Here is a 270,412-nt window from a genome sequence, read left to right as displayed (position 1 = left end):
ATTGTTTCTGGGCTGTAGAGAGCAGAGTGCCCTCCTTTAAGTTCTCGCAAGGAGAGCTATGGTGGCTAATGACATACAGGAGGGGAAGAGACCTGACTGCAAGAGGCCCCCCCAAGAGATGCTCATAGCATCCCACCTGACAGCTCCAAGCTGAGGACCATCCTGCACAAGATTAGCACCAAAGCAGGGCAAGGGGTATTGCCCAGCAGCCAACATTATATTACACCCCCGCTACGGCCAGGACAGAGAAGGGTTGTGTGCTTTGCTACTGCTGACTCACAGGGGTGAAATCCAGTCTCGTCAGCTGTCCCATGGGTGCCGTACGCCAGGCATACCCTGGTACCCTACAGTACCAGGCCAGCATGTAGAAAATTCAGTAAAGCAAACACTGCCAGATCAGCCTCATTTTTAAGTCTTAAGCTATCTCCAAACAAATGGCAACAGCAAGAAGCTGGAGGGATTTGCATTTCCCATGATAGGGCACTGGTTCCCTCCTCTCCTTCCAGCACAGCATTTTACAGGTAGGGCTGGCAGACCTTAACCCCTGCACCTGTCCTGGGCAGCACAGCAACAAGAGCACACGTTTCCCCAGCAGCCTCCTGACACATCCGATTCAGGTGAAATGTTACTGCCCAGAAAGCTGGAAGCCCAGTGCATAGAAGCAAAGAACCACCTTTTCTTTTTCACCCAAACAGGAAAACACTTAATTTTGAGACTGAAGCATAACCTTGCTGGGCAGTTTGTCACTCCTCTGCCTGCAGATCATATAACCTTAAGCCATTACTGTATAACACACATCGATGGTGAACTCACCCTGCCAACACGGTCTCCTTGTAAGACCACCACCAAGAGCCACATTCAGATTTGGGCTTGTGACACCAGTTGCTCAAACAAGCCAAGTGGCAAAACTGCTTGTGGGAGAAGTAACGGGTTTTCCTTTGCTGAGCACCATAGCAGACAGACCCTGCCTGCCCCAAACGCCCTCCTCCTCACTCCTACATTCCAGGAATTGCACGTGTCCAACACAGTCCCAGGATGTCGTTCCCACTTCCCAACTGTGCACAAGATGCAGCCAGTTGGCTCATTTTCTGAGCTGCTGACGGCTATTGCAGAGCAGGAGGGAAGACAGAGCCTATGCTGCAAAAGCAGGGACATGTTTCATACCCTGCCCAGCCACAGCTTTGCCCTGCAGCTCCTCTCCGGCCACTGAATGAGGTCCAGCTCTCTTTCAGAGAAAAGGCAGTGCTGAGACCTGCCGCAGAGCCTTGACATCTTGAAAATGTTGGGACTTGGGTAAGGAAGCCAAGGGATGGTAGAATTTGGCACCTCCCCTGATCAAGTACTGCCAAGAATGCTTCTAAGGACTTTCTGCTGGAAATTAAAGCTGTTAGTTCATGCTCAGAAACTACCTGTGGAAATATGGCATAAAGCCCATCTTTTCCTGAAAGTAAATCCCCTGTCTAGCAAGGGTCTCTTTGGCAAAAGCAGATACTATTGACATATAGGGAATGAAGCCAGGCTCAGATTTAAGCCCTAATTAAAAAAAAAAAAAAGTAATAATAATAGTAATTCAAATATATACACTCATTCGGAAAGTCTCAAGTTTAACACACGCTACTCAGGTTTCTGAGATATCTATGTCTGGGCACCCAGGACAGAGTCATACCTCATGAATAGTGTTGAAATGGATCCCTTTAATATGATGTACCAGGTGACTGCTTACGGCACTAACAAGACAAAGGGAATATGTTGTTTTAGTTGCTAGCAAGCTTGTTTCTAAGCTTGCCTAATGCTTTCAAAACAAGATGAATCTCGCAGACCCCCTCGATATGAAGGCAACAGTGATTATTTGCTCCCCTATTTATTGCCAGGAAGTAGCTGAATAACAAACACATAGAAACTATGCGTGAAAAAGCAAATACAGCATTAATAGCTATCAGCTTATTACTTGAGAATGGACAATAGGATAACCAGTCACAATACCTTCCAGTAATAACATAAAGCTGAGGTCAAGCTTTTTGGATCTTAGCTATATTGGGTTTTGTTCCTACAAGGAAGAAGGAAAAACAAAAGTTAAGTGAGGTTCCCACAGACCTTAAAAAGCAGAAACATCTGTTGCTGCTATGAACGGCTCGGATGCTGAGTTCAGCAGGAGAAAGTCCAACAGCTAGGCCAGGTCTCTGCTTACCACCACGTGCCTGAGCACTCAATGGGAAATGATCAGAGACAGTTTCAAGGGACATATCAATAACTCAAAACAGCCAAAACTAGCATAAACAAATAAGAATTAGTGCTCTCTCATTTCTCCTGCCAGCAAGACTGGAAGATGTTACTGAAGCCTTAAATGTGCAGTCTCAAGCATCGTTGTTAGAACTGTCCCCAGCTGATGAGTTGCTCCACATCATGCATTTGTTTCTTTTTTAACGAACAGTTTTGAACTGAAACACTGAGCAGAAATTCCAAAGAAGTGAGTCTTGTTCTCAGCAATACAATCTTCTGTGGGGCTGGGGGAAATGGCAAGTTCTCATGTGCTCCATTTTTCTGTTTGAGAAATTAATCCCCATTTCAGTGATCCACTATTCACTCATTTCCCAACAGTTCTTTATGTTTTGGGTTTGTGATATTTAGCTTACACATAAAAAGTATCTTCTAACATAAGGTGACATACAAATGTCATAGATGCTGTTTTGCTGGTGTACTGATGCAAACCGTGCTCAGTGAAAATCTTTCTAACAGAACCTCTTTTCTAAGGAAAACCTTTTGGCAAACCAGAGATCATTCACAGGGACTGAGCTGCACAGCTCTAAACAATTGCTTTGCGAGTAACGTGTATATATCCACAAAGAAACTCCTGCTTCTTTGGGAAAGCATCAAACTGCATCAAGGCTGTAGCAATCATGAGTCAAGAAAGAAAATGCTGATGACATGGCATTTTGTACTGCCTAATCTCTTAAATGTTGTATGTGGGAAGCCTCACAGAAGTAGAGTTCTGTCAAAGGAAAGAACCCCTGTACGCCAGATTTCCACATAAAAACAGATTCCCAGATAGAGAGCTTTATTTTGCTTCACATTCTTATACAAAAAAAAAACCCTCCCAATTCTGTGCAGAGCTAAAAAGCAAAGGGAAATGAAGTCAAGACCTCTGGACTTGAAGGAGTGAATCTTGGCGCTGCTTTCTCCTCACTCGTGCTAGCATCAATCTAGAGTCACTCTTCTCCTCCTTACATACAGCAGCGCAAGGAAACCCTAGCCCAATTTCCAGGGAGAAGTAACTGAGGAGACTGGAAGAGAGGGGATTTAGAGGAGCACAGTCTTTGGAGCTTGCATTTATTCCTTAATTTAGTTATTGCTGTTATGAAAACATACTGAGCTGTAAGCAGACAGATTTTTCTTTAACACATTGAAGGAATGGACTTAAAGATAAGAATACGATGACCTGCAGTTTAGATCCATACCATAGCATTTATGAAGACGTGGGGTTAAACACAAATATGCCAAGAAATAGTGCTACCAGATATACATAGACAGTTTGACACGTATTTCTTCTGGCAGTGATGCCATTTTAAGAAACACCCCCTTTTTCCTCCCTTTTTTCTATTGCTAGTTTAAGAGTTCCTTGCACAAACACCAGCTCACACACAGCACAACATGCAGCACCTTGTGTGGTACAACAGAGTACCAGTATAACCAAGGACGTCAGAGGTCAGAACTGAGGAGGCAGCAGTAGGCATGGGCTGCTCAGGCGCTGCTTCTGAAAAGCAAAGGTCATCAAAATTGGTTGGGGCTTCACTTCTGGATCTTTTCCAGAAAGAAACTTCCATGCTATACTGACTCCAAGGTAATTCAAAGAAAATGTCCTATGCCTGCCAGCAGACCTGACGTCCTGACAACATGATCTCTTGTAGGACCCTCCATCTCCACCTGGTCCAAACCTGGAGAACAGATGGTAGGTTTAGTTCTGCAGAACAGCTGCAAGGGACACTCAAAGAGAACAACCCACCTACGCTCCTGTGCTCAGCACTGTTTGGCAACTCTATCTTTGCACAGCTTGGAAAGCAAGTAAGGACTTACAGGCACTGCCAAGTGGTCCAGAGCCACTTATGTTCACACATCTTGGGGCTAGCCCTCTCTAAAGTAGATTGGCATGTTGACTTTCATAGCGGTTGCTCTCCTTTGGGAAACATATAGTGTTTCCATTGCCCTAAAACAACTGGTTGGGGTAGTTTGGAGTGGGACGGGAAAGAGGGATAGAAAGGAGGGTAGCTTAAGCATCTGAATTGATGCAAGGGCTGTGTTGTAGCTCACCACAGTGCTATTTTTATTCTAAGAAATTAGGATTACATGTTGCATGCACAGCTAGCAGTACTGTGCAGGGCAGTAGAAGGCCCCCACAGCCCTGAGCAGGTGGGTGTCAAAAGGGCAGAAGAAATTAACTGTACACAGAGGCAGATTCAAAGTGAACAAAAGGAGATACATCTTCACACAAAGTCTACTTAAACTGAAAATTCACTGTCATGGGATCCCTGGATGTTTTGCACGGATTCAAAAACCCAGCTTGATGGATCTATGGAATAAAAATCCATCAGGAGGTTCTCAAGACAAAGATACCATCTCTGGCTCTGGAAGTCACTGAGTACCAAGTTACTGGAGCCAGAAGAGTATAGCAGAAGAGTTTGCACTCTAGGCTTGCCTTATTAAATTCTTTGTAAAGCATCTGTTACTGGTCATTATTAAAGAGAGAGTAGGTGGCTGGACAGACCTTTATCCTGACCCATTGCAGCTGCTCTTCTTGGTGCGTAAGAGTTGTAAGTGTAACATTTTCTTTACACTTATATGCCAATCCTGGAACAGAATTGACTAAGAAATGAGACGCCGCCGCCTAGAGATCTCAGCCCCATATCAACACAAGGTTCCCAGGAAACAACTCTATTCTAGGAAACAACTTCAATCGGAGACCAAAGTGGAAAGCAAAACTCTCCCACCCTTTCCCCAACTCCCATTGCACGGAGGAGCCATGCCTTGTCCAAAATTAGCAACATGTAAAGTCAGAAGTCCTGGGTAAGTTAAGAGTTTTTACTTAATGTCATACAGATATACTAACAGTGCCCTCTTCTGAGAGTGTCTCCACAGCCTGATCAATACAGCATCTTCTGTCCTTTCCCTTTCTGTGGGGAACAGAGACATGGAAGTGTAGGGTACCTTCCACCTTGTTGTTCTTTAATATGTGGATGACAGCCACATTTACAGGCTGTAGCCTTCTTAAGGAGACAAGCATAAAGGGAGAACTTTGCCAAAAGAGAGGAAAAAAGAAAATAATAGGAAAAACCTAAGAAGCAAGCACAGTGGAAGTGGCATCTTAACTGTTCCTGAGTTGGTCATCCAAGAATCATTGCAGTCAAGCTGTTAAGCTGGAGGCTGCAAACTCACCAGCTATAGATCAAGGAGATGAAACTTAAGGAACTTCTCAGGACTGTCTCACAGAGTACTGCCAACTTTCACATTTTCTTACCCATCTTACCAGATTTAGTGTTTCTCGAAGTCCCACTTCCTGAAGGCTAATGATTAGAAATGGGAAGAGCAGGATGCAATACCCTAAAAGTTCCCATCTGTTTTCATTTCAGAGAAATGCCAGATACTGTGATCTGAGCAATACCAGATGGGAGCTCTCTCAAAAAAGTACTTTTTTCCTGTTAGGAAATGCTGACTTGTTAAAATTTAAACCCATCACAGAGCTGCAACAGTTTTGACAGGAGTTCTCAGATCCAGACTAGAATCATTGGTCACCAGATAAAAGGGATCCAAAAGCAAGTAGTTTGGAAAAACTGCTTTGAGGCATGCACCTGTGGATATGGGATTACCCAACCAACAAGACCAAGATCTACCAGCACATGTTATTTACTTGAGGTCATCAAAAGATGCAAAGGGAGAACTGAAACTTGTTCATCTTGCTGGGATGGGGCTATTTTCCCATGTCAGGCTTTGGAGAAGCCTGCAGCTAGCAGATACTGTTTAATTTTGGACTGAGCCTAACATTTGGGCTGTGGCTGGATCTCAACAGGAGAGCAATAAAATTATCATGGACACCTCTACATAACTAGTTTCACCTAAAAAAACCTACTGTCATTTCCCTCCTTCCCTTCCTCTAAAGTTCTGTCACTGTCAAAATTTCTTGTTTCTGGCAAGCGCCAAAGCATTTTCCAGGCAAACTTGCTGGCATACAACCAGAGGAATCCAAAATGGATCACAACTTGTTTGTTTCAGTATAAATGATTCCCACTTGACCTAGACCTCTTTCTTTAGCTAATTTTGTCCCCTATGAAAATGCATATCCTGGCTTTCTCTGCCAGAACAAAGGTTACTGGAAAAGAAGAAAAAGGCGCGGGGGGTGGGGTGGGGGTGGACTTCACAGAAATGATCCACTCCCCATCATTTAACACAATCTGCAATGCCAAGCTAGAAAATGGCAAAAAATTAGAGTATGGGGCAGAAGATGGAAGAGGGATATTTCTTCCCCTTTTGGGGCTATATTTTCTAACACCAGTATGATTCAGTTGTCTAATCCCTGCTGATTAGCTGAATTACTCAGAGCAATAGTGTTCCAGGAATATGTTGAAACATCATTCTTAAAAGTTTTAAAATTTGCCGAATGCTGGGGCAGAGATGTGTTTCTGTAGTAGAAAGTAGAATTGAGCATCCCATTCCTGAACGACTGTAATTATTTTTCTCATAGCAGCTGGTATCTCAGAGGTGGAAGTAGTCATTTTGGTGAAAAAAAATCCCCTGTTAAGTCCGAGCTTGCCAAAAAAGTCCTCAGCCAAAACCAACAATACATATGGACATCACTGGGAGTACACACACTCTCACACTGAGGTTGTCAGCAGCAGTCAGGGCTTGTATAGCACCGGTCTCCAGACCGCTTAAAGGACACAAAAGGTTTAGCATTGATTTAAATGTCTCCAGCTTTATTGTCCCCTCAAGAAAGAAAACCCATGTAAAAACATGGTGTAATGGCCAGAACATAGGCTGAAATTTGAAATTTTGGCAGGTAGTCAAAGTGGAATAAAGAAAATAAGAATTACCTCTTTTTGCACTGAAAGGATCGGGAAAAAAAGCTGGCTCTTATGAGGTCAGCATCTATTCGGTGTAGAGTCATGACTTTTTGGCCAACTGAAACAATTAATAATGCCATATTTGTGCTGAACAGCCTCAGAGAATGGAAAGTGCTGGTACAAAGGAATCTGGCAGATACAACAAGGAATACTTGGCTAAAGAAACTTATGAGTTTTTATGGAAGTGGGAAGAAAGAAGCCAAAAATCAAGCAGACATGCACTCACAGTTTTACGGAATCGGCACAGAAAATACTCATTTCCCACCACCCAAGGAAAGGAAACTTCTCTGGGGCTGGTATATAGATCTCCAGAAGACCTTTATTCACCAACAGACTTCAAGCATACAACACACATATAGCTGCAACCCCACAGTTAGTCATACAAGTACTTTAAATCCACACCACCTACTATAAACAAGCCGACTTAAAAATAAGCCATTATTCCCCTGAGATACAAAGGCACACAGCTGCCACAGGACTGCTCTTGCCTTGCAAGCAAGAGTTGACTTGCAAGCAAGACTGATCTCATTTCATTCTCATGCATTTGATTTTTATATGAAAATAGCTTTTACACATACACACGCAGAGCTCTGAACAGTTTCATAATGATTTCTTATTTTAGACAAATTTGTTCCCTGCTCATATAGCAGAATGGCTACTGTAAGTGATTATGAAAGCTTTCAACATCAACCATGTTAATCTGTAACATACGCTACACAGGATGTCACTGACATGTCAGACATTAGAATCAAACATTTTATTCACATAAATGAGGCAATTACTGCCATGGAGATGGCAGATACAGTGAAGGAGACAGATGTCATTCATTAAATACACTTCCTTTCACAGAACTTCGTTATTGCTTTGTATGCTGCAGACAAGTTTGGAGACATTTTCCAGTCAATGGGATTTGCCCATGCAAAAAAACTGGGAAGAATTTGTTGTTGCAGATTACCTCATCATGTAGATCTTTAACATCAGAACAAAAATCACTCTTAGGCTAGAACTGCTACTCCATATGGGAAAGATTTCCCAACATAAATCCATTACAATTTTTCCCTCTCCTTCCCTTAGGTTTGCTCTTATCTCAGGCCCTAAGCTTGATCCATGCCCAACCTACTGAGCAAGCCCAAATGATGGAATCAAAAGTGACTCTTTCCGGAGTTTAGGAAGGGGACAGAGATCATTTAAGGAGTTATGCTATGAACAACCACCCTAACCTCCACATGCTCTCCCCTTTTACAGCTGGATTAAACCACTTCAGGAACTCTCCATCCACAATTGCTTGTGCTTGTAGTGACCATCAAATCAACATCAGAGTGCTCAACAGTGACTGCAAGTCAATCTCCAACTCTATCTACAGGCAAAAATTAATAATACCAAAAAAAAATGCTATTGGGGAGAAATAGCAAAGCCCACCAACAAAACAGATCAAATATTTACCTGACTTTTGGCAGTATAGAATCCAATCACCTCCCTCCTAAAGCTACATGTATATCATTTATCACCACAACTTGATGACGCAAGGAATTATTGGTGTTCCCCTTTGGAGGTGTAAATCAGAAAAATTGATTAAATGACTCAACCAGTGCCATGGAAAGATTCCGTGGCAGAGCCAGGTATTCAATATGTCTTTCCAGCCCTTGTCCAGGACCGTAAGATTGTTTCTGAAGAGGAAAAAACATTCAAAGACTCAAAACACATTTCACTGAGTTTTGAGAACCTTTTTGGATTTCAAAGTATTGAGAAAAATTTTAAAGAGTCCAGATTATTGTATGCAGAAGAGTTGTTTTGCATTTGGATATACCCAAGATCTAAGAAAATACTTTTAGAGGAGATACTGAAGAGCAGAGATATTTAACACAAAAGGAGTTCTCCATAGGCAGGGGTGGAGGTTAACAGCTTTTCACAGAGAAGCCACATTGCATGGGGCTGAAAATGTCACACTACTTGAAGGAAAGAACATTCCCCCAAAAATCAGTTGTAACAGGTTTCTTCATTTTTCCTATGTGCTTCCCATGGTATTTCAGGTTTAAATTGGACAGCAGCCTTTTTGTTTACTTCTTCCTTGAAAAAAAAGTATTGGAATAATACACTCATGTTTCTTTAAGTACAAAGTGGTGAAAGGCCTTGTGAAAAGAGAAAGTGGGAACCTTATGCCTCTGGCAGCTCCATTTCTCCCACTCAGGGGACTCATATCTTAAGTTCAGCTTCCCCACTGTAAGCAAGAGTACAGGACAGGGTACAGTCAGGGAGCACCCACAGTATCTTCCAAGGCAAAGGTTCACTTTCAGTCAACCCTATCTGCAAATGATCAAAACCCCCTTTGCACGTTAAGCAAAATAAGCCACAGGCATGAGTGGCTGGAGATGCTTCAAATCCATTACACATCCCACTGAAAGGCCTCTGAGACTATCTCTCAGACCTATTCAGACAGATATTCAGAATATCTATCAGGTGGATGAGAAAACTACCAGTGTCCATCCCTTAGTGAGAAAGTTCAAACTTTTTGCAGTTAAATACTCCCTGACTTTTTGAAGCACTATACAGCTTGGATGATTTGTCACCACGGCCCAAAATACAGGAAACAGCTTACATGACGGTTTCCACAGCTCGCTGTTTCACTCATGAACAGACACATCTGTAAGCTGCTAGTTAACTAAGAGGTCAAGGTCTCTGTATTCCAGATGTGCATTTAGAAACACAGCCCGACCTGCCAGCCCAGGCTTTGCAAGTGTTTGGTACAGAGGCTTTTGGAAGCTGTTCTTTGTGCTTGTGAAAGCATGAGAAGACAGTGTGGAAACTACCAAGAAAACTCAGATTTATTACAACTTGACATCCCCCAGTCAGAGAGTACCCTCTAGGAAACACACATGTTCGTCTTTTGTATTCAACGAGGCCTCCTACACAAGCAGAAGTGAAGACAGAACAACCCAATCTGCTTTCTGCTGAAGCCACAACCTTTCTGTGTTACCACAAATATATCCTATAATTGAATTCCCCATCCTGATTTCCTCAAAAAGATTATACCAACACCAAGAAAAAGGCATGGCTCATTTAATTCCACAGTTCTGCGCGTAAACCACAAAACTATCTCCCTCACTTTAAGGGAGACAAGCTCCGATGTAGGCTAAAACTATCCTCTAGGAACCACACTCTTTTTTGTCCTCACCAACAACCCTCCACACAAGCAGAAAAGGGAATATAAGACACAAATGAGAAACAGATGTCTAAAAAAAGAAAGAAAGAAAGAAAATGAGACCACAACAGACACTCCTATCATTCATCTACTTGTTCAACCAATGACCCAAGTCATGCAACAGCACGCAAAATGCCTCCCCCTCCTCCCCCCATGCGCTCGAAATGAAAACAAGCAGTGGAAGAGTCATTAAACCTGAATAAACTGACCCAGAGTTCAATAAACAAGCTTTAAGACATTAATGATAAGAAGTAGAAACATCCAGTACAAACAATATCACTGCACAGCGAGAACCCTGAGCTGCATGCAAACTCCCTAGCACACACGGAAACATAGCGACTGCACTTCCAAACATTTGTTGTTTATTTCCACTTATCTCTTGTTCAGGTACAACACACCTATGTCATACATTCACATACATTCACTCTTTGGCATGTTTCTGATTACAAAGATTTTGATTACAGACCTACGGTGCTGTACTCCAATCAAGGTCTCCGATTAACTCCTGTTGGTATTAATCAGAGCTGTGTGTAAAGTAGAGAGAAAACATAGAGCTTTTCCAATTCTCACCTCCCAAAGGAAACATGAGTTTGCATGAGACCTGCTTTCTAGGAGGTCTAAAGGTTGTGAACATACAGCAGTGTCCAGAGTTCAGGTGCTGGATGGATACAGCCCAGGAGAGGCACTGGGACACAGGCAGAGCAAACCTCAGATGAGTGGCAGAGCTAAGACACAGCGCTTCCAGGGACTCCCTGGGGTGGGGTCCGCATTCAGGCTCCTGATCGTACATTTTTAACCCTTCACCCTTCTGTTTTTCCTTTGTCACCCATTGCTCTTCCTGGACTTATTTTTCTTTACCATTGGGAGGGAAGAGAGGTCCTGGATAAGGAGATAGGCAAAACTGCAACAATAGGGATACTTCTGCTCAAAAGCACACACAAGTCAAACAACGTAATGGGTACTTGCACCTGCTGCCATTAATCTGCAACCACAAAAATTAGGTGCTGGTGGTGTCTTGCACAGCTCGACCTGTTTCTGAGTAATGTTACCAATTCATTTCACAAATACCCTATTGCAGTCATTCAGTAAGGCTGGTGGTTGCAGGGAGAGAGGAGAAACATCAGTTTGGACCCTGCTTTGCAGGTTTTCACAGCAGGGCTGTACCTGTGACCTAGCAGAGCTAGAAGGAGGATGTAGAATGCCATGCCCAATGCCTCAGATGATTACTGCAGCATCTCATGGCCAGACAGCAACAGTGGTAGGGCTTGGCTACCTTGATGCTTCCTCAAATGACTTGAGACACCAACTTCCTAACAGCCAAGACCATGCGCTGAACTTCACACTGTTGTCTAAAGTCATCGCTGAGGGAACCCTCCAAGGCTGAATTTGGACTCTCTCATTTGTGCAAATCTCACTGTCCCAACAGTGGCTGGGGACAATTCCAGCCCCACAGGACAGAATGCAGCACACATCATGTGTCTGCTAAGCTGGGCAACAATACTGAGATATTTTCAGACGCAGAAGTTGGCTGCAGACCTCTTCCCTGCCACAATGTGAGGGTTGTCATGGGAAGAATGAGTCTCACAAGGAGGTGACATACAGGAGACAACACTTTTTCCTGCTGGACCACCAGTTCTTCTCTAATCCACCTGCACAGCACTTAAATATTATTACTGTGCCAGTCTAGATGCAATTTGTCTAGGTCTGCCTAGGTTAACATCACATTTGACATATGCCTTTGTAGACACCAAGGCAGAGACCATCTCAGGAGGGTTTCAGTTACATCTTGCTGCCACTCACTTCCACAACTAAGGATCTCCACACTCTCCCACTGCCTTTCTCTTTACTTTTGAGGATCCTTCATACTTATTTATGTTTATCTCAAGTAGCAGCTCTGTGGCTGGCTCCTCGCAGAGTTCGTGATGGGCTCTTTGCCCAGCAGACCCCAGCCCAGCGTCATCTGCCACCTCTCTCCAATCTTGTTTTCTGTCTGATGCCACACAGTGTGATTTCCTTCCTCCTTTTCTTCCTTCCCCTCCCTCCAGACACACATTTTTGTGTCAAGTTTTATTGCTTTCCTGGGCTCTGCCCACCAGCACCAGGTGTCCTGTACACTAAGATAGCCCTTGAGCATCGCATTACCTGGAAAAAGGAGGGAGAGCCCTTAGCTCTCCCCCTGCTCCCTAGCTGACCCCAAACACCGCTGAAGAGATCGGGATCCACATTTTTCTCCTCTTCCTTGCAGAAACAGCACCACCTTTTGGCTCCCGGCATGATGCTGTGATTTCGCATCAGCGGCTCAGCGATGTCTCTGCAGAGCACTGACATTTCCCAAACCAAACCCTTGCCTGCCTTAACTGTCATCATTTCATTTGTAATACTGTTGCCTGGAGAAAAGGGGATCCCACAAGCTCCCGAAGTGAGGGTTCATCCCCTCACCCAACCACACATCACCTGAGTGCTTCTTCTCCTAACTCAGTGGCTTTTCAGATAAGATAACTCAGTTCCACCTCCACCCAGCTCTGTGCTCTGAGTCCAGCAAAGCAGGTAGTAGCACGGCTCAAAGCACACAGTCATTTTCAGCCCTGAATGTACACAAACATACCAATCCTTTGACCCTTCTCTAATTGGCCTACAAGCATGAAGTAATTGAATGTAAAGGAATGGTGCTCATAAACCCAACTTCTTAGAAACAATTGAGACACAGTCATTTGTCTGAAGCTTGCAGTGCATCTAGCAGAAAAACAAGAACTGGGGATTTTTTTGAGGCAAGGCAGTAAGAATCTGACATATGAGAAGAGAAATTACAACACGCACATACTTGAAGTAAAAGCTCACCTTCAATTTTCAGTCATGCTTGAAGAAGGGCCTGAAACCTTGGGTGTTTGCCTCCTTTATTGGTGACCTCAGTCCTACTGCCATAACACAAAAATTGCTATTGCTTAGAGCAACTGCTGTAACACAGACTTTAATCACCCACCAAATTTCCCTTTCCCCTCCAGCTCTGATAAATCAATCTCACTTCATTGATGTGATTCCCACCAGCTGGGCTCTGATCCTTCTGCCTGCCTCAGAGGTTAGGGACACCCGCAGAGGTGAGGCTCTCCTAATCAGGGATAAAGCAGAACAGATGCAACCCTTTAAGGGTGCAAATTCAATCCAGTTCCAGAAAGGAAAGTGTTTTGCTCAAAATTCAGCAGAATCTGCTTCATTTTGGGGATTAACCTTTCTGTTACACTCCTTGGTAAATCCCTTTGGGAATGTCTGTGACACCAGAACTAAACCAGTTCTTAAAGATCAATAAATAAATGCACCTGCAGATGTCTGAAGATGCAGAATAGATTACTACTGTCCTTGAAGTCTGAGATTAAAAACAATAATAGGTTGACTCATATTTCCTTGGACTATGACTGTGTGCCTTGACCTTTGCAGTGGTAGAAAGTGAAGTAGTCAGGTATATTTAAAGATATACTCACAATTATCTACATTCTGATTTATAATGTGTTCCAGTAACCTTGAATTAAATCCGGCATATTAAATCAAATGAATAGTCATTTTTAACACGTTTCAAAATCTAAGCATAACTAGGCAGCAGCTTTCCTTCACTACTTCTGATTCACCTGTAAATTACTCTAATTTCCATTATCGTTTGTTACTTTTTTCTTACAAAGCCCAGGAACCTAATTCTAGTGGGTAACACTAAGGATAGAACACCCGGGGATGCAGATATCATCATAAACTTGCTGTCCCCATTGCCTGGACTTGAATGCTGGCAGTCTTTAAAAACCTCATGTAAAAGTAGGTAAAATATCTTATATGCTTTTGTCTTTCCCAATTCAGCCCTCCCAAGAACCTGCTTCAAAGCCTCTCTCAGTGGTTTTTCAGGGTCATAGTCTAGCTAATCAACAGTCATCTCTGGAATGAAAACTTGGCTGAAATGAACATATTAGCCTTCCTGTCACAGTATCTAATCTGAGTTCAAATGAAAAACAAATATGCAAAGACTGGAACAATGTTTGTCTGTTAAAATAATCTAGATGAACACAGCATAGGAAGGAAATAGCAAAGAGTTCAGGTATTTACACAATAAAGGTGAACACAGGCCTTGAGGCAGCTTTTTTACTGTCTCCCACCTAGACATAGCTGTACCTGGAGAGGAAATTTCAAAATATTCTGCATTGCTCAATAGCAGCTCCTGAAGAAATGAACAGAGATTTCACAAAGGCTGTTGCTAACTGCTGTCAAAAGTTTTTCTCTTAATCATTTACAGTCTGATCCCAAATTCATTGCAGTTCATAGAAAGAGACTCATTGACTGCATTAGGCTTTCATATGGATGCAAGCCCTAATTTTCAAATGGGGCTGTTATTTTAAAAAGGGGAGAAAAATAACTTGTCCTTTATTTAGGTACCTAAGGATGGGTTCGAGTCCTGGCCATTAACAGCTTTATTTGACAAACGCAACCCATGCCAGACTTCAGATCAGCTGGACTTGTTCTAGGGCAGGGGAAGTTCTTAATAAATTTAAATCTTACTACAGTAAAACTTGGAAATATCTGGGATGTATTACGCACACAAACCCAACAGGAATTGAAGATTTTCCTGCTGATAGCAGATTTTTGCCAGCAGCTAGCAGCTCAAGCAACCTTTTGTGCTGACCAACACCTTAGTTGTTCCAGCTGGAGCTGGCAGAGACTGTCCAACCCCAAATCCATTTAATGTATTTTGTCTTCTTAACTTACTGAGCAAAGTTCACTTAAAGCAGCCCTAAAATACTAATTATTCTAATTAATCCATAGTGGGAGTAAGGCTAATGAAACAACTCACTTCAAATGCCCTGGAGGTGTCTTTGATAAGACACCTGCCAGCACACAGTCATCAGTAGTTTGTTCTCAACCTACTGCAGTGAGAAGTACAATGTGATCATGAGAAGGGAAATCAATCACTAAAGGGAAACCAAAAACCAGCAAGGCAAATAAGGAAACCAGCAGGGAAATGCTAATATGTACACTAACTATCCATTAGAAGCAAACAACTCCCCTAGCAATAAAAAGTGCAAATGTTACATTGCTCTTTTATTTTATATTATGCTGTTGTTTTAGTGGTGTGAAGAGAATGAAGATCTCCTGTGAAACTGGAAGTATCAGTCTCCTAATAAATAAACCGGGTTACAAATGTTGGCAGCAGTCTGCTCACCGCTCCCCGCCAACACCACAAGCGCTAGTGAAGCTGCTGGAACACTAAAAGCAGAAATACAGCCAGCAGGTAACAGCCTGGCACATTTTGACACAGGATTTCCCCTAATCGTTTTTCTCTTAGCCCCAGCTTTGATTTCCTAGGGAAGCCTCCTGTCTCACCCTTCAGCTCACACACACAGCAGAGGGAGCTAAGCCACCAGAAAATAAAAAAACATCCCACCCTCATCACTGAGAAATGGGATAAAACAGCTCCTATTATTCAGTTTTGAAGCTCCCCTGTGGTGAGGTCCTCTCTTCCAGCCCAACCCCCTCCTGAATACACAGCCGATGAGCAGGAGTGCATATGCAGTGCTTCTGACTGCATCCCTGGGATTCTTCCATTTTTCAGGGATATTTTTTTAAAAGGAATTTTTTCTCTACAATTTCCCTTTTACCAACATATTTTGTTCTACATATTGGATATAAATCCCGATTTTTTTAAGCCACTGCAGCAACATTCGAAACTTTTCCTTTCTGTGCTCACTCTAATCCAACTCTAGATTCCCATTATCTGCCAAAAAGTCATGGGGCTCGCCTATGAACCTGTCCTCAGTTGATGCTGATGTCAACCCTATCCTGGCCTTGGCCAGACCTCTCAGAGAAGATAGTTTCACAACATAAACCCACAATTAGTTCTCACAGTAGCTACATTGCTTGCAAATCTCCCCAAAACTGAGAGAACATGGAAACATAACTTCCATCTATGAGGCACTGGTACTCATGGGGTAGGACAATCTGTGGGACAGTCTTATTACTGCTGCACTGAGTTACAAGAAACTGCTGAATAATCTTGCAGCAGTGAAAAACTAGACAATGAAATGGTATATTAAATTTAAGACAGGTAACTATGAAGCAATAGACGGGGGGAAAACCCATTGGTTAAAAATTCAGCATCTGTCTTAGATGGTCATGTCAATTTCCCAGTTGAATATCCTCTCTTTGACTCAGCACAGTACATTCTGGAAGAGTCAGGTTCACTTAAATAAGATGGCTTCAGTCTAACAGCCTTATAAGAATTACGAAAACACAGAAGGTATAACCCTTTATTCTCACCATCATTTCTAACACCACCAAATCTACTCTGCTTCAGTAGGTGAGCAGAGTCATGCACATCTGAGCCCGGCTGAATGTCCCCATCAGCAGTCAACTGTGAAGTCCAAAAAGAGGACTTAAATCCAATCTGAAGAGTCATGTGCTTTAGTAAAGGCTTATGGAAGTACACCTTGCACACCCCTTCTCATCCTGCGTTGCCCAAGTTGTGCTGGCCTTGGCATAAATGCATGTATGAGGACCTCCAGCCTAAAGACCACCCTACACCAGGACAGCACCTTGTGACTTGCTAGTCTGGGCCCCAGAATCAACATTTGTCAGGATTAACATTTAGTTACTCCTACCTTATTTCAGACAAAGCTGCTTTTGTATCAGAATAGTTTGGGATGGTGTTGTGTAAGTATTGCACATCACACTTATAGATTGTGTTCTAGTAGTCAACACTCAAAACATTGAAGGATGCTTTGCTTGTTAATAGCCAGGTGCCTGGTGACTAATTCAGATGGTTTACCACATCCAGGTGTTTACTAAGAGAAGCCTGACAAGCACTTGTGGTGGTGTACCACATCCAGGTGTGATTACTGAGAAACCACCTGGTTGTGGTGAACCACTATAGATGCTTGTTAATAAAGCACCCTTAACAATTGATTTTGGAATCCTGGGCCAATCACTGATTGGTTGCGTGTAGGTAATGCTCCTGTTTATGAGGCAGTATACTGGTCTATGCCTGCTGAGGGCAGTTCATCAGTATGGTGAGTCCTTCCTGGTCAAGGATGCTTTGGCTGTATATCCTGTACTACTAACTCATATCCTTTGATAATGAATGTAGAAGTTTATGTATTGGTGATGTTTTTTGCATTGTAATTGCTACAGCTTCTGGTTGTTTGCTGGCACATCAATTATAGTTAATGGGTTCTCAAGCAGTATTGATGACTTATTGTCAATTGCTTGACACTTTGGGTTAACCAAGTCAACTGACGATTGAGAACCTAGAATTGGTAAGTGTGTAATAGTCTGGCAGAAGTAAGGAGGAGCTTGGGAATGATATTTTGAGTACCCAGTTATTGCACTCCACTCCTGCCAGATCCCCAAGAGATGCACAATCCTGGTTTACCAAATCATTGCTAATTGGCATAGTCAGCAGGATATAAGTTGATATGTAAAAATCTCTCTTATGCTCATTGTGAAACTTCACTTTTGCTTGAAATTGCTTGTGTTTTATTCATACTGCTTTGTGTGACTTGTTTTTGTAGCCAGTTGTGGCAAGTGTTATTTAAGTGTGGAAAAAGGTACCTAAACAATTGAATTTGATGACAATTCTGGATGCTTGAGCTCTGCTCTCAATCACTGCAGCAAGTGGTGAGTACCCTGCAAAGAGAGTTGGGAGAATGGTGAAAGCCACCAGAACTGGGGAGCTAGTAGCAGGGACCTTGAGCCCTGGGACTCCTTTTAGAGAGGATGGGAAGCTCACTGACTTTCTAAAAGAAGAATGTGGGGGATTTTTCCCTTCTGCTTATAGCAGTTGCAGACTACATAGTACACTTCTCAAGCTCATGACGAAGAAAACCTGGTTAAATTTATAGTGGCGCAAAGACCAGCCAATCTGAAACCTGGAAAAGGAAAAGGCTATGTGGCTGTGGCATTAGCTCCCCTTTTAAAAGCCACCATCAGGCAAATCAATTTGCAATGTGATTCTGTCTTAAAGGCAAAAGAGGGAGAAGATAAGCAAAGAAAACTAGCCTACCGATGCAATGTTGAGGCTAGAACCTGGAAACAACAATGCAAATTGTGCCAAGGTCACTTGCAGGCGATACTTGCCCAAGCCCCTGATGTTAAAAAAACCTAAATTACAGCAATTAATAGCTGACCCTGAGGCATGGGATGGAAATATATGGGAGGACAGTGACAATAATGAAATGGGGCCAGAAACTGAGGCCATGCTTCCCACTGCCCCTCCTGCTCTGACTGCCTTATATCTAGTTCTGACCACTGAATGTTCCACAGGGCCAGGGAGACAAGTTGTGTGCTTAGATAAGGAAAAATCTTACACCCTGACAGAGTTAAATGAGATCAACCAACAATTTAAGAAAGACTTGTTGAAAGACAATGTGGAATGGTTGGTGGATACCTGGAAAAAGGGGGATCTATACTTAATGGTGCTGAGGCATTGTCCTCCCAATTAGGTCCTGGCATCTTTTTATCACCCACTGGGGATAATCATAATTTGTTGATGAGATTGGCCACAGTATTTGATGGATGAGATCTAAGTGAGAGCAATTTACAAACATTTATGGGATACATGCCTCAATTCAGACTGCCTGCCTATTAGATTGGGTCCAGATACCACATACTCAGTGACAGTCTGTTCTGTGGGTAACTGTTCCCACAGATTGGGGAATGAACCACGTTTTGTGAGAAACCCCTGAGAATTTGAAGGTCCTATTATTGTCTTTACAAGGACCACCGTGTGCACCAACATATGTGGATCTATTACAACAGGCAGTCACATTGGTAGAGACAGCTGGGTTTTTAGTAAAAGTAGCAAAATTAAGGCAGCAAAACCCTCGGTGGTTCCACATAAGGTCATTTTTCAACAGACATTGCAGTTAGGTATTCCTAAAGAAAAGACTGATGGTGCCCCTTACTGGGTAATTGTTCAGCTGACACAATGAAAACAGAAAATGTTGGCAGAACAAACCAGATGCCTGCAGTCACAATCTCTGAAGGCACCACAGCACATAGAAGCAACAGAAAACCCACAGGTCTTAGGTTTATCCTTGAAGGGAAACTTGGGGGGAGGAGGCACAGGAGCCAGTGCCTACCTCAAAGCAAAACAGGCTCCAATTAAAGCAACAAAGCTTATACATGAATTTACAGAATTTAAAAGGGGAAGTTATTACATTTCTAGTAGATACTGGTGCACGAATTACTACTACTAAAACTGGAGATTTTGAATGAGCTGGAGGAGAATGGTTAAATCAATCCATCAAAATTGAAGGAGTGAGGAAAAATTTTGTGTTTGCAAAAATGGGAAGAATTTAAGTATATTTTCTGGAAAATAAATACCCCAAATGGGTAACTGTGGTTGTGTTGGACACCTCTGATAACCTTTTGGGAATGAGGGATTTGAAAGGATTGAAGATGAAGGATCAACAAAACCAAATTTGGTCTTTTGGGTGTCAAGCTTTCAAAATAATTTCCCCTCTTCCTCATTCTAAATTAACCCATCAAAAACAGCATTCAGTCCCTGCAGTGGCAATGAAAGTGATTAGAGAAGAAATTGGCCATTTTAAAAAAAGAAGGTATAATTGCACCTATTACTTCTAAATGAAATTCCCCTATTTGGCTGGTAAGAAAAACTAATGGCAAATGGAGGCTAACTGTTGACTACCGAAAACTTAATTCTCAGACCCATTGCATGTTGCAGTCTCTAATATAAGTGAAATAATAATGTTACTAAAAGGATTAAATCCTGAATTTAGAATGGCTTTGGATATTAAAGACGTGTTTTTCATGGTCCCCATTCAAGAGAGTGACCAAGACAGATTTACTTTCACATTTGAAAGGGAACAATGGACCTTCAGCTGCTTCCTCAAGGATATAAACATTCACTGACCTTAGCACATAAGGCATTAGCTGAACTCTTGGAAGCTATCAAGGATTTGGCTGACAAGGACCATATAGATATTATTCAATATATAGATGATATCTTTATACAAGGAGATGATTATTCTAAGGTCTTGGAAGTTGGTAACAACGTTATAGCCCTACTTGAGGAAATGAGAGTGCAGGTACCAGAAGGAAAAAGACAAGAACCCTCTAGTGAAGTAGCCTTTTTGGGAATGTGATGATCTCAGGATGGAGAGGGGGTCCCTGAAAAGGTCCTTGACTGACTTTGGACAGCACCATTGCCCAAAAATATTAAAGAATTACACATTATTTGGGGAACTTTACATTTTTGGTGAAAGCATATTCCTGGTTTTTCTGTAATTGCACAACCCCTCTACAACTTATTAAGGAAGAGGTTAACTTGGCAGTGGGGAGGCACTGAAGAACAATGTCTGAGAGAATTAAAAAATTTATCAGAACAGCATGAAATATTGGCTGTCTTAAATAACAAAGATTTGGAAATTCACTGAGATATTACTGAGAAGGGATGCCTAGTGGGTATCTGGCAAGACTACTGACCTATCCTCTTTGATTCCCAAGCTTGGGGACAAGCTGAGATTAGATATACTACTATAGAGAAGTGTTTGTGTACATTGCTATTTGCTTTAAAAACTACTGTTAAACTTTATACTGGACAACCTACAATATTAAAGTGTCCAAAGGCCCCTTGTACTGGCAGGAAAAGGGAAAATAACTTCCTCAGGGCACAGCTCAGAAGGTAAATATCTATAAGAAGATAATACAATTTTGGGATTGAGTAACCTCCTTAATGTTACTGGGGAGATCACCTCTCCCAGAATTGGGAATTTCAAAATCGAATTTAGTGGAAATATTGCAACCAAAACAACACCTGCAATAATTGAATCATAGAATAGCAGGTTGGAAGGGACCTCAAGGATCATCTGGTCCAACCTTTCTTGTCTAGACTGTGATTTTGCCATGAATAGAATAGAATCATTAAGTTTGGAAAAGACCTCTAAGATCCTCAAGTCCAACTGTCAACCCAACACCACTGTGCCCACTAAACCATGTTCTGAAGTGACACATATACGTGTTTTCTGAACACCTCCAGGGATGGTGACTCAACCACTTCCCTGGGCAGCCTGGTCCAATGCTTGACAACCCTTTCAGTAAAGAAAAACAGCCAAGTCATTGGAGTCATCAGATGCTTTAAAAGACCTGTATTTTTAGATTTAGAGACATCTGCTACAGAAGGTACCCAGATGTGTCCAGTAGGTGTCGTTTTTGTCCACTCTTGCTTTCTTTATTAATGTTAATCATAGAATCATTTAGGTTGGAAAAGACCTTCAGGATCATTGAGCCCAACCGTCAACCATGCCCACTAAACCATGTCCTGAAGTGCCTTGACTATGCCCTTTTTGAATACCTCCAGGGATGGTGACTCAACCACTTCCCTGGGCAGCCTGTTCCAATGCCTGACAACCCTTTCAGTAAAGAAATTTTTCCTACTATCCAATCTAAACCTCCCCTGCCAAAACTTGAGGTCATTTCCTCTTGTCCTATCACTAGTTACTTGACAGAAGAGACCAGCACCCACCTCACTACAACCTCCTTTCAGGCAGCTGTAGAGAGCGATAAGGTCTCCCCTCAGCCTCCTTTTCTCCAGGCTAAACAACCCCAGATCCCTCAGCTGCTCCTCACAAGACTTGTGCTCCAGGCCCCTCACCAGCTTCGTTGCCCTTCTCTGGCCATGCTCCAGCACCTCAATGTCTTTCCTGTAGTGAGGGGCCCAAAACTGAAGTCCAGGTAGACAAGATGAGAGTAGCAAGAAGGCATTTTCCTTGGAAAGTCAGAGGTATCATTGCTTTCCCATGGAAATGGATGCTATTTGGGAGAGGAAACTATGGCATGTGCAGAACCAGAAATTAGTTTGACCAGAATTCTCTCCAGGCTGAATGGGAATGCTCAGGATCAGTGTGGTACCTGGTCATTTCTGGACTGAACTAAAGACCTGGGCAGACAGGTCCAGATTTTGTTCAAAGTCCAGTTCTGCAGGATTTGGCACTCTGAAAGAAGGACGCTCCTCAGTGATCCTATCCTTTCCACTTCTGTATATCCTCAGCTATGTTAAGTTGCAGCAAACCCTCTTGGTACCTTCCCCTGTACTGCTGGATATGAGACAGGGTCCAGCCATGGGCACTTCTGGTGAACAATTTCTTACCTCCTTCCTCTGTTACACAGAAAACCAGAAAGATCTGAAAGATAAACTTCCTTAGGCCATAGCTGCTGGGATTGGAGTGAAGCCAGCCAGGGATGGTTTCCTGTCTGGCAAATATGCCATTTCTGCATTGCACAAACCTCTGGAGCAGGACTGCAAGCACTGACCCCCACTACCAGTCAACACTAAGTCAACAGCCCTGACAAGCAAAATTTGGCATGGCTCACTGTGGCAAAGTGTAAGACATTTTATTAATTTTATAAAATTTTTTATAGTTCTTATAAATAGGCCCCTTTGTCCCAGTACAGGGAACTTCCACCCCACAGGAGAGGGAGCTGAAGGAGACCTATGCTTCCCCAGGGACAGTTTAGAGCAAAGCATGGCATCGGTTGCCATCGAAACGTTTTAGACTGAGACTGCACTTTGGTTTGACGTGCTGGAGCTCCAGCCAGACATGAGTTTCCCATTGCCAGTTTGGCTGATGTGGTGGTAACCTCTGCCAGAGGGATATGGCAGCGAGCACAGCAGCCCTTGCTGCTCCCTGAACCCCAGCCCAGAGGGCTCCAAGGAAGAAGATACACAGACACATGCTAATGGACACCCACATGCACAAGAACTTCTCACTGGTTCCCCATGAGGCTGGCAGGTGGCATGAAGCCCAGATGTGAAATTAAATCAGTACCAGCCGCAGAGCTGCAGCTGGCTGTGCAAATGCTAGGGGAGCTGTACCGGTTTGCTTCATGTGGGCGGCTGGGGCCAGAGCTGGGGGCTTGGCTGTCACGTGGACCCTTCCAATGCACAGGTGCCATGGATGTTCTGTCTCTCGGTCCCTGGCCTGCTTTGAACAGCACAGCTATGGAACTTCACCCTTCTGCTGTATATTCACAATGATCCAAAAAAGGCCATTTTGCATCCTTCTCCTTCACCCAGCACTCTGGTGAAGTTGGAAAATTCATCCCTAACTGAGCGAGCTGCAAACCACAACCACACATCCAAAATTTCCACTAAGGCACCTTCATGATGTTGAAGCAGCACTTGCAGCAGCATTGCTTTCATGCAAAACAGAAACAGCCCCCACAGCTGTCTCCAGCTCCTCTACAAAGATACAGCATCAGAAGCAAAAACTTCATTTGATATTCCCAAATAACTGAAATTATTTTTGTTATTAAAGATGATCTGACTAAAGTGAACCCCCTCTTCCATGAACCCACATTAGCCGTGAGCCATCAGTGCCACCAGTACCAGGCTCCAGAGAGGGACGTGCAAACCACAAATGCACAGGGCTGCTCCCAGCCCTGCCCCAGCATGCCTGGGACTGCAGGTTAGAGTCTTGGGGAGCAGTCAGAAAATATCATTTTGAGAGACTTAACTAGTTTGGTCAAGAACTATCCCTAAACACATCAATCTATTCTAAAATGAGTTTTTCGACTCCAAATAGAGGCTGTTGTTGCTTCTTTCTTCTCTTGCAGAGATAACTTGCAGCTGTTCATAAACAGCTGATATGAATTTTTGGTCGCCTATCTAATAGCACAGTATTGTGCCTGCCTCCAACCTGGAGGAATTTATGCTACAGTGTGAATTTCAAACACGTAATATCAAATTATCTATTGGGAAATATTTCTGTGCATGGGTGAGCTGTGTCTGAAGGTTTCACACAGTCACACAGGGACTCAGTTTTCCTGGGTGGGACCCAGCCCCTCAAGTCGTGTTGCCGCGATTCCAAGGCACATGCTAAGTTTCTGAAGGAACCTGCTGCTTTCTTGTAACTGGCTCATAAGCCCTTTCTTGCAGAGCACTATTTCTCTCGGTAACTGCCATTAAGTGAAGGTGTGGACACTGAGGTAGGCAAACAGGATCTCACCTTCAGATGACCGTTGCTTCTTCAACCAGCTAGCACAATAAAGCAAGATAAGAGGCACTTAGAGAAATCCAGGTAAATGCAAGTGCTCCTTTTCAGGAGCTCATTCAGTCAGATAAACTCCTGTCAGCCACACACATGAAAGTCTTCTTAACAGCCAATACTGATCTTTGATTACACCACATAATAATGATGGAAGGAACTGCTCAGCCCACTTTGCCCAAAGGGATCTGTTACTGTAGATGGTCAGATAAAATAGCTTTATCACCACAGTCAGCCAGGACTGAACTACAAGGTGAAGAAAAACTCAGACATCAACAACCACATTTAAATCAAAAAGATACCTGCAATAAGAAAACTTCAAGGTAAGGTCTGAGGTTTTTCACAAAATTATAAATAGAAAAGATTAGTCTATTGGGCTTTGGGGACCTTTCAATATATGTAGTTACAGAAGCGTGACAAAAACAGGGTGACCTATTTCAGTGTGCTTTGAAGCAGGGACTTTTTCAGGATTAAACCTTTCAACCGGCAAGTAATGTCTGAAAGGCTTGTCACAAAGTTCAAGAATTTAGATATTTATTTTCTCCTGGCCTTGAAAGAGTGTGCTTTTTTGTGGTTTTCCAATCAGTAACTTAGGGTTTTGCTTGCAAAATAAAGGTGACTGGATACACGACCTGAGCAAAGCTAGATAATGGATGGGAATTTTACCAGGCTGAGGGCTGCTTTGGCGGATGACTCACTGCTCTGCTGGGTGACTTCTGGGTGGCAATGATGTGCGCACTCATGTGGAATAATAAGTTAACTCTGTTGAAATGATGCAATACCCATTTTCTAGAAGGTTTCACAGTGTCCCCCTGAATTATCTCCTGCAAAGCCTTCATTTTCACAGGATTTTCTGAATGCTCAGGCTTTGGTTTCCATTAATTTTCCTCTCTGCAGAACAGCTCTGTGCTTCCACTCCAAGAGCACCAGAACAGCTATTTTCCAGGCATTAACCTGGGAAAAGCTTCAGTAACAGCCTGGTAAAAGCTTCCTGCACTGAGCTCCATGTATCACCCACAGGTTTTCCTTTATCAGCTGTAAGACAATAAGAGACCATTCAGTTTGGGAGGTTCCTGTTACTGCTTCCACGGCCACTTGTCCCCAGCACGGGGAGATGTGATAATTTTATCCTTTACCATCTCCTATACATTCCTCTTCACTGCTTGTCCTTTCCTCTTTCATCCCAAAGGAGCTTCAAAGGCTCTGGAAGCTTAAAAATTTCCACTCCCCCCCACACTGCCCCCTTCTTCCATTGCATCTTTTGCACCTAAGTCACCGGCATATCTAGATGGGCAGCACAGCACCAGAGATGCAGCATGACATAATCATGGGTTTCTTAGGATTGAATGAAGAAAGTCCTCAGTGAGCAACTGTTCTCCATTTCTTTTGAGAGCTGGAAAGGCATTTTGGAGGACTGAGCAAAAATGAGAGACCTTTTCTCCCTTCTTCCATTTGGAGATTATATGAAGGTGTCTAAATGAAGGCTGTGTTTTGGAAACTGTATTTGCATAGCTATCATCACATCTGTCTGTGTAAAATCTGGGCATCTTCTTCTGAAAATCAAGATGGTTTCTGTCTCTTGTTCATTCCCTTTTTTTTAAATAAACCCTTTTATGTAAGCATGACTGATCATTATTATGGCCTTGCTAATACAAGGAAGGAAATTGGTAAAATGAGTTTTACTATGCAGAGGACAAAACAGGGTATTTTAAAGCAGCTTTCAAAGTGCTTTTTACTCTGGCAGCACCTTTGCTGTGATGGATCAAACCGTTGAACAGGGTGTCCACAGTCATGAGGGCATCTTCATCAAACATGGACCATGGCTTATTTCAGGTCCTCTTTGAGCAAACCTGAATATCAGGCTTTTCAGGCAACCTCAGTGAGCAATTAAATGAAATTCTGCCAAGAGCTGTGATCTGCAGGTTCCCTCATCCTGGGACACGGTACAAATATTTTTTGCAGATATCTGAGCAGTCCTACAATGCAAAATGCTGAGGTTTAGCAAGGTGGTATACAAATATGTCTTCTTCCAAAAAGGAAAAAAAAAAAAGAGAGAAAGAAAAAAAAGAAAAAGAAAGAGAAAAGGAAGAAAGAAGGGGGAAAAAAAGGAAGAACAGAAGAAATCAAACTGGCCCTCTAGTGAAGTCTATTGATTGGGAGCTCATGAAACTGCAACAAAGAATCAAGCACCACTGCGAGTTCCTGTGATTATTTCACTTTCCTGTGGGCCAGAAACTTTCACCAACACACATCGGGTGGCAGAAGCCACCGCAGAGTGGGGATCTGCTTCTCTAAGCAAGCGGCAGTGGTTAGCACCCCATTCCTCTGGGCACACACCCCCACAGACACAGAAGAGGGGTAGCACCTTTTAGTGCATCTTCAATCCAACACCCATCAACCCAGAAATTGGGATGGGGATTTGAGGGCTCTGCAAGCCAAGTGAACAGCAGAGGAGGAGGAAATGTTGCAAGAGGGGCATGTCTCTGACTGTGCTGCTGTGGTCACGCAGGTGACCCACTGGGACAGCTCTTGGAGGGTACATAGCAGTATTTTAAGTCACGGGGCCAATATTAAGGGAAGGGATAGCATTCAATTGATGCAAGTGTTAAATCGGGTAATTGGGTTTGTTAAATTGAGGCAACAAACAAGAAGATGGTGTATCCCATCACCTGCTCACACATGCTTGTCCCACTGCCATGAGCCTGGCTTAGTCCCCAGCTCGGGGTGCCATAGTAAAGAAATTGGGGAAGGGGTACAATTATTTATCTGATTATTAGGTCCTTCCCTGGGTGGCCTCTCCTTCAATCTTTGTCCTCTGCACCAATGGCTTGAAAAACAGCAACAACTTCCATATAGCTTTTGTACAACAAATGTCAAAGGAATAAAGGAAAGAGAAAATATTACATATTGGGGATTTCCACTGAGCAGCTGTTGTTAGGCTAAAACTCTATGACACAATGGAGAGTAGAAAGGATCAACATTAAATAGAGTGTCACTTTCCAGCACACTATCTAGCAATTTAATCACAAGCAGAGCATCTGACCCCACGTAACAAGAAGTGGCTACTTCTCTAGTCTCTATAGGAGGGAGAAAGGCCAATATATTGATTCGCATAAGGGGTCCCTGGAGGGTTTTTTTGTCTTTTCCCTTTATTTTCCCAGGGTTTGCATTTTCAGTCTCTTTGAGAATATAGTTAATGGTCTTAGCTGAGTGCAGCTTTCCCCACGGTCCTGTTCATCTCTATGCCTCATCATCTGGAAATAAGTAAAAAATGTCACTGCTCTAAAACTTCTAAACTTTATCCTTTTAAAAGGACCCCTTCTCCCCATCCCTAACATTGTCAATATCTGCAATATCCTGGGCTAGTCTATACCTAGAAGCAAGAATTCCTGATAATTCTCTGATAAACAATCAGAGAAACACTACAAAAATGGATTGTAGAGAGGCCTCTTATCCTCTTCTCTCTGCCAGAGATTACTGAACTGTGGAAACATCAATTAAGGTCAAAGCAAAGAGGCGTGAAGATAGATAGATTTTAATCATTGGCTGAAGCACATTTTAAATGTGTAGTTTAAAGTTGTTCCATTTCCTGTGTTTCAGTAAATATAAGATGTGTATAGCCCATAATTACATAGACAAGTTTTGATGACCGCTTCCTCTTTTGCATAAAGGTTTTTCTTAGTTCTGTTCTTAAACAGACTCTCCCATTAGCTGATTTTCTATGCTGATAAGCATAAATTAAGAAGACTAACCAGACATCCTCAGAGACACAACAGACTTGCCCTACGTTTGTTTCTGTGACTGTGTCTCATCATTCCTGGATTTCTGGTTTACTGCAGTTATCTAGCTTATGTGTCTTTCAAATTATCCAAATAAAGAATGAATCATATTGGCACAGCTAGCAGAACAACAGCCGGATGACAATTTAGAGCTACGATAACCAGCCTGCATGTCGGTAACTCCTGTGCAGAATTTAGCCACACTGCCAAAGAATAGTGTCCAAGTCAAAAGTGCAAATGGGTTGAGAAGAAAACTTATTCTTGTAGGATTAAATATAGTTAATTATATTTAATGGGTAGCCCTCAAATGTATGTTCTGAATCTGGGAGTCCTTATTCTTCTCGATTACCAGGAACTGGTAGAATAAAAGAAGGGAAAGATTACTTCATGCCCATCCTGTTTTCTGTAGTCCAGTCATCATCTTTCTCAGGTGTACCATAGCCACCATTACAGGCACGTAGCTGAGCAGACCCTGCCTGGCAATGCTTAATGTACTATGCTGATACTCCCTCGTGCCCACAGTATGGGTTCAAATACTTCACAACCACAGGGAAATGTACTGATCTCACTCTCCCAGAGAACACAGTGATCCTCCACTCCAGTACCATTCTTGCCAAATCCTCCTCAACTCACATTGATAATATCCCTCCATCACATTTGCCATTGGGTGTGGTCGTACACTGATTATTGGTGGGGATGGAGAGTGGCCAGATGCATCCAGCTGGAATGACCTTAGCGATTAAGAGAACAAGAACAAGAAAATCTCTCTTCATGGTCAAGCGCACAGCACCACTTCAGCAGCAGGCTGCCTTGAGTGCTCCCTCCAGAAACCTCTGTTCTGCACCATGCCTTAGCAGCAAACTCCTGGGTGTGCAGAGGAGAAGTAAATAGAGGAAAAGAAATAGCAGGTAGAAAATATCTGTATGTACTGCAACTGCAACTTGTACAAGTTCTGCTCTCTTATGAAACCTGTTCTTCTCTTTGCTCTACAAACAACACACCATGTTCTGCTCCTGGGAGAAGTCTGTAACCACCGAGGCCTCTATTATCATGGGAGGTCAGAGAACAAGCTCCATTTCCTGGCTACCAACTAACTGCTTGATTTCTCAATTTGCATTTTTTTTCCCATGCACATAGAAGCTGGGTTTATAGCTTGTTGGATTTGTAAGGTCCTGTTCTGTCAGGAGGATATTAAAAGTAACTGAAAAAATGTAATATTCACACTAGAATGAATAAAGGAAATCACAGTTAAGGATATTTCAAATCTTTCTCTAGTAATGACCCCCCCCAAATATGCTAATGAAAGAGAGCTAATACTGTTGCTTCAGTGTTGGAAGGGAGGCTGTGACTTACAGGTTTTCAGCTTACAGGTCACTTTGCCTATCTATCTGTGAAAGAATATGATCTTATTATTTTAGTGATTGCTACAACTACATGTATACCTCAAATTTCCAACTATTTTATTATAAGTGATCTGTGTAAATCAACAGTGTAATTTGATCACACATTAATAAGGTTAATAATAATGCCAATCCAGTATGGTGAACGAATAACCCTCATCTCAAATATCTTACAACCTACAATAAATAGACTACAACAACAACAACCACAACCAAAAAGAAGAATATTATGGTTACTTTTCACCAAGCCTGCTTGAATTCTAGTTTTTCTTTAATTTAAGGATGTGCTTGGTTGATAGGACATCATTTAGAAGGAAGAGACAAACAGTTTTTCCAAAACCAGAAGCAACACAATAAAAAAAAAAAAGTGGAAGAAGGGAAAGCTGGGGACAGGGAAACAAAATCAGAAATAGGCACTGCAAAGAATATAATGGATAGATAAAATGATCATCAGAGTTGCCAATACTAGATTCAGTGCATTGCTTATTGTGCATGCTCTGTTGTTTGGGAGATAAATTCATAAATAGGGATTCTGGAGATTCTCCCTCATCCCTTGGAGGTTTCCCAGAACTCCACGTCCAATGGGTCATTGACTGACTGCTCTTGTGACTCTGTTTTCCCACATATGGTACCAAGAATTTTTTCAACTGAGGTTTTTAAAAGCCTGACAAGGTATTTTACTTGCTGTTTTTGTGGGTGCTGTCGTTTTCTGCTTTTTGGCAGTTACAGAGATACCACAAAAAAGGTGGGTTTCATAGTGATTCAGCCCTGAGCCAAAACTGAAAGTTCACACTACTTTCTTTGACTAAGCATCCAAACTTCTGCGGGCTTCCCTGGTCTGAGCCTTCTGGGTTTTTAGACTTGACACCATCATTGCTAGATTTATTGCCCAAACACAGAATTCCGTGAGTCTGTGAACTCCTCAGCTGGAGACGCAGGTGCCATCATTGCTAGATATACAGTGACTTCTGCTTGATGTGGCCTCTCCTGGGCAGTAGGAACCTGAAGCTCAGGGGTGCAATGAGTGCACCAACAGCCCTGAGGCCAGCTGGTCCCCAGTCTGTGCCCCTGCGTGACTCCCCAGCCTGAGTGATGGGAGGTGGGACCTTCATCACCAGCTTGAGGAGGATGAGGTGGTGGTGGCAACACCAGGTCTCCTGAGAAACTGGAGAACCCCATGAAAGGCCAGCAAGGGAAGGCCTGGGGCTACAAGGGAAGCAGCCCCACACTGCTTGCCCCTTCCCAGCTCAGGGATGTCCCAGCATCCATAGCCACCAGAGACAAACCAGGGAGGTCACTTCCCACAGGGTCACCAAGATCACCCGAGTGGGTCATATCCCATGGGGTGACCAGCGTCACCTGAAGGGTCACAGGCCACAGGATAATAAGAGACATCCCAAAGGGAGGTGTCCCATCCCATGGAGTCACCATGGTCACCTGAGGGAGTCTCGTGCCATGGAGATCACATAGTCACCCCAAGAGGGTCACATCTCATGAGGTCACCAGGGACACTCCAGCAACCACAGGGTCATCAGGGATGACTGAGGCAGGGGAGACAGCCAGCTATCCACTCTCCTCCCAGCAGGAGGTGAACCCCACCAGTGGGGTGCAGACCATTAGCCCCCACAGCATCCCTGCAGGGGTGGGTGGGGGCTCATGAGGCAGCCTGCTCCAGGTGCCCCGCAGAAGGGTCTGCTAGCTTTCTCCTCTTCCCTGCTGTGTTCAGTGGGACCCTACAGCCCTCCTGGCATGAGACATCCCACCTCCTGGGGCACCTGCGCCTCAGGGCACCCTGCCAGTTCCTCTGAGCCCTTGGGAGGCACCTTCAAAGCACCTCCCTTGCCCGCAGCACTGGGGTCCAGACAGGGAAAGTACCCGTAACACCTTATCAGCAAACCACCACACAGGCTCTTGAGTAATTCGTCAGGGTCCTGTTGACTCCACGTTGCAAAACTGTCCCCAGCATCCCCCAGAGCTGCAGGGCAGTGGGCAGCAGCTGGTGCCTGTCCAGGGATGCTCCTCCACTGCTCGCCCCTTCCCCAGCCCTTTCGGAGGTTCTCTGTCATGTCCTCGGCACAGCACTCCCCTCGCCTCTCCCTGCCTGCCACCGTGCTCTGCCATAACCACAGACACAGGCGGGTCACACCAGCCATGCCCTGCCAGACTCCCGCCACCACTTGACAATTAAATTGCCTTGTGTCAAAAATAATAACAACACGTCCCCCCCCTCCCCCTATGGACTTCTTGTGTCTTTGCAGATTGAGAGCTTCCTGCACATTAACAGCCCGTGTGCCCCACCCCCACCCCACCTCATTGCCCACCGCAGGATGATGAAATAGGGAGGGAGGATGGCATCATGGCCACAAAGCATGATGCAACCCAAGATGCTGTGCCATGCAACGTGAAGTCCTACTCCTGCCTGTAGGATGCAGCCTACACACTTCCTCACCCTCTGCTTCCCACCCACCCCCTCCCCAGCATCCATGCTCCTCCACTCCTCTCCTCCACATGTGGAGCAGGTGGGGATGGTGACAGCCCTGCAGAGAGGCACAGGGCACGCGCACAGCACCCAGACCCACGAGGGAGGCAGGGAGGAGCTGACACCAGGACATTCCCAAAGCACAGAGGGCCCAGAAGATAGAAACAGGTTGTAAAGCACAAAAAATACTTTGTTGTTGTCACGTGCAAAACCCTTTTTCCTGTTTCCCCTATTTACTTCTCCTTTATACCCCTTGGAGTCAGCTGGTGCATCTGCAGAGAGAAGAACACGATGTCCTAACCCTTGAAAGGAGACTTCTTATTTCTCACTTGTTTGTTTGTACTCTTAATGCCAAAGGTCACCGCAGAAGCTTTCCCTCTCCCACCAGTGACCAACACCCCACAGCAGCACACCCATGGCCAAACGTGTGTGTGCTGCAGGGGTGACAGCCAGCACATGACTGCGGATGCATGGGAGAAGCTTGTCCCCTTGTTCAGAGCCAGCGTGGACATCAAACACGTCCAGGTCTGTGCTGGTTTTTCTTTCCCTGACATCACCTGGAAACAAAGCAGGATCTTGAATGTAGTGTTCACTTAGCAAAGGGGGGATTATGAGCGGCAGTTAGTGGTGCCTCATGGAGCTGCTCCCCATAGCAGGGCTCCCCTGAAGTCGGGAAGTGTATGGATCCAGCCCTTAGGTCTGCATGGTAATAGATGGGCACTCAGGGAGCACAGCAGTCCCGTCTGCACCTGACCACCTTGTCCCACCACTTCCAGCATGTCCTCCTCTTCTCTACAAGCAGCTCATACCTATAGAGAAAGCACTGAGAGCCCAAAGGGAGCACATTTTGGCAGGAAGAGACAAGCTGCCTTCCATTTCTGTGCAAGGTCATTGCCACCAACGCATTTTTTTCTTGCAGCCTTTTGCGCCTAAAGCTCCTGTGGCGTATCTGCAGAGCAGCTGTAGGGGACTTTCCATCTCCGGGGAGGCTTTTCGTTTTCTCTTCCATTTAGAATAAGGAGCAAAAGTCACACCCTTCCCCTCCCTGTATGTTTCTGTGTATGAAAAATAAAAACGAAAAGGAAATGAACTCATTTCAGTGCAATCAGAGGCAAAGCTTTAAAATGAAACTACCTCACAACATGGGGTGCTGTCAGCCCTCTCATACCAACTGTGTTGTGAGTCTAACAATGAGTCAAGTAGTCCCTCTGCCTTTACAGTCTGTGGCCACCCTGTCAGCTTTCACAAAGACACAATTTCAGTCTGCCCCACTTCTCAGCCAGCACAGCCTGCGTAGGGACCGTTCATATAGAGAGGTAGGGCACACAGCAGTTTTCACACTGCTACGATACAGCATGCAGATCCTGAAAGGGAAATGGTCCAGCCTGCCCCAGTGACGCTCTGGTAGCTGGAGACTGCCAGTACTCACCAGAGCACCCCAAAATGGATATATTTTGGCAGTGTGTGTGTGTGCATGTGTGGGGTAAGGGCACAGCCTGCTCCCATACTCCTGCCAGCTCCTGAGGTCTGGGCTGCGATGATCTATCCACAATAGAGTTTCACATTTGTGTGCCTTTTTTTCCTGAACAGACATTTTGAAATGAAACTCAAATCATATTCTCATTATTTCCTTGTTATAGCAAAGACATGGCCCCAAGATTCCCAAACACACCTGATTTCTTATTCATACAAATCACTGACGATTCAAATTGTAGAGGAGATCCTATACTTTCTTATAATGTTGAACATACTGTCCTCCTTTTTCCAAATGTAGATGTCTAATCTTTACAGTGAAAAAAGCAGTTTTAAGCCCTAAAAATTTCAAAGGAGAAGGCTTCACAAGATACTGTTTCCCACCTTGGTTCAGTCCTGCTTTCTGTTATTAATTCTGTTGGCCTTTTGCCCTATGTTCAATCTGCTTGCTAAATTCAATCTCGCTCTAAGTTAAATCTGCTTTGTGGGATTTAGGGGGACTAAGTGATCCTTTATCCGACTGGAGATCATTCAAACAAGGCACTTCAAAAACCCAGCACAGACAAAATATTACTCAGAACAGTCTGAAAATCTTCTAACCACGCAAAATGGCTCTGGTCCCAACTGAAGAGCATTGGGAGAGTACGGGGGAGACAGTGCAGCACTGAGGACCGGCTTGGTGCCAGACTAGGAAACCACGTCACCATGCTGGTGTCCAGCAAATCTCCTTTGGATTCCTTAATTCTCTCATTAGACTTCAGTAATTCGCAGCAGGTCACTGATAAGGAGCCCTGCATGGGATACCAGATTACTGGCTAAACTGCAAGGCACCAGCATGCCAGGAAAGCACCAAGTGTCTCACACATGGGATTTCCCTTTTTTTTTTTTTTTTTTTTTCAATCCCACACCTGCTGCATTGACTATATACAAAAATTATGACAAAGTGCAGAGGAGACATACGGAACTAGGGAAGTAGGAGGTAGCCAGAGCCTGAAAAAGATCTGGCAGACTAGCAAGCAGTGAAGAATTCCAGAAATGAAGCACATTCAAATTCCCAACAAAGATAGCAAGACAGAAAATAACCATAGTCACCATCCAAGGAAGGACTTCTGCAAAAACCCAGCAGTGATGGTGCAGCTGTGCTAACAGTATGCTTGGCGTTTGCAAAGACACCTACGCACACAGAGGAGAGCTCTTCAGCAAATACTCCACCAGCCTGATAAACAGCGATCAACGCCAGTATTTACTTGACTAATACCTACTTCATCTGAATAGCAGTTGCAAAGACTGTCCTTTATGAGGATATTGTCATCTTCACAGGCGCTAAAACCCACTTAACAAACTACCTAGTCAATGTTGCCCTTTTTAGCTCTTAAGAAAGCTTTTTGGTGACTACCAATTGGCTGAATCAGGAATGACCTTACAAGGAGCCACCTGCAGTGTCTTTGCTTTCTGCTTTCACAGAAAATTCAGCTCACCAGATAACCTGCCCTGGCTATTTAGAATTGACTGTATAACAACCCATGGCCAGGAAAATTCAGTCAACTAAGTTTCGTCAAAGTTACTTCTTGATTAAAGAAAGAGCACGCAGTTGATACAAACTTGCTTCCACTTCAGCTGTATCATGGAGGGGTTCTGCTGTCTAGCCCCATCCTCAACCGAATGATATTGCTCTCAGTAGGAAAACTGCTTTGCCCACCCTGGCTTTGGTGGGGACCAGATCAGACACATCCGAGTCATCTTTCAGCAGCATTTTGGAAGTAATTAATTAATGCTGCCTGCTTGGCACACAGGTGGTTGCAACCCCTCTGCCAGTGACAGAGCACTGTGATAGATGAATAAGCCATGCAAGTTCCCCTTTTGCTAAGAAAATTACATGTTTAAGCTTTCAAGGGAAGCAGGTGGGAGAGAACAGCATTAGGGACAGTCTAAGAATTAGTGGTAGGGCCGTGGGGTAATATTTAAACAGCAGATCAGACATGTGCAAGTGGTGGTTACATCTGAGCAGCAGGCAGTCAGGTCTCCTTAGTTTCTTCTCCTGTCTGGTGCTGGATCACACCAGCAACTCAAAGTTGAATTAGCTGGAGTATTTCACTTAACTGTTTAAATCTGCATTAACCTCTTCCCTTACCATAGCGGAGGTGTCGGCAGCACAGCAGCAGCTGCTGGAAGCTGAAGCTTTGCTGCAGAAGCTTTGCTGGAGTTACCACCAGAAAATTGCTAACACAGAACAAAGCCCTTTCCTTGAAAGGTGAGGTTGAGATTAATGTTTAAGGCTTCAAGATTTATGAAGGTTTACTTGTAACAGTGAGAGAGATCCCTGGAGGAAAGGTGCCAGAGAAGAGCAAACAAGAGAGAGTGATTTAAGAAATGAAAAAGAAAAAAAAAAAAAAAAAGCCTGCTGAGGCCATCATCACCCTTGCTTGGCGCGGCCACACCCTGCCACGCTTTCCCGAAATGACCTTTGGTTTGTGCTCCTGACAATAGAGCCAAGTTTCCTGCTCGGGTGTTGGGACCCATGAGGATCAACAGGAACCGACGCTGTGGTCTGCAGAAACGGGAAAAGGGAGAGAGAGAAACAGACAGCTTCTCTGTTAACACAAGAGCTCTTAACACCAGACAGCCTTGGGAAAAGAAGAGGATGAACTCCCGTAACCAAGAGATTTATTTAAGATCTCACAGAGAGGCACAGAAAGAGCTTGAAGCTGATTCAGCACAAATAACTGAGTTCAGAGAAAAAAGAGCTGGTTTCCTTTCGCTCCTACTCTTGATTTCGTTTTTGCAACATTCGATTTCCTTTCAGCAAGCCTGCCCACTTGTGTTGCTCATACTGACAGTCCATCACATACTGGCTTTCAGTAACATGTTCCTGGTTAGACCACATCCCCCAGACACCAACAAAGCTTGGAGCATGTTATCTCAAGATGATTGTCTCTTCTCAGCTGTGTAATTGTGCTAACTTTAAATGGTGTTCAACAGGAATAAACTGGAAGGCTGCTCCAAGGGGTTTGTGCTCCTTGGGCTACTGGTGCTTTGCTCCTCACCGAGGCTGTGCCCACCTGGGGACCCGTGGTCCTGCTCGGTGGGGCCACGGCAAGGAACAACTTTTGTGGCTGCTCCGGTAGAGCAGCTTCCCAGAGGCCTGTACTTCCCACAGCTACACCACTTTATTTAAGGGAACTAAAAGAAAAAAAGAGCTCATGGGTGGCTTGAAAGCACAATGGACTTTTTTTTGCTCTGCTGCTGTTGTGCAATCCTGTAACTGGCAGCAGCCCCACCATGTGCAGCTCCCGCCACAACAGACTGTGATTTGTCACACACCAGTAAGGCCCTCACACACCAGTAAAACCCTGTGGGGAGGTGGGCCAGATCCGGAGCTGGTGCAAGTCAGCTGCCTTCTAAATAGTGGGGCTTCCTGCCTTACACCACTGCACTCAGATACATGGCTCTGACCGCAGTGATGGGCGAGATGAGCACTTCAGATAGATACTCTTGCTCACAGGTGGGTCCATTAACCCATTTTGTATACTGAAGTCCCCCACCCTTCTTATTATCCCACCACTATTTTAAAATAAAGAAAATAAATGAATGCCTGTGACTCTGCTATCCCACTGGGTTTGTGCCCAGCTGCCCTGATAGGAAAGCATCTCCTATCCCACATATGCCCAAAAGAAGGGCCCATCTCTTTGTGTTGCTGCAGAGGTATACAGGGAGAAGTTGCCTTTAAAGATCATCCCCTTCTTGGGTGAGGAAGTGTTACTAAGCAGGACAGGATTGAGGTTCATTTGGTTTTGGCCTCACTGCGGGAACAGTCATTTAAATAATATGCCCAAGTATTAGATCTGTCTCTGAATTCACAAAGAAGACCAAGCCCCGGGTCATCCCTGGCTCTGCCTAAATAAGCAAAATAAATGAGGAAAATAACATGCATGTGCCCAGCAGGGCAAGGGATCAGTGTGTCCCTCTTCCCTATGGCCTGAGTTCATGAGTGCTTTCACTGCATTTGGGCCTGCTGAGCACTGCAGAGCACTGGGGGCATGCAGAGGTCTCGGTGAGCACCCTGCCCCCCTGTTCTGGCATCCTGGAGGGGCTGCCGTGATTCATGGAGCAGCCATCAGGCTACAGCTGTGAGATGCAGCCCTGAGCATCATGTGCTGCAGACCACAGCATCTCCACCGTGAGGGATGACACGTCATGCAGCCTGACACACTCCCCAGATGTTTACCTGCCTTCCCGCCATCTAAGACCCAACAAACTTGTTTTGAAGAAACAGTTTCTTATGTAACAGGAATGGTACGGCCAAAGGGCAGCTCTCCCTGAATGGGGATGCATTACAAACAGGGGCGTTCACAGCTGAAAAACAACCCTAAAAACATCAAGTCAAGCAAATAAGTCTGTATGCCATATAGGTGTTATACCAAAGGATGAGAGATTAAGGCAGTGTCTTCTCAAACACAGCAGAAACTCCTCTGTGGCCAACCTAAACTGCTCTGACACCACGTCACAACCCAGCAGAGCACACTGCAGGATGCCACCAGAGCCAGCGCCTGCTGCAGCCCAGCCACCGTCTCAGGAATGGCCATGCAAAAGCCTCATCCAGCTCTACCCTTCATTTGGACATCTCACCCTGAGACATGCCCTGTCCATGAGCCGGCGCCACTGCCTCTCCCACACGCCAGCCCCGTGACACCACTGTGCCCGCTGTCTTCTGCCAGGGAGCAACGGGGCTGAGGTTTCCTATGCAGGGAGAGAAATTACGTGTGCCATCGCTTCCAGCACATATGCAGGGGAAAGGGTTTCTGGGCTGAGCTGGTGAACTTTTCCTCTTCCAATAGACTTCAGAGTCATCAGTGTTTCCAGACACTTGACTTCAGAGTCATCCCGCAGAAAAGAGCTCCTCGACAGCCCCTTGCGGGTCTGTATTACACCGTGGTGTCTTTTCCTGCTTGAAGCTGTGTTTTGGTGGGAGAGGTGGGCATTTACTGGCTTTCAGCCACAAATCGGTTCTTTGTTATGTCTAGCCCATCTGTGCTTTCTTTACATCAAGCTGTTTTCGTTTCCCCTTAAAAACAAAAGTCCATCCTATGTGCCACCACACCAAATATCAACTCTCCGAGACACAGGAGACAGAGGAGTGACTCACGGCTCACTGGCAGCGCTCCCAACACTGTGCAACAATCAAAGTCATGAGGGCAACTTTATAATTTCAGCTCTTGTTTCTTGCCTCTTGTAAAAGGCATCATCTAAAATTACAGCGAGCGCAGGTAAGCACGCCCTGGCGCGTGTCAGCCAGCGACTGCCACGGGGACGATCCAGCAGCGGGAAGAAGGCCCTAAGTGGCAAATGGCACATGACGTGGGCCAGCTTGTTTCCCTATGGCTTGTTTGAGGTCACCATCACCTTGAAAGCAAAATCCCAAGCGACACAGCGCTGCGGCAGGAGCATCTCCTGGTTAAGGACAAGCAGACACATCCCTCCCTGTCTTCTTGCCCACCCCCAGGCACACCCCATCCCTTGCCTTGCCTGTCCAAGCGCACCCCATCCCCCCCCCGCCTCTTCCTCCTCAGCGCCAGCACAACCCCGTCCACCCCTCCTGGACCACCACCACAAAAGCCCAGCCCACTCTCCCACCTCCCCTAGCCCACCCCACGCCCCGCCCCCTCCCCCTCTTCTCCCCCCTAAAGGCGCTCCATCTCCCCCTCTTCCAGCACCCCCCCCACCACGCCGTTACTTTTCACCGCCGCTGACCCAGGGACCCGCCCCCGGCCCTCGCCCCCCCCCGCCCCCGCCCCCGCCCGGGGCGCGCTGCGGCAGGCCCCTGCCTGCCCGGCGGGGGGGGGGGGGGGGGGGCGGGATTCCCGCGCGGTTTCCGAACGTCACGTCACGTCGCGGGGAAAGCCCCGCCGCCCCGCTGCTCTTAGGGCCGCGCTCCGTCCCGCCCTCCCGCACTGCGTTGCCGCCGCCGAGCCGTACCCGTTGCCGTACCCGTTGCCGTACCCCGCCGCCGCGATGATGCCTGGCAGGACCCTGCGCAAGGGCGCGCCGCCCGCCGCTCCCGCAGGTACCGGAGGGTGAAGGGAGCGGGGGGGGTGTTGGTGGTGGTGGAGGCGGCGGCGGGGGGGGGGGGGGTGTCACGCTTCTCCGGCCGGTCCGCTGCCCACCTCCCCTCCCCGTCCCGGCTCCAGTACGGGGAGCGGGGACCGCGGGCGGCAGGATGCGGCTGCGGCCGCCCGTGTGGACGCGGGGGTGGGTACAGGCGGTGCTCGTAGCGTGTGTGTGTGTTACTATTAAGGGGAGAAAAAAAAAAAAAAGCCCTGGGGAAAAAATGCACGATATCGTCAAGTTCTCCTTAAAATTCAGAGCGGGCGCGGGTGGGGAGGCGGCGGTGCGGGGGGCTGACGGCCGTGCGTGTGCCCTGCAGGGCGGGAGGTGGAGGCTCAGTGCGCCCTGCAGCTGCGCAGGATCGGCGACAAGTGGGACCTGCGGCAGAAGATCCTGAACCTCCTCACGAAGCTATTCTTCCCGGAGACGTGAGCTCCCCTCGGACGCGGTGCGCTGAAAAAGCAGGGAAAGACCTTGGCTTTGTGGATTTGGGACAAGAGACTTCACTGACAGTGGGAGATGAAGAAAGCTCTTTGAGTTGTATTTTGCTGCCCGGAGCCGCTGAAGGATGGCTATCGTAACACAGTTTCTTTGAAGAATGTTACAGCGATGTTGGCGTCTGAAAGCCAGATGAAAAAAAACAAAGGTAGTGACGGGCAGAGGCCCTCGCCACACGATGGGGAGACTTGCGGCAAGATGGAACTTGCCCTTCAGCCTGGTCTGAGAAGACTTCCAGCAGCCCAGTTTCCCCAGTCACCCTCTGGTCCTCCTGCTTCACCGAGGACCACCTTTGGGAAGAAGCCAAAAAAAAGTCAGTGTCTTGGAACACGGGATCGTATCCCGCAAGGCAAAAGCCAGTTGCTCGGGTTCTGACTGTTTTTGTTTCCTAAAGCATGGATTCTGCTGGACAGGAATCTGGTGGTGGGATTATTTCATTTGTTAATTAAACCACTGTCTGTATTGGAAGGTTATTTGTTACAGGATGTTGCTTTGTGGACTAAAAATTACAATTCCATGTACTAACACGATACTGCATAGTTCTAGTCTATATTATATATATATGTGTATGTATTTGTGTATATATATAATATATATATAAAAAATATAAATACGTGCACCCCATGTGCATGAAATGAGTATTTCACAGAACTATTAATTGAATGCTACTTGTTAGGTTCAAAAATAGTATGAAAAAATGTTCAAAACATGACATAAAAATACATTATATTAATTAGAAGAAAGCATAATGTTTTCTGATAATAAAGGAAATACTTCATGCAACTGAGGGGAGCATACTTTAGTATAGCATTATATAAGACATATAAGAATATATATTACATAGATAGAGATATTGAGGTATGTGTGTTTGGTGGAAGGATTCTTTCAACATTACAAAGAATTTCTTGAGAACGGTACAATACTGCTGTGCCTTTATAAGTAACAAAATAACTCTTCAATAGAAGTAGACCTTAAAGTTGAATGTGAGTTGAATCTTAAGTTTTCTTGAGAATGTTATTTATTCAAAGAAAGCAACTACCTCTCTTTGAAGAAATAATATCAGTAGAACTTAATGTTATCATCAGTACAGGAAAGTAGCCTTGGACTTCTGAATGTTTAATATACTCGCAAGCAAAGGTTCTTCCCTTGTACTTTATTTCCATTTCATTTCACAGCAACCTCATTTCAGTTCCAGAATGATGAAGCCGCTGTAGCACATCCAGTGGATGGTGATGCATTATGCCTATCTCACTGACGGGTTATTACCCTTGGCTGGCTTTGGATGAGCTGAATTAAGCATGCTGATCGCTGTCAAGGCAAACAGTGACTCTGCTAGTCAATTCATGTCAGAAATGATCCTAAGCAGTGTTTTTTCACAGATGCAAGCTAGCAAGAAAATGGCTGAAGCTGATCGTGTTTTGTAGCTACTTCTTAGGTCAATGGTCAGAGTTCCTTCTCTTAACTAACCTTGTAAGTACATTTGCATTGTATAAGGCTGTATAATTCCACTTTCTGAACTCTGGGTCTGTTCAAATTAAATTTTTTGCTGCCTTGAATAGTGAATTCTTGTTTGTATTTACAATTAATTTTTTGGTTAGCTCTTCTGAATCTGCATTTGCAAAATTGTCGTGAAATAGCTCTGGTCACTCTGTCACAACCAACTGTATATGGCTGTTACTTGTTGTCACTGATTTCACTAGGCAGAAGCTGGCTGACTTTGCCTGCTTCCCACATGGAGGACTTTTAACCCCATCCCAGTGGCATTATTGGGAGCTTTGCCATTGGCTTGAGCCACATGCATGGTTCCTTCCTCTTCTAAGCCAGCTAATACCTTTTCAGTGAGAACATAATGTTTCAAGAATAGTTGTTATTCATCTTAATACTGCAAAGTAATGTGCTTTGCTGATGTGTGCAGAGGTCAGTTTTTCAGGTATTAAAAAGTAAATGCAAAGAGTTCCTGTTTGGCTAAACACCAGCCCAGGCTAGTGCCGCGTGCAACTCGGCAAAGCTGTTCATCAAAGGCAGTCCCGACTTCAACAGGAGGGCTCTTGCTTTATGTCCCGGGCTTGCTGGAGTCTTGGAGTTCTCATCAAGGACACTAAACAATAATTGTGCCTGTCTGGGACTCTCAGGAAAATTCAGCATTAGCATCTGCATTAGTAGCTGAAATGTATTTGAATAAAAGTGTTCTGCTCAGTGTATGCTCCTTTGAAATTGAATTGGAAGCCAGGTGTGGGCTTCATAGAGCCTGCCCAGTTCTTCAGGCTGTAGCACACATGAATGTTATGAAAAAAAAGCATCCACATAAATGCATTATCATGGGGATATCTGAGTTAAGTATTAGCGCAGTGTTTTTCTGTCTAGATCTGCAAAGACTATTTGCTTCTTGTGAAATGTTTTTATGTTTCTCTGAGCATTGTCAAGAGTGCTAGCATTCACCAGGAGCTCAGGAAAAAGACCTAGATTCAAGCGATCAGTGCCAGTATATAAGCAAGTGCTTGCTGATGTCCTCCCTAGGATTTCTTTTATTACTTCTGCAAGGGATCTGCTATATGAATGTATCAACATGAGTTTGTTTTTCTTAAGGCCTATTCTGGATACGGGCCACATGTTTTGCTGTGTGCCCCACATGTATGCGCCATGCATGTATGTCTTGAATTCTTGCTGAGACAATAAATACAAAGCATTTGCAAGAAAAATGGGTCATTGTTATAACTCCGGGGTTTTTTTTTTTTCAGATTCTGAATGCATGATCGTATGATACAAATTCCTTCCATACTTCCAAGTCAGCAGGCACACACTAGGGCAACAGCAGAGTGCCAGTAGGTATGCATTGGGAGATTAGGCTTTTACTTTTGTCTTTAAGGTGAACAAGACATAACCATATCCTTGAACTTCAAAATGGGAAACTGAGACACCTATTCTAATATTTTCTAGTAACTACTGCCTGCAGAATAGTTGAGTGGTGTCAGGGGCTCCATTACCTCTACAAGAGGTGTTGCAGCTTTGAGGAGGAGAGTCCTTGGGGATCAGTGAAGGATAGACATCTAAGTTGAGGGTTTTGTCTCAGATGCAGGCAGAAGGGAATACAGCATTTTGCCAAGGTCAGATTTTTACTTTCTCCGAAGTTTGAAGCTGGAGTTTTGGAAAAGGGGGAAATGATACTGCTTACCACAAGGGAGTAGCAAAGGGATAGTGCAGAGCTTGTTCTTCCTCCCTAAAGCTGGGACCCAGATGTGTTTCTGGAGAAGCGAGCCCGAGATCCTCACCTGCTACACCATGCACATCAGCAAGCTTTCCCCTGACTCATCACGCTGCTTCTCCCAGCTTCACAGGTGGGGGAGCACCATGCCTGGGGCACCCATTCCCAGTGCAAGGACAACTGAGAGCTTCGTGGCCAAAGGCTCTGGTTTCTAGTGAATGAAAAAAAACAAAGGGAAGCAATTCCCTGTCCTTTCCCAGTGAGCCACCAGCAGAGGCTTGAAAGAGCTTTTTTTCAGGGGGTATCAGTGAAGCTGTCCTGAGAAGGCCCATCAGCATGGTGCCACGTGCTACCGCAGGTGCTGCACAGTGCATTTTTGCACAGCTCTACCAGCAAATTACACTCCTAAGACTCATCAGCCTTGTGAAAACATCCAGACACCCTCACCCGCTGCCTGCCGGAGCCTGGCCCCTCTCCAGCCAGGTCACTGCCACGATGCTTGTGACCTGCTCCTCCCTAAAAGGCAGGGGAAAAAAAAAGCCCATCACTGGGGCACGGCATTGCTGTCTGAAGATGCATGACTCACCCACCAGCACCTGGTATCAAAAACCAAAACCAAACCCACCTGCTGAAGCAAACTGCTGCAGTTGCCACCCCGTAGTGCTCTCCATTTACCACGGCCCGTGGGCACCTGCCAGAGCAACAAGTGCAGCCCGGGGTCACGTTCGCACTGTGCTCGCCCAAGTGAAAACCAGCCCGGTGCCCTCGGCCAGCTCATGCTCTCACACCTGAGAGTGGATGCACAAGTGGTATTTCCTAAACAAATTGCTAAACAACAAACACCACCTTCCTCCTCCCCTCTCCCCCCATGGGATGTTTTTTTAAGTCATCTGAAAAACAATGTCTCGTATGCTGCTCATTTATTTTTAGCACACGCTGCTGGAAGGGACGAATTTTATCATTTTCCTCCAGTTGACACGAGATGGTGTGAGGGCATGACATGCATCCATAGAGGTGCAAGAGGCTGGACAGGAAGGGCTGGGGATATGATGTGTTGTCTTTCAGTCTGGCAGCATTTTCCATGAAGTAGGTGACTGTCTGATGGCGGGACTGCCAGTGAGCAATAGTCCCAAAAGCTGTTACAGCTGTAAACAAAGGTCTTTCTTTACCCAAGTGCGTCACTATATTGTCTGGACGATGGCATAAGGAACTAGCCATGCCAAGGCTGCCCTCCCTTCTCATGCATGGTCTCTTTGTAATGCAAATCTCATCAGTCTGCAAGCCCTCCGAAATCGTGGAGGCAGGTGTCACTTCTTTAGCAACAGGACATACCCCATGAAATGGCAGGGACCTCAAATAAAACCGTTTCAGCCATTTCATTTTACAGGGGCTTTGGCATCATCCCCTCCTATACAGTAAAGGACAGCAGGAGCACTACTTGGCTCAGCTCCGCCAGCTCCTTCGTTCCACTGCCACCATTTGAAGGGCCATGGCACCTTCCTGCGGGAGACGATCCAGCTGCAAACATCAAAAGAAAGCAGCTACCGTCAGCAACACTGAATAAGGCCAGTGAAGAGGCCTTGGAGCTTCCGTCAGGACACTGGCAGCCCTGTTACCACTGCGACACTGCTGCAGCGCCCACCTGGGGGGTCTCAGAGCAGACGATGGCCCCAGGATGGTATCCGTCACTGGGCTTTTGTGCCTTTGGGGTTTTGCCTGCATTATTATGCTCTGCCCAGGTCAAGGTATCATGTTTGCACCTCCTTCCTCTACTCCGGGATCACAGCCACCTTTGCCACCTACTGCATGGCAGTGATTAAGGGCAGATTACTGCTTGCACCTTCCCCTTTGTGCTTCCGAAAGGGATGTGACTGAGCTGTGACAAAGGCATAAGGCCACATCCAGGTTCCTCCAGGATCAGGAATTAGGGAGGTAATTTTCGACAACAGCAGCTGGGCTTTCCCCAGCACCGCCACGGTGTCAGCAGCACATCAAGGAAATGGCTTTGCTAGGTAGGGAGAAATCCAAGCAACTACAGCTTCAGGTAACTTGTTTGCTCAGCACAATGGTATCATCAGATTTATTCAGCTGCATGGCAAGGTGAGGCCAGTGCATACGGGACTATCAATGGAAAGGCAAAAAGGTTCTGGTTTTAGCATTGGCTAACTTTAGAATACCGTGACTGTCAGGAAACATCCTTCTAGTCACAGCTTTACACACTGCGGGGTAGAAGGACAACTTGTTTTGAGGGAGGATGTTTATTTGCATCAAATGTTCTTTCTTATGATCATTTAATGAGAGGGATTTTATATTTTTAAAAGGAAAAAAGCTTTATAAATTACTACCATCATCGTTAATTTGTGAAGTCGTCTAGCTGAGTCAAGTGCTTTGAGGAACACGACTACACAGAAAAAGCAAGACATGGTTGGCTTTTTCTGTAAAGGCAAAGTCCAAAATGGGCTTTTGCTAAGGGCTGGTGATGACAGTCTGGCTTCAGCCATACTTCTTGACAAGGAGAAATGACCCAATCTCCTTTACCAGAAGCAGCTGGGACCAGCTCTAGATAATGCAGCATCACTTGCTTTCCAGGCACTTATTGATACGGGGGTTCTGGACATAGGGTGGAGGTGCTGCAAGTGTGCTTCTATGACCCAGTATTGCATAGGAAAGAAAAAAAAAAGCACCAAACTGCTGGACCAGAGCTTTGAATCTCCTGCCTAGGGCAAGGGGAGGGCAAAGGGCTGGCAGTGCAGAAGCAGCAGGGTGGACATGCCCCCCGCTGCCATGGCTGGCTCTGGGGCTGAGCCTGCGTGGCCCTGGGCACTGGGAAGTGCAGCTCAGGGCCATGGCCTGGGGGAGGTTTTGCTTCCCCTTGTCATCGCACTCACATGCTGCCCCATGGCATCACTTCCCTGGGTGCACGGGCATCGCGCCCAGTCACCGCATGCTCTGCTCCCGCCTGGCCACTGGCTCCGGGGAGGGCCACGGGGAATGTCCCCCCCAGGGAGTCTCCTTCACACCACCCCCGTGCGGGGACAGAGAGAGCGACCATTAGCCTTTGGTCAAATGTGATAAAGTGCCAGTTTTGACACATTCAGGAAATACAGATGAGGTTTTGGAGCCATAAACAGCTACACCAGAGACACATGGACCCTATTTGGACATTAGAACTTTCCAGGTAGAATGATAAACCTGACTGCAAACAACAAAGTAGGTGTGTCTACTCACCTCATTTAGATCTAAGCTCTGTATGTTAACGATATGGGAATAAAAAAAGCTGTCCCCAAAACTGCAAACTTCTGCCTTTTGTGCCAAGTTCCCCATTTGCCAATGCCTGAAGGCCTTCAGGAAAAGCCCAATCCCCGAAAGACAACTGACTTTGGTAAAACTTAGATGTAATTTCCTACCACTTCGTATGTCTTAGTGGATAAACCACTTACGGATTAAGTCTGCTGTGTCTTCGCTTGTGCGTTCCTCTTTACTTAGCCACTGTCTGAGGCAATCAAGATTTTAATTAAAGACGTTCAAGACTGATCTTACAAAAGCCAGGCTGCTCTGAAGCTTGAACCCTGTTGAGCCCCAGCTCATGCCATATGTTAGAAGAAAGTGGGAGAAGGACAGACAGGAGAACGGATACAGGGGAGTCACTGAAAGGGCTGGGCTGCCCCAGCACTGAGGACAGCAGGGGAGAGGGGAAAGCAGAGATCTTCATGGCTAAAAATGTCTTTTTGCTTTTCCCCATACAGCCCTGAGAGAGAAGCCAGGCTCTGGCCAGGGACAGACGTGCTGGAGCAAGCTCGAAGGGGGCTGCTGTGCTACCCCACACCTCCCTGTCCATCCCCTTCCCACGCTACTGGTTTTACACCTTGCACGATCTCATCTGTGCAACAACACAGGCTCCACAGCGTCCCTCATCACAGCTGTTCACAAGGGAGAGGGATTTGGGGAGAAGGGATCCCAATGCAGGCAGGGGACTGGGAGACCACAAAGTTCCTCCTTTTCTCCTCCAGTCCAGGAAAGGGCCTGGGTATCCGGGTGCGGCCTTTCCCGCAGGGTGAGTCAGCAGGAGCGCTGGTGTTTATCCCTCCTCACGTGAGTCTTGCTCACTTGCACCCTCATGGCACAGCACCCAGAGAAGGAAACTGAAAGCAACTGGCTTTTGGGGCACAAGCCCAGGGACGAGGGAAATGCCCTCCGTGCCACTGGCACGGGAAAGCAAACGCCTTCTTCCCCTCGCAGAAAAACCCACCCGGCCCTTTCGGGCAGCACCGTGCACCAGTGGAAACGGCGAGGTTTGCAAGGCACGGCAGAGAGACGCAGGCGAGCGCCATGCATGCACGAGGAGAGGGCAGGACTGCACCGTACCGTGAGCCGGGTGGGAGTTTCCAGACGTGCTGCTGTTGCGAGCGCCCAACCCAGCACTCAAGCACGGAGCAATGCACGCAGGCTTGCAATGTGGATATAAATGCTTAACCCACAAGCTCCTTCCTCCAGCTCAGCCTACCCCGCAGTGACTAGCTGACGTGCCCATGTGCTGCCAGGCAGCGCGGGATTTGGGGCGCCTCTGGCATTCCCCATGTCAGAGCAGCTGAAAGGAGAGCTTTCTGGGCTGCCTCATCTTTCTGGAAGACAGGCTTGCTTCGAGCTGCCATGCAGTGACGGTGAAGCCAGCTGTGTCCATAAAAAGGTGGACCACTTGTTGCAAACTTGCACTGTTGGGAGCTTATGGCCTCCACCTTCCATTATGAGCTCCACTGCAGCTCCATTCCATCCACAGAGAGGTTGCCTCCACCCCAGCCCATTCCACTAGCTCAGCGGGGTTTTGAAGGGGAGTTTATCTCCAGGGTAGGTGGAAGACAAGAAGAAATACCAGTCTAGACCTAGTTGTATATACATATTCCCTACACATACAACCTGTTCCATTACAGCCCAGGGGCTGGGCAGGAGGTACAGTTTATAGGTGATGCACTCCAGAGACTGCTCCTCTTGATGAAAACCCCGCATTTCACCTTTGCCTTCTGCATTTTCCTTGCACAGGGGTGGGAAAAAAAAAAAAAAAAAAAGCACAGCTTCCAAGATACCACAGCAGGTCCTATACAACACCTTCTAACACTTCTTAAATGCTTTAATCCTCTTCATGCTGAATGACAGTTCTTAGAGGCTGGTATTTTACTTCTAGCTTAGATGCACAACTGGACAGCATTAACGCTTACTTAGTCTTTGTCTGTGCTCTCCCTACGATGCCAGTGCCAACTGTGGACCAGACAGACATCGGCATAAGAGAAATAAGTATCTAGAGGAGTACTAAGGATACCATTTATTTTCAAAATCACTAAAAAAACCAAATAAAACAGTTTATGGCAATACAGATTTACATAACAGAGACAGCAAATTGAAAAATGTACAATCTATTTCATGTTATTGCACTCACTTTTTTAAAATATACAAGGCATATTAAACAGTTTTCATTAAAAGAAGTTTTATTTATATAAATAAAAGTGTAAATATACAATATCATACAATAAGTGTATCAGCCTAACACATAAAACCTACCTAAAGTGGGATCCCCATTTCTCACATGATCTAGTCTACTATTCATCAATATTTCCACTTGTACATTTACATACGCTAAACGTAGAAGCAGGTAAACATTCCCATCTGGGAGCAGTTCCTTCAGATTTTGACAAGAACCACTGCAGAACATTAACTAGCGTTAATTTTAAGAGAGGGTCATTAGAAAACATGAATCACTCAACAGTTTAATACTTACTGCCCTCATACTAATTTTTTTAGCAAGAAAACAATCAGATGTTGCTCCCTCCCTCATTTAGGCCTAATCTCACAGTTCTTAATACAGATGCAGTCCCCACAGAAGCTGGAAAGAACTTCCAGGTACAAAAGGCTGCAGAATATGCAATGGCAGCATCGCACCAGAGCCCATTCTCATATCCAGGATGTGTACACTGAGCTGCCCCAGGCCTGGAAGCGGCAAAGCCCTCCACCAGACCTTCTCCATCTAGGAGCAAATTCACCTTACCTGGAATGCCTTCAGGTCCCTGGTGAACAGTTGTGGACCAAGTACATAATTTCATCCTGATTTTTTGGTCTTCCAAGAGGCACCTGCAAGTCTCTGGGGAGTCACCGCTCTCCTAGAGCTTGGCCAACCTTCTGGTATGGCAAAGAATCACTGTGGGGACCGACAGGCAAACAGCAAGGCCAAAAATGCTCATGAACCTACTGAATACTGATGAACCAATGCAACGTCCTCTGTCATTTTGGTGGGACCAGGCTCTCAGAAAAATAACATTTACTTTTCCAGGTGCGCAACCAAAGGTTCACTACATCTGTTTGGTCTACCCATCCTGTTTATAATAAAGCAGACCCATGTTGCACAAATCCTGGGGCTTTTATGGGGAATGTCACCCCAACAGAGATGTCAGGAAACACTACTGTAATCATATCAACACCGGTAGCATCAGTAAAGATGTTTCTTGTTCTTTCACATTAAAAACAGTATTTTCAGGAACAAAAACAATCAGGGTTAAATACTATTCTTTTTCTTGCTGTAATGTTAGTAGAGAAGTGTATCATTCTACCCATAGTAACTATCAGACTTAAAACATTAAACCTAGCTTTTAAATTATAGCCACTACTGAATCACACACAAAAATCCCCACCTCTGCTGTTACTCAGCCAACACATATCTACGTGCATGTAAAATAAAATACTGAACAGTATAGTATTCGATTACTGAAAAATTAAAGCCTTCTAAATCACTCACAATGAACAGTACCTGCAAATAAGCATCTGAAAATATTCACCACGTATCATCTTAAGACACCTCAAATTAAGTTTAATTTACAAAATGAAGACTTTACCTTTGAGCTCACACCGGTTTAGGAGTGAGGGAGACATATGCCTCCCTGCGTTGGAACCTCCAAAATTTTAAACTGTGGACTGAAAAAAAATGCCATTTCCTAAAACACAACTGTGATTTACCACATTAAAGTAGCAAAAAGTCAGTACTGCACTTGTATGTATTATACGTATACAGGTATGTATTCACTACGCTGCATTAAATTCCACATGCATTTTATGTATCTATTATACACGCTATTACAGTCAGATTTTGGTCATTCCTGAACAAGGCCTCACCATTTAATTGTCACTGCCAAATGTCTTCTCCCTGTTTTTCACCAAATATGCAGGGGTAACCTCTTTTATCCCAGCACAGGCCTGCAACCTCAGTGTGGTCCTCTGACCCCAAGTGCTGCATCCTCCTGAAGCCTCTCCCACCATGGAGGTGACTGGAGGCAAGCAACAGCCCCAACAGAGTGGCTGAGCTTCGGGGTCACAGGGAACCCAACTCCATAGTCATTTCACAGCACTGAACCTGAATTAGTTTTGACAGAAATCCTGCAGGCAAAGCAGCTATAGGACTATGTAAAGTATTGCCTTTCCTGTAACCAAAAGCTGCATTTCTCCCTGGATTCACATGCTAATATCACGGAAAAAGAATTAAGTCTATTCATTTTTAGACAAAACATTGCACAGCTTTTCTGCTTACCTGGTCTCAGGTTGCCTTGCAGAACTGAATTTTCCTCTGTATATCACGAGTTGGAGTCCAATGAAGCTGTCAGAAATGAACCAAAGCAAGTGCTCCACTAAGCTGGAAGCAACTGCTCCAAGCACTGTTGAATAAATGTAAATAAACTGAACTATAGTATGATCTTGGGGTAGGGCCAAGTGACAACCCCAGACCTTTTTGTAACAGCTATGCAGTGTCTTGGCTTACTATAGATGTAGGCAGCACTTCAGATTTGGACCGGTTCCAGGCTGAGAGCTCTTCACCCTGGGCATGTTGGCTGCAAGCAGTCTCCAGCCTAATGTGACAAACAACCTGAGCACTCTGGAACAAACAACTTGTTCTCAGCTGATAAGGACACTGGCCCATTTCCTCCTGTATCTCTTTTATGTTGTTTAGCTATCCCAGATGTAGGAAGAGAAATAACAGAGTCTAATCTCTTGCACCCGTACGCTCTCCTCCCAACACAGCAGACTATGAAAAACACTCAGCAGCATGGCCTGCTGCTGGTACCTCTACTGTGAGTAGAGGTGAGAAAATCCAAACTAAGCACCCGTGGCATTGCAACCCTGTCAGTTCTGCTGTATCTAACACCATGGTTTCTCCTGTCTACACAAATAGTTTTCGGTTTCACCATCCAGAACCCTCAGCATCAGCCTGTTCCTGATGCAGCCAGGTGCACTTAAATGTTCCACACACATCCTCACCCACTCTCACACAAGCAAAAATAAATATTGGACAAGACAAAACAAAAAAGAGCGATTAAAAGCCAGAAATATGGCCAGTTCAGATTTAATCTGTTATAATCCCCATCGTTAGACCACCACTTTCAGCTTGAGTGTTTCAAGTCGGGCAGCCTTACGCCTCTTGCAGCCAAATAAAAGCAGCCCGACTTTCAGACATACTTTGTGATTGCTGAAGTCTGTGGGATCTGCAAGTGCTCAGCACTTGAAATTATCCCCTTTTTAAAAATATATATATATTAAAGGTGCCTAACATTAGAACCCTAAATTGAAAATTCAGGCTCCAATTTTTATCGCTCCCATTTTAATCACAACTAACAACTCAGTCTACACCTTGGTGGACAATCACCTATTATTTAGATGTGATTTTTTTGCTCACAGATTTCTACTGCATTAATGCCAAGTGATTTCAGATACAAGTTGCATCTAAGAGCAGACTCAGTTGTGATGGATGCCAAGTTAGTTCATCAGTTTTAAGAATATTTTTCAGCTTTGCATTAAAATGCTCATGTTTTAGGCATAAAAGTTGTGCAAAATTATACTCTTTTTGTCATGCATTTTTAGCAAAACTGCACTTAGAAGAATAAAGTGAGATTGTTCCAGACATTCTCTTATTACAACAAAAAAAGGACCAGACCCTAAGTAAGTGTCCTGAAGTCTTATTACAGCTAAGTGATACAGTACAATCTAAATACCCATCCTTGTCAACAGGATAACAACCATAAGTTATACTCCCAATGCTCTGCAGATACTAAAAATATCAGGGACAGGCACAGTGTTATTTTTCTCAGTCAAAATACTTCAAATCAAACCCAGGAGAGGTCTTGAAGTTCCATTAAAACTGCCACATAATACAAAATTGTCTCTTAACATTTGGCTTCCTTCATCCTCGATATTTAGGTGAGATTTTATGATGCTCATCACATGCTTGCTCAGTGGTTCTCCAAGGCTCTTAGCACCTCTCTGTAGAGCATTAAGACACTTCTGTGTGGCTTTAGAAACAAAGATAGCTTGTAGCCAGTTTTAAGTGTTTTGTCTTAGCAAGTGTGATTTCATGTAGTGCTTGCATCATACTGATGTTCTGTGTTTTCTGATTAGTAGCTGAACAGGGCCCTCTGGCACAGATTTAATAATGTTCCAGGCATCGTAATGCATGAGGCCAAGTAATGATTTTCCACTAACAGCAAGAATTTCATCTCCAGTTTCTATGTTTCCAGATTGCTCCGCAGCACCACCTAGGAGTAAAAGGGCAAAAAAGTCAGTGCAAAAAAAAAGTAAACCCACAAAAATTTGCTTTCCCCTGTGATGAAGAGCAAATAAACCATTTTTCCAACAGTGGCAATTTCAGTACAAGTCACTTATGTTCAGCTCAGCTCTAGCAATCTACCCCATGCTGCATGTCACAGAAATGTTATTTTAACCAAGACAATCCTTGCTCTCAGAAAAAAATGTCTGTTTTTGAAGGAAGCAGCATAAGTGCATGAAATATGCTGTACATTATCTCTGTAGCTGTAAGAAAACCTGGTTGATAAAAATAAACATACAGGTTGGATGTGGCACGGATGTATTTTCTCAAATGGAATTTTAACATGGTAATAAGCAGATAATGCAGTAGATTGTAAAACCCGGATAACAGGGATGAACAAACCACACAAGCGTAGCAAACTTAGGATAAACATACCAGACACAGAAACAGCTCCTAGAGAGGGTCACACCCTTCACTGCTCATAAAAGTATGTTTTCCGTAATGATAATTTAACTAACATCAGCCATCACAGGGAGTGGAGGGGAAAAGGACTGTATCTAAGGATATAAATTAATGAGCTCAAAATTAAACATGGTCTTTACCCTCAGAATCAATTCCTAAAGAGGGGAAAACAAACACAAACAGAAATGGATAAGCAATTCAGGAAATACCATTTTGATTTTTTTCCTTGATGAGAGAATAAACCACTGAAAAGTAATCCTGTAAAAATGCTGCAGCTTCATCGAGAGTTTCAGCTTCCTTTAGGAAGTGCTGTATTTTTCACTAAACTGAATCCCAGAATGGGCAGTGTTTATACTAAGTCAAGGATTTTTTAGCTTCTCATGCCCAGCCAGCAAGAAGGCTGGAGGGGCACAAGAAGCTGGGAGGGGACACAGCCAGGACAGCTGACCCAAAGTGGCCAACAGGCTATTCCATACCATGTGACATCATGTCTAGTATATAAACTGGGGGGAGCTGGCCTGGGGGGATTGCTGCTCAGGAACTAACTGGGCATCGGTCAGCAAGTGGTGAGCAACTGCACTGTGCATCACTTGTTTTGTATATTCCAATCCTTTTATTATTGTCATTTTATTATTGTTATTATTATCATCATTATTTTCTTCCTTTCTGTTCTATTAAACTGTTCTTACCTCAACCCATGAGTTTTACTTTTTTTTTCCCGATTCTCTCCCCCATCCCACTGGACGTGAGGGGGGAGTGAGTGGCTAAGTGGTGCTTAATTGCTAGCTGGGGTTAAACCACGACAGACATACTAAAATCACAGCATAGTTCTGGGATTGGTTTCCTTTCTATACATGGTTTGTGTAAGTTCAACTACCTGCTGACAAACAAAGCATCCAAAAGTGGCAGTTTTTGAATACAAACATCACATATTCTTAGCAAAAGCTAATACTGATATCTAACAAAAAAAAAGCAAAGATGAAAAAAAAGGGTAAAATTAATAACTGGGTATAATGCAGGATGGTGCTTTGGAACCACACTGATTCTCTCTGCTGTCCTTTTCTTAGAAAAGAGAACTGGATAAGGCATGAACTTCTCAAACCATTACATACAATACTGCTGCTGTAATTTAATGTCTAGAATAGTGGACAAGCCCAGGAAGGAACTGCATCATATTTAGTAAATCAGATTGCTCCACAAACATTTACTAGCAGACGCAATCCCTAGCCACTCCCGGGACTGTTTTTTTTACTGACCACTTTGCCTAGTAAGTGGTAATAAACAAGGACCACAAAAACCACCCTTGCTTCAAAAAAAAAAAAAAAAATCGAGTCCAAGAATTAAAATGTCTGTACAATGCACAAAAGGAAAACTGGGATAATATCCACTGCGTGCTTGTAGTACCTTTAAATATTCTTTTTACAAGCAAGGGCCTGTCTCCAGCAATTGAAGCTTTTCCACCATCAAGACTGAATCCCAAGCCAGCAGAGGTTTTCAATAATTCAACGCAGATGACATCATTCATATCCAGGTTTGGATCTGTAACAGAATACACATAGCATCTTGTTATGCAGTTAACAGTAAATTGCAAGTTGTGTTTCATTGGTTTTGTTTTTGCTGCAGTGACAAAGCAATTCAGAGTTCAGTTCATATTCAGATTAGAACGTGTTGTCACCCAGTTTCTCAGAAGTGAATGTGTATTATTGCAGCTGTGAATGGGAGACAGTACAAAATGCATTTATGCACAGCAACATTTTCATTTTGCATGTTCAACCAAAACCTGCCAAGGCATTTTTGGGGGGCAAAATTAAAGCTTAGCAAATTTAGCAAAGACTCTTAACATGAACAAAATAAGTGAAAAATTATAAAAATGGTGAGTGGAGAGCATTTCTTTTTCTTTCATTTGTTCCCACTTATTCAATGAGCCACATCTTTTCAAATAACAGTAGTGAATGAAATGTTGCATTAAACAAACATGTTCCATCCTCTTAAGGAAAAATCTGTAATCTCTAAATACTGTGAATAATTGTTTCTGGACTCATATCTATGGCAATAACCATAATTAGCTGTATGCGCATCCTGCCTCTTACATAGCAGATATTTTTAGAATGCAATATTGCTGTAGCTGACATAAAATATGATTTTGCTTAGGAGGAAATAAATCTACAATTTTGGAAAACAGGACCCTCTTTGCCCTGTGTGAATATAAAAATTATGCAGTCTGCATTATCACAAATTACTGCTGCCGTTATCTCAAACAACTTTAAACGTTATCTAAAACATTTGAAGACGTGCTTTGCCTTGCAGGATGGAAATATGATCTTAATAACCCAATACTATGCTGTTTATGAGATAATGTTGCCCCCTAGTGCCTGCACCCAGCAGTTATCCTGCATTTATCAACGTGCAAGACGCAGGGAGCTTAGGGTAGAAAGGGATTCTGAAGTAATTACATATATTATATCCATGGGAACAATTCCAGAAAGGCTGATCCATTCATTTACAGAGTACTTTCTACTTCTTTTAAGCTGTATTACAAAGCTGGCCTATAAAACCCACTGAAAGCATAAACCAATAAAAACTGCTATGGAAAAAAACAAACAGTAATGATTATGGCCAAGGGGTTAAAAATAGGTGAATGGCAGCTCCATGTCACAGTTTGGGGATGGTCTGAGCTGAGTGCCTGGTATTGCCCTGGAAGGCAGGAGAAGCTGCATCACCAAATCTCTCAGCAATAAGCTGTAACCACTGCCCACTCCCTCCCAGGGACACTGCAGCAGTGGAGGACTGAAGCAGGTCATAGAATCATAGAATCATAGAATCATTTCGGTTGGAAAAGACCTTCAAGATCATCAAGTCCAACCATTAACCGGTCATGTCCTGCTCCCAAAGCAGCAGCATCAGACAGGTGCTAAAGGGTTTTGTGTCTTAATTCTACAAAAAAATTTGAGATCTGCTTGTAACACCCCAAGTACAGCCTTCACACTGAAATGTTGTCTTGTTCCCAAACAGGAACTTACCATTCCACTGATACATTTCCACTTAAACCATTTATGCCTAGTTTCCTATGGGATGGCTGACTTGGATTTGGCCTAGCTCCACTTACTGTAATATCAAAATAATTTTTTCTATGTTTTTAGCAGAAACAGTATGAAGTCTGCTATTACAAAGAGCAAGTTCAGTCACTATGCATAACAAACTGCAGGGCTTGGGGTTTTCTTTGAGGTTGGTTTTTTTTTTCCTTTTTTCTTTTTTGGTTGTTTGCTTTCTCGCACTGACTACTGTTATTATTTAAAAGGAGTTTATCCTGGATTGGAAGAGTATGTGGAATCACTAACTTTAGTAGAAATTGGATTAGGCCCTAAATGTCCTTCTAAGTTATGATACTTAAAAAAAAAAAAACCAAACTGCATTTAGGCTCCAAAGAGAACAAATAAAATTTAAAGGTAATTTCATTTGCTCCCTTCAATCACATAAGGCACAGACGGTTTTAATCTAAAACACATGCACATTTTTCCCTTCAGTCTGCTCTGCAAGGGAATCCTTCCAACTGTTCTTGGACAAAGATCATACCTGTTCCTATTTCCATGGAAATATCCTTTCCAGACCCCACACATTTTCTGCCAGTAGTTGATATCTCAAGACTGGAAGAATTGTTTGCTTTGTCTTTTTCCTTCTGGATGACAATGACCGTGTATTTGTATAGTCTTGCCTGATGAAGAGTATTCAGGACATCCCCATGGACTGAGCTCGCAAGAGACTTGCCATTGATTGACAGAACAAGATCTCCTCGATGAATAGTCCCTTCTTGAGATGCCACTCCCTTTGAAAACACTCTGTGGACCTACAAGAAAGATTTTAACTTAAGGATGCTTTAACCTCATGACCACACATAGTGCTCTACGGGCCAAGGTGAACACAGAGACCCCACCAAAGTTTGCAATCAGTGCCCACTGCCTGGATATCAAGCACACAACATTTGCTCCAACGAACACCCTCAAATACTAAGGCCTAAGTGACTGGACAAGAACTGCAGTTAGAGATGAGGGGGGAAAGCAGAGGAAAACATGCTATTACTGCATGGTCATTTCTAAGCCAAGGACAACCAAAACCAGCTAGAGAATGTAACATCACAAATCACTTATGTCTTCAGTGAACTCCTCAAAAGTCTCCAATTAACATATTTCAAGTGGCACACAGGTTAAATCCACATCCATGCTACACCAAACACCAAGCACAACATTGTGGGGTGTGACACCCACTCTCCAAATTCCCACTGACTGGGACATGTATCCTGTGCTGTTTTCACACGCGCACTTCTAAGTAGTGCACAGCATCTGTGCATAGGAAGGCTCTGACTTACTGCAGCTGTACAAGTATTTAATTGTCCATCTCAATTTGGCTGATCAAATATCATGCAAATAGATGCAAAGGATGACTTAGTGGCCTGAAATGCATTTTTTCTAGAGAAAAAAAAATACTCTATTCAGAGTAGATTAAACTTTGAGTAAACTCCAGCAGTGCAGCTGAGACTTAGATGTGTGCCATTTACAGAAAAGAACTGACTAAAAGACTCAAGACCCTGTATCTAAAGACTTGCCTATCAGGCACTGTAATTTTAGCAGCCTGAATATGGTTTCCCATGCACACAGTTCTAGGTCCACTGGGCAAAGGTTCAAGGCACCAAATCTGTGGGCACAATTCTGCATGCCATTTTCTCTAGGAATCTATCCCAATGCCCACACCAATAGTGAGGAATCAGAAGCCCTTTGGCTCCAGTTCCCTCTCACTGCAGGGCCATGCTGAGATGGGCACCTGCCATAGAACCCTGCAGATCCAAGGAGATAAATTTCCAGCCAGTCTAAGCAGGCATTCAAAGATGTAGTACCAGACTCAGTAACGGACATAGACACTCAAATGCAAGAGGTAAGTGGAATACAGGGGTCACGTCTAAAACATCTGCTGCCTTCCCTCACATGCTCAACTCCTCAGTACCTTGACACTCACTAGGCATTTCTATTTCTGCACCCAAGTGTGGGCAGAACAGCCCATCTAAGCAGCTCAGCACCCAGTGGCAACCCTAAATCCATCTGGGACCCAGAATCCCAGTAGGTCAAGGACATTAAAATCTTCCCCACCTGAGAAGTATGCTTTATACACACTGAACAAAGAGGATCTGCAAAGAGCAGCAGCTGATGCTCTTTTGTTCTCATGGCTAATGGCACTGATGGAGAAAGTGAGCTCTACTCAGCCTGAGAGAGCTCAAGATCATATTTTTAGGTAGTGTCCCAGTCACTAGGTGAGGAGCTCTCTGGGGTGGAACACTGTTGAGCCATCCCCTTCCTCACAGCTGACACTGCGAGTGTTTGGGCCCCAGAGAGGGAACACAACCTTTGTAGCGAGAGAAGTAGAGTCTGTTCCCTAGACTGTGACCATGTTCTAACTCAATGACTGCTTAATGTAAAATACATTTACTTATACTGGTCTTGTCTAAAAGCAAAAACCAGAAGATTCCTGCAAGGGCTGCTGCAGGCCCCACAGCCTGAGGACATACCCTTCTTCTAATCTCAGCACTTAATGGATCTCTCTCTGTCAGGGCAGAATTGAAATGTGTATCTTGTGTAAAGAAATTGTCACATGTGACACCAGTTGTCTTGAATTTTTCTATCCAACTGATCTGTTTTTGAACAGTATATAAGTTGCTTGGTATCACTTTTTACACACCAACATCACTTAATGGCACACAGTATCTTTGGTTCAGAATGCTTTATAAGACTTAAAAAAAAAAAAAAAAAAATCAAAACAACAACCCTCATTTACTGACCACCCGCAGGTCTTAGTAACACCAAACCAAACTTGTGATGTGAAATCCAGAATGTTTATGGAGGTCTGTAACAGCCATTCTCACATTTGCAAAATCCTTCAAAAACTTCACTGCACAGCATTTACTGGGAATGAAAATCTCCCCTAAAATGTTGCGTGTACTGCAACTGCATGCAAAATTTTATTTACATGCATAGGATTTAGACCTAGCCAGCCCCCCCATCCAGTAACAGACTTTTAAAGGCTGAAAACATAATTGGCATCCATCTCCAATAATAAAAATTACGCTTCCCAGACACTCTGTGATTTCAGTAGCAGATGGTATGCAGCCGCCTCTGAGAGACACTGTTTTATGACTGTGAATGACTTGCAGTGAGTCTTGATAAATGAGCGCTTGATCTAATCACCAGCCTGCTTTAAAGTGAGCTTTGCAAAAAAATTACTTGCAGCCATCACTTACTGTGACTGATTTCTGTTCCAGATCTATTCCTCCAGCAACACTAAATCCCAAGCCAGCTCCTTCTTCTTTGTGCAAGACTACAAAGTATGTGTCTTCTTTGCTCTAGCAGAAAAATGGACATGGAGAGGAAGGAGAATAAAAACAAACCAAAGATCAAGACAAAGTTCCCGCACAAATGACAAATTCCCAGTACCCTCAGATTATGGCAGGTAAAAAAAGCAATTCAAGGAATTAAAACTGAGACATTAAATACATTTCTTTTCATGCTACAGATGAGTAGCAGCCAGATAAGAGAACTCAGGTGACAGCAAAGCTTTCTTCAGTCAGTCCAAGGCTAGAAAGCAAAATCAAAATTAGGACAGTGGAAGGTTATTAAACTGTGGGCAGCCTTATTTTCACAGGCTGTAATAAATTTCACATTGCTTGACATTTTGCAGTCAAAACTCAATAGTTCCCATACACCTTTCTAGACCAAGCACTGTACTTTCCAGGGAATTACTAACACTTTTGTTATCCCACTTCTTCTTCTCCTCTAAAGGCAGTTACAAAGATGTAATGCAGGGCAGTTGTATCAATCTCTTCTCAGCAGTGCTGGACAATCTTGCAAGGGGTAGTGACCACAAACTGAAGCTTTGGAAAGTTAGATGGGACAGCAGGAAAAACTGTTTCATTTGGGAGATGAAAGTAAGGAGCCCGTTAGGGATCCAAATGGGACTCAGCTGTGCTGTTGTGGAAATGGGAGCATCCAGCACAGGAAAGGGACTGGTGCAGGTCTGCACCAGTGCTGCACTTGGCTCCAGACCAGAACAAAGGTGTAAAGCTGATTTCTTCGAAGTAATGGCCCGCTGCCAAAATACAGAATTTGCCATGAGAGAGAAGCAGTCCCATCCAGCAAGTCTAGTGCTGTCTTCTGAACGGTTATTAGGACAAAACCAGACGCTGTTACAGAGACCACATTTTGTGGTGTAAGGGGGGCTATAAGCAGGCATTTGGCGGAGCAAGGGGATAGTAACCGTCTTTGGGGCAGAGCATCAGAAGTGAGGAGTAGAAAGCAGGTCTCAGCTTTTCCCCGGGATCCCATCCAGTATCAGTCATTTCCAGAAACTGCCAACACTAAAATTAATGGCACAGCATTAGAAACCAACCTCTTAATCTATTTAGCATTAAATGATGTATTTAGTTCACTGAACTCAACATTTTAACTCAGTGTTTGCCTTTAATTTTGTTTCAAAAGGCACAGGGAACCACAGATTATTATCATTTTTTGGTGAAACAATGGTCAAATTCTTGGCCTCACTGTGTGCTTTTTTGCCAAATGGTGGCTCTGGAAAATTTTCTTTGTGAGAGGCATCCCTGCAATGCACAGAGCCAATGTCAGAAACTGATGCCACCCTGCTCCAAATCACTGATCCATCAGTGCTCAAGGAGAATGGAGCACAGTATTTGTAGATGTTAAGACCCTTCTCACCTGTACTCAAGCGAGAACAGCTTTCTGTTAGGCTAGAAATAATAAAATCAGTTAAGTATCTAGGCTAGCCCCTTTCAAAGTGCAGTGAGGGTAATGGAAACACACACGTATCTTTGACCATTAAGTACTATAGCAACCCTTTTTGTTTAAGAGGTCAGGTTCTTTCCAACCCTTGCTACCACAACTTAATTTGCTTACACGGGAGAAGAATTGTGCGAGGACCGCACATCCTGGGCCGGTCAGCAACACAGCTTGAACCCTAGCTTCCCATTGCCAAGGTTATGCATCTCCTCCCTCCCCAGCTCTCAATGCTGTCCTCAGCCAGCACATGTACTATGGGGCACAGACACACCTGGCTATGGATGCTTATTGCTTTACTTGGCCACACAGTGGACACACAGAGCCTCCAGTGATCACCTCTATTTAGCCTGTTAGCCAAAGATTATCAGTCATAGAGATTTAAACAATAAAATGCCCATTTTTTTTTTAATATATTAGTAGCACTTATTAAAAGCAGTAAATTCAGCACTGTTCAGAGCAAAAGAAGATGACAAACTCTTCCTGGGGAAGCTCTCAGTCCGAATCAGGCAGTCCATCTAATTTTTCAGCAATTGCGTAACCATGAAGAACCCTCCTATTGTACACTTAAATCCAGCATTTGACTAGTGTAAAATTTTCCAGACTACGTGCCATACTGGGCTTAAATATGGATAAGAAACTATGCAGACAAGGATTGCATTCCAAAAAGCATTCAGCTTTATAAATATTTGAGTTCTCAGACTTTGAAAAGTGGCATAAAGACTTTGAAAAGTGGCATAAATAAATAATCTCTCCAAGACCCCATGCAAAATACTTTAAAGAACACTTAATTACCTTTGCCCAGAAGTACAATCCAATCCTAATTTTATCAGTAAACCTACCAAACCCTCTTGGCTCACCAAGCTCTTGGGACTTGCAAGCTTTAGCTATGCTGTCCCTGGAAGGAGGTAAAGCTGGCTATTTTGGGGAAGTCCAGTTCCCCCCAGTCTGTTCTACGTTTGAAACAGCAACCTTTGTGAATAAGACTCAGGAATGCTCCAAATGCAGCTCAGCCAGCAGTTATGCAGACCAGATGGCAGTTTCCCCTCCAGTGCTGTCATTATTTTATCAACTTCTGTTCTGATTTAAAAACGATGTGGATGTATCCCAAAAACACAAACACAAACACTGCAATAAGAGAAGCAATGTTCTGCCAATCATTTCACTTTGGAGGCCTTTAAACACTGAGATAATGAAGCAGGTTATCTTAATGCAATAACCAGTTCTACAGAAGAGAGCAAAAAGGTCACAGTAGTCTCTTACAAACACTCCAGCAGCCAATTTCTGTTGTTGCAAGCCACCAGTTCAGCATTAAACAAAATAAACTCAATTTCCATGACTGCAGCCCTAGCAAAAGGGGGGTGTTTGCAGGCAAAGAGAGGAGCAGAGCTTCCCTTGCACAGTGGGGAAAGCGAGTCTGACCCAGATGGTTGGTGGAAAGTTAAATTCTGATGTGCAATTATTGGCAAACCCAGGAGTTTCTCATCTGTAATAATGACTCAAATGGAGGCATACTTCTCCACTTAAAATAGGTCTATTTATCGTGGCTGAAAACTGCTTTCACACTGGACAAACAAGACGCTTTCTTATACAAAAGCCATTCGAATTTATTATGGGTTTATAGCAGGCATTCAAAAACCAGCATTAGTAGAACTACCATCAACTGTAACCTACCACAGGACTACTGGAGGAGCTCTGAAACTGTTTGGAAGAGATTTTATGTGCCATTAAGAAAACCCTTAAAAATACCACCAATAATCTAGTTTTATCTTCTGGTTTTTACCTTTACTTGTGCTTTGACTTCTTGGAGCATAGCAACAACGTCACATTTTGGTACTACTGCTGAGAAAACAGATTGCAGTTTTTGCTGGTCCAGGCTTGAGACGAGTAGCTGATCCAAGCTAAAATGAACAGAAAGATTTAAAAGACAGCTTTTTATTTCTAGACCGTGTAGAGATACGTTTCAGGTATACAACAAAGGTTGCATTAGGGTAAACAATGACGGGCCAGCCCATTAACAAGCAGAAATCTTGAAAACAGGTAAGAAATGGTGTATGCTGGAAGAATGGGAAGGGGCAGAGAAGACAATTTAACTCTGAAAATCAGTCGCCGTTCCGTTCCCCTCCTCTTTCCCCAATGGTTTTAGCAACATACGTTAGCAAAAACAAGGAGACAGCTACATCTGAAGACTGCTTCTGGCAGGACAACAAGCTCGTTTGTCACTGCGGGCTGTGCTGGCAGCCAGCGCTGTGCAGCCTCCCCTCCACAGCGGCTGCTGTGTCATGAGGTGGCCAAAAACTGACCAAAACCAGCTAGAGGGGACACAGAAAAGGAGCACGGCCCTGCCAGGACGAAGTGCTTCACCCTGCATGGAAGCATGGCTGCCACCAGACAGCAGCATGGCGGCTCCAAGTGATCAAGAGCATGAAGAACAGGACCCTGAATCGTGAGGGGAATTGGGGCTGGGGCCGAAGTTGAAATGCGCTTTGGGGCAGATCTGGGGCAATGGGGAAGCTTTGCCTCAGGAGAGGCTTGCGGGGACGAAAACGAAGCAGCGGTAACAAAGCCAACACCAACCTGATGGACCAGCTGTTTTCTGAGCGTTCCCCATCCAGAGAGCTGCCATGGGGCACGTCATCATCCGAGGCAGACCCCGGCGTCCCCGAGCCGCTGTCCCGAGGGCTGCCGGCACCCATCCCCATCGCACCCACCTCCGCAGGGCCGCAGCGGGCTGGCGGGGCTGCGTCAATTCGGGCAGGCACGCCGAGGGCTCTGCGGGGTGTGATTTCCAGCTCCGTCTTGAAGCAGGTGGGCTGCGGCGGCCCCGAGAAGCCCTCTCCGCACAGCTTGTCCAGGTCAGGCATGCTGAGGGCCCTCAGCTCCCGCAGCCTGGAGCGGGACAGCGGCGGCCGCCCCAGGCCGCGGCTGCGGCGCGCCTGCGAGGCCGAGGGGGGAAAGGCCGCCACGTCTGCCCCAGCACCGCCCTCCTCGCTCCTCCGGGGCTTTCCTTCCCCCTTGCCGCCCTCCGCCACACGCGTGGGCTCTGCGCTGGTGGGAGACTTGGCCACGGCGTTGGCCGGGCTCGGGCTGCCACCGTAGGAGCTCAAGCTGCGCCGCAAGGCCCGTGGCATCTCGGCGGGGCTGGCTGCGGCAGCCATCCCACCACACGACCTCCTGGCGAGCGGTGATCTCGCAGCCGAGTGTATATCGATGGCCTTCACAACGGGCCGGTCAAAATTTGCCAGGTTTTCGAAGGATTTGATCCTCTGTTTGACAGAGAAGGATGAGGTAGGTTCATGCGGCCAGTTCAGCTCATAGTAGTAGTAATTCCTCCTGAAGCCCCTCAGCTTATTGGCAGCGGGGCAGCTAATGTCGCTGGCTGCGGGGGATGTGTCATGGACCCCCTGGGCGCTTTTGGAGGCGTAAGCCTGCTCCTTCCCCCTCTGGCCATTCGGCAGATTCAGATGGACCATCTTTAACATCCCCGTCGCTGCCTGGGGGTATTTCTCCTCTGCAGCACGGCCCTGCGGACCTTGCACAGGATGAACCTCTGCAACATGGCAGTCCTCCCTCAAGTGATCCGATAACTGGGCCGGCATCGAGTAAGTCCTCATCACAGGTTTCGACAAGCCATAGAGATTTCTGTCTCCAGCAGTATCTGCTTTTGAGAAATGCTGCATGGTCCCCACCTCTGCAGTCAGCCGAGGCACTTCTGCGTTCGTCTCTTCTGTTTTCTCCAGCAATGGCAGTTGCAAAAACGATGCTGGTGAGGAAGAGGCAGAGGAGGAGGAGGAGGAAGAAGAGGGTGAGGAGGAGGAAAGTTTCACCTCAATGAAAGTACGCTGGATCTCCTGCCCTTCCAGCTGCTCCTGCTGAACCAAGGGGGACCTCAACAAAGAAGAGCCTCCAGCAGATGGTCCTACGTTTTGCAGATCTAATTGCCTAAGGTCATCTGCACTATAGATGCTCTTGATTGTGGTCAGGCCTGTTCCAGGGTTATCAGCCCTCCCTTTCACATCTTCAACTTTTGGTATCCCCTGAGGAGATGAAGTGACTTTGGACTGACCATCTCTGGCTCTGAAATCATCCACCTTAGCACCCTTATCCTGACACACCGCAGGCTGCATGGAAACTTGCTTTTCTTTTGGCTTTCCCAATGCCTGCTGCATGCCTGTTAGCTCCTCACAGCCACATTTCATTTCACTGCTCACTGTTGGGCTGCTGGTGCCATTCAGGAGAGGCCGAAGTGAATCTTCAGAAATGACCAGAGATGGTTTATTTTCTAGCTCTGACTTCAGAGTCCTTGAGGCTGCTGAAATGCTCTTGCCAGGATCTGGGTTTGTAGGCGAATTACGGGACAGTGGTGTTTTCTTCCCCAGGAGTTTGGGGGACAGCTGTGGAGAAACAGAAGCCCTTTTCTGATCAGCCCCACTGACTTTGGTAGGATTAATGCCTGAAAAATCTGAATTTGCCTTTGCTTTGCTTTTGATGGTGATCCCTTTTAGCTTTGGTCCTGCTTTGGCCTTCTGGTTATTTAAAAGGGTGTCCATTATACTTTTTTGTGCCATTCCCTTAGAATCCTGACAGGATTTTTTCTGTGAGGATGGGCTGTGCGGTACTGCAGCTCCTTTGCAGTGATTTGTGCCTGAGCTTTGGACTTTTCCGTTTGAAGTCCTTCCTGAAGTCACAGAGTTAATTTTCTCATTTTTCCCTGGCAACTCATGAGCTGTATTAGCCTTTGGATCTTTAGATCTAGTGGGAAAGGGAGACCTGAGTGATATTGCTCTTGATGACGATGCATTCACATGATTGCTCTCTGTTTTAGACAAGCTGGACAAACTGTTGGCTTCTTTCTTCACTAAGCAGTAACTAACAGCATGATTACAGTCATCAACCACTGTTTCACTTTCAGATGTGGATCTCTGCTCATCATGATATCCTTCTTTCTCAAGCACGTTGTTCTCCAAGCCATCGACATTCCTAGCAGAGTAAAAGCTTATCTTTTTGCAGTGCAGAGACCCTTCCTCTTCAATGGATTCACAGCATTTCGTATGTCCACTACTGTTCCCCAAACCCATCTGTTCTTCTGTACTTAAGGCACCATTGTTACAGAAAGAGTAAACTTCAGGGATACTGACTGAATTCTTTAGGATGTCTTTTTCTGGCAGGAAAACTGAGGAAGGAGAATACAAGGATGCAGAGGACACATCTGAACACCGTGAGGGACATGGAGTGGGACCACTGTGATCTTCCAAGCCTAGTTTGTTGATGCTTGTCTCCAGTGACCCACACATTGCACAGCCCTCAGTTTGTGAAACTTTGCCACCGTAAGGATGCAGCGGGGACAGAGAGGATGAGCTTGCTGCAGATGTGAGATGTTGCTCCTGTGTGGGCTTTTGTGGATCATCGTTCATGCAACAAATCTCAATTTGCTCCTCGTCAGACTCCAGTACAGTACAGACTGCAGGGGCATTAGCAGCAGCGCACAGCCCAAGCAACACCTCATTAGCACTGTCAAAGTTTTCCGTGACAGACTCTGTGTCTGAGTGAGAATCCTCCGCAGCCCCATACATAGACTTTGGAAACAGGTCACTCCTCTTACCTTCCGGAGAGTTTGCTGCAGGCAACTCATCCTCATTTAAACTGCTAAAATTCCTAGAATAGTTATTTAGAGAGTTTTTATTCACAGTAAAAAGTTTGCCTGTGTTAATGGAGTCCAACACAGACAGCCCCAAAACCCCTTGTGCATTAGCTCCAGAATTCACAGTTTTTTCCAGCAGCTCCTCCTTAGCTGGCCCTGGCTCAGGTCCGGGACAGCCTTCATCAGTCCCACAGCAGCACATTGTGGTGTACTCATCTCGGAGGGGGCTTTCCGCTCGCGACGGGGTGCGCGAAGCCCTGCTCTCGGGAGTACCCATTTGGCTGAGCAAGTCATCGATGTCAGTGACGGGGATGGCAGCACAGTCCTCAGCGTGGTTGCTTTTCATGGGACCTCTTTGCACGTCTTTGCTCGTGGCATCAGGTGGCAGTGTTGTTCTCTCCACTGCACTGGCGCCACCAGCATTTTGCAAACCTGCTCCTTCTCGCTTCCCAGCAGTCGGTTCTTCCTCAGTTGCGAGGATGCTGTTGACATCGGCCTGATTTTGACTGTCTACCCCTGGAGACAGGATGAGGTTTGTAAATCTGCTGACAGCTGCATCATGATAAAAATAAATAAAAAAAAGAAGCAAAATCCTGTCAGATATAGGAAGTGATACACAAAATACCAGGTTTTATTACAAAAATAGACAACCACATAGTCAGACTACATGTTTTCCTTCTGCTCTGCACTCCTCCTCTTCTGTAATGATGTTTACAACAACTCAAATTAATCATAACCCTGTGTATTTGAGTAGCACACAGGAGGGAGCAACCCACTTATCCAAGGTGAGTAGTCATGATCTTTTTATTTCTCATCTTTGAACAAGCAACCAACTACCAAAGTGTCAGTGTGAAGTAAATCAGGCTGAGCAGTACTGCTTCTCATTACTTGTTTGATCGAAGATGTCTCCAACAGATTGCACATAGTACACAAAGCCCTGGCATAGCAAACAAAGGTGAACAGATAACGCAGTGATGAGCTGTGCATAAATAACTTGACTCTGATCCTCTCGGCACTTCTGCAGGTGTTTAATGTGACATGCATGGGTGACGTTATACAGGCATTAAGCATATGGGCTTTACTGGATTTCTGGCACAGATCCTTCCTTGCTTCCAATACATATTTAACCCACTCTTGGGCAACACACTGAGCTCCCTGTCACTGCTGCACTCCCAACACATTCCTGTTCACTCATTTCTCCAGCTCTTCAATTTTCAACACTTCACCCTAAGCATCTGCTTGCACCTTTCTACATTGCTTCTGGGACATGCATCCCCATTCAAGCTGCCTTCCAGAGGCCAGTTACTATCAGATGAGGCCCAGAAAGTGCATGGAGAAGGAGGGGTGTATTCACAGAGTCTGCATCCTTTCCTGCTCATTCAAACGTTCCAGTGCATCTCTCCTTGCACAAACCTGTGGGATTATCCACACCACTTAACTTAGGTACCCATGTTAAGAAGTGCAGACTCCTGCTGGAGTCAACAAAGTGGAAGACATATCAGAAGAGCAATCTGAAGCAGCCTGGATAGGATTTGAAGTACTGCCCTGCTTCAGCATGCTGGATCACACACTGAAGAGACCCTGTTCTCTGCCAGTGGGGCAGGGTGAGGGGAAGGATAAAGCAGAAGAGTTGCCTAATAAAGGAGTGCCAGTGTGCCCCTACCCCAATGCTATTAGTTTGCAAAAGCCACAGCAATCTAAGGAAACAAGAACAGGACTCTGCCAAGCCAGGAATTCCTTAAAGAACAACTGGAACTGAAGCATCTGGAAGCACTTTAGGCTGCTAGGTATTAATAGGTACACAAAGAAGATCATAAGCTAGAATGAAGCAAAATATTTTGTTCTTCCTGAATTTGAAAAGTATGCTTTTCTTTTTCAAACACTCATTTCCACACCACGTAATTTGTACAGTCTGTGGGGATGCATATATTGCTGTAGCAGCATAAATCAGCCCTGAGCAGAAACTAAGGAGGTATCAAATATTTCAATTCAAATTAGAAAACTTTTATAACAAACATGCAAATAAACATTTTGATAAGATACTAGTTTTCTTAGGTTTTCTGTTTCATCTTTCTGCACATTAGAGAATTCTGACAAGGGGAAGGGGAAGGGGAAACGGAAAGGGGAAGGGAAGGGAAGGGGAAGGGGAAGGAGGGAAAGAAGGCGGCTTTTATTATCTTGTTGTCCATTCACAAAATCATTACTTAAACTTCAGATTAAGAGAGACAGATGTGATTATAAAGGGTCAATATATTTACAGGACAGGCACAGCAGTAGAATGGGTTATCAGGACAGGGTTGCTGCTGAGTTAGCTCCAGGTCTGCATGAAATGACTCAGACCTCTGCAAATGCTGGCAGGAGGGACATACTGTAAGTGGGAGCTTTGAATGCTTCACACAGGTGTAGGTTTGCTCCCCTCATTGTGGTGCTAGGGAGAACCCTGAAGCCTGGTTTGGTGATAAAGTGCTTTGTCTGGCTCACCAACGCAGACACAATGTACCCCCCATTTTTAACCTGAATCAATGTGGGAACCTGGGGCAGCAGAAGATCAGACCCAGCTGATCCAAGGGAATTCTCTTCACTGCTACTCAGAATAAATGGTAAAAAAGCAAAACTACTCTCTCACCTGATGCTGCTTTCTGGATTTCCAGGGTTACCGACGTGGGAAGACACTGCATAAGCAAGCAGATTTCCTCGTACGTCATCTTACTGACTGGGATACTGTTGATGGTGGTAATCTCATCTCCAACAGCCATCTTGCCCATTGATCCCTGGTGCAATGACAAATTCGGAGAAATTACAAATACACATCAGAAGCCCTGCGACAGGGTCAAAGATTGCAGGGAAGCAAGCAATGGCTTATGAGCAACATTTCCTATTTCACATCACTGCAGAGCACAGGTACCACTGCTGTCAGTTTGCTAACATATAAATAAAGAGCAGACTGTGCTTTTGCCAGGAGACGAATTAATGATCAATCTCAAACAGGAACGTCAAAAGAGCTGCTGGTTTCTCTGAGAGATCAGTATCAGGATGGAGGACGTAGCCCTCTTCATTTAAATGAATTGGCATGAATCAGCCCTAGCTTCTTCAGGGCTGGAACACTGTCTATAATTTTTGCATTTCATGTATGAATTATATTCCTGGTCACAACCTCCCATTGGTCCAATGGGACTCTCCTAAATAACTAAATTGGACAGGGCCTGAGCTCTTAAGATAAAACCCTAAGTATGTTTCTAAACACCGCACCATAAGTCAGAGAAAAAGGCAGGAGCAGAACCCAAATCCCCAGCTCTCACAGCCCAATTCAAACTGCTACAACATATCCCCTCTTACCCTAGTGGCCACTAACTAGATTAAAAATACTACATCCAGCCTTGTACACCAGAATATCCTCCTTCCTCTCTCTGCCCTTTTGCATCTAGGTCAGCAATTCCACATCCAGCATGAACCAAGTATCCACATTAATATGTGCATGTATGAGATGCAGAAGAGCAATGTGTTACTGGTACTACCATGGCGCTTGGCAAACCTGGCCAGCACCTAAGGCCTCCTGGTACCAGATTTGTATAACACAGGAATATGTGCATAGAAAATAATAGAGCGTAATAAACATTCTTACCACCAGGATTTACTTATTTTGTCTTTGCCCCTGGTAAAAGGAAAGGAAACAAAAGAATAGTATTCCCTCAAACCTGTGACTGCAAGTGGGGATGAGTCCATCTCAGTAGATCTACCTCTTGACTTACTTAGTTTTGAATCAGCCAGGGTACACTTCTGAATCAGAAACCTTTCATTTAACAGAAGTTTCAGAACAATACGGGATGAGACATTTTGCCCAGCAGAGACAAACATCTCCCTTGCATGTAGCAGCAGCAGCAGCAGCAGCAGCAGTAGTAGTAGTAGTAGTAGTAGTAGTAATAATAATAATAATAATAATAATAATAATAATCCCTGCAAAGTAAAAGCAAATCACAACAAGGCAACCCAAATAAAAAAATTACCATTTCTGCTGCTCCACCTGGCCGCAGCCCTGTGACAACAACCTTTAAGGGCATGGCCTGGATTTCCAAATCCAGGCCAAATGACTCGTGCTCATTGCGAACCAGAGTGACTATTTCACCCTGGCCCTGCCCGGCCCCATCAGGTGCTTCACACTTCTTGCTGTGAGGGAGCGTCCTCGCAACAGGCTTGTTATAAGAGCCATGCTCCTCTGTCCTCTGTCTCTGAAGGCTTCGGCACTCAGTGCTCATCATGCTTTTCACTCTTGTGACTGCTCTGTGCTCAAGTTTTGGTGATCTCTTAGATTCAAGTTGTGCCTCCCGGAGCTCCTTTAAACTCAAACTGCCAAGACGAACTTCAGGCACACTTGAGTAATCGAATGCTATGATGGGGAAGAAAGAAGAGTCAGTTTGCTCAAGTGTGCTGTCTGCAGACTCCACAGAGTTGCTGAAGACAGGGGAAGATGTCTCAGTGCCACTACATCTAGGTGACTCACTGTCCTGGCTCTCATCATCGATTTCTACAGATGAGGTTGTAATGACAATACCAGCATCCTCCTGGCTCTTGATCCTCTGGCTTCTTTGCAAGTGGGAACTTTCGTTGTCATCACTAACGTCACCATCATAGAAAACAACCCTCCTCTGTCGATGAAAGGGGCTGCGGGCAGATTTGGGGCTGTCGCTGAGGATGCCGGGTCTGACAGGCTCCACATGCTTGCTGTGAAGGCTGGACGATCTCCCAGTAGCTGGAGAAGCCAGACCGTTTGCTTTTGCTACTCCTGCTTCTCTAGCAGCTAGGAAAAAAAAAAAAGTTATACTTTAATTGCATTTATAGGTGATTTTTAATACCATGCATCTGACTGCAGCAGAGTACATGTGGGTTTGTTTGCAGGGGAACCTTAACCTCTCCTCACAAAGCAAAAAGCAGGTTTTTCATGTCCTCTCTCTAACTACAGCAAACAGCAAGAGGGACGGCAGATAGCCCTACAATTTATGGGTAATTCCCAAAATGAGTTCATGGCACATCTGGTTCTATTTTCAGTTTATTTCTAAATTATGACTATGACCCCAAGAAGAAAGGGATGCAAATTTGCATGTGTACTTTAAACAACAGAATTTTTTTCACATTTTGCTTAAATCTATGCTCAGGACTGCCTGCATCAACTTACAGAGAGTGAAAAATGCTTTCCTGAACAAAGACACAAGCACACCACAATCAATTTCAAATTAAAGACTAGTAAACCCAAGAACACTTTCCACATCCTTCTTAGAAAGAACTGCACCTTATTTTGTAGAAAGTTTTTTTGGGTGCTTTGTTTTGTGGGTATTTTAAAATGTAAAAATGCTTTTAAGCATTAAATAATGAAATTCCAGAGAAGAATAAACTGTAGACAATAGTTGAGAAGCATAGGAAAGGGAAAACAAATGTAATATCCTTTGAATTTGAGATCAGGCGCATGTCAGTAAAGAAATGCAAGATTCTTTCAGTCAATTACTGTGGGGAGAAAGACACATATGCAAAATATCTGATATCAAATTGAACATTTGATTGTTTTTACACTGCTATATATGACATTTTGAAATTGTGTATTTGAGATAGCTATGAACACTTTCATTTAAATGTAATCAATCAGATGATCATCAGTCATTTGAAAAAAAACCCTGCAGTGCTGTCAATCTACTTTTGGCCAAGCCAATCAAATAAAGTCATTTTCACATAATCAGAGCAGCAATTTGGACAAAATACCATGGAAACGGGCATTTATGTGCATTGTTGTAAACCCCTTCCATTTTCCAGAATTTCATATGATAAGCACTGGCTTGCACTATGCTGCCTGGCATTTCTTACCAGCACAGGAATCACCGTAGCTCTCCTGTAAAGCAAACAAGCGCCCAGTGACTCTCCCCCCATTAGCCAAATGACCAGACACATTTCCACCGCTTACTAAGGTTGCCAGGAAGAAGAGAGCCATCATCCATAAAACTGTTTCTGTTCTTCTGACGGAGCTGCTCTTCGTCGTAGGAGCCGGTTACAGCATCAGAAAATGGGAGCTGGCTAGTACCGTCAGGCGAGAAGTACTGGGAAAGCTCTGCCTCGGAGCTGACAGATCCCTGCTAAAAAGAAGTGAGCCTGGTGACCAGCTGTAACCGATGCTTAAAGCCCCTGTCTGCATGCAAGCACCACAAACTCCACTCACACTGGCGTGTCAATAAAGGAAGTTTAAAACCAGTTTTTATAATAGAGGACTTGTCAGTATATTGAGAGCCAAACTGCCAAACTTGGATGGCTGAAATGCTGCACATCAATACATTTTTAGCCAGTATAATAAATAAAAAAGGATTCCAAAGCCCACTAATTTGCAGATGTGGTTCAATGCAGAAACAAGGGATGAAACCATTTACTTGTGTAATTCTCTTTATACACCTTCTGCACTGAGAGAAGGGAAGGGTTTGTACCCCTGGACACAGTTTGTATGGCTTCTTTGGCTTTCTCAGGAAAACCAGAGACTTTTCCACTGCAACGGCTATACAGAGAGACCAAGCACTCAGCCTTCTTGCCCACAGGCTCAGGTCTCTCCTGCTAACTTTGTCTGTGTCCCACAAAGCAGGGATGCCTTTGAGGTGGCAGGAGGTGGGAGCCCACAGCTGTCTCTGCCATGCTGTGCACACCACTTCCAAAGGCTACAGCCACACAGATGAACAGGAGCTTGCTGCTGTCACGATTTAAACGTGTGATGTAAGAAACAAACCCTTCTACAGAGCCCATGTGACAGGGAAGGAGCATAGAGGTTTGGTTTTGAACTCCTTGATCAAGTAAGAGCTTCAGTAAAACCTGAATTTGAAGCAGACGCTGTTTTTATTGCATCTAATCCTTTTACCCGGCTTGCTGGCTCCAGGAAGCGTTTCATAGTCCAGCTGAGGGGAGATGAGGTCTCTCCTTGTTTGGCCTTCACACTAGGAGATGGACTTTTTTGTACAGCTCCTGTTAAACACAGCTTAGTTAGATGCCAAAAATTAAAGTTGTGGTCCATATATCTGAACAAGGCCTCATTCACCTTCTGAGCTGGGGGCTGCGTTTAATCCCACTTACTTATTATCTGAATTGCTTTTCTAAAGTGAGATTTATTTAACATTTCACAAGCTGTTCCTCAGATCAGGTGAAATATTATCAGAGACGCATTACACCAGCCAGGCCCAGGACACAGCTATGAACAAGAGATGAGCAGGAGATGGTCGTCTTCACCTGCTGGAGCATGCTGCTGACTACGTGCAACCTTGAAAGACAAATTAGCAGCCACTGGCAAGGTCTACTTCAAAAAAGGTCTTAGCTGACACATATATAAAAAGGGTAATTACAAATCTAACATTTCTGTCTAAAAATCACCTTACTAGTCACTCTGCCATTGCCAAGAGTTTGCTTTCATCTGTAAGATTTTAAGAAGTGCTAAGTCTGGAGTTCAAAAACATCAGCCAAATGCCAGAGCACACATTTTGACATGACCCTAAAGATTAAAATGGAGTTAAAACATATAGTCCAGTACACAATATCCAAACTTTTTCAAATGGACACAACAATACTTTCTTTTTTTTTTTTTTTTTGCCATCTACATGGATAAGTGTACACAGATGGAGTTGATTCCTCCTGTCCTCTCCCTACCAGGACATTGTGCTTCATCTTGAAGACAGGATAGAGCAACCACCTCTTGGCAATCCTACTTTCAGATAGTGGCAGCCTAGCGAAACAAAGCAAGTAACATGAGCTATAGACTTGGTCCATCTGAACTGGATACTTTTGCTAAAATTTCTGCAGTGGACAGAGTGATTACACCCCCTCAACTTTCTGCTGTTTTGAGGGCCCTCAAAATATTGATGTTGGGGAACCCAAGAGCATGTCCTTAAACCTTCCTGCATCTGGAAAAGGACACGTATTAGGGGAGAACATGCTGCTACCTGTGACGTGAGAGGAGCTGGCATCCTTGCTCTCTCGGTGGGTAGTTCGTGCGATTGCTTCATCCATCTCCTGCTCAGAAACCTAAAGTCAAGTGGAAGACAGAGATCAAACTGAGTAGATGAAATGGAGAAGAAAAACTGACCACTTACTACTACAAATACATGATTCATTTCAGATATGCTACTGTTTTTAAAGATACTGTAAAGAAGACCTAGTTGAGAGCTCCCAAGTCCTGGTCCCCTGATTCAGACTCCTTCCATGCCACTCTCCTGCAGAAACCAGGAGGCAGAAGCCTGCTGACTTCATGAAGACCATGTCCAAATGCCACATTACGCAAACACGTAAAACAGCACCAGACTTAAAGAAATCAAATGAAGCCATTACAGCACAATTTTAACTCAATTAAGTGCTGTACGTTGATTTATCAAGAAAATATTACTTTAAAGTAGACAAAGACTGCTTTGTACAAGCGTACATCAGCAACAGCAGATATTCTACACTTAACCTACCGGAAAAATACCAGACTTCCCGAGATATTAGCTGTCTTTTTAATTTTCATTTCTCCTTGCTTTTAAAAAGAAAACCTAAATCAGTAATTGGTAATTAATGTTTCTCTGGTTTAAGAATAAATACTGGTTTACCATATTTGCTAATTTTGTCCTGAATTACTGCCATGCACTTAATTCTTATTACTGGAAAACTCCATATAATTTTATAACAGGAACAACTAGTCTGCAGGAATATATATTTAAAAACAGAAAACAAGTTAATTCTGTCAAAAATAATTTCTACACACATTGCTTTACATGCATTAAAATTCAGCATAAATAGAGACTAGAAACTTGAATCTTTCTGAACCATGAAGATTTGAAAGGTTCCTAAGACAAACTCGGCAGTTTAAACATAGTTTAAATGCCACATTCACTCAGAATAACAAGAAGAAAGAAAATTTTGTGGTATTTCTCTTGGAAGTACATGAAAACACCAAAGTGAACATATTCAGCAACAAAATGTACTGTGGACCTTTTGTCTCGTAGAATGAGACATTAAGAATAAAAATGTCCAAAACAACATGAGCCTTTGTAGAAATAAACTCTGTTTTCAGCCTGTGGCATGACCTTAGAGCAAACCAAAAGCCTCCAGGCTCCTGGGGCACAGGGAGTTCCTACAGCACATGGACCAAGCCCTCAGAGTATGCTCCAGGACCTTCACACAAACCTTTGAGTACAAGATGTCCCAAGAGTAAAACTAGGTGCTGGGCAGACTGCAGTATTTGTTTAAAGCTAACCGAAAATCCACACTTCTGCAAGCTCTGCCAATTCTGATTTTTAACATCCGCTACGCCTCAGGCAGATCAAACTGGAAAGGGCCAAGCTAATTCCTAACTACAATCTGCAGGCTGGGGTATTATTAAAAGCTAATAAAATGAAATACCACACACACTTCTGTAGATCTCCCAGTGCTGTCAGAAAAAGGGTGACAGTGATATAATGATAAATATGGGTTCCCATATGGACAATCCTTCAGAGATCCAGCTATGAGGGACTGTGGATTCAATCTGGGGGGGATTTCCCCTGGGAGGAAAAAATGCTTTAGGGTCTCTCCAGCTCAACTTTTAGCTTTTCTTAGCATTTCTTGGCAAAGGATTTGTTGTCATTTTAAATACCACTTATGGAAAACTGTAATAGGAGCCACTTAATAGTTTCCCTCTGTTACTGAGTAATAGCAAGCAATTAGCTTAACTCAGTTCATCTTCTCAGCAGATACCTGGTTAGGTCACTCATTGGCTTTCAAGCCACTACCACAGTAAGACGAAGGACAGAGGAGAGAGGGCAGGCTCCACTCCATGGAGTTTTTATTTCATGCTACTTACAGACTCTCCAAAAAGTCTATATGCCTTAATAACGCAATCAAATTGAACCATCATGCTGGTTCAGCACAACATACAGACTTCCTAGAAATACTGTTATCTTAGGCTATAAGCCCAATTCTTGTCCACTCATTGCTTACCTTTAACTAACAGAACCACAGCCGCTTTCTTTTTAGCAGCACAAGGCCTTGCAGCAATGATAATAAACTCTGGACAGTAGACCCCTATCTGTCTATTGTTTGTATATTTGATTTAGCAGAAAATACGCAATTAATTATAAAATAAGAAACCTGAGTTCTCCTAGATATGGATTTATTAAGGCCTCCATTTGTAGTTACGAGTTCAAAAGTCAGAGCTCTCTGGACCCACTAATGCAAATATTTTTACAGCTTCATTCCTGTTTAAAAAGGAAGGTTTTGTACACTCATGAAATTCTTTGAAATATTGAAATAAAAGAAGTTGTTATTCCCTATAGCTTGGTTAAAAGGCTTTTATCTTCTATCATCAATTTCTAAAAATTGCTTGAAAATACTCACTTTGTAAACACAGCCTTATTTCCAAATTGCCCCTGCACAGATTTCACAGTAGCAGTACATTCCAGATTCTCACTTTGTAATTCCTGAAGGAAAACTTTGATCTTTGGACAGATTTTATGTTTTTAAAAACAGTATTCCTACTACTTTATTACAGTTGATCAGTTCAATCTGTTGATATTTATACTCCTGGCCCTAAATAATATCCTACTCAAAGACAAACTAACTGCAAAGTAACTTTTAAGAGAAACAGGACTTGTGCCATATTTGCATTGCCACTTGGTCCAAGTACTGAGAAAGATGGGAACGCTTCACTCAAGTAGTTCCAGGAAAATTGCATTTGATCAGTGGGTGACCAAGTGAAAAGCAGCAGGGACAGTCCAGCATTGCTACAATTTACAAAACTGGAAGGCATCATTACAATCCTGACTTCTTACACAACACAGGCCATGGAGAGAAAAACCCGATATTCTTCATTTGCTGCTTTCCTGACAGCAAGACTCAAATTACAGCACCAGATGAAATCAACCCATATACACTAAACACATTTTCTCCTCACCTTTGGGTTAGGGTGCCGACTTATGATTAGGCTGACTGGACCTGGACCACATTCACTCAGGATGGCATAGGCTTCACTTAATGCCGCGTGACGCAGACTCACCGAATCTGCCTCCAGGATCTGGTCACCCCGACTGCAGAGAGATGTAGAGCCAGTTAATCACAACCGCCTTTTAAAAAAACATTCGTGCTTTCAACTGATGGCCAAGCTTTTTCAAGATACAAGTGTCTGGAAAAGATCTGACTTGCAAAGAAGCCAGTCTAGCTCTTGTTCCCAGTGACGTGAGTGCTTTAACTCCTGTTGACTTTGGGAGGACGGTCCAGAGATCCCTTCCACACTTACTGTCAGTGCTACAAACCCTATTAAATCAACAGAGAAAGCTGGCTGCATTTGGACCAGGGTGAAAGCAAACTTCAATTCCAGTTCTGCACTCACATACTTGTTGAGCACAGAAGAGGAAAAATAAGATTCAGATGCGCTGTTTCTTTCCATCATATTGAATTACTTAACACAAACACTGATAAGAAATTCATGATTTAGATATGAGTTTATGAAATTACTCCAGGAAAAAATTGAGCATGATAAGCCTGTATTTGCTTCAAATTAACCTACAGAACCCATTAAAAAGAAAAAAAAAAAAAAACCTCTTCTGAAAGGAAAGCACAGATTGTTTAGTTTTGTTTTCCCAATTTCTTAACTCTTGCTCAGGGTGCTCAGACATCTGGAACTATTCAAAAGAAAAGATCATCAACTAGGGATATCATTAAAGCATTCTCCATAATTACTAAAGCATTTGCTTTAAATAGACACTCTCAGTCAGTCTACTACTGCTGATTTATGTTGGGCTACTTGTGACAATGGAAATGAGTTCACACTGGGAGTCCACACGCCAAAGGCAAAATGGCAATTGCACGTGACAGCCTTCAGTAACCTGTACTTCTGGTACAGGCTCAGAAAAGCAAAGGGTGACCTATCAGTTGTGTAATCATGCCACTGCTCTGCCCATCTTTTAGATTTACACAGCTATTAGAAACTACACAAATGGAGTCACTTACACAGGCGCATGACTGAGAGAGGAAACTCAGATACGGAGAAGCTGGATTCAAACCTCTCCTGTACTGCAAAGCCAGTATTTGATTAACGAATTTTTCCAAAAATCAAAACCATCCTGTAAGTTTTGGCTTATGGAGCCAGAAACCGCTGAAGGGACAACAGAAGCAATGTCTCAAAGAAGCAAGCTAGAAATCTGGGAAGCATGCCTGGATATAATCAATCACTTAAACCTAGTAAATGATACAGCTGTTACGCACAGACGCAACCAGCACTGCAATCTTTTCCAAAGAGGCTTACAAGAAAGCAAGTTAGCATTGAATACTGCCTCCTATAGACACTTCTATACAGCAGGCACTTTCAAGCGTTTTGGCAGGGATGCCACCATAAGATCATCTTCTTCCTTTATTCCAAAAAATCAAATTGCCCTATCACAGTTTTCCTGGTGAGCAAGGAAACAGAAGGCACTCTCTACCCATGTGAAAGCAAGGCATTTGCGCAGCCTCTCTGCACCAGTGCTCACACCACACGTTCATCGTGGTTCATGCAGTCCCAGCGGGTCTTCAGCACAGCCTCCCCTCCCGAGTGATGCTCCCAGTGCCCACCAGCATTTATGCAGGAACGCAGAAAGGTGGAACATTTCCTCCAATGGTTTTTAAAAATGAAGCCTCCAGGAGAGGAACAGCAAATAACTTCCTGCCACTTAATCCAATGTAAAGCACAAGGGAACCCTAGCAATGATTGCTTCTCTCTCTTATAGTTCCTTAAAGACATCCAAACTCCATGACAGAGTAAATGAGACGGGCAGGTCAGCCTGCAGCAACCCTGCCAGACAGACAGTAAGGGCAAAAAATCGCTGCTGCAGCCACGGGCACAGTCAGCTGCAAGAACATCTCCCCCAGCTCTTTTTAAGAGAGTTTCAGGTGACTGAGCTTTTAGCAGAGCTCTGCAAATTTCCTCCCAATCTGGGGTCTCTGGCTGCAGCTCTGGTAAAAAGACATGAGGCTGCACTTCTTGCTGCTCCCCTTTCTCAAAGGGTGCTATTAGGCTCAGCTTTCTGTATAGAGAATTAAAAAAAAAACCCAAACCTTAATGATTGTGCTGCTTCCAGCACACAGAATAATGTTTCTTGGGTATTTAATACCACTTTGGAATGTCTTTATTTAAATGTTTTCTTTTTGGTGAACTCTTAAGTATAAATCCCCTCCCTGCTACATCAACCAACTGGTGAAAACAAAGTCTCAATCAATTTTATTGTAAAACCACTCCAGCATGCTTCTGCTTTAACTAACCTTAACCTGCCATCCATTTTAGCCACTGATCCTGGGGCCAGGCTGTGAATGTATATCCCCGGAGAACTGTTTTCCAGTGTGAGACAACAGGCACCAATGCCGAGCCCAACCCCTGGCTCTGTGAAAAACAAAAAGTACAAAGAAAAGTAGCAGATTGTAATCACACAGGACACACAAGTGTTTGTGTTCCCACATCCCATCTGAGACCAAGACTCATGTATTGTTTCAGGGCTGGCCTTAGGTGCAGTCAGTCAGGAAGCCAAGACCAACAGTGGAAATCAGGATTGGAAATATCTGATCCTGCCTGTTTTCCGAGATCCATCACTCCCAGCAAACTTTCTGTGTGCCGTGGGAACCGCCTGGAAATGTCACACAAGGTCTGATCTGGTCCAAGGCACAAAGGAGCGGGGGCAGCAATCTAATAAAGATGTCACTTAAAATTACTGCAGAAGAAGTGAGCACAGAAGATGCTGCCAACTGTACTGCTCTCTTTTGTTAAATATCTACGTGGCATTCCTCAGCAAAAAGGCACGAAGAAAGGTGAGACGTTATCTCTGGTTCAATGATTACTTTTGTCCACTTTCACCTTTGCTTTCCTTCAGGTAACAGCATTCCTAAAGTAGGAATCACTGGACATCTTACCTTCTCTCTCCAGATTTTTAATCCAACCTTTAAAATCAGCATATTTTAAGCCTTTAAAATAGGCATATTTGTCCCACCACATATAGCACATGCTTTAAGTTTATCTTATGCAATTATTGATAATGAGTGCAACCCTCAGGCAGGAGTTCAAACAGCTCATCTGGGCAATTCTGAGCACTCTGTGCAGCTTTGCCTTCCCCAGAACTGCCCCTTACCAGAAAGGCATGGCCACTTGGGCTACTGAGAGGCTGATCCACATTTTGCCTGGTATCTCACAGCCTCCCTCTGCTACCCATTAAGAGTCTGCTGTCTCTAGAGCAACAAAATGTGGAAGGGGGAACTCTTCTGAAGTTTTTGCATTAGAGGGTGGTTTTTTCCCCCATCCTGTGGTTCAAGATCAGAGGGACACGGGTAGGTGCCCTGGATATTAAGAGTCTCTAGCCTATTCCCAAAAACTCCCCTAAAAAGGAGTGATTTGTTCTCCGAGCCCATTTCAGTGGACCCTCACCTTTATTGAGCGTCACATCCATGACGATCCTGTCCTTCGGACCAGGTCCTTTGCGGCTGGAGGAGGAACCATCCGCCTCATCAGGGCTAGGGACCGGCATGCCACCACTAGCGCTGGAGCTGGGGGAGCTGGAGCGGCTCAGCAAGGTGGGAGTCACGCAGGGCGTGAGGCTCGGGCTGCGCAGCCGCGTGCGCACCGTCAGGGTCACCACACCTTTCTTGAGTTGCTGGAGAGACATCAATAACCCCAGTAAGGTGCCACGATACACCAACATTTGCCAGTAAACCCGCATACAGTGATTTGTGGCAGCAAAAGAATATAAAGCCGAGGGTATGAAATGGCACTGAATGAAGAGGAGCAAGAACCTCTCCTGTACCACATCTGTGTTACCTTAAACCTCTGAATGGCCTCCTGATGGGTCAGTCCTTGTAGAGACTCTCCATTAACTTCTAAGATTTCATCCCCTGGTAATTAGATACAAAAAATAAAGTCAGCAATATACAGACTATAGAGATGTAAAAAACCTTTCCTGTACATAAGGTGACTCGCTACTATGAGGATTCCAGTTAACTGCTCAGTAAAAAGCCTTTTGCTGCTCTCAGTTTATTTTCACTTGTCCTAATGCCTTTACAAGTTAATAGTGATGAATTGGCAGAGTAAAGACTGTTCTTCAGCACAGATCTTTTAACATGGCATTCTCATACTAACAAACAAGCTGAAACACTACAGATTTTAACTAAAGTCTGAAAATAGATGTTTATAACATGAAGTCCAAAGGGACTATAAAACTCCCTTTCTTTTGTGAGCATCAACAGGAGAAATGGAAATCTAAGTGAAAGACAACAGCACATCGCTCCAAAGCCTGTTCATAGAAAACTAACCTTGCATCCACATGCAGAAAGCAAACGTGTTCTCTTACGAAATGCCTGCAGATGGAGAAGCGTGTAGCCCACACACTGTGATAGCAAATGCCCTTCTCACCCCAACAAACATGTCCCGTCACATTTCTACCTGCTTCCACACTCTGGGTCTTACTACTTACACCCAGCTGTGTTGATCTACCTTCATTTTATTAAAAGGAGGGTCAGCATAATCCAGACCCACTTTCTGCAATTTTACTTGCATCGGTGCAAAATTAGATGGGGCGATGTCATCAGCCAAGTCTACGCCTCCTCTCCTTTCCTAGACCCAGGAAAAAAAAAAAAAAAAAAAAAAAAAAAGAGTATGCAAACTCTGAATAGCCTGCAAAGGATTGCTGGGTTTATGGGACAGCTGCTATTTATTGCCTTCCCATGGCGAGTGCACAACCTATGCTGCAGGGACATGAGCTTCCCTCTGGCAGCAAGTGTGAGAGTTGGCACCAAAAGCAGTCTCAAATGCAAGTGTGATGAGATGTAAAGAGGGGAATGATGATATGAGAAGGAGAGAAGTAACACAGGAGCAGCTTGAGATAAGTAACACAGGAGCAGCCTTCTGTGGAAGAGAAGTAACACAGCCCCTGCAGAAGAGTTGTAAACCACTGCTCTAAACTCATGGTCACTTTGTATTTTCAACAGCGTGTAAGAGTCTGTCTGTCTAGCACAGCACTTGGACCAAGGTGCAAACACACACAGAGCAGGCTCTATGTCCAGCTCAGAGATCAAGACTGCAAAAGCAGTAATAAAATCAGGATGCATCTGCGTCTCTAACCAGCTGGTTGATCTTACTGCCAATTCCATCCTTCCTCTTTTCTTTTTCTGGTTACGACTCTTACTTGTTGATTCATGTGAAAATCATACCAAGAGGCTCAGAGAGCACAAGGGCCCAAAACAGCCTTTCCCAAGCATGTTCCTCTGTATAACCCCTTCTTGGACCAGCACCTTTAAGCCAGATGTTGGTTGGATAGATATGTTTCACTGCTATCAATGACCCTCTCCAACTGAAGAACTGAAGCTTATGGCTTGGGCAAATAAAGTTCACTAAAGAGGAAGGGAAAAAAAAAAAACCAAAACAGACAAGAAACCATCATGCTGCAGTTACCCCTTCCTAATATGCAATATAATCAAGTTAACTGCTATGAATGATCTTCCCCAGGATGGACAAACAGGGTGTGTTACATCCTCCATAGCCTCTTGCTGATGTCCAGGTGCCTAAATAAAGCTGTACTTGAATTCTTCTGGTGGACTGAAATAATATCCCACTGTGGTCCTTTATATGCAGTTGGATTCTCTCTACCATACCTTCTTTAAGCCTTCCATCAGCAGCTGCTGCTCCATTTGGGAATATAGTCTTCACAAAAATCCCCATGCGTCCGCGAGCAGAATCCTGACCTCCCACAATGCTGAATCCAAGACCCTACAGAAAGGGAGGAGAAAACACACAGCTGGCACCTTACTCTATTATCACCTGTGTGAGAAAGACTGCTGATAACATAGAAGACAAAGGAAAGATCAAAACCTAAAAGCTTCTGATGAATTGCACTGCCATCTTACCCTCTGTTTGCATTTCCTCATTTACTTTCACTCTAATATCACACATTTATGAGCTCAAAAAGTAGCAGCAGGCACCTTAAGCTGAAATAGCAAAAATGCTATTTCAAGATTACTTTTTTAAAGTAATTTTTTAAAAACACCAGGTCAACGGCTCTATGTTATCCTATTCCCATTTTAAAAACTATAACACATTGCTTTTAAATTGACAGACAGTAGATTCCCACCCTTGAGATATATATCCAGGATTAACTGTAGTTTTCTCTGCTGTCACAGATTCTGCATTTCCTCAGGAAAAAGAAAAGCTTAAGAACATGACATAAGGTCAGTGCTGTAATGTCAGGAATGTAGCTGGAAGGGGGCTGGCATGGAGGGGGGCCTGCCATGCACATGTCTCCAGAATAATTAAAAATGTACATGTACCACGTTGTATTTAAATAAATCTAGATCAATACATTCCCCAGGGCTCCATCTGTTAGCTCGTGCCCCTGCGCTGCCCTGGCTGGCTGTGGGACTGTCTTGCAAAGCTGATCAGGGAACGGATGAGCACAGCAGAATGAACCTCTCCCCCTTCTGCTGAGTTATCTCCCAGCCAAATCACTTCCTTCATCTATTCCCCTCCATATTTCTTCTCTTGTCACTGCTGTACATGTATTTTACAGAATAAAGAGAAAAGTCACCGACCAGGTGGACAAGGGAAGTGTAAAACTGTCGTGCTTCAGTGATCTGAAGCCACGGTTATTATTAGCACCTCAGGCAGTGCTCTCCAGCTGAGGGATGCTGCCAGGGCAGGCACCAACACTGTGTTTACAACCCAATACAACCACCAGCTCTTTTGTTTTCCTCCGTGAATATAAAGTAGACTACCACAGTTATGAGCTTCTAGTAATTTGGTAAGACATTACTGATTTCTAGAAAGGAAGCATCCTAGCTCCCCCGTGCAACGCAAAATAACTAACTGTTTACTGTGCAATTATCAACTGCAAAGCAACATACAGAAAGCAGGAGGATCGTGGCACTCCCCTGCACGGACACTGCAGTTCTCCCCGCAGCTCCATCGCGTGGGTTGGGAGAAATGCGGCTGCAAAGCACAGCGGTTCCCACATTAGCCCACCTTCCCAGAGAAGCACTGCCACTCCATAGCAGAAAACCACCCCTTGCAGATCTACCTACAGATGAAAAACCAAGGGCAAACACTTGGCTCCCAGCCACCAACAATGGCGACTCTGTGGAAATACTCTTCAAGTCCCAGGTCTGCACAGAGATAATAAAGCAAATGCTACTGCACAAATTGTACACAGTGCAGCCTCTAACAGAGGTGATCACTCAAAAGGCGGGTGGAAGGCATTCAAAATGGCAGCTGTTTGAGGTGGTTCATGATCACTACTGTGCATGCTCCCAGCTGCTTCCTAATGCCCTGGAGCTAACTGCAGAAAGGCAGGAGAGGGTCATTTATCCCACAGGGAGAAATAATCTAATTCTTATGAGAAAAATAGTGTCAAAAAAAAAGTACGTGAAAAATTAAGAAATACTCGCTTGGAAATGTCATGAAAGACCTGAAGCTCCCAAAACAAGGTGAGCTATAGCAATCGTGAGTCAATCTACCCAGAGAAGTCACTATTTCTAACTCTTTGCTAAACTTAAAGCAGAGCAAGGAATTTGTTTTGTATTTGAGCTTGAAAGTCAAAACAAGTCTTTTTAGTCCAAAACATATCCATCTGATGAATTTAAAGAGTATTTCAGAAAAAGACATGCATATTTTTAGCATGTTTAAATGACAGCTCCAATGCTAGTGTGGATTGGATTAGGGAAAACAATATACACCTAGGTTAATGCTTGTCTATTTTCCCTTAGCATTCAGCCAGCTGGTATCCAGCAAATGTGCAAACACATTAGTGGGGGGAGAAAAGAGGACTCTCTGACCCGAGAATTCAGTGCTCTCAGATAAGCAATCAACCAGGAACCTGTGTTTGGGTTTAATGCTTAATTTGCGGTGATTTTTTTTTTAATGTATCCAGATTCCACAGAGATAAAATATGCTTGTCCATAAATATGCATGCAGACAGATACTCTTCTGTAGCTGCACCAACTCTGCATAAACATACATATTTAGAGATCCATTATTAATATTTGATATCTTGGTAATGACCACAGGCACCAAATCCAAATGAAAGCCACCCTGCATCAAGTGCATGACATGAACATCGCTTCCCCCATATTTTGCAGGTGTAACTTTGGCATTTAGATTTGAAAATGGGATTTGTTTATCATTACTGTTGTTATTATTATTATTGGCTACCTTGAGATCTGCTGGAAGTCCTGGGTATGGGAGACACCTCTTAAATGCCAGCTCTCGTTACATGCGAGAAACAAACCACATGCAGAAATCCTCACCTTGCCTTGCCCTTTCATCAGGACAATGTTGGAAATGATGGACGGCTGGGTCAGTCTCCATGGAGATTCCACTTGGGCGGCACTGAAGGAACGGGTGGATTTCTTCACGATATGGTAGTCCTAACAAACATAAGCAAACAAGGGAAGTTGCTCTGATTGCTTGGCACAGGCACTGGGATGTCATACCGGGAAAACTGCGTGTGTTGGGGAATGGCAGGGGGGGATCTTACAGATATATTCAGAAAAATGTTCAAGGGATGAAATCCTAGCTCATTACAGTCAAAGTAAATCTTGCCACAGTAATTTTCCCGCATTTCGCACAGTAGGATCATTTTGTAATGTACCAGTCACAAGTTAAATTAAAAAGATTAAGGGTAGGCTCATGATATACTGAAGTCCTTATCTGCTAAAAAAGAAAAAAAGCCCGCATCATCAAATTATTACAACAAAGAGAGGCAGGATTTTTTTGTTTAAGTCCTCAGATCTCTAGAACTGCAACTTGTAAGATCAGCCTTAGGACTTTCTGGCCACTGCAAGAATTACCCCCCTTCACCATCCTCAGAGTAAGTAAGCTCTCCATCAGTGACCAACGCATCCCATTTTTGTGTCCAGGCCTGGTTGCAGTCTCTGTGATGTACCTACATGCCTTGTTTTACTACCCTCGCTTCTACGAGCTCCAGACAGGTCTCAAAGGACTGAGCACAGCGAGGTGCTCAGAGCCAGCTCTGCCTTTCCACCCACCTGCCTGGCTCCTGCCGACTCCAGCTGCTGGGGCAGAGAGTGCTTTCTTCCACCCCGGGAATATTTCACTGCTATTTCATAATTCGATTCACCGTTTTCCACTGTCAGCTCATCGTCTTCTCCCACGGACTCCAAGCGGGATCCGGCACCTAGGGAAAATGACAGAAACACATCCCGCAAACATCTCAGCTTTATCCTCTCACCAGCACACAATAATCACCTCCTGCAAATCCCAACTTCAACAGTGCCTTAAAACAATGCTACACAGTTCCCAACCGGGCAGTTAGAAGCTAGTTTTGATCATCCTCAAATAAAAACTTCTCCTGCTGTCACAGTTTTTCTACGATCTTTCAGTGCTGCTGAACTCCTCGGCGCTGTTGCTTGTGGTAGTAAGAAAAAGCAGAAGATAACTGAGCTGGGAGCTCAGGGACAGAAAAGAAATTCAGCTGTTCTCACCCAATGGCACTTGCCAGTGCACTAAGCTCTCAAGCTTCATTTATTTAAAATTAAAAGACCTGACACTGTAACAGTATTCATTTCTGGAGGTGTCATGTCACTTTGAGGGAAATTTTTCTCAAACGGAAAAAGGAAAAATGTGCCAAATAAATGCTATTTTCTTTCCTTCCGGCAACGATCATAGTTGTCTTGAAGAGGAGTGCAGAGTTCAGGTAAGAAACAGAATTATTTGTCTTGAAGGACATCCTGCAATTAGCCGCAGAGTGCCCTGCTCCTCACACCAGGGCTCCTCCAATTCTCATTTTCTTCAACATCCCCACAGGACCCCCGGTCACAGTAGTTCCCGCACATTTATCCTTGCCATTTCCCCACCATGCAGGGAAGGGCTGTTAACCCGTATCTTACAGATGAAAACCCAAGGCACAGACAGGCCAAATTCGTGCAAGCTGAATTTCATGACATGGTTCTAAGATTACTTTAAACTGATGTTAAGTTGGAGCTGCCAAAGAAAGGAGCAGCTCTGCTTTCGCTTTATACTCACTGCCCTGTCCTTACTCTGGGGATGGGGCTCACAAGCCACGGGCTGAGGTAGACCTACTGCAAATTTGCCCAGGAGAGTCCCAAACCTATTTTCTGCCACTTCCTCCTCACCCGGAGGCTAGGTAAGCATCGCTGCCAGCACCAGGGAAGGATGGAGCACACTGCTGAGGCAGCCGCTTGTTTTCACTCTGCATTAAAGCAATGCTGCTGCCACATCCATAGGCAGAATTTGTACCCACTGCCCAGAGCGCAATTTAAACCCACTCCTTGCTTCGGGGTGTGAAATTACCTCCGGTTTTAAAGCTCCCCTTCCCTGGGCACACAGGGCACTGCTGCACACAGCCAGGACAGCTATTGCGGCAGAACCCGGCACCCTGACACTTCTTTCACTCCCAAACCCTCCTGGTACCTACAACTACTCCTTTCCTGTTACCTCTCCCTCTCTTCTTCTAGGAAAACAGTTATATTTAGTATATATATTCTATTATATATATTATATAGTATACAGTAATTACATATATTCTATGCTTTCTGCCCATCTCTGAATGCAGCTTCCCCTCCCACGCTGCAGCCCAGGCATGGGACCAGGCTGGGGGATGCTCCAGGCTCACCCACAGCCCAGGGGCATCAGCACTCACAGGAACCAGGGCTGGATCCCCAGTGAGCCACCAACACACAGCTGCAGGGGCTACAGGCAGAGGAGCTCCCTAGAGGATGCTGAAAATACCTGAGTAAATGGAAACTAAGGTGAACACAGGAGGGAGGGAGCCTCAGAAACTATCAGGGATGAGAATGTGATCGAGGTCTGCACACAGGTTACTGTCAAGACCTGGGGACAAAGCCACAGAAATTTTGGGGAGTATTGGCCGTAATGGGTATTTTGGTGATGGCATGTTGAAACATGTCCCCCACCTCAGTATCAGAGCACACTGAAATATACAGGGAATGTCAATGTTAAAAAAAGAGAGAGAAGAGAGAACCAGAAAAAAGAAAGAAGCTTCCAAAATTTTGCTTCCTCTTTCTGTCCATACAGTAGTTCAACTCAGGAGGCTGAATGCTAACATCTTACAGCTGGGATTTTCCTTCCAAATTAGAGTAACATGATCTTCAAAGGAAAGAAATCTTATCTCACTTTTGGGGAGCTAAAATAAATACACAACATAAAAATTCTACTATTGCTATCTTTTATCAACCCAGCTTTACCTTGGGATCGACTTCTGTATTTCAGTATGCCACTCCCCAGAGTTGGACTCTGGTTGTTTCCTTTGGACAATTCTGCACAAGCTGGATCTTGAGACTTCTCAGTTTCCATCACCTAAAAAAATTGAAGAAAAAAAAAAATTATTTACTTGTAAACAGAGAAGTTGATGGAATTCCTCTCATTTTTACTAAGGGACAGAAAATTCCACCGCACATCATCTTTTTTCCCAAAACATGTCACTGTATTAAGCCAGCACACGTTTCTCTAAGTAATTTTCAGCAATGCCTTCGGACATTATTGCAAATCTCACTGATGGGTACAGGTACAGCTCAGTATGGCCAGGGATCCTCTGCAGGGTACCACACTGAGCCCCCAGAGCGCCTCCAGCATCCACGGCACCTCATTCAGGTGCTTCTACATGCATTTTAACAAGATTTTGATGTAGCTTTTATTGCAGTTTGTTCAGCTTAGCAAGCTTCCAGAGACATCACATCTTTATAGAGAAAACCACTTTAAAAAAGTGTTATTTTATTGATAGTGTTCAGAGCTGAATGCCGATGCATAATGGATGAAAAGCTAATTTAACAGAAAGTTATAAAGATTATACACCTAAGCACTTAAAAGCCTGGAAATGCTCAACTTAAATTTACACGTGGAATCGCAACCCTGCCACCCTCAGTAAATGCACTGAGACAGGAGGAGTCTGTTTACCTGCCGTGTTCGCCTAGATGCAGGTGACAAAATCCTACTCCCACGCTCTCAGGGATGAGCACAGCTGCCCATGCACAAAGCCCACGAAGACCTTTCCCCAGCCCCTGTGTTGTGGAAGACCCTTGTGACCTCCTTTTCCACTCACTGCTTCCTTTACCAAACTACAGCAGTCATATTTTCCTAGATGTAGGAAAATAGCGATCCTTGACATGCTCCCCATGCACACAGCAATTCTTTTATGTTTTCACCCCATCACCCACCACGCATCCTCTGCACAGTTATTCAGACAGCTCATGGCAAGGACGACAGAATTTCCAATACAACCACTTACTGGTTGCATTATACTTTTAATGTACTATATGAACCGCTGGAAGTCAGTTTAAAAAATAATCCCACCGAAATGACCAAACACTCTTACTGTTAAAATAATTTCTACTTCCACTATTCAAGCTTAGAAATGGCAGAATCTTCCCCAGAACCTGCCTCCCAACCCCCAGCCCCTCCTGTCCCCAAACCAAGAAGGCCAAAGTTTATCTTTTGCACACAGTCTAGACTTCATGATTTCAGTTCAAAGGGTAGAAAACTTCAGGAAACCACAAAACTGGCAGATAACAGGAAGCTGGAATGGAAACCGCTCTTTATGCCTCCCCCTTCACCATGAACAGCTACACATAGTTTACACATCCCAGCTAGTTCTTGTTGATTTTTCAAGGCATTGCAGCTACTACTTCGGAGTTCACTTCTAGCATCACATGCTTTGCAGCTTACAGCTCCAGACAATCAGATTCATTTGAAGAAAATAACTACATCAGCCTGAAAAAAACAGTGCTTATGATTTGGCCATCCTAATGAGGGACTCATTCCAGAAAAGATGTAAGAAATCAGATCTAAAAACCCACCCAAGAGACCCAAACCAACGGTGATTAGACCACAGGCAAAGTATCACAAACTCTCCCTGTGAGAGATAGGGATACCCAGAAGACAGCAGAAGTGTTTGGACGTGAGCCGGGACTTCATGAATCACATAAAATTACATTGCAATTTACCATACATGTGAAAATACTCTTTATTAAGTGAGAATGCCTCCCTTGTAGAAAGGTAGAAATCATTTGCACAGACACACAAAAATCACGTAGCTTGTGGTTTTGAAGGTGTGCGAAACAATCAGTACTCAGGGGTAGTGTCAATTCTGTGGTTGAGAAATATCTGAAACGTAGGGATGAAGAAAAACAAGAGGGATGCCTCACCAAAGCAGCCAGTTTTGTCAGCATGCTGTTTTAACTACCCTAACAGACAGAGATGGGTCCAACCTGACTTTTCTGGAGCTGAGCACAACCCAGCTCAGGTCCAGAGCTATAGAGCTGCTTCGTTTCTGTGGCATGCATGGACATGGACAATTATACCTGATGAGACCACACAACTCCCACTCCAAAGCTGGACCGCTTCCTCCAGCTCAGAGCATGGAAGAAAAAATTGAGTTAGTTTGCAGCAGTGTACAGACAGATGCTGAAATCATCACTGCGACAGCCAATTTCCAGCCCAAGCCCAGGCTCAAGGGTGACCCAGTCAGTGCATCTTGTGTTTCTACTACATAAGGTTTGGGTTTGGTTTGAAACTTTTTTTGCAACACAAAGTATAGATGCATTCTGCAGTTACATAAATTCCCATCTAGTACGGTGCGAGGAAAAACCGGAGGCAATTGCCACTTGTATTAAAACCGTACACCCTGTTCCTTCACCTCATCACTGCGCAATCCTGGAGGCTGTGAGCCTACAGACAGCAAACCCCCAAATCCCAAGTATGATCCACATAAGGGCATGTGTGTGCAAACACCAATGCTGGGGAAAGCCTCAAGGCTTCCTGAAATTACATTTTATCCAACTTGGCTTCAGACTACAATAAAAAGTACAAACATCTAAATTACCTATGTCTGTGTTTATTTCTTCTTTTAGCAAAAATACTTTTCTGACACTAATTATAAACATGTAGGGGAAGACACTCTAGCATTTGCAATGAAGTAGATATTCTTTAAGTTGTTGAGCTTGTCTAATAAACCACCAAGAGTTTTATCCTATTCAGAAAACACTTAAAAATCCAACCCACAAAGCTTGCGAGAACTCCCTGAAGTCATGTGTCTGTAATCTTTGGCTCTCTTGCAACTTAGACAAGAAGAAAAACTCAGCTCCACCTTATTCTTCTGGCCACACGTGAACGTATCGCTTTACTGTCTCGAGTCGGCTGCCTGGATTTAACCATGCCATTTTAATTTTCCTCACTTTCAAGGAAATGGAGCTTATTATTTCAGTTCTGTACGCCTCTTATTAAACTAAACCAATAAATCCTGCCCAATGCCGTCCCGGAGTTAAGGACAAGTGGAGCTTTAACACGCACAGCAGTTTGAAGGGAGATCTAAAAATAGAGCCCATTTTGCCAGTTCATTAAGTAGCTCCAGGATCAAGTGATGGTGACATCTCAATTGATTTCAAAGGAAATGGCACTATCACGGACACACGGTCCTGGCACCACACCAGAAAGAACAACTGCCCCCGGAGTCCTCGCTCGGGCAGAGCTCCAGCAAGACCAGGCCCTTAATTAGGCGAGATGAGGAGCAGGATTATGGAAGTCTGCATTGTTTAACCGCAAACAGCTTGGCAATCATCGCCGATCTACAAAAACAAGGCGGCACACAGGGGATGATACAATTTAATAAGCAAACCGCTTCACTGCTGCCGTTGCAGAGCTCCTAAGCTGCTGCCTTTCCCATCAGGGAGCCCATCCGACTCCCCACGGCACAGCCTGCCCGCTTTCTCTGCCGAGGAGTGCTAGCAGCATATAGACAAGTTTAACCTGATAGTTAGGGAGCAAAACAGTAAGGATTAGACTGAGCCGTCTGCGGCATGCCAAATTCAGCCCTACCTGCACTGGCAAAGCAAGTCCACCAGCAAGTCCGCGGCCCTTCTTTAGAAGAGCAATATGAAAGAGGAATGGCCGTGCCCCTGCACACAGCAACCCTGCACAAGCTCCATGGGATAATTCCTCATCTTCTTCAGTCCCCACACAGCCAGGACAGCTCTTCCTTAAGCACCGCTACCCCTAACATATTTAATCATGAAACACCCCAATGCTGCTGTCTGTAGGGCAGTCAGCAGGATGAACCCAGCAAGCATCCGAGAGGAGCCAGCACCAGACCCTTCAGAGAAAGGTGCAAAACGCCCAATACAAACCTGACTTCACCTGGTCCCTGCACAATGTCTTTCTTCCTAGTCCCTCGAGACTAGCTGATGCCTTAAAGGCTTTAACCTTGCCAAAAGTTTTGGAGATTTTGTTCCAAGACCTATTATAATTGTAGTTGTTCCAGTTGTTTGTGCAATTATTTATCGCTTTATGGGGCACAGCACGCTTTAAGCCTTAAATGTATCTGGTAGGCAGGCAACTCCACAGGCCCCTTCACCTTACACAGAAAGTAAAATACCTTCACTTTTAAATTAGCTCTTTTTCAATTTAATTGAATCCATCTCCCAGGTAAATTACAAACTGCAGCACTATAATTTACCAGAATTAACACTGCAAACGATGCAGAGGACACATTGTCTAATCTCGGCCAGCACTGAGTTTTCCATGGCTTACTGCTCTATTTTAGGGCATGCACAAAGCTTCCTGGATGTTGGGAAGAGCCAGATGAGCCAGGACGCACCGTGCCAGGGGCTGCAGCACCCACAGGCACCTTTCCGAAACACAGCACCTCCCAACACCCAGGGAAGCTCCCTCAGCTGAACCATGGGGCTCACAAGAAGTCCAAATTAAACCCAGATTTAATCAGTTTTGGTGCAAGCTACAGGAATCCCCTTTCAAAGCACACTGCATCACTGCTCCCCGCTGTCATGGCACAAACTCAGAGATCCAAATGGAGCCAGGGATGAAGGAAAAGAGGAGGAATGTCACCTCCATGTCAGCACTAATTCAGTGCCATAACTGGCATCTTAGAAAATCCTGGTGCCCCGGTCTCTCCCCCAGCGCGAAGCTGCCAGGGCAGACAGTAGCTCTGCGCGTTGGCCAGGCAGGCTCCACCAGCGAGGCTCCAGCAGGGCTCTGATTTGGGCTATATTTAGCACTGCTGGTGGAACAAAGCACCGACCACCTTCTCCAGCAGCTCATCTGGGAATTACCCATGCCGGTACCACCGGGTGCAGCCTGTGGTTCCTCCTGGCCGGGCAAAGGGGATGGGAACCTGAGGCTTCTTTTACCTAATTATAAAGAAAGTGTTGGAAAACTCTCAGTTCATGTGCAGCAGGAGATCAGGAAACCTGACAAACAGTCAAGAACTGGAGCTGCCCTATTTTCTGAATAGGTGGAAACGCCAAATAAACAAAACAAAAGCCTTTAAAGTGGTCTCTAAGAATGTCTGGCCTATCACTCTACCAAATGCCTGCATTCGAGAGCCACCCTAAGCCTTCACTGTAATGCACTAGCTGCTAGAAAGGGCATTACTGTCAGCTTCAGGAAGTACAAAACCCCAGCGGTTATTTTTATTGTTCTTTACCAAGTCTATACAGTAGTCACACACAAAGCTGCACATGAAACGTAACCTGGCACTTACCAGCACAAAGGCAGCAGCAATATCTGCCCATGCACCCTCAGCAAACAGACTGGAAACACACTATGGCAGAGCTGAGTTGCTCTCATCTTCCAGAACGCTCTGTTTATTTTGTACAAGACACTCCAAAACCTTCTTCCATGTGTTTGATACCAGGAGCCCCAATGTGCTGACCATGGCCCAGAGGAGGCTGGCAGGTTCCCAGTGTAGCAGGATCCCAGCTGTGCTGGCTCCAAAAGACTCATTGGTGCAATGTTACATTTATGGTCAAGGCTGCAGTTAAGCAAAGCAGATTTCATTTTCAGGTTTCCAAAGAGTCGCTAAAATTAATAATAATGTTTTGAAGAGGCAAAACTTTTAAAATATCCTTTTAAAAAGGAATAAATGCAGGAAATGGCTAATGCAGCTAAGTTCTCCAAGAAACAGATATCACAGACAACACATGCCTTGGAAATAGTAAGACGCTCCCAGCTAAACAGTTCTTAGTCCTTTTTGGACCAGATTACTCTTCTGCAATATATTATGATTTTCATTAGAAACAGCTTCTAAGCTAAAGGAAATCAAATGCATACATTTCTGGAATGGTGCACAAACAGATCACTGCTGTTTTCTTTTTTATGCTTTATCCTTTTTTCCCCCCAAAATTAAAAAAGCATGACACATTTGCATGCAGTTTAGTCGTTGCCCACGAGATGTCTCCATGTGCTGCAGAGCAGTCCCAGAAGATTGGTGCTGGTAAACAGAGGAGACAAACATGGAACTGAAGTTGTGTGAAAGCTGGTCCAACTACTCTTTAATAAACGCTCAGTTCATGGCTTAGCACAAATCTGGAGACCATGCATCATGATGAATAATAAATTGCTTCTGCCTTTTTTTTTTTTTTTTTTCCAAACGATAACCTTTTTACTCACAGTGAGGGACAAAGCAAGCAGTAAACAGTCCTCAAAATAAGCAACCCTCCTGAGAACGAAGCAAGACCTTCCTAATACCGACGTCAACCCACAGCTGCAGAGAGCATTCCCATGACACATCTGGTGGAGAGCTTTGGATTTCAGCTCCAAACCCACGTTTTATATCATCCTAAGTACACAAGAAGATATGGAGTATGTAAGCATTAAGTGCCTTTCATACCTGCATCAAGGATCTGAAGTCTCATGCATTATATAGGCCACATTTATTCAAGCACAGCACATCTCAAATGAGTTTTAACCGAGCCCAACCAAGACTGGACTGTGTACACACTCAAGAATTTGCAGATAAACACACTGCAGATGTGATGATACGACATTCACACTAACTTTCAAATCCTACAGCCTTTATCATCCTTCTGTTAATGTATGTGAACTGCATGACTGTGACAGCATCTCTCTTGTTCCAGTGCCATGAGGGGGTTATTTTTAGCTTGTTAAAGGCAGTTCATCTCCTTCAAAACCGGGCAGTTATCCAAACAGCCAAAGGAGAGACAGGCTGTACTGTATCTGTTGCTTTATGGGAAAAACCCTCATTCACAAAAACAAAGACCATGCAGAACCTGTACTGTAGATAAACTTGTGTTTCTATTACTCTGCTGACTTGGCTTTCAAACATATCACATGGAAAGGGCAAAAATTGTAACTCTGGGCATTGTCTACACCGATATTTATGGTCAAGTCAAAAAGGTTATCTTCCACCAGCCCAAGCAACAGGAGATATTTCAGTTTGTAGGCTGCATCATGCCTACAGGGAACTCTTCAGAGTATTGGCCTCTGGGTGAAACAGCTTTCCTTGGGCTTGCCTTTAACAAGGAGGCAGTAGAAAGTGGCCCAGAAGAGCTGGGAGCCAGGCACAAGGAAGCATGCGACTGCTGCTGAGGAGCTCCCTCCTGACCTGAAGAACACATTCACGTCAATGTTTCCTTGACAGGTGAATTTTAGAACTTGTGAAAAACGCTAATTCAATGACACTGCCCTGCTGAGGGCCTTTCACCACTCTTCCTCCTCCCCAAACTCACGCGATGTGAGCCCACACCTTCCCCAAGCCCTTGCCATTCCCACACCACCACCATCAGCCCATCACTGAACATCCCCCTGGCAATACGACGAATTGGAATTGCTTATTTTAGTGTGATACAGCTTCTGGAAGCAACACAAGAAGAAGAGCCACATTGGGCAAACAAGATTTGGTCCCCAGATATTTTGTTGTTTTCTCTTGCCCAAATTCCTAACTCCATTTACTCTAAAAACTTGCATTTGGAGTCATTGTAGGACCCAGTGTGTCTGCTCAGCTACAGCATGGGTGGAGGGCACTGCACAGGCACAAGCATACAGATACGCTGGACAAGACTGTATCTCAGAAAGGTAGAGTGCTGCCAGACTTTCAACAAATGCAGCATTTACAGCTGAGCAGCAGCTCCAACCCATGCTAAGGTGCGGCTGGACCCTGCCCTCACCTGCCCCTTCCAAGGATGATCTGGCACAAGGCAGGATCTGCAAACACTGACAGCCCTCACCATGAAGAGGAAAGGAGTTATTAAACCCTTCTCCAGGACAAGGGCTGGCCGCAACCGAGCCTCACACCAGGCTCTTTGTCTTCTCCCCCCCTGCCAAGTAAAGCATTTCATTGCAAAGCAGATTTCTGCCAGCAAAAGCTCTTTCTTGCTTTTTTTCCAGCCATGCAGTGCTGTTTGAGGAGTGAGTTGTGTTTCAGCAACCTCTTTTGAGACTGCAGTGCCCTAATGGGAACGAACACTCAAGCCCTCCAAGTAATGAGGGTCCCTCCCCGCACCCTGCACACATGTAATTGTTGAGTTACGCTTCCTGTTCCTTCTTAATGCTAATGCTTTCTCTGAAATTCTCTCCCAGTGTTTCCAGAAGAACTTTTGACCCCAAGAGTGTTTTGAAACTTACAGCATTGTTATCCTCTTCCTTATTATGCTTGCATGGCTACAGGTAATTATGTACCAATTGCCTGGTAAGACAGAAAGGCTCATGACAGAAAAAAACTAAGCAGACCTACAGCTCAGACAAAGAATAAAAACAGGGAGGGAGGGGGATTAAACAAATGCATTTTTTCATATTCCCCGAACAGGTTTATTTACCCACTTTCAGCTGCATGTCTTGCAAAAAACACAAGTGGGTTTTGCCAGGGGTAAGGAAATCCAGCTCATGCAAGAAACCTTTAACCGGAGACATCCTGTTTCTGTTACTTGTAGGAGGATCAAGACCTTGCTGGGTCACGGCCATCTTGTGGGTCACGGCATGCAATGTGCCCACAGCTTGTGTGAAGGTACACATCAAGCACTTCAGGTCAACACAGAATGATTAAACATAAGCAAAAGGGGCTTACCACCCCACAGCAGAGGGTCACACAGCCAAGGATGCTGCCAGAGGCTGTATCCCCAGGGCTTGCCTGCATGGTGAGCCTGGGCATGGGGAGGCAAATTGCCTTGCCTCCCAGGTCCCCCCCAACAGGTAGGGATAACGATGACCTGTTTTCCCAAATAAGAAATTTCTCCTTTGTACAATTCCATTCTGCACAGAACAGACTTGGCTCAGGGTCCTGCCTCCAGCATCACGAGTGGCAGATACCCAGGGGAGAGCACAAGATTAAGCAAAGTACAGAGGAACAATCCCCAGCTTTCCCTCCCTGCCTCCAGCAATTACAGATCCAAACCTCCTGAGGCAGACACCCTCTTCTTGTATTTAGGTACTTTTTGGAATTTCAAGCCATTAATATGAAGCTGGTCACCGAAGCTGAACACTTCAAAAATGAAGTACTCAGATCATCATATACTGAACAACATAGCACTACCAGGCAAAAAAATTTTCAAGCAACTAAGCCTCTATCTGGGGACCCAAAATGCCCCAAATTCATCAGACACTTTGCAAACTCTTGGCAGACCTGCTTTCTCTTTAGAGTTCATTTCCCAGGTTGCTCCACCAGCCAGCAATACAGCGACAGATTCGATTTCAAGCAACAGAAATACTAGGAGAAGTGAATTAGAATTAAAAATAAATGGTCAAAGGCAAATACTATCATATCATCCTATTTCATTTGAACATAAATAATGACATTTTGAAATAGCAATGTCAACTGCACAAGGCAAAATACAGATTGGGGAGCGGGGAGGAGTTTAAAATCCCCAAGTGCCTCAGAACAATTTAGCACAACACAACTCTGTGGCCCAGTATTTCGTATCTATAGTTCAGGAATATTTTGGCCAAACTAGCTCTGAAAGAAATACACTTTAAGGATATTAATGTAATCCTTTTTCTGCCTGGTAGCACAAGTTTTATTGAAGTCAGAACTTTAAGGGATGTTTCATGTTAAACAGGGCTTTATATAAGGAGACTTCGTAAAAACAGAGATCCAATTAAATTGTATTATGAAATTTTTATTAATGAAACACAAGAAGTGGACTTTCAAGTAAGACTTAAAAGTGATACTTCTCTTAAATTACAGTTTTCAAGTGTTGCTAAACTGTTCTGGTGTGTCCTGGCGAAGCTGACTAGCTCAGATTATACTTCCCTGGCTGGAAGCACTGGAGCAGAACTTAAGATTTTTAAAGAATTTGCTCACAGGGAAAATTTTTAACATCCAGCCCCTAGAAAGAGATTTCTTTTTTTTTTTTTTTTTTCCTTTTTTTAATTTTTCACAGAATCGTAGAGTAAGCCAGGTTGGAAAGGACCTTTGGAGGTCCCTGGTCCAGCCCCCATCTCAAAGCAGAGACAAGTTAGAGAAGGTTCCTCAGGGCCTGGTCCAGCTGAGTTCTAAATAACTAGAAGGATGAAGATTTGAATATATTCCTTGGTTCCAAATTATTATTTTTCCTGCCTGGTTCAGCCTTTAAGCAATCAGGTGCTAAGGCATTAACAGCAAGTCCATCAGGTCTATAAATTGTGGTTCTGAATACTCAGCACTGAACTATATTCACAGCAAAGTTAATGAAAGAAGATCTTAGACAACCCTAAGAGCTCCTGCAAGTTTTGTAGTATTTTCTACCCTTGCTCAAGAATTAGATATACACTGCACTGGTCAGAAAAGGGACAGTGAAGCCTCAGCTGACAACAAATCACTCTGAATTACTTGTTGTTACCTAACCACCCAGCACCTGACAACATCCCTTTAAGTCTCTACAAAGCTCTGCACAGTAAACAAGAGAATTTATTAACCTCTTGTCAGAGGTGAGAAACTGGTGGTGAGAAAGGTAACTCCTGGCCAGAGCTGGGTTGAGAATCTGTTTCAAATCTAAGAGGTCTGACGCTTAAACTGAGATCACAGCCTCAGTTACCTGGTCCAGACCTTGAGTACCAACCACTCTGGAAGTCTAAAACAATTATATTTACACTGAATAAAAATGGTCCAGCTTAGTTCCTGCTTTAGTCATCAGTCACACTGTCATCCCTTATCTACAGTATAAACATAATGGAATATATATATGAGAGAAAGAGAAGACATGTGGGTATCATCAAGAGTGGGAGCAGCAAAGAACAGTAATTTCCAAAGCAATTTTGCAATAATCTATATGACTATACATATATATTTAAAAAAAATAAAATCATGTGATGCTTCATGTTCATACTGACCTTGAAATCGGCTTCTAAGCTTTGCTATGAAAAATCCCTTCCATCTTGCCAGTTGGAAAAAAGCCATGTGTGGCTTATCTTTTCCATATATTTACCTTCCTACGTCCTGCCTGGTGGCACACAGGATTTGCACAGCCCAGCTCAGCTCAGGCTGCCCTGATCTGATGAGGATGGATCAGGCTGTGGGTAGAGCCAAGGGGTCTACACCGCACAGGCTGCCTACACCAGGCTGCAGAGAGCCCAGTCTGCACTCCTGAGGCTGAGACAGCAATTACCAGAGGAATGCAAAGACATGCTGTGCTTTGGATTAGAAGAGGGAGGATTTCATGTGCAGCTCAAGCAATAGAAGAAGAGGTACTGAGAGTCACTAATGCCTAATTACATCCCTCTGAACTACATCCTCTCCAACAACAACAAAAAATTAACAGAAACAGAAAAGAGAACAAAAAAAAAATCTTGCTGCTATTCTTCTAATGTGTTTATTGTACTCAGATTGCTGTGATTTCCCCTCCATCCCCCAGTGATGCATTACGAAAGCACAGAGCTATGGCCATCAGGGGTGAGAGTGCCAGACAGGCAGGCAAATCAAACTGGTTTGGAATTAGGCTACCACCACTGCCAGCTGCAGCGGCACCGGGACAGACATTGGGGCAGGCTCCAAACTCAGGTCCACGCTGAAGGGCTCTGGGTAGGCTTGTACTGCTGGGTCTTCACAGTGGCGTGCACCTCAGTTACCTCAAGCTTCCCCTAGCATTACATTTATCTGGAAAGGAAAAACCCGACAAAAAAAGCCATTGCTGAAAACCAGGCAGAGCCTGGCTGGAAAGCCAGGAGCAAACCAAATGACAAATAGCTCCTAACATGTGCCGAAAGAGTCACTGGAACACCAGGGAGCTGCATCTTGAAGCCACACATAATTAACTTTTGACAAAATTGATTTTTATGTTTAAGTGTTGCTGAGCCATAGCCTTATCAAAAATTACCAGAATTTGAAACATGATATATAGAAGAATTTAAAGTATTTTGATAGCCAAAAGAATGCTTAGGTGCCAACTCAAGTTAGCACACAAACACTACACCATCAGCACGCTAAGCATCCCTGATTTATTTGTTTTTCTCTTCCTCCCCCCAAAAAGGCACCCTGGCACATATAAGAGTAGACAGTGCAGAAATAACAAAACTTGTCACAGTAAAGAGGTATGTGAGAGTGAGGACTGTTACAAGCATAGACTCAAAGAAAGTCAGAGATAACAGGCAGGTACGAAGTGAACACCAGCATCAGCTAGACTACAGCGCGAGACTTGTCCCACAGAGCGGTCTTTTGCTCAGAAAAGGGAAAGTATAAGAATACAAAACCAAAACAAATCACCAAACCAGCATCACGTCTGAGCCGTTCAAAGGTTTAAGAGATTTATTATAATTGCCGCAGAAAAGAGGAGAAAAAAAGACAAGAAGGGAAAAGTAAAAAAACATAAAAGCTTCAAGTGAAACCACCTGCCTTCCCTTGCTGGAAAACCAGCCTGCAAGCTCTTTAGAGTAGCAAACATCATTTTATTCTTTGTCTGTACAATACAACAGAGGCCCAGAACACCGATGAAGTTTCAGAGAGCTGCTACATTACAAATAAATAACAATAATCCACTTAATCTCTGCTTAATGCAGCCCTGAAGGGAATGCAAGTGAGATTATCAACTGGCAGCATTTATTCAGCAGAACTTCAGTCACTGTTCACAGCCAGAAATTCATATCCCTTCCCCCAAAAGTGTCTGTTGGCTTCAACAGAGCAAATAAAAACTTGGAAGACTTGGATCATAAACTGTTAAAGAAGTTTAGTTACAAAAGAAGGGGAAACAAGAGCGTATTACCATGTAAGCACTGCGAGAGAGTTTGCATCAGATCCAACAAAAGCAGTGGAAATGGGTGGAAAATAATCCAGCGGTAGAGAGAACAACAAAGCCATGATTGGCACATAGCTTGGAGGACATGAGAGTTCCTGCTCCCTGTGCTGCTGCTTTGCTGCAGTGCAGTAGCAGAGATGGCAGATGCTGTGGTAGATGCCATCCCCATCTCAGCTTGTCACCCACATCCCATGCGAAGAAGGGCTGCGTGGGATTGCCCCGTCCCAAGGACCTGCCCCGTAGGTAGGTGAGTGCCACAGATGCAAACGGGCATCAAGGGAAAGAGTAAAAACGTCACACCAAAGCCACACTTACAGCGACCAGTTTTTCAGGAGACACACTCACTCCTTTCACATCTTCTTCTTCTGGCTCTTCGTTTTCTTTATTGTCAGTGCAAGAGACAGAGTCTTGGACTGAGCAAGTGCTAAGCAAGTCTGGCAAACTGGTAGATGGGTACTTCAGAAAATCCCCTTCAGCAGATTCCTACCCAAGAGACAACAAAATATGTTACATCGGTTGCAGAAAACTACCGAAGTCATGGTGAAACTGCTCCATTTCACCTGCCCAGTGAGAGCTCCCTGGTAATCCTCCCCTCATCACACACTTCCATGTGCTCAGACTTTAATGGTCCAGTTATAAAAAGCAGACCTGGTTTTAAAGTGCATACATAGTAAATGCAGGCCAATACACGTCTAAAACATTTAGATTTCATAAAGGACAAGTTAAAATAAATGCTTCCCCAGCAGCCTGCTCCTCCCCACTTTGGGTTTATCAAATGTCACTGCAAGCAGGCTCACTAGTTTACAGACCTCATTATGGATTTCATTGCGTCCCAAATCACACTCTGTGCTCCTGCTCCCTCCTTGCAGATGTTCCCTTCACACATTTATCTATCTACACGCATAAGAATAATACACCAACAACCCTACTTAGAACAAAATAAAAACTGACCCACTGATCCTCTACCAACTCAGTCCTGATGCTTCAGGATCTGTTCCCAGTCTTTGGCACCTTTTCTGGGAGGCAAACACGTGCATCAGCCAAAAGCAGTGGCCAGACAGACTCTCATTTTATTGCTTTCAGAACAAATCCTGCGTTCAAGAGTGCTCACCAGGCCAAACTGCAAGGCTGCTTTCCCACACCAACAAAAAACACCCAGAGGGAGCTGCTGGGGAACACTTCACCTATTTACACCTTTTCTGAGACTGCCTGAAACACGGCACGGGCTGGATTCCCCACCTCTTGCCTTTCCAAGTTCTCCTCCCAGGGACATGAAAACTGTCCAAGTGCACAGAGCACAGGCCAACAGATTCACAGCCTGATCAGGAATGTGAAGTTTTATGCTGCAAGCTTATTCACAACGATTATTTTGATGCAGTCATCGCAGGAACAAGCAAATAATTTTGAAGAGAAATTTATGCCATCTACCACCTTGTGTTTTGGCAAAGAGTCCAATTGTCTAAAGGAAATACAAAATGTACCTACTTCAGGTCAAAGCGTGTTGGTTCCAGAATAAACACTGGTGGGGTTAATACCAGGCTGTGAGCTTACAGAAGGTCTTCAATGAACTTCACTGTCTAACTGAAAGGTCAGAGAAGTTACAGGCTCTTCACTTTGAATATGGTGGGATAAAGCCTCTTCTCGAAAAACATGAGCATAAAAGCATCCAGGAAGCCATAAGAGCATCCAGACATTAAACCTGCAGAAACCTGCATCAGGCTGTTTGGGGCAACCTGAAGATGAAGCTAAGAAAAAATTAAAATTACTGACACTGTGGCTTGCTGACACTTCACACTCCACCTGGAAATGCAGGTTTACAAGCGGTCCCTTTGGCCCAAGATGTTCCTGCCACCACCCCAAAGGCCCTGATGGCCCCCACCTGCAGGCAGGTCCATCTTTGAGACCCCGGGCGCTTTTGGGAGCCTGTCGGCTGCCCACCAAACACCTGCACCAACCCAAGCCGGGGAGCAGCAGGCTGTGGTCTAGGGAGGAGGGCAAACAGGGGTGGGCAGGATTTTTGTAAACAAAGGACAAAACGCCATGTAATATCCCCTCAACCTCTCCTGCGATGAAAGCAGAATGAAGAGCCTGACTGATAAATGAGTTCCACTCTCATTTCCCTGAAATTTCATGCTCCTTTATCTGCAAGAGCTCCACTCCTAGCTATTAACAAGGACAAAATAAGGAACTCAAGCCAAGAGATCATCATCAAGAGACCTCAGGCACACAGATAGGACAAGAGATGAGAGCTAGGGAGGCTACACAGGCAGGAAGCAGAAGAGGCTGAGAACAGCCTGCTTTATTTACCATGTATTTTAAGAAAATTATTTTGGCCAAAACTTAAGTAACATCTGCAAGAATAAATACAGACTCATTTGCACACTGAATGACAGTGACAATACAAGCAAATCATTAAGTTGGTCTATACCCTGCTAATTTGCCACAGATTTATGGCAGCTACTGATACATTTCCCATAGCTGCGCGTTAAATTTAGGGGAGCAAATGTGCACACGTGATTCCCTATCAAAAATATTTTTGATCCCCTTTCCACGCAGCACTTGCACAAACTGGTGGATGTACATTCAGGAGACCACCAAGGAGAGGACCGTACCTTGCTAGCAACCACCAGCTGCACCAGGCCAGCGGCTGAGCGAAGGAGAGCCACGGCATCCTGGTGGGAGAGCCCAACCAGCGACTGCCCGTTGATCATGAGGAGCTCGTCGCCTGCTGTCAGCCTGCCGTCCCTGTGGAAACAGAGCGGGAACATGGAGCTGCAGGGTAGTCCTCCCCCAGTGCCGGGCTCCGGTGGCACACGGTGGGACATGGAGGCATGGACAACACATGATCTGGCTGACGCTAAGCTTGCATCAGTTGATGAAGTGTTATTTGCCCAAAAGAGTGGCTCAGAAAGGTGCCCCCAGGGAATCATTGTCATAACCAGAGCCAATTCACCCTCTTTGCAGGGCTGAGACCTCTCAAACCTTCTCTGTGCCCCACTGGAGATGGTCAGGGAGCAGCAGTGAGCCCCATCTTCCCGCTGTCAGGGCTGGCAGTGAGCACCTTGGGTTGCACAACCCACACGCACCCACTGCCGATCCCATGGGAAAGGCCCATCTTCCAAAATGGGACTTGGGGAAAAAGCCCCACAAGCCATCAGGCTCCTTGGTTTACGCTCCAGCACGAAGCAAGTGTTTGACCTCTCTATAGTTTGGACTAAACATGCTGGAAGAAGCTTCAGTGACCAATCATAAAAATAAGTTTTTAAGCTAAAAATGTCGTATTCTCACCCTCACACAATGGGAGGACAACCCCCCCACACCTGTCTCATGAGTCTGACTAACAGCGATGGCCACGTATGCTCCATCACACCCACTCCCACGAAGGCATCACTTGTCACCTCACCTGTGTGCGGAGCCGCCTTCCTCCACGTGGGTGACGATGATGCTGTGAGGGGACCGCTTCGACCCTCTGCCTCCTGTTATCTGGATTCCCAGCCCGTCCGTCCCCTTCAGGATGTGCATCTTCCATATGCGGCAACCTTCTCGCTGAGAGAAAACGTGCAGAGAGTCCTTGAATTTGGATTTGGACAATGAGAGAGGGCTGGGAGGGTACAGGAGGGAGCTATTTAGCACCTTGCTGCCCATCACCACACATCTGTATAGCTCAAGCTATACGGGTGTTTTTGCTGAGCTTTGCTGGGTTAGCTGTGGTCCAAGCGAAGGAGGCAGAAAGGAGGCGGCAGCACAGAGCAGGGTCAGCACGTAGAATTTTCCTTGCAGGGCTGTTTGCAGCTTTTCGAGCCACGCAGAGGTGCTGCTCTCAATGCCCTGATCCTTCCCAAAGCAACCAGCAGTCTCAAACCCCTTCGCCAAAACTCAAGGATGAGCTGTGCAGGGCTGCAGAGGAGCAAGACACTGTTCATGGGGGACCTTGAACACCAGGTAGCACAGCTGCTGTTGCAGCAGGGACCAGACTGGCATCACACAGCAGCGTTTCCCTCTCTGGAGGGGTTTGCAGGATTTGAGACATAGGAAAGAAAATACCAGCTTCAAATTATCAGCTGCCAATCAAATTTTTCTTATTAGACAGCTGTTGTAGAGACTGTAAATAATAAATTTACCCACCGCAGAGAATAACTTTTCAGTATAAGCAAGGTAATAAGTGATATTTAGGACACTTTTATTATTTTTTTTTTAATGATCATAAATATTTATCCAAAAAGTGCTTTACAAACTCCAGAGCAATACAAAATTGTCATCATTTAACCCCAGCCGGCAGCTAAGCACCACACAGCCGCTCACTCACTCCCCCCACATTGGGACGGGGGGAGAGAATCAGAAGGGTAAAAGTGAGAAAACTTGTGGGTTGCGATAAAGACAGTTTAATAGGTAAAGCGAAAGCTGCGTGTGCAAGCAAAGCAAAACCAGGAATCCATTCACCACTTCCCATGGGCAGGCAGGTGTTCAGCCATCTCCAGGAAAGCAGGGCTCCATCACGCGTAACGGTGACTTGGGAAGACAAACACCATCACTCCAAACATCCCCCCAGCTTTGTATGCTGAGCATGACATCATATGGTCTGGAATACCCCTCTGGTCAGTTGGGGTCAGCTGTCCCAGCTGTGTCCTCTCCCAACTTTTTGTGTCCCCCCAGCCTGCTCGCTGGGGGGGGGGTGAAGAGCAGAAATGGCCTTGACTCTGGGTAAGCACTGCTCAGCAGTAACTAAAACATCTTGGCATTGCCAACACTGTTCTCAGCACAAATCCAAAACACAGCCCCATACCAGCTACTGTGAAGAAAATTGATTCTATCCCAGCCAAAACCAGTGCAGAAATGCAAAACGAAAACTAGTTTCCATGAGTCCTACCAGCAGGACTGGGCACAAGGAAACACAAGTGTGGCAGATATCAGCAGAGCAAAAAAGGAAAGAGAAAAACAAGTAAGCAAGCAAGACACAGAAGACAATTGCTGGGACTCTCTCAGAGAGGGGAAGAACCAGGATAACAGAATTATGAGAAACCCTAGGAAGTTTTCAAGCTTGCAAGACAGCAAAATGCATAATTTGGAGGCAATTTTTAGGCCATGTGTTGTAGTCACTGGGCACTGGGTCAGCTATTTCTGACTGGCTCTGTTATGCACACAAGTAATGTTCTTGCAGCACGCAAATGCCCAAGTAGCAAAGATGATTAAAATTTCATGCCAAACTGTGAAGAGCACGTACAATTTGCTGCTTGTTTCTGAGGAGGGGAACTCTTAAATATATCGGCAAAGCCAAGGGTTGTGGCAGCAACCTGCAGATTTTAGGCCAACGTTGTTTATCAGAGCCTTTATTATTAAGTGAAGAAAATGTGCTTTTTTTTACCTGATCACTCGGGCCCTACGCTGAAACTTTTAAATGCAATGCAAGATGAGGTTTTTAGATACAGGAACAAAGAGGTCAGTATCTACACCAGTATCTTAAGAACAAAGTGAAAAATAATCATAATAATGTTACACAGCCCCTAGACCCCAAGTAGGAGAAACAGGAAAAACAAACCAGGTGTCTTAAGAGGTAACCCCAAAGTTTGAGTCTGAAAACATATACATCTGTGGGTAATTTGTTAGCTTGAAAGTCATGCACATGGGCAATATCCCAACAGGTTTAACTGGGATCCTCAGCACATCGATAAAAGCCCAGTCTCCTCCTGAAAAACAGGACGTGTCAGGACAGAGAATACTTTGAGATAGAGTGATACATGAGACGCCATGTTAAATGCAGGGGCAAGAGTCAACTATATTTATCTACTTAAAAAACAGAACTGAGCTACAGCATGAAAATGCTCAAGAGAGGTTTTATTGCTATAAAGGACCTTGCACCCATAATGAAAACAGTGTAACAGAGAAATACAATCTCTCTGCCTCCCCCCAACCAAGCCCAGGCTGGAACGATGACCATCTATTCTCCTCACAAGATGCCACTCCGAGTGTCCCGTTGTTAAACCCAGTTTGGAAGCAGACCCTCCCATAAATTTTAACAATGCAGTCATAAAATTGCATTTAATGGCTTGCAAAAGCTTTTTGGAACGTGAGTTATGCAAAGGCCCATGACGTGCAGCACCTAGCTTGCATTCCTCAGCACTCCTCACTATCACACATCTTATTAAAAGAAAAAAAAAATCCCGGATTTATTCTTAACTGACCCACTCTCAAATATTCATTTACATAGCAAAGCACTCAGCAGCAAACGGCAAGACTCTGCTGCACTTAATGCAAGCACCATCTTATTCCACTTGAACTCACACTGAAATCAAAAGCACTTGCAAAGTAAAGCATTACTCAGTCTGAACATGGATGGCAGAACGCAGCCACAATAAAGACAACAAAACTATTTGGCACATACTCAAATATGTATTTCTTTCACTCATTTTCAAATGACATGGTCACCATCCCCTGGGTAAGAAAAGGCTGTCCCCCAAGTCCCTGCAGGTCAGCTGCATGCATTTCACTAGGAATAAACAATTTGGCGTCGACTGGAAATCAGATCCCCTCACTGTTCTTCCTCTCTTCTTCATAAAACATTCATAGCTCTTCATTTAACCACGTGCTACAAAGCAAACGTCCCCAACCAATACACACATACCTCCGACGTACGTCACTCCAAGATTTTGAAAGCTAAGTATTAAAAAGCAGACTGCTAGCCTTTGCTTGAGGCCTCTTGGAGAAAAGGGGTGATCAGCAGAACCCCTTTCCCCTACCCACAAAGCTGCTACCTCTTTTGCATGGAGCAGCATGGGATACATCACTACCAGCTAGGAAAGGCTGCTGCTTTTTATGTGCATTTTATGTGACTCCATCACAGGAAAGCCTTAATAGTAGAGTTTTGTGCCAATTCCAAGGATTTGTAAATGCATTTAAATTTTACTTAAAACCAGTTTTATTGAGTTATTAGAGATTCTCAGGTTCAACAACACAAATTTTAATGCTTTAAAAAAAAGAAAAGAAAAAAAAAGCAGAGTGATGCATGTCTTTAATTTTGAATTTTTTTTAAAGGATCATATTTTCAAGCTTTCCTTCATAAACAAAAGACTACAAGCTCACTTAGTCTTTAAATGAACGCTAGGATTCTGGTGTATTCACTCCACTCCAGAGACTTAGAAAACCCCACAGAAACTTCAAGTGTAGTTAGATTGGGCAGTCTGCAGGTTTGATGTCACTGTCCTTGGAGCCTGCAAAATCTCTGCCCAGAGGAGGACAAGTTTAAGCTTGTCAAGAGCTGACCGCTCTCCTCTGATCAGCTGCACAATTCTGGTTACTGCTTGGCCACTGTCAGTTTCATAGTCCTATTAACATCTGAACTTTTCCATCCTTTCAGAGTAATTCTCACGGCTTCATTTATAAATGACTCAGAATAATCCCCCCAGCTTCGTTCACAAGTGACACAATAAATCTGCACACGTGCACCCACAGCTCTCAGTGCAAAAGCATCTTGTGCCTTTTAAAGCACACAGATGTGCTGATGCCAGTCCAGTCAGCTATCTCAAACTCCAGACGTCCTCAGCAAGGACAGAGAGAGAGGCACTACCAGCTCCTGTCGCAGCCAGGGACTAGGTGATACCCAGGCTCTGGTCACGCTTAAGGAGACCAACCTATATCCCTTAACCAATGGCAGGTCACAATAACACAGCTCAGCACTTGAGAAACCCCCCATGAGATAACACGGGCTGAATACCTGTATATGACAATCCAGAAAATTCCACGCAATTCACATGAGATTCGGCCAAGATGGACACTCAGAAAGACATCTGTGCTTGCTTTCAGAGTGTCAAAGGAGTAAGAAGCCAGAATTGCCCTTTAGAGATTTGTTCCCCATCTCCCGGGCGCAAATGTTAACTCTGCTCAGATCCACCCCATGGACTTTGCTTGTAAACCCAGAGCAGCAGCAGACCCGCCTACGCAGAGGGACTGTGCATATTCCTCTCAATGGAAGGGTTTCACGGACTTGACGGACCAACATTTTTCTCAGAAGAGGAGATGAGACTGGGTCATTTCTTGAGTCCCTTCCAGACCTATATTTTTTTACTTCCCTCACATAGCAAGCAGAAACACAAATGGTCAAGTCAGGCTGCAGTAGGGCTAATGGCTAATTTTTGTTCTCTGCAGTTCCATCACTTTTAGGTGACTCAACTTTCCTCCTAACTTGGCTCTTTCAAGCAGGCAGCCCTTTGGACCAGATTTTTCCACTTGAAGCTGATCAACTTCAAAGTGCCTAAGCTACAAATAATTAAAATGTTTTAAAGACAGTATGAATATTCTACTTGGATTAATCGCAAGCAAAAAAATGGGTCATCTTATGTAACAGACCGCAAGTGAGAATAGAGAATACAGCTGGCAGCTTCAAGTGGGTCCCTGCAGGCCATCTTTCTCCACCGTGAAGCCATTGTACATCAGGCAGCCTCTGTGCAGAGCGAGCCTACATCTGGAATAAACTAGCGTGCTACAGATCAGAAAGGAAGTACGCTGCCAGCGCAACGTGGGGAAGCTCGCCTTCTGCCTGCTCCAAGTGCATACCATCAAACGCTCGATTTCATAAGCACATCATTAATAAAACAAAAAGGAACGTTTTTCCTCTGAGTGTTGAGGAAAATAAATAAATAAATAAATAAAAGACATCGGAGCCGTTCTTCCCCCCTTTTCTTTCACCAGCTAATTGCAGGGGAGTTTAAAGGGGTTTGACTGATTTTGACTGCGCCCTGTTCAAGAAGCTGCAAATCTATATATACAAAGCAAAAATTGCTTTGAAATCTTGTATTAAAGAAAAGCTTGGCAGGAGCAAGGTGTAAACAAATGGAAAACAGAAACGCAGTAAGTAGTTAAAAAGCCAGACAGTAAAATGGAAAATGTAAAATAGTTGTCTACAAAAAAGCACTTTCTGTCACAGCAGCAATTCAGCAGAACCTGGTGTAAATATGTAACAATTTTTAAATAAAAACAGAGATAAGCCCTGATGAGAATACCAATAACCAGGCAAGGTCTGTACGCACACACTGACTGCCACGGGCCCCAACACAGCCCACGGTATGTCTCCCTCCCTCGGCATTTCAACGTCGATTTTTACTGTCTGTCTGCAGGGACTGGTTCCCACTTACAAACTTCACAGGTTTTCCCCCATAGGAACAGCAGAAGCAAACAGTGAGCTCTTCCTCACTGGCCATGAAGCTGTCTTGGAAATGTGACACTCAAGAAAAAGTTCTAAGTTTCATGAATTAAAAAAAGTGACTTCAAAAGGCTTCATAGGAGCTGGCAGCCAACATGCTGATCACACACAGCTGAAAACCAGCACGGAACCAGTGCAAAGTCTCCCAAACAGCAATGCACCACATTCAGACCAGCATATAAGCAATTGCCTTCAAGGAACGACCACTGTAGCATCCTCCTCTATGGGAACAGGGAGTCTACTGGGAATGCCATACCAGCACACCACTGCCCAGCATCCTTCACTGATGTGGGATAAATTAAAAGCACTGCTCCCAGTTGCCTGCCCCACCTTGGGTCAAATCATGCCTCCTCCCACTATTCCCATTCCCCAGCAGGCAGGTGGGAGAGACGGATCAGTAGCTGGAGAATTAACTTGCATGATCACATACCAGGTGAGTACATCAAACGCATCAATCTCAAGACACAGTCAAAAGCCACCACTCTTCACATCACAGGTATTAGTGTGAATGACTCAGCACCAGAAAATCATGCCAAAATCTGATTTTTGCAGATTCTTAACAAAGCAATTATTTCATTAGTGGATAATGAGTATATTTTTTATCTGATCTTAACCAGGTTATTTTTAAGGCTGATCTGACAGCAGGAGTCCTGCTTTCATCTGCTACCTTGGGTTTTGTTTTCATTGTTGTACAAGCAAACTAAACAACTCCAAGACAAATCAAAAGCAGGGGAAAAGAAGTCTAAATTCCTTTATCAATAAATTATTCCAGGACAGGAGTTCTTTGTCCGTTCCTACTGCCTATGAAAGTTTCTTAGCACCGAGCCACTGAAGCCTTTGGCTTCTACCTCTGGATGATGCAAGCCATTCAAGTGGGTGTCTCCTACACCACTTGAAAGAGAAGAAAAAAACCCCAAACCCAAGTAGCCCTTCATATGAATTACACAGTGTTGACCATGTGAACTTTAAATGCCCTCAAGATAAGTAGGAGCCAGCAGCACAGACACAACTGCAATTGCATTCAAGTGTCCACTGCTGATCTAACAAGTCCCCTTGTTTGGACAAACGGCCGCCAGACATTTGGCATCCTTGCACTGAAATGTGAGTACTTTCCTCATAAAAAGAGAAGCATCCTAGGAGATAAAGCCTGGGGAACAGTCAAAAGCAAAAACACACCCTCCCCCAAACACAAACACATAATTAAAATATACAAAACAGGCATCACAGCAGAGTGGATGAAAATTCTGTGACTTAATGCAGACTGTCCCCCAGGGATCCATCTCCTGAGACAGACTGCTTGTTGACATCATTTCCTTGGCAAGGGCTTTAAACATTTTATCAGCCATTGCAAGCACCTGAACTACATCATCACCCCTTACAAAAATCTGCTGGAGTCATTTGTCATCCTGAGCCATCACCATCTGGATTGCACCTCTCTGGGCTGCTCCCCTCTTGGCATCAATTGAAGCTTTATTGCAAGATCAGCCAAAGGATTTCTCAGCTGTCGCCGACCCTGGGGGGTTTCGGACCAGCAACTGCCCCTGGGGAGCTCAGGCTTTTAAGGGTTATGAGGTGTTTGCATTCTCTTGAGTATCTTGCCCAGGCTCATTCTCTTCCTGGGCTATTGGGAATGGTTGGCTGGTTAGTTTGAAGTTTCTCAGAAAACACCCTTGCTGCCTGCAGTAGATTAAAGTCCATCCTGGAGTAAGTTACCACGCTCCCATGTCAGCTAAAGAGGGGTCTCTTGTGGGGAGTGGTATTACATCTGTCGGCATCAGGATCATCGGCATCCTTTGGGTTTGCTCAGTGGTTTCAGCACCCTGCCTCAAAAATTAAGTGCATGTAGCTTTATAATCACAACTAACACCTGAAACATTCCAGCACCTAAGCAAACAGCGTACTCTATTTTTAGGCACGTCCGCTTGGTTTCAAGCATTCGCACTTAATGATTAAAACATAAAATGGTGTGAACTTACATTTCAGCTAAAGCCAGTCCTTTGCATTCCAGTTGTGGGTTTGCTGTATCTTTAATACCATATGCGAAATGGAAAAAACACTTTCTGTGTAGGTGGGAAATGCTTTCATACTGGTGCTCTCACCTACGGTTTGTGATAGCTGAGCATGGCTGAGACCTCCTGTAACACAACCTCATGCATATCTGTGCTGCCTTTGGGGGTAGCTCATTTCCAAGAGTGAGGACCCTGTTTCAAGATGACACATTAAAACTAACTCATTACAACTTACCCATTACCAGACTATCTCTATGCCCAACCCTCTACTGCACCCTTGGAAAATTCAGTCCAAAAACAGAATAAAAGGACAGATTGCTATTGAAAATTAAAATCTACAGCTACCACAGCTGTAGCTATCACTTAAATCACAGCGAAGAAAGGCAAAACCTTAAGTCAGTTGAAAAAATTTGTCAGCGAGTGAGGCTTAACCCCAGAAAGTTGTGACAACAGTTGTTTTATGGCAAGGTGGAACATAACTGGCAGCAAAAAAAATTAACCGTAATTTCACTACTAGTTACATCAAAGCACTTCCTAAAACCCCAAGCAAAAGCAAGGCCATGTTTTGTCAGTGCTGTTCAGCTACAATTAAAAGACAGCCCTTGTCCGTAAGAGAGTTTACAACCCAAAACAGGCAAGAGAGATGGAAGACATGCTTATCACAGTGCACATTAAAACTTCAAGACAGTAGATAGCCCCAGGATTCATGTTAATGAAAGTTGGAAGCAAACACAACAGATAAAAAGACGTTAAGAACAGAAACAGATTCTGAGAAAGGCCTTTAGATGAGTAGAAGTGTCTACATTAAAAAACTAAAAATAGAGTTATTTATGTCTAAAACATGCATCATATAAGAGTCCCATAAAAGCCTTGACAAAACAATAATTACTGCTTAGGTTGCCAAAAAAAGTTGATGTAAAGCAACTTAACTTCAGTAGCTTCAGTGGAGTACCTTGCTCACAGCGAAGTTTTCATTTTGGTACAGCAAGTGGATGAGAAATTAGTTTTCTCCATCACGTTTAAAAAAATAGTAAAATGCTTAAAGCCAGTACATTATTTCAAGCCTCATGTTTTGATTCCTGTAACGTGCTATTAGCCTTCCTCTTCTGCTTGGCAAGATAAGGAACATTTTCCATTAATCAAAACGCAAGGTAAGGCTGGCATTTACCAGTGCTAATTGGTAAATACTGCTATAGGAAGGTTGTCAGCCTCTCCTAACTACAAAGCAAAACGCAATTCAAAAGCATTCATCCTTTCCCAAGACCAGCCATCTTAATAAGAAAGCAATAATGGGCTCAAAGAAGAGAGTTGCTGATAACATGAAACCAAGTGTCGTGCAGTTGCAGCGATACAAAAGCAAGTGCTGGCTGGCAAAGACCTGGCTGGTCTTTTACGTACACGTACGTCTGTATGCACCTGTGTACACACTCACGAGTCTGGAGAAGGTTGTGGTCTACCTAAACTGGGCTCAGTTGGTCTATGAGATAGCAAAGCTGGCCAGGCACACTGCTCTGGCAGCTACAACCCACTGCAGAGTAACTGGGGTTAACAACATGGAGCCAAGATCTTGAAGCACTACTATAACCCAGACCTCACCCAAAAACCTCTGAGGCAAGGCATTAATACCCCCTTGCCTTCCCCCCTCCCATTTTTTAATAGATGGTAGGCCAACTTCACCAGACACACCTTACAGGGCCACCAGACGCTGACTTCTTTCCATCCTGGAAAGGCATCCCACCACAGCCCCGGTGCTACAACCAACCTGGGAGACCTGGTGCACACCCGGCACTCCTCCCATGCCCCGTATTTCTCCCAATGGAGGAATGTCCAAATGCAGCGCCCAGCCCCTCTCCACCTGCCTGCCTTCACTGTTAAAGCACTTTTACTCTGTCCAGTCTCCCTTTACACGGTTTCCACTGGTGACTGCTAAATTTGGATGTGGATTTCAATCCCCTGTTAATCCAGACGCTTATACAGAAGCAAGAGGATTCAAGGGAGTTCTGGAGGTGTCTTGTTTTTTCTTTTAATGGTTGGTGTTACAAGGACATTTCAGAGCATCCTGCTAGGGCTAGAGGATGCAAAGGTGGACAGTCTGCTCTGGTACACTTCATCTGCAGCCAACCTTCTTCTGGCTTCATTGATGAAAGCCTCTTGTCATGCCAGTGAGATCTGAATAGTCATTTTTAAAAACTATGCTCCCACCCCTCACACTTATAACCCGTGGTCCTTGCAACCCTCACAATCCTACTTCTGAACCCTGCCCATGCCAGCTGCACCTGGCCACCTCTGGGCACTCCTTAGGGGTTGAACAGCTAAGGAAGTGGTCCATAGCTCTTCCAAAAACACCATGATACAGAAACTGAGAACAAAACTGAGGGATTCTGTCCTACCGGTAAACACAGTAAAACCACAAAATTGATATATTGTGAGGAAACCTCACAGTTTCCTTATCATTTTTCAGCTGACTCCAGCAGCCCCTCCCCATACTCCTCTTTCATCTGTGTCTTTATAATTACTAGCCTACAAAACTCCGCCCTGTCTCAGGCCGCTGAATAAAAGAAGTAAACTTTGATTTCTGTATTTAAGCTCCCCAATCTTCCCAGGATGTGACGGATCATTACTCCGGCTCAGAGACTGCCTGGTCTTAAATCACTGCCCATGACTCCCACTGCAGCCAGCCTGGGTCCTCCCCAAGGTCAGGTCTGGTTCCCAGACCTTTGAGATCTTCCTGCCAGGCAGATACAGCCTTGCTGCTTTGAATCCCCACATTTTAAAGGGCATTTAGGTTCACCCTAAAAATATTGCAGCATAACTTAACCACCTGTAAACATTAAATGCTGCCTGCTAATTGACAGGTACAATATTTACTGAGGGTTACATACCAGCAAACAGCCTGGCAGATTTGTTTACACATAGCGATAGCAATGCCAAGTGCGCAGGAGAGACAGACCAAGATCTGGGAGATGAAAGCAAGCCTGAAGAAGGGGACTGACACACGCACACAAACCAGTAACACAGGAATCTCCTGGCAGGTTCACTTGACAAACAGTATTCGTCTTGCCGCTTGTTTCACGACTCAGCATTGGTTTTATTAGCAGCATGCAGCAATAAAACAGGAGAACAACCCCACACTCGTGGGAGAGGAGGTACCGTGAAAGCAAATGACACTGAAGACACGTGAATGCCTCAAAAGCACTCCCAGCACAACATCCCCAAGGCATCGGCCGTGAGCTGGCCGCTGGGTTCAGTACAGCAGTGGCTAAGACACGCAGATTTGACTCAACGTCTTCTCCAGTTTTCATTACAACAACTTCAAACTAACTTTCTGCAGGGAGAAAAAACATATTTTCCCGGACTCCATATTGCAATTTCTGTAATGCTCCAACCCGCGTCCTGGGGCAGAGGAGGGGGAAGGAGAGGTAGGGAGGACCAGGGTGGTGGGGAGGACCAGGGTGGTCCTCCTGCAGCCGCGCCGGTCACCGAGAGCTTCTGGAAGCCTCTACTCCCACCTGCAGCCGATCTCCAGCCCACCGCAGGCTGGCTCTCATCCTCTCAAAGCGAATATAGTGCTCCCCAAAGGTGTAGGGCTGACAGCCCTGGATATTCAATTAGTCTATGCATGGAAGAGACAGCAAGCGCGGGGCAGGCAGCGGGGATGGAGCCGCCTTCCCGGTGGAGAGGGTGCCCTGCCAATGCACCCTGTCCCTGCTCGGGAGGAGATAACTCCTCCCGCTGCTGCGAGAGCTTTGGCTCATGCTTTGAAGCCTGGAAGGAGGCTGCAACTTCTGACATGATGTCCTGGATGCTGTTTTCAAAAGGCTCTGACATGACTGGATCTCATATGCCTGAGTGCCAGGTCACGCTTTGAAAATGGAGCTGGAAGTGAGATTTGAGGCTCCCAAGTGTCTTTATTCCTTGCCTTTTTTTTAAACAGGACTCAAATAATTTTGAAAATTTTATTCACTGTCACTATTCAACACTTACTAAGAAACTGAATTAAGCCACTCACTACTCCAAAAGCAGCTACCCCACAGATGCGGAAGTGATGGGTGTCTATAGGCCCCCTTCGTCTTTAAAAAACAAAGGATGAGCAAGGCATGCTATTCAGGCTCCAGCTGTTCACATTTCTCCTCATTCAGACGTCAGGAAAATGTAATTAATACTGACACACAGAGAGGTCATATTTCTAAGCAAAATATTAAAGGCGGGGGGCGGATTAAAAGAAAGAGAGAGAGAAGCAATTTTACTAAACAACTGTGCCTCCCAACAGGCTCCATGACAGATACACCACAACTGAACAGATGATAGCTCTTAAATTTCCAGTGACTCAACTACTCTTTTACGTTTACAAAGCCACCTTGTATGTGCTTTGCATTAAAAATGTATTTATTGCTCACATTGATACTTGTATGTTCTGAATGTAACAATCTACTTCTCAGACCAAAATGACTTAAAACATCAAGGTAACTCTAGCACCAGATGGCTCTGGATCAAGAGTTTCTCGTGTTTATATATATATATATATATATATGTATATTGGCTTTCCACTTCCTCAAAACAAACTCTGATCATCTTCATTTGTAACATGTGTTTAATTAGACAGCCTCAGAATAGATTCAAGAAGTTTTTATATGGACCAGAGCTTTAAAAATGCTGAAGGATTTATTTATTTATTTTCAAACTTTTAATGTTTTCTTTCAGAAAGACTGCAATTAGGAGGCTTGCAAAAACAGTACACAAACACCCTCCCCTTCCTGTTGCACCATGAAATCCAACATGTCTCACTGATGGGAAAAGCAGGTTTTCTCAATTAAGCTTCTTTAAGACCAGCATTTTTCAAAACTGGTTTTAGCCCCTCCAATGTAGTTCAAGTTAAATTAGTTTAAGTTCACAACCACCATCACCACCACCCTGCAGTAGTATTGGGGAGCACTAATTCAGAGGACATGTTTAAATCCATGCTTTCCTCAACAGAATTTAGTGATGAGATGTCCACTCATACTGCTCTGTTACCAGCTTTGAAGTCTTAAAACCAAAACCAGCTGCTGCTGCAAGACCCAAGCCCAACAAAGCAGCATTCATCTGTTTATACTATCGGTGTCTCTGGAAAGATTGGCAGACAGCTCTTCTGATGATAGATGCATACTGAAATTTGATCAAGGCTCAGGTTATTTTTCTCCATCCAGCAACGCTGCAATTCTAGCCAGGCAACAAACCCCAAGATCTCCATTAGGATGAAGAGAGAAGCAATGAAAGCCCCAATCCCACTGCTGTCCCAACCATTAACAAATCATCCATCTCATCAACTGAGAGCAAAATTCACAATAACTTCCATGTGGTCCCCAAACACTGGCCAAACAATTTTTGTAATACAAATAAAGGCACCGTGGTGTGGTGCATCAAAAAGGGAAGCTTCAATTCCAATGTTAACATTAACTTTAAGGTGCCGTCAGGCTCAGAGCTAAACATCAAGCCCCAAAGGACAAAATTACCATCTTCCACTGATGCCTCCTGCCCCGGTGTCATAAGGTCATCAGTTGTCTCAAAAAAAGAAATTCTGAGGCCAAGCCTGACAGGCCAGAGATATAAGGACCTTCCCCTCCATCACAGATGGAGCATGACAAGAGGTTTCTCACAATTATTATTTAACTCTCTAATCCTCTTGCCCCCCTGTTTTGGAACCCATCCCACGGCTCAGTGCCCTGACACCTTGGGTTGTCACCTGCAGGCTTAGCCAGAGGACAGAGCACTGAAACCAGGGAAACCACTTGAGAAACTCCCTTAATTTGCTTGCATGCCTGCTGCTTCCTTCTCTAGAAAAAACCAGTGCAAACATTACCTGGGCAGACTGGTCACCAATGTCTGGCATGCCGCCATCCGACAGCCGGCACCGGTATTGTCCCCCGGTGCCCTGAAGCTGCTCCTCCCCGTTGCTTTCTGCTTCGGAGGTCTCCGGCTGAGCAACCTCCACCTCCATCGGGGTGCAGTGCCCGTTCCCATGCTCCGAGCCTGGCTTTTCTTTGCTGTCCTTGCCGCCCGGTGTTCTGGTGATGACTCCAAACTTCCTGGTCCTTTTCCCATTTTGAGCGGCTCTGTCGCCGGGTTCAGGGCTGGGCTTGGCTTTGGGATCGCAGCTGTTGCTGTTGTTGCCGTTGGAGGGAGGAAGAGGGGCTTTGCGCTTGATGCGGCGCAACATGATCAGGTAGACGAAGCCGCCATTCCAGCACTGCTCGGCCAGGTAACTGCAAGGAAAGGGGATGCGCGGGGATTACCTACTACTCTCTCCGAGGTGCCCGCATCCCGCCCCGGCACCCCAACACGCTGTGCCCCATGATGTTCATGCACCTTCTCAGGCAGCCGATTACCCGGTGTGTGGATACGTCAGGACACCTCGAGGTATCAGCAAGTGCTCTCTTCCTTCAGTATTGGAGGGAAACAATACCAGGAATAATAGCAGGAATAATAACAGCCCTACCGGCCGTCCAGGCTGATCTCACTGCAGCGTAATGTAACAACTGGTAAATGCCACCAGACGGGTTCCCACCACCCCGACCTCCAGACCCGCAGCACAGCAACGTGGAAAGGTGGGGCAAGCAAAGCAAAGCAGAGAGTGTTTCCAGTGGGGCATTAAAATAAATAAATAATGTTTAAAAAAAATTAAAAATCAGGCAGGCTTCATCTGCACAGCAGCCCACAGAGCATTTGCATCTGAAATGAGCCTCCTTAGTGAAACTAATCTTCTGCTTCGGTGTACGTACATGCTCTGAAGGCCTCAGGGGAAAAAAAAAAAATCAGCCACTGGGGTAAGCAGGCGTAGTGCCAATGGCCTCAGTACAGCAAAGCATGGCACTATAAGGCATCCTGGCTCCCATAAAGGGACATGGAAAAAAGGTGGGTTTCCATTACAGCAAGTGTATTCCAATCAAAGCGAGAGCCAAGTCACCCCAGCTGTACAAGGAGCAGCCACCAGGTTCTTGTACCAGAGCAAAGCATCGCCTCCCCTCCCAAAGTCTCTGGACATGCCTTGAAGGAATTAACATTTCTGCTTCAAGCAAATACTCGGTGACCTTACAGAAACTGCACCCATTGATGCAAAAGGGGAATCTAACTTCATGTGTCTTTTGGGAAAGGATATACCTCAACTCAAATTTTTGAAATATTTGGGCTCTGAGCCAAGGGTGTAACCTACTGAGAGTACAAACAAGCTGGAATTTGTATTTAGCAGGTTTGTATGTGCCCTTTCACACTAATTTAGGCCCCAAAATATATTGCCTTTCTCTACTAGTGAAAGCAGCAAGAATTTCCCAGAGCACCAAATAAGCCTCTGCTGCAGCCGCAATGAACTCTTCACTAATATGGAGCCGTTGCTGAACCTACAGCTATCGGAGACACGAAACTAGGTGTGGAGTTGAACCATACAAGGTCCTACGAGAAAATAACAACAGCACTTGTGGCTGAGAGAGGAGGAGCGACTCAGGAGCCTTCCACCATTTTTTTTCCCCTCCCTGGTGCTTGTAGGCCAATTTTCCCCTTCCCTTTCTTAAAAGTTATTTGGCTTTAAATACAAATCTTCAAACTTATTCCTGTATAGAGGTGACTTAATGGCAAAACAGGAAAAGTCGCTATGATAACCCCTGAAGCAAACTTCTGTACAGAGCAGTGAGGAAAGCACTCTCAATTACTCAAAGTAATCTGGACCAGCCTGGCAGTGGCTGGAAATAACCTGATGGGTGTGTGTTTCTGTCGAGGGACATGAGCTGATAGTTTCAGTCCACTTCTTCCCAAAGCTTAGATGTCCCCCACAGACAACGCTGGCATTCAAATCACTTATATTTAATTAGGAAGACCGATGCCCAAATGAATACAGCAACTACATAACCTTAAAAGCAACCCTGGAGCAATAGAGGGGAAGGACAAGTATGTTGACTGTGGCAAATTTCCCCAATGAATATAAACTGGACTCCAACTCCCTGGACAGTCCACTCAGCAGTTTTTACCAGGTAAGTATTTTTTCTTCTTCTTTTTTAACATTAAGGATATTTAAATAAAGCCCTAGAACCATCTTTTTCAAAACGGCTGAAAGCAGACAGCCAATGAGCCCTGCTGGTTGGAAAGTCTCTGCAGCCAAGGTCAGCTGTCTGGGCAGCCACGAAGTGACACTTGGCTCAGGGAGGCACCCAAGGCTGGCAGGACCTGAAGGGTTACCCTAAAAAAAATTCCAGAACTAAGATGGAAGTATTTTTGATTATCAAGTTAAAAGAAAAATTCTTTTAATCAACAGAAAAGAGGCAGTTTTGTTCCAGAAACAATATTGGCTGCCTGTTTTTCACATTTATCTTTCAACTCAAATTTCAAGGCAGCCAGTAAAGTTGATTAAAATTCATGACTTTTGCTTGCAGCAATACCACTGCACTCTGATCCATCACACATAAGCCTGATAGCATTGCTCCTCCTGGCACACGGAAACAGAAAAGCAGCTCCTCTTCCCATAGTCCTGTGGCTTACATGGGTGCTGCCCACCCTGTTTTCATGCAGAGTCAGTTCTGCCTGACTTGTTTTTGTGCAGGTGCACATATGTGGTTTTTTTTAAAACACCGATCTCTATCTATGAACTAATCACTGATGTATTTTTGAGTGCCAGAACCAAGTGCACGCATTAATCAACTACTTGATTTAAGAACTAAGGGGAATGAGAGGGAACTTAGCATATGTCCAAATAAAGTAATTTTATAGAGGCAAAAATAATTTACTATTTCACCTCCACTTGTGGCACATTTATACTGTTCATAAAGTGTAAACCTATGAAAAAGGAAGAAACAGGAGAGGTTTTTTTTTCCTATTCACAGACAACCATCCCTCCAGTCTGGAGCAGGGTTACAGCAAGAGGTAATAGATGCAGCTGCACTGAAGTTAGTGGAGCCGTGCTGATTTACTCCATATGTCGAGATGGCCTGCATGTTCCAGGCGTGCAGCCTGTAGTAAGTCATGAGTTTATGCCTTCTTGAGTACTTCTTGGCAGTTCAAAGCACACAATAAGTTTCCATGAAAAAAAAAGAAATGTCTTCTCTGGGTCAGTAAGCAATTACCTTTGCATGGCAGCAAGTGACTGCATACACCAGATGACGTCAGGTATTTCCGGACAGGGTAAATCCAGCTGGTACCAGTGATGCAGTAAGTGGCATCATTATCTCAGAGTTAGTTTTGAACCAAAGACCAGTCATCCCGTGCTGGAAAAACAGCACTGGTATAACACCAAACTAATACAACAAGATAGGAAACTAATACACCAAGAATTTGTGGTCATTTGCTTTATTGCCCTCTCAAGACAGGGCTGTTAACCAAGGAGCCTGAGCCACCTTTAAGTTCTGCTAAGTACATGCTGCCTACTTAGCTGGCTTCCTTTTCCTTTGCCATTTTTCCCCTGTTTAAGTAAGAAGCCAAAAAACCCCAGGGAAGCACAGCAAGGTCTCAACACTGGACAAAAGACAGGAAAGGTTGTATTAAATGCGTGAGAACCTTCAGATTTTTAATTACTTTCTATCAATCCAGGAGCATCCCATGCCAGAAGAGAGTAATGGGATGGATTCTGCAGCCTCTAGACTGCAGAAAACTGCAAAAGCTAGACAGGACCCAAAATTCCACTTCTCAGGGGGTTTAATGTGTGCAACGCAGACAAGCCTTGTTTTAGATTTGGTCCCTGTAGAGCACTCACAGAGATTTTAGCAATCAATACGCCAACCGCGTCTCAGGCAGGGCAGGATCAGAGCTGATGAGTGTATGCAGCTCTCGGCACAGATGTGGGGAATCAGCTGCAACCTCCAAGCTGTCGCTTAGTTTGAACATAGTCTTCAGCTTGGATGGAGAAGATGCATGGAGCAAAAATATCCCGAATGCAGCTTCAATTGATCCAAACTCTAGTGGAAGGTGTCCCTGCCCATGGCAAGGGGGTTGGAACTAGATGATCTTTAATGTCCCTTCCAACCCAAACCATTCTATGATTCTATGAAATTTATTGAAAACTGAGACTCTAAAACTTACTATTCCCCATTTTGGTTGGCAGGGGACTGAGTAGGATTTGGTGACAGCCCTGGATCTCATACACTAGCTAAGAAACCTCAGGCAGCTACTCCTAGTGCCAGTGGGTGATGACACATAACAAATCCTATTATGGCTGATTTTAAGAATGCTAGAGATTCTACCAGCTGATCATACATCTATTAATACTAGTTAGCAAACCAAAACTTTTTACCAGTAAAACATCCACCCATGCTTTCAGTATTTGCCAGTCTTTGCAAGGCAGTGCCAAGCCCCTGCAGCACAGCTGGGAGTCCCCTCAGACGCTGCAGCATCATCTCCCCAAGCAGGGTCTAAAACATCACTGAAACAGCAGCTTGGAAACATTTCCCACTGGTGTGCTCAGAAGGAAGGACCACCCGGCTGCTTCTGCTGCTTTGATCTCACCCTGGCACCAGCCCTGGTGAAACCCCAGCCCATATAAAATGCCACCCTTAAGCAGTGGGGCAGACCTGTTCTCTGTAGAAGAGGAACCACGAAAATGTTAATAATCTGTAAAACCAGAGGAAAATTATTTTACACTTGAAACAGCGCTGGAAAGTTACCTCTTGCAAAGCTCAACCACAGGTTGGAAAACACAACTGGTGGCTGGTTTCAACGGGCATTTAATACTCTTTTTGTATTAGACCTATAAAGAGATGGACACATCCACTTCCTTTGGAGACTATTTTGAGTTACGCAGCCAAATCCCGTTTCTCCCCTACACGGCTGAACTGATTGCTGTGATCATAAAAACTGATAAACTTGCCGTGTTTATTCCAAGTTCCTTGGCATGCATGTGAAGTGTCAGACTCAGAAATGGTGTCTTAGAGTAAGCCAGTCATTTTTTCATTTTTATATATATATATATTTGTGTGTGTGCATATATAAATATAAAGGTTTACAGACTTGACAAGAGCATGCTGTGACAAGCTCTCTGTCACATCTCATCTCATTTGAACAAATGCAGACGGCCACACTGAGCTACAGAAAAACCAAAGCAGACCCAGCAGCCGTAAGAAAGCATCTGGATCCACTTTAGGATCAGAAATACTGAAGTATGTTTATTTTACACTAATACTACTATTTAGCATTTCTGCAGAACCTTTCATCCTGATAGATCAGAAAGTGCTTTGGAAATGATACACACAGAGCATCACTGACACCTCTCCAGCCAGCCCATCATGCAGCTCACCAGGGCACGGAAGAGAAACCTCAGCTCAGACGACCACTTTCAGAGCCCCCACCTAGGCCCCCTCGGGACCTGTAATGTCCTTAGCAGGACAGACAGACCGCTAACTTTTATGCTCTACTCTGAAAGACTCTGGCATGGTAAAACGTCTTGAAACTCAATCTTCTTTAGGCTGGAAAGATGAAGGGCAGTGCGGATCTTCGCAGAACTGAAACCTCCAGCCCCAAGGGGGATTTAAAAGCTAAACTTAACAAACCATCTCTCCATGACACTGGCAAATGAACTAACTTGCTTTTCAGGTAAGGCAGGGCAAATTAATGACTAACAGATAGTGACTGATGGAAGGGCACATGGCTCCTCTCATTAAACCCTCACCTCACTGCCCTCACTGTGCGAGAACCCCCAGCCCACTGAGGACAGACTTTGGCAAGCACCAGGGGGTACTTTTCACAGATTGCTGCATCTTCGGGCAGAAGTCAAGTCTGCCTTAATGCATGCAGCCAAAGGACAACACTGAGCTACAAAGTCTTGGGCAAACCTTGCTGCAGCCCAACTTGCAAGAGGTTTCACCTCCTCAGGGCTGCAGGGACACCCCACGGCCAGCCCTCTCCTCTGCCTCCCTGGAGGACTAAGCTCTCCAACCACAATTTATCTCAGCAGACAGCAACAGCATCGGTAAACCCTGCTGCTACTTCAGAGCACAGGGCTACAGCACACCAGAAACGAGCTCAACCCAGCATCTCATCACCAACAAGCCCTTTCCTGCCCCGGGCTCTGCAGGCGATGGCACACGCAAAGGACGCGATGTTCTCTGCCTGCTTTAATAAACAGGAGGAAAGGCAGAAAGGGCAAAGAAAAAGTCAGTCATGGAGCCGAGAGACTAGTAACACCCAGGGAGTGCATTCAGACAGCCCGGGGTACGCAAGAGGGCTCCCATCTCCCTTTCGAGGACGAGCAACTCTCAGCCCTCGGCTGGTGGCCAAGATTAAGCAGCCCCTCCCTGAGTCTCTCAGAGGCTGTGGCTCTCTGCGCCATACCGGGTTTTTCTCAGGACAGCCAAATCGGCGGCCTTCTGGAGAACAAAACTCTGAATCCAGGTTTTTTTTGTCTATGGCATATTTTTCACTGTTAAATTTATAGCAAGGAATGCAACCAGACCTACTGAAATCTTGAAGGAAAAATGAATTCGGAAGTTAAATTTCAAGGTATATTTCTGTGGCCTTTTATAAGCCAGTACAAGCATGTTTGGTGCTGACTAGAACCGACCCTCCGCTGGATTAAAACTGCCTGTAGCTTTGAGCATCACACTGTTTGTGCTTACCTGGGCGATGCTCGAGCTGCTTGCAGGCTGCCTGCTGTCAGTCTGTACAACGCAACACCACACCAACACCTTGGACAAGCAACAGTAGGAGCAAACAGATGGGGCCAGGTCTGATCTTCACTGTTCATCAGAGAAACTAAACCCCCAAGAATTTAAGACCAACAGGAACAAATGCTCCAGCGCTGAAGTCTGCAAGAGCCCCTGGGCAAACACACCTCTGGCAAGGCTGGCAGGAGGCTCCAGGCAAGACCTCTTTGCCTGAACTCTCAGGAAAGATGAAAAGGGAGCAGAGGGAGGAGGATTGCTGCTGTGTTTTCACGGACTCGCTCCCTGCTTGTGGCTTTTGCTGGAAGATGAGATTCAGCTCAGCCTTGCAACACAGGACCATGACTAAAGCCTGGTGAGACACCTCACTGTACCTGGTATCGATGAAATGATGTGGCTTTGAATTTGGGAGAACTGAATTCCTTTGCCGTGCTACAGATCCCTCACAGCAGCCCAGGCAAGTCTTTCCATGAAAAAACAGGGCCAACAACATGTCTTATCCCACAGAGTTGCTGCAAGGTCTAAGGTGGTGAAGCCAGTGGCTTTCAGTATTACAGTTTCACAAACATGATACATCTGGGATCAGCCAACGCCAAACACCACCACAGCTTTCTTCCAGCCCCGTATCCTGCTCAGGTGCTGGCCCAGTCATTTGAGCAACAGTACAAATAAACCCAATGAAGGAACTGATCCAGCTTTAAATTAACCCAACCAAAGTAAACTTGCTAAAACTCAGACCTCAGGATGGGGAGTTTAAACCCAGCCCAGCGCCCTGATCTGGTCACAGCAGCACAGAGGCAGGGACAGGAGAAGAAGAGGCTGGCGGTGGCAGGGGACCATGCTTCCACTCCCACCAGCAGCCCGCCCACCAACAGCTGAGACACACATGCAGCTGCAGCCCAAGGGAAGGGAGTTGCACACATGGTGCAGACAGAAGTACTGGCTGGCTTCGGCTGAGTGGTATTCATACCTCCAGTTCCTAAAATTGAAAGGACAGGCATCCTCACCACAGACGATGAAGCCCAGCTGAATCACATCCCCATCGCAGGTGTGGAAAGAAGACAGGCTAGATCATTGCCATTATGCTGGCACAGCACAAAAAACGCATTTCTGCCCTGCATGTTGTAGAGACGCCTCAGAAGCACATCCAGGGCTTTGGGAGAGTGACAAGCAGAGCAGGGACCTCCAAAACACCCAGAACATGGATGAGGGACATGAATGGCCACACTGAGCCTTCTCCCAGAACAAACATCTGAAGAGGATGACTTGAGGAGCTGCACAGCTTCTCCACACCTAAGGAACCCCCCGGGCTCTGACAAGACATCCTAAACCTAACAGATTATGCAACTGCAGTCATCATAAAATCCTTTGGGATTTCCTGATTTATTGGCTATGCTAGCAGAACAGAGCAGCAATGTTGCATTTAGACTGCAGAGATTTTGGACACAAGCTTTACAAAGGACCTGATCTTACTAAACATGCAACTCCTACAACTGCATCTAAAAGTCCCAAGAGTCAGACATACATGGTGCTTTTTGGGGTTGGGTCCTTGAGACAGACTAATGGGTATTAAGGAGACAAATTCTATTTGTTCCTTGGTTAGTGGCAGGGTGTACAAACAGAAGTGGTCTAATCCAGTCAAACCATCACGGCACTGAATGCTCCAATTTGTTAGTTGATAGCTCTGCCACAAACAGACATTTAGCTGGATACATGGCCATGCTCACAAATATCATTTCCAGTTACAGGAAAACTGAGCAATTTAAAATGACTACTTATCAGCTTAAAAATGACAAATACTAGCTTTCTACCTTTGCTGCAACAGGCCAAAATGATATCAAGTTACAACTGGGCATTAGCACCTGCAATTAGTCCTTGATCCATGCTGTGTTACTGCTGTTCAGATGCGGTCTGTCCCGCCACAATGATTTCCTGCCCTTCTGAAGACACGCTCCTGAAGCTTCAGGCGATACAAGCACAAGCTTTTTGTTTGGTGTCCTATGCAATTGCTCTTCATTCCCAATTGCCCTCTATGCAATTGCTGTCTTCTTGAGGGCTTGGAGACAGATCAAATTTTGCACCTCTTCTACACTTCTGCCAAAGAAGGCATCAATTCATCTTCCTTTTGGAGCCCAGAGGTGGACGTGACCTCCGCTGAAGGACAGGGCAAGGCTAGACACACTCTGTTGCTTCATGCCTCTTGGTAACGCAGCTGCAACACAGGGGTGAATGAGTACAGCCATGCCCCTAAATCCACATCCATATCCAAACACCACCACTGTCAACAACGGAGAAATTTTCCCCTTACTCCATTTTTACCAAATGTATTTTCCAAAATATCTTGATTTGGGTTTGCCTGCCCTCCTCGGGCAAGGCTTTACTAGACTCTAACGTAGCACGGGGCAGTTACTTTACAGCCTTGTTACTGCAGGATGGACAGAGGGGAAAAAATGCCTGAAAACTGCAAATGAAGGGGGATGTTCAATTTGCAGGGAGCCTGCTAGCCACTGTCCCTGCCAATGCCCCCGTGATCAAGGGCTGCCATCAACAGGGTCTAGTGTACCACTTCAGTACAAATCAAGAGCACAGTTTTGAAGAAAATTTCATTTTCCCTATTACTGTGCTTCAGTTTCCATGCCTGGGCAGTCTCCAAGCTCCCACCAGCTTTTTCTCAGATGAAATTCAAGTGGCAGATGTGTGCCAGGAGCACACTCAATGCATTCCGGTTGCTGTGCCGTATTATGCTCCAGCTGAATGCCCGTCAGCGTTTGGTCTGTGGGACCACACTAGAGCTAATCCAAAGTAATCCCCAAAATAACTGCAGTGTGGAGGTCAGGTCTCAACACAACAGTTTCATCCTATAGACTCCTTCCCCTTTGGGCTACACTACTGCCTAAAGCAGACATGGGATAATTGCTCCATGCCCCTAACAAGAGTATTCTCCAACGTATTCATCTGAAGGAAGTTTGCAAAGACCAGGGCTATCATCTATTAGGTCCACGCATGATCTTCTGCTTCACCAGATGTGCAAGGACCCAGCCAGACAAGACTTGTTTGTGGGCATGCACCCAGCACACACACTGGAATACAAATAAATTCCCATTTACTTTTTGCAGTAGTTGCTGTAAGTTACAGAGCAGTGCTCAAAATGCTTTCACTGCTGCTGTTAATTGCAGAGACAGAGCTTGTTACCATTAGTTCAGATGTTTGGCTTTTTAAAAACAGTACTCCTGAATTAGATGACAAATCTCAGAAATGTGAATGAAGAGGCACTGGAGCTTTAACTTTCAAACTGAGAGAATGTGTCAAAATAAAGATTCTACTTTATTGCAGATTGACTTACATTGGGCGCTACCTGTTTGAAAATCTTCAGTCTTGCACGGTAGCGACTTTCCTTCTCTTCACCATTCCTCCCGAGATGTAAGACTCCCTCCATACCAGGAAGCCCAAGCAAGTTCACATTTGCAGAACATGAAATAAATCACCCAACTGGAAAGCACATGTGCCTCACATGAAGAAACAACGAAGGGGTCAAAAGCCACCCATGTGTGACCCATGTACAAAGTATATACTGTGTGTAACACTTCTCCCACTTCACCCTGACTGCCCAAATCTTGTCACTGTGTTTCACACCCTGACACCCTATTTCCAGGGCTCTCCATCTTTCGTCCAGGCTATTTTAGGATCACGCCTCTAAAAAAACTTCTAAGCATCCAGCTCACATCCTTCCCTCTTCCTCCCTGCAAATCTTTTATCTAATTCTGCCCCCAGTTTCCAGTCACACCAGGCGGCAGTGACAGCCAGGAGTAGATTTAACCTGAGAGAAATGGTTTGTACTCCAAACTGAGTAAGAAGTTCAGCATGGGAGATATTCTTTACCATAATTCAGAATTTTTGCACAGATGCAGCACCTGGGGAGGGTGCCACAAAAAATTCCACAGGTGAATGTGATGACCCCCTGGTACAAAGCTTGCTGGTGGGAGGTCTGCGAGCCCACGGGGGCTGGATTGTGCTCCCAGCCCACGCCAGTACGGCAGTGCAGGGTAGTGCTAGTGGCAGGCCCAGGCTATTGCTGGGCGGTGAGGTCACCCCTTTGGGATAAAACGTTCTATTTTTCCCTAAGCAGAAATTATCACAAATGCCCCAAAGGGAGGAGAAAAAACACATCCCACTGAAAGAGCTTTTATTCCAGCAGCAAAGTTTTACAATGCTATTTTAAATGAAAAAAAGAAAAAAAAAATTAAAAAAAGGTCTCTGCAACATTGTTTTGGCAAACCAGGTTCTTTAGGTTTCAACATTAGCTGTAATTCCCAAAGTACCCCTTTCCACTGAGAAGCGAAGGTTTTGGGTGTCTGCGAGCAATGAAAGGGAGAGCCAGAAAATTTAATCAAGTCTATTTTATAGCAGGAAGCGGTATGCTGGGGTAGAAGAGACTTATTTCCAATGCTTTTGCAAGCCTACTTGAGCTCCTGAGAGGAGCCCTATTAACAGAGAGAGGCCAGGCTTCAAATAACCCCGCAACTGCTGAGGGGCAGACAGGGAAGGAACAAATCCACAGCTCTCAGATTTATTTGAGGGGGCCAATTTTAGCAGCAAGGGCTACTTGCCTTCAAAAGACTGCTCGGTTTTAGGCATTTTCCAGGATTCTTCCTAATACTGAAAACAGTAGCTACTTCATCAGCTGCTCCCTCCTTACCAAGGGGGAGCAATGCCTCTCGTTCAGCATCCTCAGATCGTGTGATTTGACCACGAAGCTCACAAAGCCAGAAACGTGTATTTGAGGTGAGAAATTCAGCTCCCTGCTAACAGCAAAAAAGAAACCCTAACCCTCTGTCAGAGCAGGGGAAAAGTCTGAAAGTGTGATCTGACTATGCCATAAAAACCCCCAAACCTTAATAAACAGGAAAAAGAGCCTAAACTCCATACGCACAAATGCACCCCCACATACGTTCCTTCTTGTGACTTTAGGATGGATTTCAGGCTGCAGGAGGCCCGAGGAAGAAGGGAAAAGGAGTGCATTCTGCACAAGTGTGTCCATCGTGGCGAGGCCCTCAACTCGCCCCATGCGATTCCGTGACCCATCGCGGTGCTCGTGGACTGCGTCAGACCAAGCCAAGCCGCCCTCCGGCCCCCTGCCCCTCCCAGCGAGGCCATCGGCGCTTCATTTCACTTGCAGCCACTCTGGCAAAGGACATTTTTGTCTTTTGAGGACCATCGCCTGCGGGGACAGGAGGTTTATTTAGCTATTTAACATGGCTACTTTGTTCTTGGCCATGACGACAGGCTGCGCATACAGTAAATCCCGCGGATGAACTGCTTTCGGCTCTGACTATGGGCTTGCTGAACCGTGCTTCCTCTGCATGCTGCGACAGGTTTCTAACCATAATAACCCAGCACAAAGCACCGTCTCTCTTGCTCAACAGTTTCCGTCAGTCACACCAAACCCTTCCTCCCCCACTGCCTAAATACATCTTTGATATTCCTGACATTTGGCCAGAATAAAGGACTCGCCCTCTCTAAAACAAGCAAACCGTGCCAATACTCATTCAGTTTTACAATTCCCCATGAGCACAAACATTTCCCATCTGAGCTCCCCGGCGACGGGGCTGGCGTTATTTTTGCCCGGGCAAGTGCACTGCTTTGAATTCAAGCACTTTACTCACGGATGCTCAGGATTCCCAGGCAGAGGCAGGTCACCAGCAAAACAAGAGCAACTACGGACTTGCTGAGGCTGGCACCAACCCCGGTGGAGAAAATCGCCCCCACCTGGGTGACGACTGCCCCCAGGATGACACCCCCACCAACACCACATGCCTCCAAACCCCATTGCTCAAGTGAATTTAGGAACTACAGCCAGGACTCTGCAACAAAACAGTTTGCAAAGGCAGGAGTTGGGCAATGCCAGATACACACGCGCCTGTCTGTAGTACGTTTGCCTCTTTCCTTGGATGCTCACATTATAAACCAGCTTCTAATTACATCCTCACTTTCTCTTTTTACCACAGTGAGTTTGGATGAGGCCAAAAGGGAGAAGAATTAACGAATACGCATGACAGCAACCATAAACATTTCCTAACTTTCACTCAGTTTTGCAACACAAGACATACACGCTCTCCTCAGAGGGCCAATGCATTAGTGCTTGCAGATGACTTCAACTGCCCAACAAACACTTTGCACAAGTGAAGTTTCTGGATTTAACACAGATTTTGTAGCCTGCTGCAACCAGTCCGCCAGCTACAAAAGGTATGAGCACCCCTCTGACAGGCCATGACAGGGGCTGCAACCCCAGAAAATGCCTTGGGTGGGCAGGACAGACCCCAGCAGCATCCCCGAAAGCAAACATTATTTTAACAATCAGGACAGCGGACGGGACTCTGCCTTCTGCATCTCTTCACATAACTGGCTTTTCCCAGCAGCAAACCAGCCCCCCCAAGCTGCTGCTGCAGCCAAAATGCATCAGAATTTGCCCCAGATTGCAACGTCATTAGACATTGTCAGACATAACACATTTGCAATCCAACATGGGACATGACAGTAGAAGGAAAAAATATATACTAATTTTTTTTTTTTTAATTAAAAAACAAATGGAGATTGCAAGCTCTCACCGTCCATCCTGCATTGGGATACCACCCCGCAATGTTTCTGCCCAAGGACATCACTGGGACCCCTCACACCACCATCATACCATGACAACAGTAACGGTTTTTAATTGATTTCTCCTCCCCACAGGCTGAGGAAGGACCTTCCTGCAGCCCTGACCCAGCCTCTGAGCAGGGATTGATGCCGCCACCCAAAAGGTGACCACGGGTACCCCAGTCCAGTGACGGGTCAGGACTGAATCTTTTAACACAGAAGCAGGCGAGGGCACGCATCGCCACACACCGCACACCCCCGTTGAGAGGAGTCCCTGGCACAAACGCTGGGGTACCCTCCTGCCAAGTGTGGGACGGTCCCACAGGAGGGGCATGTCAGGGAAAGGATCCCACCCCATCACCCAGAATTACAAAGCCCATCAGGGTTGCTGCCCAGCAGCTCCCGGCTTGCAGGAAATGCTTGGTGCTGTGGCCCCAGGGACTTTGCAGGTAAAAACACGCCTGGGAGCAAAGAAGAGCGTGTGCCCCCGCAAACAGCCGTGCCGGATGGTGAGGAGGCGCAGCACCAGCCCTGCTCACCTTGCACAGTGCAGAAAAGAAGATGGCCATGGGTACCCCTTCCCCTCCACCTGCCAGCCCGTGGGGCTACGAAGGGTCTGCTCACTGCCGGGGCACTGCCAGCACACGAGAAAGCCAGAGCCAAGCCAATTAAGCAGGCATTGCTATGCACTGTGGCTGTGGTTCCCAATATATCACACCATCGACTCGATTTCCCAGAGCGACACAAAAATGGAACCATTGTACTTTTTTTTTTTTTTTAATTTTTATTTTTAGGATCCACCCAGAAATCTCCAGCTCCACGTCACAAGAAATCCCTGTAAGCCTTTTGATGACTTTCATCTATTATTCACTTACAGCAAATCCTTGCCATTAACAAACTGCACTAAAGGAATCCAAACTTTCAAAGCCACAAATCTCCTAATAACTATGGCTGCTTTATACATGCTTCACGATTAGCCATGTTGCCTGGTTAGAATCTCAAAGCTGCTCTTCATTATTGGATTGAACCTGCCTGCAAACAGAGAAGAGATTGATAATACTGCCACTGATTTCAATGTGGGAGCATTCATTACATGACATCCTCCTCCCGGACACATCAAGCCCAGCGGCACAAATTTATGCTGTGCTACTGTGCCAAAGACCCAGAAACCTCCCTCGAGCACAGTAACACCAATCCTAGCAGACAGCGTTGGAGTAAACTTGACTGCAAGCACGCTCAGGCTTCACACTGGCTCCGAGCATGCAAACCGAAGGCAGTTTTACAACTATCTGCTCTGTAAATTAAGAGTGCCTTTAGTTGCTTTGAAAAATAAGAGCTTATTTAGTCAGTACATCGGCTTCTTCAAAGAGCCTTCAAACTAATTAGCCATACTGAGTTACTATTAAAATACAGAGCTTACATGCAATACTCTTGATGATAACAGAGCTGGTGCTTTGGTACCAAAGCTATAGAATTAGCACAAACTTCATCAGATGCATTTTCCTATAGGCTCCAAATTATATTTCAAACTGAATATTTTCCTTTCCTGCGGTGGATGTGGGAATTCACTTAATTCATTTGTAAGTTCAAAGCAATAATAATTTTTAGCCCATGTGCAGATCAAGAGTTTGAATATTCAACAGTGAGAGCCAGCGCAAGGGGATGGAAGACACAGAAGAGAAGACACTGAAAACAAAAACAAGAGCTGCAGTAAAAAAATAAAGAAGGTAAAAAAATAGTTGCTGTACTACAGATGAGTCGTACAGCTGTTCCAGATCAACTTTTGGGGGGGGTATGGGAGGGAGTGGGGAGGAGGAGTTGCTTAATTTAATGTAATTTAATGCAAAGGGCACACTAGCCAGAGGCAAACCCTCCCTCACAGATGCAGATAGGCTGTCAAGCAAAACAAAGTTTACCCCCCACAAGATATGCAAAGCCCAGAGAACCAGACTGCAAGGCTCACAAATTTTAATTCCAAGAGCTTCTGCCCATCCCTGCTTCTTACGGAGCAGGTTTATTTGGCAGATAAGCCTTTGCTACTTATAAAAAAAAAAAAAAAAAAAAAAATCAAAGGCAACAGCATCACAGGATAAGAAATTTCCTTTCCCCTTTTGACTTCCATTCATCTGCTTTACATGTAGGTTTACTTACAGTGGAGACCAGCAGGTATGCATCCGAGGGCTCAGCTCCCGCTCCCGCTCCCTCTCCTCCTCCTCCTCCATCACCTGCCCCACCCACAGCACCCCAGTTCTTCCAGCTCACTTCCCTCCCCGAGGGAATTGCCATCCCTTGCTCCAAAGGCGTTACAAATCACGTTTCTGAATTTCAGAGCAGAACCTGGCAGCGACTTCAGGAAGAAAGATGCAAGCCCCGACAGAGAGGGGAAACCAAAAATTCCCATTACAAATCATCACAACTACTTCATTATTAGCTTATAACATGTCATACAGCTAATTTCCTTCCCCTCCCCTTGCTAAACTTTCATCGAAGGTATTGATTGGACTTGTCAGCATGTTCTCGCATAAGACTGAATTCAATTAAAGGAAACACAACCAACAAGGTATTGGATGTCTGCTTAAAAATAACAAGTAGTCAACATGCACAGGCAGTCCGTATAACCCAAAAGAAGGATGTTCCATAATGTATTTTGTAACTGCTATCTGCACAGAAAAAGCCAGAACTAGACTTCAACCAGCAACTGTCTGCAAGTAGCAGGACAGCAGCAGAGTACAACTACTGAATCTTATTTCACACACTGGATCAGAGTTTAATCTGAGCAGCAGCCACATAAATCCAGAGGGGCTCTATTAAAAACCAGTGCAGTGACTCATCCCATGGAGAGAAGCATAAATTCAGACCCTGGGCTTCTATATATTCCTTAAGAAAGCCTTTTGTTTAGCAACAAGAATTTCTTTGTTGGAGAAGCAGGGGGCTGGATCACATCCCTGTGGCAGGACATTTCTGCTCCTCTAGCAACACAGAAGGGCATTAGACAGCCCACATGCAATGCCAGAGAAATATTAGCTGTACGTGTGTATGCCAAGCAACTCCACCATGGGCACTTTAACATAGTGCTATTTTCAATCTTCCCAAAGCAACTATTGCAACCCTACAGCAGCCCTAAGGCTGTCCTAATCCGCTCCAGCAGCAAAACCGTGACAACCCCTCACCCTCCCCCCAAAAAATCAACGGGCACTTTGCCACCTGCCCCGCAAGATGGGGATTTCCTTCCCGGAGCACAGTGATGGCTCAGAGCCACGGCTGCTCCTTCAGAGGCCTCCGGGAAGCTTTGCCAAGAAGAGCACAGGGTCTTTTTTCAGACACGTGCCACCGCTCACTGGGAGGCACAAGACTGTCCTCGCCACCAGCCAGGACAGGAGCCCTCCGCCCTGACAACCAGCACAGCAACAAGGGCCCCAGGGACTTACTGCTTCCACTTACTTCTCGCTAAATGCCAACCTTCTGCGGCAATGAGGTGTGGGGTTTTTTCCCCCCAAATTAAAGCAATTCAGCTTAATAGCAACTTCTTTGAAGACAGAAATATCCCCCCCCCCCCCCCAACCCTACCTAGAGGCCTTTGTGTTCAAAGATATAGCCAATTTGTGGGTCCTATTTGCTGGCATTTACTCAGACGAGAGGCATCAAAACACACCGTCTCCATTTGCTGTGCTCATGGAAGTCACACACGGCAGATAATCTCAACAAACTGCCGCCAAGCACAACAATAACAGACACTTTAGCAGCAACATGCACCTCAGAAACAGAAGACTCACATCTGTCTTAATCACCATTATGCCCCGTTTCCATGACAATGATTACACCCCACCATTATGCATTAGGACTGAAGTATTAAAAACAAAACCAGAAACATAACCAAAACCACAGGATGGGCACCTGTTGATCCTCTCCTTTTAATCTGGTGCTATCTTGATGCAGAGGCACTATTAACAGCTTCACCTGTTATATGCCACATCCTAAAATTAGCCTGAAATATGGTAGCACTTACTCTCCCATGAACAATTTTTCTTTGGCTGGGATACTTGCTCTCACACCAATCAAATATAAGAACATACACACATACAGATACAATGCATAAACTCTCCTCATATGGATGCCATACAAGTACCATATGTTTTATGCATCAGATCGGGATGAAGTCATAAACATGACTGAGATACTACAGCGCCCACACATATGTAACATATATTAGAAGCAAACGCTATGTAATATTAATGGACAAAATTCTGCAATGTGCTGGGGGACTGGTTTTGGTTACCTATCAGTTTGGGTGCCAGGTCAAAGTCTGGCGTCTGGAGATGCTTAATAGAATAGCTGTTAAACCTAAGATACTAGAGGATGTAAGATTTGGCATTTAATGCAGGATGACAACAATACAGATATTAATTAAAGTTATAGGGTAGTTAAAATTCCAACAAAATGGTTATCGAACTCTGAAAGTTTGATTAAATCTGTTGTATCCTACCGGATTTTGCACGTACCCTTCACATACATAAAATGCATATACTCCATGCAGTAAAACACAAAGCCTTTTACCACCTCAACAGCACTGAGCTAGTACCAGATCCGTCGTCTCATCATGTTGTTTGCAAACTTGTGTTTCATTTGACCAAGCAGAATCGCACTGCTAATGCAGTTACTGCATTTTTCATGCAAGACACTATGTCTTCCCAAAAACAGAGCTGGCCTAAGCTGCCTGTGTCACCAGAAGGCAAGAGGGGACACAGGGCAGCACTGTCCTCACAAAGCCCTCCTTGTAATGACTCTGACTAAAGCCCCTCACTTTGGGGAAGTTTTTGGCAAGGACCTTACAGAAATGCGCTGGCAACCAGCAGAGGATGATGTTGTCAGCTCTCCAGATGTTCCTGCCCCTTGAAAATCCCAAATGTATCTTCCAGTGTAGAGGTTACCCTTCCTCTCCAAATGTTTTTCTCCCTCAATCCCTGCAGTGTTTTCACATTTTTTGCAAGGGAAGAGAGGCACAAGTTCTTCTTTCCTTCTCTATTTCTCCTAAATACATAAGCGGACATCAGGGAAGTGAGGCAGCTCCTTGTTCAAGCACGGAGAACACAAAGCCAAAGCATGAAGCCAACTATTTCATCAATACTCTTTGATTTAATTAGCTTTGGACCATGCTCAAAGCCAATGCCTTAGAAGAGTTGCCACAGGCAAAATTCAGTTTGCAAGAGGGATTACTTTCACCATATGAGAAATAAAAAAAGACATAAACCCTGAAGGGACTGAGGATGAATTTACCACCTAGAGAGACTTGCCTTCAGCAAAGCAACAATCGGATGACTTACCTAATAGTTGAACCCCTATGAAGAAAACAGCCACCACACCAAATTTATTCATATATTTTGTGCCATTTCAGTTTCTTGTTTCAACTTAGTTAACACATTCTTCTTATTTTCCTTCTGTACCCTCCTAAGTCAGTTCTTTGGATAGGAAGGCAGAGATGGGGCCTCAGCAGTAGTGCCCGGTAGCCCCCAGCATAAACTTCCAGCTCCCTCTGAAATGGGTCACAAAAGCCATTTGCTGTGCATAAAAGCTTGTCACCTCCTCTGGTTTATTAAATATTACCTAATAATCAAGATCTTCAAGCATATATATGAAGCAGAGCTGTTAAGAGAATATCTCACTAATATCTACCATATTTTAAGGTCTATTTACCCTCACCAATATACATATATTAATCCTAATGTATTGGACCCAGACCAGAAGCTAAAAGCCAGGACATGAGCCTTGAAGTAGCAGTCTGAATACAAGTCCAAACTTGGCAGTTTAAACTCATATATAATCATCATTACTCAAATTCAATGAAGGAAGGGCAGACCCAAAATCCCTATTAGATTTACTGACTTAATAATTTACCCAGTTTACTAATTTCTTTAGTACATTTACTGACCCCGTCACAAAGCATGTGAAAAGGAGGTCCTTAACCTACGGAAACAATGACTGCAGTTGAACACTTCCTCTATATCATCAATGACACCTCCAAGAAGGATCAACCACCCCTGCAGACTCGTGTGCCAGACCCTGCATTTCATCCTCAAACGAGCAGTGAAGCCTGCAGTGGAAACTCAGTGGAAGTTAGGAGCTGGCAAGGGTCTCCCCACTCGTCCCATCGTACCCTGTTACACACGACTCAGTGTCTGCTAACACATCCCTGGCACCCACATCACAGAGGTTTCTCACTGCTGGTCAAAAATACGCATGACAGAGAGCGCTTAATGAGTTCAATGTGAAATAAATTAATCCAAATCACAACCTCACAGCATCAACAGTAAATTAATCTCTTACACCAAAGCAATGCAAGGAGGATACAGCTGGAAAACCAGAGCCTCTCTGGGCACTTATTGCCGAGTCCCCCACTGCAGACACTGAGGGCAAGCCCAGCTTTTGGACGTGCTCTGCCCTGCAGCAGCCAAGACCACGCACAACTTGCAACCCTGAAATTCAGCTCCATTCTAGCTTTGACGCCATCTGAGGAGCACCAGGAGCAGGACCTGCAGCTCCCAGTGCTGCCCGGCTGCCCTTTAATCCCCTCGCAGGAGGGCAAGCAAGGTGCGAGTATGGCACCGTGAAGAGCTCTGGTCTCAAAGGGCCGCTGCAGAGATGTGACACAAAAGACGTAGGGGCACCTGCGGCCCCACCAGGGTCCTGACCACCAGCTCTGCTCCCGAGCGAGCAATGGGAAACCCCCCATGATCCTGCAATACTACATGAAGTGTTACTGGAAGTATCTGCCACTTTTGCTCAGACCAACCTTTTCAGTGTTTGGAAAATAAGAAGCTCTTAAGCATCTCCAGATCATCTGACCAGGGCTGATGTAGATAAGCTGTGTGGATCAATCAGGCTCTGCCCTCACCAAAGCCACCACCAACACCAGGAGAGCTCTGCAAAGCAGCCAACACTGACTGCAGGTGGGACGCCCACCATGCCCACTGCTGCCTAAACCTGCCTGTACAAGAGGGGACTAGGAAAGAATCAATCGCCTTTTATTTTCAGGCTCATGCATTATCTTTACTCGCAAGCAGGTGGTAAGGTCAAACAATGACTGGGCAAAAGGCAGTTAGAGGAAAGAAAAAAAAGAGATACCCTCCCTGGTAACCAAATGAAGGTAATAAAAACAATACCTGATTCATAAAGTGAGAAATGTGACCATCTGGGGGGAGGAAAATCACAGCCAACTCTAAAGTGCAGAGAACGTGGGAAAACCCAACTATTTCAAACTTGCCTAGCACATAAGAATTGCTTTTTTCTGCTTTAAAAGCAGCATTGCTTTCACCACCAACGTGACCAGCAGTTACAAAAGAAGAAATCTCAACAACAAAATGCTGAACTATGCCATGTCAAAGGGCTGCTGTCCCACGCCAGTGATACTCAGAGCTGCCCATTCCCATCCACAGCCGCTGCTTGCAGGACAGAACAAAAGCCATGTCCCTAACCGGGTATGCAGAAGGAGAGACAATAGCGCTCATAAAAACCCATGTAAAGCTTTTTAGTGAGATTTCTGGTCTGGGATCTGATCTGATCCGCCCCTTAAAAGTCAGGCTTTAACCAGCTGCGCAGTTTGTTGGCATACTAGCATTTTAGTATTAACCCTTTAAATTATCCATCCAAGCACGCTTGCTGCATGCTCCTGTCCCCCCACCGCCAGGCAGAGGGGTGCTGACCCCATGCTCTGCCCCATATGTGTACACAACATTGAAACATTTTCATATAAGGTATCATGCCTGAATGCAAATCAGCAGAAACTGCCCTCATCTGTTGAGGCTTTTTCGTGGGTCTGTTTTTACTTGGCCTCTTCATAGTCTTGTTAGTGGCCAAGAAAGCTGCCTGACCGTAGCAGCTGGGCACGATGAGTCAGGGCACATGAACGTCTTTTAACCCCTTTCCACCTGTGCGCTGGGAGTATTGGCTGCTCAGCTGATTGCAGCTGGGATTAGTTCTCCCTGTGGAGGAAAACTCAGGCATTCCCACCAAGGTCAAACCTTCCCAATTTGCAACACCCTTGAGCAGGATTTAAAAAAAAACAAACCAGGAAAAAGAAAGAAAAATAAGAAAAATAAAGAGAGACAAGCCCCCAACACAAAGTAGACTTTCCAAATGACTGACAAAGAAATGTAGCCATCAGAGCACAACACGTATTGTGACAGCGCAGCACATAATACAATATATATTGAGCACACATCAGAGCCTTAGCCAGCTTTACACTTTGCAGAGCCCACAACTTTTGAATTCAATGAAATAATAAGCACCCTGACATTAATGCAGCCATTGATGCTAAATAAAGCCAAGCACAGTTGTGCTCCTTTGATCAGTCTTTTCATAAAGGCAGTATAAACAGTATTGCTGCTTTTCCATATCTTAAGAGGCTTTTACACTTGGAAAAGTGTTACGGGGACACACCAGGAAAATAAGCAGCGTTTTGTTTCTTTTTCCTTTTGGGTTTTGTTGTTGTTGTTGTTGTTTTTCAAACTGTAGAGAGAAAAGTTAAACAATTGACTCCCAAAGATCCAAACAATATGTTTACATAAGCGTTTATAAAATGAAAAAGCAAGTTACTCCACATTCACATATTCTGCGCTGCTGCCAAGTGTCTCAACAGACTAATGACCTTGGAGATACAGACTTGTGCTATAATGTTTCTGTCCAAAGCATTTTAATTTTAAAAGCCGAATACAAAGAAAAAAACCCACAGCCAGCTGCACAGCGGTGATCCCTGGTCTGAAGCAAAGCACAGGGTTTGGGTTTGCTCGGGTCAACGTTGCTGCTTCCTTGCCAGCACCACGAAGGCAGGTATCGACTGAACCGCTCCTGCATCCTCAAGGTTTTTAGCAACCTGCGCTGTTACCTGGCCCACATGAACTCAGAGAGCAACCTGCAGGCCCCTGCGGCTGTTGGCCGGGCAGGATTCCCACGCTCTCCTGATCCCCCAGCTCTACTCAGCACAGCCTCCACAAACTCCCAGCAACTCCAGCTTCTTCAGAAATACCAGCACCTGGCGATGCTAGCCAGCTTAGGTCCTCAAGCCATGCTGCTCTCTTTCCACATAGACTTTCCACAGGTTTTCACAACCCACCAGTAATTCAATTAGCATTGGGAAAAAATTTACCAAACCATCAACTTAAAGTTTTGCATCTCAAAACTAGATGTACCCATGTGTGTGTTCTATGCCAGGGGTTATCACTTGGCCTCACACATGCTATGCAGTAGTCTGACCCAGCTTTAACTCATTAAACCCATTTCTGCCAATTAGTGAAAAAACATTTACTTCTGTAACAATTAATACTTACAGCCCTTAGCCTTCCAGTTCACAGTGCTCTACAGGCATCCTTAAATCCTTATCTCCCGAGGCACACGTGCTCCTGAAAGAAGCTGTTTTCATGAAGGTGGTATTTTAAAATCCTACCATAAACAGAAATCACATTTAATTACAAAATGGAGATGTTTTACAGTTACCATGACTAAATATATCAGTCCCTATCAGGGAGTGTTGGAGCCCCTGACACTGATTAGTGTTTTGATCCAAGTTAAACACGGGCTACTCAGGCAAAGAGACCCAAAGGAGCGCAACAGTGAAAATCCTTCAGACACCTCAATACTATCGATTTTTAAAAAGTCAGGCCCCAACTGATTCTGGGTAAATCACACAAAAAGGCCCCAACATGGCAAGGAAACAAATCCGGGTTTCCCTGTCTCACCCGAGCACCCTGCTACTTGGCTAGCACCTTACAGCACACCAAGTGCTGGGAGCACACAAAGGATCTGAAATGAGCATCCAAGTCCCTTCCTGACCCAATGGATTAAGGCAGCATCAAGGGAATATGGAGAGAAGGATGTTATTTCCTCTCAAACACCTCCGAGTTGCTATATTCTCTATCTCATTTTCTCACTTCTTGCCCCCAGCCATGAGTCCCCTGCCCCCAGGACCCACCCCGAGGCAGACTGGTCTCCCCTCCAGCAGCAAAAAATACCTCCAGGCCTTGACAAGGATGGAAGGAGAGGCCTTTTTGCATAAAGCGTGAGAGTCCAAAACACAACTAATGACAAAAAAAACCAACTCACAAAGTGCACAGTCTCTGGTCTCAGACTGAGCCTGGAGGGGATACACTGCTGCAGGGGCTCCTGAGAGCAGCCCTACACCACGGCAACTCAGCCACTGGTTTAGCTGAGAAAACTTTTCTCAGGACCAAAATTTCAGAGATGCACAACCCTGCGAGCTGCCTGCCATGACTTTCGCTTCACCCCGTACTTGTGGGGAATCATCCTTTTACAACGTAAGTCCCAAGAGCTTTTTTTCCCCAAGAGCGACTTTTCCATTGTCAGTCCTCTAACAATGCTTTTTTTTTCTATTATTTTTTACAAAAGCTTTATAATCCTCTGCTTCTTCATCTCAGTGGAAACACTATATGACAGCTTTAAACTTTTCCTTCTTTAAACCCAGCACTCCCTCCTCAGCTATAATCCTCCTATTGGAAAGATTGGTTTGCAAGTCCCTGCCTCCAGGCAGCAACAACACAACACCAATTACAGACCCCAAAATCCAATCAAACACCCTCATCTTTTAGCTCAATAGCCATGACTAATTGCATGACAATAACAACAGGAAAATTAAGTGACAATTTGCAGTTATAAACTGCTCCCAACCCACGCCATTCCTAGGTTCAGCCTGCTTCATCTGTGGCTCCAGGGTCCTTTGAACTCTGGGGATGGCACATCTGAAAGCACCAAAGTGACTTTGACATCAGTGTCCCATTTTTAAACTCTCCCTGGCACACGGGCTTCTGAGACCTTTTGGACTTTTGATCGTCCTCCAGCTCAGTCTGGTTTTTCTTCCTCCCTCCAATTTTATCCATGATGGCAAACGTTTAGTAACTACAGGAACACATTCACATTCTTGCATTTTCTTTGTAGCACAACATGAACAGCGCCTGTATAACTAAAATGGTAGAATTTTAGCTCTAAAAATTCAAACTAAATTTTAGCTAATTTTGTAAAATCAGAACACAAGAATTTTTTGTGGAGGAATAAAAAGAGAGCAAGTTACCAGTGCCTGAAAAGTTGGATTAGCCTTCTCCTCAAAAAAATCAGGGAAAGATATTCAGTGATGATGTAGTCAACACAATTTTGCAATGGATGAAAAATACAAACCCCCTCCTTTTCTAAAAACTGCAGTGAAGTCAGAGGAACTGCCACTATCCAGAACAAATCAATGACACACCCTGAAATCAGGCAACTCCAAAAGCAGAGCTTTGGTCAGTCTGCTGCGGACGTAGGGGAAAGCTGCAAAGTTCAACTCAGGATCCCATTAGTCCCAGCTATGCTTCAGGTCTGCCATTCTCTTGCAGAAAATACAGGGTGGAAAAAAGCCTATGCGGAGTTCCCTGTCTTCTCCCTCCTCCACGGTACAGTCCAGCCCCAGATATTTTCATTTCTATAACACAAATAATCCCTCGTCAGTGCAGTGTCATTTCTAGGCAGAACCTGATACAGCTCTGCTGCACAACTGCAGCTGCACACATACAGACAAGGCTTCCCCAGGTGCCTTCCTCCCTGCATCCTTGAATAACCAGGCATCAGGGCCTCCCTCGACTGGAGGACCACGGTATCTCCAAGCTGTACCCACAGCACACAAAAGTCCTGAAATCACCATAGGTGGGAAGCAAAAACTAATCCCCAGCATCCAATCCCTTAAAGTTACGGTTTGGCAAAGACTTTTTTTAAGCTACTGATTTGCACTGTGGTTTTTCCTCACAGAAAACAGTTAATAATTGGAAAGGGAGAAGACAGCATTCCTTTAAAAAAAAAAAAAAAATCTGGAAAGGAACAGCATGAGATACTGACACAGTTGTTTGAAATCTCTCTCCCAAAACACATAACATGGGAGCCAACTCTTACTTTAACAGCACTGCCCATTTGGAACAACATCCTAAAAACTGTGGGATTTTTTGGCTTTCTTATTTGTACTTCTCTTCTTGCTCTAAACTCTCATTTTTTTCCTTTACTAGGCAAGAAGTTTCACTCTGCACCATTGACCCGACTTCATTCTTAACTATACGGCAGACAGCTGCATCCCTTGTTGAATCTCTTCCAGACGTAACAGCAGACTGTACCAGCACCACTCCCTACACACACCCCCTCCCTCTCTAGCAATTTGTTGTGCTAATTAATAATCTGTCTTCAGAACAGACAGTAATCAATGAGACCTAATAAACATACACAAACCCCGTATATCACAGCCATTGCCATACTGATGTGGCAAAACGGCTCCTGATGACACAAATGGGAGCTGGGAACACTATGATACAGAGATCTCGGATGCACCTAAGTTGCAGGCTGAAGTGTCCAAGCTGGCTTTCTACACTCCAATCACAAATGTATGGCCTTGCCCATGGCATAATTTACTCTGCTATTCAGGCCACAGTTTAGCAAGAAAGGAAATCTAGTCTTAGATCCCATAAAATGGGGTTAAAATTGTGCCAACCACACGATGCCAACAGCCAAGCTACTGCAGCTCCTGCCAGGTTAACGCCCCTCCATCCCCCCAAAAAACCCTGAAGGGTTAGCTGTATGCTGAAAGGCCTAAGGCCATGATGTCAGGTATCATCTGTCCTGCACATGGTATGAATCCAGTGTAAATTATGTACACTGGCTAGTCTAACAAATGTCCATGCCTGATCTGCATCAAACTGGAAGTGAGAGGTGATGCAGGCATGCACAGATCCAGTATTACTGGTCAGCAGTACCTGCCCATAGAAAGGTCTCCCACAGCCTTAATGTGAGGATTCACACATCTACCAAGGCATTTTAGCAGCACAAATAACAGTAACTCCAGGTGAGGTCTCTAGATGCTCCAGCAATGACACAAATGCCAGTGGTTACACCTAACAATGCAATGCAAGACAAAGAACCACCACTGCTCAAAAACAAGCTCTCCTGACAGCAAACACAGAAAAATTCTACCAACATCGTTTATTCATGGCCTCGGTTTGACCTGAGCAAAGAGCTCGAGTAAGAACTAAGGAATCTGAGTCTTCATTTTCAAGTGTTAGAAAGCAATCGAAATATTGCCTGGGTTTTTTTGCACGTCTCCATTTAAGTAGTCTCTTGTGTACAGCTTTGCCCCTCTCACACAGCAAATTCAGCCGAAAATGAATCTAGTAAAGAACTATTTGAATCTAGTTCCAAAAGCAACTTCCATAGGGAGATCCTACAGGTTTGCAGAAGGAAACAGTTCAGAAGTCCTCACTCTTCCTCATTTCTGTATCAGAGTTCAAGGTGAACATTCAAATGGGAAGAGACGTCTGCAGTTTCTTTACCCATGAAGTGAAGGATTATTTGTAGTGCCTTCAAATTTTGTTTGGTTTATCAAAGTCATCGAGCATCACCGCATAAAGCCCCACAGGGCTGCAAGTTCTTCAGCTCAGCTCCTTGTCACGTCGTCCCCTACACCTACACTCCGCAACTGCAAAACATCCTTCAGGTAAGATGCAATGGCTGATTTAAAAGCTTCCACCATCAAACAAAGGACATGCAATGAATACAGAAGTGAGGAACCAATTAGTGTTGCTGAAGAGATGTTGCCGTTTCACTCCTGAAACCTCCAGCTTTTTATTTGATTGTCAAATTGGGTCTAGGCAGCTTCAGTCAAAACATCTTTGTGCTTGTACTCTAAATATCAAGTACATGTAACTAAATCTAACACTTAAAAAAACCCTCTCTATACTTTGAGCTAAAAGTATAATCACAATGCATCTGGCATTTAAATAAAATAACCATTAGCACAGGAAACACCCAGTATAAAAGTACCAGGTCAAGAAAAGACAGATGAATACAGAGAAGCAGCATGGGATTGGATTTAATGCCATGTTTACTAGGGATCTGCTGTGTTGAGAAATGTAGAGAACTTCCTCTGGCAGGCTGAGCTCAGTTACAGGATTAAAAATGCAGGCTATGACTAAAAAGGGAGATTTAATTATCTGGCTTAATTGGACTAGGAGGAAAACCAGCTCTAGCTTCAAGAAGGCAGCAGACTACTTCAGCAACAGCTAGGACACCTACAGAGCTGTTAAGGCTTGAAGGGTTTTTCATATTTCCCATTAAAACACACAGGTGTCTATTCATTAAATAAAGCAATGGAAATGGGCACTGGATTTTAAAAGGAGAAACATGTTACTCTAGATGAATTGGTTTAAACTATACCTAGTCTACAGATTAGCATGAATTAGCCTCTACTGTCAGCAAGTCCTGGCAACACTCCGACCCACCATCAGTGAACAACTCTATAAAATTTCAAGTCACGTTCACAATTATTAACCAAATCACATCCAGAACTGGCCCTGGCAGACACAAACCAATCGTAGAAAAATTATCCTCCTCAAAGCAGGCATTACGCCCAACCCTACCACTGACTCATGAAATGCCCTGCAGCAGGTCATTTGATGTTTTTGTGCCTCAATAAAATAAGTATAATACTTTCTCGCCTTCATACTAATTGCCACTTAAGATCTATAGATGAGAAACACTATGGAAGTGATTACTAATAAATCACATCTTGATATTCACAGGCCAAAATTCCCTTCGTTCATCACTCAGCAGTGAATAAGAGCACTTTCCTGTTAAGTTTAATCCAATTTGTTGTGGCTATTTTCACAACAGCCACACTTACTTTCACGGTCATGTAGAGTTTCCGTGATGTCCTTCTCACCAGTGCACACCATTGAAAGAGGCCCACACCTTGGGTCCCCCATAGGGATGTAACTGACAGCCCAGGCTGCTCCAGGTTTCACTGGTCCCTGCGCTGGGAAACGATGTCAGTGTACGCCCCACACAGATGTGGACTCCCCGATGGCCCCAGAGCCATGAGGAGATGAGAAACAAACAAGTATTTCACCAAAAAACTGGGCTCGGCTCTCATCCCTTATTAATCCACATGCTAAACTGGATCGCCTAAAGCTCAGTACATCCCCGTGCTCCACAGAGGTCACTAGAATTATCCCCGGTGTGCCATGGAGAAACCTGCGATGGGATTACAGTGACTGCCCAAGGCCGTACAGCAAATCCATGGCAGAGCTAAGAGCAGAACCAGGATTAGGGCAACCTCAATCAATGCCACCGTGGTGCTGTGCCGACATGCTTTCGCACTCCCATCCACGTGCCAGGACCAGGGCGCACGTAGCCGCTCCATCAGCACGCCAGGGAAGTGATGCAATTAAAAATTACAGCCTCCCCAGGGACGTGGGAGAGTCCCTATCACTGAAGGTTTTCAAGATGAGATTGGGCAGGGTGCTAGATAATCTCACCTAGGCTCCCTTTCCCACGAAAGGTTGGACCAGATGATCTTTCGAGGTCCCTTCTAGCCTGGGCTATTCTAAGAAAAGCCAGCCTGGGAGTGCAGCACGGGAGGATTTGTTCTCAGCAGCACTGCACCCTGGACCTGTTTGACCGTGTGTCCACACAAACACTGGTGGCAGCGCAAGGGTAGAGTGAGAAAGCGTGGCCACAACCAAGGGAAAAAGGAAGAGAAACACGACATTACTGTTTCCCTCTGAAAGAGTTCTCTGGAGGCTTCAGGAGAAACACCATGTGCTAATCTGTTCCTGAGTTTCTACAGGAAAATAGTAAGTGTGCAAACAGCCCTGAATATTGCTTTCACCAAACAACTGTTCTCCCACTTGTTGTGCTCGCAAAGATGAATCACTGCCTCCTGCAAGCTGTAATTTACTGGGAGGACATCAACCGGCTCTTTGTGGTAGGCAGGTGAAACCAATGCCTCCCCACTTAATTGCCTGTTTTTCTTCAAACTCAAACCTGGTTGACTAGTAGGATCTCACAAGGATTACCAAACCCAAAAGAAAGATTTAGTAACTGTCCTGGTTTCGGCTGGGATAGAGTTAATTTTCTTCCTAGTAGCTGGTATAGTGTTATGTTTTGCATTTAGGATGAGAATAATGTTGGTAACACACTGATGTTTAGCTGTTGCTGAGCAGTGCTTACGCTAAGTCAAGGACTCTTCTGCTTCTCGTACCGCCCTGCCAGAGCGTAGGCTGGGGGTACACAAGAAGCTGGGAAGCAACACAGCCAGGACAGCTGACCCCAAGTGACCAAAGGGATATTCCATACCATATGACATCATGCAGAACAATAAAACTGGGGGGAGTTGGGGGGGGGGGAGGCAGCAGTCTGCTGCTCGGGGACTGCCTGGACATCGGTTAGCAGGTAGTGAGCAACAGCATTGTGCACCACTCGTTTTGTATATTCTTTTATCATTATTATTTTTTCCCTTCCTTTTCTGTCCTATTAAACTGTCTTTATCTCAACCCATGAGTTTTACCTTTTTTCCGATTCTCTTCCCCACCCCACTGCGGGGGGAGCGAGTGAATGGCTGTGTGGTGTTCAGCTGCCTGCTGGGTTAAAGCACAACAGTAAGACGTTACCTGGCTGAGATGTCACCCAGTGAAAAACAAGACAACTTTGGAGGAGTTCCTTAAATTCAAAAGCTTTGGTTTGCTCCCTTTCCTAACTCCTCCGAATGACCCGATTCCCAAGAAACAAGATCTAGTCTTTGCCAAGAAAACCTTTATTGCCAAAGGTCTCAATGTGGGCCGAGGAGGCATGACTCAGATCAGATGCAACAAAGGAACATCAACAGCTAATTAATAGGATGCATGTAGCTTCCCTCTCATAAAAAAGCAAAATCTACACTATGAAACAGAAAACATTTGGATTCAGGCTTTAACAACGTCCTCCCATGCAATTGTCCATGAGCAAGTGCCCCAACCACAGAGCTACTACACAGAAAGCCAGGTGTGACCTCCTCCAACCTTTTTTTTTTTTTTTTTTTTTTTTAATTAAAGAGTGGCCACAAGAGCTTACCTACATACAGGCCCTGTTGTGCATACATGTGTGACTGGTCGGCACACCCAGAGATCACCTCACTGATCAGACCCGCAGGGAATTAGGTCTAAGAACATGCAGTTCATGAATTACAACAGCAGGTCCAGGCATGAGATCAGCACTGAGCTTCCCGACCCAACCATGAGGGCACAGGCACCGAGCACGTGCTGCAAAGCAGCTGAGATGCCCTGGAAAATACAGACTGAATCCAGGCTGTATGGGTAAGTTATACTGTAAAGCATGCTTGGTGCTAGGACAGGACAGAGCTCTGTGCTGGCAGAGCATATAAGCCCTTTTTGGTGCTTACACATTTTAATGTGACTTTTGCTCAAACTAAGCAGTTTCGATGGGTAGGGGAGCAGGGGGCACTACGCCTTATTTCCTAGATTGTAGGAAATCACTTCCTTAGTTTAATTTCTACATCTCGTTAATCTGCCATGAACAATCAGGTACTGTGATGCTGAGAGCCACACAGATGGATATCTGATGGATATCTGGTGTTTGAACTAAGGGAGAATAAAATCCAACCCCAAAGCTTGGACTAAGCGATTACATGTTTCAAATGTCATTCAAGAAGGTCTACAGCTTCTTTTTATGCACAAGGTCAGACTAAATGGAAACAACTGCCCTTCAGACCTGATAATCTCTCTTTTTGCATACCCTGTAATTTCTATCCCTTTCTCCTTACAATTTTCCTCTGTTTCTGCCACTGGTTCAGACACTAGAAATAATCAGGATATTTAGGACAATTCAGCTTAGATCAGCTAATTCATTGTATCCTCCAGGCTAGAGGAATCACTAAGGACTGGAAAATTCAGAGATGTCATTTGTCAAAGGCACTTTGACGGTATTTATAGTATTGATACAATGAGCTTATCAGGTATTTCCCGACGGAGAGGCTATCAATGGAGATCCATTTTCCTGTAACAATACCGTGTCATTTAATGTAAGTATATAGACTGTCTGTGTCACATCATCACACATTTACTGAAGGAAATTAGAGGCACAAAGGAGTGAGGAGGCATGAATTCTCCAAACACAGTGCTGTCCAGACAGTAGGACACACTGAAAATACTGTCTTGTGTAGCTGGAGCTGAGCCTTTCTGAATAAATTAGCATTCAGTCAGTGAGGACACATGGAAAGAAACTTTGCAAAGTGCCAAAAACAACTTGTCTAAAAAGAATTCAGTAAATAGATTCCAGTGTCTGACAAGTGTAAGCTGCACCAAATATCATCAGAGACAGCAATACCTCTTAACCATGTGAACTGCCTTGTTAAATGGTAGATCCTTTAACAGCTGAAGTCCAAGAAAGATAATCTGAGGGGTCCCAACAGGACAAGACAGGAATGGTCGCGGTGACAGATGCTGCCAAACCAGAGTACTCAGAAGTCATTGCGTGAACCTTATCAATGTGTTATTTATTTTCACAGACTCGTTCCAGATTGTATTTCTGGCACAAGGGGTAAGATCAAGAGCATTTCTTTCAAGAAACTAAGCTAATGAGGATAATTAACGCAACTCCTAAATATACAAACCATGCAGATAACGAGTCTCATTTGAATTTTGCTTTTCTAGCAAAAAGCAGATGGATTGATCTGACCAGTTTCACTGGACTTTTGCCTTGCAAAAAAAGAAGAACGGTCTCCCTTTAGCTAAGAAACCATAACCAGGTTGACAGTCTTCTCCAGTGCTTTGAGAATAATTTAGGCCCTGCTTTAGCTTACTCCTTGACTTCTGCTTCTCCTGCCAAGCAGCCGGCAGCCGGAGGAGAAGGGGATCCCCCACTGCTCTTGCTGTCAGCAGCATCTGCACCATGTACTCAACTGATGTCCCACAGAAACACAGGTTCCACCCCTCGCACAAGGGAGAAACGCAACAGGACCTTCATCCAAAATTTTGGATTAAGACCAAGTTAGCATGTCAACCGTGAGGTCTTCCGGAGTGCAAGACTTTAAAAGATCAGCAGATACTATCTCCATTGCAATGAGGGGAAAAAACCTGAATAATGCAGTATTTCATTTCTTTGAATGGGTGAAAAAAACATCTGGGAAAATACTTCAGTACTGATGACCAATAATGACTGGAATTTAATGAATTTTGGTACAGGCCAACAACCAAATAAATGTTACGCGGACAGGGTCCCTTTCATGATAACAACATGCACCAAGAGAGGAGAGCAGCCAAAAAGTCACAGCACAGATCGTATGATTTTTGATCCCAATGATTCACCTCAACTGGAGACTGTTACTGGAGACACAAGGCAGACCTCATAGACCACCCTCAGGAGCTATTTGGAGCTATTTACCTAAACCTCCCCTGCCTGCACACACATACGTACACTTTTTGAGTGGTTTCTCATGAGTATTTGCTAAGTGGCCCAACGTCCTCACTATTATGGTGTCTGAAAATTATCTTCTGGCCATCATCCCACTGAGCTCATGGGTCTGGTCTTTGCACACAAACCCATGACTGTACCTACAAAGCAGGTACCTATTCACACATAGCTGGCGAGAGACAGAAGGCATGCCAGCATTAAACGCACTGCTTGGACTCAGCAGCTGTCATAACAGATCTTTAATCACTTAGAAGAGGACATGTATTTCCCTCAGTTTACATCCTTAACATTAAAATGGATTGAAATGTAATTGTTTTGAATGGGGATTCCTAGAGCTGGTTGCCACAGCCTAGGTTTGGGGCCACAACCTCAGATGCTCAGGCTCGAAACAGCTAAAAGTCCAGTCCCTAACTCACTTCCATTCCCAGGGCACATGGCTACCCCTTCCATCTTTCCCCCTCGCTAACAGATAAGAGGACTTTTGTACTTGCAGGCTCTGAACCCACACTTAGGGCTGTCTGCAGGAGCTGGGTTAAGTGGAGGAGCAGACTGAGGCTCAGCATCATCACCAGCCTGGGTACCAGACACCTTCGGGTGCAAATAACTCTCACTCAGCAGCCTTGCCTTGAAAGCCCAGATAAGTCAGCCCTATTTAAGGCCCAAGCAGTCTCTATTCATTTTCTTCCCTCCACCAGCAAGGACACCGACTGGCCCATCCTTGTGGTCTTTTTCCATTCCCCTCTTCTCTCAACCTATAAAATGCCTTTCATCATTTTTCCTTCTATGCACTATTCCACCCATTCAAAGTCCTTCTCTCCACCCATTTCTTACACTGCACAGAGGTTATAAAGCTAGGGTGCCCTCTCAAAGACTGCATTTTCACAAACAACCACATCCCAGTTATTTCCTCTCTTGAGATCTCTGGCGCATCCTGTTTATTCTGTATCTATCTTGTTTGGATTGCAAACTCTTCAGCATAAGGACTTTCCACATTTTGTGTTCTACACTGCTGGAAACACATGGCTGGCGCTACCCGATTTATAGCTTTTAAGGCCAGAAGAGACCACTGCAATTATCTAGTCTGACCTTTTGCCCACCACACAATAAATTTCATCAAGTGACTTCTGCATTAAGCCCCTGATAATCCTCGTGGAGGTACGCTGCTAACACATGATGATGACCACACCTTTTTTCATTTTGCATTTTCCCCCATTTAGCTGCAAATTTAGCATTTCTCTCCTTCATATTCAAATCCTTCCAATACTTTCAGCAATTAGGCCATGTCCAAATTTTAGGAGACACTCTAAAATACACACATGACTTATTTCTATGATGTCTGCATTAAAACAGTTGTTAATTACTTGTTATATTTTGCATTTGCCCAGTTTATATTTTATGTACTTGTGCTGAGATAAGATTTGTTCAAGAAAATAGAACTATAATATAAACCATAGACTTACAATCTTGCTTTCAGGAAAGTATGTCTGTAAAAGATTAAAGAACTGAAATGATCTGAGAACAAAGTACAGGGAGAGAAGGAGTTGATGGCGTTGTTGGCATGCAAGGTATTTTTGTGTTAAAGACGTATATACAAAAAACCTTTCATACACTCCAAATACCTGTATTAACTTTAATGTACAACATGCTATAAAATGATCATCCTCTGAAGAAGAAAAAAAAGATTAAATTCCTTTGAGCCAAGTATTAAAAGCATTCTTAAAGCAAACAGACACCAGAAGAATTCTCACAAAAAAATCTGGCTTTCATCTGTCCAAAAAATGTACTGGCTTCAGCTAAAAGTCAATCAATCAATACCCAAAGAATAAAAAAAAGAAAGAAAAAGCTCTATCCAGTTATAAATAATTTTTTAACTACAATCATCTGGCAGTGGAGCACCACTGACCTAACTTCACGAGCATCTGTCAGCTGGTGATGGCCACGGTGCTGTCAGGAGAAGAAAACAGTGACTCTTTGCTCATTTACTGAGCAGCAATCAGAGAGACTAGAAGCAACCCACCACAAATCACACAGCAAGTGGCACAGTCTAGAGGGGAAAAAAAAACCAAACCAAAAAACCCAAAACAAATGTACAAGGAAACCTCAGAGCCTGCCCCGCTCTGCACAGTGCACCCAGAAGATGCAAGGTACCACAAGGCTGCAAGTATGAGGTGCAACGATTTTACTCCATCACCACTAGGCGGTTATTCACCAAACTCAGATTTCATTATTTCTTCTTAAAAAAATTATATTATCCCATCCATAGTTGAAGTTTCTATGAACCTGGCATCGTACAAGGCATTATACAAGAACAAAAAAAGCATTTCCCCAGTTTTCTTTTAATTGCCATGACAACTCTGTTTATTTGGATTTAAACATCATCCTGGGATGTTTATAACGCAAACAGCGCAATGTAGTGAGGCAGAATGGGAAAGGGAGAGCCAGCAAGACACTCACTTGGCTAACTCTTGTCCAAACCAAGTAACACAAGAACCCGCAGTCAACAGCTGTAATGAAAATCACCAGGGGGATTAAGAATCAAACCAAAACAAACATTTCTTGCCACTTGCATTTTTTAACAGGGGTGGCAATCCTCTCACAACTCCAGCAGCTCGGAAACCAGGGAGAGCTCTACCAACATGCCCAGCTGCGCCTCTGCATCCCCACCTGCCTTCAAAAGCAGGATTTTAATTTGCGTCATCATCCGCTCTGCACATGGGCTTCCAGGGCTCGCAGAAGGCACACTGATTAACTAAAGATCTACTGCACTTACGGTAACAATTGTGCTTCCAGTTGCGCTCATAAACATCAATTATTAAACAGCTTCACAGGACACTTGACGGTACTTGCAGCGTATTTAAAACCCCCGTTTCCCTGCGAGGTTAGGCTAAAACAATATAAGCAACACTCAGACCACCATGAAACTCTGCAGCAGCATAGAACTGTTACTATGTGAACTGACTGGAGCTCAGGATGCTGTGTTTGTGGGTTGCGTTACATGCTGGATAGACACGCGCTCCGCAGCAGCACCACCCTATAATTTCACAAGATGTCTACAAGTACGTGCAAACTCTAGCAAGCACAAGTTGAAGTGCAGAAAGACTCAGTGTCCTCACTGTCATCCCTTGCCACTGGAGTTTGCTGGATCCTGAGTGAGCAGACAAGCACATTCATGACACCCCATTGCACCTTCACTGCCCTGCCACCCAGCCTCCCAGACTGATGGTAACCTGCATCACTGCGTTTCCCAAACCCAAGGCCGGGATCTCAACTCCAGCAGGGGAGGCAGAACTACCAAATTCCACCAGATTTAGATTCAGCAATGCAGAAAAAAAGAAAAAAAAAAAAGTAGCCTAATTTACAGTCCTGCCATGGTTAAGATGAAGAACTGAGCAATTGTTTTCAGACACAATAGGCAATTGTTGAAAGAAATCAAGAAGATCCTGCAGCCCATCTCAGAGACTACCCAGCAGCTTGGAAAATATGTCACTTCATCCATCAGGAATTTTTACCTCCCAACTGGCAATAATGTGACCGTGGCTGGCAGGGAGCAGGACTGATGCCTCTATTTTCTGGGAATCACAGCTTCGCTCCCCTAAACATGGACCAATTGACCTGCAGATTTTCCCAAATTACCATTACGAGGAGACCACTTTCAGTTAAACACTCTGCAGGCAAAGAGAGTTTTGCTCTGTTCTGTTTTCTCCAGGGCGGCACTGAGAATTGGTGGAGCAAAGATTAGCTAATTGCCCCAGGCGCGCTGCTTCCTCCTGCACCAGGGCCTGGCTCCTTCAACTTCTCCAAGTTTTTGATGAAGGATGTTTGTCCTGCCCACACTGGTGATTTTTACTGCCTTGGAAGAGCTGAAGAACTATTTTGTAAGCACCACCGACCAATCACATACATAGGATGGGGAACATGGCAGAGGTATAATGGGGTCCCGTCTGCATTGAGCACACTCTCGTACAGCCTCTGTATTAGGATTCAGACATGCAGAGTTTAGATGCCTCCATATAAACCCCACAGATGCCATTCCCCCCCACCCCGCGCAAAAAAAGAAAGAAGAGTCTTTCCAAGGGACCGTTCCACCCTCAGTGCAGCAGAAAGGACTCTGGATGGTCTCCAAACAAGCCAACAAACATGGGAAGCCCCAAACCTGCAACTGGGGGACAAGAGAGGGACCACTGGGGTCAAGAGCCACCCCGTCCATGCAGACAAGAAAGCCACCATTACTCCAGGTAGATTAGAAACCACAGAAGAGCTCCAGCACAGCCCCCCAGTGTACTTAGGGGCATGAAATCCATCATCAGAACTGCTATGTCTCGCTTGCTTAACTACCCACACAGAACCAGTTTTGTTAGGACTTCGTGGAGAGACGAGTCATATAGGCCAAAGGCAAATGTCTAAAAACAGCAGCAGGGTGGGGATTATTTTTTTTTATTATTTTGGAACTGAAGTGCTGCAGCAGCCTTTTTGACACAGAAAAAAAGTTTTCCTCAGAAAGCGATATGCTTAAAGGGTCTGCACAACTAACATAACATCTAACTTAACATAAAAAACACCATTAGCTTCCAAAGTGACTTTTTTGGGACTGGTCAGGCCTGGACGTATCAATAAATCACAGCAGTCCTTTCTAAGTAAGAAACCACCTCTAGCTGCATCTGTGAAACTAATGCATAGAGGTTAGACCTGCATGGAAAACCACTTCTCTACCAAATCACCCCCCCAATTTTGAACACAGTGCATTTCATTTTAGTACCATCTCTGCAGAACATGGTTAGTTCATCTCACATTTAACCCTCTGTGCCAACATTTGTATAGTTTCCTTTGCCGCGCTGGAATCCGCACATAATGTGATCTGGCTCAGTGCTTGTGGTGCTCCCGGGATCAATTACCATTTTATACGTCAGTGTTTCATTACTGAGCCGTGAATGTCCTCCAGCCAATCACAGCCTCAGCTCTGCGCTTCAAGAGTCTAATCTTTGAAAATTAGGTATTTGGCAAGATATACTGTAAGAAAGGAAAATTGCCGGACTCATACTGCTTTGAATACATCCAGTTTCCATTCACAAATACTGCCATTGCAGTGGCCACTAGACATTTTCAGTGATGTGATTAAAAAGAAAGAGCGATGGTGATTGCATAGTGGAAATGCGCTCTCATCTGTCACTTCTCTTGGAAAATAATGAGCTCTCCTCCTTGTTAAATTCACTGCAATATATCTTCAGAAAAGTCTTATAGAGATTAATGCTCAATTGCTGTAAATGAGCTTAGGTTTATTTATTCTAGGAGAGGATCTGGCCCCAAAGTCCCGATAAGCCATTGCTCCACCATCCTTATTAAAGGAAAATCCTATATGGCAGCTAAGACAGGCCTTTGGCCCTGTGTCTTGCCTGTAAATTCAGTGACAGAGATTTGGCATGCTTTATATCAACAAGCCATGCCTAAGTGTGTACTTTAAATGAGGCTAAGATACAAGACAGCAAACACTATAAATCTTAGCATGATAAGACAAATTCGGTGTTTCCGCTGCTCATCTTCAGCTTTGCCACCTCCTCCCCGTGTGCTGCAACGGGACCGTTAATCTCACCCAAGCTCAGGCTAAACAACATGGGAAACTCATTTGCAGCAATGTAAATATTTGAAATACTTGATTCTTGAGCAGCAGCTCTGTAGTAGAGACTCTGGGGAACGGAGGCACCACACGTGCAGAGAGACCGTCTGGATCCCTGTGGGACTGGAGGCACTGGAGAAAGGAACCGTGTCGCAAGAAGGAAGACCTCAGGAAGAAAGCAAGTGTGCTCTTAAAAACCACTGTGATTTCAGTCATCTGTTTTGAAACTGCAAGTGCTGTAAAGTGACAACACGCGAGCCACAACCACATGTTAGAGAGTTTGTTTTAAATCACGGGGTGAAAATAAGAATCCATTATAATTCCATTTAACATTCCCAGGCTCGTACGCAACTATGCAACCCACGCAACACCACAGCTGTGGTAGTGAGGTCTTGAAAATCTGCTCCAGTGGATAGGAGAAAGCACCAGAACCAAAAATTAGGACAATGCCAGAGCTCTTGCACAGACTGGTGCAATCATCCCCACCCACTTTCCTTGTCCCATCACCATTTACACCCCAGCTGCATCCAGGCGGCAGGATAAAAACTGGCTCGCTGCTTGGGAAGGATTTTTTGCACAAGCTTGACGGTTCAGCAGATCTAAGGCTGTGACTCAAAGCCTCTTATGCTGGCCACCCAAAGTACAAACTTCCCTTAAATAACCCTTGTTGAGAACTGGGACTTCCCACACCTTTGTGGAAGGTAATTGCACTTCAAGCAGAAAATTTTTTTAACTAAGTGATAAAAACCCTCTACCATGCAACTCTACAGATCCAAGAGCCATTAAAAAAAAAAAGAAAACCATACACTGAAAGACTGATACACGAATGACTAAATAGAAATGACCCAATAATATGGCTCTTTCATGACTTTAACAGAGATTCTGTGAACCCAGTGTTGGCATCCTGATAAGCAAAGATGTGCAGCCCAGCAGCAAGGAGCAGATGCCGGGCATTAAAAAAAAAAAAAAATCCTACCTTTAGATGATTCTTTAACAGAAAAAGATCAGTTGAATATAGACTCCTCACCCACATATTAATACAAGGACAATACTCTAAATTGTCTCTTCAAGTACATACACACAGAGCAAATTGTCACAAGGATTTTTGTGGCTGGGCAGCAAATGCTGTTTATTTTCAAACCAGCACAGTCCGGACTCTCACTGCCTCAGGGGAACATCTTGCAGATGCCACCAAGTTTCTAAACCCCCACCAAGCCATCAGGAATGGCTTCTTTGCTCATTTTACCTGCTAGAATTCTCCAGGTGAGTTTTAAAGCTACTGAACAAAGGAAACATAGCAGTTAAGCATGGATTTGGAGCACTTCACCTCCCTCAAAAGCTGATTTTAGTGAACATCATGCAAATATAGCCTTCTCTCTCTGATACACATGTGTGTTCATGAAACATATAAAGCTAATGCCCTAGATCTGTCACATTCTCCATTAATAATTCAGATTATTGGCCATTTTAGGCATATACAATGTATGCTTCAAAATTTAGCCTTTTTTTTTTTTTTTTTTTTTAATGACCCATTTGGTGTAGTTGCTGTTTTTAGAAAGGGCTGTGATGCTTGCTCAAAGCTCTGGGAGACCATGGTACTCCTCTCCCAACTGGAACTGGGCTTGGACAAGGCCCACAGAGATGATCTATGCTGGTCTTTTGGCACTAGCCATAGAGGAGGACACAGATGAAGGTTTTCAAGACCATTTCTGCCAGACAATACACTCAGATAAGCAAGTGAGACAGTGACAATACTACTTCAGTAATGCCTTCAATGCTTAGAGCTGACAGAATTGATAATTTCAGCTCTGGTCATTCCTACAGCTAATAAAAGTATGAATTAAAAATGCCATCGTCACTTTACATTCGAATCACCAGTTTCATGTATCTATAATTTTCCTGTAATCTTTTTTTTTTTTTTTTTAGATGAACAAAAACCTTCTCCAGGAACTGTTAAGTGTTGATAATAACAGACCAGAATACAAAGCCATTTTTCACCCTCCAAAAGGAAGTATTTAACATCACAGCTCTGACACATGTATGCTTGTTGCCAACACCCTGCACATGAAGTGCTTGCCTGCGTGTGGATCACCCACCAGCCCAGCTCCACGATCCATCCTGTTTACTATTTAGGACAAACGTTAGAGCCAAACCAAGCTTCACCTCCCAAAAGCCTGAAGAAGAGCAGCTTGTGCAGATGTTGAAATTCTGGTGAGAAAGACAAACTGTAAACAGATTTCCTAAAAGATCTGCCTTGGGACAGTCTTATCTAGCAATTCCACTAATTCCCTTGATAGGGAAAGTAAGGGAGCGTGAATAAAATCTGCAGACAACAGATAGCTGGGAAAGTCTGTCAACTCAGAGGATGGGCAGAAGTTTATTCAGAACATTTGAGGACTAAAACAACTGACAGGAGGTACAGCTTGTAATAAAGCCAAGCACAGTCATGCACTTTGGGATTAAAGAAATATGTTCTGCAGCTTGGAAGCTCAACAGTTGGAAGTGATATGGAAAGTGAAAGACACTGGTGGTTTAGTGGCTCATGGCAGGAGTGTAAAAAAGCCAGATGTTGCCCAAGGTCTCAGTGAGGAAAAGGAAAATATACAAGACACCAGTAAGGTCTCAGCTGGAACAAGGTGCGATTTCAGGTTACTCAGTTCAAGAAAGGTTAAGTGAAACTGGAATAGTGCAAGAAAAGGTCAGCACGATGACCTCTCTCATGAGACAAAAAGACACTGGCTTTACTACTGGAGCAAAAGGAAGGCTCTCTTTGGAGGGGAAAAGGAAAGATAAAGCAGTATGAACCAGCCATAGAGAGGTTTAGGCTGGAACTTGAAAGGAGGCTTATATCCACCAAAATAATACTGTTCAAGCAGAGCTTGCCAAAAGAAAAAATTAGGCAGCAGGCTGATTGTTCAGCGCACAAAAATCTACAGCATGGTTGCCTGAGATAGCCCAAAACAAGGCTGACCATGCGGGAGGTCCAAAGCTGGTCTTGACAACACACCTCCTCACCATATACAGCCTACAGAGCCCACCAACCAAGGTGCAGGAGCTGCATAGCTAACCCAGAACCTCCCAGACCTTCCCTCACTTGCCACCAGGTCTTGTGCTGTCACCAGAGGGACATGCTGTTTAAGTGTATGGAAAGCCCAGACACACGCTACTGACACACAGTGAAAGCTACTTTGGATATGGATAGGCTTCCCGAGTCACTGCACAGTGAAAAGCGGGTAACTTTTCCCCAGAAAACTTGAGGTTATGCCCAAATCAAGTCCAAGGAAGATGATGAAGGCAGGCTGGTGAAGAGCATGGCAGTTCACTCAAAATGACTAGGGGTATAAGAGAAACACTACTAAAGGAAAGGAGAAGGTTGATGCTTCGGAGGGAAGAGATTAGACAGTTACAGCTGAAGGCTCTAGAAACCATCACTGTGATAGCAAGTGATTCGCTATCAGAGCCAAATTCCCCCACTATTCCCCAACAGTGCCCAATAAAATTAACAGCGCAGGCAGGTTCAAACAAGGGCAGTTTACAATCTTGCTACTCCAAATTAATCTCTGTTTCAAAGGGAAGTTGAAGTTAAAAAGGGGATGGGGGAGAGAGAAGGAAAACATAGAGGCTAATTAATGTCAATCACTATAAAACCCCATGACTGATGCTTTTGACACGACCCTCCGAGACAGGGTTTCTGCAGACAGTCGAACAAGCGTGAGACGAGTGCAAGAGTGCTGCATCAGAAGTGGGATTAGGCAGAGGGTGCCTGGAAATCCACACAACACAAAACCGTCTCACTCAGGTATTTATATAGAAATTACCTTTCCTGATGTTGCAGTAGAGACCTAGGGATGTTTATGCCTTCTATACCATCTCAACAGCAAAGGCTTACAATGCCTGTGTAGCGAGATACATAGAAACTAGACTCCAAATTACTTCCATGCACAACTGCTACCAATCCAGTGTACGTGCAAGGAAGGACTACCCTTACAACCTTTTCTTCTGTGAATCCACCATCCCACTGCCACCTTAGATTTAAAAAAGCCACAAACAGCACTACTAGCTCTTTCCAGGCCCACCCCACCCCCCCAATTATTTTGCCCACAGAGGGGATTCACATGCACTTTTTTTTTGTAGTTGCTGGACTCCACTCAAGCTTCAAGCTTCAAACCTTACAACAAAATGTACAGCATTTTTAGGTCATCAGATGAGACTTAAACTCTCTAGCCATGAGAAGAAAAGGAGTCATTAGTCAAAAGTTTATAGAAACAGAAATGATCAGTTTCCCTCTATTCCCTAACCACGATCTGTTGCTTTCACTTTGCTGCAACTTTGGGACTAGTACACCCAACATCCCCTTCATTAGGTAGAATTCAGAAAGCCTTCACTGCAACACCAAAGACAACAATTTTGTACTCTTAACTAAGCACTGGCAGGAGGCTTTGCTAAGCAATGGGATCGCATAGTGGAAACTGCTCTTAGCTTTTTGAGATCTCAATTAAATTATAAGCAGTTCTATGAAGTGTCCTTAAAACTACCAGCATGTGTCCCCACATTCCCCAAGCGCTCTCTTGCAATTCACCTGCAATGCAAACAACTGCCTTTGGCCGACGTTGTGTTTGTTTTTAAAGTGCAGCTGAGCTCACGGAAGACAATATAAAACATATTTTCCCTGTTCCTCCAGGAGTGCCCTGGCTGCTCAAGCCAGCTGCTGCACTTTGCAGGCAGCTGGACTCTCTTACATTTTAGTTTTAATGGGAAAACTAACTTTTCAGCCATGAACCAGATTCCAGTTCAGCCTTCTGCATCCCCAACAGCTGTTTCCGGAAGGCTGCTCAAGTACCGTGGCTGAGTGGCGGCTTCTTTAGAAGTTTCTTCCCTGGAGGATAACTTCAGAAACCATCTTGGCCGGTCTACACTGCTGCTTTAGAAGCTGCACTGGAAGGCACTTCATGGTTTTTAAGTGAAAGCAACACTTTAAAAGGATTGCAGCAGCTGGACTCAAGAAGACATGAGAGACTGTCTGCCTTTATCCAAAGTTTAAAACAGAGCCTACAGCTAGGAGGGAACAGCCACATTCCTGTAGATTGGTGTAAATCACAAACAATTTCATTTAAATCCAGCTGGAGAGAGCGGCCTGAAGAGAGGTTTCCCTTTGAAGCCCTGTAAGTTCTGAGCTCCCTTAAAAGAGCCCAGCAACACCTCAAGAAGCCAGAAGACACTGCTGCATGGACACACACATGCTTTCTCTACAAGACACAACCTACCTACCTCAGCTCACTTCCCCTTCCAGCAGGCACTTTGCAGAGTTTCTCCTTTGCTGCCTCTCGCAGATGCGTCCACCTCCCTAGAGAAGCATCCCATCCACAAGCCCTTTCCCACTCTTTCCTTCCTACTCTGCTATTCAGATGCCAGTGTGGGGCATTCAACAGGGCAGCACAGTTTTAAGTCTTCAAGACGTCTTGCATTACGGTTGGGTCTTGTTAGGGTCTTGTGGTGCCTGGTGGATCCTACCAAAATCATTTTACTTTTTTCATCCTTATTTCATGAACAACATGAAAAAGCCAAGGTGACTTCACACAGAAAGCATTTCTACATCCTTTGCAGCCTTCTTCCCATGAGGTATACAAGAAATAACCTCCCTTTGCTGAAGAAAGCAACTTTGCCCAATTTGTTATCAGTTGGCTCATCATCAACCAAGAAATCGAGAATTTACACCGGAGATACCACTTAGTCAACAAACAAATCCATTCTGTACTCAAACCCAAAAAGGCATGAGTACCAGCTCAGCAAATCACACTTATCCCTAGGTCACTGGTCAACACCCACAGAATCAAGAAGTCATTTTCAGTAAATATTTTCAGATTAAAGAATCTGGGAAAGAGCCAGAAACTTCAGCCAGTCGGATGAATATCCAGCACAAGCCAAGCGGTCCCCTACGGTTATCCTGTCTCTGGAAGCTGGCCTCTTAGCAAGTCATTTACATCTTGCTCTCATTCATATTTTAAACAGCTCTTTTAAAAGCTGTTTCCTACATGTCAGTGTGTTTAAGGATCTCCATAACTTTTTGCTTTGGCTGCTGCATCCTCCTCCCGTCGGCTCTTCCAGCTTTGACCTAGAAGAGCTCAGGAGCTATAACTGGATCAGCCCACATCGCAAAACATCCTGTTCCCAAAAGACGAAGGTCAGTGTTCAAAGACACAGTACAAAGATCTTCTGCCTGGTATCGTTACTCCTTCCTTGGACTGCGACATCATCTGTGAACAACCAGCACAGAAGTTTGACCCCACCAACGCATTCTTGACCATCCTGGATTACGGACAAGAACTTGAAAATGTGTTTCCTTCCTGTTCGGTAGGATGAGATTCCTGCTCCTCTCTGCAACTCCTGTGTCAGCAACATCGACGCTGCCCTGCTGCTCTCCTGGCTCACCAGCAGCTTCAGGGATTTACAGATACATTCTCTGTCTATTTTGTACATACTCACAGTAGTACTTGGAAGCCACACCACAGTTTTTTGAGACAAAAGGTCAAATTCTGCAAGTTACTGTAAATCTTCAGCTCCAGCAGAATTCATCTGGAGCCAAGAGCTTCCCCATGCTGTAGGAAGTGCTTGAGATGTTGTTGGACAAACCAAGTGAACTATGCCAATGTGAACCTATATCTCCAGAAAGCAATGCAGGCAGCTATGCAAACAGCTTTCCCTTTGCAGTGTTCAACTTATGTTTCAGATTTACATTAGATTTACATAAAATTAGATTTAGTCCATCACCCATTGTCAGGAGGAGAGTTGTATATGAACTATTAAAACATGGCATGGGTATGACATGCCCCAAAACTGGCACGCTTGGGCCAGCTCACTGCAGCACAGGGCTAAGCAAAGACAGCCATGCTGCATCCCATACAGGTCTAGGAGCAGCAGAGCTGCATTCTCCTAATGCTCTAGGCATCTACTTGACCTGAGCTGGCCGTGCACTGAGACAACCCAGAGTGCAACAACCACCCTTCCACAACCAGAAGCCCTGGAGAGGGACCTCTGGGTCCTGAAGCCAAAGTGTTTCTACGCACCCCAGTTCTCTACAAGCCTGGAACATGGACCAGGACCTGTGCCAGCTTTTGCCTCAAGTGACAAGTGACTTCAGTCACTGATCACTATCAACATTCACAGAGCACTCTGCAAAAATGGCAACATTTTCCCTGAATCCTGGGTTAAGCTCTTGCTCATTTACTACATTTTGGCCTACAATAATGGAATTCCACTGTGTATTTTAACTGAATGTATTATTCCTCATTAGCAGTCTCAGGCTGTTCCTAGCCTGTCTTTAGCCTAGCAAAACATTGAGTGCATTTACTCCAGAAGTGACAGCATTCCTACGACTAGCAAAACATTTCCTGTCCATCAGGAAGAGCAGAGGTACCAAATCCTGCTCCGCAGGTTGCGCACCACCTCGCAGGCAGCCCAGGCTTTGCAGTGTACCAAACCTCTCCGCCCAAGCAACAGCTACCCCCGAGCAAGGTCTAGAGGAGAAGGACAGGAAAGAAGGAAAGTGACAGGACTCTGAAGATATGTGTCCCAGCCTATAGTGAATGAAAGCGCGTGTGCATATGTTTGTGTGTGAACTTGGGGCATATTGAGATGACCCAAACTTTTCTAGAGTCCTTGCAGCCAACATTTTCACAAGGCTGGCTGTAGGCAGCTCCCCAGTTAAATCCTGTGAAGCGTTCTTCAAGGGCTGCTGCCTTTCTGCTGTCCTTTGCAAACACACAGTACCCACAAAAGCATGCATTTCTACCCACACGTGTCAAACAGGCTACCACCTCAAGTTCTCTGCAATCACAGCTCTACCAGGCTTGTGGACTGTACCTTAAATTAACTTACAAAACAAGCCAGAGAGAACACAACTTGAGTGTTGTATCCCAGGGCTAGAAGGAGGGAGGGGAAAAAAACCCAACACCCAAACCAGCCAACAACTCTTTACACCAAACGACCAATTTTATTAAGGAAATAACATCTGTACAAGACACGCCGCACATACACATTCTGCAGCTGGAATCTCTTGTAGCTGATGCATCTCTTGGCGACACATAAGTCAGAAAATAATTCAGCTCAGCCTTGGAGGACTGGTGGTGCTGGCTCTGTGGTCGTAGCAGGCGCAAAGTACGGCAAAAAGCTAGGTGCAGACCTCAGAAGATACACAGAGCAAATCTGCTGAAAAGCATCTTTTCTTCCCTCTGCAGTGGACTCTGTGGACATAACATGCTTTCAGAGACTCACCAATGTTCAGCCTCAAGGGAGAGGTTCGGGATGACCGGAGAGGAGTCCTGGGCCACCACAGCCCACCAGAGGCTGTCCTTTTCCCAGGGCTCCCCTGCTGCCAGGCTGCATATGGAGGGAGGAACACCTCTGCAGGCAAACAGGTGACACTCTGCACTAGGTCAGTGTCCTGGTTTTGGCTGGGATAGAGTTAATTTTCCTTCTAGTAGCTGGTATTGTGTTATGTCTTGGATTTAGTATGGGAATAATGTTGATAGCAACAACTGAAAACATCAGTGTGTTAAGTAGTGTTTAGACTAAGTCAAGGATTTTTTAGCTTCTCGTGCCCAGCCAGCAAGAAGGCTGGAGGGGCACAAGAAGTTGGGAGGGGACACAGCCAGGACAGCTGACCCAAACTGGCCAAAGGGATACTCCATACCATGTGACATCATGTCTAGTATATAAACTGGGGGCAGTTGGCCTGGGGGGATCACTGCTCGGGAACTAACTGGGCATCGATGGGCAAGTGGTGAGCAATTGCATTGTGCATCACTTGTTTCGTATATTCCAATCCTTTCGTTATTATTGTCATTTTATTATTGTTATTATTATGATTATTAGTTTGTTCCTTTCTGTTCTATTGAACTGTTCTTATCTCAACTCATGAGTTTTACTTTTTTTTTCCCCTATTGTCTCCCCCATCCCACTGGGGGTCAGGGGGGAGTGAGTGAGCAGCAGCATGGTGCTTAGTTGCTGGCTGGGGTTAAACCACAACAGGCAGAAAAAACTAGTGTCCATAGGGAGGGTTATATCCACTTTGACTGAGAGTGCCACACAAATAATAAAAAAAAAAATAGGTAGCACCCACACCACACCATGCTATCTTTGTCAGTTCTTACCCTAAGCCCACATGATTTATCATACTTTAAAAAACAATAATGAAGCATTAAATGGCACTGACATACATAGCCCTGTTTGGCATCTGCTGGAATACACAGGACATCGAGTGATACCTTATTGCTCTGCTCCCCCCAACAGCATCTCAAGGACTGATGATCAGTGTCAGAACAAAGTCTGCCACCTTCTCCTTTCACTTTGGGTTATGGTGGATAGATACAGAAGTCTGGCTGTCACGGGTAGGCCAGGTACCCCGGTTCTACACTCTGGCTAAGGCTCTTTTCCTCCTGTCTTTTGCACTTGAAGAAAGTTGTTCTCCACTAAAGACAGGGCATAGAGAAGATCCTCCACAAAGGAAGGATCCTGCCATCTCACTGTGCTTGCAGAATAGGATTCCCTCTGTTCACACTCAAAGTCCATGCATAGTCATACATCTGCTATATCACAGCAAGATCCTTCCATACTGCCACAGGCTTTCTATTTCAAGTGGATTAATAATTTGCAGGCAATACACTTTCCTGACCATGCAGAAAAATCATAAAATAAAGGATATATCATTAACACATTTCCACCAAAAGATTACGCACAGAGATATATCAGGCGAGATGACTAACCCTTCCAGCGGATCCATGTGAGGAATGAAATACTAAATTATGATTTTCTAAATACCAGGATAATATTTAGTTACTACATCAAAAATCTTTCCAAGACATAAGAAAAAGTAACGTAAAAGAGACATGCTCTCTTCCCATGAAAAAAAGTGAGGGCCTCACTCCCACGCCACTAGCAAGCTGTGGGTACCCTGCTGTAACAGGTCCCAAGGTCACAGTTCAAGTCCAAGAAGAAGCCCTCATCACCTTTTTCACCCACCTTTTACCAATACCACCTGGAGGCTTCCCATCTCTCCCTAGACCCTCCATGAAGGGGGATCCCCTTTTTGAGCCAGGAGATGGAGCCAAAGAGACACTCCCTACCGCGAAGAAAGGGTGAGATGTGGGGGTAAAGAAATTGGGGTAGAGAACCTCAATTTCTACTGTCAGGGGTGCTACTATCAGTCTATTAGTATCAGTATGAAATGGCAATCCACGATAATGCTTTAGGATGAAAGAGACAGCTGCGTAACTGACAAAACAGCTCTAGAAAAAGTTAAGACACCACCTGAGCCAGCAAACACCAGTTACTCTTCTTATTCAACAATTTGAGCATATTTCGGAATTAAAAACTTAACACACTTACACGTTTCTGACAAACACGCTGACCAGAGGTGTTGGGCATCAAAAGTACCGTCAGGAGAGAGATGAATTAACCTTTCTCATCAGAACTGCTGCTGTTCCAGATATTAATGCATGGTATTTCTGAACAGCGCAGGGTCCAGTTCAGATTGTGGATGCATTCATAAAACCTAAGAGTTTTGTGAGCTGAATGGCACACACAGAGAGCACACTGTTGTGCAACACAATACTTAAGACGCTTCCCATCTGCACTCCATTTCAAAGCATATTTTACTTGTTAGCTTCATTTAGAAGGTCCCCCAGTTCCGCTGCAAGAGAGGACCCTGCCAAAACGCAGGGCTGAGCAGAAGCATTGAATTTGTATCAACATAAAGCAAGTATGAAGTAAGAATGAAGCACGCCTATGCCCTACATGTACAAAACCCACTAAACACCAGCAGACTTTTGTTTGCTTGAGGATTAGGAGATATTTAGAGAACACGATGGCTGTGGCACTTGAACGCCACCAAAAGCTCTCCTCACTGAAAGCCCGGAATCATGATAGATTTAGGAAGTGATAATTCGGCTCTATTTTTTGCATCCAGCTGGAAGACAATATATTTTCTTTATTAAAAGCCTTCCTTCAGTACGCAAGCTTGCCAAGCGAAGCTCCTCTGCAAGGCTTTCAGCAGCGCTTTCATTTTAAAAATCTGGTATTCATGTGTCCTACAGGGAAGCATTTTGTGACTTGAGTTGTAAAGGTTTTCTCCAAACGAACTGGTTAGCGGGTTTGGACGGAGTCCTGTCCCCACGGGAAAGCGTACCCTCTTGCCAGACCGTAACTAAAGTTTCTGCCCAGCCCCGAGCCAGCAGCCCCCAGCCCGGGTTGGCGGGCGCCCCGCACCCCTCGCCCCGTCGCCGCCCCGGACCCGGAGACCGCCCAGCGCCGGCGCTGCGGCAGCGGCTCCCGCGGGGCAGCCCCGGCACCCGCCGCCCGCCCGGACCCCCCCCCCCCGCAGCCCCCCGCCCCGCGGGCCGCCCCCCCCTCACCCCGGCCGCCGCAGCCGGCTCCCCGGCGGGGCCGCCGCGCAGCCGCCCCGCTCCGGCCGCCGACCCAACTTGGGGCTCCGGCCGCCGCGCCTCCCGTCCCTCCGCCGGGTTCAGCCTCCTCGCAGCAGCTGGCGGCCGCGGCTAATCCCCGCCGGCCGCCCCCCGCAGCCCGTTCATCCGCTTAATCACCTGCCGGCACCGAGCCGCGGAACCGCTGCGAGCCGGCGCTGGCGGCGGTGGTGGCGGCGGCGGCTACTGCTGCCGCTGCCGCTGCCGCTGCTGCCGCTACTGCTGCCGCCGCTGCTGCCGCCGCCGCTGCTGCCGTTGCCGCTGCCGGCGGGGAGGCACCTTCGGCGGCGCCGCCGCCTCCCGGGCGCGGGCGCGGCTGCAGGCGGCCACGCACGGCCCCCGCGCCGCCGCCCCGCCCCGCTCCGCGCCCCGCCGCGCCCCGGCCTCCGCGCCGCCCAGGCGGGAAGGCTGACCGCGGGGCGCGCAGCGGCGGGCGCGCGCGCGCGCCCAGCCCCCGGGGGCGCGCGGGGTCCCGGCAGCGCGGAGGAGGGCAGAGACCGCAGGCGCCCGCAGCCGCGGGCATCACCGGAGCGTTGTGTCGTCGTCGTCCCCGGTACCTAGTGCCAGCCACGGCCCCCCCCCCGGCTCTGTCCCCCACCCCGGTGCCCACCCCCTCCCCGGGGCTCCCGTGTGCACAAGCCGTCCCCGCCGCGGGGCGGGGGGGATGAGCAGGGCAGCCCTGCTCTGCCTTAGGGGACCGTAACAGGTCGCTTCCCAGCGGGACCCGCTCCGGACACGGTGTTTTTCCCTCCTACAGGCGTGCCCCATCCAAATCACGCTCCTCCTGAAAGCCATCCTTTTCCCCCCCTTTGAAAACGTTTCCACTCGGGGCATCCAAATTAAAATGCCCGCTGCTGCCTCCACACAACAACCAGGGCTTGTTTTCTTCCCTGGAGCGTGGCCTCATGTGCCAAAGCCAAGTGTCTTCATCGCAGGCTGTCATTCACGGCCATTTTTCAGGTGTGTGGCTGCCAGTTCCCGGCAGGCCTAACAGCAGTCAGGTTATATCCAATATTGCATTTTTTGCTTCTACAATCTAAACTACACAACTGTGGTCACAGCCATCTTTTGATGACTGAAGTTTTGGCCATACACCGGGAATAAACCCACTGCTATAACTGTAAAAAAAAAAAAAAAAAAAAGAATTATTTTCTCAAGGAGTGAGCAGATCAGGCTGTACTCAAGACGGACAAGGATTAAATTCTTCCACTGAGTCCCATGCTGTATTCAAGCAGTCTTTTAGCAGCTTAGCTTTCCTCACAGGAGTCCTGGCTCTCACATACAGCACTACCCTACACAGAAAGAACTGTCCCTCCAGTTTTTCAGGATTTTCAGCATGATTTTCAGCCTTCCAGGAGTTTAGAGGGAGACAGGAGTTCAGACGGAGACAGAAGAGACTCTTAACTTTGTTCCTTGAAGCAAAATGCGTAGCCTGGTGTCAGTGCCTCAGCTCCCAGGGAGCACAGGTAGTTAATTAGGTGCCAAAATTGAACACACCAATAGTTAACATACCTAGAGCTAACCCAAAGGGAAGCTTTCAATCCTTGGGATGTGCCTCTTTCTGGGGCTCAATGCTGCTAACCAGGAAATGCCTCCCTTCCAACCGTGATTCATGGCCTGACATCTCCCGAGAAAAAAAAACTCATAAGCCCCTTCATTTAAAAAGCAGAGATCAGATTTTGAGCACAGTGACAGGAGGGTGTGATGGCTGCGTCCGTCCCCTGAGCAGCACAGGGGCTGGGGAGTTCATCCAGGATATGGACAGCAAGTTCAGCAGCCTCTGCCCAAGAGGAGAGAAAGGCACACCGGCATTATTTTGCTAGCATTATTGTCCTAGGAAAACAAGTAACCTCTAGACGGCTCCTGCCTAAGACCTTCTACATCACCTCTTCTTTTAACTATTCCTCTGTGCAAAAGAGAATCCAAAATTCAGGACATTCATATGGGAGGAGAGGTTGTCCTGAGTCCCTGCCCTAAAAACTGTTTGTGTTGTGCCCACGACCTAGTTATTATAATAATACAAAAGAGTTTTGGAGCAGGAATCACACCCTGGGATGCCTCCCTTTGTGTCCCTAACTATTTAGGCTACAGTCATAAACAGAAAAGACACCACACAGGTTATCCTGCACAAGCTCCCATGATACTGGAAGTCCAGAAAGGTCCATGAAACGTTTATCCTACGGGGGCCACAAAACATGACCCGACTTCCTACTCAAATGCAAAGTAAAATACAAAGTCCTGCCTGGTAAAATCTAGGCAGAAGCAGCCAGAGGGTGTGAGAAGGTGGTTCCTCCTCCTGGCTGGCCTGAGGGAAACGGCATGGGGAATCCCCATGGGACAAGGAGACAGATGAGCTGCTCAGGCTCAGGCAAGACCAAAATGCCCTGGACAAGAGCACAGAAACAGGCTCTTAGGCATCAGGAAAGTCCAAAACTGTTGGGCACTTCCCAGCTTGGTGACAGCTGCGCACGGCTTCTCTAGTCTATTTAGGAGCCGACATCCCATTGAAATTTCGGGGGATTTGGCCCTAAATCTTCTCAGCTCTTATTCTGGAGAATATTGATAGCATTTAGGTATTTTATGCACACACATGCAGCTCTGCATTTCAAAGTAATCCGTTGTGATCTAAGCCAAAACAGGATTTGAGTCATATTGGTTTTTACAGGTAAAGCATTGATTTATAAACATGTAGAGCAAGTCTACCTAGAGAAAACTGGCTTCATACGTATGCAAGCAACAAGGAGAACTACTTAGAACATAACATTCTCTTCTGCCCCACAGAGCTGGGCATCAAATTCCTTTCTAGCTTGAATTTCGGGAGTCCAAAATTAAGGATGAAGAAAATTAAGGATGGAGAACTTGTGGACTGATGAAACTATTTCACATGGCAGTCAAAAGAAGGCTGCACAAAAAGCCAGTTTGGTTCTTAGCTAATAAAGTTGCAGTTGCATCCCATGCTACTGCACAGGGAAAATGCTACATGGCGTTTTGGGGACTGCCATTATTTTGGATTCTTTACTTATCATCATCTTTGCACACACAAGTTCTTCATTAACATTCAGAAAAACAACAATGAACACAAATCACCTTGGAGCCACACTGGTACAAACTAAACGTCACTGAAATCAGTTTCACTATTGCGTTAGTATTACTTAACACTTTGAGGAAGCAGCTGAGGAGAGTTCTTAAGTCGTAGGCCTCTTCCCGCATATCTAAAACTGCACTACAGTTAAGCCTTATCTCAAGTGTTATCTTCAGAAGCTGGAAGCACCAGAAACATTTGCTCATTACAACAGATACAGACATTTACATTCTCCCAACACTGCTCTGTCCTGGACACCAGATGTATGACACCCCTGACACACAACACACACAGAGAAAGTCAATTATATGGTACATGTTCCCAGGATCCAAGACTTTTGTGGATCTGATGGGCAGCAAAATGACTATACAGACTTAAATGAAATTCCTCTGAAAACACAGTAAGCATCCAGGACCACATATAACCCAGAACAACAATATGATGTTCCATTTTTTCCTAAAAGAAAACAGCAAATTTCAGAACTCAGCCAGAAACCACAAAAATGACAGAAAAGAGGGTTAACACTGCATAAGAGTCCAGCATGCCAAGGCAGAGCCAAGGACTGCAAAGGCCACATTCTGCTCCCAGCCATGCCAGTGTAAATACAAAAATCCCTTCCCTGACCTCTGCGTGGATCTCCCCACAGTTTGCTCGGTCGATGCAGTGCATTTAGACCATTGAGTTCCCTAAGTCTCTGAAAACACTACCTCCAGAAAGCCCCATTTCTGCATCACATGCTATTACGCTATGAGATGAATGCTGCAGAGAAAACCTTTCCCTTACCATTTCTTCTGCACAAAAGAATAACAAAGGTCTTTTTCTTAAAAAAAAATGTAAGTTTAATAGCTCCAACACACAACTACTATAAACAGCCCTGGAGAGCTGAATACCACAGCCCATAGCCAGCATCCCCCCAGAGACACCCAGGGCTCAGCTAGGAGTTACGCCCTCATCCTTTCGTGCTGGCTGCAAACCCAACGCAAGTTCATGGGGTGTAAAGAAAAATGCCAATGACCAAAAAAATTCCAAACAGCTCCAGGTCTGGCTGAAAACACCCCAGCCCTTAATCTTTAGTGGGGTTTTATGTGCAAATTGCAGGCAGAAAGGCCCTTGCAAGAGCTATACTAGAATTATTTGTAAACACTTGCTTATTCCTCCCACCATACAAACACAGGAAATGAGATGTTTTTCAGTGATTGTTGGGTTTTTTTTGGGGGGGGGGGGGGTCCTGATGTCTTGTCCTTGTGTGTCAGCAAGCTCTGCAGCTGTGCTCCTTACTTACACGGGCTACAGTCGGAGATGTTTTCTTCCATTATAGAAGGCAGGGTTTCTGAGGCAAAATATAAAAAGCAAATCATAAGAAGCAATATTGAGAGCTGTTGAGAAATTGAATCGCTCAATTTTATTAATCTATTCATTTATCCGTAATTATTATTTTTATAGCACTCAAAGTACAGTCAGTAATTTGTAAGGAAAATACAGGCATAGGGTCTTTGTCCCAGAGAGCTTACATTGTAACTTCCTATGTTAAGGCTAATTGGTGTTTAAAATATGAAAGCTCACTAGTTTTCAAAACAGAAACTTTAAGAAAATCTGTCAAGTGAACTAGGTTTTGGGATTTTTTGTTTGCTTGGGCATATCCTTGCGAGGGTGTGAGGTAGAGACTGACTGTATTGATAACCCTCCCACTGCTCCCCCCAGGCCTTTTTCTGGAATACATCTTCCAACTATACCCCATCAGCCAGAGGCTGAGCTCCATGGGCAGAGAGCTGTTTGTGAAATGTTTATAATGTTTAGTAAGCAGCCATATTAGAGCTGATTTTTTGCATTTACAGTTTATTTATAAGCCGATCATTTTAAAAATCAATTATATAAATGAAAAAACTCCCACTTTCAGAGAATATTCCATGAAACTCCAAACTATGATGCAATGTTTCTAAATTTTATAGCTCTGACCTCACTTTTTATTTAATTTCTTTATGTGCTCATAGATTTTATTTAGAGGTTACTACAAATCTATAGGGGATAAAGCCTTCTCACCCAGCAGTTCTCTGATTCAGGTAAGTACCCTTGTGCCTAAATTGGAGAGACATGGATTTGATGGATGGATCGCTTGGTGGGTAAGGTATTGGCTGGATGGTCGCACTCAAAGAGTTGCGGTCAACAGCTCAATGTCCAGGTGGAGATCAGTGACAAATGGCGTCCCTCAGGGGTCGGTATTGGGGCTGGTGCTGTTTAACATCTTTGTCGGCGACATGGACAGCGGGATTGAGTGCACCCTCAGCAAGTTTGCCAATGACACCAAGCTGTGTGGTGCGGTCAACACGCTGGAGGGAAGGGATGCCATCCAGGGGAACCTTGACAGGCTTGAGAGGTGGGGCCGTGCAAACTTCATGAAGTTCAACAAGGCCAAGTGCAAGGTCCTGCACATGGGTCGGGGCAATCCCGAGCACAAATACAGGCTGGGTGGAGAATGGATTGAGAGCAGCCCTGAGGAGGAGGACTTGGGGGTGTTGACTGATGAGAAGCTCAACATGACCCAGCATTTGCTGCCCAGAAAGTCAAACACATCCTGGGCTGCATCTAAGGAAGCGTGACCAGCAGGTCGAGGGAGGTGATTCTGTCCCTCTGCTCCGCTCTCATGAGACCCCACCTGGAGTACTGCATTCAGCTCTGGGGCCCCCAACATAAGGAGGACATGGACCTGTTGGAGCAGGTCCAGAGGAGGGCCACGAAGATGATTGGGGGGGCTGGAGCACCTCTCCTGTGAAGACAGGCTGAGAGAGTTGGCGTTGTTCAGCCTGGAGAAGAGAAGGACCCAGGGAGACCTTACAGCAGCCTTCCAGTAGCTAAAGGGGGCCTACAAGAAAGACAGAGAGGGACTTTTTACAAGGACATATGGTGATAGGACAAGGGGTAATGACTTTAAACTGGAAGAGGGTAGATTTAGACTAGATGTAAGGAAGAAGTTCTTCACCGTGAGTGTGGTAGGGCACTGGAACAGGTTGCCCGGAGAAGCTGTGGATGCCCCCTCCCTGGAAGTGTTCAAGGCCAGGCTGGATGGGGCTTTGAGCAACCTGGTCTAGCGGAAGGTGTCCCTGCCCATGGCAGGAGAGTTGGAACTAGATGATCTTTAAGCTCCCTTCCAACCCAAACCATTCTATGATTCTTTGTATTACCAGAATAATACGGTATCAATTAGTCCCCAACAGTGGAGATTTACATGGCATTAAGTATACTGTATTTAACTTCAAAATACAAAGCAGTAACTCAAGATTGGAGAGCAGAAAACAGATATAAGGAAAGGTACTAGGGCTGCTGAAATAAAACAGAGAGTAATAACCTAGAAATCACATAGTCTTAAAGCAATTTGCCTTATCTGCTACATTTAACAGCGGCTACAGTTACTAAAGTGAAAAAAAATTATCAAGCCATCTTTCACATCTCAACCCTTATTTACTGTTTGCATTTCTCTCAGTAATGTCCTCTGTTTAATTTTAATTTCTGCTCACTTAATACATTCACTTCTTTAGAGTGTATGGCCCAGGTTTGAGACTCTACACAAGAACATGCATTTGCTCAAAACAATCTGTTAACACTAAGATATTTTTTTCCAGGGTGGAAACACTTATCTAAGCTTGGTTTTAGAAATTATAACTTGGGGGCCAAATTGAGAATTTACATTATCCTTTAAAAAAAAAAACAAAAAAAGAAGGTGAAAGGCAGGTTTTACCCTGCCTTGAATTCAAAGACTCCCAGCAAGACCTCCATCCGCTGCACCAAGCCATATATTTTCTCCCAGATAATCTTTCAAGCACTGAGGGAAAAATACTTCACAAAGTTATAATATCTTACATTACATGCTCGCCCTTAGATCTCCATTTAAATTCCATTCTTTCCCTGCCCAAGGTGAAACCAGTTTTCTCTGCTCTTAACCTTTCTCCCGTATTGTGCAATTAAGACAAACTTTTTTTTGCAGTGTTGAAGACTATGTCTGATGTTTCCTTAGCCTGTTTGGTCCAAAGGTTACCATTTCACAAGGTATCCTAAGGACATTTTTACTACCAAGAAATATTTTGACAACAAGAACTATTTTTAACTCCGCTAAGCTCTGCTGAGTGTAAAATCTTGCACGGGGTGCTCAGCAGCCTAGGGGAACGCAGCTATCGATGGCATTTGTTTTCTTTGCACAAGAACAGCAATCTGAATCTTCCAGCAACAAGACTCTGTACACACTGTACGCAATGTACATCTCATTATAAACCTAAAGGGTCAACAGATAGGGGAGAAATGTACTCAAGACCCACCAGCTGCTAGCTAGAGGCAGCAAGGCGCTGCTGCTGGTTGGGAGGGCTCTGCACACCCGCTACTGCCCTTGTCTCATACTGGGATTCCCAAATCTACCAGAGAAGATTAATTTGGCCAAGAGATCAACTACCCCATCGGGATGTTGGCAATCTGCTCCAGGATGGTGCCTCCAGGTGCTCTCCCTGCCTTCCCCCACTTGCCGTATTGGAAGCGACTTAGCCATGACACAAAACGGGACAAGACCACACATCCCAGAAAGAGCACGAGGGAGATAAGTTAAAGACAAGAGAGTGAAGGGCCAGAGGAGAGGAAGGCTGGTTCCCAGCCCCAGCCATAACCTCGACTGCATGATGATGCTAGGATAGGAGAGCAAGGCCAGCCCCTCTGCTGATGAAGGCTGTCAGGAGCTTGTTGACACTTAAACACACCTCCATGGGGAGTAATGCAAGCTCTGGCATGGAGCGTTTTCAGGGCAGCCAAGGGAACAGAGCGTTTTACTCCTCTGCAAACAGCCAGCAGGATGCTTAGGCATTACTTGCACTGCTAGCACCCCAGCTAGCAGGACTGGCATAGCAGGTAGGGCTACACAAGCTCTCTCTTCAGGGGTTAACTCCCCCCTGGCAAATACACTGCCCATATGTGCCTGCTCACTAGGATTTCCTAACAAAGCAACATTTTTCCCTTCTCTTTAACTACAAAAAGAATGGAAGTTACAGCAGAGGCTGCCCCCTCCAGCAACCTGTGCTCCACCCTGGAGTCATTTTATATTACTCTCCCCAGTGTCCTAAATCAGGGCTGCAGAGATTGTTCCAAATGTGGCTTTCATTTTATGCTAGAATAGCCCCCATTAATGCAATACGCTGTGCTCTGTACCTTATGATATTCAAAGTGGAAGCCCAGATCTTGTTTGCTTTTTAAACATCACCAACCATCCTGCATTTTATCCGTGTGTACTTCACAGCATGTGTCAGAACGTGCCATCCGCTCACCACTTATTAATGTTTCAAGAGTCTTCCTTAAAACATACATGAGATTTAGGGAGGTTTTTGTTCCAGGAGTCTTCTGACCCTTCTGTGCAGTCAGAGAGAGTAGTTTTATTTCACAGACTGGATTTAATATACAGAAACATACTGCATCTGTTTCCAAACATTTTCTTTCTAAAACCATTACAAAAACCAGTGCCAAAATGTGCTCGTTTCTCTTTAAGGAGGAAACCTAATTTGGATTTCTTGATCCAGATCATCTTAACACCCAGGCTCAACTTTGCTTGCTAAAGCAATCTACAGGCTCCAGCTAATACAAATTTAATCTGCAAGGCTTTCTGCTTGGGCTGGACGGGTCCAGCGTGTCTTTGTTATAGGCTCCACACCATATATCAGTAGCATCTGGTACTGATTGCAGATCTCAGGCATCGTGCTTATGGGCTTCATGGGCAGGATCTTTCTTGGATTTCTGATCCATTTTGGATTTTTCACTAGGATATCCCTATATCTCGTTGGATCAGAGATTTATGACTGGTTCTTAGCTTCATGTTAATTTTTTGGAGCTGGGATTTTTTCTTATGGACCAATCTGCGGCAGCTGACTATATGTGAGAACACATCCTGAAGGTCCAGTTCTCCTTTTACATGGTCATAAACGAAGAGTCACCTCTTTAGTTAATTGAGTTACCCTGGCATAATGCTTACACATATGGAAATTAGGAACCACTCCTCTATCCCCTAATATTTGGGATTCACCTCCTTTCCCTTCCATGATTATGTAAAATGCCTGGGAAAAAAGTGAAGTCATTTTATAAGGGGTGAAAAATAATTTGCCTTTTGATTGTACCCAAAGAGAAGGGGTATTATGAACAACAAATGCTCCTCTGGTTTCAGGCTTTCATTTGGTAAGGTCCCAAGCCTTCCTCTCAAGTCAGAAGCAGATTTTGCTATCAATTGAAAGGAAAAAAAAAAAAATCAGGCTCAGTAACTACACAAGAACATTTTGATCAATTGGCACAATCTAAAGGTTAAAAGTTCCAATATGCAGCTGACCTGGGGAAAAATAAGAGCGACGGTAAGTTCAGAATTTAAATATTCAGTCAAGCCATTTCTCCAGGATACAATTTTCAGGCTACTTTGATGAATGCTGTCGAAAGAGTAGGTGGCAAAACGTGACCAAGATGGAAACCCTCAGCCTCACCTCACATTCACTTTTTTGTCCCATTCCCTGCACGAAGTTAGTCCTCCAAAGAGGAGTCTGGGGAGCCCCAGAAACAGAAGTCCCTGGACAACATGAACAGCAGCACAAACCTCCTCCCTGTGTCCATGCCTGAAACTCCCACACCACCCCTGCACATCTCCTATGGGCTCCCTGACTGCCAAACTGGTGGGGACCATAAAACAAGGGTACGTGTGTGAAGTGAGCATGAGAGAGGGTTATGTTTGGGGGCCGGGGTAGGGAGGATGCTCCCAGCATTACCAGGCTGTTCCCACTATGTGGCCATGCAGCCATGAGATGAATTATATGGTTATATTTAATCCTATTTTGCTTTTTCTCACATGCTTATCTTGATACTGATACTGGTTCCTCCTCAGCTCAGTTGCTTCCCAACTGTTTATACTTGCGAGGAAGTTCTCACCAAGTAAGAGTTGTATTGAACAGGAATCCATTTCATCACATTTTCCCCAATAAAGCCCCAAAGTGGCTCCTTTTTCCTCAATAAACACACATGCCACATCCAGAGCTGCCCTGCTAGACTTCTGCACTGTTTCAGTTCTAAAAGATAACCCGATGAGGGTATAATATGCGAAGTTTTATAAACTGGAGCGATTGCTCCAACCAGAAAACTGGCAGCTCCAGCAGGCTTGGCTTTCAACCTTCTCACTTCACAACAAACCTCAAATACCATATCTGGAAATCAAACTTCAGCTGTGTGTTGGCTGGAGCACCACAACAAAAACAAGGTTGGTTTTTTTTTTTCTCAAAGCCTGCACTAGGTGCAGAAAAGGACACTGTTTTGGCTTCAAGGCCTCGGAAAAACAGAATTCAGTTTTTCCATTCTGTCATTATTCTAGCAAAACCTTACAGGTAAATAAGTCTCACGTGTTTACACTGATGCCTCTTGGAGACACTCTGGAAGACTGGATAATGGCTAAATTCATAACCAGGCAGGTATCTCATAAGCTAGGGCTTATTTGTGTTGCTCAAATGGACTTCTGCAGAAACAGGTATTTCAAACAATTTTAGCCCTTATGAAGCTGCTCTGACTTTATAACCCTCCAACAGACAGGCAGGTACCTGGAAAGAAAAGCTCTGCAGTAAAACCCAGCATTTAATAAAGTGCTTTTCCCCCGGAGAACTCAAGCACCTGCAGAAAGTGAGCTGCTGTCATCACCTCCCTGTCACCAGTGCTGTGACTTGTTCGCAGTGGGGGGAAAAGGCTTGACCAGGACCCAACACCCAACACTTCTTAAGTCCACACGTGCTATCCATTAGTCTGTAGGACCCTGACAGGAGTTAGATACATAGCCCTAAGTCACATACAGTTTATGCAAACACAACTTACAAGTAAATGATTTAAAATAGAAGCATGCAGAAGAGAAATGGAACATAAAGCAGGCAACCAGCACAGGCTTGCTGCAGAGAGCAACACTAACTACAAGCAAGTAACAAATGCCACTAATACGTGAAGAAGGCAAAACTTTACATGGAATTTAAACTAGTTCTTTACATTGGGTTCATGCTGGTTTCTTACACCAGCTTATGACTCTGTATATAGCAAGGTATGTAACATTTTTTTATCTAAAGAAGATCTTGACTTGGCTTCACCAAGTCATGCACAATTCCTCTGATGTAGTACATGGCCAGTGGCTCCCAAGTGCGCTGCTGTGCATGTTGAAGATTATATAAAAAGGGAGAATATGCCTCCTCATATTCTTTAATACTATTACTGATACTATCATTAAATGAGATAATATCCTCGAGGCTGGGAAAACTTCAGGGAGTATGGGAGCTGACACCTGGACTCTGGATTGGTTTCCTTGGTTATTAGAGCTGGCTGAACTGTTTTAACAGATAATGATATCTAATTTAATTACATATTAGACAAAACACTTTGATTATTATTCAGCGAGCCAGAATTAATGAATTTCTAAATCCTTTTTCCATCCCAATTTTTTTGTACCCTCTTGTCTTTTACCTCTTTTGTTTTCAAGCTCTTCTGAAATCCAGCTCAAGACAGATGTTTACTTCTCTACTAACCTGCATGATTTTTTTTTTTAATAATGATGCCCTTTAAACTCATTTCCACAGTTCATAATCTGATTCTTGGGTCATCAGAGAAAGCATCTGAGTCACAAAATAATTCTAATAAAGCACTGACATTCTTCCTTTCTCATATACTATTTAAAACAGAGTCCATTTAAAGGCAGAGCCTTGCAGTAAACCCTTGTTTACTTTGAATTCCACACACCAGCCATTAACTTCTGATCCATTTGGCATCCACACACTTTTTTTAACTATTATTATTTCTTTCTCCACAGCATAACTGGTGAATTATTGAAATCCGATTTATTTTAACCACATAGTTCATCCTGATGAAATTGGCTAGTTTACTAAATAATTTTCTGCTCTGCTGTACATACCTCTTACTTTCTGAATGCAGGCAATGATCGAAAAACAGATCAGAAAGGAGACAATTTTGTGTGTTGCTGGGTCAGACACAGAGTGGCGGGAGGAAATCTGGAAGGCAGAGTTTCCCCATTTCCATGGAGGCAAACGGGAAGCAATTCCACCGAAGCCCACGGTGTTATGGTATTGTCAGAGACCTCAGCATAGCTTTGTTTTTCTGTGCAAGAAAGCTGTGCTTCAGACCACTCGTCAGCAAGGCAGGCAGAGAGAGTGCACAGGAGGAGATGAAGTGAAAAACCCTTGTTTCCTGCAGTACCTGCAGCAACACCAGTGTGACATTCCCAGGGCTACCCACGTATGGAGATCCCAGCTCAGGGTGAATCAACCTCCCCACACGCCTACAGCCCCAAACATAGCTCCTTCCAGCCGAAGGCATAGAATAATCCCCAGTGATTAAGCATTAAGCTGTCAGATACCTTGGAGCCAGTGAGATCCTAAACCAAGGTGGTGATGAATATATGGTTCAAACCTGAAGCTATTCATCAGATCCCTGCAGCATGAGAAACAAAACTAAGAATATCTGGTTGCCACTAGTGTCTCCAAAAATTTTTCATAGCAACTTAAAATTTACAAACTCCTTACCATATTTCTGTTAAGACATGGTTTAAGAGAAAGTCATGCCTGGCCAGCAGCAGTAATTAAAAAGCAGTTCTCACCTATTTAACTTGTAAAGCCTACAGAAGACCTGTGTCCTCAGATTTTTTCTTAGAGCTCCTATTACTCAAAAGTAGAGGGCAAATCCTGCTTTCCTACCTAATGCCTGCTGGCTTTGAAGCCAATGCAACTATTGCTCTTTTTATTCACAGGCCCTTGTTTTCAAATAGAGTGCTTTAGGGAATAAATGTTTTACTTGAATTAATTCTTTTTCCTGTTTGGGGAAAAACAAACAAACAGGTTTATTCATTTAGAGAACTTGGCAACTGCAGATTGCCCATTACTTTTTTGGAAGAGATATTTTACAAAGAATGTTAACCCACAAATTCAGTAAACATACGGGATTTGCAAGTTAATCCAATAAGGCCATTATGGTGATGCTCCAGAGGACTAGTCACCATCAGGAGGGGAAAGGAGACTAATTCTAAAAGGATTTCCCTAAAGCCGTTTTCATGTTGGGAAGTCAAGAGCAAATTTCCCTTTTAGTAGTGCTGGGTTGGGGGAAGGGAGGAAGATAATGATAGAGACAACAAAAAAAGAAGTTTGTGCCCATGTAAGCATGTTTCAAATTATACATCTGAGCTTTAAGGAAGACAAACCAGCCTTTACTAATATTTGTCATTTTTTACACTACAGTGACTGAAAATAGGAGATAATATCCCTTAAATACTGTTATTAAAGTCCACAGTGGCCACCTTTCGTTCATACTAATTTTAGCAGCTGTTTATGTGGACAATTAATTTGAAAATTGTGCTGTTAGTAACATCCATCAAACAAGAAATACAGTTAATAAATTTGGGAATACCTGAATTCTTAGGGAAATAAGTGGTAACAAAAACCCCTTCTGTTTCCTAGGTCCTATGGACCACTTAGACTTGGTATTTAGATTTATCCTCCGCACTGAAGTTCCAGCTATCAACATAAACTACAGCACCTGGGAACTTCATTCTCAGAGGACTGACTATTTACAATAGTTTAAATAAGGAGTAGCTGCTGAAAGTCCTTGAAGCTGCACAGATGTAAGAAAGAGTCAGGTCTTCATGAGCAGTTCCCTCTCTGCATTCCGGCATAGGCAAATCTGCCCAAAATGCACAATATATTTCTGTGCTCCTTAAAGCGATTAGCTATTGCACTGAAAAAGCCCAAGAAACAATTACAGTAATTATATTACGTATATACACATCCTAAAAAGCATGTAAAGAAACACTTTTCACTGCTGTCTTATGAATTCTTAGATAAGGCAGGCTAAATTCCCAGTTGACATAACCCAAAAATTGCTTAAAATATTTATAAGACATTGCCCTCTAGAGGAAACTGAGAAAAATCAGTGTTTTAGTAGAACTTTTCTACAGATGAAAATATGAAATGTCATTTTCAGTAGAACAATTAGTGTGTTTGTTAGAAACCATTTTCAGTGAGAATGTCACATACCGGTTTGGCTCCATTTATCATCCGTGAGTTTTCAAGAAGGAATTCCCCAACTCTAGCCCATTTTCCTTATCTCGGCTCTGTGTTCGGATAGATGGTACCACAAAGTTCACTGGTTACCACATGTCCATGTTTTTCTCTTCACTACCGGAAGAAAAATAGCCCAGGCTATGAAAAATTGGCAAGCACTTAGTAATTCTTCAGTTATCACAGCACAAAGAGCTGCTGGTCAACGTGTATCAGGATGAGAAGCAGGACATCACTGACTTGTTTCATTTTGTTACTCTGCTGGCCTGAACCCATTCCAATGATCAAGTAACGGACTAGGAAAACACAGTCAAAATGATTGCTCTATTAATCAGTTCTTTGTTTTGCCATGTTTTTTTTTAGAAGATCATCCAGTTATCTATAATACCTACTGTGGAGAAGGGAAAAAACAGACCTTGCCATCTTTTTAAACAATAGAACAGACTCTTAGGCATCAGCAGAAACAATAATCTCCTTCAGTCACACTTCAACAATTCTGTTGCATTTTGAAAAAGCTTGAATTCATTTTCCACCTACTTCTAGTTTCTCACAGTCTTGTTAAACAGCCTTCAGTCTGGCTGGGCTTCCTACATCTTGGATGCTCTAGGGTGAAGTTTGCTGCTAATAATCACATTTGCCCTACTCTCATCCTGTCTCAGTAGGTACAAGTCTTCCTGAGCTGCCCCAAATCTTCTGGCAGTGCCTGCCAAATTATCTTTTTACTTGTACTGGTCTGTTAAAAGTGTTTCCCTTTGGAGGCCCAGATGATCTTGCTGAGAGTCATACATTTCATACAGAGAAAGCAGCAAGAACGGTGAGTGATGCTGCAGAGCCTGCAATTGATGCACAAGCCCCTCCTGTCTTAGCCTACCTCCGATAGAAAGGAGACAGAAAAGTAAGTTTCAAGGAGCATGTGATACTGCTCGGAGCTGGAGGCAAGTGTCACATCAGATAAGAAAAGCAATGAGTTTTCCACGGGGAAAAAAAGCCCAGCCCCAAAGCCATCCACCACAGCAGCTGTCTCTGGAGTTATATACCTGCCTCTCCGCTGATCACACCTACATTTCTTATATTTATCCTCTCACTTATGTCTGTAGATGGCAGGTTCATGCTGACATGCCGTCTCTCTGAGGCTGATGCTGAGCACAGCCTCTGCCTGTGGAACTGTCTCCTGTTCATCATCTTTCAGCCCTCCCCACTCCTGTCCTTTCCAAGCAAGTCCTGATTCCCAGTGACAGGGGATAAGCGGGTTTTAAGCTGCCGCCACCATTAATGCTTTTAGCTATGGAGGGTCACTGCTCAGTCCTAGTGCATCTTCCAGGACAGCAACCATCACACCCAAAGGTACATGAGGTTGGCAAGAAGATATGATCATCACCTCCTTGCAGAGCAGCCCCGAAACCCTTCTGAGAATGGGAACGCTGCTTGCTTAGCCCAATGCTATGGGAAAAACATTTCAATGGAGAAAGCTGTGCCTCTCCAGGACTCATGGTACATCAGTAAGTACAGGTGGGAAAGGACAACCTGCCATGTATCTCGCTGCAACCCAGTAATCTGGCTCCAGTTGTCTCCTCCTCCTGCAGCAGCCTGGTGCTCCTGTCTCATGGAAATCAGTCTTTAGCCCACAGCCTGCTTTGTGCAAAACTTTGGACTCCCAGAATATGAAGAGAAATTCATATTTACAAGTTAGAAGAGACACTCTGAATGACTGCACATTGCAAATTGGTGTGTAAGGGCACAAGCATTACACAAAGAGCAAGAATAATGGGCACAAAATGTTCCTTGCTCATGTTTTTGAACATCTCTATTTTTAATTATTGATGGCTAAAACATTGTTCTGTGTGAGCAAATGCACTGCTGGAGAGGCTGTGAAATTAACTGCTGCTGGGGCTGAAGGCTTCACCTGCTCCTTGGCTGGGTGGTGGAAAAAAGTGACCTTATTTTACACATTCCAGCAGTTTGCCAATTAGTTAAGTTCTGCTGCATCCCAACTGTGCTTCCAGATGATCTGAGAGCATAGGATGCTTGCTGCGTGCGAGGCTGAAAATCCCACTCTGGATGGAAGAGGGCTCTTGCTGGCACTTTGGCATGAGGGATAAATGATGAGGCACGAGGCTGATTCACCAAACCAGGCTGTTGCCACAGTAGATGAGTGGGGATGGCAGAGCTTCCTCCTAAACAGTGGGCTTGTTCTCTTGTAATTACAGCGCGGTCAGAACAGCAAATTAAATGGAGATGCACAGCCATACATTTGGCAACAAGGTACAGCCTTCCAAGCAGGGCTTTCACAGTTCAATGGAACAAAACAAAAGCACACAAAAAAAGTCCAGGACAACCCACTGTGTAATCTCTGAAGCTTTTACACCTCCTAAGGCAATACCACCAACCTCTGTCCAAGTCTTTTCAAGCCTGATGCAATCAGAAAGAAAAGAAAGTGTGCAGAGCCGGGGCTGGGGAGCATTTGCTGCAGATGACTCTGGGGATGTTGCCTAATTATACATGTATGCCCTCTGGGGATCATGCTTTCTACCAAGAGAGGCCAGCTCTGTTGTTCAGTGGCAACGGTGTGTAGAAGGCATGACAAGCATATTGCTCCCAGAATTTTGGGACAAACATGCAAACACATAGAGGACATGAGCCATTTAAATCAGTGGCAGTCTTTCCATCATCTTTTATGGGTTTTAGATAAAACTGAGCTGAGCGAGAAGATAAATAAGATGCAAAGTTGAGGAGGATGAGGGGTTTGGAAAGCCTGTTCAGGAGACAGTTGTAGCGGTGGGATGCTGCAAATGACCATCGCTACAAGAGAATGGGTTTTGCCCCCGCAGAGGCTGGGCTCAGCACAGGGAGGTTGAGAGGGAAGGCAGGAACCAGAGGGTGCAGAGGGGAAACTGAGAGAACCCATGCTCAGATTAATAAAGCAAAGAGGACAAACAAGCTAAATGATCTCTGCTGAGTCTGGGGATTAGTGACCTTCTGCTTAAGTCTCTGGCTTTTGAGAGAGGATTTGGGATAAAGCTCATTTCTTCAGAGCAATTTATTTCTCAACACGTGTGGCTAAGTCTGCTCATACCTTTCCTGAATATGTAAAAGAAGGGAAGAAACACATCTCTCTCTTAGTTTCTTAGTCCTGTTATATCTTAAGGGGGGAATTAATATCCACTATCAGCATAAAATACAGCAGCCGTGCTTCAGAGGGAGCTCCATGCTCCAGCATACAAGACTTTAGGAGCACAGTGAGAATTCCACTCTGCCTGAGAAGTGTTCGACATCCATAGGCTTCCTCTCATTTTGCACAGGTTGAGCACACATTCACTGTCTCCCCCCCCACAGCAGCTCAACTGGAGGAGAAAACCCTCAGCCAAAATTCCTACGTGCTGCTTATTTTTCATTCTTGGGACTCACACACCAGGCAGCTCGGAGGGCATGTCAGCATACGCTTCCCATCCGTGCCCGTGATAACAAGCCCCAAGTCTCAGCCTCTGTGCCCTGATCCATCACTTAGCAGCATGAAGATTGGTAATATGATATCAAAAAGGAAACTAATTCAACTCCACAATAGGTTGGGGGTATTTTATAGGTCAGTTATGAGAAATCTATTCCCTGAGATTGTATTTGGAGACTGCAGTCTCCAGGACCACTGTGTTTGTTTTTCTCTGTGTACTCAGTGCTGTTAATATTTTAACAAGGAGCTCCCACAGAAATGTTTGCCCCTTGGCCAAGGGCAAAGGGCCAGGATACATTTCCATTTGTTTTCCTATTAAAACAAAAATATTTTCTTATGAACATAACCAGGAGAAGGCCCTACTAACACCAGGCAATGCAGCTGCTTATACTGAGCAGCACTTTGTGTTGGCAGCACTTTTGCTTTAGGAAGGAGGTGAGGAAACACAGTAAAACAGAGCAATCGATCCATGCAACCTGACGTGTCTGGGAGGTGGGGGTGTGGTGAAACAAAGCTTTCTGCGATGACGAGGGATAGGTTTCTTGGGGTCATTCTTCCCTAAGAAAAAGGATGTATAAAGGAGATTGCTCCACCAAGCAGAAAATATATCCACAATAACTTCCAGAGAAACACGAGCCTATCACAGGCACAGAAACCTGAAAACCTCCCCTTCCACCATAACACAGGCATTCATATACCCTAATGCCCAACCCTACTAAAGAATGGATTTGTTACCAAAAACTTAAACCGAAGGCCCCAGCTGATGAGCAGAGGGAGCACAGCCCTTGCTCCCTGTTCCCACAGCATGCCGTCCCGACACACCAGTCGGAGCACCTGGAAGCATTCTGAACACACTGAGTAACACGGTGCTACAAAATCCTGCAGATGCTCAGAGACAACTGCGGCCGCCAGCACAGGGACAAAGTGGCCGTGGCGAGGACTGCCAGCCTCCTGCAGTGGCCATGTGTCACCACAGCGCGGCAGGAAGCAGTGCCCCATGGAAAATGCAAAACCGCAGCACTGCACTTTGATATCAAAGAGTGACCACATTCGGGGGCTATTTCTTCCAAAAAGAAAATCTTTCTATTGCAGGGTCAAAGCAGTTTATGCTAAAAAATCATTCCGTTGAAACTTCTGAGGAAGGGGGAGCTCAATAAAAAGTACCTTGAAAGGTGTGCTCTTCTGAAACCTCAGTTATCAAACCACACTGTCAGATTTTTGAGCAGCTCTACTTAGACGCAGCAAGGTCCCCATTCTCCATTCCCATCCCCTCGGCAGATGTACCGTTCTGCATCTCCTTGCATGCAGGGCTCCCAACAAGGGGGCAAAGAAGAAGAGCACCCTCCTGAAGACCACTGTTCAGAGCACAATTTGACTCCAAATACAGCCAGGGATGGCACATTGGCTTTGCAGCACCAGCAAGGACTGTTTTGATACAGAACCTCAAGATTTCATCCAGCTGAGCCCAGGACTGTTATTGACTGCTGCAGGCAAGCAGCACAAAGTCCTTTGCACATTTTGAGACCTGTAATTTGGTTAGACGTTCAGTATTGTGCTCTGTAATCAGCTGCTGGCACTTACAGAGAAGCAGGACTGTGTTTAGAATGTCCATATATCACACAACTACTAGTAGCATTGATCTGTTAGGAGGACCAGCACGTTGCCTTCATACTTCCAGCTACCCTGGAGCATGTAGATGTGATGTGCAGTCGCAGCAAGCACTCAGGAAAGACCTTGGCTTTGCTGGAAACCCCCAACTTCAGGTAAGGTCAAACCTTCGCCTTCAGTAGTGGCACTTGAAGCTCATTCTCCATTGCACATCTGATTTCTGAAGGTCTTTTTCAGCATCTTTGAAAATAAACTGATTTCCCTGACATTCAGCATGCTGTATCTTGTGCTGGGAGGTAGTCCTAGCAAATCCCCCAGAACACTGGCTGAAGAGGAGAGGCTAAGAAAACGCTGTGCAAAGGTATGGCTGTCAAAACACTTCTCTGTTCATTTTTTGGAAGCGACTCCAGGTTGTGGGTTAAAAAGAAGCCAGCCAGTTCTCTTGACTGTATTCCCACACATGGCCATGTTTGGTCATTTTTGCTGATGAGGAACACGATATTTTGAAGCAGTGGTTGGATTTCCTCAATGACAAAATTATAGTAATATCTCATGTTTATAGAACGCTGTCATCACTTGTAATGTATCTTACTCTGCTTTCTTCAAAAACAGTTTGAATTTGGAAATCTGTTCAGCACTGATTTTAAAGATTAGATGTATATGGTAGTTGTGTCCAAGCACTGCAGCTATGCTTATGAAATTCACAATCAAGTATTTCAAACTGAATGATACTCATGACAAAATAATTCTTTTGCAATCCTCCCAGGACTTGCTCAATGAAGCCCCATTCAGTCATGCTCAAGAAATGAAGGATTCATCTGTCATCTGCAGGAATACTAACAGCCTCCCTCCAGTAAATGAGTAATAGCCCAAAATGAGAAGAGTAGTTCCACAATACATAGGAAGTTGTTGTCTGGGGGAACATAACCCATGTGTTTTGGAGATACAGTTGTATAGATAGAAGCTAAATAAACATGCAGAGTTTTTACTAACCTTTATTCAGTACTCCAATACAGCTCATTTCCCTGCAATTGTGTTTGATAGACACACACAATTTGCTAACTCTGAAGAGAGCAATAATTTTCCCTCAGTCACTAACATCACCAAAAATGCCACCATGTACATCATTCTTCTCTAATGTAATAATACCCTGTTAAGCAAAGAGCTTTGATGATTATATTACTGCATAATGTTTCTCTAAATGAAAAGAAAGAAAAAAAAAAGAAACAAGCTCAGCAATAATCAACCTGTTTCTGCTGTTTACATGGCAATCAGGTGGAATTTAAATAAATAACTTTTCTTTAAAGAAGTCAGATTCACCCTCCCTAGCAGGGAGAGACAGATGAGTGATAACCACAGCCAGCTCCTCCGAGAAGCGGCATGCTGCTTTTCTGCGCTGTGCCTGACCCCATCACCGCTCCAAGACCTGAGGACCTGTAGGCACAGGACCTATAGCAGGCAGGTGCTGAAAGCGCCCAATTTGTCCAGGGCTGCCCAATCTGTTATGGCTCCAGCTGTCTGCCCCTGCATCCTCTAGAGGCTGACCACATCCACAGGACAGCCAGCAGAAGGGACCGTGTGCCCCAACCTCTCCTCTCCTGTTGTCCAGTGTATTGGCTTAGCCCCTTGGAACAGGGAGGGTTTTTGTCGTGGGATGGAGCTGGAGGTGAGGTGACATGAAGCCCAGGGTACGTGAGCACACTTCTGCCAGCCCTGCTGCAGAGGTGGTAACCCCCAGGAAAGTGGCAGAGTTGTGAGACCCTCATGCCATATTCCCCACTGTTACAGAAATAAATCAGGAGATGCCCTAAAACACCAGTGCGGACAACATGCTCACCAGGCAAGATGGGGCAGCCCTGGCACACTTGGCAGGCAAGGAATAAACATGCAAGCAGTGATTTTGCTTGCTCAATCCAGCCTGGTGCTGCAGGAGCTAAGACAGTATTTTAATTTCACTGACCGTGCGCAGGCTGCACTAAGTGCATCACACTGCAAATCACAGCACTCACACCCCTTTGTGCCAATCTGGAAGAGTTTCTCACCCAGCCAGAGAATAATTAGGCAGACAGAAATCAAGCCAGGACTACTGCTCAGTGTCCTGCCCTGCCCCAACACATTGAAGAGCCAAGGAGAAAGGGCTCTGCTACTGCCACCATAGCAGCAATATGGAAATACTCTAGGAAAGCTGCTTCTTTCAAACAGTCTTCCCAGAAGGCAAGCTGACATTGCCTTTCAGCCTGTTCTAAACCTAGACAGAATTATTTCCCTTCTGAGCACACCAATGGAGAAACTTACTGAAGGACTCTCGAAGCATCCTGGAGCAGATCAGATGAACAAGGTGGTAACATGGGGTTGGAGCTACCAGCCAGCTCGCTGAGAGGCAACACCAAGCACTCCAAACTGAGAGCATCCTCAAGGTCCCAAACTGTCATCCATCAACATCACCCTTGTCAAGTAGCAGTTGACAGTAAGTTAGGCAAGGATGCTTTGGATGCTGAAAATAAATCAGGTTTTGACTAAGAGATGTCCTAAATTTTGGCCTAAATTGGATGTAGAATATTCTAAAACAGGATCTTATGAACAACACTGGTCCTGCACCACCAAAACTCTGTCTTGATAATGGCCAGAAAAAAATCTCAACTAAGAAAAATGGAGCACTTGGTTCTCATTAGCAGCAGTCACAGCTTGCTGGTCTAATAACAGAGCTTTCCAAAAGGAACAAGCCCAAAATGAAGCCTTCAGGGATAGGATAAAAAGAACAGATATCCAAACATTTCAGACTCCATTGGGTATTATCTTTCATTTTTCATTAATAATAAGATAACATTATTGCTGGCCACTGCAGGCAGTTCCCTTGGATTTTAGAAACAGTGACATCTGGCAAAGGGGAAACAGCAAACTAACTGCTTTTTGCCACAAAACCTCTCACATTTGGGGGTGCCACTGACTGGTACTGCCACACTACCAATATTTATACAGTCATTGAATTACAGGCTTGAAATTACAGAGGGTGGCTATCACACCTGCAAAATCACAGCCAGGTTGACCTGCCCAGCACCCACAGAATGAAGAATCACTGCTTTTATTCTGCCACATAGCAGAATCGGGAGTGACGGTCAGTCCAAACCGCTGCCGCATTCACTGCCTGTTGGGAGCAAAGGCCATGCACTTTGCAGGATTATAACTTGCAAGTGTTACCCCCCCCAAGGCCATTGTGGCTTTGCAAGGCCGACAACTAAAAGCAGCAGATAAATAACCAATAAGTCTTCCCATCAATGCTATATTCTCACTTGGCGTATCTGTAAAGATTCAACTCTTTCTTTTTTTTTCAGTACACAGCTTATTTCAGTTAAAACTTGTTATTTGCCCCTGTTGCAAATCTCACTTGCTGAAGCACTTTCTCAGCTGCTTTAAAATGGCATATTATTCCCAAGGCCCATAAAACATGCCGATTACCCAGGCTGCAGATCAACAGTTTCCTTTTAAAGCAGGACCACTTCACTAGTGTTTTGTTTCCAAAACTGTCCATCCCCATGATGAATCCCCTTTGGTAAGAGGGAGAGGATTTCATGCCCTCTGGTACATTGCAACCTCAGGTATGAATGAGCATTTGCATCCTCATCTCTAGCAAAGAAAGGTCTTTCTTTGCCTTTGCAAAGGGAAATGTGAGCAAGTCTGCTGGCCCACAAAGAGCAAAGCTGGGCCAATAACTGATTTTACAGCATGCAGCAGCTGAAATAAAAAAGCAAGAATAATCTATATCATTGTAAGAACTTTCATTTCTGACTTGAACCCTTCAAGGTTTCAAGTTTTCTGGGACAGGAGACGACAGCAAAAGAGAGCAAATGCAATAAAATCAAAGGGAATTTATTAAAATGAAGTTGTTCCAATCTGGAAAACACAAAAATGTCTTGCTTTGAAAAAGTCTCAGACAACATTTAGCTGTCAAAAAAGCTTCCCTCAACTCAAATGATTCAACAAAAATAAGATGCACCTGTAAAAAAATCTTCCAGTGCTGCTGAGTCTGTGTTCATTTTTACTTAAGAAAACAGTCTTATCCAAATGCAGAAGACTTCTGTTTTCGTGGAGACCCTCCAATGCTTATGACATATTATTTTTTGACACAATGACCCCTCAAAATTTTCCAGTGGATGTGCGAGGAGCAGATGTAGGCTAATTATCGATTAGCTTTTGCTAGGTATTTTCTACACACCTTAAGAAGGAACCCAGAAATCTCCCCGGGGGCTGGAGAGCAGAGGTCAAAACCTCTGCCCTCGGACACAAATCAGTACCGGCCACAACCTGCACCACGCACTGTGAGAGGCGGCCGCTGGCGGCTGCTCTTCCACCCTTACCTCGCACCGGTGACATCCACGCCGACCATCAACTGGCCGTTCAGAGAAAGGATCTCATCTTTCAGGCGCACTCTCCCGCACTTCCCGGCTGGGCTGTTTTTCTTCAAGTCTGTCACCCAGATGCACCCGACGTCGAGCACCGGCCCCTTATGCCCCTTCCTCTTCTTCCCTCCCCGACGCTTCTCCCCATAGTCCCCCAGAGCAGGGATGTTCCCAAAGCTCAACCCGAGAACCTCGTTTTTTCGCATCTCCTGGGCCAGGTACACGGTGCAGATCTCCGTATCTGAAGTCCCGCAGCTCCCTGGCTGCAGTTTGCTCTCGTCCACAGAGAAGTTGAGCTGGATGTACTCGCTCAGCTTCTGGACGGCCGAGCGGCAGAGCTGCTGCTCGGTGCCCTCGGCCCCCTCCCGACGGCTGTTCTGCAGCCACTGGCACAGGAGGGGGAGGAAGACCCCTGCGTTGTCCTGCGTGATGGGCATCGCTGTCCCCGTGCATCCCCTCACGGCAGCAGCCCCGGCTCCGATCGGCTCCCCAGACCTCGGCTCCGCCGCCCGCCACGGCCCCCTGCAGCCCCTGGGACCATGCTGGAGTGGGGCCGCAGATCCAAAGCAAGCCCCATCTAATCTCACAGGGACGTTTGGGGGGCTCCAACTGACCAAAAGCAGAGTCAAGGCAGGTTGTTTGGTGTTAACAAGACGCAGCCGGCCCCACGGAAACGTCTGTGGATGAAGCGGTGGGGAGCGTCTGCGGCCGTCTGGCGTCAGGGTCCCCGCTCCGCTGGGAACAACGTCTCCTTCCCACCACGGTCACCACACCGTCTTGTCCTGCAAGGGGGAAACAGCATGGTTAGAAGTGCCAAAAACACTGCAGGCGTCCGAAGGGCCCCAGCCCAGCATTCCGCCCGGGGCAGGAGCCCAAAGCCGGGCTTGCACGGCCGGAGCCGCTCTCCTTCTGCGATTTACCACTTGAGGGCACCAGCCGCTCTTCTCAGCAAGGGAATAAAAGGTCACGATTAGCTCCTGACCTCCCCGGTAAAACGGGGAATTGATGAGCCGTGGGGATGCTCCTGCCACAGCCCCAGGCCTGTCACCGAAGCAAAGGAGACGCTCCAGCCAAACCCACTGCAAGGACCGCTGCAGGGGCACGGCGCGACACGGGTCTCACCACCGGCCGAAGCTGGTCCACGCCACTGCTGAAGGCAGCTCTGCCCTCCTCCGAGCCAGTGTTTTCGGGCTGGGATAGGCTTAATCCGGTCACTTCTCTGACTTAGCTCCCCACCAAGCTGCACAGGCAGCAGCAAACACGAGGGGTGAGGACAGGCAATGGGGGTCTCTTACTGGCAGTGGGGGCTTACAGCAGACTACACCTACCCTGGAGGTAAAGCATCTAAGGGAGGTGGCTACCCAGTTCCCCAGGACAAGAGTTGTGCGCGTGAATTGCCCAGTTTCCTGCAATTCGGAGAGGGAGGCACACAGGCAGCCAGGAGGCAGCAAGAGCTGGGGGTTAGCAAGCAAGAGGGTGAGAAAGGTTTTTTTCCTAGGAGCATTAGGATCTATGAAACAAAGAAAAACCCTGATGTGAGTCAACTCTGGCTGACCGGTTTCTTTCCAGGAGTTACTTTCGAGGAGCAGATGCTGCTCAGTGAGCTGTGCACCAGGAAGGTAGAAGGCGGCAACAGTTTGGAGCTTGCGGCCTGCGCATCTGCTACTGCAGACACGGAGGGAAGGCTTGGATTAGGCAGAAGAGCCTGCAGCAAGAGCCTACGACCCCAGGACCATGAGTATAAAGGGAGACTCTTGCAAAATGCTGCTGCCCAGAAGCTGGATCCAAAGTGTTCTGCCACCTCCCTGGCTGCGTGACGCTACCTAGATGGACAGGAGTGACCCTAAGGAAGCTCAGGCAGGGACAGGGACAACACGTCATGGCCATGAGTGATGCTCCTAGGAGGAGCCTCTTCACCAACGGGGTGATGTTACACCAACAGCTGAACAGGGACGGATGTCGGCTCAGGAAAGGAGGAACTGGCCCGTTGCTTAGTGAGAGGGACTTCTGATTTAGGGTCAGGATAGGAGAAATAGGGGGCAAAACCAGAGGAGAGAATAAAGACAGAAGAAACCTCAGCGCAGGTCTAAAAAGAAGGGGTGATAATACAGTCACAGATTGACCAGAAAATAAGGTTAAATCCTCTGAATATCTTAGATATCTAATGCAACATTGGTGAATATATTGCTTTTAACAGAGAACTTAGGTCTTATTTAATATCTCAGATTTAATTTAAGACAAAAGTGATGGCTTAACTGGCAGAACCGGAACTTGTTGCAGTAAGGCACAGATCTGGAATACTGATATAAAGATGCATAGCTTATATATGGACCAGCACAGAAAAGGAAGCATCTTTTGGTATACCAAGGATGATGCATATACTTGCTCTGAGGTCCAGAACAGAGAGGGAGGAAGAACTGCTAAATTCTCTGGTTAATAATAAAAGGAAAAAAAAAAACTATGGGAGAGGGCACAACAAACCCCAAACCAAGAAGATTAAATGGATCGGGCTACCTGGTAACAACTGACTTAATGGTAATGGGAGAGTACAAGCATGACATATCTGCTAGGAAGGGAAAGCAGCAGGAGACAGAGAGTCCTGGTGTCTTCAGAGCAATATTCTCACATAACTGATAGGTCAAGTAATCAGTAGGCAAGTGTCTCCAGAGAGGGATGTGTTGGGGGTAAGAAGGTGGAAGGAAATTCATGTTACGAGTGCCTGTGAAATGATGAAATCTGCCATACGCAAGGGATTGGGGACAGCAAAACAGAAATGCCTGGCTTCAGTACATTAAAAAAACCTGCTAGGCAAGAATTCATGGAGAAGAGTTTAAAGGAAAAAGAAATCAAGGTGAGCTGTAGTTTCTCAAAGAAACAATATTTTTGCTTAAAAGGCACAGGCACAATAACATCTCAATGCAGAAGAAGGATCAGAAGACTTGGCAGCATCACGAGCTTTTCATTTACCTCAAAGACAAGAAGAAAGAACACTAAGAGGTTATTGAGCAGGAGTTAAAAAAATAGTGTGAACGCAGAGGCAGAAATACTAGAAACATCAGGGCATAAGAATGAAATAAACCTTGCAAAATGTAAAAAAAAGAAATTTGTTATGCTTTATATGTATATTAATACCAAGAAGACAGTCTGGAAAAGTGTTGCTCAGATAAAGAAAGTTATTGAAAAATGACACTGAAAGAGGCAAGGCTGGTTTGATTTTTGCTTTAGTTCTTGTTAAAATTGCCTACTATGCACAGGGGATTAGTACAGTTAACACTACAACACATTGTCACTACAAAGTTGTACTATCCTCTTCTCTGCCTGTTCCAGGGTGAGACCAGTCCTCTGTCCAAGTCAGGTATTTCCAGACTAGCAGTGTGGGACAAACCACCTTTTAAATTCCCTACAAAACCAGCTGAAGCCATCTCAGATACCTCCCTCCTGGTCACCTGTGGGAGCTCAGACAGGTAAGGTGCCAGAAGTCAGGACAAAGGCAAGTGCAGTGCCTGTCTTCAAAGGTAGAAAGAGAAGCAGCAAAAGGATGCTACCTCAGTCAGTCTAGTTTCAATCCTCTGAAAAACTCTAAAACAAACAAAGAAACAGTTTGCACGTATGTGGAAGATAACAAAAATATAAGCAGCAGCAGATACACGAGACAAGAAAAAAAAATATCAAATCAAATTAATTTCTTTTCATAATGGAGAAGTTGTTAAATGTCATTTATCTGGGCTTTATTATAGCTTTTGACACCGTCTCAAACAACTTTCTCATAAATAAACTAGGGAAACATGATTAAATGAGACTACTATAAAGTCATACCCAGGGAGTAGTTATTAATGATACTCTGTGAAAACAGGACACTGTTGAGCAGAGCTCTGCTGGATCTATATAGTCTAGTTCTGCTCAGCACATTCATTAGTGACCTGGACGATGAAAAAGAGCACACTTATTAAAACTGTGGATCACACAAAGCTGGGAGTGACTGCAGACACATTGGAGAACAGGATTAGCATCTAAAATCATCTTGGCAAAAATCAAAAAAACATCATCTAAAAATTAGGATAAAGTTCAGAAAGGACAAGTGCAGAGCACTACAAAAGGAAAATCACACATAGATAGGGTTGTCTAGGTGGCAAATCTTCGGGAAGAGATGCAGGGTTTGTAATGAATCATTCCTGTCAATAAAGTCTGGCTGTTGGGGGGGAAAAAGGGTCCTTGTCTCAGGATGTGTCAAGAAGGACAAAGCCTACCAGGTGTATGAAGTATCTCTGTAGACTTACACAGGGCGAGGAAGGTCTCAGTAGCAAAACTGCCCACCTGGAGCAGAGCTCTGACATGACTACCAGTCTAGAAAATGTGACTTATTAGGAAATACTAAAGAAATTAGGGCCTGCTACTCTAAAAAGGAGAAAGCATAGCAGGTGGGTTGTGAGAACACAAGCTGAAGGCCCTCACATACTTAAAAATGCCCCACAGTTACTAGGAGGAATAGAGCAGTTTATTCTCCTCGCCCACGGCGGAGTAATGGATTTAGGTGAGCGGTTAGGTAACACTAATAAGGATAAAGAATACCAAGGCACTGGAGGATACACTGTCTCAGGTGTCTGGAGTCTCCATCACTCATGGTCCCTGCAGTGGGTTAGACAAATACACCTGCCAGGAGCAATGATTAGAGCCAACCTCTCTAGGCCTGTGGGAAAGAGTAGACCTCTCCATTTCAATCCCTCTGAATTGTTTCCCTTCAGCACCATTTTCTTAGTAAGAGCACAGTGAGAGGTCATATAATGGGTAACATCCAGTGAGTTACGACAAAGACACCTTTATCATTGCTTCAACAGCAAACATCAGTACAGCTCCCAGTAACGACACAGGGTTCAAAACCATTCAAGCTCTAGAGATAATCAGAGCAGATCACCCTTTCAGGCCCTTTTTGGCCTAATAATTTAATGAGTTTTGCTCTTAGCTGGTTAATTTTGACATTGGGTGGACATGTTACAGGCTGCCCTTCACAAACTATCCCCAGAGCAAACGCGCTGCCCCAGTCTCCAGCCTGGAGAACTTGGGGCTTCTTGAAAGCAGCTCATGGTTTTAGCTCCAGAGTCTCCAACTCTCCTCTTTATTGGCCAAGGGCACAACTTGATGCTGAGTTCAGCTTCAATCCTGCAGTTAGCCGGACAGGATGGGGTGTTCAGAGGCATCTGCATCCCACGCAAAAGTCATCCATCATTCATTTAGTTACATTGCTGGAGGGCTCTCCCCCTCCATGCAGGCACGTCCCTCCAGAGATAGAGGATGACAGCCCGCTCCACCCCGCCGCAGGCAGGCAGCCTTCAAAACCCTATTCCTCCTCCCCGCAGGAAAAACTGCAGGCGTCGATACGCTGCGGGTTGCCTGTCTACGCCCCTGAGCTTACTGCAGAGCCAAGGCAGACACTTAAGATAATCATGTAGATAATTATACAGTACTTTCAAGGGATTTGATTTTCTCAAACAAAACCTTCTGGCGTCGGAAAAAAGACTCTTGACAAGCATAAATAGGCAATAATCCTTCCAGACGAAACAGGCGGCGCAGCACTGAGCTGAACACCTCTGTGCTGGTGAGAAGACCAGCTCAGGCTGTCCAATGCCAATGGGAGCAAAAAATAGAAAGGTGGCAAATTGTTCATCAAGGGAAAAAATAGATATGCCTGATAAAAATGGGAAACTCAACACTAAGATGAAATTTATTTTTGCTCTTGACTTCCACCAAAATAGACTCAAGACCCACATGAGAAAATTTACTGGAGTCGCCACCAACTTGCTTACTTTCTGTAGGTGACAGACCTGCCAAACCATCCCACCACCTCACATGGAGTACAAGAGTTATGTACAGAAGACTGATTTTATGCCCATCCTGGCATTGACACTTGCCTGGAGTAAACCAGGCCAGCACTGTGAATGGGCAGCCCTGTGGGGACGCAAGTCCCCCGTCCTGGAGACAACTTTCCACAAAAGAGATTTTGTTCTCATTGTTCTGAATCCCTCTGGGGCTACTGATTCCCACTCTCTGTCCAGTGATTTAATTTCACAGCCTGCCTGGGTCTCAGTAAGTGTGATCTGTTGAGATTTTTTTGTTTGCAGTTTAAAGGATAAAGTAAGTGGACTAAGATTTTGCAGATAGGATGTTTGCAGACTCAGAACATCTCAACTGGAAAGATATTGCAGTGGGAAATCCTACTTCATTTACTGGGTGTGATATGGAAACAATTTTAGTTCTGTGCAAATAGCAGGGTCATGATGGTGCAGAGACAGCATGACCACTCAGTTTGAGGAGGACCCTCAAGGGGGATTGCCCCTTTGTGGGCTCTCAGAAAGACTCTCACCATGCTGAGTATTGGTTTTAGGGCTCAGATTTACCCTCCTCTGCTGCAGGAGCCCACAGGCTGCACCCACAGACAACCCACAGCATGGGATGGGCACCCTCCTTTGCAGGAAGATGAAGCTTTCAGGTCAGATGCTCTCAGAGGATCAAAAAGATGCTGAAGCAAACACCTTGAAAAAACATGGTCCCTTCTCACCCAGCAATGCCAACAGCCCAAGTACCACTTCTCTCCATCCAGCCACAGAAACAACCAGCCACTTTGCACGGCTGCAGCCTGCCCAGCTTGGGTACATGCCTCTTCCCAAAGACATGCCACCACTGCCCAGCGAGCGGAGCAGCCTGGTCCCTCCCCAACCAGCCACCAGCCACGAGGATCCTGCTGGGCATCATCAAATCCAGCCCCCAGCTATCACAGCAACTCTTTCACCCTCTACTCAATAAAACTCATAAAAATTTAACTTGAAGTAAAGAGGATTTACATCTCTGTTATTTTGCTGGGAAGCTGTCCCACCACATCGCATAGTTGGAAATGGTCTGTATTCCAGCTTAAATGTATTTATAATCAGTTTATACCCACAGATGTGTAGCTTCTACAGCTCTCTGCTCTTCTTGGTGTTTATCAGCAATTCTCACCTTCATCCCTGGAGTATTTACAGCCAGAAAAATCAGCCTTTACTTGCCCTTCTTCCACCCAGCACTCTCACGTAAGATGTGATCTCAAAGGCTGAAATACCACCTGCATAAATGAACTGGATATCTTCTTCTCCCTTCCCCAGTGAAAGTTTTTAGTTATGGCTCAGGAAGTAACACACTTTTTCCTTCATCTCCAGCCTTTTAGTTCAAAATACGAACTTAAACATAGGTGATGTAGGTGAAGAGAGGTTGCTTCCGATAGGCTTTCTTAAGGAAAAGCTATCTTAAATGACTTCTTACAGAAGAATAAGAGTATGTTCTTTAAATGAGTTGAGGCTGGAACTGTCAAAAAGCATATATGGATATTAAGGGCATAAACACAATTTTTTTTTCTGACAATCTGAGCTTTTACTTCCTACATCATCCTCAAAGGAGTGATGTAAAGAGTTCCAATAATCACTTTCTCATAGGGGGGAAAGGAAATATAGAGGGTCATTAAAACGTCCCATTACTGATTTTTAAGGGCTGATTTGTGCAAACGGCCAACACACGATCCTCCAGAATAACCCCTCTGGCATTTCCAGCCTAGCGTAAACCTCCAGAAAAACATACATGCAGTTATTCCAAAAATTCCTTTCATCCCCTGAGTGAGATCACTTTATAATTGCTTTAAAGGTTATGTTTGAGAGATACTGTTAATCTTTTATATAGAGATGAAGGCATCATACTTGTTTTCCTAAAGTCATATGGGCATTTCAGTACCAGAGAAATAAATCCACTACCAGCAAAAGACGTTCATTTACTGATTTCTATTCAAGCGTAGCTTTCATTTCTTCTACTTTTTAGTTAGCAACTAATAGCAAAAAAGTAACAATTGGAAAAAAACACGTAGGAACTGAATTGAGGTTTTTCACTAAAAGACACGCTATTGCTGAAAAATGGTTTTGCTGTAACAGTCCGCAGCCTGAAATCCTTCAGGACAGTAGCGAATCTGTTTAAATCCATATTACCCAGTAGTACAAGTCAGATCCAGGCGCACGGTTATGTTTCTGCTGAATTAGCCAGAGTGCACATTTACAGGTCAGCTCTATGCCAGCCATAGGAAGACTACTGATATTTGACCTGGCAATAAAAATTTAAATCTTACGCTGGCAGGCTTTGAGAGATTTTGAACAAATTTGAATTGACAGTGAGTTTTACAGCAGTCAGCATTTTCTATCTCATGGCCTCAAGGCTTTTAATCCAGCTGTAGGAGCCCTAAAGCTGGATTTACTGCACAGTCAAACCACAGCATTGGGTTTGACCTCAACACAAATAACCAACAGGAATAGAGGGACACAAAATTTGGGAATTCTGCTCCTTAACATCAGCTGAATCCTCATCTGAGCTTGTCACCATGGGCTTCCTTTCTGGCCAAAGGAGAAGAATGTTCTTCTCTTAGGAAATCGTTATCTGACTTGTTGTAGATCTTTATTTTCAGACTAGATGCATGACATCTTTCAAGTGCACTTTCTGCTCCATTGCCTGAAAAATGTGTGGCTAAGTCAAATAGAGATATCTGAAAATGATCAGATGGGTCCTACTCTAAAACATGTAGTTAACCAGACAAATTGGGCATAGAAAAAAAAAATACAGCATAGCTAAATAAAGGCAGTGGCAAACTATCAACTCTTGCAGAAAGGTTCCCTTCAATGCTTTCTTAACTGTTTTGATTTTTCAAGTATTTATGCTGACTACATCAAAAATCAAAAGACCTGTGCAAACATCTAGGCTTCCTAAATCAAACCTAGTAATTGCCAGGATGTTTATAGTATCAGGCCAAGCAAGCCCTGAGAACAAAGAACAGTTCACCAAGGGGACACTGAAATAGCCTAGCGTAGAAATGCAAAATTTGTGCAGGAAATGTTACACAATAAAAGGGACAGAACAGTTCGGTAAAAAGCGAGCCATATACTTAGATTTGTTTTGAAAACCTCACCACCAATACGATAATGTACACAAATGGCTCTCTATAGGAGTTTATTTACCAGGTGGTAAGCACCGATACTGGCAAAAGCCACATTGCATGAGGATGAGCAGCCCTCCTTCCCTTTCACCACTGCTGTTCTACCCACCGCCCGTGCTGCTCTGCTGTGCGCAGGGTAGGCAGGGTGAGACCATCGTCCCCTGGACAGTGGGAAGGGAGCAAGGCTCCCCTAATTCCTTCTACCCTCACCCAGGATCATCTGAGCACAAGGTGACAGCACTGCAACACCGGATCAATCGCTCTCAGTGCAGGAACAGTTGGTTTAACACCACTGCAAAGTCTACAGAGGCTTCCACCACCGGTATGACCTCAAAGGCCGTTGGGTATGTCCTCTTCAGCAGCACCACTCAGGAGAAGCTGCTTCAGTTCTCACGAAACCAACCATTGCCCCTTGGTAGGAGCTGCTTGTTACTCCTAGAGCCCCGAAGCCACCCACTGCCTCCTTTGTCTTTATTACTATGTTCACACAACATAAGCAAGCTCATACAAACAGATGCATTTCCAAAACATACTGTGTGAAATTATACCAGAATTTAGGGTTCACATTATCCTGGAAAGTATTTCCACTGGACCAGGAACATGACAGGATTTTACTGATATTACTAAAATACTATGAATAGATGAATGCTGAAAAAACATTTGCTGTATGTCAGCAGGTAGCAGTAAAACTTGGAAGCGTGGTGTTGACCAAAGGCTCCAGCTACCGTGCCAAGGCCAGGCAGCACAAGCCCTTCCCTCGCTGCATGTCACTGCAGTCTTGCCTGTGTTCAAGTGGCTGGTGTCCTCTAGGCACAGCAAGTGTGATGCCTTTTGGGACAGTGAGGCCCCTGTCTGAAAGGAGAGGAAGCCAAAGCCAGTTGTGTTGCACAATGGTAAGAAAATGCTGAGGCAGGGCTGCGATGATGCAGCTTCACAGTTTTAGAACTTTTGCACATTAAACAACAACTAGGTTGTTTGACCTGCTCAGCTGGGTAAGGAAACCTTCTGAGCATACTTTTCAACCTGCCAAAACTGCTGTGGTGGGAGAGGAGATTTGGGGACAGACACAGCAAGCTTTTAAACTGGAGAGACTGCCTGGCTCTAACCAATGGACTGTATTTTCCACCATCGTTTAGATGAATTAAAGAGAAGATGGCAGGGGAGGAAGCATCCATCTGGCCATCCATTATTAATGAGACAATCAAATCTAAAACTCTTTCTGATACCAATACAGAAGCCCTTTAGTACTATCAAATTATTCTCTTTAGTCCTTACCCTCTTTTTACACAAACTGTCTCCAGCAGCCAGCCTTTTCTCCAAGTCCAGGTCAGGTGGGACAATGGAAAAGCTTTGCGATTTCTAAATGACTTTTTAAATCTTTCCAATATTCTTTTACGTTGAATGTACTTAGAGCATTGAAGGAAGATAGGCTTGCCTTTTTGCATTCATTTAAACAAGAATGAAATTACTTGTTTCAAAGACATGACTTAAAATCAGCTAATTCTCACATGATCTAATGTTCCAGGCTATATCAAAGCAAACTTCTGTCAGATAATTAAAAATATCTATCTACCTACGAGCCTTAAAGACTACTCAATTTTGTAGCAGAACAAAAAAAGCTTGCTTAAGGAAACAAGCTATTGCAAGCTTGTTGAATGATGGAAGAGCTATATTTAAAAGAGTTTCTTGAAGAATGGCACCCATACAATTCTGCAATTGTTCAGCATCCTCTGTACGCCAACATGCCTAATCATCCTTTGGATCTCTTCCACTTGCTGAACAGTTCAGAGCTGGTGAATTTTCAGAGTATTCAGAATCCATTTCTTACATCATTTATAGAAGTGAAAACCTGTAGTAACATAATTAATGTCAGTGATGCTTTTCTGGATTTACTTCACAGTTGTGTAACCACAGCGGAAATCTAATTTTAAGTATGCAGATTCCTAGAAACATCCCCTTACTAAGTTTTAAAATAGCACATCTCTCTCTCTCTCATACACACACACAGAGAACTAGTCAAAACTACAAACATGGAACTAATAGAGTTAGACTTCAAATTTACATTTAGGCACCTAAATAAGTGACTCAGTTTTCAAAAGCCCTCACTAATGTCACCTACTCCTGTATGACCTTGAAATAAGCACTCATCTACCTACACCTTGATAGCCACAACCCCAAATTTCTCAGTTGCAAGGATTTCTCAAGAAAAGGACTGGGCTTCCATGTAACATTTTGAACACTCCTATAGCAATTTACTGCACACTCCAGTTCTTTCTGAAAACAACACTTACATAAAATAAGAGACAAAAAAGGCTTTGTAGATCTGTAATTATTTTTAAATGCTTCTACTCTTCTCAAGACCTTCCTGTGGGAAAGACCTCTGCAATAATTATTCATAAAACAAGAAAATGCAAATAACATGTTACGTTTGGACCGCATTGGCTGCAGGAGTCATGAATCCAGAACTACAAACAAACCACAAACATCTGATGTTGTAATACTGTGACTCTATATTAAAAAAACAAATGCGCCTAACAAATTGTTTAAATTAAATTTTGATAAGCACCAAGAAAACATACAGCTTAAAACCCTGCAAACTGAATACAGTTGGAAGATGGACTGATGTGATTTTACTGTGTTACTGGAAAGGCCACAATTTAAAAAAAAAAAAAAAAGAAAGAAAGAAAAAAGAAGCTGTTTTCTATTATCTCCTAACTCTGAATTAAGATCAGCAAAATTATTATTATTACCAGATTTAACAAGACATATTTCCATATCACTATTCCCAAAATCCATTAATCAACTCTAATCTGACCTGAGCATTGGAAATAATTATCAGTCTACTGTGAGTGCTCCCAAGGAAGCAACTGTGCCAAGCAGAGCTTAAGAAGGGACTTTTGGAGAAGATCCTTTCTATCTCGGCTTTGCCAGATCTCGTAACAGTGCTCACTTACTTACCATCACCAATGGTCTCTTTCACTTCCCAGTAAACTGCATCTCCTTTAAATCTAAGGATGTTCAGGTAACAGTTTACATCTCTATCACCAATATCTACCTGGTGGCAATAATGGCATTTGCTTTCAATGCTACACAGTCACACTTCACTCATTCTCCATGAAGGGTCAGTTTAGCTGCATGAAGCACTTCGACACACTGGCAGAGCTCAGCTTTCCTCCCTACAGCCCTGACAGGCAAGTAAGAGCACACATGAAGCCAACTATCCATCACTATCTTAGGGAGTGCATCTCTGAAACCAGGACATCGCTTCGACCACAGCCAGCAGCATGGTGCACATGAAATGCAAGATTTGCACAGCTGGAGGGTCAGTCTCTGCACTCTGCAGCTTTAGTTCAGCTCCTATTCCCACTCTCAAGTCAATGCAGAGGTTTTTGTGGCAACAAGGGCTCAGCTGTGACCTCTGAAGGACACAAGCCACTGAACCATAACCCTGCCATTCCTGTCTCTGTCCTCTTAACCTCCAGCTGAACTACAACAGCCTCCCAAAGCATGCACGCCAGACTGCATTTTTCTTTCCCAAACTGAAGGTTAACCCTGCTGGTAGAAACTCGCTGGAAGCAACGAGCTGTCACCTCTCAGAGACAAGATGCTGCTGATGCTGATGCTGAAAATGACCACAGCATCCATTTCCTCCTGCAGCCAGACCTCTTGGAGCAGGGATTCCGGAGCCTCAAACCACCACACAGTCATCAGGAGTGATCACACTGCACTCAGCTGCCTTAACAACACCAAGGATGTAAGCAGTGCTCACCAAGAAAGCCTGTGTGAGACCAGCCCAAGCCTCCTCTGACCTTCTTCAGGCAATGCGCAATTTTGGTTTTGGAGGACAAATTTTACGTCTGCTTCTGAGGTTTCACACAACCAGGCCCAGGATGGTCCTCTGGTTCCAGCAATAGCTGGACAGGGTAAAACACTGCAGCCTTTGGTCCAGTTCCTCTCAGACAGTTTTTTTGGCTGATTGAAAATTATCTCTTATGAAAAAGGAGGGGACAGTGCAGGCTAGAGATAGAGAAAGTTCAGCTTGTTAGAATGTAAGGGGTTTTTCCATGTTTCTGGCAATTATTAAGTGTTTTCTGCCAGGACTACACCCAACCAGTAGAGCCTGTGCTCTCAGGATGACTTCTGGAAATTATTGCCTCCTGGAAGTCTCCACACAAGCTTCAGCAGAGTCCAGATGCCGCAACCTACATACACGCTGTGCAGACATCAACTTCACTCTTTAGGGACCCCTGTTACCACTGCATATTGGTTAGGAGACTAATTTTTTACCCATTCACACTACATATGATCTCACTCAACCTTCACACAGCCCAGGGCAAAGGTTTCAAGCACAGAAGTTGCTGTCATGGTAGTTCTCATGTATCTCTTTGGTGCTTTAAAAGACTTCAGTGCTGAACTGAGCCCCAGTTAAAATACAGAAATAAACATTATGGTCTATAAATAATGATTTAATGCTTTACCTAATCATGTGGTTTTATGCAGTCATCGTCTCTGCAAAGACAAGGAGCAAAGCCTGGAAAGCAAAGTCTTGCCTTTGGGCATTTTCAATATTTAAGTTCCTGAGCCAATGTTCTCATTGGACTGAAAGAACAAAAGAGCGAGTCCATTCAGAGCAAACACACATAATCATCTTTACCATCCCATACACTATTGGTATATTAACCATACACTGGACTTACAGAAGCATCATGTGCACTTTCATGTATTATGCTGTTCAGATGTGTCAGCACATCATATTTAAAAGAAGCCAGGCAGGCTTTCAGAGGCATGCCAAAGATTTAAGAACATGCGACAAGCCAACTCCCCCACGTAAACTCTCATCATAATCATTCTCTGTAACAGGATATAACCACTAAAAGAAAGAGACACAAAACAGAACCACCACACACCCCTGTTTTCCCCCCAAACCTTCTATCATTAAGCTCAAGCTTCAAAGTCAGCCTCATTTAAACCAAACAGACTTTTTAAAACTGAAAAAAAAGGTGCTACTGCAATGCTGGACTCAAATATTATAAATTAAATGCACATTTTTGTTTTTTTAAGAAAAAAGCAAGAGCAGCATAGGTAAAAATCCAGACTTTGAAAACTAAAGTACTAACCCTTCAGACACGTAAGCAGCTATGTAATATTGCTCGTATCAACAGACTTAGAATGCATCTGCTTTATCATGTGCTTAGAAATACACTTGGGATCAGGAGCTAAAATATGTATATGTTGCCACCAGAATACTCCCAAAGACTGTATGATACATAATCAATATTCAACATGTATTTCAACACAAGAAAATCTAACCCACCTCTTCATATTTGAAAACCCTTTTCTTAAACACTTTAGGCTTCAAAGTCTTCACAGCATCCCAAGCACGATATTAAGATCCTGCCAAAGTGAGGGATTTGATAGTCACATAACTGCACTACGCATCTAAGCAAAAAAATCGGCTTTAGTTCTGTGATGATTAATGTTTCACTATGAGCAACCCCCAGGCAGGGAAGACCCAGCACCAACAAGAAAAACAACAGAGGGCAGGAAATACTCTGAAATTGCAGCAAGAACTGCTCCTCCGAAGCAGGAAAGCTCATGAGGTGTTGCCAGCAAGCATTGACAACCCAGCAGCTAGGAAACCCAGAGCATGACAAAGTATTGCTCTTTCCACCCAGTGCCAGACAGAGCGGGTACACCCTTGCCTGCTTTGCTAGTCCCATGTTCTCCTGTTCTGGCAACAAGCAAGCATGGACCCGATTAAATAGTGGCCCTTTTCAAATAGTTGCTAGCATGGTCCAATTTGGGCAGGGTGGGTAAGGAAAGGAGGAGCAGGGTGTCACACACAACTTTAAAAAGACCCCATAAAACCTAAGCAACCCACTCCCCAAAACGAAAAAAGGATGACAAGTGACATACTCAGAAACAATCATCTGCACATTAATGGCAGCGGGTGGCAGAAGAGGATTTGCTCCACTGAGCCTGATCCATCCTTGGAGGAGCAGATGTAAGGTGTAGCAACCTCTGTCCCTCCCTGGATTATTCGGTCACCTTCAAAGATCTTCCTAAACTGGCTCAAAACCCAGTGGAAATGCTGACATGTGGAGGGGGTTCCCCAAGGAGGAGAGGCGAGAGCACCACGGAGACCCTGCACTGGCCCTGCTCTCCCAGGCGCCCCAAGCAAACATGCAGCCATCAGAGATAAGTCTGTCTCAGAGCTCCAACCAGGCTCTAAAGCAGGACTGTAACACCTCAAACTCAAATTAATGACGTGGCGGCACCAAGAAACCATGTGTCAACAGCAGCTTTATCAGCAGCCTCAAAATGAGCTGGGTTGACCCCTCCAACGCCAACCTCAGGAGGGCAAGGTCCTCTTCTGTCTGCCTTCACCTACTTCTCTTCCATTAATTCTACTAAAATATGCAAGACTCCCTTCAGATTACTGCATTACTTCATATTTGGGCTGACAACTTAGATGATACCCAGCGCAGGAGCCGTCCTGCCTCATGCAGAGGGGCAGAGATACGCCACAATCCAAACCTCACCCCTGAAATGATTTCGTAGGAAAACGTGCTGAATAAGAACACCAAAACCAAATCAGAAATTATAATTACAAATTACAATTGGAACAGCAGTCTTACTACCTGGAAAAGGGAATTCTCTTTTAATTCCCTTTTAAAATTTTATTTTTACCAGAGCCAGAAGAGCTCTTATATGAAATTCTGTTGTTGCAAGGCATAGAAACTCATTCAATTATCTTCACATCATCTGGAAAATGGCAACACAACAGCCTTGTAACTCTGGGCTTTATCAGGTGAACTGATTCGGTATCATAGCATCTATTTCACATATTACAGCACAATAGTTTGTAACTTTGGTTTCACTTTCTTTGTTCTGTCCCATGATGAAACGCTGGGCAAGTATGTATATGTCAGCATGGCACTTTGTTTCTAAAAGCTAATTAAAAATACATTCTTTAAAAAGGAAATATATGGAAGTGACTTTGGAGGCCTAGATTTTAAGCTGCTTTCATTTTTTTTGACATCTGTTTGCTGAGTGCATATAATTTCTTCCTTGAATTATTTAAATGTCCCAGTGCTTTTCTCAGAAAAGGAAAACTGAAGCCAGATGCCTAGCCTCAAGATGGAAAACCCTAAAAATACAATGAAGAAGAGTTACTAAAAAATTTGAATTCTCATCCACTGGGAAAACCCAGTATTTTAAAGAGACATATTCACTGGAAAATCAGATTAAAACACCTCTACAGCTCAGAAAGTTCCAGAGAACTATACTAAGAAATCTCCAAATATTTTCTTTTCTTTTGCCCTTTTCTCTGCCTTCAGTCTTAAAACGCTGAAGAGTTTGGGTGTCCAATAGTGTCCTTGCAGACAAGGCTGATGATCACACATCCTCATCCTGCCAGCCCTCGCTCTGATGGAAAAAGCCCAGTGTGCATTGCAGGAGGCAAGCCAGAACAGGAGGTGTTGTCCATTGTGAGGAACAACACCCCACATGAATTACCACTGCAGGCTTTTCTGCAAGGAATAGCTATTTTACGGACTCTCTATTCTCTACTGACAGAACACACTGATAGAAATGTCTCACTGCTTCTACAAAAAGCTTGCAAGTGCAAACCCTAAAAGGAATTCAATAAGGAAAGAAGCAGAATTAAAAAAGGATTTCTAAAAACCATAATCTGCCAAGAGATATTTTGGATTACTTTTCTTTCAACAGGCTTGATACACTAGGTAACAATATTTAAAAAAAAAAAAAAAAAAGCCCTTGTTCAACCCATCTCAGCTACTCATCCCCGGGGTTTCCAACCTTGCTGCCCTGCCAAGTACTGCTGGGGTTAGGCAGGTTTCTCACAACTTCTCCTCCCTCATTGAAACACTGCATATTTGTACACTTGCATCTTAAAACTGCTCATCTTTCATTAAAAATTAATTTTATTTCACACAAAAAAAAGAGAGAATGCAAGCAAGCTTTCTGGACTGTCATATGAGAGGGATAAAAATAAAGCAGACCAGCTTCTAAAGCAGAAGTACAACCCTTGGAGAGGAAGAGGGAAAAAAAATGCCGAAAATAAGGTTGCCCAGATACATTATGTTGCAGTTCATAATTTTAAGATGGAAGGAGACGCTCAAGGTTTAGTTTTAGCCTCGTTATCCACGTGGCCGCAGCTCATGAGGACACCAACCCACCCCATGGGCCCTAACCAGCCCCTGGGTGGGGGTTGCAGGAGTGCAAACTCCTTCCCCAACCTGCCGACCACCCTCACACCTCAACTCAGGCACTCAGGACACCAAACAAGGGACAACAGCTTGGTCGCAGCCTGAAGCAGCTACAGTGCATTCAGGCAAAATCATTGCAATGCACCTTAATGAAGATCCAGCGAGTGGGCAGCAGTCTGCCACTGCTTCAGACACCTTGGGAGCGTGAGCTGCAATGCTAATCTTTACATTTAACGCCATAAAGGCTTTGAAGAGCAGAAATTTATTTAAGACAGCAGACAGAAATCCAGCCAGGCTGCCCTTTTCAACCAGCACAAAGTGAATCAAGAGCAGGACCATGCCCTCAGAGAGGGGTTTTGCTTTATTCCTCCAGCAAACAAGTCCCAGCCTCCCCCCGCCCCCGACACTGGCTTCCCAGCCATCTCCCTGCTCCCCTTCCGTCTTCCACGCTCTCTTCCTACCATCATTACTTTGGGATGTTGCAATCAAACCCTACCCTGCCCCAAACACTTCCCATGCCTGAAAAACCCTACCGGTCTGAACTACAGCAGCAATTCGGGAGGCTGCAGGCAGGGTTTTCAACCCCCTCAAAGGGGCATTTAGAAACCAAGCCCCTCACTTTAAAAGCAATGGTTTCTAAAAACCATAGGCAGCCTCAGCAAACTTCAGACTTATTTTGTGAGTCACTAAACTAGAAGCAAACCTCATCTGGCACTGGGAAGCAAATTTTTTTTTTTTTTTCTTGGAAGCTACACAAAACATTCATTGTCATGAGGGTGGTGAGAAAGTAGAAATTAAAAATCTGACAATCTAGCTACAAATAAAAATTCAGAGCCCAACCAGGTCATCAGGGCTGGGCAAGCTCCTTGCTACAGCTCTGGGGATGCATGGTGTCCTCATGTGTTCTCTCATCCCAAGGATGCAGACGGTGGCTGGGCTGAGGCCGGTCCCCTTCTACTGCTCCAGGGAGACGGAGGGCTGGTGGGTGCATGCAGCCAGGCTGGAGACCTGGCCATGCAAGCATTACTGCTTGCGAAAGAGAAGGCACAGGACCACACACCAGCAGTGAGCAGGACAGGAGCCCTCCAATAGACTGGTTTTGACCTCCCTTGGATCATCAGAGGCAATCACTGAGCCAGTTATCACAGCTCAGCTGATGTGCATGAATTGTTACCTGATGCAAACTCCACTGTGCGCCTGAGCCTGATTTCCCCTCCAAACACATTAGAATGGCTTGCACTCAAGTCACCTCTAATTTTTACTGCCTGCTACAAACCAGGTTTCATGCAGGGCTGTGAACTGTCTGTTGGGGATATTAGGTTTCAAGGTCTCACTAATCAGCTTTCCACTGAATAATCAGTGAAAAAAAAATCTTCCTTAGTTTTACTTACATATATACCACTCCTTGAACGAGAGTGACTGAACAGCACAAGGAACTCTCTCATTTACGGATCTCTGCAAACATACATGACCAGGTGCTGAAGAGTATGATACCTCAAAAATCATCCCTGTTTTGGAGTGAAGAGACATCTTGGGCACTAACAAATAGAAAATCTTCCTGAAGCACCGAATATGAAGGTTTTTTTCACACTCTAGGGAACTATAAAGTCTTACAAAGCTAAAGAATAAATGCTATTTTAACATGATGGAAAACATTTACTTTTTGAAGCTTATGACCTGTTTAGGGTCAGGGTGTTTCAGTGGAGCTGTATATGTGTTATCATGATTACTACAAATCTTCCAAGCAAATTTCATGGACTTACATTCAGCAGGAAAATATAAAATGAATCTTAAGACATGTCAGCTTTATACTTCCCATCCTCTGAAAAGCCCTTAGGCAGGGAACTTGTTGCTAAGAAACCCAAAGGTCTGGAAAAAAATCAAAGCGACTTTTTGCAGCCATGGGGATCTGGACCTTATTCTGCTCTGGTTGTACATAATTTTTTAATGTCAAATATTCTTTGCATTAACATGCTTTTCTGTCTTGGGCAAGGACAAAGGGAGGTAAGACTTCTGCTTTCTTGAATTTAACCTAGTACAATCAACTTCAAAGGCTGACTGCCCTTTTTCTGTCACAGAAAGCATACTAACCTAGTTTGGAAGGTACCTCAACAGGCCTCTGCTCAATCTCTCTTCTTGAAATAGGGTTGAACAGAGCCAGCACATCCCTGCAGACTCCTCCATGACAAATTTTTTTAAATCTCCACTGATGTGGATTCTCCAGGCTCTATAGGTAACTTCTCTCAGTGACTCCCATCCTTATGGTCAGTGTTTTCTTCTCTAATGTCTGAATTATTCCTCCTCTGCTGCAAGCCTGTGTCCGTGGGCCATTTTCTATCCGGTATTAGAAGAGGAAGGGGTATGAGAGCTTGTGTCTTTCTCATCTTCAAAATTCTTGGAAAAGCACAGACACAGAGCAAAGGAGAGAGAGGACCGAAAGATACAGACTGGGCAGAATTCCTGTGTTAGTTTCATTCTCACATTAAATAAATTTGTCATTTTTATTTTACTCTAAATGCTAATGTGTGGTAACACCAGCTGCCAATTTAGAGAGACATACTTGGCATGCCAAGATTTATGTCACTAAGCTTCACATCCCTTACTTAATTCTTCTGATAGTCACCAACCCTTCCAGAAAGACAGATTTACTTGGCACTCTTCAAAAAACACTTACTTGATGAACGATGCTACCTCAAATCATGAGCCTCCCAAACTCAAAGCTCTTTGTCTAATGAAAACTATTACTGCTTTTTAATAAGTTCTTCAGCATTTAAAAATAGCACTCCTAATTTCCTGCTCCACCGAGCACCACCTTGACTTCAAGTCAAATTATTCACAACCTCTTCTCCACCAGCCCTGGGGGATACAAGTCTTGCATTTTGGGGCTAAGTACTTCTCTCAACAGCTGTGAGAAGCTCTCTGAAGCAAGAAAGAGCAACTCACTCCTAACAGCATCAGACATCAAAGCTAAGCCACCCCTTTTTTCCCTACTATTTTAACCCAAATGTTGTAGGGTAACAAACAGCAACACCAGCAGGATTTCTTTGAAACGAACTTATATTCACCTGATTATACTGTGGGAGAGCAATAGTATTAATTCAAGAGTCCACCAAAGAGATTAACATTACCACGCAAGCAAGATGTAGCAGTTTTAGCTTGCTCTAGTTCTCCCCAGGCGTATTTCTCCCAGGAAAACATGAGAGGCAAAGTACTCACCTACAACACAAAACCAAACAGAAGTGTGTCATACTATGCCACAGTGTCACAAGCCTTAGCACTAATATTTAAAGCAGCTGTTTCATCCACAAAACTAGTACGTGGGCCCTGCACAGAGCCCTGCGGCGAACACCGGATCTCCTTACACAGGCATCACCCTAAGATCCAGGCATGCAAATGCTCCAAGAACTAGCAGAGCCTTCACGTGGGTTGAAACTTCACCCTTCACCCCAGCGTGAGCAGCATCAGGACCCATTCCACCCTGAGGGCACAAACGTCACCAAGACCAATGGTCTTCATATTCTGTTGCCTTATCCTTTTCCAGAAGTTGTCATTAAACACTTCTTGCACTGCTTCTTGAATTTTTTCAGACCTCCAAACCCACTAAATTTCTTTGCACATTTTTGTAAATGACTTTTTGGCTTACCTTATTCTTTCTTGTTGACATTTCCTGCATTTCAAATATTCTTACAGATAATTGTTTCTCTTAAAAGTCTGGTCCTTTCCAAAACTGCCTGGCTTCCTGGAAACCTGGCATTCATCAAATGATTTTACAAATCTCTCTGTTAATCGTTTCATTAAAACACATCCTTCTATGATTACATTTTTGTTTGCAAGCCACAAAAAGAAACAGTGCACCCTAGTGTGACCTACTTTTGTGTAAAAGTAGAAAAAATGTTTTTAACAAACATGGGAAAAAAATTCTGCACAATATCTGCCTTTTTAAGTTCAAACAGAATTTTTCTGAAGACTTGAAGGAAAACAGTGTTTTTCTGACAAAATGCTGTAACTGAGGGCTTGGTCAAATCGTAAAGTAAATATCGAACAACAAGAGAGCTCCCCAGCTTTGTCCTAATGGTCTTCTTACATTAGTTTTGATTCTGCAACCTATGCAATGGGAGAAAAAACACTCAAGCACACGCTGCCTGAATTTTGGGATTCAGTTATCCAACATCTCTGATAAGACTCTGCGCTCCGATGCTGTGGATCTATGAAACAAATACCACCAAGTTGTTTTGCCACAAAGTTTTGTTTGGGCTATTGACCCGTTTAGTTCACGCAAACTGCTTTTTCCTGAGCACTCAAGTTGTGCATATCAAGGAAAAAAATATAATCCAAACCCAACCCCTGGTTTGCCATGTGGATAAAACTCAAGCTGACTCCAAGGGAACCACTTGCAAAGGTTGTAACTGCAAAGGTAAAATGACATTCAGAGGACACTGCAGAAAGAGGGCACATGAACACAGTGGGATCACATACTCATAAAACATGAAAAGGTCCCTTTGGTGTATTTAATGCTGGCCCTCAAAATAAATTTAAAAGTCCATTAGAAGCTTTTATTCTAAAAGTTAAAAAAAATTACTCCATCACATTAAATGGTAGTGTTTATCCAAAGCTTCCAGCAAACCCAATAGCAGCTTCTCCTTAATTTTCCCATTTGCAAACTGAGAAAACCTTCACTCCATGTGTGCATGACTTTCCTGTGCTAACAACGCAAGTGATGCAAACATGAAATGAGTTTCTGTAAAATAAACAGGACACAAGCATGCAATGCCTAGGACACAGCAGGTCCTGCCTCAATTCTCCTGTGTTACAAACCTTCCCTGAGGATTATTTTTCCTCTTTGCTATAAACAGTCTTGCTGGACACAGACTGTTGAACAGAAACAGACTGTGGCCATTTTCCTTCAGATTTTTCTTCAGAATATCTTTCTTTTGGTAGATAGATGGATTTAGGAATGGGAAAGTTTTAGTCTATATTCTAAGAGTAGTATGAAAAAACAGCCTCAGGCAGCTAGTTAAAAAACAAACTTTTGAGAGTGCGCCTAAATATATATGTGCTTTTATATATATATATGAAGAGAAACCACACACAAGACAACCTATTCTCCTAAAGAAAAACTATAAAAAGAACTAATGGTTCCAAAATAAGGCTAAAATTGTAAGTCTAGGGCAATTTTTTTTTAATAGCACTGCTTGGGAAATGACTTCTAATAATAATTACAGGTATGTGAATTCCTTAAGTAAACAGCATATTCCCTAACTTTTTACGCAAACACTGCCTTGGCCTTATTATGTATGCTAAAGAATCTGGACTTTGGCCACAGAGCACTTTTGTATTGCCTTTAACCAGAGCTTTCTGAAATCAATAGCATCCATACGCTCCAGTGCACCGAGCTTGTTCCTCCGGGGTCAGGGAAGAGGCCCAGTTTAATATGCACTTAATTCAATTAAGAGCTACACAGCAACAGCCTCTAGTAAATTTTAACCTCTCCTCCACACATCGTTTACTAACCCACCATTAATTAAACACAGTTATTAAACTAGCTTGTTTATAATTACCGTATTTTCCATGAATGAACAAAAGCTATTTATGGGATCCAACCAAATGGCGCTTGTTCATTCACGGTGCGGGACTGAATGCGGATGCCCAAAGCCAGCTGGCATTTCAAGAGCACAAACAGCAGTCAATAGACACATAGAGGCAGGTCAGTACACATATCTTCTGTGCACAAGAAAACACCATACGAGAACATCTAAAATTCCTGCTTTGAACATTTACTGCTGAAAAAGGCACCACTGCCAGGTGCCTGGATACACAGAGGAGCCAGTGCATGCATTAATAAGCTCAATGCACAGGTATAACCCTTCTGCAAATCTAACAGGTTGCAATCCATCGTCTTTATAAGTGCATTTGAAATAGCTTGGCAAAAGTGCCATTAGCTATTAGGAAATATTAAATACTAGTGTTACCATCACCCTCAAACATGTGTCTCCCATCAAACAAACCTCTGGAAAGAATCTGCTTTGGGTGGTAAGCAATGAAAAGACGTGGCCACAGGTAGTTGACTGACAACTCCTCTGCGTATCCAGTGGCATGATGTCATGAAACACCCAAACTTGTGCAAGTGGACAGGGATACAGCACAGGCAGCCCACACCTGCCCACACCTTCCCACTAAATCACATTCTGTACCTTCAGGTAAAAGGATTAAGATTCTTCAGATGAAGCAGCAGTTCACTCAGCACATAGGTTTGACATTGCATGCGGTCTACAGCAGCTGCAACCCTCAGATTAGCCACAGATCTATCACTAGGCATTATCAAATTTAAACAAACTAGTCAAATGACAGTAAAGCCAGAGAAACACAGGATTTTTGGCTTACAGCACTAATCCCAAAATGTGTAACAAACACATGAAAACTCACGTACAGATTTGAACTAAAGAAAAATAGGGGGGGGTGTCTGTCTTTGCCAAAATAAAATGCTAAAAAGTTTTGTGTATGTAGTTTTTCATTCATGTGTAAATATATGACCCAAAGCCTCATGTTGTTTCTATCTGGACATCTTTTTAGCATAAGCAGAGCAATGGGAAAGGAAGACTGGGTTTAGACTTAGTTCACAAAATCAGCAAGAAAATTGCCAGTCTTTCACCTAGAAATGTTGTGAATAGAGCCATTCTCAAGATGCAATATGACTTATTTGTCATACTGGTTTCAAATCCCTCACAGGAAGGGGGATTGCACCTTGGCCGCCTGCCTTTTGGATAGATCCCATTAACATCTTCCATTTCCTATCAGACACTTTCAATATTCGGCACGGATGACTCTGCAAGGCATGTGAAGGCGAGACCTGGGCTGCAGGTCCCTGCTGCACTGAATGCTAAGGCACAGTACAGAAAAGTAGAGGACTTTCCGCATTGAAAGCACCATCATAATTCTGCCCACTGAGGTGATGGTGTCCTTCTCCTCCAAAGTGGGAGAGGCCTTACACGGAGAGGAGGAAACCGGGTGAATGGTCTCACCATAGGGTCAGTGGGCAGAGGGTGCCGATGCTGTCTGATGATGTGACTGCAGATCCTCCGCCCTGAATTCAGGACGATGGTTTAGCAAACTGAGAGGCAGCTCTTGGCACACAGTCACATCTTGCAATGGATAAATGGTTCAATGTCCAGATGGAGATCAGTGATGAGTGGTGTCCATATTGGGACCGGTTCTGTTTAATATCTTCATCAGTGACATAGACAGTTGGATCGAGTCGACCCTCAGCAAGTCTGCAGACGACACCAGGCTGAGTGGTGCGGTTGACATGCCTGAGGGACAGGATGCCATCCAGAGGGACCTGGACAAGCTCAGGAAGTGGGCCCATGTGAACCTCATGAGGTTCAACGAGGCCAAGTGCCATGTCCTGCACCTGGGCTGGGGCAACCCCCAGCATCAATACAGGCTGAGGGATGAAGGGGTAGAGAGCAGCCCTGCCGAGAAGGACTTGGGGGTACTGGTGGATGAAAAGGTGGATGTGAGCCAGGCATGTGTGCTCACAGCCCAGAAAGCCAACTGTATCCTGAGCTGCATCAAAAGAAGCGTGACCAGCAGGTCGAGGGAGGTGATTCTGCCCCTCTACTCTGGTGAGACCCCCCCCAAAGTACTGCATCCAGCTCTGGGGTCATCAACACAGGACAGACATGGACCTGTTGGAGTGGGTCCAGAGGAGGGCCACAAAAATAATCAGAGGGATGGAACACCTCTCCTATGAGGACAGGCTGAGAGAGTTGGGGTTGTTCAGCCTGGAGAAGAGAAGGCTCCAGGGAGGCCTTGTTATGGCCTTTTGATACTTAAAGGAGGCTTGTAAGAAAGATGGGGACAGACTTTTTAGTAGGGCCTGTTGTGATAGGACAAGGGATAATGGTTTTAAACTAAAAGGGGGTAGATTCAGCCTAGATATAAGGAAGAAATTTTTTACAATGAGGGCGGTGAAACACTGAAACAGGTTGCCCAGAGAGGTGGTAGATGCCCCATCCCTGGAAACATTCAAGGTCAGACTGGACTGAGCTCTGAGCAACCTGATCTAGTTGAAGATGTCCCTGCTTATTGCAGGGGAGGTTGGACTAGATGACCTTTAAAGGTCTGTTCCAACCCAAACTGTTCTATGATTTTATGATTTGCCAACAAACAGCAGAAAGGCTGCTACATGAACAGGACCATCACAGAACCCATCCTTGGGTCTCTGGTTTTACAAATGGGAACAGTTCAGAAGAAGATAGGTTAGAGAAGAAGCATAAAAACTTTCTTCTTACTCATTTTAAAATTATTACGAAATCCTTGTCTTATTTTGCTTCATGGTCAGAAAGAAGCACCATTCTGCTTTGTCAGCAGCATTAAAAAGCTTTCACACGTGTTCCCAACAGCGTTGCTACACAACCCCTACTCACTGAACACATTTGCAACTCAGGAGCAATTACCCATGGAGCATATTGAATTTTGGCCTGCTTATTTGTCTTCTAACAATCATTCTGCTTTTCAAAGGACAAACTCCTCCCCTCGCACGAGCAGATGGGGAAATGTCATCTCTCGTTCTTAGAGGAGCTTTGACCAATGTTCTGACTTGGGCATTAAATAGAGCAGAAGTCTGCAGAGCTACCTATGCTTTATGGCATATTTTTTTTTATGCATGAGCTCTGCTGTCAACAATGTCAGCAGGAATATGCATGATGTTACACGCAGTGTTTGTCAGCTGGTCGCTTACTATGCAGCAAGGGCCCAGGAGCAGCGAAGAGTGGAAAATCAGAGCCCCCTTCATTTAAATTTATAATCTGCAAAATCAGGACAAGGAAGGAAAATAGCAGAAATTGGCCCAAGTAGCAAGATTTAGACCAAGATTCAAGATGCCGAAGGTGCAGGGAGACCTTGGGAGCACCGGTGATGACTCGCAGCCTGTTAAAACAGAGGCAACTCAAAGAGCTGGAGGAATACACATAACACTGAAAGCCGTAAGGCAGCAGAGCCTGCCCCCGAACCAGGGAAGGACAAAAGCAGCTGAGTGACAAGGAGCACAGGGAAAGAGGCAGTCTGCAAGGCATCTCTGCTCAGCCAGGGCCGCAGGGAGATGAGTGGCAGCAGTGGGGACTTGCTCCTGGGGACAGCCGGGAGGGGTGTCCCCACTCCAAGGCAGGGTGTGAAGGGATGCACTTGGCACCATTCATAGCTTCGCTGGAGATGACAGCGGGCTCCCAACGGGGGGACACAATAGCACTTTATTGTGGCCAAGAGCTGGCAATGGCCGCTACACTCAAAGGTTGCAAATCAGTGTGCATTATAATCTCCTGGGTTTGCATGCTCGTAACATGTCATATTTGGTCTCCAGAGAAAGATCTACCACTTTTTTTTTTTTTTTTGAGGAGAAAGAAGTAGTTTTCATTAAAAACTCCTGACTTTTGTATTGTGGGTGAAGATGAGTGGGAAAAGTATAGTCGCCAAAACAAAGAAGAAATATAATTGCATTTCAGCTCAACAAATCCCCCTCAAACCTGGGAAAGGCATGATCCTCTGCAAGGAAGGGGGTCCGTGATGGTGGGGAAGGGGCATGCAAGCAGCTATGGGAAAGGTGAGCTTACTCCCAATTGAAAGACATACTTGTACTTAATAACTCTCCACAGCAATATTTATCAGTAAATACAAGCATAAGAAGAATTTTCTTAATCATGTGATTCCCTGAGCTCACCATCAGGATCTATCCAACACTTTAAATTGTAAGCTGCTCTTTATAACCAAGCTTACCAACACTACTTAAGACTGTGTCCAACACTAATTGGAAACAGAGTGGAGCAGCTAGATTTAGCTCCAATATACTGCATATCTGCATTTTTTCCTCTTCCTAATTATTTGTTAAAGATGTATGTTATAAGCTCCATACATCAGAAGGCAAACTGTGGCATGCAGGCCACTATTGTTACTTACAAACTTTGGCATCCCATTTACAAGTTAGATGGTTTTATTTGGTTTTTGCATCAAGTATCAAGCAACAGGGGTAAAACAAACAGCATGAAGCAGTTAGTCAGCCAAGTTTCAGTACCTCGGATGGGACCTGAGAAGACATCTCAATGATGTGCTTTGGCTCTCAAACCAGACTGCTGGGAGCATAGGAGAAACGGTACAGTACTAATTATGCATAACAATAACTGAAGGATGCAGTTGCAGACGCAGATGCAAACACATCTTTTAACTATTGTCTGGTTGGCAAAATGGATGCTTAGAAAAAGTACCAATTACTGCAAATGCCAGGAAGCTTGGGCTGCACGAGGGAACGAAGCCCTACGTGTTGGTATGGTTCAGGTCCCTTCTTGGGTGTATTTTTGTTTTTCCTCTGAGTTGTCCTTGTAGCATAACTGTTCTCCTTCGCATGCACTAAGGGCCAATGTGAGGTTATGCTCCACCTTTCTGGAAGCGAGATCAGAAGACTGGTTGGAAACCTGCCCTCTTTCTGCCCTCTTCTGAGCTGTAAGGGTCTACATATGCAAATATTTCTCCCCTTGTTTCCAGCCCTTCATTCTGGGATCTGCTTAGATACTTCCTCACAACTTGATCACACATCTTCAAGACAGTGTTTACGTCACCAGTGGTGCCTGTACTGGGTTTGGATGCCTAACCCCCCTTCTTTTACTGGGATTCAGGCACTTTGAGATTTTACTTTTGAAAAACAAAAGGGCCAAAGGGTGAAATTTAATCATGCCTGCATTCTCTCTCATCCAGCACAAAAACCGGGTTGTTCTGCATCCCCTCCAGCAGAATCCCACCAAGCCTGGGCACTGAGTTACACTCTCAACAGCAGAAGCTTAAAAGAAGGCACTAGAGCAAGGCTGGATTTGCACCCTGAAACTCCCATCTTTGTTCCTCGATCCTAACCTGGCTGACAGCATCACCCTCCCTCCCAGGGCGCTGAGGCTACCATAGCCCATGTGAACCTGTCTGCAGGCCAGAGAGGCTTCAGCTGAGCGAAGAGCATGGCTGGGGAATACGTCTCCACTGGTCCAGCAGCCAAGTCCTGCCAGTGGGGGGACATCCCAGACATCTCCCTGCCAGCAGCACTGCCTCCCCAGCCCCAGGGTAAGCTGCCATGGGCAGAAATTCAGACCTCCAAAGCCAAAAAGCTTTCTGGCTGTTTTCAGTAGCATACGGAGCATCACTCCCAGTGAAAAGGAGGGGACAGATCTGCACAGCCTGGGGAGGAGACGAATGTGCCATCAGCCATTGCAGGGCTCGCCTGCATCATGGGACTGCACCCGAAATGCTGACAGGTCTCATGGTACACCAGCAAAAGGATCTTGCAGCAGACAGAGCAAGAAGCTGTTCAGAGAGGTTATAACCACTCACCCCTAAACAGTCTGGAGCATAAAAGATATTCTTGTATCAGACGAGAGTAAGAGACTCTGTAGGGAGGTTAGGGAGACAGAGATGGACTTAGTTTGTGAAGTTAAGACATTTCATTCATGCAGCTGCTTTGCAACACTTGCAGTATTGACATGAGCAGACAGTAATTGCCAGGATTGTTTTCTGCTGAGCTCTCACTTTCCAAAAGGCATTACCCAATCAGTATGGAAAGTCATTAGCTAATCCCCTTAGGATCACACTGTTAACAGAATTTGGTGGACTGCCTGGACACTGGCTGAAAATATTACATATGAACACACAAACGAAGGAAACATCTTAAGCATTACTCAGTGGAGTCCTCGGCTGCACTGGGCAGAGCCCCATGCTCATACAGTGGGTGCTTTTCTGTGCCAAGTTCAATCTAACCAATTTCCCAACACAATTTTGTAGAATTTCTGAACCGTCCTAAATTGCACCAGCCTAAAAATCCCCATAGTCACTGCTGCATTTCTAACAGCATGTCCCCTGTGCCAAGAAGAAGAAGAGTTGCAGAGGTGGCTCTGCACCAGTGGAGAAGGCGACCATCAGTAGGCAACTCAGAGCATGGTGGGTGCCAGAGCAGAGCACACAAGAGCTGTCCTCTCTCAGACTGCCAGAGAACAACTTACTTAGCATCCATGCTAATTCAGCAGAAGCAATATGCTCACTCTTGATCCAAATTAAAATTGTACTGCAAGATAAATCAGTCATGTGCAGAACCCAGATTAACTAATGCAAGACCACAGGCTAAAGAAAAAACAACCTCAGGATTAAAGATTAGAGCGTAGAGAATTGGCTGAGGCACAGGGAAGACATAACAGGCAAAGGATATCAAGGATACCTGGATTTAGCAAAATCAGGGAAACTAGGGAAAGAGAGAATTGCAATTTGAGATGGGGATTTGCAAGGATTACTTCTTAAGAAAACAAATTCCAGGCAGAGTCCTGGGGTTTGGTGGGAGACCATTGCTGGCTGGGGTGACGGCAGCCTGGGTGCCAGCTTGAGTAAACAACTTCTTTAGAAGTAATGATTTAATTAAAGCACACATTGTCTCTAAATGCACAGCAGCTCTGTTTTTTCACCAGTTATTTCTCCATAAAAATGTCTCTTCATATGAAAGACAATGATTTGCACAGAGTTAGTTGACAGAAACTGGTGGTTACCATGGGAGAGAAAACAAACTTCAATTCCCAGGAGGTCTGCAAATCCCAAGTACTTCCCTAAATGAGCTGCACACGTGCGAAACATCCCCCTCAGGCCCCTGACACACAGGAGGGTGCACTGCTGCACAGATAGGGATGTGATGGTGGTTTGATGATCATCTGCACATGGTGGCATCCATGATATCATGGTGATGGAAACAGGTAGAGGTAAAAAGGAAAAAAAAACCACTCTGATTTATAAAGTACAATTTCACATTTCTAAAGAGGTGGGAATGCAAAGCTAAGTAAATGCATCAAACACCTCTCTGTAGATATTGAGGGTTTTCTGTTTTTTTATCCAGAGTTCAGACCTTATATTTAACAGAAGCCCTCATGCAAAACTGTGAGCACCCCAGCTGTTATGAAGCTTTCTCCCAGCATCTCTGGGCAGTAGAAACCCTAACATGCAAAGCACTTTGGCTCTGATGCAGATACGTTACTCTCTGCGTATAAGCTATTATCCCAACTGTATTGCTCTGACAGGCACTTATATCAAGAAAGGCAGTGCCTATCAGCCTTCTTCAACTATGTATTTATTGTCTGCAAAAAAGTACTTAAAAGGTTTGGGGAAAAAGTGATTTAAAAAGAAAAAAAAAAGCCCCTGCTCTCTACACATGTACATCCTTAGGTAAGGCTTCACTTCATTATACCCAAGCCAGTTAAACCTGTCTTAGGTGGAAGAGTAGATCCTGCCTGTACACTTTTGCAACGGCCAGAAGCAGAGCCCTTGCTCTTCCTTTCCTGCCTGCTGAGAGCATTTCCATCCTGTTGACACAAGCACCCACGAAGGACCAGTGCATCCTTCTACAGCAGTGCCCAGACCCGCTCCATGGGGAGCAAGAGCAGCAGCCCAGGTGGGCAGATGCCCACCCCGTATTTTTCATACCAGCAGCCCAAGCTTTGGGGTGCGTAGCATGGGAAGCCAACCAAAAGGCCAGGCCAGGCAGCCACCAACCTGGCTGCAGCCTCACAATTAACTTGCAATTAACTTTGACTGTCTATAATTTGAAGAGAGGCTACGCCACACCACATCACACAGCACAAATATCCCTCCATGTGGTACCGATTGTGCTTTTTATAAACCAAGTACCAGCTTCTGCCACAACGTTTCTCCCAAGAAACTAAAGCAGAGTGGAAAATAATGCCTGAAAAATGCTGATTTTGTACATATGGAGAATTGGGACAGCTACATCATAATATTTTGCTGAAGTGAAATATTAATTACAGGTCTGTGGCAGTGCCTCCTTTCTTTGTTGGAAGTATTAGTGAGATAGTCTGTATCCATGGTATAGAAGCTGCGATCTGTTGAATAAATTTGGAATTAGAATTTACTTAATGGTTTTTTCCCTCTGTTTTTTCACTGCTTTTAGGAGAGAGTAACTAGAAAACCCACCTACACAGCCAAATATTCAGCTGCAAGGAAATAGCCTGAAGTCATTCAAATCCATAGAGCAACTCCAGCTCTGGCTGCCCCAACATTTAGAAAGTTGCCCTGTAGTATTCTGGAAGATGCACAACTTCTGCAGCAGGGATTCGAGGTAAGAAGGGGAAAAAAATGTCCATGTTTCCCTGAACCTTTGCATTTTAGATTTTGAAAGGAAGAAAGAAGAACTTTAATTGCTATTGTATGAAAAGGATCTTCAGTAATGTTTTGCCTTAGAGAAGATTTTTTTTTTTTTTTTGCTTACATGTGTAATCATATCTGGTAAAGTCATCTTAATAAAGAGGTTCAGAAAGAACAAACTTCTTAGAAATAAAGATAGCCATCACAGATTATAACCAGCATTTTTCCATGAATCATCTCCATTGTATACAGTAAGAAAGCTTCCAAGACAACCTATTAGGTGACCAACAGAAAAATTCCAGATTTTGGATATTTTACTGCAAGGCTGTGTGACCCTCTGAGGAAAGGATAGAAGAAAAAACTTTATTTATTCTCAGAAAGAGAGGTCTGAACATAGTAACAGTCTTCAAAGCTGTGTAAGGTTATAAAAAGGACAGCAGTCAATTGTACTCCATGCCCATCGAGAGTAAACCAAAAATTAATCAGCTTAATTGCCAGCAAGGAACATTTAGGCTATGCATTAGAAAAAAGCTGCAAGGACAGGGTACATAGGAACAAGCCAGTAAAAGATGCTGTGTAACGTCCTCCCCTTAGGTTTTTAAAAGAACAAGCTAAGTAAGCTAGGATCCATCCATCAGAGATGGTCTAAGTATATTAGTCCTGCTCCAGGATGGGCATTTGGATCCCACAATTCCCAATATCGCCCTGGTCCTATATTTTGTTGACTCTCTGATCCATATGCCTCCTTGGAGCAAAAATAGATACCCAGCAGAAAACAGATACCATTCCACCCAATGAGAGCTGAGAGCACTCCTATTGAATGCTGTGTCCTCACCAAGAACATAGACATATTTTTTCTACACTGACCCCAAAGCCCAGTGCAGGAAAACAGATATTCACGTAGCTGCACTCAATACCTATCATAAGGCAGCTAGGCATGGGTAAAACAAACATCAGTGGAAGAAAAGTTTCTGCTCTGACTTCAAGAGCAAAGCAGACACTTCCAACCCCCAAGCAAACAGGCTTGGGAGGGATCATATCGTTCAGCCGGAGCCAACCATTCCCATACTACCTTTGGAGGCAAGAAAATCCACAAGTAAAACATGACAGCCAGCACCACCAGTGACCACGAGCGCCATTACCTTGGTTACAGACCCACACTGAACTCAAATCGTTTGTGGTAGCGATGCACTGGAGACGATGACTCAGAGACCCGGCTGGTCCTGGAGTTCCAGATCAAGTGGGAAGATCTGCTGGCTTCCTACTGAGCTCCTGATGTATATGAGCACCAGCTCACTGCCCACAGGCAGCACGTATGTTTGGGATCCACATAAGTTTCTGCAGTTTGTACAGCAGCAGATTGCACCAAAAGGGTGAGTATTTTCAAAGAAATTCCCTGAGGCAGAGCAAAACATCTGGCTCCCCCCTACAAAGTCTTCCCCGCCACCCACACATGGGCTGGACACCACACTGTACTGTCAAAAACCTCAATCTGTTTTTAACAACTAAGGAAAAACATTTCCAGCAAAATGAAACTTAACCTAAATGTTCCTTTGCCAAATGATGCCGCCTCCTTTCTGGTTACATTTATAGGGGGAGGAAACTCATGAGTTAGGAAAACAAATGAATAAATCACTGGTCACTCCCATCCCACAAAAGGTCTCCTACCCCTGAGAAAAAGGGCTTTCAAATGCTAAACCATTAAAGACCATTAAAGATCAGCAATACACCCTGACAAAAGCTCTCAAACCAACCTAAGTTCTACCTTGTCTTGGTTTCTAATTGATCTAAAACTTCAAACCTCCCATGGCAAAGCAGGACACCGAGCACTACGCACCCCCAGGATACACACCACACGTATGCAAAGTGGCAGCAGCGGCAGTGTATTTTCAGCCAAACCCAAGAGAAACCAGCTCTGAGAGTGAGCGGCTCTTCCCCTAAAGAACCGCACAGCAAAAGCCAACAAGTCCTAGTCGCAAACAGATTTTAATTTTTAGGGCTGAGCTCAGTAAGCCAGAGTTTAAAAGAGACTTATTCTTTTCTTGCTGCTGGGGAAAGTCAACTAATTCAGAAAGAGGAAAGAAAAGTTTAAGTGCCTTTGAGCAGGCAATGGTTCTGGTGTGCTGGCAGATTGATGGGGTTTGTCAGGGCTCAGCACTATTTGCAGTCTTTTATTGCGACGCCATCCTATAAGTCTTCTGTGCCTACACGCGGCATCTAACATCATATCCAAATGCACGCCGTTATATATTCCTGGGGTACATTGCTCGGTGGGGTTATTTGCGGCTTGTTGCAGCTCCTCTGTGTCCTTTTCCCTGCTGACATATTTCTGGAGTTTGAGGACGTGGAGCTGAACCATTCCTCCCGTCGAGTCTGTTCCCCAACACCAGCACTGTTGCTGGCCTCAGTGCCTCTCCATTAAGCCTCTCAGTTTTAAAATTGGCACATACTTTCCTGTAATATTTAAGAAAAATTAAGATAAACAGTACACAATGTAGCCCTGATACTATAGTACACTCCTTGCCAAGACAAGGATGCAGGATCGTAGCATTCAAAATCATACAGGCATCTTAATCCCACTTACGGGTTCTCAATACCTACCCTGGCTGTGTGAAATCAGACTGGTTTGGAGAGTACCTCATACCCTGCTTTCCTGTCCTACTTTTTCCAGCTATCTGAAAAGAATTTAATGAAGTCCTTCAAAAGGACATAAGAAGCACATACTTACATAAGAAGCTCACAAATGAACATTCAAATTACTGCTTTTCTGTTTGTCATACTTAGATGACAGTCGAAGGTACATGGACAAGCATGAAAAGGAAGGCCAGCGCAGCAAGCTTGCTGCCCATCACGTGCATGTTAACACCAGGCACATGGTACCACTCTGAGTGCTAACCTCCCCATCAAACAAAAGCATAAAAGCATGCTCATATATATCATCACAAAGAGTTAGAAAGTCTTGTCGTTCCCAGTAAATTCAGCCCCAGCTACAAGATTTCATGTATCTCAGACAGGGATCTCTGCATGTCTGACTCTGTAGATACAACCTGATATTGCAGATCTTCTTTGCATTAATTCTCTGTTATTGAAAGGATCTGATGTTATTAATCTTTACATCTGTTCAATTTCATGTGCTTTTGCTGACAAATACTTTTAAGACAAAAGAATTCAAAAATCACAACAATTAAATCCTTTGTGATGGCTTCCATTAAAAAAAAAAATAATCAAAAGCCATGAAAGAGAGGCAGACATTAATTAATAAATGCATTGACAAAGCAAGCTCTAAACCTCTAACAAGACTTTGCCAGAAATACTCAATAGCCGGGAGTTTCTGATGAAAGCCGCATTAAGTCAGCTTGTAAATCAATTCCAGCTTTTCCTCTGTAACTCAAGAAAGTCTTGGGTACTTACAGAAATTACAGAATTTGGAGAGGGGGAAGGGCAGACCGAGGCCACAAAGCAGAGAAGTCTCACACCAGATTTCCGTGGAGCTATTACAAGTGTCTATCATCATTCAGCTTAAAAACCCTTCACAATATAGGCCAGCTCAACAATAATCAGCATCATCATCAGTCCTTCTGTAGGAAAGCTGATTGTCAAAGAAAAAGCAAACAGACAGTAGTTTGCTCATGGCTAGAAACAAGTCTTTTTAAGTCTAAAAAGGGTCAAGCCAGGACCACTCTACAAGCTGTTGTTTTCCTCTCTGGTTTTCTCTTTGGCTTGATCAGCTGGTGGTGCCTCCTTCAGATGAGTATTTTGGCTAGATACATTGAACATCACACTTCAGAACACACCATTTCAGCCATCAGGGCCCCAACACGTCCTCCACGGGGGGCTGGATGATGGGGCTGAGGACCCGCACAGAGCCCAGCCACTGGTGGCAGTCCCCATCCCTGAGTGTGCAGGAGGACGGCAAGTTTTTCTAATGACCCAAGGCACCACACTGACACCCCTCCAATGCTGGTATATCCAGAGTAGACAACAGAGACTTCAAGGTAAGGAGAGAAGGGACTATTTCATAGGAGATATTTTAAAGTGAGACAAAAAAGGAAGTTTCTCTTTTACTTATGTTATAAGCAAAAATTTAGTTCCCAACCCATCCATCTCACCTTCCTTTTTTGTGTTAGCAACTTTTCTGTAGATGCTTTTTCCGGTTAAAAACAACAGACTTAATAGTCCTGTTGCACGCTCAGCTTTTAAAGCCAACAGTTCATTGTATCAAGGCAGAAAATACAGTTTTATAACCACTGTTAAATAAATCGGTTAAGAAATCATCCAGCTTAAGTAGGCTTTCCACAATTATGATGAATTATAGAAGTGATTTGTTGGCTTATTAGTTGCAGATGCATGCGTACCAGGTCTGCTGGACAAAACACTTCAAGATCAAAGGAGAAGGTGAAAGTGGATAAGAGTATTTATTATCTTGATGAACACCACATTCAAGAACTTGTCACCACAACCATGGGCTGTACAAGTACAGAACAAACTGATACTGTCCTCAAGAGCTGAGAGCTGAAGCACAGGCCATGGAAGAGATCAGGCGGGCGGTACAAGTCAAGGATGAACGAATGCATCAACACCTCGCTTTTTAATTTCAGTGTATTAAAAAAGGTATACTTAAAGCTCTCTCCATTATGCTGCCTCTGTCATCATGTAACCATTATGTAAGGCAGTATAATTAAAAATAAACTTTTCACTCCCCAACAGCAGTTATGCAATAACTTTTAATTAACTGAGATCCTTCATGTTTAAGAGAACATTTAAGGAGTTTAAGTTCTAACTCAGTGCCTTTCCTCATAGCTTCATATTCAAATCCTCCAACAGAAACTATCTGCATCTTCCTTCTCAGCTCTCCAGTACAAAGATGGTTTGTCAGGTTTTATTTTGTTTTATCTGCTTGCAAGATGCTGTCTCGGGGTCCTGAAAATGCAGAGACATATTTTGTGCAATCTGTCAGCAACTGTCTTCAGATGCAAGGCTACAGGGAGCTGATGAGCTCTTTTCTTATCAGAATGAGTAACAAAAATGGATTATCCACACTTAATCCTCCTCACACTGGTGAATTTCCTGATTTTTTTGTTCAATAAAAAGAAAATAAAATGAAAATTGGCCTGATGAAACCTTGTAAGAATAGTTTTCCCTTGGGGTGCCCTGGCAGAAGAGAAATACCGCTCTGCCATTTTAGAGGACCACAGAGCTTCCAGCACCTATTCACTTCTCCAAGAGCAAGCACCTCTCTGCTTCCAGCACCCATTCCAGCATTGTGGATGCATTCCTCTGTGCCCTCTTTTTTTTTGGTCACAACATGTGCCCCCACATGATGTTCAGTAGCTGTGTTTTGGGGGTTCTTTTGCTTTTTTTCCAAAGTCCTCTTCTCCCCACAAACTAAACAAATAAGAAATCATTTAAGTTGTTTTCTTCAAAAAGATTTTCACCATAAAAGTTCTACTAATCTACATTCACTTGAAGTGCAAATAATTTTTACAAAATTGTTCCGCTAATTTTCATGAAAGCCAGCTCCTTGCACGATCAGAACGCTCTTACTGAAACTCTCTTTCAGTTAAATCTCAAAAGAACAAAACCTCAGCTTGGGCAATCTCCCTTCCATTTTGAGCAGGGATTTAGAAAAAGAAGTGTGAGTTTTGCTGCTGTGTGCTAATCCCAGCAGAGAGAAAAAGTAATCCAAACTGCCTGAAAGCTCATCCCTGAAAATAATGTGATTTTCCTATAAGATTAAAAAAATGCATCTATTCATAGATTTGAGCTTAAAGAGGAAAAAAAGAAGTCTTCATACTTCTAACATATGGTCCATGGCCAACTTTTAGCGCAAAGCTGCCCCATCAGGCAGTTAGCTGATGGACAGAATGGAAGCCAGGGCTTCATCTTTATGGTTATTTCCTTGCTTATTGGATTTGGGTTTTTAGCTTCACTCTGAAACGCTGCCATGCTACATTTAGTACGTAGTAGCTGGCATCACTTTAAAGGCCCCAGCAGAGCTCAGTCAGCAAACCAGATTAGTTACACCACGCAGTGAGGAAGGCTTGTGTGTTTTGGGGAGCGATGGGGAAGCAGGAAGACATCCCGTTGTGGTGGTGAAAGCGGCAATGGTGGAGGGAGAGGGAGGGGAGGAAAACAAGCCGGCACTTAAATTTGGCTTTCATCTTAGACAGCGTGCTCTACTTAACTGCACAAGGCCATTACGCACGGATATGACTCAAACGTCCTAGGAGACTTTGGCGGACTGTACTGCACGTGAACAGTCTCGCTGCTGGAGCAGAAGTTGGTGTCTTGTCATGCCACATCAAATTTCAGGTTAATGCACCCTGTCAAAGCTGTGGAGCAATGCAATCAGTGTCTGCATCAGTGCAGCCAGTGTCCTTCGGGTGACACGTGAAGGCAGAGGTGGGTGAGCATCCCGAGCAAACTGATGGCACTCAACAGAGCAGCAGCACCCCTGACTAACATCCCTTCTTCTCCAGAAAACGTTCTGCCATTCAACATTTCATCTTCCACCCATAAGAAGGCGGCTGCAGTAGGATGCACATCCACACACCTGTACCATATCTAATTTGCCAGCCACTTTTAAGAGGGTTTGGGGCCAAGTGCTCTCTGTAAATTACTCCTTTCTCTGCAAAACCCGCTTAATGGAATTAAACGAAGGATTGATTTGGCCCATGGAATATGTGAAGTGCACAATTAGATTTTATCTCATTCTGTTACAGAAGTTCTAAAACGGAGAAAAATTTTCAGTCGTACACTGATAAAAGTTATTATAAAAATATGATGCAAAAATAGGAAGGGTTTTTTTCCTTCTACAAACCATTTTAAAATATATGGTTTATTCAAAGCATGTACATCATTAAAGAATTATAGATGACAGCTACAGAGAAAGGGGATAAGGAGAAAAGTTTAATTATTTTAAAATTTTCTTTTTCAGTTTTCCAGCCAGACAAAAATCATTAAAGCAGATTCATAAAGATTACTCTGCAAAGAGAAGAAAAGCCCCTCACACGCTACTTAAGACACCAAATGAAGTTAAACACATATTTGACAATCTTCTATTCATTAAAATATATATTTGGTTAATCCCCTTGGGCTTAAGAATTTCCAAAATGTATCTGTAATGGAAAGTTAAGGTACCATATTTTTCCCTCTATCCTGTCAGTTTTTTGAGTATTTCAGCATTTTTTCCTCTAACACAGGAAGAGGAAGGTTTTTATTATTTTGGACCTACCCCTTGGAAACGCCGCTTCCTCAGCAGGCAGATTTTGCTTAGGGTGCAACTCCTTTCCCTGTCAGAGGAGTAGACCCTGCACAGCTAATCTTTTTGGGAGGAGATAAAGGAATAGCAAAACAATTACATAAAATATTATGAATATCTGGGAATTACACCACCTTATCAGTACAGGAAAAGCATGTAAAAGGATAAAAACATATTAGGTCATGTTTTGGGCACCAGCCACTTGTTTGCTTTCAGCCATGAACCTCTTAGCTTTGCCCGTGTCACCTCTGACAATGCTCTTGCTGCTCTCACTGACCATCACTCAAGGGCAGTGTAGCAATACTCGCATGAGCGCCTGTCACCTCTGGCTTCCTCCTTCCTCACCTCCCCAGGAGAAGAAGTATGCAGTGTTTAGATAGTAAAGATGATCTTTTGCAACCATAATACTACTTTAGCATGATGTGCACACAGAGTGCCATCTTGGGGCAACCTGGTATTAAGTTATCTAGATATTTTGTCACTATAGGAACTACAGACTGGATTAAATTCAGCTCACTTCCATTGCCTATATTATATATCTGAATGCACATTTTAGCCACTAGAGAAAAGCTGGCTTTTTTAAGGAACAATTAATTAGATTTTTCTAGACATCTACTTGAAGGCTACCTGAACTGCCCAAAGCACTGCCAGTTTTTATGTACTGAATGCAAGGGCAAAAGTTCTTAGAGCATTTATATTTGGTCAGATGAGTGCAAACCTAGACACCTGTATACTAATTAAATTAGTAAAACCACAAAAAACACACCCTGCAAGAAATCTAGCCTCTGCCTCCAGCAAGTCAGCTATTGCATAAGGAAAAAAAAAGATACACAGCTAATTCTTGGAGAAATTACTAAAAATTAAAACACTATATTACTGGCATAAATGCTGAACTGCTCCTACTATTCTCTTCCTGCTGTGGAGGCAGTGCAAAGTGCCTGGTTTCAGGGCCTGGCTCTGTTGGAGTTAGTCCAGGATCAGTCCAAAAACGATGCAACATCTTACCTCTGATGTTCAGCCTTAGCCCCACACGGCAAGCACAAACTCTCAAACTGTTGTCCAAGAAACACACAAAACCCACTGACAATCCCACAAACGAAGCAACAGGATGGTGCAGAGGGGTTTCCAGGATCTGTGCCTAACCCACAGGAGTATGACAATCCAAAAATGACTGTCCAATCTCAGCCTCACACAGAGTTATTAGACAGCAGGGAAGAAATGCTCAAGAGGAGAGGAAGAACTGCATTTTAGTAACTCTTCTACCCTTCTTCCAATAATTTAATACCAACAGGAAAAAATACCAGCCCTTTCTATAAATAAACATGAAGTATTACTACCATGTGTGTGGAGAAGGGTTTTTGCACTTGCCTTCATTGCAGAGCTTAAATGCTGGAGCGATCTCAAGAGAAAAATTAAACCAGGGGTCTGCTGCAGAGCCTCTGTGTGTGTGCACCATAAACCGCCAGGCACCCTGGCACAGCTCAGCCCCATCAGCAGCTCTGCTCCAGAGAGCCAGGACTAAAATAACCAGGGTGGGAAAACTTCCAGAGCCATCACCTACCCACTTTTACTATACCAAATACAATTCATACGAATTTTCTGAAGTTCCGTTTTCTTCAGTAAATAATAAAGCTACATGAGGAAACCAGCAATGGGATTTAGAGGAATGGGGTTCAGTGCTAAGTGTAGCCCCCATGAAGATGTACAAGGAGAAAAGGGACGGGCAAGAAGAGAGGTTACAAAAATGAAAATACATCTTACCTGTAAAACAGATACTGAAGCACTTTTTGCTTTAATACACAGTGATGGCATCTCCTACAGGGCAAAACCTGCATACAGTTACGCACAGCCCGAACGGCAAAGTGCACATATGGGAAATGCCACCAGGTTGGAACAAGCTGGTCTCTACCTACCAACCAGCAGGCAGATAATCCATAAATCCATCTTTCTGTGCCCTTCTTTATAGGGTTGAGCGGTTGTACCTAAAGAAGCATTTAGGAGAAGGAGGGATGGGCTACGAATGTCTCTGCCTCACAACCACAGACCAAGCAACAGCGTACAGTGTGCAGAAGGCTGAGACCACGCGCGTTATCAGAAGGGCAGCTGCAAGGACTCCCCATCTGGATGACCTCCTGCCCACAGGGTTGAATTTACCAGCCATGCAAAAGTCCTAACTATGAAACACAAGCTACTGTCTCCTGTGCTGAAGGGTCAGGGAGGGTCAGTCAAAGGCGGCTTTGCTGCCGCAGCACTGGACCAGCTTTGTACAGTCACAGATCCTCTGACGCCCCAAAGTGAATCTATACAGAAAGATTCATCCAGGTTAAAGTAAATTTGGATGCAAAACAAAATTCCTGTTCTTGGTTAAAGGGACATGGAAGGAAATAAAAACAATTTGTAATAGAAGCTCCCAAAGGCCAACTGACAGGGAATTCATCATGAACAGTATCTCATGAAAACAAGTCCTTAGTTTCACCCTACGCCACCTGAGATCCTCCAGTCAGGCGGGAAATCACCAAATACCAACAAAAACAGTGAAAACAAATGGTCTCATGCTTTCTCTGGAGACCTTTGCAGTGGGAAGTGGAGCCCGTGCCAAGCAGAGAGAATGGAGACTCGCAGCCATGTGGTAAATCATTCCCCGACCTAGACGCCGGCTTTTTGAGGGATGTTTCTGCTGCCTGCAATGAGAAAGTCAGGCCCCAGACTTGCATCATCGCACCCCTGAGTCATCTCACCTCGGAGCTCCTCTCCCCTACCATCGCTCCTCGGCTGGGCTCACATAATTACTACTGCAGAGCTGCAATCGTGCCCGTAAAGTCAGAGCAAAGCCGGCATCCCCACCCACGCACTGAGAAAGAGCCGCGCATGCCCCAAATTCAGCAGCTGAACATGAAACTGAGACCCCAGGACAAGATGGAGAGGTGGGGAGGGCTGCCCCTGGGCTCCTGAAGGGATTCAGGCGGGGGATGCTGCCTGGGATATAGGATGCCCTACATACTGGGGACGGGAGCGGGGAGAGAGCAGCAGTGGGGGATGGATGATCTGGGTCTTGCTCGTGCGTATGACCAGGTTATGTCAGGTGCTATTAAGGCACAAAGCGTGAGTGTGTGTGTCTGCAACCCCACTGCGGACTGCTCTGGTAGCCTTGAAATAAAACCTGCTTTAAAAAATGAGCTTTTTTTCTTTAAAAACACACGCTAGGCAGCAGTTAAGAGAGAAAAACATGCGACAAAATACAGGGGAGCAAACCAAGGGGGGCTGCACCTCCAAAACCACCCTCCTCCCACAGGTTTTGGGCATGCTGCTGCCATTTCGTCCGCTCAGCTCCACCATCCGCCCGTGTCCCCCAAAGGCAGAGCTGCAGCCGCCGGGGAGATCCGCTGCGCCTTCAAAGAGCCTAAAGTGGGTCAGCGGAATGGAGAGAGAAAACCTGATTTCAGCATGAAGAAAGTGGGCAGACCTGCTGGCTGAGAGATGGCAGAAGGCAGGGAAAGGAACTCACAGGCTCTGCGTCTCCGTGGGGGCACAGAAAAGCAAGGACCACTGGTCCCCTCTCCAAAAATCGCAGGGAGGGAACTGTGCTCCCCGAATCTGTAATGGGATGCAGGTAACAGAAGCACATTTGGGGATGGCGAAGTATGAGAAGCTAAGTGTGTCCCTCTGTCCTCCATACGGCAGTCTGCCTAAGGCCACCCTCACCCACCCTCCCAGTCGATTTATTCTGACTAAAACCAAGTGAGACAATTTTAATCCATCCAAATTTAAAACCCTTCATGAGCCTTATGGCCATGTCTTGCACCCTCCTTCCCTGTGCCTGAGTAAACCCAGAGACATTGGAGGAAGAGCCCCAACAACAACTGCCAAACTCTGGCAGCGTCTTTTGGAACCAATTAAAAATGCTAAACAAGATGAACAGAAAAGCATGAGGAGGAACCTTTGTTTTCTCCATTACTCTGACGGAGACTTTTGACCTTAAAATAAAACAAGCCAAAACCACTTCTGCATTTGCAGGCACAGCACAGCAAATAGACTTGGGGCTGCCAAGTTCCAGGGGTGAGGTGGACCCTCAAGAAACACAGGACTGCCAGAACCGTAATTGGGCTGATGTTTGAAAAGTACAAGAGTTTTGCAAACCATGAAACTTGGAGCAGCTGAGAGCTCTTGCGGGGACCAAGGCTTTGCTGATGTCCAGAGCAGGTGACAGTAGCTAATAGAGACCTCGTTATCCCCCGATGCCACCAAGAACCCAAGAACAGTGCACACCCTCTCCCTACCTGGGCTTTCTGAAACCTAGCATAAATCTGACCTTGCTCTGGCAAAACACCTTCCCAAGCCACATCGCTGGAAGCTGAGCAGGTTTTTCTCTGCAGATCCTGGGTAAAGCAGCTCAGATCCCTCTAAGGAGCCGGAGACCCACCAGTGTGGTCTGTGGGCCCACACAAAACCATCACACCCTCGTCCTGACCGCTAGCTCCAGGGTGGGCTATATATTTGCTTAAAGACTTCCAATGAAAATATCAGCTTAAGAAATCACAGCAACAAGGGATGGGTGGGGAGAACATTCCCCGCAAGAAAGAATCTGAGCTCTGTAATTGCACGTATCACATCTAGATATTGTTATAAAGAACTCTGCCTACAGAAGGAATAGGAGATTTGATCTAATACGCAAATAAAAATCAGAAATCTCTCCTGCCAGCCATGAAAAAGGCTATCAATAATTCATTTTAACAAAAAAGGAGATCAAAGAAAAATGCTGCGTTAGTCTGACATTTTGATATGTTGGTTCAGGATTCCTCTTTAATGTAACATGTAAGAAACAGCAGAGTTCATCTACAAATGCCAGACACGCTTGTAAATTGTTGAATATAGCAGGTCCTATTAATATTCACTTAGACTTTTTTAATTAATTCACTTTGACTGCCTTTACATCTCTTTTACTGCCTTTATCCAGTGGTCGTAGGTCAAGTTGAGCTCTCAGAAATGCTACACAGAGTTTCCAAAGATAAAGTTTCAAATCTGTAACCATATTTCCATCTATTTTTTCATGTTATCCACCACACAGCCTTATGTCCAACACAACTTGTTTGACTATCCCGTACCTGCTGTGAACTGCTTCTGCAAATTGTACAGTCAAGAGCCAGAATAAGGTGTTTGTGTCCCAAATCAACTGCCTGTGCAAGTTCACTCTCATATATAGTGGTTTAATTTCACTTAGCATTTTCTTTTGGGCATTTGGTGGAGTGGATGAAGTATATTACACTCCAGAAAGCAGAGGCTTGCAATCCACAGATTTCAGTGTTATGTTGCAAGAGGTATTTATTGCAGTGGAGAACTGTTGGCAAATTTAACATATATTGCTCAAGCTCAGTCTGTATTCCCTTTGGTGCATAGGAGACACAAGGGCACTCGTGTCTTCTAAATTTAGGAAGGGTAGGGCAAATTTGTTCCAAGATAAAATCCTCTCTAAAATGCAGAGAATGGTTAACTATCTGTGACTTATCAGTTCCAGGGTCGAGTAGAAAAGTAAATACTCCTGTTGTTATATCACTTTGATTAAGGATTCTCTTTAAAGTACATTTTTAGGCAATATTCAGACAGTTCTTTAAAAATCTATTTCTCTAGAGGAAAGTCCTTGATGGTAACAACCTTTGCTAGAGGCTGACACTGCATGTGCTATCTTTGGAGGGAAAGCAGTTGTCACTCAGGTCCTGAGCATGGCTGGATCCTACAGCCTCTTGTTATAGATTTGTAGATCCATGGGTTTTCTATGTATTATAATTTTTAAATTACTATTTACATTGGCTGTTCTATCTAGAAAAGAACTGTAGTTTGATGGAGGGGGTAAAAGTTACTGAATGTGATGACAGTCCAGATGGTAAAACTGTTATCTAATCCAGATGATAAAGTCATATCATCTCTGTTACATCCAGTCAGTTGTGAACATAAAGAGTCAAAAGGATTTACTATTCTTTTTTTTACCAACTGTTTGCAGAGCCCGATGCTGACATTGCATCTCCTGGAATCCTACGGCACTGCCAGCTGTCTGAAAACAGCCCCTTGGTGGACTGCTTCTACCTATGCTGGCAAACAGGGGGGTCATCTTCCCTGCCAGCGAGTGAGCTGCCAGAGGGGAGCTTTTTCCCCACACACTTCAACCCCAAGAAATCCCACCCCCAAGAAATCCTGTCCCCACATACAGTGTGTCTTGGCTCAGTGCTATTTCTAGGGAAGCAGCTCCAGCGACGAGGTCTTCAAGCCTGGGCCACCCACACCCCTCCGCCCACCTGGCTGTCTCTTGGGCATCCCCCAGACCATGCAGCTGTTGCACCATGCTGAGGAGAGCAAGTCCTGGCCATGCTTGCAGACGGCATACTGCAGGTGGGACCAACTCGTCCCAAAGGTGGCCTTGGGTCTTCCCTTACTCACATGGTGAATATGCACAGGGATGAGATAAAACATTCAAGCTAAAGACAGCTCTCGAGTCCCTCTTAAAGCCAGTACGATTTTAGTCTTTTTTTGCAGATGACAATAAATTCGTTAAATCACTTGGATGGTTTTGAAAACTTCAGTCACTGTTGGAATAATCCCAAAAGAAAAGGGGGGAAAAAAGCCACTGCCACTCACTCAAAGGGCTATGCTGCAAACTGCAAATCTGCAAAACCTATTTTAAAAAAGCCGTTCCAGAGCCGGAGGTGAAGAACTGCCACAGCCAGATGGTGTGCGACAGACCGACAGGCAGGAGGGTCCCGTCTGGCAACATAAATTTTATTTGTGATTACAAAAAACACAGCCCAGAGGTGAAGCAGCTGGATGAGGAGCTGGCAGCTCAGACTGCAGCCTCCCACCAACACGACCGCTCCGAGTACTCACGGGTGGGTGGCTGAAGCAGGTACCCTGCCCTGGTCCCAGCAACAACACCGGACGGAGAAGAATGGGGATTTACGGAGGTTCAAAGCACAAGACCTGACTTTACACAAGCCTGTCCACCCTCAGATCTTTACTTATATCATGAAAATCAGGAGGGGGGAAAAATGTTTCCCTGACACGCAGTACGAGCACAAACATGTTATTATTTGAAAGGCTGTACAAAGGTTAAGTCTTTAATCCCTTTAATCCAGACGACAAACAAACAAAACCCCAAGAATGGGATCCCAGAGCACAGCTGAGCGCTGCCAGGTCTCTTGCTGGGGCTCTCCATTCATTGCTGCAGCAATTTAAGAGCCTCCAGCTAAAAAGTTGCTGCATAGGAAATAGATGCATGCATGGTTTTATTCCCAGTTCTTTAAAGCTTATCATGGGCAATTTGGCAGTCTGGGCTCATGTTTCAGTGAGAAGGGTTTAATCCTCAGGTTGGTGGTACCAGGGTTACTGGATTTCCAGGTCTGGCTGCCGTTGCCTTCTTACTGACACCAGAGCTCTCAAGCACAGTGACTCCTCTCACCTGTTACTCATGCACAGAGAAAATGCAGTTTCTCCTAAAAAAAAAATCAAGAGTGGTTGAAGCAGGGGAGTAATCAGGTAGTAACACAAAGCAGCATCAGAATATAAACCGCAGAACGTTTGGGGCCCAGGAGAGCTCCTCTTTCGGTACACCATATGGAAAGCATTTGGTCAGTGCAGTGCATGCCAGTATTTGTACCACTCCCAGACCACAGTACCACGATAGGCAGACATCAGTGCAGGCGCCCGAAGGGTTAAGTGGATTTAGGGCCTGATCTGGGTTTATCAGAATAGTGGGAAATTCTTCCACCTATTTCAACGGGAATTGGGTCATGCTGCAACCACGCATCTTAAATGAACCGCAGGAAGAGTGTCACTAGCTTCAGTAGTAGTATTCATGCAATTCAAACTAGATGTGTGGTTATGCACCTTGCTGAGTCAAGTCTACAGGAAAAGCCTAAGCCAGCAGTATAAGCAGCACATTTAAAATGCCACTATCCTTTCTGCCGTACAGCTGATCACAAACCGGTGAGCTACCACAGATGAGGTGCAAGGGGCAGTAATTAAAATCCACATAGATAAGCCAGCAGAACAGTTAACAGCATTGATCCAGCCCAACCCTCAACAAGAATTTGTGACAGTCTTTTTGGAATCAAAAAGTCCCCTTTCTCCTCCTTTTGGATGCTCTCCGGCATGCTGCAACAGCTCCCTAAGCCTCAGCCCACTTTGCTACAAGAATTGGAGCTAATCTCTCACTCTGAGCAGAGGTCAGGCCAGAGTCGTGCTGGCAGAGCAGCAAAGCACATGAAAGCTGTAGGGCTGTGAGATGTCCTCTGGTTATTAGAGCAGTTGCTCTGGTGTGTATCAGGCACACCAGATCCACATCAGTAATTCTCACAGTGGTACAGGGCATCACCGCAGTCCTGCTCACTGTGTCCCCAATTGCAGCCAGAGCTGCAGATCACACGCAGAGAGGAAAATGCAAAAGGCAGTGGAAAGATGCAGATGCAAATTATGTGATCCAGCCTGCACATCTCAGCACGTAGGGGTAGAAAAAGAAGAACACAAAGGCTCCTACCATAGCTGATGGGACTAACACTAACCAAATTCAAAGGGATGTGCAATGGCACAGGGAGCTATTGCTTCTGCACAAGCCTCCCTCTGTCTCTGGTATCAGCAAATTCTGCTAAAGCATGTTATCAGTTTGAGACAACATGTGCAGCAGAGGGAAAAGCTAGATAGGAGGGGAAAGAAAAAAAACCCAAACACGCAACACACATCCCCATTTGTAACCAGGTCCTGAATTACTGTTAGAATGATGCTCCCTCTGCCATGAGGATGGCAAGTGTCTGATCTCATTCTGTAAAATAGCAAAGGTCACTGCAAAATTACAGCTCAGTTCTGGTTTTATTTGAAAAGGAAAAAATTCCATAGTCCATTTAGATCATTTTGGGAGCAGTCACCCCTGTCCCAACTCGTAGAACAGAAGTCCCATCTCCCCAGTTTTTAATCCCACTTCCACAGAGCCCAACAGCTGTGTTTTAAGATTTGTTACAGAATCAAAAGAAAAGGGGCAACGATTGCAGCAGCCCGGAAAGGGTGAAAAGAACTATAAAGGTCAATAAAACCCCTTATTTAGACATCCTACATGAAGACCACTAGTGCAATACACTATTGAGCTGCCAAGCTCCCGGCCTGCCTGAGTGCTGACAGCCTTTCCATCCCTGGCAGTTCACAAGGTCATGGTCCCTGCAGACACTCCACTCCACTTACCAGCCTGGTTTTCCTTAGCCCCATCAATTTCAGCTCTGTTGTCGCAGCTAGTAGCTCAAGAATATGACAATTAAAGATTAATGTTATAAATGCATGGAAAGTTGAAAAAATCCAGATTTTTTTAATGTCACACCAGACATATTCATTTTTAAACCTTACCCTTGTGGTTTAAGACACCAGGCCAGGAGTGTCACTTTTCCCCAGCAGACTGCAAATGCTTTCTTCCTTTCAGCTGCCAGCTAGTCTTGTGGGCTTAGATATTTTTCTTTATTTAATTATTCACTGTAATGCATGAAACATTAAGTAGCTTCTTTCCATGAAGAAATGAGTGCTGCTTCCCAATGACAACATGCTAAGTATTCCTAATAGCAGGAATAAGGAAATGAGTTTCCTAGAACAAAGAGGAAAAGGGCAGGGAAAATGAGAGAAGCTTCGAGCAGCTACAATTTACTAACACAAAAAAGATGAGACCTCATATCGAGTAAAATAGTCATGATCAGTTGACCTGGGAAATAAAAGCAAAAAAGAAACAGACTTTTAAAGTGTAAAAAGATATGTTTTCTTACATGACTTTTGGGCTAGAATTTTTTTCTTTCTCAACATTGATAGAGATCGGTCAGTGAGGAAGAAGCCACAGATGCAACGTTAGGATATGTAACAGCTGTATTTTCTTAATGGTACTAAACCCCTGATAGCTGTGAGAAACGTCTGTTCTTCAGAAGAACAGAAAATTAAAGGCTGAAGTCATTAACGAAAGTCATTCCAAGCCACAGTTTTTCCTGTAAAAGCAGGACTCCATACACAACTTTTGTGTATGCTCTACTCATTTAATGTCTTCTGCAGCAGCAGCAAGAGATGGTCTCATCCAGTTATGGAACATGGTGACCTCACCGCACAGCCATATCACACCATCAACCCAAGACGGGACAAACCCGGTGGCCTGGTCACTGCTGCCGGTTTTGATGAAACCCTTTACCCTGTCCTTGAAAACCTGGGTAGGACTGTGTGGGCGAGAGGATTTTTCCTGATCCTGGTGTTTATTTGTTAGGTCACAGAGGTAAAATTATCTCTGTTTGATTACTTAAAGCTGTTGGCTGTGGAGATAATCTGTGCATTAGCAGCTGTATGGTGGGTGGTTAGCAGTTTTGAATCTGTAGTTTGAAGCAAAGAAGTCATTTTGCACAGCACTTTAAAACAGAAAACAGAGCACACAGGACAAAAACCCCATCATGGCCCCATGCAGAAGTTGCTTTCTGCAATGAGAAATCCGCTCACGTGCTGGCGAGGTGGAGGGTGAGGACCCAGCCGTGTCCTCCTGCGCTCCTCCACTTCCCATGGCTGCACCCAGGGAGAAGGAAGACCCCAAGCAAACACCCAATGAAGCCGTAAATCCTGCAATTGCAACCTTTGTCTCTCTGTGCCTTTCCAAAAAGAGACTCATCACCAGGAGCACAGCTTAGAACAGTAGGTCGCAGCAACTTCTTTTAAGAGCCACAAACTTGCTGTCATGAAGCTAAATCCCATTAGTCTTGGGGGGAAAGAGGGATCAAATCTGCTACCTGGGCATGACTTCTCTGGGAAAGGTGCAGCAATGGACCTACTCACTACGGGTAAATATTTAGAGTACAAACACTGCTGGAAACAACTCTCTACCTAAACTCTCAATCTGCTAATTCACCAAACAGAAACTCCTTGCCATTTGCGTCTGTAGGAGAGCCATAGCAAGCCGCTTCTTCCCAAGCCAGGACAACTCTGATTTGCAAATTTTGCTCTGGGGATTTGCAATTTCCTCCTCCTACCTTCACTTTGTCTGCAGCTGCTGAGCTTCAGACCTGGCAAAGAGGGCTGGGAGCCAGGGTGGGGGTCAGTGCTCAGCAGATTGCAGGCTGCAAGGTTTAGAAAGAACAGCCATCGAGACCAAAGCGCAGGAAACCGATAGAAGATAGCGAAGAATGCAAAACATCCCAGGGACAGGAGTGACAAGAAGCAGAGATGGATACTTTTCTTATTCAAAATCTGCATATGAAAGCAGAGGGGAGCATCCTCACAAACAACAGACCTGCCCCATGCTCTCTTCCCTTCTGCATGGGCTGAGACAGAGCAGAGACACACAACTTATGTTACCGTTTAAAATACCATCTATAGGGGTTTTTTGGTGTTTGGGGTTTTTTTTGGTTTGGGTTGGGTTTTTTTTAAACAGTTTTGCCACCACTGTATGCGCAAGTGCCTTAATGTTGACTGCACAGACACTGGCAACATCTGCACAGCCATAACTGCACAAAAGATCTGTAGACACAATTGATACTATCTGAACACATTAAAAAATTATTATATATAGTTCCCTCAGCAGCTGTACTACTTTTCTCATGGTCTTTACTAATTATCATACATTGAGGAGGTACCAACAATCACAGACCCAAAGTTGTGTTTAGCTTCCTTTTTAAACAAGGCACAGAATAATATCTTCAGCATTGACAACACTGCAGTCTCAAGTGTCACAAAACTAAAACTTCAAAGAGTGTCTTTGCCATAAGCCCCCCTTTTTTTTTCCTTTTTTCTTTTTTTTGAATCACAGAAATTAATCAAATATGGCATCTTTGTGGAGTGGTCTACCTGATCCACTTGGCTACCTCTCTTGCTTCCCAACTGTGCCAGTGCAAATCCTTCTTGGGTTTGCGAGCTGCAAACCTGAGCGGTTTCTCGCCCCGGCTACGTCCCTGCCCTCCATTCCCATGAAAATGAGCTGTCTGTTGGCTGCCTTCCTTGATGTGCATTTCTCAGAGTGATAATTTGCATTATAAAATACACAGGGATGAATTCACTTAAGTTTGCTCCCAAAAGCAAGCATTAAAAACCACTTTGAGGCACTCCCCAACTTTCCCACTGCTATCTTCCCCGCTCTTTAAAAGCCATCTCCACTGTGCAAACAATTTTTATATCTTTTAGTAAATCATTTAAGACAGCTTTGTCTGCTCATTACCTTAAAGAGTTAAAGGTTACATCGTCTGTCTTGTCTCACTGTGAGAAAAGAGACAGACAAGGCGAATGTTTTATTTACGCTTTAAAGTTGCATGTGGAAAGATTTATAAATGGATTAATTTTAATTTGTGTCCTCATTTCATTAAAAAAAAAAAACTAAAAAGCATGCCTCAAACTTAATGTACTGCTACCCTGCATATTAACAAATACGTCAAGTGTTTGCTTGTTTTAAAGCCCCTTTGTTGCTTAGAGTTTTTTTTTTATATATCAAAAGTAGCCCCTGACTAGTTATTTTCAGAAACCATGCTGGAATGAAACACAGGACAAACATTTTTCTTGCTGTTTAACAAGGCTGCCCCAATAAGCGTTATCCTACAGGGTAAATGTTTGCACCGTGGCCCTTGTGTCCTATCTCGCAGCACAGCGGAGGCAGGTCCTCCCTCCAAACTCATCCCAAAGAACTCCTTTGCTGTTTGGCAATTTAAAACTAGGTACAGGCTCCAGACCAGAAGCATTTGAATAATGTCTTTAACGTTTGTCTCTCCATGAACTGTTTCTCTAGGGACTGCAGATATTAGATTCCCTGCACATAAAGAGCCGAGACCGTACCTAGGAAGATTTTTAAAAGACCACATTTGATGTCTTGACATTTGCCTTGTATTTCATTAGAGCACAAAGCAAAAGTGGAATCACTAAAACCCAACAAGTCCAGAAAATACTGATTTGGTCTTTCTGGAGTTCAGTAATCCAGATCCTGGATATCCAAGTTTCTTCTGCAGATGCCATGACCCCAGACAGGAGTTACCTTCAGCCTTTGTCCCCCATCTTTTCTGTACTGACCCGTGACAAACACAGAGAGATGTCTGCCTCAGAGGCTTTACTTACAGTACAAACCAGGCAAGAAAATCTCAAGCCATTTGCTATCTTCAGGATCCCAAGACTCACCCCCCCTTCTACACAAGTTTGCTTCCTGCCTCTTAATATTTTTGACATTTTAGGACCATCTCTGAAGACGTCTCTCCCAAACATAGGCCCCCATGAATAAGTTCTCTCATCTGAGCTGCTTCCTCCTGCACAAGCTCGCTGAGATTCAGCCTTCCCCCATCACCCACCATCGTGGTTCTCCTCGTTTCCCACCTCAGTCACTGCAGCCTCTTCCCTCCTCACAGTTTGTCTGACTTGCTTCCAATCCAGCCAGCACCACAACTGAAATAATAAATAAAAAAAAATAACATCGCTCTATTCCCGTTTTTTTCTTCTTCAACTCCTTGCTGCAAACATCTCCCAGTGTTGACCTTGACATATATTTACATGCACTTTGACTCTACTAGTACTGCATACAAGCAGGGCTCGGCCCCTCAATCACAGCAGTCCACAGGTCCCATTTCCCAATCAAGCCCCTGCTTTTCTTTCCTATGCTGGAACGGGCTGGAGAGGGGCTCTCTCCAAACGCTCCCGCAGCTCCAACGCCCAGGGTCACCATGGCCACCACGTGCTGCCTATGCCCGCATCATGCGGAGGAGGTCAACAGCAGACACGAGGTGCACACCTACACAAACTGGGGTGTGCGGCACTTCCAGAGAGAGGACAGGACCTCTTAGCTACTACCACATCCCCCTCATTGTCTTCTCCTCTTCCATGCTCCTCCTGTGAGCACCTTGCCCTCTCTGCACTGCCCAAATACCTGAACAGGACTGCTCTATAGCTCCTGGCAACTTGACTGCAGTCTCCCGTTCCTATCCCAGCAGGCACGCAGGCAGTCCAGGCAGGCATGAAATGAACCCCTGGCCATTTCGGAGGGTGCATTGCTGTTGTGACAACCCCAACACAACATGCCTGAGCATTTTAGGATAACACAGCTGTGAATGATGCACTTGGTGTAGGATGAAGTCTGGCACCTTTCCGTGCTTCAGCCAAAGAAAAGGGAGGGGAGGGAGAGAGAGAAGTGACACTTTCCCCTTCCACTTGATGAAAGCAAAATCTGATGGAGGCAAGGGGGGAGAAACAGACTGGGCACTAAGCCCCTTATTAATTAATGCATGTTTTGAAAAAAGAAATGCAACTGTGCACAGATTTCTGCTGGTTTCTAGGAGCTTTTGTGACCTTAATAATTCATGTTTATGCAAGCTGCTTATAATGTTAAGCAGTTGGTTTGTGTAGATTTTGTCCATTGCGTTTAACTGCGATGAATGTATCTAGCTGTGAAATGAGGTTGGCTATGCTACTTATAGGGAAGCTTTAAAAAAAAAATTATAGTGTTTTTATAAGGACAAAAAAAATTCACAGCTTTGTCTGAAATAATTTTCCATCCATTACTGATACACACGATGTAAGAAACGGAATTTTTTTTTTTTTTTTTCCCCCAGATTCATCCTTTCCCTTTCCTTTTCATGTTTTGGCAGCATTTGCAATACCATAAACTTTCATTGTTTCTCAAGCACGTAAGCGGTGTCTCCTGCCTGTTCTGCTTTTCTTCATAGCAACAGGAGAGTAAGGGGCAGATTACAAACACCAAAGTGATCAGGAAAACTAAGAAGCAGGTAGAGGTCCTGAGAAGACCTTTAAACTCACATTTTGGATAGCAATTTACACAGCACTACGTAGCAAGAGGACTGCTAGAACAGGGAGAGGGTTCATTCTTCCAGGCTTCTGCCCATCAGCCATGGACACACAAGTCCTCTAGGACATCACTTCAGATGGTGGCCCGGACTAAGCAGCAGCTTATACCTGACCCACCAGGTAGCCAGAAGAAAGCATGCCAGCAGCCAGAAGAAGCAGCTGCTTACTGTCCTGAATGCTTTTATTAGCCTTTTCCCGACACACCAGATCAGACTATCCCTACGCATTCTTCACTGAAACAAACAGGTCTTGGAAAAATCTGCATTCACTTTGTATCAACACAAGCTAGACCACTTTTCTCACCCTCGCTTCAAAATTTGGCCAGATTTAAAAGGAACTGAGAACCTGCTCTTTCCTGGGCAGCTTCAGGAAGGAGACAGGGACACCATTGTGAAGGGCCACCTCTCCCAAATGCTGGCAAGCTTGTGCACATCCCTGCCAGGCCACGTATAAACTGGAAGTTCTTCCATAAAGACTCTTAGCTGGTTTTTAACCTGATTCCATTTAAATAAGTTCTTATTTAAGAAAAACAGTGTTCAACTGGAATTGCAGTTTGCTCTTTGACATAAACTGCCAAAAACAGGTTGCAGCTGCACCTCCCAGCAAACACAAAGTTTCCGTCTGCAGCAGAGGAAGAGCAAACCATCCCTGCTGTGCCAGCAGCATCATAAAATAAATAGAAGTGGGAGCTGAAAGAAAAATATGACTGTAAAAGCCATGGGTTTTTGTTCCAGGTTTGCTCTGGCTCTAGGAGAAATGGGCCCCAATGGATCATTTTTTTCCACAAATAAGGGATGTTGACACTTAACACAACCTACACAAGCGCTGACACTCAGAGCATACACAATGGACTTGACGTACCAACGACTTTCAGCAGTCTGTGCAGCCAGGCAAACTCCAGGCAATTACAGACCAAAATGAAACCAGGTGTTTCTAAGGCAAATATTAGGTCTTCCATAGAAAAGCTCAAGTTCAGTTTTGACAGACTAAGAGTCATTCTGTTGTTTCCAGCCTTCATCGAGTTAAAGTTTCAACTAACAATTAAAAAAAAAAAATGGAATTAGTCTTAGCAGCTTACAGTAGGTTTTAGAACAAGCTGCAGCCCCCTCCCTCCCTCCCTCCCACCCACAACAAAAATCAGTGGATCCAGGCATAGTCCTGTGAGTACAAGCCCATGGCAGTATCGTTGCCAGTAGCTAAAATAACGTCCACTGTCTTGACTAATAATACAAAAAGTTCAAAAAGCATCCTAACGTTTTTCTGTATTTCTTTGTGTGCTTACAAGATACAAACTAATAGTTTTACTCACTATAGATTAGGTACCTAAATCAGTTGGCATCTAATCCGAGCTCCATCAGATTTAAGGCCATCCTACCCCAAGGTAGGATTATCCCCAGTGGACACTGAGGAGAGACATTAAAAGATGGCACGTTGTATCTTCCAAACAGCAACTCTTCCTGCATCCCATCAGAGCAATTACCTCTGCGCCATCATCTACAGCAGGTATTACAAAGCTACAGATAAAATCATTAATCACAAAGGAGGCTGTTTCAAGGCAAGACTTCCCACTCACAGACTCCACTTTTCCAAAGTCTCTGTACACACTGAAAAGCCACTACCGTATTAGAGGACCACTCCAAACAAGAAATACAAATTCTGAAGTTTCCCCATGTTTCTCACGCAGAGCTACCATTTTTGACGCTTGCCCACATCCATGAAAGAACCAGGTAGGAGCTATGGGGCTTAGGACTAACAAATAAACATCAAAAAATAGTTAATCTGGGAAGCTTGAAACTGTGATACCTAAACCTTTCCCTACTTCACGTCCCAAGACACACATTACAAGAGAGCAGGTTTTGCCTCTTTGGCAGTGTACCACTAGTGATTTCACATCCATCAGTCTGGAGAACTCAAGCTGCATCCATGCCGGGAGCACCACAGCCGCCATAAGGCTCTGACAATGAATGCTCTTTTCTGCAGTTGTAACTACAGGCCATTACCTTTCACTTAGAATACATTTCAAAGTAAATAAATGTATAAAGTACCAAATGATTTAGTGGAACGTTCTCCAGAAAAACACTAATATCTCACCCCAAGAATCAAAACTAATTGGAGGAGGAAGAATATTTTAATTGGTATAGCTCTATATTGTAAAATGGCACTTGAATAATAGGCAATTACACATCAAGCAATTTCTATTACATAGTGTATAGTGGAACAGATACAGCAGGAAGGAGGAAAAAAACAAGGCTAAATACACCAAGAAATAAAATCTGTGTGCACTGCCTGTATGATCAATGCAAACATAACCACAAACATTTGCATTAGAATAGTGCTGTAAATAACCACCCTACAGCTGAGACATTTACAGGCGCAATAGTAAACACACTTTTCACTTCTCGCAGAGAAGATGGCAATTTATTAAACCACCCAAACAAGACATCTTGCAATCACCAGTCATGCCTTAATTAGGAAGGATTCTTCTGAAAGCAAAGCAGAGGGCTAGGTGACCCAGCAGGTCCCTTCTGTCCTAGCTATCCAAGAACTGTGACTCACCACACTTCAGACTACTCACTGTATAGAGGTTTAAATCCTTTGATGAGCATGTGGACGTGGACTGAAGGGTAAGGCTGCGGGCCCAGAGAAGCCCATCTCACCCAGCTCCCCACAGCCCCGCACCTAACAGCAGCGACAGCACACCAACCAGAATAACTGTGCATTTTGGAGCAGTGCCACCATTTGTTTGTTGCATTTATTTATTTCCAGCTGAGCTATGGGACAGATTTCCCATATAGAAATGCTTGTATTTTTATTCAGAAGAGAAAGAGGAGGATGTCTGTTACTCCAAACAAGAGGGGAGTTGGACTGTTGCTGGATCAGGACATGCCACATCTCATCCCGCAGCCCAAGCCCCATCGTACCAATGAAGATATTTCTCTGCTCAGCTCCTCACCCCAAGAAGTGGAGGATGCAAATACAACCTATATGGAGGAAGGTTGCTCCGTGGTACAGATGAGATGCTTTGCTTTTCTGCTGCAAAGACTAGAAGAGTAAAGGGTGGGGAAGATTATTAAGTGAAGGGGAATATAATCTATGCTGCTGGGAGCCTGGAAGGCAAATTGAAAGCTGGCCTGAAGTCAGCCCACCCACACATTTGTATTCCCAGATAAATATGGCAAGCATGTTCCTTGCAGAAATACCTGCGAGGAGGGTTCAAAAGCTGGAAACTAGCACTGCAGATGTGGGACATGGAAGACCACAAGATAGGTAGTCATCACTCATGAAAGTCTCAAGTCCTTCAAACCCAGACACCCTGGGAAAACAGGTAAGATCATAAGACCAGGATTAATATTTTAAGGACAAACAGCTGGTTAACGTTTAATGTTTAATACCTGTCCCACTTGTCACCTGATATCCTTCATGACGGGAAATGAGTTCAGATGAGACAGGGACTTTAGTCTTTAATATGAGGTCAGTCGCCATCAGAGCTCCTGCCAGCCACGATTAAAGCTGATGGCCTGACAGCTGGGCACTACAAAGAGCAGAGATGGCTGCCATGGGTCTTCTCCACCCTCCTCCACCAGCGCAGGGGACACCATGGAGCTTCTGGGGCTGCACCATTTGCAACAGAGCGTTAGGGTTGCATTAAGTAAGCAAAGCCTTTGGGGTTTGTGTTTTGGTACAGACTTTGAACAGAAGGTCTCTCAAAACCCATGCCATTTTGAGTCTCTTTTCGATCTTTGATTGTATTGAGAAATATATAAATATTCCAACAGATCTTGGTCATCGCAAGACCAGCACAACCAGTAAAATACACAGCTCAGCGTTAAAGCTAGACTTTCCCCACACTGCTGGACAATGGCTTTTGCTCTGGGAGCAGAGAGAGAAGCAGCAGTATATTAACCCCTTCCTTCAGTCAGATCACGACTACTGATTTATACAACTGTTATATTTGCACACAGCTGGAGGCATGGAAAAACCCTGCTCCAGCAGGGAACCAGATGTCTTTTATCCATCTAGGAAGATGAGAGCATTGCTAAACTTACAGACAACTTGCAATGGGATGGTGGCACTGGTAGGATGGTATCTAGTGAAGTCCAAAGGACTTACAGAAGACCAAGCAGTTGGGCTGCTTTTGTCCAGAAGTGTAACACCCAGGAGGCAACGGCAAGATGCTTTCCCTGGAAGGCAACAGCGAACAGAGTGGGTTTGGCATCTGTTTTAATAGGTCCTACCTCTGTCAAGCTTCTGGGCAAAGCCTGTTTGTCTGAGACTTTCGAAGAGTGAAGCTAGCATCAAAGCTCTCCTTTGTTTTGTAGGTCAGGAAGGCTTTGGGGTTGGCGCAGTGTCAGCTCATGTATTCTGCAAAGTGCGCTTTTTCATTAGAACAGCACCTACATACTTTGATTGAAATAAATAATGAACCAATTTGTATCATGCATCTAAGAATCACTCTCTTCTGGTCCCCATCACGGAGAGGATTTTCTTCCCAGTGACAAGTGTTAATGCATTTATGCCCTAGTTTCCCACAGTGGATGTCACTATTGAAGTGTCAGGAAGGAAGGTTAGAGCTGCTTTTTCAGACTGCTCCCGTCAGCCTCAGCAGTCCGTTTTGGATGAAAACATCCCAGCAGAACACACGCTGAAAGAAGGCTGGATTTTAAACAGCACAGCGAAAGTCTTTGTGTTGTATATGATTAAAACATAACATTGAATAGGTCTTTTTCCCACTCTGAGTCAGGGAGGATGTTCCACTCTGTAAAATTACAGGGGGTTTTTTGCAGAATGATGGAAGACTTGTGAAGTCTTTAATGTAGTTAGAGACCATTTTTTATGCTTTTCTCATTTTTCAGTGCTGTTCTTTCTGGTAATTCCCCCAGCACAAATCCTGACAGGTACCACTTGATTTTTGAGAACTGACAGAGGACAGCCGGCCGTTCATTGTAATGGGACCCCAAAGCATTGCCTACCTTCACTTCTCACAAAGCAAAAATGGCCAAAACCAAAACCCAGTGAGATCCAGGTGCTCTGTTTGATTTGAACTATTCTGACTGTGACAATCGTGATAATTTTAATAAGCACAGTTAGTTGGGCAAGAAAAAAAAATCAATTCTTAAAAGCAGCCTTACTGTAATTTCAAAGTTTTTCCAAATTAGTTTAATACAATTCAATTTCAAGAGGAATTTAGATTAAGCGCACACAATAAATAAATGCTGTAACCCACTCAGGTACTAATCCCCTCTGCAAACTGTCTAACACTGCAGAGAAAGTTAATAAAGTGCTGGCCAAATCAAACAGTAATGAAATTAGAGCACAATTGGTGTGGCTTACCACAATGCTCTAGCAGCATCTTTAGGAGGCTGCACCAAAGAGGAGCCATTGCAATTAGGCAGGTATAACAGGAGAAGTATTAGATTGCAGAATTAGAGCTGCTCCCATCTCCTTTGCAAACCTTTACAATGTCAAAGCAAGGCAGCAATATCAATGTGTTAATACTAGATTAGGAGCCCTTTTTAAACAGAAAAGGATAATTATTTTCTCCTGCAGAATAACCGTAAATTAATTTTATTCACCCGAACCACCTTTGTCATTGCTGGAAGCTGCTGCTGAAGGACCACAGACTCTGCCCTAGATGACACCACATCGCATGCAAGTCTCCGGCTCAGTAGAGTGGTAACTGCAAGAGATATAATGCCTTGTGACATGGCGAAGGTCAGATTAGACTACTTGACCTTCAGGCTAAATTTATCAATTTAGTGAAATATATTAATAGCACAGTTTTTAATTAAGACAACATAATACAAAGAGCAATACTGCTTGGTCCATTGCAGATCTGTATTCAAATACAATATTCATGTAATGACTTTTGTACATGATCTAGTTAAAATTAGCCAGGAGAGCTGTTACTGTAACACGTGGGTAACACAAGCAGAAAGCTGAGACTCACCAAAAGAGAAACCACTGCACTTCATTACAACCCCAGCAGCCTCAGCAGGGCCAGACACGCCAGTTGGGAATAACGAAAGAGGGAACGCTTAAGGATCATACATAGTACAACTCACAGACCTTAAGGAACAAAATGCAGCCCATTACAATGGTATTGTTTCAACAGAAACAAAAGCCGAATTACTCATTCGCTGCTGTTATTTTTACTCCATCAGCAATTGGGTAGGTCTGAGTCAGTGCTGGACACGCAGCCCAGCGCGGTGTAAGGCAGTGCCAGGCTCTGCCCGGCTCACATGGACAAGAGGGTCAAGTTCAGAAAAATACTCTTTTCTGCTCTTTCTCTGTATACATTATTCTATGTACTTATTCCTGTTTACATTATGAGATGTATGCCATAAAAGAGCTTACAGGATGTGTATTGCAGCCAAGTTAATATTGCTGTTGGAGCCTCAGTCTCTGCATTTCCTGACTTAACGTTGCCCAGTTAAAACTTGTCTAATGGAGTTTATTAGTGGTTTGAACCCATTTAAGGTAAGAATGCTACGTAAAGCACCTATTAACACCCACAGGAAACCCAGCCAAAGAACAAGCTCTATACTGAAGACAGTAAAAATATTCAGAAATATTATTTAGTATAGAAATGTGTACAAATATAGCAAAGAAAGGTACTTTTAGTAATAACATTCAGTAACAATTTAGAAATGTGCCTGCACTATAAGACCTTTTCATATATTACTCGGGTAAAATCCACAGCTTTTCATTTAGGGCAACTCAGCTGACCTTTCAAGAGGCAAAGTGTGCTGTGTACAAGAACTATAGTTAAAGCAGTAACAAAAACCCCAAGTTACTTTTTCACAGATGTCATCACTTGGATTTTAAAGGCAGGAAGTGGAGAAGAGTTTTACTTAAGTTGAACAAAATATTTCACAATGCTTGTGCAGATGAGCTAAGGCAGATGGGCCTTAGACTAAAGCTTCTTCCTACCTCTCAACACACACTGTGCACTCTTGCACCCAGCCGCACTCCTGCCCAGAGCCGTTTCTTTATTCCATAAAGCTACTGAAAAGCTAGCATGACACCCACAGCAATATCATGAAGACACGCAATGCCTTTTAAATTTGGCCCTTACAACACAGCGGTTTGATGTCACCGGCATTGCCAAATGAGCCCTGCAGTAGATACCTGCCATGTGAGATGATAGCTGCAGCTCTCTGCATTCCTAGGAAACCCTTTACAACATCACTTGGACTTTGACCCTCTCTCCCTACTTTGTCTCAACTGAGAGAATGAGAGTCCTGATTTCTGCCTTGGGACTCCTGAGCATCCCTGGCTGGAGTCAGCGCTGATGTGCCCCTGGCAAAGCTGCTGGCGGCCCTGCCTTTGCCAGCTCAGGACCTGGTAAACCAGACTAAACACCTACTCACACGTCAAGTTTTTTAGACTAGCAATCCCCTGTCCCCATTGTAAAGGGAACACAACAAAGGCCTCGTCATGAAAATTGAAAGACTTTTAGCTCTTCTTTTAAATAAAAAGAAAAAAAAAATTCACATCCCGCTTCTGTAAAATGTTCGTGAGTTTTATAAAAGTGAAAAAATAGGTTTCCTCCAGGCTAAGCACTGAATAATTTTAAAGAAAAAAGACTTCAAAGACAGGTTTTACATTCTATTTGCATTCAGGCATTTTGTTTTTCAGAAAATTATTACCTCAGTAATATTGCAGGCTATTCTTCCATGCACTGTGAGCTTTGGCTACCCAGAAGATAATTTGTCCAGTGCAAGACCCATGCAAGAGAGGGAGAAGCCACTCTACAAATGGCAAAGTTTGTGAGTCATCTCGAGGGATTAGCACAATATTTGCAAGGACGTGCATCCTGGAAATGAAAGTGAGGGTTGCAGAGGGCATACAGACATCGCTTGTCTTAAAATGAAGGCAGAGGAACTTAGACCAAAGCGGTCCAGTGCTCTGACAAGAAGATGTGCTCACAGCCGTTCCTGCTGCCCCTTTGCCAGGAGCAAAACGAAGCCCAAGCCCTGATGGTTCCACTAAAATCGAGAGGCTAATGCAGGGATGCTGGGGACAGTGCTTGAGCCCGCTGTTCCCGCTGCGTTGGCCAGAGCGCACCAAACCCTCGTGTCAATCCCCCAGGGATGAGGGACTGAAGGCAGCTCGGGGCCATCTCCTCCCGTACGGCCCCGCCATGCTCTCTCCAGTCAGAAGCAGGGAAGATCTGACAGCCCGTTGAGAGAAATTCATGAGCATTGCCGTTCATTAAAAGGCTGCCGAGGGAAAGCACTGAGGTTAACAGGATGGGCTATATTAAGTCCATTTATAGCTTTATGGCACCTTCAAAGGGCCATCAGAGCTTTCTGCAGCCAAGTGCAATGGTCAGATAGTTACAGACTGAGACAGGTTTAAGAGAGTTCCCCAGGCCACCCGAAGGAGAGGCAGCACAGTTAACTTCAGAGTTTGAGATCAACTCTTGATGTTTTCCTCTTATGTATCTCATCCACAGCCGCTCCCGGGCTTACAGCACTGCATATATCACAGCCCGCTTTGTGTGGACAAGAGTATTTAATGACACAGAGAACTACCTTCTGATGATTAGGGGAGAAAAAAAATCAGCCCGATGTTTCATGCTGTCTGATTTTATTAAACTGCTATGTACAGGGAAGGGGGGTGGTTGCTCTTTTTCTGTGACTGCCACCCCTCTTCCTCATATCCTCGGGCCCTGCTGCACTGCAAGACAGTAATACGCACCGTCACGACATGACCTAATCCACAGCGCAGGGAGATAGCACGAAGTGTCACAGCAGGTGATGGAGCTGCCCTTTGCCCTCCATGTGGGCACAACGGGGTCAGCAGAGCAAGATCAGGGCAGAGACCCTGCAAGCACCCCCCAGACCAGGGGAGGCACCCCACTGACCCCCCCCTCCCCCCAAGGTACTGAAACCCTACCAACCCCAGGGAATGGACCCTACTGACAACTGCCCTACTGACCTGCTGGGCATGGGCATGGAGTCCTGCTGGTCCCCGGGGGCTGCACCCCACCGACCCCCTGGGGAAGAAGCCCCCACGGTCATGGGGTGCGCACCCCACCGACCCCCTGGGGAAGAAGCCCCCATGGTCATGGGGTGCGCACCCCACTGACCCCCTGCAGGGAGGACGCTGCCCTCTGGCCTCCTGGGGACGGAGCCCCAAGGGTCGTGGGGGAAGCACCCCACTGACACTGGAAGCGCCTCAGCCCCAGGGTGGGGAGACGCACCCTGCCGACCCCCAGGAGACGGAGCCCCCAGGTTAATGGGGCAGGCAACCCACCGACCCCCGGGAGATGCAGCCTTGCTGGCACCGGCGCGGGGGCTGCACCTCACCCACCGGCGGTGAACGTAGCCCCCCGGCCGCCGGTGGCGGGGGCTGGGGGGGATGACTCCCACCGACCGCCGGGGGCCGGAGCCCCCCCCGGCCCGCTACGGCAGCGCGGAGGGGCCGCAGAGCCCAGCCCAGCCCAGCCCCGCCGCCCCCGGCCGCCGGCCCCGTCCCCGCGGGAGCGAAGCCGCCAGCGGGGCAGGCACCGGCCGCCCGCCGCGCCCCCCGACCCGGCCCGCAGCCCCACGCCGCCGCCGCCGCGCTCCCCACTCACCTCGGCGGGGACGCGGGGGGACCCCGGCGCCCCGACACCTGCCCGGCGTCCCCGGGGCAGGGCGGCCCCCGGCCCGGAGCCGCTCCCTCGCCGCCGGCCGCGCCTCCGCGCTGCCCGGCCCGGTCCGGCCCGGCCCGGTTCGGCCCGGAGAGCGGCGGGGGGCGGCCCCGACGGGGCGGGCGGTGCAGGGGATCCCGCGAGGGGCGGCCCGACGGGGCGGGCGGCGCGGAAGCCCTTCGCGGGGCGGCGCCCGGGCGGGGTTCCCCCACCCTCCCTCACCGGGACCCGGCGGGACCCACCGGGCGGGCGGCACCGGGCAGCGCCCGGTCGCACCTCGGGCTGATGGCGAGCCGGTGGAGGCCGGGGGGGCGAGGGGGGCTTGGGGCGGGGGGGGGGAGGCAGTGACCGTGCTGCGGGGGTCGGCTGGCACTCCAAGAGTTGCTTGAGATCTCTGGCCCCCGAGGAGCAGGCGTCGTTCTGTGCAGGTTTTTAATATTTTCGGGCAGGTCGGGAATTTTTTAAGTCCTTTAAATATTTGCCTTGTATCGCTTTTGTCTTCTGTTCTCGCTCAGCAGGCAGTGCTAGTTCTAGTTCCAAAGAGGATTTAAATGAACAGCAAGTTGCCCGGGTTTTTTAACAAAAAGAGCTAAAAGCATCCTTTTTTAATTTCAAAAAGGTTCCTTTTTTTTACTAGAAACCTAAGATTATTAAAATGAAAGCACATTCTAAAATGTTTGGTTGCTTTTTCAGGTTCACTTCTAGGCACTGCGAAAGGAAATGGTCAGCGGCTCTGTTTTCTTTCAAGCCGGAGTCCCTTCCTGACTCATGCTCCTGGTAAAAGGCTCAGGGGGTGCGTTTCTAGTACTGCTGTTCTAAAATTAAATCTAAAAAAAAAAAAAAAATTCAGATCAACCAAAGTGTCTCTAAAGTATTGTCTTTATTAAAGACTCTGTCAGGTAATCACGTTACAATTTGGCCCAGATGCTCTGCCTATCACTCCTTTGAAGATGATTGCACATGATGGCAATGTCTGGGCTGATAACTAAATCAAACCCAGTGTTTAAAGTGGAGGGTTGTCTAGAGGCACTTGTTGCAGTGACAGGCTTGGCACGAGGTACCAGGCAGTGCCTTAGGACTCTTCAACACGCAAAGGATGCCGTTAGTTGAGCTGAATTGTTCTGCGAATGCAGAATGCTTCCATGCAAACAAACTAGTATCACAGAGCGCACTCTTCACCACCCTCAGAGCAGAGCAGGGAGGTTTTCAGTGGTGTCAGCCAGGCCATAGCATGCAATGAAAAAAAAACCCCAACCCCTTCCACACTGCTGAACTCTGGGATGAAGCACAAAAAATAGGTGTGTGATTCCTGACGGTGACCTTGTTTCAGTGAGGAAATCCCAGGCACACAGAGCAAGTAATAACTGCTGGGACTGGCGGGAGAGCAGCTCCCAACAAGCAGCGTGACAGGTTTTCCACCAGCACTGTCAGCAAACACGCTGTCACCACGCCAGGTCGCAGATAACCAAGCAGCGCTCAGGAGGATCACATCCCACCGTGTTTTTCCCTGGCGTCTTGATGCTGAAGTGCAAGCCCGTTAGGTGGTTTCCTGTAGGGCCAGGGTTAATCCAGCACACAAGTCAGTGAAATTTGAATGAAAACAGATTTGGGGCTGTATGAAGTTCTGCCACCACTCCAGACACCATGTGGTTAACGGTGCCCTGTGCCCCTGCCAGTGCCAGGTCACAGGGGATCAAGGTGCCTCCAAAAGCACTGTAATATTAGACTAATTCAGTCTCCATCCATGACTTTTCCACCCTGTTTCTAGGGACCTGCCTTTGAACAATGCTCTGTTCATTACTTATCCGCATGAGAACAGCCGTGCTTGCAAATGATTCCTCTGTGCTGCCAGGGAGCTCACTGGAAACAGTGCTGGCTCACAACAGCAAGATGGATGATGGGGCAAAGCAGGAGAAACTCTGAGAATTATTCCCTTTGACTCCCAAGTTCAAAAATGTGATTATCTCCTGCTAGGACATGAAAAATCCCCAGAGGTCCAAAAGCACCTCGGGATAGCAGCCCAGAATGCTGAGCCCTTATTTCAGAGCATGGCTGTCCCCTGTGATCCATTTGGGCAGGAAATAATAGCCGATAGCCATGTGAATGTAACGATTAACTTCAGCAGCAGCAGCATAGGGATCAGAATCACCAAAATACACATTCGCTAACTTCCAGTTATCCGTTATCCTCATTTTTAAATGTCCACAAGTCCAGCCTATTTGTATGGCTTGTCACTAAGAAAAGGGAGCAGACTATGCTTGAGCCAATTCTCATTCAAATCAGAGCAATTCTATTCATTTCAGGTGTTACACCAATGTAGAAGTGGCATGAAAATGGACTTTGCTTTATCTTTCATATCTCCCCACATAACAGTATCACTTAAATCTCTCTAAAGTCAGTCATATGCATTTCCCCCATTTTCTGCATCAGTTGTAAGATAATGTTATAAAGCACTGAAGGTTTGGTGCTCCTGCTGCAGAGTGTTTGGCGTCTGGCAGGATTATACCACGGAAGTAAAGCCGAAGCTCGTAAACAATGTCTTTTGCTAAGTACTTTCACAGGCAGCTGTTGGCATTCAATTTTGTCATGTAAATCAATTGCTGCTTATATCTTCTGATTTCAGGCCAAAAGGTGGAAAAGATACTGCGCTATATGTGCTGGGTTTATTCTGCAGATCTCTATGAAAAGGTCAACTTTATCGACAACTGGGATCAGTAATTCTGGAGGCTGCCAGCAATATTTTACATTCTCCTCTTACACATCAGAGAAATACTATTTTTCTACTGCTCTTCCTGAAGGTTATGCACCTCTTCTGTAACATGAACATCAAAATCCTAATTAAATGTGGTTTCATGAGTATGGGTCTCCCAACATTGATATATAGGATTTGCAATACTTGTGTTTTGCAACTTGGTCAGATGTTGATAACATCAGTAGCATTCTGTGTTTTTCTAGGACACCAACTGAGTAGAGATTAAGTATATACCTTAGTGTTTTCCACACTTCACCTCCCAGAGAGTGCCCCAAATCTCATTTTATTTTCCTTTAGATAAGGGAAGGGTGCTGAAAGTAAAACAGTTATCTGGACCCCAGAGGAACCTGGAAGAGGAGCTGGAGCCCAAGGAAAAAGGGAGAAACCAGAACGCAGAGAGGAAGATCAGATTAAGCCGAAGGAGTAATATTCAGCTTTCGGGATTCAAATGCTTCTCAGATCATATAACCTCATGTGGCTGTATCAGCAGGACTGAACTTCAGTAGCACATTTTCAGAAACCTGGAGTACTTTCAGAGTTGCAACACAGCAGATTTTAGTCACCCTAACAACATTTTATCCCAATGCCAGCTTCAACAATCTGTAATTTTGTCACATTTTCCGAGCGCAAGCAGGATTTTCTGCCCTGACCCGTGCCACCCTGACAGCGTCCGTCTTCTGCTGCGCTCTGGGGATGGCTGGACAACATCCAGCAATCCAGGCAAGCTGAGCATCACCTGCCTTCAGCTCTCCCTGAAGTCCCCAGATGTGGGGGTTCACACTATTCTGAAGTTTTTCTGTAGCTGACTTGATGCTGCTCGGGTCTAGTGGCTTGGGGACAGACTGTCTGGCAGTAGGTAGAGAAGAAAGCGCAAACAAAAAAGCACAGCGTCTTCATAACCAGATGGGGTGTACGTAATGCTGCCACCACTGACAGCAAAAAGTGGGGCAGTAAGTATCTGGGGCTGATTAACCTGAATTATCACTTTCCCCTAGCAGCTTCCAAAATTCAGGCTGTGATTTAAAAAGTGCAGTGTGATTCCTGACACGTTGTGAGCTCCACTAGCAAGACTTGTGTTTTCCTGTGTTTATGGAACAAAACTGGGACCCTTAATCTTTAATATTGCTCCTCTCTCTTCTTATGTCTGCCCTTTACACAGACACACACACCCCCCCATGTATATAGCTGGTATAAAATAGACCAAGGACAAGCCACCACTGGCTGTGCTATTATAATTTCCATTCACAAGGAGACTAAAATGAACTATTCTGTTGATTTCCTTGTCTACATGGAAAAATTAACCAGCGTGATTACGTTAATAACCTAGAGTTATCGTGGTCCTCAGGTGGGCACACTGTTCCCATTTTATTTGGAAATAATTACTTCAAAAGCAGAACAATTTTTCCAGGGTGGTGTTTTACTCTGAAAAAGGGTATCCATACAGCTTCTACTGCAGCAGCAGTGACAGTGATTTTTTTTGCATAAGCAAAGCCCAAGAGAGGGAACACATTACATATGTCTCCTCTGTAACATGCTGCAGTAAATATGAAGCTAAAAGGGCTGAATAAGAGAAATCTTAGAAGTCGGATGGAGCCGTGCACAGAAAGTGAACAGTCACGCCAGGCTCAGAGCCACAGTCACAATTTGGGTCTGCACAGCCTTGTGTCATCTGTAATAATGACACTCCACTTTGTTCCAGCTTTAATTTGGATCACCAGCTACAAATGGGAACAACAACAACAACAAAAATTACTCTGATCCAATATTTTTTTACTGCCTTTTGAAATCCTACTGTGTCTTTACAGCAAGAGAGAAAAAAAAAGCTAATAGCTGTGAATCCATCAGCAGGGATTTCTCTCCATTTATGTCTTTCCTCCTGAATTTTCACAGACTAACTGCAAGCCTTACTAGGATGTAAAGTTCCCCAGATGCAATGGGTCCCCCCAGAGCACAAAAGTGAGCAACCCTTAAGAAGTATTTAGTTTAAATTAGCATGAAACATAGAAGCATAACTGCCTCCAACATACCGTGGGGTGAAGGCAGGGAGCAAAAGTGCCTCTATCAACAAGATCTGAACTTTGAAGTGAGGAAATATACACTTAGATACATTTACTATAAATTGTTTGTGGATACCACCCATTAAATTATTCATTTGCTGCAAAAGTCTAAGATATGTATTCTATGTAAATACTATAACAGACTAAAATAAGTCAACAGTAATGGTCAAAATGTCTCCGATTCAAACACTCAGCTACAAATCTTCATAGAAACATTCATTTTCCAAGCTCCTGAGCACAAAAGCCTAAGATTATTTTGCTATATCCATAATACAGTTCTCTAAAGACTCTCTTCCATATAATTCCAAGATCAACACTTGTTTTGATTTCAGTGGTATAAGATACCAGAGGTCAAATTCATCCATTGGATGAACATGACTGTAGATAGAATATTTGCAGAGACCAAAGAACTACATAGAAAAAGCCTAAGGTTAAAAAATTCAGTCACTAAAGATCAACTTAGAACTTCTCATCAAGATAAGATTTGTTACTAATTTCTTTAGCAAAATAGTCATCCTCCTCTTTATATTGTGCAGTGTTTATCAAGCCTGCTCTGATGCTGTGTTTGTTTTTCTTTGAAGTAATAAAGTTTGGATTTCTTTGATTTCTATTATTAGGTGATCAATTCCTCCTTTTGTCTACAGCAGTGCTCCTGTGCAGTTTAGAATTTATTAGATTTCATTGTTAAATATGTGGGCACACACAGAGACATTTACTGTTTCAAAGCACCTTCCTCAATTTGAACATCACCTTTGCACAAAAATCCGTATCTGCACATACCTGTTGGAGAAACCAGAATGTTTTATTTACAGTAGTTGTTGAGTGTGTGCTGTCTCGACAGGATGATAAGAAAAGCACTGATGAAACCCTTTCTTGCATGGAACCGGCACCAAGGAGTTATAAAATAACTGTGCAATAGATACCAAGTCCTGCTTAAACATTGCCAAAGCAATCTGTCGCCAGGGAAATGTCCACGTCTTTAGCGTACAAATAGCAGAGTCAGTGCCTAATCAGTATTACATTAATCAAGGGCTGTGCAAAGAGAAGTGTTTTAAGAGATTAGCCAAGTTTTGGAGAAGCACTGCGCCACAGCTTGCCAGCTGCCAGCACTAGCCTGTTCCCAGGCACTGGCAGTGCTCCCGCTTTCCGCAACATGGCCACATTCATGGTCCACCAGAACTAAGGGGTTCAGCCTGATCTCATAATGCAAACCACCAGTCTGATGTCCTCTCCTCGCGGGAGCGGGAAGCACATGCCATGGGCAAAGCCCTTAAACAGCCTACTTGTTGTTCAATGAAATACTTGTCACACATGTTAATCATTATAATCTTTTGCAGACAGATAGTACTATTCATCTGATGAGCTCAGCCTATAAATTTAGCTTGAATCTGGTCTGGCATCTGCCTTGAAGTATGCTTTGATTCGAAAATTACGTTAAAACTCTGCCTAGAGTTGTTTCTGTGTATGCATGTGCATCTGTGTGTGCCTGGACACATGGACAGAAATTCCTAATATTTCAGTACTGTTTGAATGAGCGCTGAGCACTACCTGCCAGTAACTATTTCTAAATTTGGAAAAAAAACAAAGGAAGAGGTATTTTAATCCTTTTGCTCATAACAGCAGTGATTTCTCTGGAAATTCAAGCAGCTCTGAAAGGGATGTGCTATTTCGAAAGGCAGCTCTCACTCAACAGGTTTTTGAATTCTGCATAACTCAATGACTTCATATTCTCCCATGTCAAATAAGGACAAAAAATACACCTTTATCTAGCCAGGGTCCCTGTTGCAGGTCCTTTCCAAGACATTTGGAATCTCAGATGTAAAGTACTAAAGAAAGGCAAAATACTCTTGTTAAATGAGGGCAAAGCAGAAATGAAGTGCACTGCCAGAATGTCTTTGTGGATCATGAAGGTCTCTGTAATACTGCATAGAGAGATTCAGGAGAGCCGCCTTAGTTTAATCTGACACTTTTTACCACTATGGTACATGCAGCATCCTTTTTTTTTGTTCCTAGAATTGCCCAGATTTCTCCCCCAAATTATGTTTGTTACAGTTGGAAATTTTTCATCAGAACAGTTTTTGGAAAAAAACCCAAACCTACCACTAACTGCCTGGGCTGAAGTTTATTTCTTTATCACACTCCAATTGCACAGCCACAGCAGCCTCCTCACTTAGGCTTTTGCACTGTAATATTTCCTTTTGTATTTCTCCTACTTACTCATTAAGAGAGAGAGAGAGGGGGAGAGAGAGGCATCCAAGGCTAACAAAATACAAACTGGCTAATGGAAAAAGCTGCAGACTTGAATTTTTGTAGTCCTCAGAGCATGTGATGAAGTCTTGTGAAGCAGCAAAAGTCTCTCATAAGTGCTCCCAGATCTTCCTTCAGTGGCCATTTCAAGCAGCCAATATCTGGTTTCCTTTTTTAAGTAAAACATGCTGTTATTTGGCTTGAACTACCTGGGGTCTAGAATTCTGAAAAAGCTAATAAAAAAAGTTTTCTACACAGTTCTATTTTTGTATCAAATCCAAAGCACTGCAAGCCAGAGCTGTTACTTGAAATGAAGATTTTTCTGTGTCATTGAGACACAGGTGCGTTGTAACAAGCATAAGAAATCCAAAGGACCAGTGAATCAAATAAATCACCAGAAATCCTGATGGAGACGAAGAGACAAAGAGACAGACCTAGAAGATTAAACTGCTACACTGCTCTTGAAGAATTGCAATTTACAGCAATAAAAAATGTCCTTGCAAATAACATCATCGAAAACTTCCAAGAGCTGAAATGTCAAATACTAATGCAATTCTGCTAAATATCCCCCATATAAATCCCATTTCAGTGACATTAAAGAGTCAGAAGGCAGAGAATTACCATCCAGGGAGCTGAGCAGGGGAGGGGAGGAATGGAGATATGCTGGAAGAGAGGAGGATCCAGCTAAGGGCCAGAATTAGCAGCGCATTACACTCTCCGTCCTGGTGAAATCACACGTGGAAGTGAGTCAGCACAATAGTTGTTTATACGCCTATTTCTTTCCCAGAGCGGTAAATGAACGAGCCTTCTCCTTATCATGAATCTGTCAGGTTTAATGGAAGGCCTAGCCTGATTTTGAGTTAATTTGCTTGGAGCAAAGAAGTCCAAGTGCCATAAACACCATGAATATCAAAGGAGTCTAAGTGATGCTGGTGTAATACAAGGGGCTGTTATGCAGGCAGTCAAAGGCTTTTGCCTCTTTTTTTTTTTTTTTTTTTTAATACTTCATTGCCAATTTGCAATCTGAACAGGTGCCCAGGGCCAAAGGGCTGCAGGGGCACCCAGGTGCAAACCCACTGCTCGCCACCAGCACGGTGCTTCTCAGCAAGCAGCTGCTTTGGCTTCACTCCTTTAGGGAGCTGCAGCACTATGGGTCTGCCTGCAGGAGAGGAAAAGGCAATGCAGTGATGTACGCTCCCAGGCTACATTCCACGTACCCACTTTGTGAGCTGGTGACTGAGGAGAGGAATGGGAGCCACCTGCCTCTGGCTTGGCTTCTCAGTTGGAGGCCAGCAGAGAAACAGTCCCCGTCAGGTCCTTATTTCAAAGGGCCAGATCTGCATGGGAGCATCTACTGGCTGGTGAAAGCCATGGCCTTTGGGGTCTTGTGGGACAGCCTGGGCTCTGCAAAGTCTTTCTCTTGCAAACCAGACAGGTTCCTGTCTGCATGGAGGCCACTGGAGCGTGGTCCATGTCTGGGTACAGATACAACATTTGATAACAATATTGATTGCAGTATTTTTGAGGTTGTAATTACAGGGTTGGTGGAAGGTCATTGAGCAAATGCTATTTCTGATGGTGCCATGTTACGTACTAGTAGACCCACTTCTGACACCTTCCATCAGTCACTTTGATATTTCTCCCCTTTATGTTCCTTAACACAGAGAGGTCTGCAAAGCGCCATAGTCCTCCTTCACATCCTTTCTTACACTGGTATCCCATCTGCTGTGGGGCAAGTGTGTGGCCAGGGGTGCTGAGCACCCATCTCTGCCCAGCCTTGTCTCATCCTTTCCCTGTACAGTCACTCCTGCCTGTACCCATCTGAACGGTGATGGAGAAAGCACACATGGTCCCAAGACCATGATTCACCAGCTTAGATCAACACAGATATGGTGATGAGGTCAGCTGGCATTCATTTAAATATTAAACATGTAAATATTAACTTGCAAAGTTTGTAAGCTGAGTTGCAGACAACATCTGGCTGGCAGAGTAAGAGGGCTCTTCTGCTCTGTATTTTTGCACAGCACCCAGCCCTGGGGGACCCCAGTCCAAGGCAAGTGGTCTGCTGTGGACCACCACCCCAGCTGAAACACCATACTGACTGTGATTCAGTTCGCTCTCTAGTTCAGCTGTGATGAAAAAGCTAGCCTTTTGCAGAGAAAATCTCATTGAGAGCAATACCAAAGCTATTGCTGTGGGCAGATCCCTCTGCTGTGGCATGTATGTAGCTACCCAGAGCAGCTGAAGTGGAGGAGCCCGCATTGCTGCGCCTTTCTCTACAGCTTAGCTGCCTGTAATGCAAAAATCAAGAAAATACCCAGGTGCTTCTTAGACAGAGAACTTCAAGAAGAATTCACTGCTCAACAGCCTAACTCTGCCCGTCTTCCGTCTCTCCCAGCAGCACTCCTGCCCTCATCTCTTTGAGGTGCTGCAGCTCTGTATAGAATAAGTGGTGACTGTGAAACTCTGACAAAGGAGAGGGAACCAATGGGATATTTCTATTTCTGGAATTGCCCATTAGAGAAGCTATTCTGTGGTACACAGCATGCCAGCACACTTTAAAAAATAAATAGGAACAAGAATATTAGCAGAGGAAGCATATGTGGCCCCGAGACCATGACTCATCGGGTTAAATCGACCAGCTGAGGTCAGTGCTTCTATTTATCAGCTTTTAGCTGCAAATATGGTGATGGAGACAGTGATTCTATTACTTAAATTTTACATGCTGTGTAAAATACAGCTGTGATTAATGTCTGTAACTAAGGCAGCTAGCTAGCTAGATGTGCTGCTTTTAGAATTTGGAAGCTATTTCAAGGTCAAGAGTTTTAGTTTTCTTCCTAAAGTGGGTTTTCAGCTGGTAAAGTGGGCTTCCTACAGATTTCAGGGTTTGTATTTATAGGCAATAAATGTATTTTGTGCTCTCATCAGCATCCAAAACCAGAGCTGAACCACAGCTTGATGAGAAAAGCCCCACTAATTGCACTTCCACAGTCACCCATCCTTCGTGCATTGTGGGACCATGAAAGCATTGACTGTAAGCTGATGCCAAACATGCAGCTATTTTGACAAATACAGAAAACATTTCTATAATGTGTTGTTGGTTTTCCTTTTGATGTCCCAAATTTTGGATAAAAAGCATCCTTCTCTTTAGCCAGTCTGTACCCTGGTCATTTATACCATCAGTGTGGGGGGATTTGGATTAGGTAGTCCAGGTGGGGGATCCTCATCCTCTGTTTACTCATGAGCTGCTGCATCAGGGCACATTGAAGCTCCAGCTCAAAGGATGGTGGAAAACCATTTCTCCGGGGAAGGTCCAGTTCTGTTGCCAGGACATTGCATGCAGAACATTACAAGAGGTGCAAATAACCTCACACCCTTTTCGTCTTATGTGTGAGTTGTTAGCATTTTCACTGTGAAATTATTCCATTCTGGTTTTTACTGTCAATTAAAAGAAGAAATGTAAAATAATCAGAGGTAGTGTTGATGGGAGGATAGTATCCCTTTCCATTAAACACCCAGAAGCCCATAGATGTGCCCAGGTACAATACATTTGCACAGGAGGAGAAATATCCTTTGCTCTTCTCTTTCACGAGGAAACCACAGGACAACGACAGGGCAAGCCCAGAGCAGAAAAGTAACTACATTATCTCCAGTTATCTCCATTTTCCAGCAGACAAGCAGAGGTAAGTTAAAACTGAGCAACTCACCACTCTGATTCACTTCCCACTGCTGTTATCCTTCATCCCACTGCTGCACCAGTAAACAGGGGCTCAGCAGGTGTGCTACGAGAAAGCCAAACTCTGCTCAAGCAAGGGAGCTCACTCCAGAGGCTGATACGGCAGCCCAGAACGACTGCTGCAGCACAATCCCATCTCTGTTGGTCAAAACTAAGAGCAGTAACGTAGGGAAGTCCCAAACCAACAGCTATACTGCAACATAACAGCTGGAGGCAGCTGGTCCCCCTCGCTCCGGGCAGTGTGGCTGGGGAAAATACCAATGGGGAGACCACAGGCATCTGCAGGGCACACCCATAAGAAGGGCAGCATAAGCAAAGGATGCAAGGCTGGGCCAGGCATACCAAGGGTTTACTAGCTGTCATCCCCAGCAAGAAGGCTGAAGGGTCTGTTAGCATATTAGCTAACCTCTCCAGGCATTTAGGATGAGGCTTGCCACCTCCCATCTCTTCCTTCCCAGCCAGCCTCCTCATTCGTGCCTTACTCCTGCAAGCAGACACGCTCCAGAGACAAATCCCCACCCTTCCACGCTGCTCAGCCTTGCACAGCCACGGCTGTCTGTCTGCCTGCAGCCTCTTAGCAGTCATTCCCAGTCACCAGAATATGTAAAACTTCCTGTAGGAACCCTGTAGGCCCACAGTAATGACAGACAAACTGTGGTGCTGGTTGGGGCTGTGCTGTAATTACCAGCAGCAAAGATAAAACCTCTGAGCAAGTTCTCAAGCTATTTAGATTACAACTCACTCAGCTTAGCAGTGCTCTCTGCAGCAGCATCTGTCTTTCAGCAGCGTCAGCTGGCCGCCTTGCAGGGTTTCACGCAGTTTACTTGCTCCCCAGTTCTTCAAGTTTTTTGTTTGTTTAAGGGTTTGCTTGGGCTTTTGGTTTGTTTTTTTTTAAAGGCCAGCTTCTGTATGAGCTATCTTGGTAAGATTTTCTCCCCTAAAGCCCTCACTAGACACCACTTCCAAGGTTCATACTCATGAATTTTGTCATTTCCAATGGAAATCGTATGCATTCCAGGTCCCTGGAGCATCGAGGGGAGGTGATTTAACTACTAATGTCAGTCTGATAATTTTGTGCCTAGGTTTGGAGGCATCCTCTGCAGCCGTTTCTCCACTAAGTGCTTGGTGTCTTGAATTTTTCATGGCTAAAACATCTATGACTAAGGCATCCAGAAAGATTATTCTTTTTAAATACAGGTTAGCTACTCTTTTATTTGATTTGTGTGGGTGTTACTTCACTCAGCGCTTTGGTGTCTTGTGACCCACTTACAGGCTGAAACAGGCTGCAGTGAACTTTCATGCCTTTATATTCAGGTTGCTCTTAACTTACAAAAAAAAAAACCTCTGAGGCAACTCTGTCCTTGAGTTTTAAATTGGAAACAGCTATTCTGTATGAGTGATTGCAAAAATGTTATATCAGTTCAATTCATGAGTTGCATGGGCTATGAGGGCCAAGTGAGGTGTCAGCAGGGCTGGGGCTGCTGGGCTTGCAGATAAGAAGGAAGCATAAGAAGCACCGGAGACTGTTGTGAGCTTCTTTTAGTCTGTGAAACCTCGTGTCCCACATCCAAGAGGGTTATGGATCCAGGGCATCTCCTGATTTACATGTGGCAGTTGGGGTGAACCTGCTGCAAAGGCTCAGGTGCTCCTCACCCACTTCCAAATCCTGGGCAGGAGAGGGCACTGGGACACCTTCCAAGATCCCTTTGGGAGGAGTTAAAAAGGAAAGGAAAAGAAAACCTACTTCTACCCCCAAAAAACAGTGCTCTTGTGAGGAGCTCTGTTGGTGCCTGGCACTTTATTTTACTGGTATAATTGTGCCAGGAGAACCTGTGTGCTCTTCTGTACTGATACACTCTTAAGGAGTTTAAGCAGTTCAGTTCATCTTTGAAGATGTTGTGAGGTGACTTAATTACAATGTAAATGCATCCTCAGAGGGAAAATATCACAATATAATAGCTGGAAGTTACAGTCAGGATACCAGCCTTAGAAATGTAGCACACTTGCACAGTATCAGCACCAGGTTAACCTTATTCAAATAAAGCTAGTGAAGCATGAAAAAGAAGCATAAGGCTCCCAGTCTCTTGTTATCCTCACATCAAGGCAGGATGTCTTACCAGAAAATCTGATGTACCCCAAACCTGTGATGCACAGTGGGAAACAGGTAGAGCTTTTGGTCAGGAGACTGGACTAGATTTACTAGCAGTCTTTCCTCACCTTCAAAGTCACCTTCATTAACAGCCACTTCACAAAGCTCTTGCAGCTTCAAGGAGAAACTTAGGCATTTCAGAGCAAGGCAAGTGAAGATGTAGCTATGTAGAAATATCCCAATGACTCTCCACAACTTGGAATATTTGACTTGCATGGTATACTACACATTTTAGCATATTTTTTCTTTTTTAAGAACTGTACAATGTAACAGGTCATGAAGGAGAGTTAACAAGAAAGCAAAGTCACTTGTTTGGAGAAAACACAAGCAGGAGACCAAGAATTGTCCCTTCAGTCCTAGAAGAGAGAGGCACCAAAGTAAGGTGTATTTTAAGTAAAAACTTAAGTTGTTCAGCTCATGCATTAGAGAACTCAGCAACTTAAATCTTAGCTGCTTACTGAAACACACACACAGTCTGTTCTGTGATAAAAGCTAGTAGATTATAAGAGACCTCACATTCACATAAACCAAGGCAGTAAAAGAACAAACTGAATTCCAAAGGCAACAAGCGCTTGCAGAGCCACTGATTTCCCTGGGCACTGGGGTCAGTCTGTGCTTTCACTGGGTTCAGCTCACAGCTCCATCCCTTCCTTTCTGCGCAATCCTGCCTCTGGTGCATCCCACCACGTGCCAGAGACCCAGTTTCTAGTAGTAGCTGTAAATCATTCTTCATGTTAACATGGGACACCTGTTTTAACACTTCCCCTTTCTTTTTCCAAAGAGTTTAATGCTCTTCAGAAAGGTTGCTTCACATCCCCTGTGACTCAAAGCAGAGAGATAGCAGGACTGAAAGTGGTGGGTAGTTTCTAAAGAAATCTAGAATGCCTGCATGCTCTTTAATTACATAGCTATGTGCACACTTAATTAAATTAAAAAACAATTACCACAATTTATTATATGAACCCAACTCTTTAGCAACCTGGGATTGCAGTTGAGTTTGCTTTTTTTTGTTGATTTTCTGTAAATGGTACTGGCTGATGTTTCTCCTTATGGTGGAATAACAAAAGGCAGTTTTCAGCGGGTGCTCTGGCTGTTCATTCTGGAGTGACGTTAGTCTTTTTCTCTTCCTGAGGGATGTTGGATGGAAGTGGCAATTTGTTTGTTGGACTTAAATGAGGTTGAATTGAAAAATAAGAGATGACAAGAACCTATGCTGAACACCATGGTGTAATTGAGAGAGTCTCTTACTGTGCAGACTGGTGCAGCAGGAGAAATCCCTGCAGGGATACAAGTTCATGCTGCATCACTAAGTTCCTTGATATCCATTCATAAATATGGATGGGTATTAATTAGGAAAGGCAAGTATTTCACTGGTGCAGATATGTAAACCTGTCTTTGAAGAAAATGACAGGTGTATGTATTTGCTGAATATATCCCAGAAATTCATACTTTTGCAAAATAGTTTCTCACCTCCTTTTGTTTAACAGAAGTATCCACAATAAGGACCTTTTCATTAATGTTTGAAGTAGTGAAACAACTTTATAAATAACACCTACGGACTTGCATGAGTTTGCAAAAGCTCAAAAAACTTCTCAGCCCATGCTATTCTGACAGCAGTGGATGGAGGTGTAGAGCTTCTCCCCCTCCCCACATACTCCATGCCATGCTCCAGGCAGGTCTGGTGCCTTGCTTGGGGTTTGCTGCCTGGATGAACTGCCTTGGTGCATTATCTGCCTGATGTCAACATCATGTTGCAAAAGATCTGTTGATTCTGGCAGTTTGGCTGGCAATATATCCAGTCTATTGGTCAAATTAAATATTAAAAATCTGCATTTAAATCCAGTCCCATGAAAGAACTGAATAATGTTTCTAGCATGTGTAAAATTTTGGGGCACTGAGGACAAAGCTGAATAATATTGTAAGGACTGCTTTTCTTCTGCTCAAATAAAACAAGAGCAGACCACCCTCTCTTTCCCAGTCTCCCGCTCGGCTACTTGACCAGCCTGTTGAGCAGGAAGCTCGTTGGAGTATCCAATTTAGCAACCACAGTCAAAGCAATGAAGCTGATCACAGGATTCCAGAAATATTAGCTGAGAAGGACCTTTGGAGGTCTTCCAGCTCAACCTCCCACTTGGAGCGGGGTTTTTGCCAACATTGGATCTGGTCAGCTGTGGCTTTGTCTAGACAAGTGTGT

At 44.7% G+C, this 270,412-nt stretch overlaps 2 protein-coding genes across 5 annotated transcripts; one reads left to right on the top strand and one right to left on the bottom strand.

Moving 5' to 3' along the window:
- The first annotated feature begins 39,444 nt into the window (after positions 1–39,444).
- On the top strand, positions 39,445–42,771 carry PMAIP1 (phorbol-12-myristate-13-acetate-induced protein 1). Its single transcript, XM_052775634.1, has 2 exons — positions 39,445–39,533; positions 39,894–42,771. The coding sequence occupies exons 1-2, from the start codon at positions 39,482–39,484 to the stop codon at positions 40,004–40,006; spliced, it is 165 nt and encodes a 54-aa protein (XP_052631594.1). The 5' UTR covers positions 39,445–39,481; the 3' UTR covers positions 40,007–42,771.
- Positions 42,772–48,417: 5,646 nt separating this feature from the next.
- On the bottom strand, positions 48,418–255,314 carry PDZD2 (PDZ domain containing 2). Of its 4 annotated transcripts, none has more exons than XM_052775629.1 (25): positions 255,221–255,314; positions 192,129–192,952; positions 118,796–119,198; positions 105,158–105,300; positions 104,367–104,499; positions 102,070–102,237; positions 88,990–89,101; positions 86,791–86,939; positions 86,050–86,169; positions 83,407–83,521; positions 81,578–81,651; positions 81,188–81,413; positions 80,038–80,155; positions 77,696–77,828; positions 74,733–74,814; positions 73,661–73,764; positions 72,728–72,896; positions 70,785–71,575; positions 69,407–69,551; positions 63,717–67,332; positions 62,923–63,040; positions 59,594–59,695; positions 56,884–57,154; positions 54,715–54,849; positions 48,418–52,837 (listed from the first exon to the last, which is right to left on the bottom strand). In XM_052775629.1, exons 2-25 carry the CDS (start codon positions 192,605–192,607, stop codon positions 52,671–52,673), a joined length of 8,073 nt encoding a protein of 2,690 aa, XP_052631589.1. In that variant the 5' UTR covers positions 192,608–192,952; positions 255,221–255,314; the 3' UTR covers positions 48,418–52,670. The 4 variants fall into 4 exon arrangements, with proteins under 4 accessions (XP_052631589.1, XP_052631590.1, XP_052631591.1 ...); XM_052775630.1 differs by having other exon boundaries at positions 72,728–72,893; XM_052775632.1 differs by lacking the exons at positions 192,129–192,952; positions 255,221–255,314 and adding an exon at positions 134,352–134,385 and having other exon boundaries at positions 48,419–52,837.
- Positions 255,315–270,412: the final 15,098 nt, after the last annotated feature.

The sequence above is a fragment of the Harpia harpyja genome, chromosome Z, assembly GCF_026419915.1.
Source record: "Harpia harpyja isolate bHarHar1 chromosome Z, bHarHar1 primary haplotype, whole genome shotgun sequence".
Lineage (NCBI taxonomy): Eukaryota > Metazoa > Chordata > Aves > Accipitriformes > Accipitridae > Harpia > Harpia harpyja.
Note: the sequence above shows the minus strand (reverse complement) of the source record. Positions and strands in the feature narration are given on the sequence as shown.

What these genes read in the sequence shown, in the direction of transcription:
- PMAIP1 (XM_052775634.1), top strand. Translation starts at nt 39,482, where the DNA reads ATGATGCCTGGCAGGACCCTGCGCAAGGGCGCGCCGCCCGCCGCTCCC. An exon ending in GCCGCCCGCCGCTCCCGCAG is followed by an intron (nt 39,534 to 39,893) that starts GTACCGGAGGGT and finishes TGTGCCCTGCAG; the next exon opens with GGCGGGAGGTGGAGGCTCAG.
- PDZD2 (XM_052775629.1), bottom strand. Translation starts at nt 192,607, where the DNA reads ATGCCCATCACGCAGGACAACGCAGGGGTCTTCCTCCCCCTCCTGTGC. An exon ending in GAAAACAGCTGGTCCATCAG is followed by an intron (nt 63,041 to 63,716) that starts GTTGGTGTTGGC and finishes TGTTCATTTTAG; the next exon opens with CTTGGATCAGCTACTCGTCT. An exon ending in TGGAACAGAAATCAGTCACA is followed by an intron (nt 57,155 to 59,593) that starts GTAAGTGATGGC and finishes TCTTTCTTGTAG; the next exon opens with GTCCACAGAGTGTTTTCAAA.